Here is a 233,509-nt window from a genome sequence, read left to right on the forward strand (position 1 = left end):
AGGAAGAACAAAGTTGTCATCTGCAGGGAAATGGATGGACCTAGAACAAACTGTGTGATGAGGTAAGCCAAGTTCAGAGAGACAAATGGCCCACGGTCTTCTGATATGTGGGAATTAGATCTAAACTACAGGGGGATGTGATAACTGACATGGGACATGATTCTCCATATGTGACCATTCCATACTTGCTGACAAATGATATCCTCTAGACAATCGAGGGCCAGGTATTTATTCCAGTCCATCTTATCAACCTGTGTTTTTCCTTCTCTTTCTAGAACTTCAAAGGTGAGCTGAGCACCAGTGGCTCATGCCTTGTAATGCTGGCTGCTCAGGAGGCGGAGACCTGAGGATCATGGTTCAAAGCCAACCTGGGCAGGAAAGTCCTGTGAGACTCTTACGTCCAGTTGACCACTCAAAAACTGAAAGTGGCACTGTGGCTCAAAGGAGTCGAGAGAGCTAGCCTTGAGCAAAGAGAGCTCCAGAACAGCACTCAGGCCCTGAGTTCAAACCCACGATTGACAAAGAAGACAAATAGGAGAGAGAAACTCAAGCTGCTTTCTTTAGTGAACTTATATTTACTATCTTTAAGTAGTACAAAGAAGTGACTCCTCAGCCAATCTGTTCATACGAACAATCCTCCTTGAGCAAAGTGACCCTTTCATCGTTCTCCTCAGCCTCCCGACCCCTCCCCTCCTCTCATTTGTTTAGTTTCCTCAGAGATGCACTGATATCATGGCTGCTTTCTCACCCCTCCCCTTCCCCTCCAACACCTTTCCAGAGCTAGTGCCTGGTATTCATCTTGGAGTGTCAGCTAGTATTCTAAGGAATTACACCATTTGCATTGCAGACACCAGAGTCAGGTAACACATTTGTGTGCACTTGTACACAATCCCGTTGGTGTTCACGGGCACATGTATGGATTAGATCCGGCTTCCACACAGGAGGGAGAACTTGCATCCTTGTCTCTATGGCCTGACTTACCTCACTTAAGCTAACTTTTGCCAGGCCTGTGCATTTCTTTGCGAATGAGGTAAAATCATTCTTTCTAGTAGATGAGTAATTCCATGGTGCTCCTATACCACTCCGTCCATTCGTCCAGTGAGGGGCACCGGGGCTGTTCCGGGCCTTGGCTCAGTTCTTTGCTCTCTCTGCAGTGCTGGTCACTTCCACTCTGCCTGCCTGGAGGCTGCTGAAGTCTAGCTTTGCTCGGAGTCGCTGCTGGTGTGCTGTCATTACGTCAGCACTAGAGGGCAGTGCAAGCCCAGATTTGTTCAGAATGAACCAGGAAGTCAACTAGAAAGTACTTTATCTTCTCAGGCCTGTGCCTGTGCCTGGGGGAGGTGCAGGTGTACAATACAACACACACCCACTTTGGCAGTTAATGGAGATGTTAGTGCCATGGACTTTCCTACCCGGGGCTGGCTTCAAACCATGATCCTCACAAATCAGCTTCCCAGGGAGCTGGGATTATAGTCATAAGCCACAGTACCAGATGATTTTAATTCCTTTTTATTGGAAGAGAGTTTGAAATATACTTAGTACAACAGTAGAGCAATAGATCCAGAGCTTGTCAGCATATTTTTATATTTAAATTGGACATGAATGGTTTATGTTTTATTTTTATGTTTGCTTACAGAAATAAGTGCACATTTCAGGTGATTATATATTTGTGGAACACCAAATATGAAGATATTTTGTTCCCCAATAGTTAGTACACGCAGTTTTTAATATAAGGTTACTGTCATTATTAAAGTGTTCTCCAGACGAGTTACCATTTCCTAACTCAGGTAATGAGCACATTCTTTTGGACAATGTCATCCAGTACATGAAATTTTACCTGTGGATGGACTTAAATGAGCGAGAGAGATGGAATTCTAGGGTGTAGAGACAAAAGCTAACCAGCTGCCTTTTCTACTTCTTCACTGAAAATACTAAAATTGGGATTTCTACTTCTATGAACTCACAGACCAGCCCTTCACTTTTTCTACCTCACCTTACATTTGAGATAATTTTAATAGTTTTCCTCCTGCTCTTCTTCCCATCCTCACATCCTTTTAATGTTTCCTTCTGTTCTCTCTTCTTCTCCACCTCTGCTTCCTACTGCTCCTCCTTCTTCCTCTCTGTCTGCTTTCTTACACATCACATTTCATAGGAATCCTGTCTACCTGAGTGAGATTCACTCTGCTTCCATGGATCTTCACATCACTATCAGAGTTAGCATCTCCTGTGAGGGCCTGCCCCAGCCTCTTAGCTAATCAGCAGTGACACCCTGGCTGCTGTTCCCGGTGTCCCTGAGCAGCAGGATCCAGTGGATAACAGCAGAGTGGACAGAGCACAGGTGTGAGCCAGCATCCTGCTGAGCCGAGTGCCTTCCTACAGGAGCCTTGGCGATGCGGGTCTCCAGCTGTCACCGTCTTGTGAACAGAGGTCTGTCTTCCTCCCCATGGGCACCGTGCTGGACCAGCAGCTGCCCAGACTCTGCCTTTGCCTTGAACCTTTACAGAATGAGGAGAACACCTTGGTGGGACACCAAGGAATCAGGTGCCTCACTGGTTTCCTGAGCCCAGTGGCAGTCCAGGCCTTTCAGACATTCCTGGTTCATTGTGTAGCACACACTTGTCCCAGGCTGAGACGTGTGAGCTCAGCCCACATGACAAAGGACCTCGACCCACGACCCACCATGTGAGCCCAAGTGTGAGCCCAGTTCAGGACAGCTGCATGTCACTCAGACATATCAGACACAACGACCCAGCATGGTCCATGGTGCCACACAGACTCCAATCTTCACCACTGCATGCCGCCATCAGCCATGTCTGCCCACGAGATCAACAGGAAACCTTGGGACTCCAAACTCCAACCTCAGCCCTGCTGGAAGTCCTTCCTGAGGTCAGCTGCGTCTTCTCTCTGTGCTTGTCAGCTGGAGAAGGTGTCACTAAGGACAACAGGTTATGTTACATGGTGAGGTGTTACCTCATTGACGACTGAAGATCAACCTCAATCAGTGATGTGTCACCTGATAAAACCTCCAGGTTCAAACGTGAGATGTGATATGAAAGAACTTTTAAGTTTCTCCATGTGTCTCTCAAATAAATGAATGAAACACGAGAATATCCCAATTGCACCAACTACACAAACACACAGGTGAGTGTTCAGCGTGTCTGCTGCCTGCTGGGGAACTTGGCACACGCTCGTTGTGCTTCATCTGGGGAGCTGGCCAGGTGTCCGCATGGAGCTTCCTTATGTGAGCCCTCTTACCTGAGTGAACGTGAAGCATTGCTGGTCAAGAGCTGCAGGACACGGGGGAACCTCCCTGCCTGCCTAGACACAGCCCCTCCTCTGAGGACACAATGAGCTCCATCTCTCTTGGTCTCTCCCACCCTCTCCAGATTGAACCAGGTGCAGGGTCTCTGCCTTAAAGTCTGGGGATAGGTCCTGTCTTCCCGAGAGAGGCCCAGAGCCTCACTGCCTCCGAACCACAGCTTTGTACCAAAGCTGTGCTCAGAACCTGGTTCTGAGTGTCACTGGCCGTCCCCAGCCAGCAGACGTGGACGCTGCCCAACAGTGCACCAGACCTGCCCTTCTCAGACTCCCCCTCCTGAGCCAGGAGCCTGAGTGGAGGAGGTGGAGTCAGTACCCAGGTGAGAGGAATGCAAATGCACCCGGCCCCTCCCACGCCTGGGTTGAAAAGACCAGCACCGAGCTTGGCTGAGGACGGCTGTGGACAGGACAGCATGGACAGGCTGTGCTCTACCCTCCTGCTGCTCACCCTCCCTTCCTGTGAGTGCTCTGCTCAGGGCCCGGGGGTGGGAAGTCTCCTGTGCTCCCCCGACCCTGCTTCACCTCCACCTGCTGTTTCTCCACAGGGGCCCTGGCCCAGATCACCCTGAAGGAGTCTGGCCCTGGGCTGCTGCCACCCTCCCAGACCCTCAGCCTCACCTGCTCCATCTCGGGATTCTCTCTGAGCACTTATGGTGTGGGTGTGGGTTGGATCCGGCAGCCCCCAGGGAAGACCCTGGAGTGGCTGGCAAATGTGTGGTGGAATGATGATAAGTACTACAACCCAGCCCTGAAGAGCCGGCTCTCCATCTCCAAGGACAGCTCCAACAGCCAGGTGTTCCTCACACTGAACAGCGTGGACTCTGCAGACACAGCCACCTATTACTGTGCTAGAAACCACAGAGGCACAGCCACAGGGGCCTCCTGCACAAGATCTCAGGCTGGGCCTCAGCTCTGTGCTGGCCCCGAGCATCAGGACGGTGCAAGACCTGCTCTTTCCTGGCAGCCTCTGGGCTTTCCTCTTCCCCTCAGGGTCTCAGGTGGTTTCCTGTTTCTCCTCTAAGTTCACATCTCAGCTTCCTTGCCAAACGTTCATGAAGAGATCCTGGGCTCTGCTTTAAAAAGAAAAGTGGAGCCTCTGACCCTAGCTATTCCGGGGTCTGACATCTGAAGCTCATGTGGGAAGCCAGCCTGTGCAGGCAAGTCTGTGCTGCTAAATCTAATGATCCAAGATGGCAGTAGGGAAGCTGTGGCTCAAGTGGTAGAGTGTTGCCTTCAGCAACAGTTCATGGTCTGGGTCCAGGCCCTGGGTTCCAATCCCCAGGACAGCACAAAAAATGCAGCCTGCAGGCTTGTATCTGTCATGATAGAAGTTAGTTCTTGCTGACCATGAACACAGAATTGTTCACTAATGGAAGTGTGTCAGCACACGCACTACTAGAATTCACTAAACATCCAGAGCTCAAGGACAAGTCAGGCAAACATGACAAAACCAGGAAAGCAAAAGTTTCAGGTGGATTGTGCATGTAGCTGTCCAAAACTGATGATGGAAATGTACACATAAGACCAAGAAGAGAAAACATGACGCAGACGTCATCAAATTCACAACCCAGTAGTGTAAACCACTGCAGATTACTGGGACACAGACACGTGTGAAGACCACACACTGGCCCTCCCCAGCCCAGCCCTGAGGGCCTTTCTCCAGGTGCCTCTATTTCCAGACCTCCAGAGGTTCAGCCTCACTATTCTCTGCTGAGCCAGCGTCTCACAGGGCCAAGAGGCTCTTGCAAATGCCCTGAACAGTACCGGACAGGACACAGACAAGAAGGGGACTGCTGTGCCTACAGTGCTCAGGACAGGTACCCGTGGTCCAGGCCCATAAGCAGAGCTGTCTGGAGACAGAGCACAGGGTGTTTGTAGCTGGAGATCTACCCTAGCAAGACCTTTCAGGAAACACTTTTCAACCAATAGCTGAGTGTGGTGTATGTGTGTCAGCTTGACTCCTGCAGACTAAGAGCAGCTCACCAGGCCAGCACAGCCAGGCCAAGCTTTTCATGAGAATACATCTCAGAGAAAGACGCTCAGTGTGCTGACTTGTACTTATAATCCCAGCCATGATGGAAACTTCACTTAGGAAGATGCAGCTCCAGGTGAGATTATGACCAAAATCACCAGACCTTTCTCAAAAATAGCACTGATACCATCAAAGACTGGAACTCTGCCCAGTGCTAGAGCACCTTCATAGCAGGCCTGGGGCCTTGAGTTGAAGAAAACGTCAGTACCTGTGCTGCCCAAATGAAACATTGCCAGCCCTGCTATGTTCTCACATGGATTTACGTTGTGTGTCAGAAATAAAATGTGGGCCACATTGTGCAAAGAATCTCCAGGTTAAGAGGCCTGGCTCTGTTGGCAGACCTTGAAACAATGAGTAAAAGCATCAGGCACCAAGTTTGAGTTTTGATGTTTGACTTAAAAAAATGAAAGACTAGAAAAGTAACTTTCCAATTGAACTAGTCCGTACCTGGTCTTGAAAGCTCATAGGTAAGAGTGTACATGTGTGTGTGTGTTGGTCTAAATTATGTGTGTATATAATTCATACATATTCACACACGCCAGCCTATAGTTTGTATATAGGATGGGTGTGTGGATGTGTATGCACATACAAATACACCATATGTATTTATCTGTTTGTATATACACATAAGGCATTTACATAGGTATGTCACATGTGTGAATATGTGGATGTAATTGTGTATGCAATATTTACATGTGTGGATGTCAATGTGTAAATACCTTTGAATCCCTGGGATGAGAAGGAGGTTTCCATGTTCCCTACTGTCTTTACCATGTGAATACCTCCAGGTCCCTGAACAGTTCCCCTACCACATGTCCAATCCGGTGTTGTGAGGATGGATGCTGGCCTTGATGAACTGGAGACTAGATCCAGACTGAGTTCTCTTGAGGGCAAAGCTGAATCTACAATTCAGGGGATCCTGGGCAAGGACAAGTGTGCTGTGTCTTTCCCTTCCTCCCTCTCCTCCCCTCAGGTCTTCACATAGATGTATAAATCCCCCATGAAAATATAACTATCTGGCTGGGTAATCAGATTGATGTATATTACATTTCTGTTATCCACACGCTTCAAGATAGGTTCTACTGTTTCTGGTCTAGTCTGCAAGAACATGGATAATTCCTGGGGTGTCTGCCCAGATTTGGGTGTCTGCGATTTGGCTAGGGTTGGTGGCTCTCTGTCCTCAGGTGTGCTGTCCAGGTGCTGCGGGAGGAGGCCCTGCTGGCTGGTGAAGCTCTCACACACCCTGTCTCTCACCTGCGCTGACTCTGGACAACTCCATCAGCACCACCAGACCCTCACTGTCCAGGAAGAGCTTGGCATGTTGGGCATGCAATCTGTGGTGGTTTCATTAGCTGCAGCCCTCCCACACGGGCTCCACCTCCATCTCCAGAGCCATGGTCACAAGCAGAACTCTGCAGCAGGACTCTGTGAGCTCAAGGACCCTGCATGGAGTGCTGTGCAGAAGAGACTCTGAGGGGACTCAAGTGAAGCCTGAGCAGAGCGTTTCCTCCCTGAAGGGACAGGGTCAGCAGGGGACAAGCAGAACCACCAAACTCCCACAGTTAAAAATAGCAGGTGCAGAGATGGCGGCTTCGGAGTGAGAGGCTCCAGTGTCCTCTGTGGTCTGCTCAGCTTTAGCTCATTACCCAAGAGAACCCACCACCCACAGGCTGTAGTGTAAATCACCAATGTCTGAGCACAGTAAGCTTTTTCCATTCATATGAGCAGCACGGGAAGAATGTGCACAAATAGGAGACAATAGAAAAAGACTCAACATTTTCAGAAACTGGGTATATTCAAAACATCTCGTTATCATCAACATGAGCAATGTCTTCATCCACAAGCAATCTTCCAAATCAATCTTCCATCTTCATCTCCAGGAATGCGGCTTGAGTCTGATTGGAATAAAGTCTTCCTCACTCCTTCAGAGTCTGAGGACAGCCAGCTCTCTCTTCTGATGGCAACCTGACAAGACCTGGTGACACCACAGAAGGAATCAAATCTGAGGGGAGAAGGGAGCCTGACTAGATGAAGGCCAGCTACCAGGTCCCTTGCCTGTACTCTCTGTCCAAGGTGACAGTGACAAAATAGTTTCCTCATTACCAGAACACAATATCTCCTTTCTATCTCTCTGTCTCTGTACACTGCTGTCATGAAGATATCTATCTCTCTGTCTCTTGTACACTGCTGTCATGAAGATATCACCATAAGTAGCAAGAACATGTTTTTAGGATAATAAGCTAACACATTACTATTTAATCACCTGGAGCTGAAAAATTTTTAATACTGATTAAAATCAACAACAGTTGATTTACAATTGTTACAATCAATGTAATGCACTTAAAGAAGCCCATGAGTTAACTGAAGGTAAGTCAGGAGGAGGGATGAGGGATGGAAAATTACAGAGGAACCAAAGGAAACATGTCTGGATGAGCCCTAGGTTTGCTTGTGTGTGCCAACGGTTGAACAAGTGTCCATATTCACCATGGTCAGATGCACCTTTAGAAATGTGCAGTTAATTACATTCCATATTAATTCATACCAAATTGCGATCTGTTTTGCAACAGATAATGAACACATGTCAAAATATAAAAAGTACCATATGTATATATACTCATGTCTATATATAAACAGATGTGATACAAGAGACTCACAATCACACTTGTGCCTTCACTGGGTTCCCTCCCTTTTCTTTCAGTAAACATAGTAATGGTGCTAATTCAAAACTAGTCTCACTGCAGAAAAGAGCTTCTGAAAACCTTGCCAAGTCAGCGCCCTGTGTGCTTGAGATGTTCTTGTGAGCAGACTGGAGGGGGATTGAGAATCAGAGAGGTATGTGCTGAGGATAACTTCAATGAGACATGAAGTCTGTAGACATGTCACAATTATTTATCATTATTTTTGTACTGTGCTTGTTTCCAAAAAAGATAAAAGATAAAATTCATATATACAGGACACATTTGCACACATGCACAGGATTAAATAAGAGGAGGGGTTCTTACTGCTCACAAGACACAATCACATAGAGTTATTGTGCTTTCCTTCATGCAATCATTGTCAGACTCCCCACTAGCTCTCCTACATCAGCTCCTCCCCTCTGAGGCCTCCAGCCTAGAGCTTTCTTTATAGCAGTCCGACATGCAAATGGGGTGTGCACCAGACGATAAAATCAGACCCCACAGTTCTGGGGTCCAGCCCAGCCTGGATTCCAGTGATTCCATTCAGTGGTCAGCTCAGAAACAGACAAGTTTCCATGGAGTTGAAACTGAGATGGGTTTTCCTTGTGGCTCTTCTACAAGGTAATCTGTGGGGAGCATGGGATGCTGAGTGAGAAGAACTGTGGATGTGTGTGACCATTGCTGACCAGGATTCTCTGTGTTTGCAGGTGTGCAGTGTGAGGTGCAGCTGGTGGAGTCTGGGGGAGGCTTGGTGCAGCCTGGGGGGTCCCTGAGACTCTCCTGTGCAGCCTCCGGATTCACCTTCAGTGATTACTACATGTACTGGTTCCGCCAGGCTCCAGGGAAGAGGCCTGAGTGGCTCTCATACATTAGTGGTGATAGTAGTTACATAAACTACGCAGAGTCCGTGAAGGGCCGCTTCACCACCTCCAGAGACAACAGCAAGAGCACACTTTACCTGCAGATGAACAGCCTGAGAGTGGAGGACACGGCCGTCTATTACTGTGCTGGAGACACAGTGCAGGAAATCCAGTGTGGGCCAGACACAAACCTCCCTGCAGGGCACTCAGCACCAGCAGGGGGCGCTGGGCACAGCTTGGAGCCGGGTCAGCTCAGGAGCAGCTGCACACAGAGCCCAGGGCTGCTCTCCTGCTGTCTGCCCTGCCTCTGTGTCCACAGTGTGACAGCATCTCTCCTGAGTTCATGACCCACACTCCTCTGTGATGTCTCCAGTCCTTTGCTGGGACTTTAAGAATGAACAGAGTATCATGGTGGAAGCAAAAATGGCTCTGCAGTGGTGACCAGTATTTGATCCTGAAGAAGCTCACGGACACTGGTGACCCCATGAGACTCAGGACAAAGATCCCAGGATTCACAGAGTTGGAATTTGACCTGTGAACAAGAGGGAAACCGCCTGGCATGGTGACTGGTGTCTGTAATCCTAAAGACTTGGGAGGAGAACAAAATGATTTTGAAGACCTCATTTCAACCAATAAGCTGAATGTGGCAGCTGTTTCCTGTGATTCCAGCTACACAGGAGGCAAGTGTGATATCACTGTCTGGAACCTGCCCCAGGCAAAAACACAACACAGTACCAGAAAATAAATAAAATCAGAAAAGCTGCAGAACGGGCAACAGTGGGAAATATGTGCCTAACAAGAAGGAGACTCTGTATTAAAAATAGGAGAGAGATATAGAGACAGAGCCACAGGGACAGAGACAGAGACAGAGAGACAGAGAGAGAGAGAGACAGAGAGAGAGAGTGCACAGCCCATTGACCCCTGACTCTTAACAGGCCTCAAATGCTGCCCTCCTTCCTCCACCTGTAGCACTGCTCAGGGGTTCAGAACTGACCTGACAGAATTGCTCCATTCATTCACTTTCTGATTCAGTGATTCTTGGTATCACAGCCTCCTTTTCTCTTTGTCCAGACACCAAATGTACTTGGGGACATAAGTCATAAAACACAGGGGTCGGCCATACCCCTGGAACTCAGCCTATTGCTGAGCTGGGAAATGGTGGACTCCTCAGTCTCCCCAGACCAGGGCCTCTTTCTGGGCACGAGGAGCTGGGCCAGGTGATCTCACAGCAATCTGACTGAGCTCCCTGCATCCCGGACGCCCTCTAACCTGCTCAAACAGGTCCTTTTTTGTTTCTCACATTACATCCTGATCAGAGAAGAGCAAGCTTCACTTCCTGAACAAGAACCTGTGTGTGCACTCTACAGGCTTTAGGAAGAAGACTTCCAAGTTCTGAGGTATTCTGTGGACCGTTGTTGTGGATGATGAGACAAACCAATCACCTCACCAGGAGACATGCATTACTCTGTCCATGTGGAGACAGATGTGACCTCATGTGGAAGAGAAAACTCTGGTAAGGAGGCCCTGGTTTCCGTAGCACAGGGAGGGGACTGTGGAAGACACTTCTGTATTCATCATTGTAAGGAGTGAAGACAGGATGGGAAGATCTGTACCTAACATAAATCATCAATACTTTAGACAAAATCTACTTAACCTACTGAACATTTATCTATGTGTGTGTGTACTGTGTATTTTATAGCCTCCTGTTGTTGGCATGTGTCATTATAATGAATAAATAACTAAATTAATAAGTGAATAAATTAGGAAGAATACAATTAACCCTGTGTGAGCTCTACTGATGTCTAGGGGCCTGCAGGTCAGCGGTGTGTAGACCTCAGGGTCCAGGCACTGGTGCCACACTGTGTTTCATGGGTAACGGGGACAGGGAAGGATCTCAGGGCACATGTGAATACTTCTGATATTGGTGCTCATTTTGGTTTCCTGAAAACATTTTTCAAAATTTCTTCAGAATGGAAAATATTGTTCCACCTCTATTGGTACAAAATTCATAATTAAATCTACATGTATTTAGATTTGCAGCATTTCCAAAATTATTATTATTATAAATGTGATGATCACAGGGTTACAGTTGAATAAGTTAGATAAAGAATATGTTTTCTTTGTACAATATCAACCCTTCTCTAGCTCTCTCCCCATTTCTCCCTCCATCAGTTGTATAAGTCATCATCTACATAGTGTCTAGTGAGTACCACTAATGTCTTTGCTCAGCCTTTTACTTCCCGCTCTGTGCAGCCCCATGATCCCTAGGGTGCAGTTACTGTGAAACCATTGTGAAATGAAGCTAATCCACAGAGCATCACCTCACATGGACTCCTCCATGTTCTGCAGATATTGTGTCTTCTAGGTTCTGAGACTTGGATCGTCCCTATTGTGGAAGAAATGACCTGGTTTCAGGCTTCTGGATTTCTCAGACTTGTCCTGAGGCTGCTGTAGGATCACTCATGGAGGACGGGCCCTGTGCTGATGAGAAGATGTGTTCTGGAGCCATTACGTTAAGTGTTCTGCAAACACTGTTAGATCCTGAGCTTCTCATCACCTAGCTGGGCACCTGTCAATAAGGCGTGTAATTCTAGCAACTCAGGAGGATGGCATCTGAGGATTGTGTTCTAAGCTAGGCTGGGCAGGAAAGTCCATAGGACTCTGATCTCCAATTAACCACCAAAGGCGAGGAATGGAGCTGGGGCTCAGTAGTAGAGCCTGAGCCTGGAGCAGAAATGAGCAGAGACTGCACCCAGACTGTCCTGGAGCTCAAGGCCCAGGACCACCACCAGAAATAAAAAAGTAATCATCTGTCACCTTCACTTTAGCTCCAGTATTTCATGTGCATGTATAAGGAGCAACAGCGTGTTGACTGGTGCTTCTCCAGAGAGACCGTGAAGGTCAAGACGCAGCCTCCAGTAACGTGTCCTGTGACTTCATTACTGGACAGAGCATGTGATGTCACCGTGGTGACCTCTCTCAGCACACTTGGATGACAGTCGTATTCATATATTTAGAAGAGACAGCAAGGCAAACCACTGAAAAAGAGCCAAGAACTCAAGAAGAGGAAAGCGCAGTGGAGGAACAGACACCATAATTGGAAGGCTCCTCAGAGCGCAGCGCGGGCAGCGGCAGCGCTCACAGAGCCCTGTGCTCCTCAGAGCTTCTCCTCCAGGGGCCGGGGTGAGGACAGGCCGCGTCCTGGGCCTGACGCTGCCGTTCTACCCTGTGCCTGAGGCGCGAGTGACAGACTCACCGGGTCACCACAGGGCCGGCCTGCTGCCGACCCTCCAGGGACGTGGATTCCACGCATGAACTCCCGTGGAGGGCGTTTGCTCCGTGGTCTGACCTGTGTCTTCTGGCTTGTGTCCTCTGCCATCTGCTGCTGCCAGAATCATGGGCTGAGCAGTCAAATGTGGAATTCTCTGGAAAGAGTTGCTCAGCTCTGCTCCAGAGACCAAGAATTCCGGGTGACATGGAGGCAGGGTGAGGACTGTGAGGGAGCACCGTGGGCTCCTGCTGTCCTGTCTCATTCAGACGTCTCCACAGACAGATCAGCAGGAAGAGAAACACTGCACTTGTCACAGCAGATGGGGAGTGGGTGTATACACTGGTGCTTTGTGCCTCTTTTTCCAGGAAGCAAGATCATCTCCCATTACGAGGCCGATAAGGACACTCCTGCCCTGCAGAATGCCATCTGTCTCCACACAGTGGGAACTGGCGTCTGCTCCCTAATATCAAGAGCACACGGGTCAGCAATAAGGAGTGAACAAACGGTTAGTAAGTCTCTGTACATCCATGGCACAGGTAGAAGACTTTCCCTCTCCACCATCACAGTCTGATCCCTGAGAGACCCGGTTCTCGGGATCAGTGATGTCACCACTTGTTCACTGTTTGAGACCGATGCTGCACAGCAGTGTGTGTATTTCAACACCAACCCTGTGTCCCAGTGACACTGATGAGGAAATGGGTGGTTTAGAATAAGCAAGTGGAGCCAGGCCCCAGTGCTCTCCTTATCATCCTAGCAGTTCGGGACAGGACCACACACAGATCTGGGGATCACACTGTAGCCAGTGCAGGAAGGAAAGGCTTTGAGACTCTTATCTCCTTAACAGCCAAAAAGCCAGAAGTGGTGGTATGGCAGAAATGGGAGTGAGCCAATCTATCAGAATGCAGACATGCTGACTTGAACAGTATACATGTACCCCAGGGACTCCAGGTCTCTCTGGAAACTTCTTTTCGCGTTCCTGGGAGTACACTTCCCAAGCAACCACCGTGTGTCCTCATGCAATCCTGCAGGCTCTTCTCATGAGTGGTCACTTCTACCAATCTCCCTCCCAGTTCACTACACCTCTGAAGACCAGGACAAGCCCTGCAGTCCCAGAACACTTGGTCCACAAGGATTCTCCTGCTTCTGCATGCTTGTTCTTTCTCTTTCCCTCCACTGACACTCATTGGATCTACTTCCTGATCAAGGTTCCAAGGTTCTGTGTATGTATGTATCTGTGTGTTTGTTTATATATGTGTGCTTGTGTATTGTGGGCATGTATGTACCTGTGAGGTGTGTGTACGGGTATGTGTAGGTGTTTATTTGTTTGTGTGATAAAGAAAGACACTGTTTGCATTCACACATTACATATATAAATGAAAAATCAGGCCTTTCATCATGAATGCCTCTTGGTAATTGCAAGGACCAGGGAGGTGAGGCTGTGGTCACAGGGCTGAGTCTCTAGAGACCCGCGGTCACCTCCTCCAGGGAACAGGTGACAGGGGAATGAGGACTGTAGTCTAGAGACCCGCGGTCACCTCCTCCCAGGGGACAGGGGACAGGGACGCTGCCCCTCGTATGCAGCCACAAGTAGGATGCCCCCACATGCAAATTCCCGCATACACACCCAGAGAAGTCACACCCTCCATTAAATTCAGCCTCTTCCGCACTCTGGAAATGCTGTTTGCACGTGACAGATGTGACCTCATGAACGTGGAGCAGGTGTGGTCTTTGGGCTCCTGCTGGCAGCTCACAGCGGTGGTGACTTGGGACTGGGCAGGAGCGTGGGATGCGGCGTCTGGGCCGAGACGCAGCTGCTCCTCTGTCCACAGCTGTGCTGTCCCAGGTGCAGCTGCAGGAGTCAGGCGCTGGCCTGCCGAGGCCCGTGCAGACGCCGTCCCTCTCCTGTGCGGTCTCTGGTGACTCCGTCAGCATGGTGACTGCGGAGCTGGACCCGACAGGCCTCAGGGAAACGCTGGAGTGGACTGGACACATCTATAAACGTGGGAGCAGCGCATACAGCCCGAGCCTCCAGAGCAGAGTCACATGCCAGTGCATACCTCCAAGGACCAGTGTTCCCTGCAGCTGAGCTCCGTGACCATGGAGGACACAGCCTTGCACTACTGTGTAGGACACAGTCAGGAGACCGTGTGTGAGCCCTGACACAAGCCTGCCACAGGGACCCACGGGACCCGCAGGGACGCACAGGACCCTCAAGGACGCCCAGCATGCCCGAGCCCAGAGTCCATCCAGAACACAACGTGCAGCTCAGGGCTGGTGTCACCGTCTGGCTGCATCTGTCAAGCCAACTGCCAGTGATCCCCTCTGGATCTGGGGGGCTGCCACTCTGTGGCGTCTCTGAGTTCACAATGTGACCATGTTGTTATGATCTTTAAATGATAAAGCATATTCTCACATCAATGAGACCAGGGCATCGCCCTGGAAATGGCAACGACACAGCCGTGTTCCCCAGGACTGAGGAAGGCCAGGGGACCTGACGATCACTTTCCCATGAGACCTGTGGAGACACTCTGGGATTCCCTGCTGAGGAGGCTCTGAAATTCTGTTGAAAACGTGAGGGACATGGCTACGCACAGGTCCTCCCTGCAATCCAGGCTGTGTGGGAAGTGGGGACTGGAGGATTGTAGTTTGAATCCAGCCAGTGAAAACACTAGCCAGGCTGAATCTCAGTCAAGGAGCTGGGGGTGACAGCCCACGTCCGCAGGGCCCCCAGCTACACCAGAGCTATGGACACAGCGTTTGAGCTCCGAGCCCAGCCTCAGTCAACACCAAGGCTCTGCCCGAATAACAGCTGACAGCAAAATGAGAGGCATGGCCAGTCACGGCACGACGGCCCAACGAGCACAGGCCTGAGTTCTAACCCAGTACTTCCAAATCCTGTGAGGAGAAGCCAGACCACCACCCCTGGAGCTAGCAAACCTTCCCTTTCCCCCATTCCCGCCTGTGCACATCCAGCTCACGACTGGACAATGGGGTAGTGTCAGTGGACTCATTTTCCTGCCCAGAGACTCTCCTCCCTGTGTGTTCTTTTCTCTGGTCAGCAGAAATGGAGGTTGTAAGTGTGTGGACTGAACCCCAGGTCAGGTGGGGACCTGGGGTCAGGTGTTGCTCAGGCCGGGGCTTCTGCAGACCTGGGAAATGTGCCGATGCCACGTCTCAGCCTGCGTGCGTCAGCCCTCTCCTGCTGCCTCTCAGCAGGCCTCCTGTGGGAATGCAGGTGGACGTCGGGTCTGGAGGGAGGCTGACCAGGGATTGAGGGATGTGGATGCAGAGCTCAGCCTTGTCCACTCTGAATAAATGATTTCACCTCCACCGTCCGCAGCTCTGGAGAAATGGACACATGGGCAGCCTGATTGTGCTGTGAGGCCTGGGACTAAAAATAGGTGTCTGTGAGTCCTGGCATTTTGCATGTTCAGGACCGAGGGCAGGTGTCCATGTATCCTGGCGTTGTGCATGTCCAGGACCTAGGGCAGGTGTCCGTGAGTCCTGGCATAGTGCATTGTCCAGGACTGATGGCAGGTGTCTGTGAGTCCTGGCATAGTGCACTGTCCAGGACTGAGGGGAGGTGTCTGTGTGTCCTGGCGTTGTGCATGTCCAGGTCCAAGGTCAGGTGTCCGTGAGTCCTGGCGTAGTGCACTGTCCGGGCACTGCTGCTCACCCTGAACCCTGTGCTGAGCAGAGCAGCCTCCCGAGGCCTCTGCCCCTATCCTGGCCCCTGTGGTGCTGCTCCTCACTCTCCTCTCACACTCCCATCTCTGAGACAAAGACAAATCACGCCCTGTTCCCTCACCACACCATTACCCGAAGGAACAAGGCTCATTTCTTGAGGAGGGATTTTGTCTGAACTCCATGGCTTAGGAAAGGCGTCTTGTACCTTTGAAGGTTTCATCCTGTAGAATCATTTGGACAGTACACAAACCCTTCTCCTCACCAGGAGACAGCACGCTCCAGGTACCTGCTGAGTGTGTGTGGAGCAGGAGGGGCCCAGTGCTCTGCTGGCCTGGGGTCCTGGTGCCCGTGTGTGCCACAGCCATGGTGACCACAGACACCGCAGAAAAGACACCAAGCTGTGGAACTCAGATTTTGGCCTCCAGGATGGCAAAGCCTTCCTCCAGCTCAATGCTGAGTTGTTACATACCACACCACATTTCCATACAACAGTTTACCCAGCATAGGAGTCACCACACAGACACCAGCAGTGTGAATACCACCACCATGGGTACAGATTCTTCCTGTTGATTTCCTCTCCATTCTCCTGTAAGCTCCTCCAGCTTCTTGAGAAAACTTCCTTATTTGCCCCAGGGTGGATCGATGTCAACCTGGTTCTCCCTGTTCTCCCTGAGCCCATAGATTTCCTCATCCTCCTGAAGATCCCTCCACAGACTCCTGGATGTTCGGTGATTGTCTGTTCATTTCTGGGCTTTAATTTCTGGGCTGGTAGGCAGACGTCCACTGAGCCTTTGGATGCACCAGCAAACCCACCGCCCCGTACTTTGACAGTTCCAGGCTTCCAGGCATTATCAGTGTCATCCTTCCGCCATATTGGCTGACATGAAGATTGCATTGTGTGGGTCTTTCCAATGTGTATCTGCTACTGAAATATTGCACACAGGAATGGAATTTCAATATTAAGGGCACATAATGTCATTGCTATGTCGTGAGAGCCCCCGAAACTCAAGCTCTGAGACCCAAAAGGATAGGGAGGATGCATTGCCGCCTCCCACATGAACCCTCAGAGCACTGAGACTATCCTGAAAAGGTCACTCAGTCCTGACTTGAAGGGAATGCAGATTTCTATGCTGGTGTAGGCTAATTTCACACCAGGCTTTCTGGCACCTTGGGCTAGAGAAGACTCAATTACTGCTTACTTTAGCTTCTTAAGATAAAGAAGTCATTATCACTGGAGTGTGATTAGACCATTTGGTTGGTGCTTGTGACTTTAAGGACATTGTGACCTCAATCTCTGAGGTATGCCCTGCACCCTACTCAATAAATGCCTTGTAAAATGGCCCCAGGATACGGGAAGCTGGTGGAAGGCTTCAGGCCCCAGGCACCCGAAATCTGTTTCCAGACCTGTCCATTACTGTCCTGTCTCCAGGCTCCACATATTACAACATGTGTGGACATAAATAAATACTCTAAACTGAACATTCCAGAACCCAGACAAAACACCATTAAGAATTGATAAATGCTTGAGAACATAACTGTTTAACAGGATCTAAACAGTATACAACAGATACATGCAGTAAACCTGACAGGCTGCCCACTCTGTTTAGTGTCAGTTCAAATAACAGATCAGGAAGAGCATCGGGAAAGTTAAGGCTCACCTTGTGGAGGGGCTGCTGGTGTCTAGGCCCTGCTCAGGAGAGGGCTCAGCCCACATGCTCCGGATGACTGAGCCCCCGAGAGCGTCGGGTTCTGGGAAGGAGGGAGGGACGGCGATGGTGCCACTGCTCCTGCTGAGATGGTGACATTTGGTGTCCTTCTCACCACTTTGCTAAAAGTTCTCAAGGTCAGAAAGTTTTGTAATTATTTCTACTTCCTTGACATAACATTGACAATTAAAACGATGCACATTCACACTTAGATTGCAACGTGACAATGCACACAAATGCTGTGGAACCGTTGTCAATGCAGATCTAAGGATGGTACACCACGCACAGGTTCCATTCTTTGACAGTGAGGAAGCTTGCGGTCTGCTGACTTACACGTTTTCCCAAATACAGACCACACAGGTGTCAAAAGCCCTCCTTTGTCCTTCTGAGCTGCATTACCACACTTCACGTGAACTCCCCAGAGTCATCTATGTTGTCACAAATGCCAGGACTTCCTCCCTTCCATGGATGAACAATCTCCTGTTTTGCAAAGACACCACATTTCCTTTCTCCATTCCTTCTCTCATGGACACCTGGGTTAATCTCCTGGCTTGCTGATGTAAACAATGCAACAGCAACTGAAGATAAGAAGCAAATGTGCCACTGGACATTACTGGAGTTTGGAATCTATGGCATTTCTAGTGTTTGTGTGCTCATGGATGGTGGTACAACTTCCAGTCACGTTCTTACTTACATTCTCACTGTCAGCCTGCCTGCATTACATGACCCAGCTTGGCCCCCAACACTCGGTATCTCTCATGTGTTTATAAGCATTTTTATTGTGCACTTTTCCACAAACAGGGACCTTGCACTCTCCCTCTGCTTTCTCACTCAAGGCTGGTTCTCTACCATTTGAGTCAGGACTCAATTTCCTTTTCCCTTTTGTATCCATGACTAGGACTCAAAGTCAGAACCTGATGTGTTCTCTCATTGACTAACTGCCTAACAACTGAGCCATGCCCCCAACACCAGGTTTGATGATTTCATTTTGTTTCCTTCATTTCATGGTTTTTGCTAGTTAACAGGTCCTCAGCCCATGTGTAACACAGCAGAGCTGGCAGTCCCTCTGTGAGCACACCTGCTGTTACCTGCTGACAGCTCAGCTGCTCTTCCCCAGCAGGAGAGCTGCACACAGGTCAGAGCTCAGTGCCACAGTTTCTCCACCCTGACTGCTTCTCTGCCATGTCCTGGGTCCCCAGGAACTTCCTGTAGCTTCTCCTTTCCTCTCTTCCTCAGAATCTGCTCACCTTTGTGTCAGTGGATTCCTGTTCATGGACAAAAGTGTTGTTTGTGTTCAGCTCACCATCTTGTCCAGCACTAGTAATCACAGTAAACAACGACCTGAAAAACAGATGCAAGGAAACTGACAAAGGGTTGATAAATCAATTCAAAGAAAACGCAAGTCATTTGTTGATACTTACCAAATAATCCCTTACCTATGCTTTGGTACATGTGTGATTCACTGAGGTTATTACAAGTACAGGATACATATGATATTGTTACACATATACAATACATATGAATGAGAAAAAATAGATTGCGAAACTGATACACAAGAGCCCACTGTCAAGTATCTGCCTGAAGCCTGGCCGTCTTCGTTGATGGTCAGAATGAAGTAAAGTGCCACAAAGCCACACCTGATCTCAGCTCAGGAAGGAGGCTCTGCAGGGCTCACAGATGAGCACCATTCTCCTGGAACACACCAGGAACTGTGGGCCCTCCTAGGCTGTGCAGGCCCAGACCAGGCATGGAGCTCATACCATGGGAGACGCTGCCAGTGTGGAAACACATTCACTATTGTTTTACAGTCTTGCGTGTGCACAAGGAGGTCACAGACGTGTTGCACTTTGTGTTTTGTGTGTGATCAGCAATGTTGACAGTACGATCACCAGGCACAATGGCAGAGTGAGAGGACATGTGTGTCCCTCTGCACCCCAGACAGCTCTCAATGTCCTCACACTCTGCCTCAGGCTCCCAAGGAGCTGCAGGTACAGTGTGAACCACAGAACAGGGTCAATGCGTCATGATGTCTCCAAGGTGACCATTGTCACCAAACTCCTCCAGCACAGTCACCTCTGCTCTGGGAGCCCAATCTCTAGACTTCCCCCCAGAGCTGCTTTATAGCAGAGGACATGCAAATAGCACGTCCCTCTGCCCATGAAAACCAGCCCAGCCCTGACCTGAGCTCTGTGAGCTGATTCCACCAGTGACTGAGCACAGACCACCACCATGGAGCTGGGGCTGCGCTGGGTTCTCCTCGTTGCTCTGTTGAAAGGTGATTTATGGGGAGCAAGGGATGCTGAGTGTGCAAATAGACATGAGTGGGAGGAATAGTGGATGTGTGTGACCATTGCTGACTAGGATTCTCTGTGTTTGCAGGTGTGCAGTGTGAGGTGCAGCTGGTGGAGTCTGGGGGAGGCTTGGTGCAGCCTGGAGGGTCCCTGAGACTCTCCTGTGCAGCCTCCGGATTCACCTTCAGTAGTTACTACATGCACTGGATCCGCCAGGCTTCAGGGAAGGGGCTGGAGTGGGTTGCACGAATTGATACAGGTGGTGGTAGCACACGGTACGCAGACTCTGTGAAGGGACGGTTCACCATCTCCAGAGACAACAGTCAAAGCACGCTGTACCTGCAAATGAGCAGCCTGAGAACCGAGGACACGGCCCTGTATTACTGTGCAAGAGACACAGTGAGAGGAGCCCATTGGGAGCCCAGACACAAACGTGCACGCAGCCTAGGCCAGCAGGGGGCGCTGAGCCCGCGCGTCACCTGCAGGTGTGAGTGAGGAGGTGGCCCTGGGGTCTGGGCCTGCACCCCTCACAGGGCTCCCAGGACCCGAGATTGCATCTCCCCTGCACTGCCTGCCAAGGAACCCAGAAGGCTTAGCTCCTTCTTATTGAACACAAGGCAGGTGAGTGACAGAACAGTGAGTCCCAGGGTCTGGCTTCAGGACAGAATTGGTCCAGCACAACTTTGTACCGGCAGTGAGCTCATCGTGGGTGTAACAGTCAGGGTTAGGTTTTTTTAAAAAGAGGCAGCCAAGTAAGAACTGCACCATGCACATGGTATTCAGGTAAGGGGTAGGTTTATTCAGTAGACCTGCTGGGACCAGGCAAGGTTGGCACTCCACGCGGCTGGCAAAATAGAGCGTCTGGCCCTGGGTTAGGCCTTATATAGGGTAGAGGTGGGGAAAGGTGTGTCCAGGTAAAGGGAAGTGGGATCAGGTGGGAGAAAGGGGTGGCCACATCAGGTTAAGATGTGACATCAGCGGATGCAGGTGTGACCTCTTCCAGGTGTCCCAGTTGCCTACTTAATGCAGGTACTAGGCGAGGTCTGTTCCTTGTCCAGGAATGGACCTTAAATTGCAGCCTTTTGATAATTATGAAAAAGGGCAAAGATTCTCTCTGGCTACTTCCTGCTGGCAAGGGGCGTCGTGGGGGTAAAAGGCTGAGATGTGGTCCACGCTGGGAGAAGGCAGCAGGCAGCAGCTGGCACTTGGGTGTTGAGTCCTTCGATGAAGTCTGGAGGAGTTTCATGAGGCATTGATGGAAACCTGAACAAATGGAAACTCGGACCATTTTTAAACCTAGAATGGCTAGCCTTTGAGAGGGAATCTAGAGGGGGGTTCCTGGGACCCAGCCTGCATCACACTCTTCAGGGCACAAGCCAACATGTAGAAAAGAGAAAGGGAGAGATAGGGAAAGTTGGACATGAGTGGCAGAGAGAGAACAAAGAGAGCCTGAATGTAAACAGACTTCTGACCATTTACCATTGCAGTGGCAAAAACTGTTTAAAACTGAGAATGGCAGAAAAATTGACTTGCAGCACTCCATTAAATGTAGAGTCAGTCTGGTGAGTGAAGTAGAGCTGACCAGGCAGAAGCGGCGTCCTGACTTCCCCCAGAGCCCTCTAGAGAGAAATGGCCACGCCCCCAAAGCCAAGCGTCCTCGGCTTCAGAGGTGACCGGCTTTCAGCTAAAGGCTGTAGGAGCTCTCTGGCATGGCGCCATGTCTGGACAGAGACTGAGCAACAGAGAGCCATAGAGAGTAGAGAAGTGGTGTGGACGTGGATGTGAAGGCCAGCAATGGTATTGGTGAAAAATCTCGCGTGGTGTCTCAAGGCAGTTCGGTTCACAAAAAAGGGGTGGTTAGGAAATTCTAGGTTTTATTGGGTAGCCGATGAAAAGAACACCACGCGCTATTCAGGCAGGAAAAGAAGTTAATTTGACTGAACGGCTGCCCCCACCAAGCATGGTGGAGAAGCATGGCTGAAAAAGGAAAGGGGGGGGAGGGAAGGAAGAGGAGTGACCTCTGGGCCAGGACTTATCTAGGCCAGGGACAGGAAGAGGTGTGGCCAGGTGGGGGAAAGGTGTGGCCACACTGGATCTGGATGTGACCTCAGGTCTGGGAGGCATGTGACCAGAGGTGGCCTGGGATGTGACCTAGTTGGAGGAGAAGGTGACTGCTTTCAGCTCTGCTAGTTCCATGATGTCTGCAAGAAGCGAGTCTCTTAGATGAAGTCTGGAGGAAGTCTTCTCAGGCAGGGGGCTGGACAAAGATGAAAAGGAAATATATTACTGAAAAGAAAAGATTGGATGTCCATGGCTTGGAGGTGACCTAAGGGATGAGGTAGTGAGGTGTGTGGAGAGGAGAGCAGTTAGCTCAGTGCTACTCACCCGGATCTTCAGGGATGCGAGACAGCCTTACCTTGGTAGGCCTGAGGGGGCAACAGGTGTACCTGGAAGTCAGTGTTGGTATAGACGGGGCAGGAGCAGGAGCCCTTTTTATTCTTGACAGGTGAATCCACTGGGGCTGTCCCTTGAGCTTGACTGTGGTGGGCATGGACAGCAGAAACTGGTGAGGGCCTGTCCACTTAGGGTGTAAACCAGATGGATTAAGGGTCTTGAGAAACACTTGATCACCAGGCAGAATTGGGGGAGAGGGAAAGGGGCCTTGATGAGGCTGAGGGAGACACTGGTCAGCATGTTGGCGCAGCATGTGCCTAAGAAAGGTTAGGACGGGAAGGTAGTCTATTAGTGGAGGCTTGGCATTGTCAGTAGGGAAATTACCTAGGAGGAAAGGCCTTCCATACATTAACTCAAAGGGGCTGAGGAAAGTAGGGCTGCGGGGAGAAATACGTAAGCGGGTGAGCGCCAGGGGTAACAGTTCTGGCCAGGATTGCTGGAGCTCCAGAGAAAGTTTAGTAAGTTGTGTCTTAAGGAGCGCACTAGCTCTTTCAACCTTTCCAGAAGACTGAGGCCTATAAGGAATGTGAAGATTCCACTGGATGTTTAGAGAGGATGCCACCTGTTGGGTCACTTTGGAGATGAAAGTAGGCCCCTTGTCAAATTGAAGTGTCCTGGGTAAGCCAAACCTAGGAATAATTTCTTTAATAAGGACAGAGGCAACAGTGTCAGCAGTCTCCGACATTGTGGGATAGGCTTCGATCCATCCTGAAAAGGTATCAACCATAGTTAGAAGGTATTTCAGCTGCTTACATCTGGGCATGTGAGTGAAGTCTATCTGCCATCTTCCCCTGGGGTGTGTCTCCGTGCTTGGTGTGTGGGGAATGCAGCTGGTCGGAGACCACCCTGTGAGGAGGTAAGAGCACATGTGAGGCAGGCTTGGGTAATAGCCTTAGTTGGGTAGTTAGGCTAGGGCAATGGATTAAAGGTTTAAGAAGGTGGGAGAGAGGCTTGTATCCAATGGCAGTGCCTGGTGAACCTGGGAAAGAAAGCTGGCTGCTCGTGTCTCAGGAAGAACAACTTGTCCTTCCAGGGACCACCATCCCTGTGCTTCCTGGGAGGCTCCCTGGTGGGTAAGTTCCTCGAGCTCCTGTGGGGTATAAGAGGGTTGTATTGAAGGCAATACCCGAAACAAGGGAACTGGACGTTGTTCCTGAAGTTGTCTCTGGGATGCTAGCTTTGCCTACTTTTGAATTGCCAACTGTAATGGCATCCAATCCTGTCTGGTGTCCTCTGCAGTGGATGAGCGCTACCTGTTGGGAAGGGAAGCAGCTTCTAATAGCTTAAGAATAAGTGAGGCATTAGTAATGGGAGTCCCTTTGGTGGTCAGGAAGCCACGCTCCTTCCAGATTGCTGCATGAGAATGGAGAATATGACAGGCATATTTTGTCTTTATAAATATTAATCTTCTGACCCTTGGCTGAAATTAAGGCCCTAGTTAAAGCTATAAGTTCTGCCTTTTGTGAGGTAGTGCTAGGGGGCAGAGGGCTGCTTTCAAGAATGGTACAGGTATTAACGATGGCATAACCCGCAACTCGCCTTCCTGAAGAGGTAGATGTGGATCTGCCATCGATGTACCACGTGTCTTCTGGGTCAGGAAGAGGAGTTTCCGAGATACCTGTAAAATGGGGTGTGAATTCCTCCAAGGTCTCTGCACAGGAATGGGAAAGAGGGTTAGAATTGGATGGAAGCAAGGTAGCTGGATTGAGCGGCGAGCAGCTTTCCAGTGAAAAGTCAGGGTTTTGAATAAAAGTAACATGAAGCAGCTGTAGGCGGGAAGGGGAAAGGGAAGACAGGGATTTATGAGACAAAAGGTCCTTTAGTCTGTGGGGAGAGCGAATGGTAGTGGGTTGGCCAGAAGTGAGTTTTGTGCTCTCCTGTGCTAAGGTGGCTGCTGCGGCCAGAGCTCGAAGACAGGCTGCCATTTATGGTAGGTATTTTTTTTAAAAAAAGAGGTAGCCGAGTAAGAACTGTACCACGCACGTGGTATTCAGGTAAGAGGTAAGTTTATTCAGTAGACCTGCTGGGACCAGGCAAAGTTGGCACTCCACGCAGCTGGAAAAAGAGAGCGTCTGGCCCTGGGTTAGGCCTTATATAGGGTAGGGGTGGGGAAAGGTGTGTCCAGGCAAAGGGAAGTGGGATCAGGTGGGAGAAAGGTGTGGCCACATCAGATGCAGATGTGACCTCAGAAGATGCAGATGTGACCTCTTCCAGGTGTCCCAGTTGCCTAGGTAATGCAGGTACTTGGCAAGGTCAGTTCGCCATCCAGGAATGGACCTTACAGTCAGCAACCGATCTCAGGACACAGTTCCATGGTGCCACAGCCACAGAACCTCTCCTGCAACACAGATTGTCTATAAAGCCACATGAGGCAGAGACAAGACCAACACTGGATGTGGATGTCGTGTCTGATAATCTGCACACACACTCACTCAGGGAAGTGGGAAAGACTGTCATTTCCATCACTGATGAGTCTGTGGGAGCAGAGGACCCTTCGAAGCTCAGGACAGATTCGGTGGTGGCAACATTCTTGCCAAGGCCACAATCCATATAGTGCAAGGCAAAGACCGAGACCTGACCAACGTTCAGTGTGGATGTTGTGTCTGATAATCCCACACAGGTACATACAGAGGGGAGGGAAGAGTTGGTGACATTTCAGAAAGTCCAGAGAAGCCTCTCAGGAAACTGTGAAATGACTTGGGAGAGCCTAGAAAGGACAGGTTCTTGGGTTTTCACCTCAGCCTGGGGCAGAGGAAGGTGAGTTCCCCCTCTGCACACACAGCAGGTCAGAACCGCTCACTGAATGCATGAGAGGGGAGAACCAGCACTCCCTTAATCCATGTCCACCAGTGACACACAGGGAAGGGAGAGAAGTGAACGTGGTGCTGCCAGATCTGACGTTAAAATGTAGACGACACGCTCATTCCTGTGACTGCACTCCTACTCCATATGACAGCAACAGCGTAAAATAAAGACATAAAGGCACAAAGAGATTGCTAGGAACACCTCTTCAGCAACATGAAATAATGCAAAAGAGTAAAGCTTCATCATAAGGATAGTAGTGATAATGTCTGTAAAATGATTTACTGTGCAGGGTGTATCATCCAAACAAAGGTCTCCAGGAAACAACAAATTCTAGAACCCAATAAAATAATGATCAAAATTCTATGTTGACAGTTCCTTAAAAAATAAACAAATATTCAAATACAAGATAATATGCTTACTCTCAATGAAATACAAATCAATTCCACAGTGGAATATCACCTCACCTAAGTCACCATGACTGTTATCACAAACATGGAAGAATATAAATGCTGGCTTTGGGTGGAGTGTGGGGAGGAGTTCTTCTGCTGAAAATGCACACTCCAAAGTGTTGTGCTGGTTTTCAGGGTTTTTTTTAACATTTTTAATTTGAGTAAGGTCCTGAGATGAAAGTAAAGGTCCAACAAGAGAAGAATAGAAAAAGGAAATGGGATAGGTGTGGACAATGGAATAGAACTAACCCACAGAAAGGAAGAAAGACTGTCATTTGTGATAACCTAAAGGAAGTTATCTTAAAGGAAATAAACCAACCATAGAAACACCAGTATCACATTATGTCTAGAAGAAATAGACTGCACAGAACAGAAAAGGAACTGTTGGTTACTAGAGAATGAGGAAGGATGGAGGGAGGACGGGATTAGAGGGAGGTTGAAAGTTGGGTACAAAATTGCATGAAACAAGGAATCACATGGTTGATAAAACAATTTGAAAAACATGAAAATAATTTATTGATAGTTACCAAATCAATGGTTACCTATGAGAAATCTGTTACATGTAGTGACTCATTGAGGTTATGACAATATACAATACACGTGGGGGCTGGGAAGGTGGCTCAGTGGTAGAGTGCTTGCCTTGCATGCTTGAGGACCTGGGATCGATTCCTCAGTACCACATAAGCAAAAAGAAAAAAGCCAGAAGTGGCACTGTGGCTCAAGTGGTAGAGCGCTATCCTTGAGCTGAAGAGCTGAGGGACAGTGCCCAGGCCCAGAGTTCAGGCCCCAAAACCGGACCCCCCCCCATAAAAGTACATGTGATATTGTCAAAAATACACAATGCATATGAACCAGAAAAAAAAAAAAAAACAGGAAAGCTTGACAGTGAGAAATGATACACCAGATCCCAGTGTCAGGAATCTGCCTGAACCCTGGCCGTCTTGGTTTGTGGTCAGAATGAAGTAAAGTGCAGCAAAGCCACACCTGATCTCGGGTCAGGAAGGAGGCTCTGCAGAGCTCACAGGTGAGCACCATTCTCCTGGAACACAGCAGGAACTGTGGCATCAGGAAGGTGCAGCTGCTGCTCTTTCCTGGCAGCCTCTGGGCTTTCCTCTTCCCCTCAGGGTCTCAGGTGGTTTCCTGTTTCTTCTCTAAGTTCACGTCTCAGCTTCCTTGCCAAATGTTCATGAAGAGATCCTGGGCTCTGCTTTAAATAGAAAAATGGAGCCTCTGATCTTAGCTATTCCGGGGTCTGACATCTGAAGCTCATGTGGGAAGCCAGCCTGTGCAGGCAAGTCTGTGCTGCTAAATCTAATGATCCAAGATGGCAGTAGGCAAGCTGTGGCTCAAGTGGTAGAGTGTTGCCTTCAGCAACAGTTCATGGTCTGGGTCCAGGCCCTGGGTTCCAATCCCCAGGACAGCACAAAAAAATGCAGCCTGCAGGCTTGTATCTGTCATGATAGAAGTTAGTTCTTGCTGACCATGAACACAGAATTGTTCACTAATGGAAGTGTGTCAGCACACTCACTACTAGAATTCACTGAACATCCAGAGCACAAGGACAATTCAGGCAAACATGACGAAACCAGGAAAGCAAAGTTTCAGGTGGATTGTGCATGTAGCTGTCCAACAATGATGATGGAAATGTACACATAAGACCAAGAAGAGAAAACATGACCCAGACGTCATCAAATTCACAACCCAGTAGTGTAAAGCACTGCAGATCACTGGGACACAGACAGGTGTGAAGACCACACACTGGCCCTCCCCAGGCCAGACCAGAGGGCCTTTCTCCAGGTGCCTCCATTTCCAGACCTCCAGAGGTTCAGCCTCACTGTTCTCTGCTGAGCCAGCATCTCACAGGCCCCGGGGGCTCTTGCAAATGCCCTGAACATTACCGGACAGGACACAGACAGGAAGGTGACTGCTTTGCCTACAGTGCTCAGGACAGGTACCCGTGGTCCAGGCCCATAAGCAGAGCTGTCTAGAGACAGAGCACAGGGTGTTTGTAGCTGGAGATCTACCCTAGCAAGACCTTTCAGGAAACACTTTTCAACCAATACCTGAGTGTGGTGTGTGTGTGTCAGCTTGACTCCTGCAGACTAAGAGCAGCTCACCAGTCCAGCACAGCCAGACCAAGCTGTTCATGAGACTCCATCTCAGAGAAAGACACTCAGTGTGCTGATATGTGCTTATAATCCCAGCCATGATGGAAACTTCACTTAGGAAGATGGAGCTCCAGGTGAGATTATGACCAAAATCACCAGACCTTTCTCAAAAATGGCACTGATACCATCAAAGACTGGAACTCTGCCCAGTGCTAGAACACCTTCATAGCAGGCCTGGGGCCTTGAGTTGAAGAAAACGTCAGTACCTGTGCTGCCCAAATGAAACATGGCCAGCCCTGCTATGTTCTCACATGGATTTACATTGTGTGTCAGAAATAAAATGTGGGCTACATTGTGCAAAGAATCTCCAGGTTAAGAGGCCTGGCTCTGTTGGCAGACCTTGAAACAATGAGTAAAAGCATCAGGCACCAAGTTTGAGTTTTGATGTTTGACTTAAAAAAATGAAAGACTAGAAAAGTAACTTTCCAATTGAACTAGTCCGTACCTGGTCTTGAAAGCTCATAGGTAAGATTGTACATGTGTGTGTGTGTTGGTCTAAATTATGTGTGTATATAATTCATATATATTCACACAGCCAGCCTATAGTTTGTATATATGATGGGTGTGTCAATGTGTATGCACATACAATAGGTATGTCACACGTGTGAAAATGTGTATGTAATTGCATATGCAATATTTACATGTGTTGATGTCGATGTGTAAATACCTTCGAATCCCTGGGATGAGAAGGAGGTTTCCATGTTCCCTACTGTCTTTCCTCTGTGAATACCTCCAGGTCCCTGAACAGCTCCCCTACCACATGTCCCGTCCGGTGTTGTGAGGATGGATGCTGGGCTTGATGAACTGGAGACTAGACCCAGACTGAGCTCTCTTGAGGGCAAAGCTGAGTCTACAATTCAGGGGATCCTGGGCAAGGACAAGTGTGCTGTGTCTTTCCCTTCCTCCCTCTCCTCCCCTCAGGTCTTCACATATATGTATAAATCCCCCATGAAACTATAACTATCTGGCTGGGTAATCAGATCGATGTATATTACATTTGTGTTATCCACACGCTTCAAGATAAGGTTCTACTGTTTCTGGTCTAGTCTGCAAGAACATGGAGGATCCCTGGGGTGTCTGCCCAGATTTGGGTGTCTGCGATTTGGCTAGGGTTGGTGGCTCTCTGTCCTCAGGTGTGCTGTCCAGGTGCTGCGGGAGGAGGCCCTGCTGGCTGGTGAAGCTCTCACACACCCTGTCTCTCACCTGCGCTGACTCTGGACAACTCCATCAGCACCACCAGACCCTCACTGTCCAGGAAGAGCTTGGAGTGTTGGGCATGCAATCTGTGGTGGTTTCATTAGCTGCAGCCCAGGATGGGCTCCACCTCCATCTCCAGAGCCATGGTCACAAGCAGAACTCTGCAGCAGGACTCTGTGAGCTCAAGGACCCGGCATGGAGTGCTGTGCAGAAGAGACCCTGAGGGGACTCAAGTGAAGCCTGAGAAGAGCGTTTCCTCCCTGAAGGGACAGGGTCAGCAGGGGACAAGCGGAACCACCAAACTCCCACAGTTAAAAATAGCAGGTGCAGAGATGGCGGCTTCGGAGTGAGAGGCTCCAGTGTCCTCTGTGGTCTGCTCAGCTTTAGCTCATTACCTAAGAGAACCCACCACCCACAGGCTGTAGTGTAAATCACCAATGTCTGAGCACAGTAAGCTTTTTCCATTCATATGAGCAGCACGGGAAGAATGTGCAGGAATAGGAGACAATAGAAAAAGACTGAACATTTTCAGAAACTGGGTGTATTCAAAACATTCCATTCTCATCAACATGAGCAATGTCACCATCCACAATCAATCTTCCTAATCAATCTTCCATCTTCATCTCCAGGAATGCGGCTTGAGTCTGATTGGAATAAATTCTTCCTCACTCCTTCAGAGTCTGAGCACAGCCAGCTCTCTCTTCTGATGGCAACCTGACAAGACCTGGTGACACCACAGAAGGAATCAAATCTGAGGGGAGAAGGGAACCTGACTGGATGAAGGCCAGCTACAAGGTCCCGTGCCTGTACTCTCTGTCCAAGGTGACAGTGACAAAATAGTTTCCTCATTACAAGAACACAATATCTCCTTTCTATCTCTCTGTCTCTGTCTCTCTCTTGTACACTGCTGTCATAAAGATATCACCATAACTTTAGAGAACATGTATTTAGGATAATAAGCTAACACATTACTATTTAATCATCTGGAGCTGAAAATTTTTTAATACTGATTAAAAACAACAGTTGATTTACAATTGTTACAATCAATGTCATGCATTTAAAGAAGGCCATGGGGTAACTGAAGGTAAGTCAGGAGGAGGAATGAGGGATGGAAAATTACAGAGGAACCAAAAGAAACATGTCTGGATGAGCCCTAGGTTTGCTTGTGTGTGCCAACGGTTGAACAAGTGTCCATATTCACCATGGTCAGATGCACCTTTAGAAATGTGCAGTTAATTACATTCCATATTAATTCATACCAAATTGTGATCTGTTTTGCAACAGATAATGAACACATGTCAAAATATAAAAAGTACCATATGTATATATACTCATGTCTATATATAAACAGATGTGATACAAGAGACTCACAATCACACATGTGTCTCCACTGAGTTCCCTCCCTTTTCTTTCAGTAAACATAGTAATGGCGCTAACTCACACCTAGTCTCACTGCAGAAAAGACATTCTGAAAACCTTGCCAAGTCAGCGCCCCTGTGTGCTCGAGATGTTCTTGTGAGCAGCCTGGAGGGGGATTGAGAATCAGAGAGGTATGTGCTGAGGATAACTTCAATGAGACATGAAGTCTGTAGACATGTCACAATTATTTATCATTATTTTTGTACTGTGCTTGTTTCCAAAAAAGATAAAAGATAAAATTCATATATACAGGACACATTTGCACACATGCACAGGATTAAATAAGAGGAGGGGTTCTTACTGCTCACAAGACACAATCCCATAGAGTTATTGTGCTTTCCTTCATGCAATCATTGTCAGACTCCCCACTAGCTCTACTACATCAGCTCCTCCCCTCTGAGGCCTCCAGCCTAGAGCTTCCTTTATAGCAGTCTGACATGCAAATGGGGTGTCCACCAGACGCTAAAAATCAGACCCCACAGTTCTGGGGGACCAGCCCAGCCTGGATTCCAGTGATCGAATTCAGTGGTCAGCTCGGAAACAGACAAGTCTCCATGGAGTTGAAACTGAGATGGCTTTTCCTTGTGGCTCTTCTACAAAGTAATCTGTGGGGAGCATGGGATGCTGAGTGAGAAGAACCATGGATGTGTGTGACCATTGCTGACCAGGATTCTCTGTGTTTGCAGGTGTGCAGTGTGAGGTGCAGCTGGTGGAGTCTGGGGGAGGCTTGGTGCAGCCTGGGGGGTCCCTGAGACTCTCCTGTGCAGCCTCCGGATTCACCTTCAGTAGTTACTACATGCACTGGGTCCGCCAGGCTCCAGGGAAGAGGCCTGAGTGGCTCTCATACATCAGTGGTGATAGTAGTTACATAAACTACGCAGACTCTGTGAAGGGCCGCTTCACCACCTCCAGAGACAACAGCAAGAGCACACTTTACCTGCAGATGAACAGCCTGAGAGTGGAGGACACGGCCCTCTATTTCTGTGCTAGACACACAGTGCAGGAAATCCAGTGTGGGCCAGACACAAACCTCCCTGCAGGGCGCTCAGCACCAGCAGGGGGCGCTGGGCACAGCTTGGAGCTGGGTCAGCTCAGGAGCAGCTGCACACAGAGCCCAGGGCTGCTCTCCTGCTGTCTGCCCTGCCTCTGTGTCCACAGTGTGACAGCATCTCTCCTGAGTTCATGACCCACACTCCTCTGTGATGTCTCCAGTCCTTTGCTGGGACTTTAAGAATGAACAGAGTATCATGGTGGAAGCAAAAATGGCGCTGCAGTGTGGACCAGTATTTGATCCTTAAGAAACTCAGGGACCCTGGAGACCCCATGAGACTCAGGACAAAGATCCCAGGATTCACAGAGTTGGAATTTGTTCTGTGAACAAGAGGGAAACCGCCTGGCATGGTGACTAGTGTCTGTAATGCTAGAGACTTGGGAGGAGGAGAGAAACATGAGTATTTGTGGAGGCCAAATGGGCAAAACCTTAATGAGAACCCATCTCATCAATAAGTTAAATGTGGCAGCTGTTTCCTGTGATTCCAGCTACACAGGAGGCAAGTGTGGAATCACTGTCTGGCACCTGCCCCAGGCAATAAAATAAAAAACACCAGAAAATAAAAAAACATCAGAAAAGATGCAGAAAGGGCTGAAATGCATGTGTGTGCCTAAAATAGTAGCCCTGAGTTCAAAACAGTAGAGAGAGAGAGAAAGAGAGAGACACACACACACACAGTCACAGAGACACAGAGACAGAGACACAGATAGAGATAGAGTGAGACCCAGAGAGACAAAGAGACACAGAGAGAGACAGACAGAGACAGAGACATAGACAGAGAGAGACACAGATAGATATAGAGACACAGAGAGACACACACAGAGACAGAGAGACAGAGAGAGACAGAGATAGAGAGAGATACAGATAGAGATAGAGACACGGAGAGACAGAGAAAGAGAGTCCATTATAATGAAAACATAACTAAATTAATTCCAAAGTGAATAAATTAGGAAACATACAATTAACCCTGTGTGATCTCTACTGATGTCTAGGGGCCTGCAGGTCAGCGGTGCGTAGACCTCAGGGTCCAGGCACTGTGCCACACTGTGTTTCATGGGTAACGGGGACAGGGAAGGATCATCTCAGGGCACGTGTGAATACTTTTGATATTGGTGCTCATTTTGGTTTCCTGAAAACATTTTTCAAAGTTTCTTCAGAATGGAACATTTTCATACCTCTATTGGTACAAAATTCATATTTAAGTGTAGGTGAATTTAGATTTGCAGCATTTCCAAATTTATTATTGTTATTATAAATGTGATGTTCACAGGGGTTACAGTTGCATGTTAGAAAGAATACATTTTTCTTTGGACAATATCAACCTTTCCCTATCTCTCAATTTCCCCCTCCATCAGTTGTATAAGTCATCATCCACATAGTGTCTAGTGAGTACCACTGCTGCCTCTGTTCAGCATTTTCCTTCCCCTTCTGTGCAGCCCCATGATCCCGAGGGTGCAGTTACTGTGAAACCATTGTCTAAATGAAGCTAATCCACAGAAGGTCACCTCACATGGACATGTGTGTTTGTGTATATATTGTGCTTCTGTTTGAGTGCATATGAGTATAAGTGATATGCGTGTTCCCGCAGGTCTGTTTTGCTGGTGTGTAGAAGTACACGTAGGATATATCTGTGTGTGTGATAGAGACACTGTGCTGGTTACACACATTAAATCTCTTGGTCTCTCCTCATAGCCTTCACCTCACGTCCTTCTTGGCAGGTCAGGGCCCCCAGTGGAGAGCTTGTCAAGGCAGGGGTGCGATCTGTGAGAGACCCGCGGTCACCTCCCCTGGGGGACAGGGGACAGGGACGCTGCCCCTCGTATGCAGCCACAAGCAGAGTGACCCCACATGCAAATTCCCACATACACACCCGGAGAAGTCGCACCCTCGCTTAAATTCAGCCTCTTCTGCACTCTGGAAATGTGTCTGCGCGTGACAGCTGTAACCTCGTGACCGTGGAGCAGGTGTGGTCTTTGGGCTCCTGCTGGCAGCTCATAGCGGTGGTGACTTGGGACTGGGCAGGAGCGTGGGATGCGGCGTCTGGGCCGAGACGCAGCTGCTCCTCTGTCCACAGCTGTGCTGTCCCAGGTGCAGCTGCAGGAGTCAGGCGCTGGCCTGCCGAGGCCCGTGCAGACGCCGTCCCTCTCCTGTGCGGTCTCTGGTGACTCCGTCAGCATGGTGACTGCGGAGCTGGACCCGACAGGCCTCAGGGAAACGCTGGAGTGGACTGGACACATCTATAAACGTGGGAGCAGCGCATACAGCCCGAGCCTCCAGAGCAGAGTCACCATGCCAGTGCACACCTCCAAGGACCACTGCTCCCTGCAGCTGAGCTCCGTGACCACGGAGGACACAGCCTTGCACTACTGTGTAGGACACACTGAGGAGACCGGGTGTGAGCCCTGACACAAGCCTGCCACAAGGATGCACGGGACCCTCAAGGATGCCCAGCACGCCCGAGCTCAGAGTCCATCCAGAACACAACGTGCAGCCCAGGGCTGGTGTCGACGTCTGGCTGCCCTCTGTCCAGCTGACTGCCAGGGATCCCTTCTGGATCTGGGAGGCTGCCACTCCGTAGTGTCTCTGAGTTCACAATGTGATCATGTTGTTATGATCTTCAAACAATAAAGCATATTCCCAAATCAATGAGACCAGGGCATCGTCCTGGAAACGGCAAGGACCCAGCCGTGGTCCCCAGGACCTGAGGAAGGCCAGGGGACTTGACGATCACTTTCCCATCAGACCTGGGGAGACACTCTGGGATTCCCTGCTGAGGAGGCTCTGAAATTCCCATTGAAAACGTGAGGGACATGGCTACACACAGGTCCTCCCTGCAATCCAGGCTGTGTGGGAAGTGGGGACTGGAGGATCGTGGTTCGAATCCAGCCAGGGAAAAAACTAGCCAGGCTGAATCTCAGTCAATGAACTGGGGGTGACGGCCCAGGTCTGCAGGGCCCCCAGCTACACCAGAGCTATGGACACAGCGTTTGAGGTCCGAGCCCAGCCTCAGTCAACACCAAGGCTCTGCCCGAATAACAGCTGACAGCAAAATGAAAGGCATGGCCAGTCACGGCACGACAGCCCAACGAGCACAGGCCTGAGTTCTAACCCAGTACTTCCAAATCCTGTGAGGAGAAGCCAGACCACCACCCCTGGAGCTAGCAAACCTTCCCTTTCCCCCATTCCCGCCTGTGCACATCCAGCTCACGACTGGACAATGGGGTAGTGTCAGTGGACACATTTTCATGCTCAGAGACTCTCCTCCCTGTGTGTTCTTTTCTCTGATCAGCCCGAAATGGCCATTGTAAGTGTGTGGACTGAACCCCAGGTCAGGTGTGGACCTGGGGTCAGGTGTTGCTCAGGCCGGGGCTTCTGCAGACCTGGGGAAGGTGCCGGTGCCACGTCTCAGCCTGCATGCATCAGCCCTCTCCTGCTGCCTCTCAGCAGGCCTCCTGTGGGAATGGAGGTGGACGTCGGGTCTGGAGGAAGGCTGACCAGGAGTCGTGGGACGGAGATGCAGAGCTCACCCTTGCCCACTCCGTATACTTGGTTTCACCTCCACCGTCCGCGGCTCTGGAGAAACGGACACAAGGGCTGCCTGGTTGTGCTGTGAGGCCTGGGACTGAGGGCAGGTGTCCGTGAGTCCTGGCGTTGTGCACTGTCCAGGACCGAGGGCAGGTGTCTGTGAGTCCTGGTTTTGTGCACTGTCCATGCACTGCTGCTCACCCTGAACCCTGTGCTGAGCAGAGCAGCCTCCCGAGGCCTCTGTCCCGAGTCCTGGTCCCTGTGGTGCTGCTCCTCACCCTTCTCTCACACTCCCCTCCCTGAGAGAAAGAAAAATCTCACCCTGTTCCCTCACCACATCATTAACTGAAGGAACAAGGCTAATTTCTTGAGGAGGGATTTTTCTCTGAACTCCATGGGCTTAGGAAAGGCGTCTTCCACCTGTGAAGGTTTCATCCTGTGGAATCACAAACCCTTCTCCTCACCAGGAGACAGCACGCTCCAGGTACCTGCTGAGTGTGTGTGGAGCAGGAGGGGTGCAGTGCTGTGCTGGCCTGGGGTCCTGGTGCCTGTGTGTGCCGCAGCCATGGTGACCGTGGACACCGCAGTAAAGACACCAAGCTGTGGAACTCAGATTTTGGCCTCCACGATGGCAAAGCCTTCCTCCAGCTCAACGCTGAGTTGTTACATATCACACCACATTAACATACAACAGTTTACCCAGCATAGGAGTCCCCACACAGACACCAGCAGTGTGAATACCACCACCATGGGTACACATACTTCCTGTTGATTTCCTCTCCATTCTCCTATAAGCTCCTCCAGCTTCTTAAGAAAACTTCCTTATTTGCCCCAGGGTGGATCGGTGTCAACCTGGTTCTCCCTGTTCTCCCTGAGCCCATAGATTTCCTCATCCTCCTGAAGATCCCTCCACAGACTCCTGGACATTGGGTGATTGTCTGTTCATTTCTGGGCTTTAATTTCCGGGCTGGTAGGCAGACGTCCACTGAGCCTTTGGATGCACCAGCAAACCCACCGCCCCGTACTTTGACAGTTCCAGGCTTCCAGGCATTATCAGTGTCATCCTTGCACCATATTGGCTGACATGAAGATTGCATTGTGTGGGTCTTTCCAATGTGTATCTGCTACTGAAGGATTGCACACGGAAATGGAATTTCAATATTAAGGGCATATAATGTCATTGCTATGTCGTGAGAGCCCCCGAAACTCAAGCTCTGAGACCCAAAAGGATAGGGAGGATGCATTGCCACCTCCCACATGAACCTTCAGAGCACTGAGACTTTCCTGAAAAGGTCACTCAGTCCTGACCTGATGGGAATGTAGATTTCTATGCTGGTGTAGGCTAATTTCACACCAGGCTTTCTGGAAGCTTAGGCTAGAGAAGACTCAATTACTGCTTGCTTTGGCTTCTTAAGATAAAGAGGTCATTATCACTAGAGTGTGATTAGACCACTTGGTTGGTGCTTATGACTTTAAGGACATTGTGACCTCACTCTCTGAGGTACACTCTGCACCCTACTCAATAAATACCTTGTAAAATGGCCCCAGGACACCTGAAGCTGGTGGAAGGCTTCAGGCCCCAGGCGTCCCAAAATCTGATTCCATACCTGTGTCCATTGCTGTCCAGTCCCCAGGCTCCACATATTGCAACATGTGTGGACATAAATAAATACTCTAGTCTGAACATTCCAGAACCCAGACAAAACACCATTAAGAATTGATAAATGCTTGAGGATATAACTGTTTAACAGGATCTAAACAGTATACAACAGATACATGCAGTAAACCTGACAGGCTGCCCACTCTGTTTAGTGTCAGTTCAAATAACAGATCAGGAAGAGCATCGGGAAAGTTAAGGCTCACCTTGTGGAGGGGCTGCTGGTGTCTAGGCCCTGCTCAGGAGAGGGCTCAGCCCACATGCTCCGGATGACTGAGCCCCCGAGAGCGTCGGGTTCTGGGAAGGAGGGAGGGACGGCGATGGTGCCACTGCTCCTGCTGAGATGGTGACATTTGGTGTCCTTCTCACCACTTTGCTAAAAGTTCTCAAGGTCAGAAAGTTTTGTAATTATTTCTACTTCCTTGACATAACATTGACAATTAAAATGATGCACATTTACACTTAAGAGTGCAACGTGACAATGCACACAAATGCTGTGGAACCGTTGTCAACGCAGGGCTAAGGATGGTACACCACGCACAGGTTCCATTCTTTGACAGTGAGGAAGCTTGCGGTCTGCTGACTTACACGTTTTCACAAATACAGACCACACAGGTGTCAAAAGCCCTCCTTTGTCTTTCTGAGCTGCATTACCACACTTCACGTGAACTCCCCAGAGTCATCTAGGTTGTCACAAATGCCAGGACTTCCTCCCTTCCATGGATGAACAATCTCCTGTTTTGCAAAGACACCACATTTCCTTTCTCCATTCCTTCTCTCATGGACACCTGGGTTAATCTCCTGGCTGGCTGATGTAAACAATGCGACAGCAACTGAAGATAAGAAGCAAATGTGCCACTGGACATTACTGGAGTTTGGAATCTATGGCATTTCTGTGTTTGTGTGCTTATGGACCGTGGTATAACTTCCAGTCACGTTCTTATTTACATTCTCACTGTCAGCCTGCCTGCTTTACATGACCCAGCTTGGCCCCCAACACTCGGTATCTCTCATGTGTTTATAAGCACTTTTATTGTGCACTTTTGCACAAACAGGGACCTTGCACTCTCCCTCTGCTTTCTCACTCAAGGCTGGTTCTCTACCATTTGAGTCACGCCTCAATTTCCTTTTCCCTTTTGTATCCATGACTAGGACTCAAAGTCAGAACCTGATGTGTTCTCTCATTGACTAACTGCCTAACAACTGAGCCATGCCCCCAACACCAGGTTTGATGATTTCTTTTCGTTTCCTTCATTTCATGGTTTTTGCTAGTTAACAGGTCCTCAGCCCATGTGTCCCACGGCAGAGCTGGCAGTCCCTCTGTGAGCACACCTGATGGTACCTGCTGATAGCTCAGCTCTCTTCCCCAGCAGGAGAGCTGCACACAGGTCAGAGCTCAGTGCCACAGTTTCTCCACCCTGACTGCTTCTCTGCCATGTCCTGGGTCCCCAGGAACTCTGTCGCTTCTCCTTTCCTGTCTTCCTCAGAATCTGCTCAGTTTTGTGTCAGTGAATTCTTGTTCATGAACAAAAGTGTTGTTCACGTTCAACTCACCATCTTGTCCAGCACTAGGAATCACTGTAACCAATGACTTGAAAGACAGATGCAAGGAAACTGTCAAGGGTTGATAAAATAATTCAAAGAAATCACAAGTCACTTGTTGATAGTTACCAAATATTCATTTACCTATGTTTAACTCTGTGTGTGACTCACTGAGGTTATTACAAGTACACAATACACATGATTTTGTTGCAAATACACCATACATATGAATGAGAAAAATAGATTATAACAAATGATAACCAGAGCCCTCTATCAAGCCTCTGCCTGAAACCAGGCCATACTGGTTGATGGTCCAAATGAAGTAAAGTGTGGCAAACCACACCTGATCTCCGGTCAGGAAGGAGGCTCTGCAGAGCTCACAGATGACCACCATTCTCCTGGAACACACCAGGAACTGTGGGCCCTCCTTGGCTGTGCAGGCCCAGACCAGGCATGGAGCTCATACCATGGGAGACGCTGCCAGTGTGGAAACACATTCACCATAGTTTTACTCTTGCGTGTGCACTAGTAGATCACAGGCATGTTGCACTTTGTGTTTTGTGTGTGATCAGAAATGCTGACAGAACGATCACCAGGCACAATGGCAGAGTGAGAGGACATGTGTGTCCCTCTGCACCCCAGACAGCTCTCAATGTCCTCACACTCTGCCTCAGGCTCCCAAGGAGTTGCAGGTACAGTGTGAACCACAGCACGTGGTCAGTGCGTCATGATGTCTCCAAGGTGACCATTGTCACCAAACTCCTCCAGCACAGTCACCTCTGCTCTGGGAGCCCAATCTCTAGACTTCCCCCCAGAGCTGCTTTATAGCAGAGGACATGCAAATAGGACGTCCCTCTGCCCATGAAAACCAGCCCAGCCCTGACCTGAGCTCTGTGAGCTGATTCCACCAGTGACTGAGCACAGACCACCACCATGGAGCTGGGGCTGCGCTGGGTTCTCCTTGTTGCTCTGTTGAAAGGTGATTTATGGGGAGCAAGGGATACTGAGTGTGCAAATGCACATGAGTGGGAGGAACAGTGGATGTGTGTGACCATTGCTGACCAGGATTCTCTGTGTTTGCAGGTGTGCAGTGTGAGGTGCAGCTGGTGGAGTCTGGGGGAGGCTTGGTGCAGCCTGGGGGGTCCCTGAGACTCTCCTGTGCAGCCTCTGGATTCACCTTCAGTAACTTTGACATGAGCTGGATCCGCCAGGCTCCAGGGAATGGCCTGGAGTGGATTTCATACATCAGTAGTGGTAGTAGCGCATACTACCCAGACTCTGTGAAGGGCCGCTTCACCACATCCAGAGACAACAGCAAGAACACAGTTTACCTGCAGATGAACAGCCTGAGAGTAGAGGACACGGCCATCTATTACTGTGCTAGAGACACAGTGCAGGAAATCGCGTGTGGGCCAGACACAAACCTCCCTGCAGGGCGCTCAGCACCAGCAGGGGGCGCTGGGCACACACTGAGGTCATGCTCAGTCAGCACCAGCAGGGGGCGCTGGGCACACACTGAGGTCATGCTCACTCAGCACCAGCAGGGGGCGCTGGGCACACACTGAGGTCATGCTCAGTCAGCACCAGCAGGGGGCGCTGGGCACTCACTGAGGTCATGGCAGTCACAGGAGCAGCTGTGGAGCTCAGGCCCTGACTCCCCTGTGTGTCTGGCCTCTCCACAGGAAGCAGCGTCCCCCACAGAGCTGTCCACTGTGCTCTTGCTGTTCTCCAACCCCTCAGCACACAGCTTTTTCCACCCTCCATTGTCGTGGTTCTGTTGTGGTTGATGAGGCATCCTTGACAGGACCAGACACAGCACCATGCACGGTCGGTGGACACTGCTGAGATCACTGGGGTCAAATCTGAGGAAGGTCAAGAACCCTGCTCAGTCCTTTCCTCTCAGACTCGGGAGAGACGCAGTAGACTCCCTGGCTAGGTCAGTCTTTATCCTCAGGTTGGAGGGCACGGGATGTTGTGCAGAGCCAGGGCCTCCATGTCACTGATGGATTTCAAGACCCACCGTTCTGCTCACACAGCCCAGGCGTCCAGCCCTGCTTTGATCCCGTTGTCCCCTTTCCTCTTGCTGGTGACATGTGAGGGGCCATCGGTCAGGACCAGGGGCTGCTCTGTGACCCACTGAGCCCAGTCGTGGGCACCGCTGAGCTGTGGTTACCTGCAGAGCCCCAGTGACCCCCACCAGCTCCTCTGCCTCCATCCCTTTCTACACACGCTGTAGATGACGAGGTTGGATGGGGTTCTCAGCCACCGTTCTGGATATGGTCACTGCTTGATCCTAGAAGGACTCATGAGTTCTTAATTGTCTCTGTGTTGTCCACACCTGTCCTTCACACTAAATCCCCTGCAGATGTGACCTGTATTCAGTCTCTAAACCCCAGGCCCAGTACCGGGACCTGGAGGTCAATGAGGCTGTGGCCCTGGCTCCTGCATGCCTGGGAAGAACTCGCTGGTGTCCCCAGGCTGCGTGCCCTGGACTGTCCTGTCCTCCTCTCTATGGACTCTGGCGGGAAGCTCAGGGGATATTTGTAGCTAAGGGCACATGGATGAGTGTAGAAACAGTCATCACTTGGGATTTCACCTGCATCACCTCACTGTCCTGAGCCTGTGCACATGGGACTGAGGACCGGCTGGGGCCAGGTCCTCCTGGAGCACGTGGGCTGTGGAGGTGCAGGGTGGGTGGGAGCTCCTGCGATTGGCCATCAGGAAGAGATCTAGAACCTCCTGCAGAGCCTGCTGCAGACGCTGCCTCTGTGGTGGAATGTCATCCTCTCTAGGCTGTTCCCACTCAGATCCACCCAGGTTGCCAGAGAGGAATTAGTGAGTAATTTCATTCCATCCACACAACACCTCCACTGCAGCCTTCAACAGGCTTGGTTTTAATGTGCGGCATTGATCTGCCGGGGGTATTTCCAGTCCTGGGTCACTCAAAACCCAGTCTGCTGCGCCTCAGTATCTAGGCTGTGTTTGTGTAAAGGCCTGGAGAAAAGGCTCCTCAGAGACAAGTGAGGAGTGGGGACAATGTGCAGTAAGAGCAGAGAGCTCAGGTCATCCCTGCTTCCCAGAACAACGATGCTAATGGTCCTCTCCTGCTGTTGTTACAGGTCTCACTGGGAGACACATACAATAGACCCTATGGAGAGATCAAAGAGTACAGCTCTTCACAAAGACTAAGTCAAAGACCAACAAAGTAAGCACCAGAAAGAGGGTACTGGGAGTGGAGAGATGAGGGGCAAATGGTAGAAGAATGAAGGAGACAACGTGGAGAATGCAGGCAAGAATACAGTGCCTATGCCACAGAATTGAGAACACTGAGCTAAGGGTGGGTCAAAGGGGAAAAGTGAGGAAGGAATCACACAGATCCACATGCCTTGAATCCACAAACTGCTTTGTTCAATGATGTCAGCATACATGTCCTGAACACTAAGCAGAGAGAGGGAAGAGGTGGTGGAGGGGTGGGCAGGAATGTTGAAAGGGGCAACGTTGATCAAGCCTCACTCAGTGTGTTCATAAACTGCCTCACTGAACGGCAACACCTGTATAGAGCAACTTTTTTTATTTTGTTTTTATTTAATTTATAAAAATTGTGCAGTTGATGTACAGAGCGGTTAAAGTTACGTGAATCAGGTACAATCAGTGCAGTTCTTTTTTTTTTTTTGGGTGGGGTCCGGTTGTAGGGCCTGAACTCTGGGCCTGGGAGCTGTCCCTCAGCTCTTCAGCTAAAGGCTAGCGCTTTATCGCTTGCACCACAGCACCACTTCCAGCTTTATTTCTTTTTGCTTATGTGGTGCTGGGGAATCGAACCCAGGACCTCAGGCATGCAAGGCAAGCGCTGTACGACTGAGCCACCTTCCCAGTCCTCAGTGCAGTTCTTTATGAACCATTTTCCCCTTCTGTTGCTCTCTCCCAATCCTTCCCTCCTGTCCCCACCCATAAGATTTCCACTCCATTTTCCCCAGTGTTTGGTAACTATCACTGTGATATTTATTCATCCTGTCCAGATTTTATGTGACTCCATTCTTTCTCAAATACAAACAATTAGTAAACAATACAAAAGGAAATGGGAAAATGTTTTTAAAAAGCAAATGGCTCAGCAATCTTGACTAATGGAAGCAGAGTTAAACTTCTGTAAAGAAGTTCATATTCAATCTGGTTTTCTTGGAGCTAATTGATTAGAGAAATTTCACAGTTTATCCACTCAACTAACAAACTCTGTCTTCCACTGCATCTCCTCTGTGCACTGCCCTGCTGAGACTTCTGCCCCAGAGCTGCTTTATAGCAGAGGACATGCAAATAGGAGGTCCTTCTGCCCATGAAAACCAGCCCATCCCTGACCTGAGCTCTGTGAGCTGATTCCACCAGTGACTGAGCACAGACCACCACCATGGAGCTGGGGCTGCGCTGGGTTCTCCTTGTTGCTCTGTTGAAAGGTGATTTCTGGAGAGCAAGGGATACTGAGCGTGCAAATGCACATGAGTGGGAGGAACAGTGGATGTGTGTGACCATTGCTGACCAGGATTCTCTGTGTTTGCAGGTGTGCAGTGTGAGGTGCAGCTGGTGGAGTCTGGGGGAGGCTTGGTGCAGCCTGGGGGGTCCCTGAGACTCTCCTGTGCAGCCTCTGGATTCACCTTCACTAGCTATGGCATGAACTGGGTCCGACAGGCTCCAGGGAAGGGGTTGGAGTGGATTTCATACATCTATGATAGTAGTAGCACATACTACGCAGACTCTGTGAAGGGCCGCTTCACCACCTCCAGAGACAACAGCAAGAGCACACTTTACCTGCAGATGAACAGCCTGAGAGTGGAGGACACGGCCGTCTATTACTGTGCTACAGACACAGTGCAGGAAATCCAGTGTGGGCCAGACACAAACCTCCCTGCAGGGCACTCAGCACCAGCAGGGGGCGCTGGGCACAGCTTGGAGCCGGGGCAGCTCAGGAGCAGCTGCACACAGAGCCCAGGGCTGCTCTCCTGCTGTCTGCCCTGCCTCTGTGGCCACAGTGTGACAGCATCTCTCCTGAGTTCATGACCCGCACTCCTCTGTGATGTCTCCAGTCCTCTGCTGGGACTTTAAGAATGAACAGAGTATCACGGTGGAAGCAAAAATAGCTCTGCAGTGGTGACCAGTATTTGATCCTGAAGAAGCTCACGGACACTGGTGACCCCATGAGACTCAGGACAAAGATCCCAGGATTCACAGAGTTGGAATTTGTTCTGTGAACAAGAGGGAAACCGCCTGGCATGGTGACTGGTGTCTGTAATCCTAAAGACTTGGGAGGAGGAGAGAAAAATGATTTTGAGGACCTCATCTCAATCAATACGCTGCATGTGGCAGCTGTTTCCTGTGATTCCAGCTACACAGAATTCAAGTGTGGGATCACTGTCTGGAACCTGCCCCAGGCAAAACCACAGCACAGTACCAGATAATTAATAAAATCAGAAAAGCTGCAGGAAGGACTAACGTGGGAGATGTGTGCCTAACAAAAGAGGCCCTCAGTTCAAAACACGGGAGAGAGAGAGAAAGAGAGAGAGAGAGAGATGGAAACAGAGACCCCACAGCTCACTGACTCAGGAATATTAACAAGCCTCAAACCCTGGCTTTCTCCCTCACCTGTACCACTGGGCATGGGGCTTCAGATTCTTCCATTGATTTATTTTCTTCCTCTGTGATTCTCATATTCTCAGCCTCATTTTCTCTTTGTCCAACCACCTAATGTACTTGGGGACACAAGTCATCAAACAGAGGGGTCGGCCATACCCCTGGAGCTCTGCCCATGGCGCCCTGGGAAATGTTGGTGGACTCCTCAGTGTCTCCTGACCAGGGCCTCTTGCTGTCATCCATGGGGATGTGGAAGTGGACACGAGGAGTCTGGGTTGGACTGGACAGACAACAGGCCATGTGCATGTAGACTGACCTTGCTGGGCCCTGTCTCTCCTGGGTTTCCTCCATCACGATGGCTCTGGAGTCCTGTGGATGTCCCGTCTGGGATGGAGGCCGGGTCCCTGTGGCTCCGTCATGAGCACTGTCACTGTGCACGCGCATCGTGGGCACGAGGGGCTGGGCCAGGTGATCTCACAGCAATCTGACTGAGCTCCCTGCATCCCGGACGCCCCTCACCTGCTCAAACAGGTCCTTGTTTATTTCTCCATTACATCCTGATCAGAGAAGAGCAAGCTTCACTTCCTGAACAAGAACCTGTGCGTGCACTCTACAGGCTTTAGGAAGAAGACTTGCGAGTTCTGAGGTATTCCCCTGGACAGTTTTTGTGGATGAGGAGACAAATCATTCGTGTCACCAGGAGACATCCATTACTCTGTCCATGTGGAGACTGTGGTGTCTTGGGTCCTCATTTGGATGTGAAAACTCATCAGGAGGAGCTGGTATCTCATCGCACAACACTAATCATTGTAAAAAGATGAAGAAAGGAAAGATTTCATCAAAACAAAATCATCAATACTTTAGAGCATGTGTCTACTTAGACTATTAGTCATTTAACAATGTATATCTGTATTGAATAATAATGTATATCCTTTATAATAATAAGTAAATTAATTAATTGGTAAACAAATGCATTGGCCCTGCCTCTGCTCTTCCTGCCCCAGCTCTCCTCTGTGTCTGCCCTACTTCTGCTCATCCCCTGACAGTCTCCCAGGGACTTCTCCATGTCTGTGTCTGTAGTCATCCTTGACTGTTTGGATCAGATGTTCTGCTTTCCACTGTGAGGTTTCAACAAAGCACAGAGAATAACACATTGGGGAAACTGACTTTGTCGTGATCTCCAAGATCAGATCTGAGGAAGGCTAGAGATGAAAACAGAAATCCACCCAAGCCTAATGGAAAACATTGCCAACAAATCTCCCAGAAACATTGAGACATAATGAAACATATATACAGAAATACAGAATTCAAGAACATTAGGAAACACATTTACTATCATATCAAATGTAAACTGTACATCAATGTATTACTAGATTTTAGGCAACTACCAGCAGCTTAGTCTAGCTACCATCATCTACGTGAACATGCCAAGGTGTGTGATGCTATGATATTAAAACAATGCCACTAAATAATAAGAATGTTTTATCTGCACCATAATTCTGTGGGACATCTTTTATATATCCTGATCATCACTGTCCAAAACATTGTTGTGAGCTGAGCTGCTCAGAGCTACGTGTTCTGAACGGGAAGTTGGCAAGATGCGTGCGTGGCAAGGGACAGGGCAGGGAGCATGGAGCACAGGACATCCTAGGGAGAACGTGGCAGAAGTGGCTGAGGTACGTTCACATCTTGGGTGACTGTAGAAGTCCACCTAGGGTAGGCCAGCAAGCTTATGGGAGTGTGAATCTCTCAGCAGAGTCAAGCATTCAGGATTGCTTCCTTTACTTGTAATAAAATGTGAGAAGAGGACAAAGAATAATGTAAAGTCAGAAAGAATAAACGGGTAACAAACAGAGAGTTCTATTAGGAGGTGACACAGTACAGCAATGACCAAGGAACAAATCCTAAGATTTGCTGTGGGCAGAGAGAGGCCGGGGCTGCTGACCAGAAAAACAGAAATGAGAACCAGGGACATTTCAGAGGCAGCCACCTCCAACCCAGACCCACAGCGCAGCACCTTCTGTGTTCTGCTGAGATTTTAACATAAGACACACACACACTTTAAACGTCACCCTCAGGGACTGAAATGACTGTGGGACATCAGGGCCTCTGGTCCTGAGCGAGGCTCTGTCCTGTTCAACCCCAGGCCCAGGGCCTGCACCCCTCCCACCAGACCCCATTCTGAACGTTCACCTCCTCTCTGTGCTGACATGCTGGGGACCAAGACCTGACTTTCCACTTGGACCTCCAAGTTATGGAACCCAGAAGCACAACCCTCCTGACACTTTTGACTCAAGTTTGGGGAAGAAGCCACACTTGTGAGTAGTATTATGGAAAGTGTGCCATATGAATGGGTCTGTACACACAAGCTCAGACACAAGCACACACATCAATAACAGGTCAGGTCTCCCATTCACATCTATGTGCACATACTTCAATAACTGGCCAGGTCTCCAGTGAAGACACAGGGAAATCAAGGCTTTCTATGCCGAATATACAGCCCATGGAATAGCCAATTGATAATTTAGATTTTATATCAGGATCAATTTAATATGTGACTTAAAACTCATCAAATTTCTGCTCAAGTGAAAAATAAATAAATGACATGCTTTGGAGAGGAAGAAATGTTGGCAAATCCCACACTCAACGGCATTTGTGCATCCAGACTGTGAGAGGAACCCTCAACACTCAACTGTTGGAAAACCCATTGATGAACTGGCAAAGACTTGTACAGATATTGTGTAGTTGTCCATATGCCAATGCATGTCAGGTGCACACTTGGTGACTGTGAGGTTCATATCAGCATTTATCCTCAGTGAGGTTGTTGGCAGTGAGCAGTCGATGAGATGAGAGGAAGTGACAGACATGCAGATGATGACAGAAGACATGCAGGCTTGTCAGCAGGGTCCCCATGAGCCTGGCTCTCTGAGTCTTCTTTCAGCAGTTCCTGCAGTGCATCTCGTCTCTCCTGCTCTCACTAGAGGACCGTGACCCACTCAGCTCAAGAATGGAGCAGAGGACACCGACCTCAGCAATGAGGGAGAGGAAGGACAGATGGTAGGAGACATGAGATCTCCCCAGAGCACACTGCTATGTGGAACCTGTGTGTACTTTCCCGTCTGTGCAGGGAGGTGACTGTAATATTCAGATCAACGTGGGATGAATACGTGGGTAACCAGCAGGTGGAAGCAATGGGTGCCGTGTGTTCTGGGAGGCCATCTTTGTAGCAATGCCACTCAGGACTCTCACTTCTGCCTCAGCACTGCCCTCCCTGACACCTCCACCCCGGCTCTCACTATGTAGCAGAAGACATGCAAATAGGGCCTTCCTCTACTCACTAAAACCAGCCAGCCCTGACCTGACGGCGTGGAGAGACGTCAGCCCTGGATTCCAGGTGAACCGTTCAGGGCTCAGGCTGACACAGAGCACTCACCATGGAGCTGGGGCTGTGCTGGGTTCTCCTTGTTGTTCTGTTGAAAGGTGATGTATGGAAACAAGACACACTGAGTGTGCAAATGGACATGAGTGGGAGGAACAGTGGATGTGTGACCATTGCTGACCAGGATTCTCTGTGTTTGCAGGTGTGCAGTGTGAGGTGCAGCTGGTGGAGTCTGGGGGAGGCTTGGTGCAGCCTGGGGGGTCCCTGAGACTCTCCTGTGCAGCCTCCGGATTCACCTTCAGTAATTCCTGGATGAGTTGGATCCGCCAGGCTCCAGGGAAGGGGCTGGAGTGGGTTGCACTAATTAATACAGATGGTGGTAACACATGGTACCCAGACTCTGTGAAGGGCCGGTTCACCATCTCCAGAGACAACAGTCAAAGCACGCTGTACCTGCAAATGAACAGCCTGAGAACCGAGGACACGGCCCTGTATTACTGTGCAAGAGACACAGTGAGAGGAGCCCATTGGGAGCCCAGACACAAACGTGCACTCAGCCTAGGCCAGCAGGGGGTGCTGAGCCCGGGTCACCTGCAGGTGTGATGAGGAGGTGGCCCTGGGGTCTGGGCCTGCACCCCTCACAGGGCTCCCAGGACACAAGATTGCATCTCCCCTGCACTGCCTGCCAAGGAACCCAGAAGGCTTAGCTCCTTCTTATTGAACACAAGGCAGGTGAGTGACAGAACAGTGAGTCCCAGGGTCTGGCTTCAGGACAGAATTGGTCCAGTACAACTTTGTACCGGCAGTGAGCTCATCGTGGGTGTAACAGTCAGGGTTAGGTTTTTTTAAAAAGAGGCAGCCGAGTAAGAACTGCACCATGCACATGGTATTCAGGTAAGGGGTAGGTTTATTCAGTAGACCTGCTGGGACCAGGCAAGGTTGGCACTCCACGTGGCTGGCAAAAGAGAGCATCTGGCCCTGGGTTAGGCCTTATACAGGGTAGGGACGGGGAAAGGTGTGTCCAGGTAAAGGGAAGTGGGACCAGGTGGGAGAAAGGTGTGGCCACATCAGATTCAGATGTGACCTCTGGATGCAGGTGTGACCTCCTCCAGGTGTCCCAGTTGCCTACTTAATGCAGGTACTAGGCGAGGTCTGTTCCTTGTCCAGGAATGGACCTTAAATTGCAGCCTTTTGATAATTATGAAAAAGGGCAAAGATTCTCTCTGGCTACTTCCTGCTGGCAAGGGGCGTCGTGGGGGTAAAAGGCTGAGATGTGGTCCACGCTGGGAGAAGGCAGCAGGCAGCAGCTGGCACTTGGGTGTTGAGTCCTTCGATGAAGTCTGGAGGAGTTTCATGAGGCATTGATGGAAACCTGAACAAATGGAAACTCGGACCATTTTTAAACCTAGAATGGCTAGCCTTTGAGAGGGAATCTAGAGGGGGGTTCCTGGGACCCAGCCTGCATCACACTCTTCAGGGCACAAGCCAACATGTAGAAAAGAGAAAGGGAGAGATAGGGAAAGTTGGACATGAGTGGCAGAGAGAGAACAAAGAGAGCCTGAATGTAAACAGACTTCTGACCATTTACCATTGCAGTGGCAAAAACTGTTTAAAACTGAGAATGGCAGAAAAATTGACTTGCAGCACTCCATTAAATGTAGAGTCAGTCTGGTGAGTGAAGTAGAGCTGACCAGGCAGAAGCGGCGTCCTGACTTCCCCCAGAGCCCTCTAGAGAGAAATGGCCACGCCCCCAAAGCCAAGCGTCCTCGGCTTCAGAGGTGACCGGCTTTCAGCTAAAGGCTGTAGGAGCTCTCTGGCATGGCGCCATGTCTGGACAGAGACTGAGCAACAGAGAGCCATAGAGAGTAGAGAAGTGGTGTGGACGTGGATGTGAAGGCCAGCAATGGTATTGGTGAAAAATCTCGCGTGGTGTCTCAAGGCAGTTCGGTTCACAAAAAAGGGGTGGTTAGGAAATTCTAGGTTTTATTGGGTAGCCGATGAAAAGAACACCACGCGCTATTCAGGCAGGAAAAGAAGTTAATTTGACTGAACGGCTGCCCCCACCAAGCATGGTGGAGAAGCATGGCTGAAAAAGGAAAGGGGGGGGAGGGAAGGAAGAGGAGTGACCTCTGGGCCAGGACTTATCTAGGCCAGGGACAGGAAGAGGTGTGGCCAGGTGGGGGAAAGGTGTGGCCACACTGGATCTGGATGTGACCTCAGGTCTGGGAGGCATGTGACCAGAGGTGGCCTGGGATGTGACCTAGTTGGAGGAGAAGGTGACTGCTTTCAGCTCTGCTAGTTCCATGATGTCTGCAAGAAGCGAGTCTCTTAGATGAAGTCTGGAGGAAGTCTTCTCAGGCAGGGAACTAGACAAAGATGAAAAGGAAATATATTACTGAAAAGATTGGATGTCCATGGCTTGGAGGTGACCTAAGGGATGAGGTAGTGAGGTGTGTGGAGAGGAGAGCAGTTAGCTCAGTGCTACTCACCCGGATCTTCAGTGAGTCGAGATAGCCTTACCTTGGTAGGCCCAAGGGGGCAACAGGTGTACCTGGAGGTCAACGTTGGTATAGATGGGGCATGAGCAGGAGCCCTTTTTATTCTTGACAGGTGAATCCACTGGGGCTGTCCCTTGAGCTTGACTGAGGTGGGCGTGGTCAGCAGAACCTGGTGAGGGCCTGTCCACTTAGGGTGTAAACCAGATAGATTAAGGGTCTTGAGGAACACTTGATCACCAGGCAAAATTGGGGGAGTGGGAAAGGGGCCTTGATGAGGCTGAGGGAGACACTGGTCAGCATGTTGGCGCAGCATGTGCCTAAGAAAGGTTAGGACGGGAAGGTAGCCTATTAGTGGAGGCTTGGCATTGTCAGTAGGGAAATTACCTAGGAGAAAAGGCCTTCCATACATTAACTCAAAGGGGCTGAGGAAAGTAGGGCTGCTGGGAGAAGCACCTAAGCAGGGAAGTGCCAGGGGTAACAGTTCTGGCCAGGATTGCTGGAGCTCTAGAGAAAGTTTAGTAAGTTGTGTTTTGAGGAGTGCATTAGCTCTTTCAACCTTTCCAGAAGACTGAGGCCTATAAGGAATGTGAAGATTCCACTGGATGTTTAGAGAGGATGCCACCTGTTGGGTCACTTTGGAGATGAAAGCAGGTCCCTTGTCAGATTGAAGTGACCTTGGTAAGCCAAACCTAGGAATAATTTCTTTAATAAGGACAGAGGCAACAGTGTCAGCAGTCTCCGACATTGTGGGATAGGCTTCAATCCATCCTGAAAAGGTATCAACCATAGTTAGAAGGTACTTCAGCTGCTTACATCTGGGCATGTGAGTGAAGTCTATCTGCCAGTCTTCCCCTGGGGTGTGTCCCCGTGCTTGGTGTGTGGGGAATGCAGCTGGTCAGAGGCCACCCTGTGAAGAAGTAAGAGAACATATGGGGCAGGCTTGGGTAATAGCCTTTAGTCGGGTAGTTAGGCTAGGGCAATGGATTAAAGGTTTAAGAAGGTGGGAGAGTGCCTGGTGAACCTGGGAAAGAAAGCTGGCTGCTTGTGTCTCAGGAAGAACAACTCGTCCTTCTAGGAACCACCATCCCTGTGCTTCCTGGGAGGCTCCCTGGTGGGTAAGATCCTCGAGCTCCTGTGGGGTATAACAGGGTTGTATTGAAGGCAATACCAGAAGCAAAGGAGCTGGAAGTTGTCCCTGGAGTTATCTCTGGGCTGCTAGCTTTGCCTGCTTTTGAATTGCCAACTATAATGGCATCCAATCCTGTCTGGTGTCCCCTGCAGTGAATGAGTGCTACTAATTGCTCAAGAATAAGTGAGGCATTAGTAATGGGAGTCCCTTTGGTGGTCAGGAAGCCACGCTCCTTCCAGATTGCTGCATGAGAATGGAGAATATGATAGGCATATTTTGAGTCTGTATAAATATTAATCTTCTGTCCCTTGGCTAAAATTTAGGCCCTAGTTAAAGCTATAAGTTCTGCCTTTTGTGAGGTAGTGCTAGGGGGCAGAGGGCTGCTTTCAAGAATGGTACTGGTATTAACAATGGCATAGCCCGCCACTCGCCTTCCTGAAGAGGTAGATGTGGATCTGCCATCGATGTACCAGGTGTCTTCTGGGTCAGGAAGAGGAGTTTCCGAGATACCTGTAAAATGGGGTGTGAATTCCTCCAAGGTCTCTGCACAGGAATGGGAAAGAGGGTTAGAATTGGATGGAAGCAAGGTAGCTGGATTGAGCGGGGAGCAGCTTTCCAGTGAAAAGTCAGGGTTTAACATGAAGCAGCTGTAGGCAGGAAGGGGAAAGGGAAGACAGGGATTTATGAGACAAAAGGTCCTTTAGTCTGTGGGGAGAATGAATGGTAGTGGGTTGGCCAGAAGTGAGTTTTGTGCTCTCCTGTGCTAAGGTGGCTGCTGCTGCCAGACCTCGAAGACAGGCTGCCATTTATGGTAGGTTTTTTTAAAAAGAGGTAGCCGAGTAAGAACTGTACCACCCATGTGTATTCAGGTAAGGGGTAGGTTTATTCAGTAGACCTGCTGGGACCAGGCAAGACTGAAATTCCACACAGCTGGAAAAAGAGAGCGTCTGGCCCTGGGTTAGGCCTTATATAGGGTAGGGAGGTGGAAAGGTGTGTCCAGGTAAAGGGAAGTGGGATCAGGTGGGAGAAAGGTGTGGCCACATCAGATTAAGATGTGACCTCAGAAGATGCAGATGTGACCTCTTCCAGGTGTCCCAGTTGCCTAGGTAACACAGGTACTTGGCAAGGTCTGTTCGCCATCCAGGAATGGACCTTACAGTCAGCAACCGATCTCAGGACACAGTTCCATGGTGCCACAGCCACAGAACCTCTCCTACAGCACAGATTCTCTGCAAAGCCACACAAGGCAGATGTAGAGAGCTGCGAGAGGCCGCACCTGGAAGATGGCGCCGGATTCTGCCCTCTGCCTTCCCGATGGCGAGTGCTTTCTGTGGTAAACAACTCCTTATATGGCTAAGGCAAAGAATCTGGCTTGCTTCCGCGCACCTGAACCTATTGGTGGTTCCCACGTGGCGTATCAGGGTTGGCTACCCAGCGGTACTTAAGGCTGTGGGGAATTCTCCCCGGGGTTGGGGGTCAGAAGATTACTCAAAGGTCCTGAATAAACTGCAGAGAGAAGAGTCCGGTGTCGCATCTTCCTTGCTGGTCGAGGCAGTAGCGACACGTGGTGGCCCGTACGGGGACTCAGCCATAACCCCAACAAGGACTCAGAACTCTCTGCGGTCAGGGTGGTGCACCGGTAAGTTCCCAGGTAAAAGGGGAATCCGCGACAAAAGCGGGGGTAAGTCCCCAGGTAAAAGGGGAATCCGCGACAAAAGCGGGGGTAAGTCCCCAGGTAAAAGGGGAATCCGCGACAAGAGCGGGGAGTAAGTTCCCAGGTAAAAGTGGAATCCGCGACAAGAGCGGGGGATTTTTGCTCTTCTCGGTAGATAAAGAGAGAGCGAGAACCCGGGGCTAGTCAGTAGAGTAGGTAGCCAAAAGTGAAAGTAAAAGTTTGTTTACCAGCTTTAAATGTTTAAAACATGGGCGCTTCTTCTTCGCACCCAATTTTTTTGGCTCTCAATGAGCTACTGCACTCAAAAAAGATAAAAATAAAAAAGAGTACTTTAGAGAGATTTTTGAATGAATGTGACATCGTTGCCCCGTGGTTCGCTGTCTCTGGAAGCCTCACGGTGGCCTCTTGGCAGAAACTAGGGAGGGACCTAGATTTTGCCTCTGAACAAGGAACACTTAAGAGTGGAGTGAGACCAATATGGAAACTGATAAGAGGCTGTCTCGAGGACCAGCGTTGCAGTGAGGCGGTAGAGAATGGTCAGGCCGCCTTAGAAATGCTGCAGGAAGAAAGATCGGAAAGGGCAGACAGCGAAAAGGAGGAGAGCAGGGGGGGGGTTATACCCGATCTTGCTGAACTAGAGACCTCTGAGTCTACAGACTCAGAGGAACTACAATCACTCATAGAATAAATAGAAAAAACAAAGATAAGAAAGAGGAGGAAAGGGAAGGAGAGAGAGGACCCAGATAAAGACAAATGCACGCCCTCCATGCACCGCGCCACACCTACGGCCCCTCCGCTCTATGCGGAGGACCCCGGGAGTGGCAGCCCGGCTGTTCTTTCAGCCCAGGCATGTGGAAAGCGGTCAGAACCGAGTTACATCTAGCCTGTCCAGTATTTCAGGATCCACAGGGACAGGGGTATCATGAACCCTTAGATTTTAAGGTTATAAAATCTTTAGCTGAGTCTGTGCGAACATACGGAATCACAGCCTCCTTTACTGTAGCCCAGGTGGAGGCCCTAAACAGACACTGCATGACACCCGGTGATTGGAGTGGGCTCGCACGAGCTTGTTTGAGCCCAGGTCAGTATTTAGATTGGAAGGCCTTTTTGATTGAATTTGCTAGTGAAGAGGCTGCAGCCAATCAGGCTGCGGGGAACCCAGCTTGGGACAGAGATATGCTGCTTGGACAGGGGAGATTCGCCAATCAGCAGATAGGCTACCCAGTTCAAGTTTATGAACAAATCAATAAAATTGACATAAAGGCATGGAAAGCCTTACCAAATAAAGGCGAGGTGAGTGGCAATCTCACCAAAATCCTGCAGGGCTCTACGGAGCCGTTTTTGGACTTTGTTGCTCATATGGTCGAGGCTGCTGGCAGAATTTTTGGTGACCCAGACACAGCCATGCCATTAATTAAACAGCTTGTTTACGAGCAGTGCACTAAGGAATGCAGAGCCGTCATAACCCCATATAAGAATAGGGGACTAGAAGCATGGATGAAAGTTTGCAGAGAGCTGGGTGGACCACTAACTAATGCTGGATTAGCTGCTGCTTTGGTGCAATTAACCCAGAAGAAAGGGGCTGGGAAGGTGGCTCAGTGGTAGAGCGTTTGCCTTGCATGCATGAGGCCCTGGGTTCAATTCCTCAGCACCACATAAGCAAAAAGAAATGAAAAAAGCCAGAAGTGACGCTGTGACTCAAGTGGTAGAGTGCTAGTCTTGAGCTGAAGAGCTGAGGGACAGCGCCCAGGCCCAGAGTTCAGGCCCAGGAAAAAACCTATTTAAAAAATGCTACAAATTTGTCTAAACAGTTGTCTAGTTATCTTTTAGGTAATTGAACTGGGGAGTTTGACAGCCTGATGGAACAGCTCAGGGTTGCCATCGTCATGGTGAACTCCACCCGAGTGGATGCCGGATTGGAGGAGGGGTTATCTTCATGGATCTCTGCTGCTATGAATCATCTTAAGGAATGGGTGGGTTTAGGAGCCCTGACAGGCCTTCTGGTGTTAGCCTCCTTGGTATGTCTGTGGTGCATTTGCCAAATTAGAGGTTCTCAGCGTCGCAGTGCAGCCATGATTATCCAAGCCTTTACAGTCATTGGAGCAGGTCAGTCCCCCGAAGCGTGGCTTGCCACCCTAAAACAATGAACACAGATTGCAAAGCCAAAGTACTGCAGTCGAGAGGCATGTGTTTTGCCCTCGAGGAGAGCATGTTTGATTGCACATGGGTTCGATTCGCCTTTTCCCCTCCTTGTGAAAAACGAATCAATGGACAGGCTGAGTCATCCCTAGAGAAGGTACCCTCTGGGAGAAGGCTTGTATGCAGTCCTTGCATTGCACAACAGGGATCAGACCTCTGTTCTCATCTGTGTTCTTTAAACAAAAAAGGGGGAACTGTACAGAGCTGCGAGAGGCCGCACCTGGAAGATGGCGCCGGCTTCCGCCCTCCGCCTTCCCGATGGCGAGTGCTTTCTGTGGTAAACAACTCCTTATATGGCTAAGGCAAAGAATCTGGCTTGCTTCCGCGCACCTGAACCTATTGGTGGTTCCCACGTGGCGTATCAGGGTTGGCTACCCAGCGGTACTTAAGGCTGTGGGGAATTCTCCCCGGGGTTGGGGTCAGAAGATTACTCAAAGGTCCTGAATAAACTGCAGAGAGAAGAGTCCGGTGTCGCGTCTTCCTTGCTGGTCGAGGGGGTAGCGACAGGCAGAGACAGGACCAACACTGGATATGGACGTCATGTCTGATAATCTGCACACACACTCACACAGGAAGCAGGAAAGACTGTCATTTCCATCACTGATGAGTCTGTGGGAGCAGAGGACCCTTCGAAGCTCAGGACAGATTCCGTGGTAGCATCATTCTTGCCAAGGCCACAATCCATATGGTGCAAGGCAAAGACCGAGACCTGACCAACGTTCAGTGTGGATGTCGTGTCTGATAATCCCACATAGGTACATACAGAGGGAGGAAAGGGTTGGTGACATTATGGAAAGACCAGAGAAGCCTCTCAGGAAACTGTGAAATGACTTGGGAGAGCCTAGAAAGGACAGGCTCTTGGGTTTTCACCTCAGCCTGGGGCAAGGAAGGTGAGTTCCTCCTCTGCACACACAGCAGGTCAGAACCGCTCACTGAATGCATGAGAGGGGAGAACCAGCACTCCCTTAATCCATGTCCACCAGTGACACACAGGGAAGGGAGAGAAGTGAACGTGGTGCTGCCAGCATCCGACGTTAAAATGTAGACGACACGCTCATTCCTGTGACTGCACTCCTACTCCATATGACAGCAACAGCGTAAAATAAAGACATAAAGGCACAAAGAATACCTCTTCAGCAACATGAAATAATGTCAAAAGAGTAAAGCTTCATCATAAGGATAGTAGTGATAATGTCTCTAAAGTGATTTACTATCCACATTGTATCATGGAAACAAAGGTCTCAAGGACACAACAAAAGACAAGTCTAAAACCCAGTGAAATAATGATCAGAAGACCTGCATTGACAGTTCTTTAAAAAGATAAATAATCCGGGTGCTGGTGGCTCTCTTCTTTAATCCTAGCTACTCAGGAGGCTGAGATCTGAGGATCATGGTTCAAAGCAAGCTCAGGCAGGAAAGTCTGTGAGGCTCTGATCTCCAATAAACCATTAGAAAACCAGAAGTGCAACAGTGGCCCAAGCAGTAGAGCTCTTGCCTTAAGCTGAAGAGGGCAGGGACAGCGCCCAAGCCCAGAGTCTAAGCCCCATGACCCACAACAAAAAGACAAATATTGAAGTACAAGATAATATGCTAATATCAATGAAATGCAAATCAATCCCACAGTGAAATATCACCTCAACTAAGTCAGCATGACTGTTATCACAAACATGGAAGATATAAATGCTGGTCTTCTGGTAAAGTGTGGGGAAGCGTTTTTCTGCTGAGAATGCAAACTCCAAAGTTTTGTGTTGTTTTGTGGGTATTTTTTACACATTTAGTTTGAGGAAGGGCCTGAGATTAAAGTAAAGGTTCAACAAGAGAACAGATAAAAGAAATGGAATAAGTGTGGACAATGGAACAGTACTCACCCACAGAAAGGAAGAAAGACTGTCATTTGCGATAGACCTAAGGGAAGTTAGCTTAAAGGAAATAAACCAACCATAGAAACACCAGTATCACACTATGTCTAGAAGAAATACACTGCACAGAACAGAAAAGGAAGTGTTGGTTACTAGAGAAGGAGGAAGGGTGGAGGGAATACACGATTACATGGAGGTTGGAAGTTGGGTACAAAATTACAAGCAAATAAGGAATCAAACAATTGATAAAACATTATGAAGAACATGAAAATAATTTATGAACAGTTACCAAATCAGTGTTTACCTATGAGCAGTGTATGTTACATGCAGTGACTCACTGAGGTTATCACAATACGTGTTTCACAATACATGTGAAATTATTACAAATGCACAATACATATGACTGACAAAAACAAACAACAAAGACTGTGACAACTGACACACCAGAGTTCACTATCAAGCATCTGCCTGAACCCTCGCCATCTTGGTTTATGGTCAGAATGAAGAAAAGTGCGGCAAAGCCACACCTGATCTTGGCTCAGGAAGGAGGCTCTGTGAGCTCACAGATGAGCACCATTCTTCTGGAACACACCAGGAACTGTGGGCCCTCCTTGGCTGTGCAAGCCCAGACCAGGCATGGAGCTCATACCACGGGAGACGCTGCCAGTGTGGAAACACATTCACTATTGTTTTACACTCTTGCGTGTGCACAAGGAGGTCACAGGCGTGTTGCACTTTGTGTTTTGTGTGTGATCAGAAATGCTGACAGAACGGTCACCAGGCACAATGGCAGAGTGAGAGGACATGTGTGTCCTCTGCACCCCAGACAGCTCTCAATGTCCTCACACTCTGCCTCAGGCTCCCAAGGAGCTGCAGGTACAGTGTGAACCACAGCACGTGGTCTGTGCGTCATGATGTCTCCAAGGTGACCATTGTCACCAAACTCCTCCAGCACAGTCACCTCTGCTCTGGGAGCCCAATCTCTAGTCTTCCCCCCAGAGCTGCTTTATAGCAGAGGACATGCAAATAGGATGTCCCTCTGCCCATGAAAACCAGCCCATCCCTGACCTGAGCTCTGTGAGCTGATTCCACCAGTGACTGAGCACAGACCGCCACCATGGAGCTGGGGCTGCGCTGGGTTCTCCTTGTTGCTCTGTTGAAAGGTGATTCATGGGGAGCAAGGGACACAGTGTCCAAATGCACATGAGTGGGAGGAACAGTGGATGTGTGTGACCATTGCTGACCAGGATTCTCTGTGTTTGCAGGTGTGCAGTGTGAGGTGCAGCTGGTGGAGTCTGGGGGAGGCTTGGTGCAGCCTGGGGGGTCCCTGAGACTCTCCTGTGCAGCCTCCGGATTCACCTTCAGCAGCTATGTCATGCACTGGGTCCGCCAGGCTCCAGGGAAGGGCCTGGAGTGGCTCTCATACATCAGTAGTGGTGGTAGTAGCACATACTACGCAGACTCTGTGAAGGGCCGCTTCACCACCTCCAGAGACAACAGCAAGAGCACACTTTACCTGCAGATGAACAGCCTGAGAGTGGAGGACACGGCCCTCTATTTTTGTGCTAGAGACACAGTGCAGGAAATTCAGTGTGGGCCAGACACAAACCTCCCTGCAGGGTGCTCAGCACCAGCAGGGGGCACCTGGCACAGCTTGGAGCCGGGGCAGCTCAGGAGCAGCTGCACACAGAGCCCAGGGCTGCTCTCCTGCTGTCTGCCCTGCCTCTGTGTCCACAGTGTGACAGCATCTCTCCTGAGTTCATGACCCGCACTCCTCTGGGATGTCTCCAGTCCTCTGCTGGGACTGTTAAGAATGAACAGAGTATCACGGTGGAAGCAAAAATGGCTCTGCAGTGGTGACCAGTTTTTGATCCTGAAGAAACTCAGGGACCCTGGAGACCCCATGAGACTCAGGACAAAGATCCCAGGATTCACAGAGTTGGAATTTGACCTGTGAACAAGAGGGAAACCGCCTGGCATGGTGACTGGTGTCTTTAATCCCAGAGACTTGGGAGGAGGAGAGAAACATGAGTATTTGTGGAGGCCAAATGGGCAAAACCTTAATGAGAACCCATCTCATCAGTAAGTTACATGTGGCAGCTGTTTCCTGTGATTCCAGCTACACAGGAGGCAAGTGTCCTGCCCCAGGCAAAAACACAGCACAGTACCAGAAAATAAATAACATCAGAAAAGATGCAGAGAGGGCTGAAATGCATGTGTGTGCCTAAAATACTAGCCCTGAGTTCAAAACAGTACATAGAGAGACATAGAGAGGGACATAGAGAGAGACAGAGAGAGACAGAGACAGAGACAGAGAGACAGAGAGAGAGAGAAAGGGAGAGGGAGGGAGAGACAGACAAAGAGCGCACAGCCCATTGACCCATGACTCTTAACAGGCCTCAAATGCTGCCCTCCTCCCTCCACCTGTAGCACTGCTCAGGGGTTCAGAACTGACCTAACAGAATTGCTCCATTCATTCACTTTCAGACTCAGTGACTCTGATACTCTCATCCTCCTTTTCTCTTTGCCCAACCTCCAAATGTACTTAGGGACCCAAGTCATAAAACACAGGGGTCGGCCATACCCTTAGAGCTCAGCCTATGGAGCCCGGGAAACGTGGTGGACTCCTCAGTCTCCCCTGACCAGGGCCTCTTGCTGTCCTCCAGGGGACGTGGAAGTGGACATGAGGAGTCTAGGTTGGACTGGACAGACAACAGGCCATGTGCATGTAGACTGACCTTGCTGGGCCCCGTCTGTCCTGGGTTTCCTCCATCACGATGGCTCTGGAGTCCTGTGGATGTCCCGTCTGGGATGGAGGCCGGGTCCCTGTGGCTCCGTCATGAGCACTGTCACTGTGCACGCGCATCGTGGGCACGAGGGGCTGGGCCAGGTGATCCACAGCAATCTGACTGAGCTCCCTGCATCCCGGACACCCCCACCTGCTCAAACAGGTCCTTGTTTATTTCTCCATTACATCCTGATCAGAGAAGAGCAAGCTTCACTTCCTGAACAAGAACGAGTGTGTGCACTCTACAGGTTTTAGGAAGAAGACTTCTGAGTTCTGAGGTTCTCCCCTGGACAGTTTTTGTGGATGAGGAGACAAATCATTCGTATAACGAGGAGACATCCATTACTCTGTCCATGTGGAGACTGTGGTGTCTTGGGTGCTCATTTGGATGTGAAAACTCATCAGGAGGAGCTGGTATCTCATCGCACAACACTAATCATTGTAAAAAGATAAAGAAAGGAAAGATTTCACCAAAACAAAATCATCAATACTTTAGAGCATGTGTCTACTTAGACTATAAGTCATTTAACAATGTATATCTGTATAGAATAATAATGAGTACCTGTTATGGTATATCCTTTATAATAATAACTAAATTAATTAATTGGTAAAGAAATGCATTGGCCCTGCCTCTGCTCTTCCTGCCCCAGCTCTCCTCTGTGTCTGCCCTACTTCTGCTCATCCCCTGACAGTCTCCCAGGGACTTCTCCATGTCTGTGTCTGTAGTCATCCTTGACTGTCTGGATCAGATGTTCTGTTTTCCACTGTGAGGTTTGCTTAAACATAAGGAGACTTCACTTCAACAAAGCACGGAGAATAACACATTGGGGAAACTGACTTTGCCATGATCTCCAAGATCAGATCTGAGGAAGGCTAGAGATGAAAAACACAAATCCACCCAAGCATAATGGAAAATGCTGCCAACAAATCTCCCAGAAACATTGAGACATAATGAAACATATATACAGACATACAGAATTCAAGAATATTAGGAAACACATTTACTATCATATCAAATGTAACCTGTACATCAATGTATTGCTAGATTTTAGGCAACTACCAACAGCTTAGGCTAGCTACCATCATCCACATGAACATGCCAAGGTGTGTGACACTATGATATTACAACAATCACAAGGTTACTAATAATAGGAATCTTTTATCTGCACCATAATCCTGTGGGACACCTTTTATATATCCTGATCATCACTGCCCAAACATTGTTGTGAGCTGAGCTGCTCATAGCTATGTGTTCTGAACAGGAAGTTGGCAAGATGCATGGCAAAGGCCATTCTGATGTTTCTCAGATAGAACTTAGGGACAGGGCAGTGGAGCATGGAGCACAGGACATCCTAGGGAGAATGTGGCAGAGGAGGGCTGAGATTAAAGTAAATGTCCAACAAGAGAAGAACAGATAAAGGAAATGGGAAAGGTGTGGACAATGGAATAGAACTAACCCACAGACTGGAAGAAAGACTGTCATTTGTGATAGATCTAATGAGAGTTAGATTAAAGGAAATAAACCAACCATAGAAACACCAGTATCACATTATGTCTTGTTTGCAATAACTAGTATATATCTGAGACAAACAGAAACTCTCAGACAAGTTGATGTTAGGCGAAATGAACCCCAAGATAAAGATTCAAATTATTTATCTTTCTTGCGATCGTTTCTAACATATATATAAGATGATTTTTTGTTGCTTTGTATGTCCCTCCTCTCGGTATAATTCCTGCTTTCACTGTAATTGATGTTGGTATAATTTGTGGAGAGGAAGGGAAAAGAATCATTTAAATAGGGATACAGGTGGACATGTTGCAACAATGAGATGTACAAGTCATTATGTCGAAAAACAAACTTTTCAACTTTTGCCTGGGTGCTGGGGAGGGAGGGAGACAGGGGATCCGGGGGAGTGAGATGTGGGAGGGGGAGAATGGAAGGGATGGGAAGGGGAGACAAAGGAGGTGTCAACAATGCTTGATAAGAAAAGTACCCATGATCGTGATCATGCAATTGTAAACACTTTGTACAGTATTTCAACAATAAAAAAAATTGCAGGCAAATAAGGAATCCCATGGTTTTTAAAATAATTTGAAGAACAAACAAATACTTTATCCATAGTTACCAAATCAGTGTTTACCTATGAGCACTGTATGTTACATGTAGTGACTCACTGAGGTTATCACAATATACAATACATGTGATACAGTCAGAAATGCAGAGTGCATATGAACCACAAAAACAAACAAGAAAGCCAGACTGTGAAACTGATACACCAGAGCCCACTATCAAGCATCTGCCTGAACCCTGGCCATCATGGTTTATGGTCAGAATGAAGTGAAGTGCAGCAAAGCCACACCTGATCTCGGCTCAGGAAGGAGGCTCTGCAGGGCTCACAGATGAGCACCATTCTCCTGGAACACACCAGGAACTGTGGGCCCTCCTTGGCTGTGCAGCCCCAGACCAGGCATGGAGCTCATACCACGGGAGACGCTGCCAGTGTGGAAACGCATTCGCCATTGTTTTACACTCTTGCGTGTGCACAAGGAGGTCACAGGCGTGTTGCACTTTGTGTTTTGTGTGTGATCAGAAATGCTGACAGAAAGGTCACCAGGCACAATGGCAGAGTGAGAGGACATGTGTGTCCCTCTGCACCCCAGACAGCTCTCAATGTTCTCACACTCTGCCTCAGGCTCCCAAGGAGCTGCAGGTACAGTGTGAACCACAGCACATGGTCAGTGCGTCATGATGTCTCCAAGGTGACCATTGTCACCAAACTCCTCCAGCACAGTAACCTCTGCTCTGGGAGCCCAATCTCTAGACTTCCCCCCAGAGCTGCTTTATAGCAGAGGACATGCAAATAGGACGTCCCTCTGCCCATGAAAACCAGCCCATCCCTGACCTGAGCTCTGTGAGCTGATTCCACCAGTGACTGAGCACAGACCACCACCATGGAGCTGGGGCTGCGCTGGGTTCTCCTTGTTGCTCTGTTGAAAGGTGATTCATGGGAAGCAAGGGATACTGAGTGTGCAAATGGACATGAGTGGAAGGAACAGTGGATGTGTGTGACCATTGCTAACCAGGATTCTCTGTGTTTGCAGGTGTGCAGTGTGAGGTGCAGCTGGTCGAGTCTGGGGGAGGCTTGGTGCAGCCTGGGGGGTCCCTGAGACTCTCCTGTGCAGCCTCTGGATTCACCTTCAGTAATTACTACATGAGCTGGATCCGCCAGGCCCCAGGAAAGGGGCTGGAGTGGGTTGGTTTTATTAGAAACAAAGCTAATGGTCACACAACAGAATATGCTGCATCTGTGAAAGGCCGGTTCACTATCTCCAGAGATGATTCCAAAAGCATGACTTACCTGCAAATGAACAGCCTGAAAGTGGAGGACACGGCTGTGTATTACTGGGCCAGAGACACTGTGAGGCAACTTCAGTGGTAGCCCAGACACAAACCTCCTGCACGGGTGCCAGGAGCACAGAGCTCAGCACACAGGAAGCACAGGACCATCAGGAGCAGAGAGCTCAGCACACAGGAAGCACAGGACCTCAGGAACAGAGAGCTCAGCACACAGGAGGCACAGGACCGTCAGGAACAGAGAGCTCAGCACACAGGAAGCACAGGACCCTCAGGAACAGAGAGCTCAGCACACAGGAAGCACAGGACACTCAGGAGCAGAGAGCTCAGCACACAGGAAGCACAGGACCTCAGGAGCAGCAGGCACGGTCAAAGGCCGGCTGCCTGAGTGTTGGAGCTACATCTCTGATCAACGGTGGTTAAGGATTGCTGTCTAGATTTAGGATCCACCTCTCCTGTGATGTCCACAACACAGCCAGGCCCTGCCTCCATTTTCCTCCCTGGTTAATCATGATGTAAAGGAGTTTCAGCATAGGAGCTCATAGGGCATGTATTACACTGTAGGTGGATTAATCCCGTCTGTTATTCTTTCCACATTCTCCTTATCCCTCTATTTTTCTACAGTGTTTGTGAGCTGCCTTATGCCATCTTCATGCACAGACACAACATATTTTCATATTATTTAATCTTGAACATACTCGACCATCTTCTTCCTCCCAGACATCTCCCAATCATTCTAGTTTGGGGTGTGTGCACTCAGAAGAACGGAGCAAGTGAGGCAGGAAGTGGATATTAAGTTGGGTCCAAATACTTGATACAAATAGAAAATGGAACCTGATGAGGTTGTTGAAGGAGGGAGGGGAGGAGGCGGAGGCCGGAGGAGCTGCGTTTGTCAGGGGACACCATGTGCGGGTATGGAGAGTTATAATGTCGTTCCTTGTACAGCCAACACAGGCCAATAAACATGAATACAGAGAGTTCTGGATTCTGCTGTGAATTTAAAATGATAACAACCTCATCCCATGAATGAAACATACACCATCCTTGTGTTGACAGAGGTGACTGACTTGGTCAGCAGAATCTCATCCTGAGGAAAGTAGGGTCTCTGCTGAAGCCCCGGTGAAGCCTGGCAGCCGTGCCTGGGTTTTCGTGGTCAGCACAGAGCTTGGAATGCACGTGGTGAACAGATTAGAGCCGTGTCACTGACCATGAGCCTCACTGGTCTCTCGGCCTTCCAGGCCTGTAGAGCTGGACACATGGAGGACAGAATTTGACCCAACTGACTTTTTGACTAGTTCAGGTTCTCACACAGTGACACTCATTCTCACTCCTCTCCTTCTCTGTTCACTGGACAATGCACATTGTGAGCGAGGTGCTGTAAAGCGCAGGCTCAGCCTCCTGTGTGGAGTCAGGTGTCAGCGTGGTTCTAAGCTCTGGGAACAGACGGTGGGAATTCTCAGTCTATTCCCAGGATCTCCAGAGAATGACAGCTGGCAGCGGGGCTGTCACAGACGAGTGTGACTCGGGTGCAGACTAGACCTCAGCTGTGGGGCTCCACCCCATGGAGTGGCCTGGTCTCCTGTGGCTCCCAGCTGACCGGCCTGGGCCCAGCTCGGGTCCCAGGAGCAGCTGACGGGGCTCACGGCAGCCTGGGCTGTGGGGCGGGGACGGTGACTGCAGCTGTGCATGGCCACCGCTACCCACCGAACTCTGACCTTTACAGAGATGTGCACTCACACGTTCTCGAGAACTGGGGAAAAGTTATCTTAGTGCTTCATGGAGGCAAAATTATTACAGATGCACCACATGTGCTCGTGCATAAAATAACTACGTATATTACATGTAACATTACTATAGGCGCTGTTGTCCATGCTCCCCTCAATGCTGGGCAAAGCTCTCAGCAGGTTTAACTGCTGCAGGAGAGACCTGAGACCTGAGAACTAGGAAGGAGTCCGCGGCTCAGGACGGCAGCAGCACCTTCTCTCTGCTAACTGCCATCCTGTGGGAGGGGTCCACCAACTGAGGCACAGAGGAACCAGGGGTCTTGTTCCCACACCGCTGCCCCAGGAGAGCTGCTTCCACGGCAGCCACACAGAAGCTCCCTGCCTCTCAGCAGCGTGATTCCAGGCCTGGACTCCGCAACTGTGCACAGGTCAGCGGGCCAAGGCCCTGCCCCGTGGAGAGGACATTGAAGAGGAACTGCTAGTATGCTTATAACAGCCACAAGGCCAGAACATCCTGTGCAAATGTGCACATCTGTCTCCAGGGACAGTGAATTACCAGGTCTCTGAACTCTGTCCTCTAAACCTGAGAAGAGTGTGGTGTCGGTCAGCCACAGAACACTGCACCAGACCCAGGAAAGACCAGTGCTGCACATCTCAGCACAGGGAATGAGCTTAGTACCGCAGCCATAACAGTCAGAAACCGATCTCAGGACAGAGTTCCATGGTACCACAGCCACAGAACCTCTCCTGCAGCACAGATGGTCTGTAAAGCCACACAAGGCAGAGACAGGACCAACCCTGGATGTGGATGTCGTGTCTGATAATCTGCACACACACTCAAGCAGGGAAGCAGGAAAGACTGTCATTTCCATCACTGATGAGTCTGTGGGAGCAGAGGACCCTTCTGAACTCAGGACAGATTTTGTGGTGGCAACATTCTTGCCAAGGCCACAATCCATATGGTGCAAGGCAAAGACCGAGATCTGACCAACGTTCAGTGTGGATGTCGCGTCGATCTTCCCACACAGGTACATACAGAGGGGAGGGAAGGGTTGGTGACATTTCAGAAAGTCCAGAGAAGCCTCTCAGGAAACTGAAATGACTTGGGAGAGCCTAGAAAGGACAGGTTCTTGGGTTTTCACCTCAGCCTCTGCACACACAGCAGGTCAGAACCGCTCACTGAATGCATGAGAGGGGAGAACCAGCACTCCCTTAATCCATGTCCACCAGTGACACACAGGGAAGGGAGAGAAGTGAACGTGGTGCTGCCAGATCTGACGTTAAAATGTAGACGACACGCTCATTCCTGTGACTGCACTCCTACTCCATATGACAGCAACAGCGTAAAATAAAGACATAAAGGCACAAAGAGATTGCTGGGAACACCTCTTCAGCAACATGAAATAATGCAAAAGAGTAAAGCTTCATCATAAGGATAGTAGTGATAATGTCTCTAAAATGATTTACTGTGCATAGTTTATAATGGAAACAAAGGCCTCAAGGGAACAACAAAAGACAAGTCTAAAACCCAGTGAAATGATGATCAGAAGACCTGCATTGACAGTTCTTTAAAAAGATAAATAATCCGGGTGCTGGTGGCTCTCTTCTTTAATCCTAGCTACTCAGGAGGCTGAGATCTGAGGATCATGGTTCAAAGCAAGCTCAGGCAGGAAAGTCTGTGAGGCTCTGATCTCCAATAAACCATTAGAAAACCAGAAGTGCAACAGTGGCCCAAGCAGTAGAGCTCTTGCCTTGAGCTGAAGAGCCCAGGGACAGCGCCCAAGCCCAGAGTTTAAGCTCCAAGACCAACAACAAAAAGACAAATATTGAAGTACAAGACAATATGCTAATATCAATGAAATGCAAATCAATCCCACAGTGAATTATCACCTGAACTAAGTCAACATGACTGTTATCACAAACATGGAAAATATAAATGCTGGTCTTCTGGTAAAGTGTGGGGAAGCATTTTTCTGCTGAGAATGCAAACTCCAAAGTTTTGTGTTGTTTTTTGGGTATTTTTTACACATTTAGTTTGAGAAAGGGTCTGAGATTAAAGTAAAGGTTCAACAAGAGAAGAACAGATAAAAGAAATGGGATAGGTGTGGACAATGGAACAGTACTCACCCACAGAAAGGAAGAAAGACTGTCATTTGTGATAGACCTAAAGGAAGTTAGCTTAAAGGAAATAAACCAACCATAGAAACACCAGTATCACATTATGTCTAGAAGAAATAGACTGCACAGAACAGAAAGGGAAGTGTTGGTTACTAGAGAATGAGGAAGGATGGAGGAAAGACGGGATTACATGGAGGTTGGAAGTTGGGAGCAAAATTGCAAGCATATAAGGAATCAAATGATTGATAAAACAATGTGAAGAACATGAAAATAATTTATCAACAGTTACCAAATCAGTGTTTACCTATGAGCAGTGTATGTTACATGCAGTGACTCCCTGAGGTTAAGACAATACATGCTTCACAATACATGTGAAATTATTACAAATGCACAATACATATGACTGACAAAAACAAACAACAAAGACTGTGACAACTGACACACCAGAGTTCACTATCAAGCATCTGCCTGAACCCTCGCCATCTTAGTTGGTGGTCAGAATGAAGTAAATTGTGGCAAAGCCACACCTGATCTCGGCTCAGGAAGGAGGCTCTGCAGGGCTCACAGATGAGCACCATTCTTCTGGAACACACCAGGAACTGTGGACCCTCCTTGGCTGTGCAAGCCCAGACCAGGCATGGAGCTCATACCACGGGAGACGCTGCCAGTGTGGAAACGCATTCACTATTGTTTTACACTCTTGCGTGTGCACAAGGAGGTCACAGGCGTGTTGCACTTTGTGTTTTCTGTGTGATCAGAAATGCTGACAAAACGGATCACCAGGCACAATGGCAGAGTGAGAGGACATGTGTGTCCCTCTGCACCCCAGACAGTTCTCAATGTCCTCACACTCTGCCTCAGGCTCCCAAGGAGCTGCAGGTACAGTGTGAACCACAGCACGTGGTCAGTGCATCATGATGTCTCCAAGGTGACCATTGTCACCAAACTCCTCCAGCACAGTCACCTCTGCTCTGGGAGCCCAATCTCTAGACTTCCCCCCTAGAGCTGCTTTATAGCAGAGGACATGCAAATAGGACGTCCCTCTGCCCATGAAAACCAGCCCATCCCTGACCTGAGCTCTGTGAGCTGATTCCACCAGTGACTGAGCACAGACCACCACCATGGAGCTGGGGCTGCGCTGGGTTCTCCTTGTTGCTCTGTTGAAAGGTGATTCATGGGAAGCAAGGGATACTGAGTGTGCAAATGGACATGAGTGGGAGGAACAGTGGATGTGTGTGACCATTGCTGACCAGGATTCTCTGTGTTTGCAGGTGTGCAGTGTGAGGTGCAGCTGGTGGAGTCTGGGGGAGGCTTGGTGCAGCCTGGGGGGTCCCTGAGACTCTCCTGTGCAGCCTCCGGATTCACCTTCAGTAGTTACTACATGCACTGGGTCCGCCAGGCTCCAGGGAAGAGGCCTGAGTGGCTCTCATACATTAGTGGTGATAGTAGTTACATAAACTACGCAGAGTCCGTGAAGGGCCGCTTCACCACCTCCAGAGACAACAGCAAGAGCACACTTTACCTGCAGATGAACAGCCTGAGAGTGGAGGACACGGCCGTCTATTACTGTGCTAGAGACACAGTGCAGGAAATCCAGTGTGGGCCAGACACAAACCTCCCTGCAGGGGGCTCAGCACCAGCAGGGTGCGCTGGGCACAGCTTGGAGCCGGGTCAGCTCAGGAGCAGCTGCACACAGAGCCCAGGGCTGCTCTCCTGCTGTCTGCCCTGCCTCTGTGTCCACAGTGTGACAGCATCTCTCCTGAGTTCATGACCCGCACTCCTCTGGGATGTCTCCAGTCCTCTGCTGGGACTGTTAAGAATGAACAGAGTATCACGGTGGAAGCAAAAATGGCTCTGCAGTGGTGACCAGTATTTGATCCTGAAGAAGCTCACGGACACTGGTGACCCCATGAGACTCAGGACAAAGATCCCAGGATTCACAGAGTTGGAATTTGTTCTGTGAACAAGAGGGAAACCGCCTGGCATGGTGACTGGTGTCTGTAATCCTAAAGACTTGGGAGGAGAACAAAATGATTTTGAAGACCTCATTTCAACCAATAAGCTGAATGTGGCAGCTGTTTCCTGTGATTCCAGCTACACAGGAGGCAAGTGTGAAATCACTGTCTGGAACCTGCCCCAGGCAAAAACACAGCACAGTACCAGAAAATAAATAAAATCAGAAAAGCTGCAGAACGGGCAACAGTGGGAAATATGTGTCTAACAAGAAGGAGACTTTGTATTAAAAATAGGAGAGAGAGATAGAGACAGAGCCACAGGGACAGAGAAAGAGACAGAGAGACAGAGAGAGACAGAGACAGAGAGAGAAAGTGCACAGCCCATTGACCCCTGACTGTTAACACGCCTCAAATGCTGCCCTCCTTCCTCCACCTGTGGCACTGCTCAGGGGTTCAGAACTGACCTGACAGAATTGCTCCATTCATTCACTTTCTGACCTAACAGAATTGCTCCATTCATTCCCTTTCTGACTCAGTGATTCTTGGTATCACAGCCTCCTTTTCTCTTTGTCCAGACACCAAATGTACTTGGGGACATAAGTCATAAAACACAGGGGTTGGCCATACCCCTGGAACTCAGCCTATTGCTGAGCTGGGAAATGGTGGACTCCTCAGTCTCCCCGGACCAGGGCCTCTTTCTGGGCACGAGGAGCTGGGCCAGGTGATCTCACAGCAATCTGACTGAGCTCCCTGCATCCCGGACGCCCTCTCACCTGCTCAAACAGGTCCTTTTTTATTTCTCACATTACATCCTGATCAGAGAAGAGCAAGCTTCACTTCCTGAACAAGAACCTGTGTGTGCACTCTACAGGCTTTAGGAAGAAGACTTCCAAGTTCTGAGGTATTCTGTGGACCGTTGTTGTGGATGATGAGGCAAACCAATCACCTCACCAGGAGACATGCATTACTCTGTCCATGTGGAGACAGATGTGACCTCATGTGGAAGAGAAAACTCTGGTAAGGAGGCCCTGGTTCCCGTAGCACAGGGAGGGGACTGTGGAAGACACTTCTGTATTCATCATTGTAAGGAGTGAAGACAGGATGGGAAGATCTGTACCTAACATAAATCATCAATACTTTAGACAAAATCTACTTAACCTACTGAACATTTATCTATGTGTGTGTGTACTGTGTATTTTATAGCCTCCTGTTGTTGGCATGTGTCATTATAATGAATAAATAACTAAATTAATAAGTGAATAAATTAGGAAGAATACAATTAACCCTGTGTGAGCTCTACTGATGTCTAGGGGCCTGCAGGTCAGCGGTGTGTAGACCTCAGGGTCCAGGCACTGGTGCCACACTGTGTTTCATGGGTAACGGGGACAGGGAAGGATCTCAGGGCACATGTGAATACTTCTGATATTGGTGCTCATTTTGGTTTCCTGAAAACATTTTTCAAAATTTCTTCAGAATGGAAAATATTGTTCCACCTCTATTGGTACAAAATTCATAATTAAATGTACATGTATTTAGATTTGCAGCATTTCCAAAATTATTATTATTATAAATGTGATGATCACAGGGTTACAGTTGAATAAGTTAGATAAAGAATATGTTTTCTTTGTACAATATCAACCCTTCTCTAGCTCTCTCCCCATTTCTCCCTCCATCAGTTGTATAAGTCATCATCAACACAGTGTCTAGTGAGTACCACTAATGTCTTTGCTCAGCCTTTTACTTCCCGCTCTGTGCAGCCCCATGATCCATAGGGTGCAGTTACTGTGAAACCATTGTGAAATGAAGCTAATCCACAGAGCATCACCTCACATGGACTCCTCCATGTTCTGCAGATATTGTGTCTTCTAGGTTCTGAGACTTGGATCGTCCCTATTGTGGAAGAAATGACCTGGTTTCAGGCTTCTGGATTTCTGAGACTTGTTCTGAGGCTGCAGTAGGATCACTCATGGAGGACGGGCCCTGTGCTGATGAGAAGATGTGTTCTGGAGCCATTACGTTAAGTGTTCTGCAAACACTGTTAGATCCTGAACTTGTCATCACCTAGCTGGGCACCTGTCAATAAGGCGTGTAATTCTAGAAACTCAGGAGGATGGCATCTGAGGATTGTGTTCTAAGCTAGGTTGGGCAGGAAAGTCCATAGGACTCTGATCTCCAATTAACCAACAAAGGCGAGGAATGGAGCTGGGGCTCAGTAGTAGAGCCGGAGCCTGGAGCAGAAATGAGCAGAGACTGCACCCAGGCTGTCCTGGAGCTCAAGGCCCAGGACCACCACCAGAAATAAAAAAGTAATCATCTGTCACCTTCACTTTAGCTCCAGTATTTCATGTGCATGTATAAGGAGCAACAGCGTGTTGACTGGTGCTTCTCCAGAGAGACCGTGAAGGTCAAGACGCCGCCTCCAGTAACGTGTCCTGTGACTTCATTACTGGACAGAGCATGTGATGTCACCGTGGTGACCTCTCTCAGCACACTTGGATGACAGTCGTATTCATATATTTAGAAGAGACAGCAAGGCAAACCACTGAAAAAGAGCCAAGAACTCAAGACGAGGAAAGCGCAGTGGAGGAGGAACAGACACCATAATTGGAAGGCTCCTCAGAGCGCAGCGCGGGCAGCGGCAGCGCTCACAGAGCCCTGTGCTCCTCAGAGCTTCTCCTCCAGGGGCCGGGGTGAGGACAGGCCGCGTCCTGGGCCTGACGCTGCCGTTCTACCCTGTGCCTGAGGCGCGAGTGACAGACTCACCGGGTCACCACAGGGCCGGCCTGCTGCCGACCCTCCAGGGACGTGGATTCCACGCATGAACTCCCGTGGAGGGCGTTTGCTCCGTGGTCTGACCTGTGTCTTCTGGCTTGTGTCCTCTGCCATCTGCTGCTGCCAGAATCATGGGCTGAGCAGTCAAATGTGGAATTCTCTGGAAAGAGTTGCTCAGCTCTGCTCCAGAGACCAAGAATTCCGGGTGACATGGAGGCAGGGTGAGGACTGTGAGGGAGCACCGTGGGCTCCTGCTGTCCTGTCTCATTCAGACGTCTCCACAGACAGATCAGCAGGAAGAGAAACACTGCACTTGTCACAGCAGATGGGGAGTGGGTGTATACACTGGTGCTTTGTGCCTCTTTTTCCAGGAAGCAAGAGGCCGGTAAGGACACTCCTGCCCTGCAGAATGCCATCTGTCTCCACACAGTGGGAACTGGCGTCTGCTCCCTAATATCAAGAGCACACGGGTCAGCAATAAGGAGTGAACAAACGGTTAGTAAGTCTCTGTACATCCGTGGCACAGGTAGAAGACTTTCCCTCTCCACCATCACAGTCTGATCCCTGAGAGACCCGGTTCTTGGGATCAGTGATGTCACTACTTGTTCACTGTTTGAGACCGATGCTGCACAGCAGTGTGTGTATTTCAACACCAACCCTGTGTCCCAGTGACACTGATGAGGAAATGGGTGGTTTAGAATAAGCAAGTGGAGCCAGGCCCCAGTGCTCTCCTTATCATCCTAGCAGTTCGGGACAGGACCACACACAGATCTGGGGATCACACTGTAGCCAGTGCAGGAAGGAAAGGCTTTGAGACTCTTATCTCCTTAACAGCCAAAAAGCCAGAAGTGGTGGTATGGCAGAAATGGGAGTGAGCAAATCTATCAGAATGCAGACATGCTGACTTGAACAGTATACATGTACCCCAGGGACTCCAGGTCTCTCTGGAAACTTCTTTTCTATTTCCTGGGAGTACACTACCCAAGCAACCACCGTGTGTCTTCATGCAATCCTGCAGGCTCTTCTCATGAGTGGTCACTTCTACCAATCTCCCTCCCAGTTCACTACACCTCTGAAGACCAGGACAAGCCCTGCAGTCCCAGAACACTTGGTCCACAAGGATTCTCCTGCTTCTGCATGCTTGTTCTTTCTCTTTCCCTCCACTGACACTCACTGGATCTACTTCCTGATCAAGGTTCCAAGGTTCTGTGTATGTATGTATCTGTGTGTTTGTTTATATATGTGTGCTTGTGTATTGTGGGCATGTATGTACCTGTGAGGTGTGTGTACAGGTATGTGTAGGTGTGTATTTGTTTGTGTGATAAAGAAAGACACTGTTTGCATTCACACATTACATATATAAATGAAAAATCAGGCCTTTCATCATGAATGCCTCTTGGTAATTGCAAGGACCAGGGAGGTGAGGCTGCGGTCACAGGGCTGAGTCTCTAGAGACCAGTGGTCACCTCCTCCCAGGGAACAGGGGACAGGGGAATGAGGACTGTAGTCTAGAGACCCGCGGTCACCTCCTCCCAGGGGACAGGTGACAGGGACGCTGCCCCTCATATGCAGCCACAAGTAGGATGCCCCCACATGCAAATTCCCACATACACACCCGGAGAAGTCACACCCTCCATTAAATTCAGCCTCTTCCGCACTGTGGAAATGCTGTTTGCACGTGACAGATGTGACCTCATGACCGTGGAGCAGGTGTGGTCTTTGGGCTCCTGCTGGCAGCTCACAGCGGTGGTGACTTGGGACTGGGCAGGAGCGTGGGATGCGGCGTCTGGGCCGAGACGCAGCTGCTCCTCTGTCCACAGCTGTGCTGTCCCAGGTGCAGCTGCAGGAGTCAGGCGCTGGCCTGCCGAGGCCCGTGCAGACGCCGTCCCTCTCCTGTGCGGTCTCTGGTGACTCCGTCAGCATGGTGACTGTGGAGCTGCATCCGAAAGGCCTCAGGGAAACACTGGAGTGGACTGGACACATCTATAAACGTGGGAGCAGCGCATACAGCCCGAGCCTCCAGAGCAGAGTCACCATGCCAGTGCACACCTCCAAGACCAGTGTTCCCTGCAGCTGAGCTCCGTGACCACGGAGGACACGGCCTTGCACTACTGTGTAGGACACAGTGAGGAGACCGGGTGTGAGCCCTGACAGAAGTCTGCCACAGGGACGCACGGGACCGTCAAGGACGCCTAGCACGCCCGAGCCCAGAGTCCATCCAGAACACAACGTGCAGCCCAGGGCTGGTGTCACCGTCTGGCTGCATCTGTCCAGCCAACTGCCAGTGATCCCCTCTGGATCTGGGGGGCTGCCACTCCATGGTGTCTCTGAATTCACAAGGTGATCATGTTGTTATGATCTTTAAACTATAAAGCATATTCCCACATCAATGAGACCAGTGCATCGCCCTGGAAACAGCAATGACCCAGCCGTGGTCCCCAGGACCTGAGGAAGGCCAGGGGACCTGACGATCACTTTCCCATCAGACCTGGGAAGACACTCTGGGATTCCCTGCTGAGGAGGCCCTGAAATTCCGGTTGAAAACGTGAGGGACATGGCTACACACAGGGTACTCCCTGCAATCCACGCTGGAGGATTGTGGTTTGAATCCAGCCAGGGAAAACACTAGCCAGCTGTATCTCAGTCAAGGAGTTGGGGGTGACAGCCCACGTCCACAGGGCCCCAGCTACACCAGAGCTATGGACACAGCATTTGAGCCCCGAGCCCAGCCTCAATCAACACCAAGGCTCTGCCCGAATAACAGCTGACAGCAAAATGAGAGGCATGGCCAGTCACGGCACAACGGCCCAACGAGCACAGGCCTGAGTTCTAACCCAGTACTTCCAAATCCTGTGAGGAGAAGCCAGACCACCACCCCTGGAGCTAGCAAACCTTCCCTTTCTCCCATTCCCGCCTGTGCACATCCAGCTCACGACTGGACAATGGGGTAGTGTCAGTGGACACATTTTCCTGCCCAGAGACTCTCCTCCCTGTGTGTTCTTTTCTCTGGTCAGCAGAAATGGAGGTTGTGAGTGTGTGGACTGAACCCCAGGTCAGGTGTGGACCTGGGGTCAGGTGTTGCTCAGGCCGGGGCTTCTGCAGACCTGGGGAATGTGCCGGTGCCACGTCTCAGCCTGCGTGCATCAACCCTCTCCTGCTGCCTCTCAGCAGGCCTTCTGTGGGAATGGAGGTGGACGTCGGGTCTGGAGGGAGGCTGAACAGGAGTCATGGGACGGGGATGCAGAGCTCAGCTTTGTCCACTCTGTTCACATGGTTTCACCTCCACTGTTCGGGCTCTGGAGAAACATAAACATGGGCAGGTTGGTTGTGCTGTGAGGTCCAGGACCAAGGGCAGGTGTCCGTGAGTCCTGGCGTAGTGCACTGTCCATGCACTGCTGCTCACCCTGAACCCTGTGCTGAGCAGAGCAGCCTTCCGAGGCCTCTGCCCCAAATCCTGGCCCCTGTGGTGCTGTTCCTCACACTCATCTCACACTCCCCTCCCTGAGACAAAGACAAATCTCGCCCTGTTTTCTCACCACACCATTACCAGGAAGGAACAAGGCTCATTTCTTGAGGAGGGATTTTGTCTGAACTCCATGTCTTAGAAAAGGCGTCTCCCACCTGTGAAGGTTTCATCCTGTGGAATCACAAACCCTTCTTCTCACCAGGAGACAGCACCCTCCAGGTACCTGCTGTGCGTGTGGAGCAGGAGGGGTGCAGTGCTGTGCTGGCCTGGGGTCCTGGTGCCCGTGTGTGCCGCAGCTGTGGTGACCACGGACACTACAGTAAAGACACCAAGCTGAGGAACTCAGATTTTGGCCTCCAGGATGGCAAAGGCTTCCTCCAGCTCAACTCTGAGTTATTACATACCACACCACATTTCCATACAACAGTTTACCCAGCATAGGAGTCCCCACAGAGACACCAGCAGTGTGAATACCACCAACATGGGTACAGATACTTCCTGTTGATTTCCTCTCCATTCTCCTATAAGCTCCTCCAGCTTCTTGAGAAAGCTTCCTTATTTGCCCCAGGGTTAATGGTGTCAATCTGGTTCTCCCTGTTCTCCCTGAGCCCATAGATTTCCTCATCCTCCTGAAGATCCCTCCACAGACTCCTGGACATTGGGTGATTGTTCATTTCTGGGCTTTAATTTCCGGGCTGGTAGGCAGACGTCCACTGAGCCTTTGGATGCACCAGCAAACCCACCGCCCCGTACTTTGACAGTTCCAGGCTTCCAGGCATTATCAGTGTCATCCTTCCACCATATTGGCTGACATGAAGATTGAATTATGTGGGTCTTACCAATGTTTATCTGCTACTGAAGGATTGCACAGAAATGGAATTTCAATAAGGACATCTAATGCCATTGCTATGTCGTGAGAGCCCCCAAAACTCAAACTCTGAGACCCAAAAGGATAGGGAGGATGCATTGCCGCCTCCCACATGAACCCTCAGAGGACTGAGACTTTCCTGAAAAGGTCACTCAGTCCTGACTTGATGGGAATGCAGATTTCTATGCTGGTGTAGGCTAATTTCACACCAGGCTTTCTGGCAGCTTGGGCTAGAGAAGAGTCCATTACTGCTTACATTGTCCTCTTAAGATAAAGAGGTCATTAACACTGGTGTGTGATTATACCACATGGTTGGTGCTTGTGACTTTAAGGACATTGTGACCTCACACTCTGAGGTACGCCCTGCACCCTACTCAATAAATACCTTGTAAAACGGCCCCAGGACACCTGAAGCTGGTGGAAGGCTTCAGAGGCCCCAGGCACCCCAAACCTGATTCCAGACCTGTGTCTATTACTGTCCTGTCCCCAGGCGCTGCACATTGCAAACATGTATGGACATAGATGACCACTCTGGACTGACCATTCCAGAACCCAGACAATGGGAGAGGGGGGACCAAGATGGCAACGGGCGAGTAGGGAAATGCCACAGCTCTCCCCAACCAAAAAGAGAGTTCGAGAGTTCCAACGCTTAATCTCCCCAAGAGACCAACAACCAAAAAAAGATGAACACTCAGAGAAAAACAGGAGATGGAAAATAACCAAAATGAAAGAGAGGAAAAGAAGAATTTCAGAACAGAGAAGAGCGAAGACCCCTTCTCCAACCTTCAATGACCGCGCGGCAACACACCAAGCCGCGGCCAGCCAGCCTGGCGGGGGCTGCCAGAGTCCCAGAGACACAGGGGGCTACCTGCAGATCACCCGCACAGAAGCCACCTGAGGTACCAGTTTGCAGACCTGCTGATCACTACAAACAGAGAAACCTACCAGTCAGGAGTCTCCACAAAGATCCTACCCCCACCCCTCACTCTCCATCCGAGCAGAGAGGTTCCATCCCGCCAAAGCTGCCTGGCACCACAGCGCAACAAAAGGAGCTGTCTGCAGATAGCGCAGAAGCCGCCTGAGGTACCGGTGTCAGACCCGCTGATTGTTAGGACCCGACGGGGGCTGTCGGGGTCCCAGAGACACAGGGGGCTGCCTCAGATCACCCGCGCAGAAGCCGCCTGAGAAGCCGCCTGAGCGTGGACACTGTGGACCTGACAGCTTCAACAGAGGCAGAGACAGAAGAGAATCACACAGAGCCACTACCGCCCAGCCCAGCCCGCAACCACCCCAACTGAACTCGGATTTCAACAGCAACTGACAACCTATACCACACAGAAACACCTAGCTCCAGCATGAGTACCCCACAGGGGACAGTGTATCCCTCAAGGGAGACCAGAGCTGAAGGGAATCCCCAGACCCTGACCCAGACTCCCTACCCCAACACCCGGACCACAGGACCCACTGAAACTGGGAACAATTCGAGAACTCCACCAGCCCGTGAAGCACACTCCACTGGCCAGGCTAGAGCAAGAGCGCCTCTGGAAGGGAGCTTAAATGCCCAAGCCAGGAAAAGCGCCCCTGGGTCAAGACAACCAACAGTAGAAGAAATTTGATCTGTGTACCCCAGGCTGCATAACCTAGGTGGCATACACAGCAGCACAGGCCCAACCGGTGCGCCCCAGGCGGGGGGCAGGAACCAGGCCTGGGGATCCAGCACCTGAACAACACAACCAACTCCTCCCCACTGAAGTCAAAAGCTGAGCATATGCCTCAGCAGAGGGGAGAAGAACAGGGAACAGCACCCCCTGGGAAGTACGCCTGTGACAACAGAAGACCTGGAGGCTCAGGACAAGAGAAGCCCAAACCCCACCAAAACCCGACCCATACACTCTAGGCTGGGAATTGGGCAACACAGGCCGCCAGCATCTGATAGTAGGCAGGAGCTCATGCTGGTAAGGCGGCTCAGCAGTAGAGTGATAGTCTTGGATGCATGAGGCCCTGGATCTGATTCCTCAGCATTATATAAGCAGAAAGGGTCAGAAGTGGTGCTGTGGCTCAAATGGTAGGGTGTCAGCCTTGAGCTGAAGAGCTGAGGGACAACACCCAAACCTAGAGTTCAAGCCCACAACCAGCCCAAACAAACAAAAAACATCAGGAGCCCATTGCAAACTCCAGCATCTGGGAGAGTGCATCCAGAGCATCTGATCTTGCCAAGAGCACCCGTAGGAGCAAACACGAGCAGTCGAGGCTGCTCAACCCTTCCAAAGGCGGGAATTGCCAGCGATCTACAGCACAGAGCCAAGAATCCTATGTAGGTCAGACCAGCAGCTAGAGGTAGGCCCCCAACAGAACCCAGATCAGGCACAGACTCTCTCTACCAATACAGAATCAGCAACCAAGCAAAGACAGACACACCAAAACAAAATTGCAGATTAGTCTCCTGATCCCCCATGCTAAAATCAGAGAAAAATTACAAGGTTTATCACCACCCAGGATAGCAAGCTATTCTCAATAGCCAGCAGCCACGCAGGGGAGAGCCCCAGTGGGAGCAAAGCAGGAATGGAAAACAAAAGCTACATCCAAGGGATGCTGGAGGCAATGACTCAAGAAATAAAGCGAGAAATAGATCAGAAATTGAAAGAGCACAAGGATGAACTATCAAAAGAGATACAGGATATCAAACAGGAGATGCATGCAAAAATAGAGGCTGCACAAACCTCAGTAAGAAGTGAGATAAATGCCAAATTAGAGGTAGTACATACCTCATTAAGAGGTGAGATCAGTACTTTGAGAACCAACATCGAATCCATAAAGGGATCCATTTCCTCCATGCAAACCACAATAGAAACCACGGTCAACAGAGTGAACCAAATGGAATGTAGAGTATCAGATAGAGAAGACAGAATACACCAACTGGACCAAAAAGTGACAGATATGGAAAAATCACTCAAATTAAGCCAAAGGGAAATTCAAGAGCAAGCAGATAATGCCAAGAAATTTAAACTTCGTATAATTGGAGTGGATGAAGGTGAGGAATTTCAGAGCAAGGGAATGCAACACCTATTCAACAAGATAATCGGTGAAAACTTTCCCCACCTCAAAAAAGAACATCTTACCTACATAATAGAAGCATATAGAACACCCAACAAGCAAGATCCCAGGAGAAACACTTCTAGAAACATTATAGTAAAAATGATAGATCTGAATAATAAGGAAACAATCTTGCATGCAGCAAAAATGAAGAAGAAGCTATACTACAATGGGAAAAATTAGAATCACTGAAGATCTCTCCACACGAACAATGAACGCAAAAAAGGCCTGGGAAAGTACCATAGGAGCCCTGAGAGCCAATAACTGCCAACCCAGACTGATATACTTGGCAAAGCTAGTATTCACATTCAACGGAGAACTGAAAAATTTTAATAGGAAAGAAAAACTAAATGAATACATAAACATTAAGCCAGCATTACAAAGAATACTAAGAAGGGGGCACAACCTGAAGAAAGCAACCAGAAACTGGGACCTGCACCCAGACAGGCATTAATCAAAGTCTAACTGAGCAAGCACAGGAGGAAAGGAAAGAAGAAAAACTTAGGAAAACGGAATGACAGGGACAACAATGCATCTCTCTATACTTTCTCTTAATATTAATGGGCTTAATTTGCCAATCAAAAGAAAAAGAACTGCAGACTGGATCAGAAAACATAACCCATCCATCTGTTGCCTTCAGGAGACTCACTTCTCAGCCAAACATACAAACAAATTCAGAGTAAAGGGTTGGAAAAGGATCTACCAATCAAATGCCCCCAGTAAGAAAGCAGGTGTAGCTATCCTGATATCTGACAAAATAAACTTTTCATTAAAATCAGTACAGAAAGACAAGGACGGACACTACATATTAATACAGGGAACAATCTAAGAGGAGGATATTACCATCATCAACTTATATACCCCAAATATTGGTGCACCCAGATATGTTAAACAAATACTCTCAAACTTACAGAATAAAATAGATCCCAATACGATAATACTAGCAGACTTTAACACAGCACTCTCACCAAAGGACAGGTCTACCAACCAGAGAATTGGCAAAGAAGCTACCTAATTAAGTGAGGCCATACTTCAAGCGGAATTAACTGACATCTACTGAGTATTTTACCCTAAAACAACACAGTACACATTCTTCTCAGCAGCTCATGGAACTTTCTCCAAAATAGACCATATCATAGTTCATGCAAGGAACTTAAGCAAATAAAAATAGATCAGCATAATCCCCTGTATCCTATCTGACCACAGTGGAATCAAGCTAGCTCTCAATAACAAAGCATACCGCAGAAATTTCTCTAATACATGGAAATTGAACAGCACACTCCTTAGTAATGCCTGGGTAATGGAAGAGATCAGAGAAGACATAAAACATTTCCTACAACTCAATGAAAATGAAAACACCTCACAAAAAAACTTGTGGGACACAGCAAAAGCAGTCCTGAGGGGCAAATTTATTGCCCTCAGTGCCCACATCAAGAGAATGGAGACAGACCAAGTAAATAATCTCATGTTGCAATTAAAACAGCTAGGAAAAAAAGAAAAAATGGAACCTATAATTACTAGACAAAGCCAGATAACCAAATTAAGAGCAGAGATTAACCAATTAGAAAATCAGAAAATTATAGCCAAAATTAACCAAACAAAAAGCTGGTTCTTTGAAAAAATCAACGAAATTGATGGCCCATTGGCAAGATTAATTAAAAAAAGAAAAGAGGAAACCCATATTAACAGGATTAGGGATGCCATAGGAAAAATCACAACAAGTACCCAAGATATCCAAACAATCCTAACGGACTACTTTCAAAAGTTATATTCTCTAAAGGAAGAAAACCTGGCAGAAATGGATGCATTTTTAGAGAAATACAAGTTGCCCAAACTGAGCAAAGAAGTAAACCAATTAAATAAGCCAATATCTTACAATGAGATACAGGAAACTATCAAAAGTCTTCCAACAAAAAAAGAAGCCCAGGACCAGATGGATTCACAGCAGAATTCTATAAGACCTTTAAACAAGAACTAATACCCATACTCCTCAAGTTCTTCAGAGAAACAGAGAATGAGGGAGCTATCCCAAACTCATTCTACGAAGCCAATATCACACTCATCCCCAAACCAGACAAAGACCCAACCAAAAAGAATGACAGGCCAATTTCCTTGATGAACACAGATGCAAAGATCTTTAACAAGATTCTAGCTAACAGAATCCAGAAACACATAAAAAAATCATACACTATGACCAGGTAGGCTTCATCCCAGAGACACAGGGATGGTTAAAACATACGTAAGTCAATAAATGTAACCCAACACATCAACAGAGCCAAGGTCAAGAATCACATGATTATCACCACAGATGCAGAAAAGGCCTTTGATAAAATTCAACATTCATTCATGCTAAAAGCTCTGGAGAAAATAGGAATAGAAGGAACATTTCTAAAAACAATAAAAGCCATTTATGACAGACCAATAGCCAATATTATACTCAATGGGGAAAACTACAACCAATTCTCCTAAAATCAGGAACAAGGCAAGGATGCCCACTGTCTCCACTCCTCTTCAGTATAGTCCTGGAACCCTTAGCCTGAGCAATAAGGCAAGAAAAAGACATTAAAGGGATCCGCCTAGGGAAAGAAGAAGTTAAACTATCCTTTTTTTGCAGATGACATGATAAGATACCTTCACGATCCCAAAAACTCCATCCCAACTCTTAGAAATCATAAATCACTTCGGCAAAGTAGCAGAATACAAAATAAACCCACAAAAATCTGTTCCCTTCCTATGCACTGACAATGTACAAGAAGAGAGGGAAATAAAGGGAGCAACCCCATTCACAATAACCTCCCCCAAAGTAAAATATTTAGGAATTAACCTAACCAAAGATGTAAAAGAACTATTTAATGAAAACTATAAAAAGTTAATGAAAGAAATTGCAGAAGACACTAGGAAATGGAAAGACCTCCCATGCTCTTGGATAGGCCGACTTAATATTGTAAAGATAGTAATACTGCCAAAATTAATATACAAATTCAATGCAATTCCTATTAAAATCCCAATGACATACATCACTGAAATACAGAAAACAGTCCAAAAATTCATATGGAACAACAAAAGACCTAGAATAGCCAAAACAATTCTAGGGAATAAAGACAACATGGGAGGGATATTCATGCCGAACTTCAAACTCTACTACAGAGCTATAATAACAAAGACAGCATGCTACTGGCACAAAAACAGACCCGAAGACCAATGGAACAGAAGATCCAGAAATAAGCACACAGGCATACAGCCAGCTGATATTCAACAAAGGAGCCAAAGACATACAATGGAAGAAACACAGCCTCTTCAACCACTGGTGCTGGGAAAACTGGGCGGCCACATGCAGAAAACTAAAAGTGGACCCCAGCCTATCACCATGCACCAACATCAACTCAAAATGGATTAAAGACCTTAACATTAAACCTGAATCTCTGAAACTACTGCAGGACAGAGTAAGAGAGACACTTGAACTAATAGGCACAGGAAGGAACTTCCTGAACAGAGTCCCAGGGTCACAACAAATTGGAGAGAGACTCGACAAATGGTACTACCTTAAAATAAAAAGCTTCTGCACAGCTAAATCTATTGCAACCAAGATAGAAAGACAACCAACTACTTGGGAAAAAATATTTACCAGCAATATATCAGACAAGGGATTAACATCCTATATATACAGGGAACTCAAGAAACTAATCCCTCCCAAACCTAATAAACCAATTACTAAATGGGCAAGGGAACTAAAGAGGGACTTCTCAGATGAAGAAATAAAAATGGCAATGAAACACATGAGGAAATGTTCATCATCCCTGGTGGTGAAAGAAATGCAAATAAAGACAACCCTGAGATACCACCTTACCCCAGTCAGAATGTCCCAATCCACAAGTAAGCCAACAAATGCAGGAGGGGATGTGAAGAAAGAGGAACCCTATTACACTGCTGGTGGGAATGTACACAACCACTTTGGAAAGCAGTCTGGAGGGTCCTTAGAAAGCTAAAGATTGACCTCCCTGTTTGATCATGGTGTATGATTTTTTGGATGATTTGTTGAAGTCGGTTGGCCAATATTTTGTTGAGAAGTTTTGCATCAATGTTCATCAAAGAAATGGGTCTATAGTTCTCTTTCTTTGATGAGTCCCTGCCTGGTTTTGGGATGAGGGTTATGATGGCTTCATAGAATGTGTTCGGTAGTGAACTTTCTCTTTCAATTTCATTGAGGAGTTGGAGGAGTATTGATGTGAGCTCTGCTTTGAAGGCCTTGTAGAATTCCGCTGTAAAACCATCTGATCCTGGACTTTTCTTAGCTGGAAGGTCTCTTATTGCTGTTTCTATTTCAACGCTTGATATGGACCTGTTAAGCTGGTTTAACTCATCTTGGTTTAGTTTTGGCATGTCAATATTTGCTAGGAAAAGGTCCATTTCTGTCAAGTTCTCAAACTTATTAGCATAAAGTTTTGAGAAGTATTCCCTTATAATGTTTTGAATCTTGGTTGTTTCCGTGGTGATGTTTCCATTCTCGTCTCTGAGTTTATTTATTTGGGTGTCTTCTCTTCTTTTTCTGATAAGATTTGCTAAGGGTCTGTCAATTTTGTTAATTTTTTCGAAGAACCAACTCTTTGTTTTGTTGATTCTTTCTATAGTTTTTTTGGATTCTAATTCATTTAATTCTGATTTAATTTTAATTATTTCTTTCATTCTACTGGATTGGGGTTTATCTTGCTACTCTTTTTCAAGGAGGTTTAGATGTGTCATTAGATTGTTGGTTTCAGATCTCTCCAATTTGTTGATGTAGGAGCTCAGAGCTATAAACTTGCCTCTGAGTACTGCTTTTTCTGTGTCCCAGAGGAGCTGGTAATTTGTGTGTTCATTTTTGTTGAGTAGCATGAACATTTGAATTTCCTTTCTAATCTCTTCCATGACCCACTCTTGATTCAGCAGTGTGTTGTTCAGCCTCCATGTGATACCAGACTTTCTTTGGTGGCTTTTGGTGTTGAGTTCTAATTTTATTCCTTTGTGGGCAGAGAGAATGCAAGGTATAACTTCAATGTTTCTGAATTTGGACAAGTTTGCTTTGTGGCCTAAAATGTGGTCTATTTTAGAAAATGTTCCATGTGCTGCTGAGAAAAACGTGTATTCTGATGCTGCTGGGTGAAATGTTCGGTAGATATCTGTTAAATCTAGTTGATTTATGCAGCTGTTTAGATCTGTAGTTTCTCTGTTGAGTTTTTGCTGAGTTGATCTATCTAGGGGGGAGAGTGGTGTGTTAAAATCCCCAACAATTAATGTCTTTGGAGTTATATGGGATTTGAGGGAAAGTAGTGTTTCTTGGATAAATTTGGGTGCTCCATTGTTTGGCGAGTAGATATTTAGAATTGTAATATCCTCCTGAAAGAGAGATCCCTTAATTAGTATGTAGCGACCTTCTTTATCTCTTCTCACGAGTTTTAATTTGAAGTCTATTTTATCTGATATTAGGATTGCAACTCCCGCCTGTTTATGGGGGCCGTTTGCTTGGTAGATTTTGTTCCAACCATTTACATTGAAAATGTGTTTGTTTTTACGGGCAAGATGTGACTCCTGAAGGCAGCAGATAGAAGGGTCTTGTTTTTTAATCCAACTAGACAGTCTATGTCGCTTGATTGGAGAGTTCAGTCCATTAACATTAAGAGAAAGGACTGAGAGGTATTTGGGAGTTCCTGCCATGTTATCCACCTTCTTGGGGGTTGCGAAAACTGGGTTCTTCCTATGGTTCTTGGGTTCTCAGTTTGGGTGCAGTTTCTTGACCTTTATTGTAGTCTTGTTGGTTTTCTATGTGTAGGACATCTTTAAGAATCTTTTATAGGGCTGGTTTGGTGGAGATGTATTGTTTCAATTTTTCTTTGCTATGGAAGGTTTTTATTTGGCCTTCAGTTATGAAGGAGAGTTTAGCTGGGTACAGTATTCTTGGTTGATAGTTGTTTGTTTTTAGGGCATGGCATACATCGTTCCAGGCTCTTCTTGCTTTGATTGTCTCTGCTGAGAAATCTGAGGTGATTCTAATTGGTTTTCCTTTAGAGGTGATTAATCTTTTCTCCTTGACAACTTTAAGGATCTTTTCCTTGGTCTGAGTTGATCCTATGTGGATTATAATGTGACGGTGGGATGTCCTATTCTGGTCTGGTCTATTTAGAGTTCTAAAAGCTTCTTGTATCTGAATAGGCCTATCTTTTTGCATGTTTGGGAAGTTCTCTGCTAGGATCCTGTTAAACAAATTTCCTAGGCCATTGACTTCTGTTTCTAGGTGCTCCTCTACACCCATTATCCTTAGATTAGGCCTTCTGATGGTGTCTTCAAAGTGTTGGATAGATCTATCATATTTCTTGGACTTGTCTTGGATGTTTGTATGTTCTTTCTCTATAATGTCTAGGCTGTCTTCAATCCCTGAGATTCGATCTTCTGCATGGTCTAACCTGCTGTCAAGACTTTCTACTTTGTTTTTTATCTCTTTTCCTTCTAATTGGTCAGTTTTGATGGCTTCAAGTTCTTTGACTCCACGCCCAAATTACTCAAGCTGATTCAAAACTTTGGCAAAGTAGCAGGGTATAAAATTAACCCCCCAAAATCAATGGCCTTTCTGTATGCCAACAATGAGAAAAGTGTGGCTGAAATTAGGAAAGCAACTCCATTTGTAATAGCCCCACAAAAAATAAAATACCTAGGAATTAACTTAACCAAAGAAGTGAAGGACCTCTATGATGAAAACTTTAAAATCTTGAAAAAGGAAATCAACACAGAACTTAAAAAATGGCAAAACCTCCCATGCTCCTGGATTGGAAAGATTAACATCGTGAAAATGGCAATACTTCCCAAGGCTATCTACAAATTCAACGCGATACCTACCATAATTCCAAGCTCATTCTTCAAGGAAATAGAAGAGGCAATCCAAAAATTCATATGGAACAATAAAAGACCCCGAATAGCAAAAACGCTCCACAATGGAAAGAACACTGCTGGAGGAATATCAATACCAAATTTCAAACTTTACTATAAAGCCATAGTAATCAAAACAGCTTGGTATTGGCATAAGAACAGACCTCAGGATCAATGGAATAGAACTGAAAACCCAGAAATGAACCTACAGACCTATAGCCATCTAATCTTCGATAAGGGAGCTAAAACAATAGAATAGAACAAAGACAGCCTCTTCAGTAAATGGTGCTGGCAAAATTGGTTAACTACTTGTAGAAAACTAAAGCTAGATCCTTATATATCACCCTGCACCAGAATCAACTCCAAATGGATCAAAGACCTCGAAGTCAAAGCAGACACTCTGCAAACATTACAGGATGGAATAGGAGAAACCCTAGGTCTCCTTGGCTCAGGCCGAAATTTTCTGAATAGAGACCCGGAAACACAACAAATCAAAGAAAGGTTGGACAAATGGGATCGCATAAAGTTGCAGAGCTTCTGCATGGCAAAGGACATAGCTAGCAAGATCAATAGAAAGCCCACCGATTGGGAGAAGATCTTTACTAGCCATACAACGGACAAGGGTCTCCTATCTAAAATATACTTGGAACTCAAAAAATTAAACCCCCCAACAACAAATCCTCAAAGAAACAACTGCCCAATAAACAAGTGGGCGAAAGACTTAAAGAGAAACTTCTTTGAAGAAGAAAGAAGGATGGTCAATAGACACATGAAGAAATGCTCAACCTCCCTAGCCATAAAAGAAATGCAAATCAAAACAACATTGAGATACCACCTCACTCCAGTTAGAATGGCAAAACTCAAGAACTCTAACAATAACAGATGCTGGAGGGGATGTGGACAGAAGGGAACCTTACTTCATTGTTGGTGGGAATCTAAACTTGTTCAGCCACTTGGGAAAGCAGTATGGAGGTTCCTCAAAAGACTCCACATAGAACTCCCCTATCACCCAGCAATCCCATTTTTGGGCATTTACCCAAATGTTTACAAACAAGACCACACTAAAGCTACCAGCACAACTATGTTTACTGCAGCATTATTCACCATAGCTAAGATCTGGAACCAACCCAGATGCCCCTCAGTAGAAGAATGGATCAAGAAAATGTGGTATATATACACAATGGAATTCTATGCCTCCATCAGAAAGAATGACATTGCCCCATTTGTTAGGAAATGGAAAAACTTGGAAAAAATTATATTAAGTGAAGTAAGCCAGGCCCAAAGAAACATAGGCCCCATGGTTTCCCTTATTTGCAATATCTAGTATATGTATGAGTCAAGCGGAAAAGGTCAGATAATGTGATGTTAGGAAAATGAACCCTTAGATATGTATTTTAATGTTTTTTTCTTTCATGCATGTGTTTCTAACACATTTATAAGATTATTTCTTTGTTGCTTTGTATGTCCCTCCCCCACAGTATAACCCCTGCTGTCACTGTATTTGATGTCAGTATAACTTGTGGAGATGGGGAAAAACAAGTCGTTTAAGGATACAGGTGGACCTGTTGCAACAATGAGAAGTACAAGTTGTCATGTCCATAACGAGCTTTACAATGTCTGTGAGAAGGGATGTGAAGGATAAACAAAGGAGGAGGCTACAATGCTTGGTAAGAAATGTAAGCATTATCCTGCCCATGTAATTGTAACCCCTCTGTACAGTATGTTCACAAATAAAATAAAATAAAATAATAAAAAAATAAAAAGGTTGACCTCCCTTATGACCCAGTCATACCACTTCTAGGCATCTACCCTAAACAACAGGAACCAATATACAAGGACACGTGCACCTCGATGTTTATTGGAGCACTTTTCACAATAGCTAGGATATGGAAACAACCCAGATGCCGCACCACAGAGGAATGGATCCAAAAATTGTGGTATCTATACACAATGGAATATTATGCAGCCATTAGAAATGACAAAATAATGGCATTTGCAGGGAAATGGATGGAGCTAGAAGGAATCATGTTGAGTGAGGTAAGCCAAGAGCAAAGAGACAAATGGTAGATGGTCTCCCTGATAAGTGGATGCTAAATCCAACATGTTAGGTGATACAACAAAATTAACAGGACTTAAGAAACAAAGAACTCCCAGTCATCTGGTCGAACCACTACTAAATATCACCATGCTGCTGATCACATGTATGGTGTATATGTGTACACCGTTATATGTTATAGACTGTGATAGACAATCTGCTCCAAGAAAGTTAGAATGAACTTGTGACTTTAAATGAATATCATTATTCCACAATACTGTGAAATTTGGGAAATTATGTAATCACTTAATCACAATTTAAAAAAAAGAACCTCGGGGAAGGTAGAAGGTAGGGAGGGAAGGGATGGTAGGGGGAAAACAATGGAGGGGGTAACAATGTTCAATAAGAAGTGTACTCATTACTTGCTCATGTAACTGTAACCCTCTGTGTAGTATCTTTACAATAAAAAAATGACCAAAGCAAAAAAAAATTGATAAATGCTTGAGGATATAACTGTGTTTAACAGGATCTAAACAGTATACAACAGATATATGCACTAAACCTGACAGGCTGCCCACTCTGTTTAGTGTCAGTTCAAATAACAGATCAGGAAGAGCATCGGGAAAGTTAAGGCTCACCTTGTGGAGGGGCTGCTGGTGTCTAGGCCCTGCTCATGAGAGGGCTCAGCCCACATGCTCCAGATGACCGAGCCCCCGAGAGCGTCGGGTTCTGGGAAGGAGGGAGGGATGGCGATGGTGCCCTGCTCCTGCTGAGATGGTGACATTTGGTGTCCTTCTCACCACTTTACTAAAAGTTCTCAAGGTCAGAAAGATTTGTATTTATTTCTACTTCCTTGACATAACATTAACAATTAAAACGATGCACATTCACACTTAGAGTGCAACGTGACAATGCACACAATGCTGTGGAACCGTTGTCAACGCAGGGCTAAGGATCGTACACCACACACAGGTTCCATTCTTTGACAGTGAGGAAGCTTGCGGTCTGCTGACTTACAGGTTTTCACAAATACAGACCACACAGGTGTCAAAAGCCCTCCTTTGTCTTTCTATGCTGCATTACCACACTTCACGTGAACTCCTCAGAGTCATCTATGTTGTCACAAATGCCAGGACTTCCTCCCTTCCATGGATGAACAATCTCCTGTTTTGCAAAGACACCACATTTCCTTTCTCCATTCCTTCTCTCATGGACACCTGGGTTAATCTCCTGGCTTGCTGATGTAAACAATGCCACAGCAACTGAAGATAAGAAGGAAATGTGCCACTGGACATTACTGGAGTTTGGAATCGATGGCATTTCTGTGTTTGTGTGTTCATGGACCCTGGTATAGCTTCCAGTCACAGTTCTTATTTACATTCTCACTGTCAGCCTGCCTGCTTTACATGACCCAGCTGGACCCCCAACACTCGGTATCTCTCATGTGGTTAAAAGCATTTTTATTGTGCACTTTTGCATAAACAGGGACCTTGCCCTCTCCCTCTGCTTTCTCACTCAAGGCTGGTTCTCTAGCATTTGAGTCATGCCACAACTTTTCTTTTCTCTATATTTTTTCAGTCATGGGATTGAGCTTTGGACCTGGGCACTGTCCCCCAGATCTTCAGCTCAAGGCGAGCACTCTACCACTTGAGCTTTAGTGCAATATCCAGTTCTCTGGAGGTTCATTGGAGATAAGAGTTTCAGGGCCTTTCCTACCTGGGCTTGCTTGAACCACGATCCTCAGATCTCAGCCTCCTCAAGATCTAGCATGCCAGGTGTGAGCCACTAGCGCCCAGCTTTCCTTTCTCTTTTTGATTCACGATGGGGACTCAAAGTCATAACCTGACATCTTCCCTCATTGAGTAGTCCTCATCTTACTGAGCCATGCCTCCTACACAAGGGTTAGTAATTCTTTTCATTTCCTTCATTTCATGGTTTTTGCTAGTTAACAGGTCCTCAGCCGTGTGTCCCACAGCGGCGCTGGCAGTCCCTCTGTGAGCACACCTGCTGTCACCTGCTGACGGCTCAGCTCTCTTGCCCAGCAGGAGAGCTGCACACAGGTCAGAGCTCAGTGCCACAGTTTCTCCACCCTGACTGCTTCTCTGCCATGTCCTGGGTCCCCAGGAACTCCCTGTCACTTCTCTTTTCCTCTCTTCCTCAGAATCTGCTCAGCTTTGTGTCAGTGGATTCTTGTTCATGGACAAAAGTGTTGTTCACCTTCAGCTCACCATCTTGTCCAGCACTAGGAATCACTGTAACCAATGAATTGAAAGACAGATGCAAGGAAACTGTCAAAGGGTTGATGAAACAATTTGAAGAAGACACAAGGCATTTTCCATAATTACCAAATACCAATATACCTATGAGCACATTGTTATGGATTGTGACTAACTGAGATTATTATTATTGAGATTAACATCAAACATGATATTGTTACAAATAAATGCATATAAACAGGATAAACAAACAAGGAAGTTAGACTGTGACAAGAGATACACCAGAGCCCACAGTCAAGCGTATGCCTGAACCCTGGCCATCTTGGTTGATGGTCAGATTGAAGTAAAGTGCAGCAAAGCCTGATTTCGGCTCAGGAAGGAGGCTCTGCAGGGCTCACAGATGAGCACCATTCTCCTGGAACACACCAGGAACTGTGGGCCCTCCTTGGCTGTGCAGGCCCAGACCAGGCATGGAGCTCATACCACAGGAGACGCTGCCAGTGTGGAAACAAATTCACCATTGTTTTACATTCTTGCCTGTGCACAAGGAGGTCACAGGCATGTTGCACTTTGTGTTTTGTGTGTGATCAGAAATGCTGACAGAACGATCACCAGGCACAATGGCAGAGTGAGAGGACATGTGTGTCCCTCTGCACCCCAGACAGCTCTCAATGTCCTCACACTCTGCCTCAGGCTCCCAAGGAGCTGCAGGTACAGTGTGAACCACAGCACGGGGTCAGTGTGTCATGATGTCTCCAAGGTGACCATTGTCACCAAACTCCTCCAGCACAGTCACCTCTGCTCTGGGAGCCCAATCTCTAGACTTCCCCCCAGAGCTGCTTTATAGCAGAGGACATGCAAATAGGACGTCCCTCTGCCCATGAAAACCAGCCCATCCCTGACCTGAGCTCTGTGAGCTGATTCCACCAGTGACTGAGCACAGACCACCACCATGGAGCTGGGGCTGTGCTGGGTTCTCCTTGTTGCTCTGTTGAAAGGTGCTGTATGAGGAGCAAGGGAAACTGAGTGTACAAATGGACATGAGTGGGAGGAACAGTGGACGTGTGTGACCATTGCTGACCAGGATTCTCTGTGTTTGCAGGTGTGCAGTGTTAGGTGCAGCTGGTGGAGTCTGGGGGAGGCTTGGTGCAGCCTGGGGGGTCCCTGAGACTCTCCTGTGCAGCCTCCGGATTTGACTTCAGTAGCTATGGCATGAGCTGGTTCCGCCAGGCTCCAGGGAAGGGGCCTGAGTGGGTGGCGGTTATATGGTATGATGGAAGCCAGCAAAAATACGTGGAGTCTGTGAAGGGCCGGTTCACCATCTCCAGAGACAACAGCAAGAGCACACTTTACCTGCAAATGAACAGCCTGAAAGCAGAGGACACGGCCACGTATTACTGTGCTGCACACTGTGCATGGAGTTCAGTGAGAGCCCAGACACAAACCTCCCTGCATTGGGCTCTGGCCTGCAGAGGGCGCTCAACACACAGGGAGCTCAGGCTCAGCCCCAGGGCCAGGAGCAGAGGGAAACTTCCAGCTGTGCTCCTCTGTGTCTGCCCTGCCTCTGCTCATCCTACCGCAGTTCCACTCTCTGTCTGCCCTGTCTCTGCTCATCCTACCCCAGTTCCACTCTCTGTCTGCACTGCCTGTGCTCATCCTACCCCAGTTCCACTCTGTGTCTGCCCTGCCTCTGCTCATCCTATCCCAGTTCCACTCTCTGTCTGCACTGCCTCTGCTCATCCTACCCCAGTTCCACTCTCTGTCTGCCCTGCCTGTGCTCATCCTACCCCAGTTCCACTCTGTATCTGCCCTGCCACTGTGAGGTTTACTTAAACATAGGATGCCACTTCCTGAATAAACACACTGGTGAAATTGACTTTGCCATGCCCACCAAGATTAGATCTGAGGAAAACTAGAGATAAAACAAACAACACAAGATCAACCCAAATATAATAAGAAATGCTGCCAACAAATCTCCTTGAAACATTGAGACATAATGGAACACAAAGTGTTTCATGATATAGAGAATTCAAGAATGTTAGGAAACACATTTACTGTCATATCAAATTCAAACTGCACATCAATATATTGCGCACTTCATGCAACTAGAAGCACATTAGCTACATTATCACCAGGCACATGCTGGGATGCATGATGCTGTGACATTACAACTGCAAGGCCACTAAATAAATGTTTTATCTGCACCTTAATTCTGTGGGACAACCTTTATATATCTTGAACTCCACTGCCCAAAACATTGTTGTGAGCTGAGCTGTTCATATCTACATGTTCAGAAAGTTGGCAGGAAGATGGATGGCAAAGGCCATTCTGATGTTTCTCAGATAGAAATTAGGGACAGGGCAGGGAGCATGGAGCACAGGACATGCTAGGGAGGACGTGGCAGAAGTCGCTGAGGTACGTTCACATCTTGGGTGATTGTAGAAGTCCACCTAGGGTAGGCCAGCAAGCTTATGGGAGTGTGAATCTCTCAGCAGAGTCAAGCATTCAGGATTGCTTCCTTTACTTGTAATAAAATGTGAGAAGAAGACAAAGAATAATGTAAAGTCAGAAAGAATCAATGGGTAAGGAACAGAGAGTTCTATTAGGAGGTGACACAGTACAGCAATGGCCAAGGAACAAATCCTAAGATTTGCTGTGGACAGAGAGAGGCCGGGGCTGCTGACCAGAAAAACAGAAAGGAGAACCAGGGACATTTCAGAGGCAGCCACCTCCAACCCAGACCCACAGCGCAGCACCTTCTGTGTTCTGCTGAGATTTTAACATAAGACACACACACACTTTAAACGTCACCCTCAGGGACTGAAATGACTGTGGGACATCAGGGCCTCTGGTCCTGAGCGAGGCTCTGTCCTGTTCAACCCCAGGCCCAGGGCCTGCACCCCTCCCACCAGACCCCATTCTGAACGTTCACCTCCTCTCTGTGCTGACATGCTGGGGACCAAGACCTGACTTTCCACTTGGACCTCCAAGTTATGGAACCCAGAAGCACAACCCTCCTGACACTTTTGACTCAAGTTTGGGGAAGAAGCCACACTTGTGAGTAGTATTATGGAAAGTGTGCCATATGAATGGGTCTGTACACACAAGCTCAGACACATGCACACACATCAATAACAGGTCAGGTCTCCCATTCACATTCATATCCAAATACATCAACAACTGGTCAGATTTCTAATGAAGACACAGGAAAATTAAGGCTTTCTATGCCGAATATACAGCCCATGGAATAGCCAATTGATAATTTATATTTTATACCAGGATCAATTAAATATGTGACTTAAAACTCATCAAATTCCTGTTCAAGTGAAAATTAAATAAATGACATGCTTTGGAGAGGAAAAAATGTTGGCAAATCACACACTCAATGGCATTTGTGCATCCAGACTGTGAGAGGAACCCTCAACACTCAACTGTTGGAAAACCCATTGATGCACTGGCAAAGACTTGTACAGATATTGTGTAGTTGTCCATATGCCAATGCATGTCAGGTGCACACTTGGTGACTGTGAGGTTCATATCAGCATTTATCCTCAGTGAGGTTGTTGGCAGTGAGCAGTCGATGAGATAAGAGGAAGTGACAGACATGCAGATGATGACAGAAGACATGCAGGCTTGTCAGCAGGGTCCCCATGAGCCTGGCTCTCTGAGTCTTCTTTCAGCAGTTCCTGCAGTGCATCACGTCTCTCCTGCTCTCACTAGAGGACTGTGACCCACTCAGCTCAAGAATGGAGCAGAGGACACCGACCTCAGCAATGAGGGAGAGGAAGGACAGATGGTAGGAGACATGAGATCTCCCCAGAGCACACTGCTGTGTGGAACCTGTGTGTACTTTCCTGTCTGTGCAGGGAGGTGACTGTAATATTCAGATCAATGTGGGATGAATACGTGGGTAACCAGCAGGTGGAAGCAATGGGTGCCGTGTGTTCTGGGAGGCCATCTTTGTAGCAATGCCCCTCAGGACTCTCACTTCTGCCTCAGCACTGCCCTCCCTGACACCTCCACCCAGGCTCTCACTATGTAGCAGAAGACATGCAAATAGGGCCTTCCTCTACTCACTAAAACCAGCCAGCCCTGACCTGAAGGCGTGGAGAGACGTCAGCCCTGGATTCCAGGTGAACCGTTCAGGACTCAGGCTGACCCAGAGCACTCACCATGGAGCTGGGTCTGCGCTGGGTTCTCCTTGTTGTTCTGCTGAAAGGTGATGTATGGGGACAAGACACACTGAATGTGCAAATGGACATGAGTGGGAAGAACTGTGGATGTGTGTGACCATTGCTGACCAGGATTCTCTGTGTTTGCAGGTGTGCAGTGTGAGGTGCAGCTGGTGGAGTCTGGGGGAGGCTTGGTGCAGCCTGGGGGGTCCCTGAGACTCTCCTGTGCAGCCTCCGGATTCTCCATCAGTAGTTACTACATGAGCTGGGTCCGCCAGGCTCCAGGGAAGGGGCTGGAGTGGCTCTCATACATCTATGGTAGTAGCACATACTACGCAGACTCCGTGAAGGGTCGCTTCACCATTTCGACAGACAACAGCAAGAACACAGTTTACCTGCAAATGAACAGCCTGAGAGTGGAGGACACGGCCGTCTATTACTGTGCTAGACACACAGTGCAGGAAATCCAGTGTGGACCAGACACAAACCTCCCGGCAGAGCGCTCAGCACCATCAGGGGGCGCTCGGCACACACTGAGGTCATGCTCAGTTAGCACCAGCAGGGGGCGCTGGGCACACACTGATGTCATGGCAGTCACAGGAGCAGCTGTGGAGCTGAGGCCCTGACTCCTCCATGTGCCCAGCCCATGGCACCCTGGAAACGTGGTGGACTCCTCAGTCTCCCCTGACCAGGGCCTTTTGCTAACCTCTGTGGGGACATGGAAGTGGACACAAGGAATCTGGGTTGGACTGGACAGACAATAGGACATGTGCATGTAGACTGACCTTGCTGGGCCCCGTCTCTCCTGGGGTTTCTCCATCACGATGGCTCTGGAGTCCTGTGGATGTCCCGTCTGGGATGGAGGCCGGGTCCCTGTGGCTCCGTCATGAGCACTGTCACTGTGCACGCGCATCGTGGGCACGAGGGGCTGGGCCCAGGTGATCTCACAGCAATCTGACTGAGCTTTCTGCATCCCGGACACCCCCACCTGCTCAAACAGGTCCTTGTTTATTTCTCCATTACATCCTGATCAGAGAAGAGCAAGCTTCACTTCCTGAACAAGAACCTGTGTGTGCACTCTACAGGCTTTAGGAAGAAGACTTCTGAGTTCTGAGGTTTTCCCCTGGACAGTTTCTGTAGATGATGAGACAAATCATTCATTTCGCCAGGAGACATCCATTACTCTGTCCATGTGGAGACAGATGTGATCTCATTTGGAAGAGAAAACTCTGGTAAGGAGGCCCTGGTTCCCGTAGCACAGGAAGGGGACTCTAGAAGACACTTCTGTGTTCATCATTGTAAAGAGTGAAGACAGGATGGGAAGATCTGTACCTAACAGAAATCATCAATAGTTTAGACATAAATCTTCTTAACCTACTGAACATTTAGCAATGTATGCTTGTATTGAATACTATATACTCTCCTGTTGTTGGCATGTGTCCATTATAATGAAAACATAACTAAATTAATTAATTCCAAAGTGAATAAATTACAAAACATACAATTGTAGGGAGCCAGGGTAAACGCCATTACAAGATGGCACCCACTCCCTTGCAGCTTTGAGGTAACCACTCCATTTCAGGCGGTGCTTGGCGGGACGGTGGGTCCTGGGCTTCGCGCATGCGCGAGCCACGTAGAGTCCCCAGCCAATCCCGTGGCACCTGGTGACGGTGAAAGGCAGACAACCAATGATAGAAAGACCCGTGTTCCTATTCCCTATATAAGTGGCCATGTTTCGGGTGCACGCTCTCTCGCGCTCAAGCTCTCCCATCAACTAAAAGGCTCTCCAATAAAGCGTGATCTGAGAAGACTCCTGGTGTGGTGTTCGTTCTTCCTCGCTGGTCGAGAAGGCGCGCGCCGCAAAGTGGTGCCGAAACCCGGGACCCGCGCGAGAGGCCCAACCGGAGCCAGAACTCAACACGCGGAGAGGGGACGTCGGTAAGTATCCCCCGGTATGCTGTTCACTGTAGATTTAGATATTTATTGGTTGCTTGCATTGCTTCTTCCCTTGTGGCTTGTCTTTTTGATGGTGCGCACTTGCCTCGAGGAGGGAGGGTTTGATTTAATCCAGGAAGGATGCAAAGTACTAACACGGCATCAGGATCGTCTATCAGAGTCAGCATCCAGTAATGGGGAGGAAAATAGGCCTAAAAGAAAAAGGGAAAAAGGACAAAAGGATCCTAAAGAATTAAAGCAGGAGGGACTGCAGCCCTCACAAAAGGAGAAGGGTCTTAGGGAGGAGGGGGTCTCAAGGAGACCCCCATGCCCTTTTTTAAAAGCAAACCAGTTCTCAGCCCTACATGTGGAAGGGCGGGACCAAGAATGCAGTGATCTTGTGAGTGACTCAGAGGAAGAAATGTTAGAGGAGGAGGGAGAGCAGCTCGATCCAGCTGATGGTGAAGACTTAGAAGAGGCTGCAGCGGAGTATGAGGCAGACAGATATGGGGGGTGGCGCCCCCTAGGGGTGGGAGTACCGCAGCAGCCATGAAGAGGAAACGGAGCTGGCCCTCACCCGTCGGCCCCCCGGACGTGCCCGCCGGCGGGGCGGAGTCACTTTATAAAAGGAAGCACCTGGTCGCGGCTGGCGGCTGCCTTTCCAGTTTTTAAAAATCCAATTACTAATGAAAGAGATTTTGAGCCGGTTTCCTACTCCCAGTTAAAAGATTTAGTTGAGGCAGTCAGGACTTATGGGGTGACGGCCAATTATACCACTGCCTTGCTTCGAAGGCTAACTATTAATGCTATGATTCTGTGGGAGCAAAAACTGTTCAATATTTTCCTGAATTAGTGGCTAAACAGGCAATTTTGGCCTGAAAAAGAAAAAAAAAAGGCAATTTTGGGTATAAAGTATTGTTTGATGCACTTTGCAAAAATTCCAGATAAATTAATTATTCCATACACCCGTGAGCAAGTTGAAATTTTAGCAGCCACAGTGGATATGTGGGCAATTCTTGTTTGCTCATTTCCAAATGTAATTGATAACCATTATCCTAAGCATCCTCTGCTTGCCATAGTTAACAAAAATTTAGTGTATTTTCCTGTTGTCACTTCAAAGGAGCCCTTGGTTGATGCTCTAACCATCTTTACGGATGGATCAAAATCTGGACAAGGTGCCTTTTTTGTTCAAGGACACAAACAGCCGGTAGTCTTTAATTTTCGGCCGAATGCCCCACAGGCTGTTGAATGTTTAATTGTGCTTGAAGTTTTTAAAAGATTTGATCAACCTTTTAATTTATTTTCTGATTCATTATATGTTGTAAATGCCGTTGCTTCTCTTGAAGTTGCTGCTTCAATTAAGCAGGCCAGTACAATTTCTAATGTTTTGTTACAGATTCAGTCCCTTATCTTAAACAGAAAACACTCTTTCTATATTGGACATATTCGCACCCACTCTATGTTGCCGGGCCCGATGGCAAGGTGTAATGATTTGGTGGACCAGGCAACTCGGGCTGTGGCTCTGGTGTCATTCATGCCACACCTTTGGCAGGAGAAAAGGTGTCTCATGTCAAAATACACTGCTTAGAAGCTTGGGCAGCTTGGGGAAAGCCCCTTAGACTCAAGACGGATAATGGCCCTGCTTATACTTCCCATGGTTTTCGCGCCTTTTGCGCACAAATGCAGGTTGCCCACACCACCGGACTGCCCTACAATCCTCAAGGACAAGGTATAGTGGAAAGAGCTAATAGAAGCATAAAAGAAATGCTTCAAAAACAAAAAGGGGGAATTGCTAAGTCAGCGTCCCCCAGGGAAAGACTTTCTCTTGCGCTCTTTACCCTTAATTTTTTAATTCTAAATGACAACGATCAGCCTGCCGCAGATCGGCATATGACAAGAGACCCCATGGATACTAAAGACATGGTTATGTGGAAGGATGTTATTAATAATAAATGGTATGGACCGGATCCGGTAATAACGAGATCCAGGGGAGCTGTTTGTGTTTTTCCACAGAGTCAAGAAGTACCTCACTGGGTGCCAACAAGACTGACCAGGCTGGTGGAGACTGCAGCAGAACCCCCTCTTGAAGATGCCATCCACTCGTCTCCTGATGCAGCTGATCTTCCTGCTGTTAGCAACAGTGCTAATAGCAATCCCTGTGATAGCTAAACCGATGATGCTGTGGGCTGTTACAATTTACTGACTGGGTCTCTGTGGTGTCCTTTTTCTAAAAAAAAAAAATTATTTTATCTATTTTGCCTCATTTTTCCAAAACCGACTCTGGACCCTTGATCTTAAAATGGGGGTAGAAGGGCGAAGGTCCATCTTCTGTAACTTCTTCAAGCTGACTTTAGGGGCATTGATCTTACCTAGCCAGGAACCTATAACCTTAGCCTATTTTACAAAGAGGCTATCAGGGTTAGATGTCATTAAGAACAATATTTAACTTTTGACAACTGCACAGACCTTTTCTCCAGCTATAGCAGTGTAGCTTGTTTAGCACTCTGGTTTGTAAAAGCATCTTTCTGGATGACTTAGGAATGGATCTCTAGTGACCCTAACACAATGCCTAAGTTAGCTTTGCAGGCCTTTAGACAGATATCAATAGAAACACACTCTCAGGTTTACAAACTTTTTCCTGAGAAGATGAATTTCATGTAACTGGTGTCAGCTCAATAGTTACTGCCAATTAGAGCTTTTGGCACATAAAGGGGTTAAGATTTAAACTATCTCCCACATTTTATAACATTAGCTTTTTACTCTCACAGAGGACTGGCAAGTTCCTGTCCCTTACAAGGTAGTCATGAACATTAGGCATGCTTCCAAACTATCTTCCTATCTACCTCCCGGCTCTGACCAGTTTTGAAGGGCCATGCACAAATGACTCTAGGATCTGACATTTCTGCCATCCAAGCAGTGGCTTACTGCCTCTGGATGCTCCTCCATTGCTTTTGTCCCAGGAGTGTCTTCTCCACATTGGGATAAATGCCTCATTGGCATTTTCCTTTAGCTGGTCGCTGGACTTGAACTCGGGGCCTGAGCACTGTCCCTCAGCTCTACAGCTTAAAGCTAGCACTCTGCCACTTTGAGTCCCAGACTCGGGGCTTGAATGCTGTCCCCTAACTCTTCAGTCCAGGGCTAGTACTCTGCCACTGTGAGTCTCCAGCTTGGGGCTTGAGTACTGTCCCCTGACTCTTCAGTCCAGGGCTAGTACTCTGCTGCTGGCTGAATGGAGGTGACAGTCTCACAGGAACCTTCTTCTATCTGGGCTGGCTTTGAACCAGTTTGCAGATCAATGAGTCTTACAAAAGGCCATTTTACTCCAATTAAAAGCAACAAGGTGGTCAACATAGAAGTAGCTTTTAAGCATGCTCTTACCTGAAACTTATTACATCTGACAACTTGTAAGAATCCTCTGTGCTTTGCTTTGGGCTTGCTGGAAACTTAAAAAACCTATAAGAGCAAACTAGAATAGCAATTCTCTGACAGATGCAGTCTGTTGCTATTAGCAACAGTGCTAATAGCAATCCCTGTGATAGCTAAACCGATGATGCTGTGGGCTGTTACAATTTACTGACTGGGCCTCTGCGGTGTCCTTTTTCAAAGAGTGGGTGGGGGTCGGAATGTTTTTAGCCTGCTGCCTGTGAGGATGCGTGGTCTGCCTATGGTTGGTCTGTCACCTTCGAGCCCAAACCAGAAGGGACAAGGTTGTTATCTTGCAAGCATTAGCCGCTTTGGAGAGTGGATCCTCACCCCAGATCTGGCTGTCGGCCCTGAGAGGCAATTAAGCCTTACCATCCTGCATAGCCTTAGCACCCCGAGGGATTAGGGGATCCCATTGCACCGGGACAGGTATGCAATTTGCAATTTGGGACAGGGTGCTAGGCAAGTGCACTGCACTTGAGGAGGACCATCTCCTCAAGAAGAGCATGCTGGGTTGCAAGTGGGTTGATGCCCAAGATCCCACCTCTGCAAAAAGGCATCGGACGGGCCTGGTCATCACTGGGGAAGGCGCCCCTCAGGCGAAGGCCAGTGCAAGGTCCTAATATTTTAGACAGAGGCCCAACCTCTACTCTTACCTGTTGCCAAAAAACAAAAAAGGGGGAACTGTAGGGAGCCAGGGTAAACGCCATTACAAGATGGCGCCCACTCCCTTGCAGCTTTGAGGTAACCACTCCATTTCAGGCGGTGCTTGGCGGGACGGTGGGTCCTGGGCTTTGCGCATGCGTGAGCCACGTAGAGTCCCCAGCCAATCCCGTGGCACCTGGTGACGGTGAAAGGCAGACGACCAATGATAGAAAGACCCGTGTTCCTATTCCCTATATAAGTGGCCATGTTTCGGGTGCACGCTCTCTCGCACTCAAGCTCTCCCATCAACTAAAAGGCTCTCCAATAAAGCGTGATCTGAGAAGACTCCTGGTGTGGTGTTCGTTCTTCCTCGCTGGTCGAGAAGGCGCGCGCCGCATACAATTAACCTTCTGTGAGTTCTACTGATGTCTAGGGGCCTGCAGGTCAGCGGTGTGTAGACCTCAGGGTCCAGGCACTGTGCCACACTGTGTTTCATGGGTAACGGGGACTGGGAAGGAACATCTCAGGGCACGTGTGAATACTTCTGATATTGGTGCTCATTTTGGTTTCCTGAAAACACTTTTCAAAATTTTTATACAATGGAAAATATTGTTCCACTTCTATTGGAACAAATTCATGATTAAATATACATGTATTTAGATTTGCAGCATTTCCAAAATTATTATTGTTATTATAAATGTGCTGTTCACAGGGATTACAGTTGCATAAGTTAGAGAAAGAATACATTTTTTTGGACAATACCACCCTTCCCTATCTCTCCATTTTTCCCTCCATCAGTTGTATAAGTCATCGTCAACACAGTGTCTAGTGAGTACCACTGCTGCCTCTGCTCAGCATTTTCCTTCCACTTCTGTGCAGCCCCATGATCCCGAGGATGCAGTTAATGTGAAACCATTGTCTAAATAAAGCTAATCCACAGAGCATCACCTTACATGCACTCCTCCATATTCTGCAGAGATGATGTCTTCTAGGTTCTGAGACTTGAAACCTCCTTGTTGTTGAAGAAATGACCTCCTTGCAGCCTTGTGGATTTCTGAGACTTGTCCTGAGGCTGCTGTAGGATCACTCATGGAGGACGGGCCCTGTGCTGATGAGAAGATGTGTTCTGGAGCCATTACGTTAAGTGTTCTGCAAACACTGTTAGATCCTGAACTTGTCATCACCTTGCTTGGCACTTGTCAATAATGCGAGTAATTCTAGCAACTCAGGAGGATGGCATCTGAGGATTGTGTTCTAAGTTAGGTTGGGCAGGAAAGTCCATAGGACTCTGATTTCCAATTAACCACCAAAGGCGAGGAATGGAGCTGGGGCTCAGTAGTAGAGCCGGAGCCTGGAGCAGAAATGTGCAGAGACTGCACCCAGGCTGTCCTGGAGCTCAAGGCCCAGGACCACCACCAGAAATAAAAAAGTAATCATCTGTCACCTTCACTTTAGCTCCAGTATTTCATGTGCATGTATAAGGAGCAACAGCGTGTTGACTGGTGCTTCTCCAGAGAGACCGTGAAGGTCAAGACGCTGCCACCAGAAATGTGTCCTGTGTCTTCATTACTGGACAGAGCATGTGGTGTCACAGTGCTGACCCCTCTCAGCACTATTGGATGACAGTCGAATTCATATATTTAGAAGAGACAGCAAGGCAAACCACTCAAAAAGAGCCAAGAACTCAAGACGAGGAAAGCGCAGTGGAGGAGGAACGGACACCATAATTGGAAGGCTCCTCAGAGCGCAGCGCGGGCAGCGGCAGCGCTCACAGAGCCCTGTGCTCCTCCGAGCTTCTCCTCCAGGGGCCGGGGTGAGGACAGGCCGCGTCCTGGGCCTGATGCTGCCGTTCTACCCTGTGCCTGAGGCGCGAGTGACAGACTCACCGGGTCACCACAGGGCCGGCCTGCTGCCGACCCTCCAGGGACGTGGATTCCATGCATGAACTCCCGTGGAGGGCGTTTGCTCCGAGGTCTGACCTGTGTCTTCTGGCTTGTGTCCTCTGCCATCTGCTGCTGCCAGAATCATGGGCTGAGCAGTCAAATGTGGAATTCTCTGGAAAGAGTTGCTCAGCTCTGCTCCAGAGACCAAGAATTCCGGGTGACATGGAGGCAGGGTGAGGACTGTGAGGGAGCACCGTGGGCTCCTGCTGTCCCGTCTCATTCAGACGTTTCCACAGACAGATCAGCAGGAAGAGAAACACTGCACTTGTCACAGCAGATGGGGAGTCGGTGTATACACTGGTGCTTTGTGCGTCTTTGTTCCAGGAAGCAAGATCATCTCTCCTTACAAGGCCGGTAAGGACACACCTGCCCTGCAGAATGCCATCTGTCTCCACACAGTGGGAACTGGCGTCTGCTCCCTAATATCAAGAGCACACGGGTCAGCAATAAGGAGTGAACAAACGGTTAGTAAGTCTCTGTACATCCGTGGCACAGGTAGAAGACTTTCCCTCTCCACCATCACAGTCTGATCCCTGAGAGACCCGGTTCTTGGGATCAGTGATGTCACTACTTGTTCACTGTTTGAGACCGATGCTGCACAGCAGTGTGTGCATTTCAACACCAACCCAGTGTCCCAGTGACACTGATGAGGAAATGGGTGGTTTAGAATAAGCAAGTGGAGCCAGGCCCCAGTGCTCTCCTTATCATCCTAGCAGTTCAGGAGAGGACCACACACAGATCTGGGGATCACACTGTAGCCAGTGCAGGAAGGAAAGGCTTTGAGACTCTTATCTCCTTAACAGCCAAAAAGCCAGAAGTGGTGGTATGGCAGAAATGGGAGTGAGCAAATCTATCAGAATGCAGACATGCTGACTTGAACTGTATACATGTACACCAGGGACTCCAGGTCTCTCTGGAAACTTCTTTTCGCATTCCCGGGAGTAAACTACCCAAGCAACCACTGTGTGTCCTCATGCAATCCTGCAGGCTCTTCTCGTGGGTTGTCACTTCTTCCAATCTCCCTCCCAGTTCAGTACACCTCTGAAGACCAGGACAAGCCCTGCAGTCCCAGAACACTTGGTCCACAAGGATTCTCCTGCTTCTGCATGCTTGTTCTTTCTCTTTCCCTCCACTGACACACATTGGATCTACTTCCTGATCAAGGTTCTGAGGTTCTGTGTATGTACGTATATGTGTGTTTATGTATATATGTGTGCTTGTGTATTGTGAGCATGTATATACCTGTGAGGTGTGTGTACGGGTATGTGTAGGTGTGTATTTGTTTGTGTGATAAAGAAAGACACTGTTTGCATTCACACATTACATATCTAAATGAAAAATCAGGCCTTTCATCATGAATGCCTCTTTGTAATTACAAGGACCAGGGAGGTGAGGCTGCGGTCACAGGGCTGAGTCTCTAGAGACCAATGGTCCCCTCCTCCCAGGGGACAGGTGACAGGGGAATGAGGACTGTAGTCTAGAGACCCGCGGTCACCTCCTCCCAGGGGACAGGGGACAGGGATGCTGCCCCTCGTATGCAGCCACAAGTAGGATGCCCCCACATGCAAATTCCCGCATACACACCCGCAGAAGTCACACCGTCGCTTAAATTCAGCCTCTTCCACACTCTGGAAATGCTGTCTGTGTGTGACAGACGTGACCTTGTGACCGTGGAGCAGGTGTGGTCTTTGGGCTCCTGCTGGCAGCTCACAGCGGTGGTGACTTGGGACTGGGCAGGAGCGTGGGATGCGGCGTCTGGGCCGAGACGCAGCTGCTCCTCTGTCCACAGCTGTGCTGTCCCAGGTGCAGCTGCAGGAGTCAGGCGCTGGCCTGCCGAGGCCCGTGCAGACGCCGTCCCTCTCCTGTGCGGTCTCTGGTGACTCTGTCAGCATGGTGACTACGGAGCTGGACCCGACAGGCCTCAGGGAAACACTGGAGTGGACTGGACACATCTATAAACGTTGGAGCAGCGCGTACAGCCCGAGCCTCCAGAGCAGAGTCACATGCCAGTGCACACCTCCAAGGACCAGTGCTCCCTGCAGCTGAGCTCCGTGACCATGGAGGACACAGCCTTGCACTACTGTGTAGGACACAGTCAGGAGACCGTGTGTGAGCCCTGACACAAGCCTGCCACAGGGACGCACGGGACCCACAAGGACGCCCAGCACGCCCGAGCCCAGAGTCCATCCAGAACACAGCGTGCAGCCCAGGGCTGGTGTCGACGTCTGGCTGCCCTCTGTCCAGCTGACTGCCAGGGATCCCCTCTGGATCTGGGGGGCTGCCACTCCGTGGTGTCTCTGAGTTCACAATGTGATCATGTTGTTATGATCTTCAAACAATAAAGCATGCTCCCACATCAATGAGACCAGGGCATCACCCTGGAAACGGCAACGACACCAGCCGTGGTCCCCAGGACTGAGGAAGGCCAGGGGACCTGACGATCACTTTCCCATCAGACCTGGGGAGACACTCTGGGATTCCCTGCTGAGGAGGCTCTGAAATTCCCGTTGAAAACATGAGGGACATGGCTACGCACAGGTCCTCCCTGCAATCCAGGCTGTGTGGGAAGTGGGGATGGGAGGATTGTAGTTTGAATCCAGCCAGTGAAAACACTAGCCAGGCTGAATCTCAGTCAAGGAGCTGGGGGTGACAGCCCACGTCCGCAGGGCCCCCAGCTACACCAGAGCTATGGACACAGCGTTTGAGCTCCAAGCCCAGCCTCAGTCAACACCAAGGCTCTGCCCGAATAACAGCTGACAGCAAAATGAGAGGCATGGCCAGTCACGGCACGACGGCCCAACGAGCACAGGCCTGAGTTCTAACCCAGTACTTCCAAATCCTGTGAGGAGAAGCCAGACCACCACCCCTGGAGCTAGCAAACCTTCCCTTTCTCCCATTCCCGCCTGTGCACATCCAGCTCACGACTGGACAATGGGGTAGTGTCAGTGGACTCATTTTCCTGCTCAAAGACTCTGTTCCATGTGTCTCTTCTCTCTTCAGCCCGAAATGGCCGTTGTAAGTGTGTGGACTGAACCCCAGGTCAGGTGAGGACCTGGTGTCAGGTGTTGCTCTGGCCGGGGCTTCTGCAGACCTGGGGAACGTGCCGGTGCCACGTCTCAGCCTGCGTGCATCAACCCTCTCCTGCTGCCTCTCAGCAGGCCTCCTGTGGGAATGGAGGTGGATGTCAGGTCTGGAGGGAGGCTGAACAGGAGTCGTGGGATGGAGATGCAGAGCTCAGCCTTGTCCACTCTGAATACATGATTTCAACTCCACCATCCACGGCTCTGGGGAAATGGACACATGGGCTGCCTGTTTGTGCTGGGAGGTCCAGGACCGAGGGCAGGTGTCCGTGAGTCCTGGCGTTGTGCACTGTCCGGGCACTGCTGCTCACCCTGAACCTTGTGCTGAGCAGAGCTGCCTCCCGAGGCCTCTGCCCCAAATCCTGGCCCCTGTGGTGCTGTTCCTCACCCTCCTCTCACACTCCCATCTCTGAGAAAAAGACAAATCTCGCCCTGTTCCCTCACCACACCATTACCAGGAAGGAACAAGGCTCATTTCTTGAGGAAGGTTTTTTGTCTGAACTCCATGGCTTAGGACAGGCGTCTCCCACCTGTGAAGGTTTCATCCTGTGGAATCATTTGGACAGTACACAAACCCTTCTCCTCACCAGGAGACAGCACCCTCCAGGTACCTGATGAGTGTGTGTGGAGCAGGAGGGGTGCAGTGCTCTGCTGGCCTGGGGTCCTGGTGCCCGTGTGTGCCACAGCCACGGTGACCGCAGAGACCACAGTAAAGACACCAAGCTGTGGAACTCAGATTTTGGCCTCCAGGATGGCAAAGCCTTCCTCCAGCTCAACTCTGAGTTGTTACATATCACACCACATTTCCATACAACAGTTTACCCAGCATAGGAGTCCACACACAGACACCAGCAGTGTGAATACCACCACCATGGGTACAGATTCTTCCTGTTGATTTCCTCTCCATTCTCCTATAAGCTCCTCCTTCTTGAGAAAACTTGCCTATTTACCCCAGGGTGAATGGGTGTCAACCTGGTTCTCCCTGTTCTCCCTGAGCCCATAGATTTCCTCATCCTCCTGAAGATCCCTGCACAGCCTCCTGGACGTTGGGTGATTGTCTGTTCATTTCTGGGCTTTAATTTCCGGGCTGGTAGGCAGACGTCCACTGAGCCTTTGGACGCACCAGCAAACTCACCACCCTGTAGTTTGACAGTTCCAGGCTTCCAGGCATTATCAGTGTCATCCTTCCACCATATTGGCTAACATGAAGATTGAATTATGTGGGTCTTTCCAATGTTTATCTGCTACTGAAGGATTGCACACAGAAGTGGAATTTCAATATTAAGGGCATATAATGTCATTGCTATGTCGTGAGAGCTCCCAAAACTCAAGCTCTGAGACCTAAAAGGATAGGGAGGACGCATTGCCACCTCCCACATGAACCCTCAGAGCACTGAGACTTTCCTGAAAAGGTCACTCAGTCTTGACTTGATAGGAATGCAGATTTCTATGCTGGTGTAGGCTAATTTCACACCAGGCTTTCTGGCACCTTGGGATAGAGAAGACTCAATTACTGCTTACATTGTCCTCTTAAGATAAAGAGGCCATTATCACTGGCATGGGATTATACCACGTGGTTGGTGCTAGTGACTCACTCTCTGAGGTACGCCCTGCACCCTACTCAATAAATACCTTGTAAAATGGCCCCAGGACACCTGAAGCTGGTGGAAGGCTTCAGAAGCCCCAGGCATCCCAAACCTGATTCCAGACCTGTGTCCATTACTGTCCTGTCCCCAGGCACTGCATATTGCAACATGTGTGGACATAAATGACCACTCTGGACTGAACATTCCAGAGCCCAGACAAAACACCATTAAGAATTGATAAATGGGAGAGGATATAACTGTTTAACAGGATCTAAACAATATACAAGAGATACATGCAGTAAACCTGACAGGCTGCCCACACTGTTTAGTGTCAGTTCAAATAACAGATCAGGAAGAGCATCAGGAAAGTTAAGGCTCACCTTGTGGAGGGGCTGCTGGTGTCTAGGCCCTGCTCAGGAGAGGGCTCAGCCCACATGCTCCAGATGACCAAGCCCCCGAGAGCGTCGGGTTCTGGGAAGGAGGGAAGGACGGCGATGGTGCCGCTGCTCCTGCTGAGATGGTGACATTTGGTGTCCTTCTCACAACTTTGCTAAAAGTTCTCAAGGTCAGAAAGTTTTGTAATTATTTCTATTTCCGTGACGTAACATTGACAATTAAAATGATGCACATTCACACTTAGATTGCAACGTGACAATGCACACAATGCTGTGGAACCATTGTCAACGCAGGGCTAAGGATGGTACACACGCACAGGTTCCATTCTTTGACAGTGAGGAAGCTTGCGGTCTGCTGACTTACAGGTTTTCACAAATACAGACCACACAGGTGTCAAAAGCCCTCCTTTGTCTTTCTGAGCTGCATTACCACACTTTATGTGAACTCCCCAGAGTCATCTATGTTGTCACAAATGCCAGGACTTCCTCCCTTCCATGGATGAACAATCTCCTGTTTTGCAAAGACACCACATTTCCTTTCTCCATTCCTTCTCTCATGGACACCTGGGTTAATCTCCTGGCTGGCTGATGTAAACAATGCAACAGCAACTGAAGATAAGAAGCAAATATGCCACTGGACATTACTGGAGTTTGGAATCTATGGCATTTCTAGTGTTTCTGTGCTCATGGCCCGTGGTATAACTTCCAGTCACGTTCTTATTTACATTCTCACTGTCAGCCTGCCTGCTTTACATGACTCGGCTTGGCCCCCAACACACGGTATCTCTCATGTTTTATAACATTTTTATTGTGCACTTTTGCACAAACAGGGACCTTGCACTCTCCCTCTGCTTTCTCACTCAAGGCTGGTTCTCTACCATTTGAGTCAGGCCTCAATTTTCTTTTCCCTTTTGTATCCATGACTAGGAGTCAAAGTCAGAACCTGATGCTTTCTCTCATTGACTAACCGCCTAAAAACTGAGCCATGCCCCCAACACCAGGGTTGATGATTTTCTTTCGTTTCCTTCATTTCATGGTTTTTGCTAGTTAACAGGACCTCAGCCATGTGTCCCACGGCAGAGCTGGCAGTCCCTCTGTGAGCACACCTGATGGTTCCTGCTGATGGCTCAGCTGCTCTTCCCCAGCAGGAGAGCTGCACACAGGTCAGAGCTCAGTGCCACAGTTTCTCCACCCTGACTGCTTCTCTGCCATGTCCTGGGTCCCCAGGAACTCCCTGTCACTTCTCCTTTCCTCTCTTCCTCAGAATCTCTCAGCTTTGTGTCAGTGGATTCTTGTTCATGGACAAAAGTGTTGTTCACCTTCAGCTCACCATCTTGTCCAGCACTAGGAATCACTGAAACTAATGACTTGAAAGACAGAAGCAAGGAAACTGCCAAATGGTTGATAAAACAATTTGAAGAAGGCACAAGTCACTTGTTGATAGTTACCAAATACTCATTTACCTATGTTTAACTCTGTATGTGATTCACTGAGGTTATTACAAGTTCACAATACACATGATTTCGTCCCAAATACACAATACATATGAATGAGAAAAATAGATTATAACAAATGATACACCAGAGCCCTCTATCAAGCCTCTGCCTGAACCCTGGCCATCCTGGTTGGTGGTCAGAAAGAAGTAAATTGGGGCAAAGCCACACCTGATCTCAGCTCAGGAAGGAGGCTCTGTGAGCTCACAGATGAGCACCATTCTCCTGGAACACACCAGGAACTGTGGGCCCTCCTTGGCTGTGCAGGCCCACACCAGGCATTGAGTTCATACCACGTGAGACACTGCCAGTGTGGAAACACATTCACCATTGTTTTACACTCTTGCGTGTGCACAAGGAGGTCACAGGCGTGTTGCACTTTGTGTTTTGTGTGATCAGAAATGCTGACAGATGATCACCAGGCACAATGGCAGAGTGAGAGGACATGTATGTCCCTCTGCACCCCAGACAGCTCTCAGTGTCCTCACACTCTGCCTCAGGCTCACAAGGACCTGCAAGTACAGTGTGAACCACAGCACGTTGTCAGTGCATCATGATGTCTCCAAGGTGACCATTGTCACCAAACTCCTCCAGCACAGTCACCTCTGCTCTGGGAGCCCAATCTCTAGACTTCCCCCCAGAGCTGCTTTATAGCAGAAGACATGCAAATAGGACGTCCCTCTGCCCATGAAAACCAGCCCAGCCCTGACCTCAGCTCTGTGAGCTGATTCCACCAGTGACTGAGCACAGACCACCACCATGGAGCTGGGGCTGCACTGGGTTCTCCTTGTTGCTCTGTTGAAAGGTGATTCATGGGGAGCAAGGGATACTGAGTGTGCAAATGGACATGAGTGGGAGGAACAGTGGATGTGTGTGACCATTGCTGACCAGGTTTCTCTGTGTTTGCAGGTGTGCAGTGTGAGGTGCAGCTGGTGGAGTCTGGGGGAGGCTTGGTGCAGCCTGGGGGGTCCCTGAGACTCTCCTGTGCAGCCTCCGGATTCGACTTCAGTAGTTACTACATGAGCTGGATCCGCCAGGCTCCAGGGAAGAGGCCTGAGTGGCTCTCATACATCAGCGATGATAGTAGTGACACAGAGTATGCAGACTCTGTGAAGGGCCGCTTCACCATCTCCAGAGACAACAGCAAGAGCACACTTTACCTGCAGATGAACAGCCTGAGAGTGGAGGACACGGCCGTCTATTACTGTGCTAGACACACAGTGCAGGAAATCCAGTGTGGGCCAGACACAAACCTCCCTGCAGGGAGCTCAGCACCAGCAGGGGGCGCTGGGCACAGCTTGGAGCCGGGTCAGCTCAGGAGCAGCTGCACACAGAGCCCAGGGCTGCTCTCCTGCTGTCTGCCCTGCCTCTGTGTCCACAGTGTGACAGCATCTCTCAGTTTATTGCCGCGGACCGGCTCTGTTGGGACGACTGAGGATCCCTAGTGGAGGATCTGGAATAGGATGGGGAGATGGCAAACAGACAACCCACACACAAGAGGAGTGGATGCTGAGTGCGATTTAATGCAGAGGATAACAAACTTTTGTAGCAAAAAGTCTCCATAAGAAAGGGCAAAAGGTTACACAATCTTGCTGCAGGGCTTCACTCTTGGGTGGTCACCAGCTGGTCACCTGATAGGCTTATCTCTATTTCTAAGAAATACAATGGGCTTCTTTTGTTTATTACCAATTAACCATTACCTTTTTTTATAGAGGCCTTAACTGTCCCATTAAGATCTTTCCTGTTCCTTCTTTAATAGAAGGTGCCACAGAGGCCTAGATCTAGCAAGTCTCTTAGTAAATGAAAGAGAGTTACAGGAAGTTCTTTCTCCTAAGTAGTTATCTCAGCAATTGCCATACATTCTTTCTGTTCTAGCAGGGCCTACAGCTTCTTGTAAATCTCTTACAAACAGTTCCTTCTGCTGAATTGACATCGTGAAACCCCCAATACTTTTATATTTACTTATGACTTGTCTACTAGCCTCCATAAGAGGGGCTTCCAGGGTAGCATTTAACTCTGGTGAGTTAGTCATATTTTTAAGACACTCATCAGATGTTGGAGTCATCAACACTCTTAAGAAAGAGCTTTGAATAAGGGAACATTGAGCATGAGTAAGTACAATGAGCAGCAGAAACAATAAAAGATTAATAGGCGCTCTTATACAGTGAAGAAAAGAAAAACAAAAACAGAAACACATCTTTCCCAGGGGTTTGCCAGCCTTTCCAGGAGGTAGGTCTCTTTGAAGCCCCATTCTCTGAGGTAGACTTCGGTGAAGTCCCATTCTCAGAGCTAGGTCTCTTTGAAGCCGCATTCTCTGAGGTAGACTTCGGGGAAGTCCCATTCTCAGAGACAGGTCTCTGTGAAGCCTCATTCTCAGGTCTGAAAGCTGGTTTCCCATGCTAAGCAGACTCCACTGGAGTAGGCTTGGCAGTTTATGACCTGCATTCCTCTGTGATGGTCCAGTCCTCTGCTGGGACTGTTAAGAATGAACAGAGTATCACGGTGGAAGCAAAAATGGCTCTGCAGTGGTGACCAGAAGAAACTCAGGGACCCTGGTAACTCCATGAGATTCAGGACAAAGATCCCAGGATTCACAGAGTTGGAATTTGTTCTGTGAACAAGAGGGAAACCGCCTGGCATGGTGACTGGTGTCTGTAATCCTAGAGACTTGGGAGGAGGAGAGAAAAATGAGTATTTGTGGAGGCCAAATGGGCAAAACCTTAATGAGAACCCATCTCATCAGTAAGTTACATGTGGCAGCTGTTTCCTGTGATTCCAGCTACACAGGAGGCAAGTGTGGAATCACTGTCTGCAACCTGCCCCAGGCAAAAACACAGCACAGCAAATAAATCACATCAGAAAAGATGCAGAAAGGGCTGAAATGCATGTGTGTGCCTAAAATAGTACCCCTGAGTTCAAAACAGTACAGAGAGTGACAGAGAGACAGAGAGAGACAGAGAGACAGAGAAAGACAGAGACAGAGAGACAAAGAGAGAGAAAGGGAGAGGGAGGAAGAGAGAAAGAGAGAGAAAAAGCCCACAGCCCATTGACCCATGACCCTTAACAGGCCTCAAATGCTGCCCTCCTCCCTCCACCTCTAGCACTGCTCAGGGGTTCAGAACTGACCTAACAGAATTGCTCCATTCATTCACTTTCTGACTCAGGGATTCTCATACTCTCATTCTGCTTTTCTCTTTGTCCAGCCACCAAATGTACTTGGGAACCCAAGTCATAAAACACAGGGGTCGGCCATACCACTGCCCATGGCACCCTGGGAAAGGTTGGTGGACTCCACAGTGTCCCCTGACCAGGCCCTCTTGCTGTCATCCATGGGGATGTGGAAGTGGACATGAGGAGACTGGGTTGGACTGGACAGACAACAGGCCATGTGCATGTAGACTGACCTTGCTGGGCCCCGTCTCTCCTGGGTTTCCTCCATCACGATGGCTCTGGAGTCCTGTGGATGTCCCGTCTGGGATAGAGGCCGGGTCCCTGTGGCTCCATCATGAGCACTGTCACTGTGCACGCGCATCGTGGGCACGAGGGGCTGGGCCAGGTGACCTCACAGCAATCTGACTGAGCTCCCTGCATCCCAGACGCCCCCCACCTGCTCAAACAGGTCCTTGTTTATTTCTCCATTACATCCTGATCAGAAAAGAGCAAGCTTCACTTCCTGAACAAGAACCTGTGTGTGCACTCTACAGGCTTTAGGAAGAAGACTTCTAAGTCCTGAGGTTTCCCCTGGACAGTTTTTGTAGATGATGAGACAAATCATTTATTTCATGAGGAGACATCCATTACTCTGTCCATGTGGAGACTGTGGTGTCTTGGGTCCTCATTTGGATGTGAAAACTCATCAGGAGGAGCTGGTATCTTGTAGCACAGCACTAATCATTGTAAAAAGATAAAGAAAGGAAAGATTTCACCAAAACAAAATCATCAATACTTTAGAGCATGTGTCCACTTAGACTATTACCCATTTAACAATGTATATCAATATTGAATAATAACCAGTACCTGTTAACGTATGTCCTTTATAATAATAACTAAATTAATTAATTGGTAAACAAATGCATTGGCCCTGCCTCTGCTCTTCCTGCCCCAGCTCTCCTCTGTGTCTGCCCTACTTCTGCTCATCCCCTGACAGTCTCCCAGGGACTTCTCCATGTCTGTGTCTGTAGTCATCCTTGACTGTCTGGATCAGATGTTCTGCTTTCCACTGTGAGGTTTACTTAAACATAGGGAGACTTCACTTCAACAAAGCACAGAGAATAACACATTGGGGAAACTGACTTTGCCATGATCTCCAAGATCAGATCTGAGGAAAGCTAGAGATGAAAAACACAAATCCACCCAAGCCTAACGGAAAATGCTGCCAACAAATCTCCCAGAAACATTGATACAAAATGAAACATATATGCAGACATTCAGAATTCAAGAATATTAGGAAACACATTTACTATCATATCAAATGTAAAATGTACATCAATGTATTACTAGATTTTAGGCAACTAGCAGCAGCTTAGGCTAGCTACCATCATCCACGTGAACATGCCAAGGTGTGTGATGCTATGATATTACAACAATCACAAGGTCACTAATAATAGGAATGTTTTATCTGCAACATAAACCTGTGGGACAACTTTATATATCCTGATCATCACTGCCCAAACATTGTTGTGAGCTGAGCTGCCCATAGCTACATGTTCTGAATGGGAAGTTGGCAAGATGCATGGCAAAGGCCATTCTGATGTTTCTCAGATAGGGCAGTGGAGAGTAGAACACAGGACATCCTGGGGAGAATGTAGCAGAGGAGGGCTGAGATTAAAGTAAAGGTCCAACAAGAGAAGAACAGATAAAGAAAATGGGAAAGATGTGGACAATGCAATAGAACTAATCCACAGAATGGAAGAGAGACTATCATTTGTGATAGATCTAAAGAGAGTTAGATTAAAGGAAATAAACCAACCATAGAAACACCAGTATATCACGTTATGTCTTATTTTCAATAACTAGTACATGTCTAAGACAAACAGAAACTGTCAGAGAATTTGATGCTAGACGAAATGAACTCCAAGATAAGGATTCAAATTTTTTTATTGCGATTGTTTCTAACATAATTATAAGATGATTTTTTGTTGCTTTGTATGTCCCTCCCCCACAGTATAACCCCTGCTTTCACTGTATTTGGTGTTGGTATAATTTGTGGAGGGGAAGGGAAAAAAAATTTTTAAATAGGGATCCAGGTGGACACGTTGCAACAATGAGCTGTACAAGAACAATGTTAAAGTGAGAGGATGTGTGTGTCCCTCTGCACCCCAGACAGCTCTCAATGTCCTCACACTCTGCCTCAGGCTCCCAAGGAGCTGCAGGTACAGTGTGAACCACAGCACATGGTCAGTGCGTCATGATGTCTCCAAGGTGACCATTGTCACCAAACTCCTCCAGCACAGTCACCTCTGCTCTGGGAGCCCAATCTCTAGACTTCCCCCCAGAGCTGCTTTATAGCAGAGGACATGCAAATAGGACGTCCCTCTGCCCATGAAAACCAGCCCATCCCTGACCTGAGCTCTGTGAGCTGATTCCACCAGTGACTGAGCACAGACCACCACCATGGAGCTGGGGCTGCGCTGGGTTCTCCTTGTTGCTCTGTTGAAAGGTGATTCATGGGGAGCAAGGGATACTGAGTGTGCAAATGGACATGAATGGGAGGAACAGTGGATGTGTGTGACCATTGCTGACCAGGATTCTCTGTGTTTGCAGGTGTGCAGTGTGAGGTTCGGCTGGTGGAGTCTGGGGGAGGCTTGGTGTAGCCTGGGGGGTCCCTGAGACTCTCCTGTGCAGCCTCCGGATTTGACTTTAGTGGTTACTGGATGAGCTGGATCTGCCAGGCTCCAGGGAAGGGGCTGGAGTGGCTTGGAGAAATTAATCAAGGTGGTGGTAGCACAAACTACCCAGACTCTGTGAAGGGCCGCTTCACCATCTCCAGAGACAACAGCAAGAGCACACTTTACCTGCAGATGAACAGCCTGAGAGTGGAGAACACGGCCGTCTATTACTGTGCTAGACACACAGTGCAGGAAATCCAGTGTGGGCCAGACACAAACCTCCCTGCAGGGCGTTCAGCACCGGCAGGGGGCGCTCGGCACAGCTTGGAGCCGGGTCAGCTCAGGAGCAGCTGCACACAGAGCCCAGGGCTGCTCTCCTGCTGTCTGCCCTGCCTCTGTGTCCACAGTGTGACAGCATCTCTCCTGAGTTCATGACCCGCACTCCTCTGTGGTGTCTCCAGTCCTTTGCTGGGACTGTTAAGAATGAACAGAGTATCACGGTGGAAGCAAAAATGGCTCTGCAGTGGTGACCAGTATTTGATCCTGAAGAAACTCAGGGACCCTGGTGACCCCATGAGACTCAGGACAAAGATCCCAGGATTCACAGAGTTGGAATTTGTTCTGTGAACAAAAGGGAAACCAACCGCCTGGCATGGTGACTGGTGTCTGTAATCCTAGAGACTTGGGAGGAGGAGAGAAAAATGATTTTGAGGACCTCATCTCAATCAATAAGCTGCATGTGGCAGCTGTTTCCTGTGATTCCAGCTACACAGAAGGCAAGTGTGGAATCACTGTCTGGAACCTGCCCCAGGCAAAACACAGCACACAACCAGAAAATAAAAAACATCAGAAAAGATGCAGAAAGGGCTGAAATGCATGTGTGTGCATAAATACTAGCCCTGAGTTCAACACAGTACAGAGAGAGAGAGAGAGACAGACAGACAGAAAGAGAGAAAGGGAGAGGGAGGGAGAGAGAGACAGAGCGCACAGCCCATTGACCTATGACTCTTAACAGGCCTCAAATCCTGCCCTCCACCCGCCACTTCTAGCACTGCTCAGGGATTAGGAACTGACCTAACAGAATTGCTACAATCATTTACTTTCTTCCTTAGTGACTCTCATATTCTCATTCTGCTTTTCTCTTTGTCCAGCCACCAAATGTACTTGGGGACCAAGTCATAAAACGCAGGGTTGGTCATACCCCTGGAGCTCAGCCCATGGCACCCTGGAAATGTGGTGGACTCCTCAGTCTCCCCTGACCAGGCCCTCTTGCTGTCCTCCAGGGGACGTGGAAGTGGACAAGATGAGTCTGGGTGGGAGTGGACAGACAACAGGCCATGTGCATGTAAACTGCCCTTGCTGGGCCCCATCTGTCCTGGGGTTTCCTCCATCACGATGGCTCTGGAGTCCTGTGGATGTCCCATCTGGGATGGAGGCCGGGTCCCTGTGGCTCCGTCATGAGCACTGTCACTGTGCACGCACATCATGGGCACGAGGGGCTAGGCCAGGTGATCTCACAGCAATCTGACTGAGCTCCCTGCATCCCGGACGCCCCCCACCTGCTCAAACCGGTCCTTGTTTATTTCTCCATTACATCCTGATCAGAGAAGAGCAAGCTTCACTTCCTGAACAAAAACGTGTGTGTGTGCACTCTACAGGCTTTAGGAAGAAGACTTCTGAGTTCTGAGGTTTTCCCCTGGACCGTTTTTGTGGATGATGAGACAAATCATTCATCTCACCAGGAGACATCCATTACTCTGTCCATGTGGAGACTGTGGTGTCTTGGGTCCTCATTTGGATGTGAAAACCCATCAGGAGGAGCTGGTATCTCATAGCACAACACTAATCATTGTAAAAAGATGAAGAAAGGAAAGATTTCACTAAAACAAAATCATCAATACTTTAGAGCATGTGTCTACTTAGACTGTTAGTCATTTAACAATGCATATACCTATTGAATAATAACCAGTACCTGTTAACGTATGTCCTTTATAATAGTAACTAAATTAATTAATTGGTAAATAAATGAATTGGCCCTGCCTCTGCTCTTCCTGCCCCAGCTCTCCTCTGTGTCTACCCTACTTCTGCTCATCCCCTGACAGTCTCCCAGGGACTTCTCCATGTCTGTGTCTGTAGTCATCCTTGACTGTCTGGATCAGATGTTCTGCTTTCCACGGTGAGGTTTACTTAAACATAGGGAGACTTCAATTCAACAAAGCACGGAGAATAATACATTGGGGAAACTGACTTTGCCATGATCTCCAAGATCAGATCTGAGGAAAGCTAGAGATGAAAAACACAAATCCACTGAAGCCTAATGGAAAATGCTGCCAACAAATCTTCCAGAAATATTGAGACATAATGAAACATAAAGTGTTTCACGATATACAGAATTCAAGAATATAAGGAAACACATTTACTATCATATCAAATGTAAACTGTACATCAATGTATTACTAGATTTTAGGCAACTAGCAGCAGCTTAGGCTAGCTACCATCATCTACATGAACATGCCAAGGTGTGTGATGCTATGATATTACAACAATCACAAGGTCACTAATATTAGGAATGTTTCATCTGCACCATAATTCTGTGGGACAACTTTATATATCCTGATCCTCACTGCCCAAACATTGTTGTGAGCTGAGCTGCTCATAGCTACGTGTTCTGAACAGGAAGTTGACAAGATGCATGGCAAAGGCCATTCTGATGTTTCTCAATTAGGAATTAGGGACAGGGCAGTGGAGCATGGAGCACAGGACATCCTAGGGAGAACGTGGCAGAGGAAGGCTGAGATTAAAGTAAAGGTCCAACAAGGGAAGAACAGATAAAGGAAATGGGAAAGGTGTGGACAATGGAATAGAACTAACCCACAGACTGGAAGAGAGACTGTCATTTGTGATAGATCTAAAGAGAGTTAGATTAAAGGAAATAAGCCAACCATAGAAACACCAGTATCACATTATGTGTTATTTCCAATAACTAGTATATGTCTAAGACAAACAGAAACTGTCAGACAAGTTGATGTTAGGCAAAGTGAACCCCAAGATAAAGATTCAAATGATTTTCTTTCTTTTGATTGTTTCTAACACATTTATAAGATGATTTTTTGTTGCTTTGTATGTCCCTCCCCCACGGTACAACCCCTGCTTTCACTGTAATTGATGTTGGTATAATTTGTGGAGTGGCAGGAAGAAAATCATTTAAATAGGGATCCAGGTGGACACGTTGCAACAATGAGATGTACAAAAACAATTTCAGAATGAGAGGACATGTATGTCTCTCTGCACCCCAGACAGCTCTCAATGTCCTCACACTCTGCCTCAGGCTCCCAAGGAGCTGCAGGTACAGTGTGAACCACAGCACATGGTCAGTGCATCATGATGTCTCCAAGGTGACCATTGTCACCAAACTCCTCCAGCACAGTCACCTCTGCTCTGGGAGCCCAATCTCTAGACTTCCCCCCCAGAGCTGCTTTATAGCAGAGGACATGCAAATAGGACGTCCCTCTGCCCATGAAAACCAGCCCATCCCTGACCTGAGCTCTGTGAGCTGATTCCACCAGTGACTGAGCACAGACCACCACCATGGAGCTGGGGCTGCGCTGGGTTCTCCTTGTTGCTCTGTTGAAAGGTGATTCATGGGGAGCAAGGAATACTGAGTGTGCAAATGAACACAAGGGGGAGGAACAGTGGATGTGTGTGACCATTGCTGACCAGGATCCTCTGTGTTTGCAGGTGTGCAGTGTGAGGTGCAGCTGGTGGAGTCTGGAGGAGGCTTGGTGCAGCCTGGGGTGTCCCTGAGACTCTCCTGTGCAGCCTCCGGATTCACCTTCAGTAGTTACTACATGCACTGGGTCCGCCAGGCTCCAGGGAAGGGGCTGCAGTGGGTTGCAGAAATTAATACAGGTGGTGGTAGCACATGGTACCCAGACTCTGTGAAGGGCCGGTTCACCATCTCCAGAGACAACAGTCAAAGCACGCTGTACCTGCAAATGAACAGCCTGAGAACCGAGGACACGGCCCTGTATTACTGTGCAAGAGACACAGTGAGAGGAGCCCATTGGGAGCCCAGACACAAATGTGCACACAGCCTAGGCCAGCAGGGGGCGCTGAGCCTGCATCAGCTGCAGGTGTGATGAGGAAGTGGCCCTGTGGTCTGGGCCTGCACCCCTCACAGGGCTCCCAGGACCCGAGATTGTATCTCCCCTGCACTGCCTGCCAAGGAACCCAGAAGGCTTAGCTCCTTCCTATTGAACACAAGGCAGGTGAGTGACAGAACAGTGAGTCCCAGGGTCTGGCTTCAGGACAGAATTGGTCCAGTACAACTTAGCACCGGCAGTGAGCTCATCATGGGTGTAACAGGCAGTGTTAGGTTTTTTTAAAAAGAGGTAGCCGAGTAAGAACTGCACCATGCACATGGTATTCAGGTAAGGGTTAGGTTTATTCAGAAGACCTGCTGGGACCAGGCCAGGTTGGCACTCCACGCGGCCGGCAAAATAGAACATTTGGCCCTGGGTTAGGCCTTATACAGGGTAGGGGCGGGGAAAGGTGTGTCCAGGTAAAGGGAAGTGGGATCAGGTGGGAGAAAGGTGTGGCCACATCAGAGTCAGATGTGACCTCTGGATGCAGATGTGACCTCTTCCAGGTGTCCCAGTTGCCTAGGTAACGCAGGTACTGGGCGAGGTCTGTTCCTTGTCCAGGAATGGACCTTACATTGCAGCCTTTTGATAATTATGAAAAAGGGCAAAGATTCTCTCTGGCTACTTCCTGCTGGCAAGGGGCATCGTGGGGGTAAAAGGCTGAGATGTGGTCCACCCTGGGAGAAGGCAGCAGGCAGCAGCTGGCACTTGGGTGTTGAGTCCTTCGATGAAGTCTGGAGGAGTTTCATGAGGCATTGATGGAAACCTGAACAAATGGAAACTCTGACCATTTTTAAACCTAGAATGGCTAGCCTTTGAGAGGGAATCTAGAGGGGGCTTCCTGGGACCCAGCCTGCATCGCACTCTTCAGGGCACAAGCCAACATGTAGAAAAGAGAAAGGGAGAGATAGGGAAAGTTGGACATGAGTGGCAGAGAGAGAACAAAGAGAACCTGAAAGTAAACAGACTTCTGACCATTTACCATTGCAGTGGCAAAAACTGTTTAAAACTGAGAATGGCATAAAAATTGACTTGCAGCACTCCATTAAATGTAGAGTCAGTCTGGTGAGTGAAGGAGAGCTGACCAGGCAGAAGCGGCGTCCCGACTTCCCCCAGAGCCCTCTAGAGAGAAATGGCCACGCCCCCAAAACCAAGCGTCCTCGGCTTCAGAGGTGACCAGCCTTTCAGCTAAAGGCCGCAGGAGCTCTCTGGCGTGGTGTCACGTCTGGACAGAGACTGAGCAACAGAGAGCCGTAGAGAGTAGTTTCACTCACCAGAGTAGAGAAGTGGTGTGGACGTGGATGTGAAGGCCAGCAATGGTATTGGTGAAAAATCTCGCATGGTATCTCAAGTCAGTTCGGTTCACAAAAAAGGGGTGGTTAGGAAATTCTAGGTTTTATTAGGTAGCCGATGAAAAGAACACCACGCGCTATTCAGGCAGGAAAAGAAGTTAATTTGACTGAACGGCTGCCCCCACCAAGCATGGTGGAGAAGCATGGCTGAAAAAGGAAAGGGGGGGAGGAAGAGGGGTAACCACCTCTGGGCCATGACTTATCTAGTCCAGGGACAGGAAGAGGTGTGGCCAGGTGGGGGAAAGGTGTGGCCACACTGGATCTGGATATGACCTCAGGTCTGGGAGGCATGTGACCAGAGGTGGCCTGGGATGTGACCTAGTAGTAGGAGAAGCTGACTGCTTTCAGCTCTGCTATTTCCATGATGTCTGCAAGAAGCGAGTCTCTTAGATGAAGTCTGGAGGAAGTCTTCTCAGGCAGGGGGCTGGACAAAGATGAAAAGGAAATATATTACTGAAAAGATTGGATGTCCATGGCTTGGAGGTGGTCTAAGGGATGAGGTAGTGAGGTGTGTGGAGAGGAGAGCAGTTAGCTCAGTGCTACTCACCCGGATCTTCAGGGATACGAGACAGCCTTACCTTGGTAGGCCCGAGGGGGCAACAGGTGTACCTGGAGGTCAGTGTTGGTATAGACGGGGCAGGAGCAGGAGCCCTTTCTATTCTTGACAGGTGAATCCACTGTGGCTGTCCCTTGAGCTTGACTGCAGAACCTGGTGAGGGCCTGTCCACTTAGGGTGCAAACCAGATGGATTAAGGGTCTTGAGAAACACTTGATCACCAGGCAGAATTGGGGGAGTGGGAAAGGGGCCTTGATGAGGCTGAGGGAGACACTGGTCAGCATGTTGGCGCAGCATGTGCCTAAGAAAGGTTAGGACGGGAAGGTAGTCTATTAGTGGAGGCTTGGCATTGTCAGTAGGGAAATTACCTAGGAGAAAAGGCCTTCCATACATTAACTCAAAGGGGCTCAGGAAAGTAGGGCTGCGGGGAGAAGCACCTAAGCAGGGAAGCGCCAGGGGTAACAGTTCTGGCCAGGATTGCTGGAGCTCTAGAGAAAGTTTAGTAAGTTGTGTTTTGAGGCATGCATTAGCTCTTTCAACCTTTCCAGAAGACTGAGGCCATAAGGAATGTGAAGATTCCACTGGATGTTTAGAGAGGATGCCACCTGTTGGGTCACTTTGGAGATGAAAGCAGGCCCCTTGTCAGATTGAAGTGACCTGGGTAAGCCAAACCTAGGAATAATTTCTTTAATAAGGACAAAGGCAACAGTGTCAGCAGTCTCCGACATTGTGGGATAGGCTTCAATCCATCCTGAAAAGGTATCAACCATAGTTAGAAGGTACTTCAGCTGCTTACATCTGGGCATGTGAGTGAAGTCTATCTGCCATCTTCCCCTGGGGTGTGTCCCCGTGCTTGGTGTGTGGGGAATGCAGCTGGTCGGAGACCACCCTGTGAGGAGGTAAGAGCACATGTGGGGCAGGCTTGGGTAATAGCCTTAGTTGGGTAGTTAGGCTAAGGAACTGGATTACAGGTTTAAGAAGGTGGGAGAGAGGCTTGAATCCCATGTGCAGTGCCTGGTGAACCTGGGAAAGAAAGCTGTCTGCTTGTGTCTCAGGAAGAACAACTCGTCCTTCCAGGGACCACCATCCCTGTGCTTCCTGGGAGGCTCCCTGGTGGGTAAGATCCTCGAGCCCCTGTGGGCTATAAGAGGGTTGTATTGAAGGCAATACCAGAAGCAAGGGAGCTGGAAGTTGTCCCTGGAGTTGTCTCTGGGCTACTAGCTTTGTCTGCTTTTGAATTGCCAACTGTAATGGCATCCAATCCTGTCTGGTGTCCCCTGCAGTGAATGAGCGCTACTAATTGCTTAAGAATAAGTGAGGCATTCGTAATTGGAGTCCCTTTGGTGGTCAGGAAGCCACGCTCCTTCCAGATTGCTGCATGCGAATGGAGAATATGATAGGTATATTTTGAGTCTGTATAAATATTAAACTTCTGTCCCTTGGCTGAAATTAAGGCCCTAGTTAAAGCTATAAGTTCTGCCTTTTGTGAGGTAGTGCTAGGGGGCAGAGGGCTGCTTTCAAGAATGGTAGAGTTATTAACGATGGCATAGCCCGCCACTCGGCTTCCTGAAGAGGTAGATGTGGAACTGCCATCGATGTACCAGGTGTCTTCTGGGTCAGGAAGAGGAGTTTCCGAGATACCTGTAAAATGGGGTGTGAATTCCTCCAAGGTCTCTGTACAGGAATGGGAAAGAGGGATAGAATTGGATGGAAGCAAGGTGGCTGGATTGAGCGGGGAGCAGCTTTCCAGTGAAAAGTCAGGGTTTTGAATAAAAGTAACATGAAGCAGCTGTAGGCGGGAAGGGGAAAGGGAAGACAGGGATTTATGAGACAAAAGGTCCTTTAGTCTGTGGGGAGAGCGAATGGTAGTGGGTTGGCCAGAAGTGAGTTTTGTGCTCTCCTGTGCTAAGGTGGCTGCTGCTGCCAGAGCTTGAAGACAGGCTGCCATTTATGTTAGGTTTTTTTTTAAAGAGGTAGCCGAGTAAGAACTGTACCATGCACATGGTATTCAGGTAAGAGGTAGGTTTATTCAGAAGACCTGCTGGGACCAGGCAAGACTGAAACTCCACGCAGCTGGAAAAAGAGAGCATCTGGCCCCGGGTTAGGCCTTATATAGGGTAGGGAGGTGGAAAGGTGTGTCCAGGTAAAGGGAAGTGGGACCAGGTGGGAGAAAAGTGTGGCCACATCAGATTAAGATGTGACCTCAGCAGATGCAGATGTGACCTCTTCCAGGTGTCCCAGTTGCCTAGGTAACGCAGGTACTTGGCGAGGTCTGTTCGCCATCCAGGAATGGACCTTACAGTCAGCAACCGATCTCAGGACACAGTTCCATGGTACCACAGCCACAGAACCTCTCCTGTAGCACAGATGGTCTGTAAAGCCTCACAAGGCAGAGACGGAACCAACACTGGATGTGGATGTCGTGTCTGATAATCTGCACACACACTCAAGCAGGAAAGCAGGAAAGACTGTCATTTCCATCACTGATGAGTCTGTGGGAGCAGAGGACCCTTCTAAGCTCAGGTCAGATTCCATGGTGGCAACATTCTTGCCAAGGCCACAATCCATATGGTGCAAGGCAAAGACCGAGACCTGACCAACGTTCAGTGTGGATGTTGTGTCTGATAATCCCACACACGCACATACAGAGGGAGGAAAGGGTTGGTGACATTTCAGAAAGTCCAGAGAAGCCTCTCAGGAAACTGTGAAGTGACCTGGGAGAGCCTAGAAAGGACAGGTTCTTGGGTTTCACCTCAGCCTGGGGCAAGGAAGGTGAGTTTCCCCTCTGCACACACAGCAGGTCAGAACCGCTCACTGAATGCATGAGAGGGGAGAACCAGCACTCCCTTAATCCATGTCCACCAGTGACACACAGGGAAGGGAGAGAAGTGAACGTGGTGCTGCCAGATCTGACGTTAAAACGTAGACGACACGCTCATTCCTGTGACTGCACTCCTACTCCATATGACAGCAACAGCCTAAAATAAAGACCTAAAGGCACAAAGAGATTGCTGGGAACACCTCTTCAGCAACATGAAATAATGCAAAAGAGTAAAGCTTCATCATAAGGATAGTAGTGATAATGTCTCTAAAATGATTTACTATCCACATTGTATCATGGAAACAAATGTCTCAAGGAAACAACTAAGTCTAGAACTCAATAAAATAATGATCAAAATCCTGCATTGACAGTTCCTTAAAAAGATAAACAAATATTCAAGCACAAAAAAATATGCTAGTGGAATATTATCTCACATAAGTCAGCATGACTGTTATCACAAACATGGAAGAAAATAAATGTTGGTCTTCTGGTAGAGTGTGGGGAGGAGTTCTTCTGCTGAGAATGCACACTCCAAAGATTTGTGCTGGTTTTCAGGGGATTTTTTTAAACATTTTTAATTTTAGTAAGGTCCTGAGATGAAAGTAAAGGTCCAACAAGAGAAGAATAGAAAAAGGAAATGGGATAGGTGTGGACAATGGAATAGAACTAACCCACAGAATGGAAGAAAGACTGTCATTTGTGATATACCTAAAGGAAGTTAGCTTAAAGGAAATAAACCAACCATAGAAACACCAGTATCACATTATGTCTAGAAGAAATAGACTGCACAGAACAGAAAAGGAAGTGTTGCTTACTAGAGAATGAGGAAGGATCGAGGGAGGATGGGATTAGAGGGAAGTTGGAAGTTGGGTACAAAATTGTATGAAACAAGGAATCACATGGTTGGTAAATCAATTTGAAGAACATGAAAATAATGTATCGATAGTTACCAAATCAATGGTTACCTATGAGAAATCTGTTACATGTAGTGACTCCTTGAGGTTATGACAATATACAATAAACGTGGGGGCTGGGAAGGTGGCTCAGTGGTAGAGTGCTTGCCTTGCATGCATGAGGACCTGGGTTTGATTCCTCAGTACCACATAAGCAAAAAGAAAAAAGCCGGAAGTGGCGCTGTGGCTCAAGTGGTAGAGCGCTAGCCTTGAGTTGAAGAGCTGAGGGACAGTGTCCAGGCCCAGAGTTCAGGCCCCACAATCGGATCCCCCCCCCAAAAAATACATTTGATATTGTCACAAATACACAATGCATATGAACCAGGAAAAAAAATCAGGAAAGCTTGACAGTGTGAAATGATACACCAGAGCCCAGTGTCAGGAATCTGCCTGAACCCTGGCCGTCTTGGTTTGTGGTCAGAATGAAGTAAAGTGCAGCAAAGCCACACCTGATCTCGGGTCAGGAAGGAGGATCTGCAGAGCTCACAGGTGAGCACCATTCTCCTGGAACACACCAGGAACTGTGACATCAGGAAGGTGCAGCTGCTGCTCTTTCCTGGCAGCCTCTGGGCTTTCCTCTTCCCCTCAGGGTCTCAGGTGGTTTCCTGTTTCTTCTCTAAGTTCACATCTCAGCTTCCTTGCCAAATGTTCATGAAGAGATCCTGGGCTCTGCTTTAAAAAGAAAAGTGGAGCCTCTGATCCTAGCTATTCCGGGGTCTGACATCTGAAGCTCATGTGGGAAGCCAGCCTGTGCAGGCAAGTCTGTGCTGCTAAATCTAATGATCCAAGATGGCAGTAGGGAAGCTGTGGCTCAAGTGGTAGAGTGTTGCCTTCAGCAACAGTTCATGGTCTGGGTCCAGGCCCTGGGTTCCAATCCCCAGGACAGCACAAAAAAATGCAGCCTGCAGGCTTGTATCTGTCATGATAGAAGTTAGTTCTTGCTGACCATGAACACAGAATTGTTCACTAATGGAAGTGTGTCAGCACACTCACTACTAGAATTCACTGAACATCCAGAGCACAAGGACAATTCAGGCAAACATGACGAAACCAGGAAAGCAAAGTTTAAGGTGGATTGTGCATGTAGCTGTCCAACAATGATGATGGAAATGTACACATAAGACCAAGAAGAGAAAACATGACCCAGACGTCATCAAATTCACCACCCAGTAGTGTAAAGCACTGCAGATCACTGGGACACAGACAGGTGTGAAGACCACACACTGGCCCTCCCCAGGCCAGCCCTGAGGGCCTTTCTCCAGGTGCCTCCATTTCCAGACCTCCAGAGGTTCAGCCTCACTGTTCTCTGTCGAGCCAGCGTCTCACAGGCCCCAGTGGCTCTTGCAAATGCCCTGAACATTACCGGACAGGACACAGACAGGAAGGGGACTGCTGTGCCTACAGTGCTCAGGACAGGTACCCGTGGTCCAGGCCCATAAGCAGAGCTGTCTGGAGACAGAGCACAGGGTGTTTGTAGCTGGAGATCTACCCTAACAAGACCTTTCAGGAAACACTTTTCAACCAATAGCTGAGTGTGGTGTGTGTGTGTCAGCTTGACTCCTGCAGACTAAGAGCAGCTCACCAGGCCAGCACAGCCAGGCCAAGCTTTTCATGAGACTCCATCTCAGAGAAAGATGCTCAGTGTGCTGACTTGTACTTATAATCCCAGCCATGATGGAAACTTCACTTAGGAAGATGGAGCTCCAGGTGAGAATATGACCAAAATCACCAGACCCTTCTCAAAAATAGCACTGATACCATCAAAGACTGGAAATCTGCCCAGTGCTAGAACACCTTCATAGCAGGCCTGGGGCCTTGAGTTGAAGAAAACATCAGTACCTGTGCTGCCCAAATGAAACATTGCCAGCCCTGCTATGTTCTCACATGGATTTACATTGTGTGTCACAAATAAAATGTGGGCCACATTGTGCAAAGAATCTCCAGGTTAAGAGGCCTGGCTCTGTTGGCAGACCTTGAAACACTGAGTAAAAGCATCAGGCACCAAGTTTGAGTTTTGATGTTTGACTTAAAAAAATGAAAGACTAGAAAAGTAACTTTCCAATTGAACTAGTCCGTACCTGGTCTTGAAAGCTCATAGGTAAGAGTGTACATGTGTGTGTGTTGGTCTAAATTTTGTGTGTATATAATTCATACATATTCACACAGCCAGCCTATAGTTTGTATATATGATGGGTGTGTGGATGTGTATGCAATACAAATACACCATATGTATTTATCTGTTTGTATATGCACATAAGGCATTTACATAGGTATGTCACATGTGTGATTATGTGTATGTAATTGCATATGCAATATTTACATGTGTGGATGTCGATGTGTAAATACCTTTGAATCCCTGGGATGGGAAGGGAGGTTTCCATGTTCCCTACTGTCTTTCCTCTGTGAATACCTCCAGGTCCCTGAACAGCTCCCCTACCACATGTCCAATCCGGTGTTGTGAGGATGGATGCTGGGCTTGATGAACTGGAGACTAGATCCAGACTGAGCTCTCTTGAGGGCAAAGCTGAATCTACAATTCAGGGGATCCTGGGCAAGGACAAGTGTGCTGTGTCTCTCCCTTCCTCCCTCTCCTCCCCTCAGGTCTTCACATATATGTATAAATCCCCCATGAAACTATAACTATCTGGCTGAGTAATCAGATCGATGTATATTACATTTGTGTTATCCACACGCTTCAAGATAGGTTCTACTGTTTCTGGTCTAGTCTGCAAGAACATGGAGGATCCCTGGGGTGTCTGCGATTTGGCTAGGGTTGGTGGCTCTCTGTCCTCAGGTGTGCTGTCCAGGTGCTGCAGGAGGAGGCCCTGCTGGCTGGTGAAGCTCTCACACACCCTGTCTCTCACCTGCGCTGACTCTGGACAACTCCATCAGCACCACCAGACCCTCACTGCCCGGAAGAGCTTGGAGTGTTGGGCATGCAATCTGTGGTGGTCTCACTAGCTGCAGCCCTCCCACACGGGCTCCACCTCCATCTCCAGAGCCATGGTCACAAGCAGAACTCTGCAGCAGGACTCTGTGAGCTCAAGGACCCTGCATGGAGTGCTGTGCAGAAGAGACAGTGAGGGGACTCAAGTGAAGCCTGAGAAGGGTGTTTCCTCCCTGAAGGGACAGGGTCAGCAGGGGACAAGCGGAACCACCAAACTCCCACAGCTAAAAATAGCAGGTGCAGAGATGGAGGCTGGGGAGTGAGAGGCTCCAGTGTCCTCTGTGGTCTGCTCAGCTTTAGCTCATTATCTAAGAAAACCAACCACCCACAGGCTGTAGTGTAAATCACCAATGTCTGAGCACAGTAAGCTTTTTCCATTCATATGAGCAGCACTGGAAGAATGTGCACTAATAGGAGACAATAGAAAAAGACTGAACATTTTTCAGAAACTGGGTGTATTCAAAACATCCAGTTCTCATCAACATGAGCAATGTCATCATCCACAATTAATCTTCTATCTTCATCTCCAGGAATGCAGCCTGAGTGTGACTGGAATAAAGTCTTCCTCACTCCTTCAGAGTCTGAGAACAGACAGCTCTCTCTTCTGATGGCAACCTGACAAGACCTGGTGATACCACAGAAGGAATCAAATCTGAGGGGAGAAGGGAGCATGACTGGATGAAGGCCAGCTACCTGGTCCCGTGCCTGTACTCTCTGTCCAAGATGACAGTGACAAAATAGTTTCTACTTTAAAAGAACACAGTATGTCCTTCCTACCTCTCTGTCTCTGTCTCTCTTTTGTACACTGCTGTCATGAAGATATCACCATAACTAGCAAGAACAGGTTTTTAGGCTAATAAGCTAACACATTACTTTTAATAACTTGGAGCTGAAAAATTTTAATAATAATTAACACAACAGCTGGATTACAATTGTTACAATCAATGTAATGCATTTAAAGAAGGCCATTAGCTAACTGGAGGTAAGTCAGGAGGAGGGATGAGGGATGGAAAATTACAGAGGAACCAAAGGAAACATGTCTGGATGAGCCCTGGGTTAGCTTGTGTGTGCCAATGGTTGAACAAGTGTCCATATTCACCATGTTCAGATGCACCTTTAGATATGTGCAGTTAATTACATTCCATATTAATTCACACCAGATTGTGATCTGTTTTGCAACAGATAATGAACACATGTCAAAATATAAAAAGTACCATATGTATATATACTCATGTCTATATATAAACAGATGTGATACAAGAGACTCACAATCACACTTGTGCCTTCACTGGGTTCCCTCCCTTTTCTTTCAGTAAACACAGTAATGGCGCTAACTCACACCTAGTCTCACTGCAGAAAAGAGCTTCTGAAAACCTTGCCAAGTCAGCGCCCTTGTGTGCTCGAGATGTTCTAGTGAGCAGACTGGTGGGGGATTGAGAATCAGAGATGTATGTGCTGAGGATAACTTCAATGAGACATGATGTCTGTAGACATGTCACAATTATTTATCATTATTTTTGTACTGTGCTTGTTTCCAAAAAAGATAAAAGATAAAATTCATATATACAGGACATGTTTGCACACATGGACAGGATTAATAGGATTTTGCTTAACAAGACATAATCACATAGAGTTATTGTGCTTTCCTTCTTGCAAACAGTCAGACTCCCCACTAGCTCTCCTACATCAGCTCCTCCCGACTGAGGCCTTCATCCCAGAGCTGCCTTTATAGGAGACAGACATGCAAATGGGGTGTCCACCAGCCGATGAAATTCAGACCCTGCAGCTTTAGGGGACCAGCCCAGCCTGGATTCCGGTGATCCCATTCAGTGGTCAGCTCATGAACAGATGTGTCTCCATGGAGTTGAGGCTGGGCTGGATTTTCTTTGTGACTATTTTACAAGGTAATTTATGAGGAGCAAGGGATGCTGAGTGAGAAGAACAGTTAATGTGTGACCATTGCTGACCAGGATTCTCTGTGTTTGCAGGTGTGCAGTGTGAGGTGCAGCTGGTGGAGTCTGGGGGAGGCTTGGTGCAGCCTGGGGGTCCCTGAGACTCTCCTGTGCAGCCTCCGGATTCACCTTCAGTGATTACTACATGCACTGGGTCCGCCAGGCTCCAGGGAAGGGGCTGGAGTGGGTTGCACGAATTGATCCAGGGGGTGGTAGCACACGGTACGCAGACTCTGTGAAGGGCGGTTCACCCTCTGCAGAGACAACAGTCAAAGCACGCTGTACTGCAAATGAGCAGCCTGAGAACCGAGGACACGGCCCTGTATCACTGTGCAGGGCTCAGGGAGAGGAGCCAGTGGGGCCCCGACACACAGTGCAGCGGCCTAGGCCAGCAGGCGCTGAGCCGCGTCAGCTGCAGGGGTGGCGAGGAGGTGGCCCTGGGGTCTGGCCGCACCCTCCCAGGGCTGCAGGCCCCAGCTGGGGTCTCCCGCGCTCACAGACCCGGGTGGGCCCGGTGCGTGCGCAGCAGGGTCCGGCTGACGTCAGCACCCGCGCTCCCCTCCCTTCTCCAGTGCGCAGCCGCACTGGGCTGCGCGTGCGCCCTGGGCTCCCCTCGCTCTGGCGCGTCTTCCCGCGGTGCCCGTGGCTCGTCGTCTGGAGGCGGTGGCGGCCCGGGCGGCGAGCACGGCCGGCGCGTCCTCCTGCTCGGTCACAGGACGCGGCCGTGCACGGGAAGGGCGGGAGGACGGCGGACGGGCGATGGCGGCGTGCGCGCTGTGCCGGTGGAGCTGCGCAGGTCCACGTGCGTGACTCGGAGGGATTGTGGCTGCAGGTGCCGACAGACGTGTTTCTCCTTGTTCCTGTGTGCTGTCCAGGTGTGGTCAGAGTCAGGATCGGCCTGTGAACCCTTGAGGTCCCGTTGCTCACTGCTGGCCTCCAGCTCCATCAGGACCAGCGGTGCCTCTGGCGTCGGCTTCACTGACTCATGAGGAGGGGCTGCACTGGACAGGAGACACGGTGACATCGAAGTCACCTCCACAGACACATGTGCACCTGAGACAGACAGCAGAGCCCCGTCCTCCACACCACAGAGCTCTGCTGTCCACCTGGGGAGGATGTGGGCTTCAGACACCTGCAGGGCCAATGGCCACCAGAAGGGGGCGCCGGGGACACGCTGAGCTGGGCAGGGCCTGCTGTGCATGCTCAACGACCTGTGTGTGTCCTGTGCCAGTGAAATGTGTGTCCCGTTAACACTGGCTCAGAGAGGAGCCAGGGCCAGAGGATCTCACCGGTGACCCCAGCTGTGGGGAGCCTGCCATCTGAGCAGTGCAGTTCCAAGCCAGCTTGGGAAGAAATTAATGAGAATCCCAGCTCAGATGACTCAACCCAAGGCAGAGAGGAAGCTGCTGCTCAAGGGATAGAGCTCCAGACGTGAGCACCAAACCTCTTGGACAGCACCCAGGCCCCGGGGACAACCCAGCACTGTCCTCAGAGAAAGAAATGGACAACAAATGCACTGTATGCATGAATTAGAGTAGAATCATGGAACCATTAATGGGGGAAAAGAGAAGATGGGTAGATAAGAAAGGTGACTGTGATGAAGGCAAACTGCAGGAATATATGAAGATATTGCAACAAACCTTGTTATGTGATCACTACTCACTAGTAAACATTAATAACCAGAGTTCCAAGCATGGCTCAAGGGCAGACATACTGCCTGGTGAAAAGTAGCTCCTCTGTTCAATTAGTCCATGAAAACAGGATGTATTTCCACAGCTTACTTTTCTTCTTTTTGGGTCAACTTCATTCTGAGGACACAGGGCCTTTACTGGGAGCTCAGGTGAAGCTCAGGTTTGGAGTTCTGGTCTCTGAAAAGGAGACACAGCTTTCTCCCTCACTGTCTCCCAGCACCTGTGACGGGCCTCTGCTCCCTGCATGTGCCATCAGTTTCAACATGGAGGCCCTGGGGTCACACACAAGTGACACAGAGGAAGGAGGAAGGGGAGGTACCACACACCCTGGATTAAATGCTGCTGGATAAACTGAAGGAAGCTCAGCATGCTTCTCAGGACGCTGTCCTCACATAGACAGCACAGATTCATGTGAACCTACAGTGGACAACCCTGGCCAAGTGGGAAATGGTGGATCTTCTCAAGAAGGAGATGAGGTCATTGGGTCTCCCTCCTGGTCTCACCTCCTCCACTCATGACTTGTGGAAAGCCATCCATGGGCCAGGGGGGCTGTGGGTCCTGGGTGGTGGTGGTTCTGGGCTGACTGGGTCCCACCATCCCAGTTCATAGATCTGACATCAGGCAGGAGGGAGGGAACTCATGAGAACACCGGGATTTTGCACCCACCAGAGAGGACATTTGCACTTCTGCTGGGGTGGATCTGTGCCTGGGTCTAAGGAGTCAGGATGTCCATGGAGCAGATTAGCCCAGCAGATGATAAGGGCAGGGCCATATGCAAATCTCCCAGGCCCACAGAGTAGAAAGGCCAGGCTCCTCTGACACATACACACGGGCCTGCCCTCCAGTCTCCAGAGCCACTCGGTCCACATCCCCACAGCATGGAGTGGACGTGGAGGCTCCTTCTCCTGCTGGCGGTGGCCCCAGGTAAGGACCCCAGACCAGGGATGCGGAGGACGCAGAGGAGCTCCCGGCCCTAACTCCAGTGTTTCCTCCACAGGTACCTACTCCCAGGTGCAGCTGGTACAGTCTGGGCCTGAGCTGAAGAAGCCAGGAGAAGCCATGAAGGTTTCCTGCAAGGCTTCCGGATACATCTTCACTAGCTATGGTATAAATTGGGTGAGGCAGGAGCCAAGAGGTGGCCTACAGTGGATGGGGTGGATCAACACTAACACTGGAAATCCAGCCTATGCTGAGGGCTTCAAAGGAGGATTTGTCTTCTCCCTGGAGACTTCTGTCAGCACAGCACATCTGCAGATCAGCAGCCTGAAGGCTGAGGACACGGCTGTGTACTACTGTGCAAGATACGGTGAGGAAACCACATCCAGAAGGCGTCAGCAACTCTAAGAGAAGCTGCTCCTGCTCACCAGACAGCAGCACTAGCTGCACACAGCCTGTGGTGGAGGTTGTGATTTAGAGCTGGGAAAGGTCGGAAAGGGAGTTTCGCTCATCTGCAGAATATTTTCACCATTATGTTGACAAGTCCTGAAATGGGAGAGAAATTGATTGCAGCAGGCACTAATTTGTTTAGTAAATATTGCTCTCTTAACAGCTCTCAGCATAAAGACACTGAAGTGTCTCTTAGGAGCTGGGACGGCTGACTCCATCACTTGTAGTCCAAGAGGGCAGATCAGACCACTCACTATGGAGACAGTACAGGGCTTCCTCATGTACAGTAGAGATCACACAAATCAGACCACTCACTATGGAGATAGAACAGTGATTCCTCAGGAACAGTAGAGATCACACAAATCAGACCACTCACTATGGAGATAGAACAGTGATTCCTCAGGAACAGTAGAGATCACACAGATCAGACCACTCACTATGGAGATAGAACAGTGATTCCTCAGGAACAGTAGAGATCACACAGATCAGACCACTCACTATGGAGATAGAACAGTGATTCCTCAGGAACAGTAGAGATCACACAAATCAGACCACTCACTATGGAGATAGAACAGTGATTCCTCAGGAACAGTAGAGATCACACAGATCAGACCACTCACTATGGAGATAGAACAGTGATTCCTCAGGAACAGTAGAGATCACACAGATCAGACCACTCACTATGGAGATAGAACAGTGATTCCTCAGGAACAGTAGAGATCACACAAATCAGACCACTCACTATGGAGATAGAACAGTGATTCCTCAGGAACAGTAGAGATCACACAGATCAGACCACTCACTATGGAGATAGAACAGTGATTCCTCAGGAACAGTAGAACTCACACAGATCAGACAGCTCACTATGGAGACAGTATAGTGCTTCCTCCATACATTAAAAACAGATATACCACATGAATCCTTTATATGACTTCTGAGTCACATCTTGCCCATAAAAACAAACATATTTTCAATGCGAAAGGCTGGAACAAAAGCTACCAAGCAAACGGCCCCAATAAACAGGCAGGAGTTGCAATCCTAACATCAAATAAAATAGACTTCAAATTAAAATTAGTGAGAAGAGATAATTAAGGGATCTTAATTATCTAAGGGATAATTAAGGGATCTCTCCTTCAGGAGGATTCTACAATTCTAAATATCTATTCTCCAAACAACGGAGCACCCAAATTTATCCAAGAAACACTACTTTCCCTCAAGTCCCACATAGATCCAAAGACATTAAATGTTGGGGACTTTAACACACCACTTTCCCTCCTAGGTAGATCAACTCGGCAAAAACTCAACAGAGAAACCGCAGATCTAAACAACTGCATAGATCAACTATATTTAACAGACATTTACCGAACATTTCACCCAGCAGCATCAGAATACACACTCTTCTCAGCAGCACGTGGAACATTTTCCAAAATAGACCACATTTTAGGCCACAAAGAAAACTTTTCCAAATTCAGAAACATTGAAGTTATACTTTGCATTCTCTCAGACCACAAGGGAATAAAATCAGAACTCAACACCAAAAGCCACCAAAGAAAGTCCTGTACCACATGGAGGCTGAACAACACACTATTTAATCACCAGTGGGTAATGGAAGAGATTAGAAAGGAAATTCAAATGTTCATGATATTCAACAAAAATGAACACACAAACTACCAGCTCCTCTGGGACACAGCAAAGGCAGTTCTCAGGGCAAGTTTATAGCTCTGAGTTCCTACATCAACACATTGAAGAAATCTGAAACCAACAAATTAATGAGACAGCTGAGCCTCCTTGAAGAAGAGCAGCAAGATAAACCCCAATCCAGTAGATGGAAAGAAATAATTAAAATTAAATCCGAATTAAATGAATTAGAATCCAAAAAAAACCATAGAAAAAATCAACAAAACAAAGAGTTGATTCTTCGAAAAAAATTATCACATCAACAGGAGCAAGGATAAGAACAACATGATTATCTCAATAGATGCAGAAAAAGCATTTGACAAGATCCAACACCCCTTTATGATGAAGGTTCTGGAAAAATTAGGAATCCATGCAACATTCCTCAATACCTTAAAGGCTGTATATGACAAACGTACAGCCAACATTATACTTAATGCTGAAAAACTAAAACCATTTCCTCTTAACTCAGGAACAAGACAAGGATGTCCACTCTCTCCACTTCTCTTCAATGTAGTATTAGAATGGGTAGCTACAGCAATAAGACAAGATGCAAACATAAAGGGGATCCAACTAGGAAAAGAAGAAGTAAAACTCTCCCTCTTTGCAGATGACATGATCTTGTATTTAAAGAATCCCACAGACTCCACTCCCAAATTACTCAAGCTGATTCAAAACTTTGGCAAAGTAGCAGGGTATAAAATTAACCCTCAAAAATCAATGGCTTTTCTATATGCCAACAATGAGAAAAGTGTGGCTGAAATTAGGAAAGCAACTCCATTCCTAATAGCCCCACAAAAAATAAAATACCTAGGAATTAACTTAACCAAAGTGAAGGACCTCTATGATGAAAGCTTTAAAAATGTGAAAAAGGAAATCAAAATAGAACTTATAAAGTGGCAAAAACTCCCATGCTCCTGGATTGGAAAGATCAACATCGTGAAAATGGCAATACTTCCCAAGGCTATCTACAAATTCAATGCGATACCTATTAATATTCCAACCTCATTCTTCAAGGAAATAGAAGAGGCAATCCAAAAAGTCATATGAAACAATAAAAGACCCCGAATAGCAAACACGATCCTCAACAGAAAGAACAGTGCTGGAGGAATATCAATACCAAATTTCAAACTCTACTACAAAGCCATAGTTGTGGGGAAATCTGTGGGGAACACAGGTAGCAAAGATGGCCCTGAGAGGAAGTTGAGTGGGCAGAGCTGGATTTGTTTAGGTTCAGTGTGTAAACAACTCATGGAAGCTTAGGTGCGTGATAAGGTGTGGCCTTTACAGTGATTGGTTCGTTCCATTTCCTCCCCTCCCACGCAGTCTTTTGCTTTAAAAAGGGGATGCTCCCTGTTAATAAATGAGTTCCTGCTGGGTTTGACTCCCTGCTGCGTCTGATTGTCTCCCTGGCTAAGGGAGGCTGGGGAACAGGTGAGCAGCCGCACTTTGCACTTACCTTTCCTCGGACCCCGTCCTTCCAAAGATGGACGAAGACCCAACACATAGTAATCAAAACAGCTTGGTACTGGCACAAGAACAGACCTCGGGACCAATGGAGTAGAATTGAAAACCCAGAAACGAACCTACAGACCTATAGCCATCTAATCTTCCATAAGGAGCTAAAAAAATAGAATGGAAGAAAGACAGCCTCTTCAGTAAATGGTGCTGGCAAAATTGGTTAACTACTTGTAGAAAACTAAAGCTAGATCCTTATATATCACCCTGCACCAGAATCAACTCCAAATGGATCAAAGACCTTGGAGTCAAAGCAGACACTCTGAAAACATTACAGGATGGAATAGGAGAAACCCTAGGTCTCCTTGGCACAGGTCGAAATTTTCTCTAAATAGAGACCCAGAAACACAACAAATCAAAGAAAGTTTGGACAAATGGGATTGCATGAAATTGCAGAGCTTCTGCATGGCAAAGGACATAGCTAGCAAGATCAATAGAAAGCCCACGGATTGGGAGAAGATCTTCACTAGCCATACAACGGACAAGGGTCTCATATCTAAAATATACCTGGAACTCAAAAAATTAAATCCCCCAACAACAAATCTTCAAAGAAACAACTGCCCAATAGATAAGTGGGCTCAAGATTTAAAGAGAAACTTCTCTGAAGAGGAAGGAAGGATGGCCAATAGACACATGAAGAAATGTTCAACCTCCCTAGCCATAAAAGAAATGCAAATCAAAACAACATTGAGATACCACCTCACCCCAGTTAGAATGGCTATACTCAAGAACTCTAATAACAACAGATACTGGAGGGGATGTGACCAGAAGGGAACCTTACTGCATTGTTGGTGGGAGTGTAAACTTGTTCAACCACTTTGGAAAGCAGTATGGAGGTTCCTTAAAGGACACCACATAGAGCTCCCCTATGACCCAGAAATCCCATTTTTGGGCATTTACCCAAATGATCACAAACAAGACCACACTAAAGCTACCAACACGACTGTGTTTTATTGCAGCATTATTTACCATAGCTAAGATATGGAATCAGTCCAGATGCCCCTCAGTAGATGAATGGATCAAGAAAATGTGGTATATATACACAATGGAATTCTATGCCTCCATCAGAAAGAATGACATTGCCCCATTTGTTAGGAAATGGAAAGGCTTGGAAAAAATTATATTAAGTGAAGTACGCCAGGCCCAAAGAAACATAGGTCCCATGGTTTCCCTTATTTGCAATAACTAGTATATGTCTGGGATGGGAAGGTGGCTCAGTGGTACAGCGCTTGCCTTGCATGCATGAGGCCCTGGGTTCGATTCCTCAGCACCACATAAGCAAAAAGAAAAAAGCCGGAAGTGGCGCTGTGGCTCAAAGTGGTAGAGCACTAGCCTTGAGCTGAAGAGCTGAGGGACAGCGCCCAGGCCCAGAGTTCAGGCCCCACAACTGGACCCCCCCCCCAAAAAAAACTAGTATATATCTAAGTCAAGCAGAAAAGTTCAGATAAGTTGATATTATGGAAAGGAAAACTAAGATATGTATTCAAATGTTTTTTTTCTTTCACCCAATTGTTTCTAACACATTTATAAGATTATTTCCTTGTTGTTTTGTATATCCCTTCCCTACGGTATAACCCCTGCTTTTACTGTATTTGATGTCGGTATAATTTGTGGAGGGGAAGGGAAAAAACAAATCGTTTAAATAGGGATACAGGTGGACCCATTACAACAATAGATGTACAAGTCATTATGTTGAAAACGAACTTTACAACTTTGATGTGTGTGGGGGAGGAGGATTGGATGGAGGTGTGGGGAGAGGATGGGAAGGGATGGGAAGGGGAAACAAAGGAGGAGCCTACAATGCTTGATAAGAAATGTACTCATTATCTTGCCCCTGTAATTCTAACCCCTCTGTACAGTCTTTTCACAACAAAAACAATAAAAAAATAAAATGCCCTGCATAAATATACCCAAGGACAGAAGACCCTCTACAATGACAACTCTAAAACACTGACGTAAGGAATTGAAGGGGACACTCATAAAAATCAAGGGAGTGGAAGGACATTAAATTACAAGGATCTAGAGAACAGACATTGTGAAAATGGCCATATTACCAAAAGAGGTCTAACGAACTGATCAACCTACATCAAAAGTCCCATGGCCTTCTTCCCAGAAATGGAAAATGAAAGTGATTTTAAATGTCACATGGAAGTACCAAAGACCTTGAGCAAAAGGAGTAGTGCTGGAAGTGGACAAGACTTAATTCACATTTTGCCATGAGGAGAGAATAACATTCAATTTGTACAGTAAACACACCATATGCAGAAGGGGAAGAAATCTTGGCCATACATGCATCTGACAGAGGATGAATTTCCAGGATATATGAATCCCTCAAATAATTAAACACCAGTACACACAATTCCATTAATAAATATATAGAGGAATTGGTCAGAGCTCAAAATAAGAATCTCCTATGGCCAATAACACATAAAAGACATTCAATATTCTCAGTCATAAACGAAATGCACATCATGACTTCACTGCATCCCAACTGTACCCTGACGATCATCAAGAAAAGATACGGGAACTGACAAAGATGCAGGAAAAGAAACCTTCCATGGTGCCCTCAGAATATGAGCGAGTGCACTATGGGACTCAGAATGGAAAACCCTCCACAGACTAAAAGCCAAGCCACCAATGATCCTTCTCCTCACTCCTGCACACACCCAAGGGGTCTCAGGCAGTCTATGATATAGTGACTGCACAGTTGTGTTTGTCTAGAACTGTCCACAATAGGAAAGGTTTGGGGATCAGACTGGGTCCCTTCATGGATTCCTCAATGGATGAACCTAGAAAGTGTGTTATGTATACAGAATGGAATTACTCAGCTATAAAGAGGAATGAACTTACATCACTGGAAGGAAAATTGAAAAAATAGAGGACACTTTATTGATGAAAATAAGCCAGACACCAAAGGAGTAATACTGCGTGTTTGTCTCATAGGTAGAATAAAGATCTGGAGAAGATCAAAAGCATGAATCTAAAATTGGAATGGCAATAGCATGCGGAAGCCAGCAAGATTGATCCGGGGCAGGAGAGCGTGCAATCAAAGTGCATTACACACTCGTGTGAAAATGTCATAAGGAACCCCCACCCCTCACTCTCCACCGGAGCAGAGAGGCTCCATCCCGCCAAAGCCGCTCGGCACCAGCAGCGCGACAAAGGGACCTGTCGGCAGACCACCCGCCCGATCGCGATCGCAACAACCCGGCGGGGCTGCTCGGGCCCCAGAGGCACCACAAAGAAGCTGCCTGAGCGTGGACACTTTTGACCCGACAGCTTCGACAGAGGCGGAGACAGAAAAGAATCACACAGAGCCACAACCGCCCAACCCAGCCTGCAAACCACCCCAACTGAACTCGGATTGCAACAACAACTGACAACCTACACCACACAGAAACAACCAGCTCCAGGGTGAGTACCCCACAGGGGAAGTGTATCCCACAAGGGAGACCAGAGCTGGAGGGAATCCCCAGACCCTGACCTAGACTCCCTACCCCAACACCCGGACCACAGGACCCACTAAAACTGGGAACTGTTTGAGAGCTCCACCAGCCCGTGGAGCACACTCAGCTGGCCAGGCTAGAGCAAGAGCACCCCTGGAAGGGAGCTTAAATGCCCAAGCCAGGAACAGCGCCCCTGGGTCAAGACTACCAACAGTAGAAGAAATTTGAACTGTATCCCCCAGGCTGTATAACCTAGGTGGTATACACATCAGCACAGACCTAACGAGTGCACTCCAGGCTGCATAACCTAGGTGGTATACACATCAGCACAGGCTTAACGAGCACGCTCCAGGCTGGGGCCGGAACCAGGCCCGGGGATCCGGCGCCTGAACAACACAACCAACTCCTCCCATGTGAAGTAAAAAGCTGAGCATATGCCTCAACAGAGGGGAGAAAACCAGGAAACAACACTCCCCGGGAAGCACGCCTGTGACAACAAAAGACCTGGAGGCCCAGGACAAGAGAAGCCCAAACCCCACCAAAACTCCACCCATATACCCTAGACTGGGAATTGGGCAACACAGGCTGCCAGCACCTGATAGTAAGCAGGAGCTCAGACTGTTAAGGCGGCTCAGCAATAGAGTGATAGTCTTGGATGTATGAGGCCCTGGATCTGATTCCTCAGCATCACAAAAGCAAAAAGGGTGAGAAGTGGTGCTGTGGCTCAAATGGTAGGGTGCCAGCCTTGAGCTGAAAAGCTGAGGGACAGCACCCAAACCTAGAGTTCAAGCCCACAACCAGCCCAAAACAAACAAAAACACATCAGGAGCCCATAGCAGACTCCAGTATTTGGGAGAGTACATCCAGAGCATCTGTTCTTCACAAGAGCACCCGTAGGAGCAAACACAAGCAGTCTAGGCTGCTCAACCCTTCCAAAGGCGGGAACTGCCAGCAATCTACAGCAGAGAGCTGAGAATCCTAAGTAAGTCAGAATAGCAGCTGGAAATAGGCTCCCAACAGAACCCAGATCAGGCACAGACTCTCTCTACCAATACAGAATCAGCAACCAAGCAAAGACAGACACACCAAAACAAAATTGAAGAGCAGTCTCCTGAACCTCCATGCGAAAATCACAGAAAAAAATCACAAGGTTTACCACCACCCAGGACAGCAAGCTCACCTCAAAAGCCAGCAGCCACGCAGGGGAGAGCCCCAGTGGGAGCAAAGCAGGAATGGAAGACAAAAGCTACATCCAAGGGTTGCTGGAGGCAATGACTCAAGACATAAAGCGAGAAATTGATCAGAAATTGAAAGAGCACAAGGATGAACTATCCAAAGAGATACAGGGTATCAAACAAGAGATGCATGCAAAAATAGAAGCTGCACAAACCTCAGTAAGAAGTGAGATAAACGCCAAATTAGAGGTAATGCATACCTCATTGAGAGGTGAGATCAGTACTCTGAGAACCAACATTGAATCCATAAAGGGATCCATTTCCTCCATGCAAACCACAATAGAAGCCACTGTCAACAGAGTGAATGAAATGGAAGGTAGAGTGTCAGATACAGAAGACAGAATACACCAACTGGACCAAAAAGTGACAGATATGGAAAAATCACTCAAATTAAACCAAAGGGAAATTCAAGAGCAAGCAGATAATGCTAAAAAATTTAACCTGCGCATAATTGGAGTGGATGAAGGTGAGGAATTCCAGAGCAAGGGAATGCAACACCTATTTAACGATATAATCAATGAAAATTTTCCCCACCTCAAAAACGACCATCTTAACTACATCACAAAAGCTTATCGAACACCCAACAAGCAAGACCCCAGGAGAAACACTTCTAGACACATTATAGTAAAAATGATAGATCTGAATAATAAGGAAACAATCCTGCATGCAGCAAAAATGAAGAAGGAGCTATACTACAACGGGAAAAAAATAAGAATCACTGCAGATCTCTCCACACAAACAATGAATGCAAGAAAAGCCTGGGAAAGCACCATACGAGCCCTGAGAGCCAATAACTGCCAACCCAGACTGATATACCCGGCAAAGCTAGCATTCACATTTGATGGAGAACTGAAAACTTTTAATAGCAAAGAAAAACTAAATGAATACATAAACATTAAGCCAGCATTACAAAGAATTCTAAGAGGGGGGATGCAACCTGAAGAAAGCAACCAGGAACTGGGGCCTGCCCCAAACAGGCGTTACTCAAAGTCTAACTGAGCAAGCACAGGAGGAAAGGAAAGAAGAAAAACTTAGGAAAACGGAATGGCAGGGACAACAATGCATCTCTCTATACTTTCTCTTAATATAAATGGGCTGAATTCGCCAATTAAAAGAAAATGAACTGAGGACTGGATCAGAAAACAAGACCCATCCATCTGTTGCCTTCAGGAGACCCACCTCTCAGCCAAACATACAAACAAACTCAGAGTGAAGGGGTGGAAAAGGATCTACCAATCAAACGCCCCCAATAAGAAAGCAGGTGTAGCTATCCTGATATCTGACAAAATAAACTTTTCATTAAAATCAGTACAGAAAGACAAGGACAGACACTACATATTAATAAAGGGAACAATCCAAGAGGAGGATATAACCATCATCAACTTATATGCCCCAAATATTGGTGCACCCAGATATGTCAAACAAATGCTCTCAAACTTACAGAATAAAATAGATCCCAATACGATAATACTAGGAGACTTTAACACACCACTCTCACCAAAGGACAGGTCTACCAACCAGAGGATTGGCAAAGAAGCTACCAAATTAAGAGAGGCCATACTTCAAGTGGAATTAACTGACATCTACCGAGTATTTCACCCTAAAACAACACAGTACACATTCTTCTCAGCAGCTCACGGAACTTTCTCCAAAATAGACCATATCATAGTTCATGCAAGGAACTTAAGCAAATACAAAGGGATCGACATAATCCCCTGTATCCTATCTGACCACAGTGGAATCAAGCTAGCTCTCAATAACAAAGCATACCGCAGAAATTTCTCTAATACATGGAAATTGAACAGCACACTCCTTAACAATGCCTGGATAACAGAAGAGATCAGAGAAGAAATAAAGCAGTTCCTACAACTCAAAGAAAATGAAAACACCTCACAAAGAAACTTGTGGGACACAGCAAAAGCAGTCCTGAGGGGCAAATTTATTGCCCTCAGTGCCCACATCAAGAGAATGGAGACAGACCAAGTAAATAATCTCATGTTGCAATTAAAACAGCTAGAAAAACAAGAAAAAAATGGGATCTAAAGCTACTAGACGAAGCCAGATAACCAAATTAAAAGCGGAGATTAACCAATTAGAAAATCAGAAAACCATAACCAAAATAAACCAAACAAAAAGCTGGTTCTTTGAAAAAATAAACAAAATTGATGGCCCATTGGCTAGATTAATTAAAAAAAGAAGAGAGGAAACCCATATTAATAGGATTAGGGATGCCACGGGAAACATCACAACATGTACCCAAGATATCCAAACAATTCTAACAGACTACTTTCAAAAGCTATACTCTCTAAAGGAAGAAAATCGGGCAGAAATGGATGCATTTTTAGAGAAATACAAGTTGCCCAAACTGAGCAAAGAAGAAGTTAACCAATTAAATAAGCCAATATCCTATAATGAGATACAGGAAGCTATCAAAAGTCTTCCAACAAAAAAAAGCCCAGAACCAGATGGATTCACAGCAGAATTCTATAAGACCTTTAAACAAGAACTAATACCCATCCTCCTCAAGCTCTTCAGAGAAACAGAGAAGGAGGGAGCTATCCCAAACTCATTCTACGAAGCCAATATCACACTCATCCCCAAACCAGGCAAAGACCCAACCAAAAAGGAGAATTACAGGCCAATCTCCTTGATGAACACAGATGCAAAGATCCTTAACAAGATTCTAGCTAACAGAATCCAGAAACACATAAAAAAAAATAATTCACTATGACCAGGTAGGCTTCATCCCAGAGACACAGGGATGGTTTAACATACGTAAGTCAATAAATGTAATCCAACATATCAACAGAGCCAAGGTCAAGAATCACATGATTATCGCCACAGATGCAGAAAAGGCCTTGACAAAATTCAACATTCATTCATGGTAAAAGCTCTGGAGAAAATAGGAATAGAAGGAACATTTCTAAAAACAATAAAAGCCATTTATGATAGACCAATAGCCAATATTATACTTAATGGGGAAAAGCTACAACCAATTCTCCTAAAATCAGGAACAAGGCAAGGATGCCCACTGTCTCCACTCCTCTTCAATATAGTCCTGGAACCCTTAGCCAGGGCAATAAGGCAAGAAAAAGACATTAAAGGGATCCGCATAGGGAAAGAAGAAGTTAAACTATCCCTTTTTGCAGACGACATGATACTATACCTCCATGATCCCAAAAACTCCATCCCCAAACTCTTAGAAATCATAAATCACTTTGGCAAAATAGCAGGATACAAAATAAACCCACAAAAATCAGTTGCCTTCCTATACACTGATAATGTACAGGAAGAGAGGGAAATAAAGGGAGCAACCCCATTCACAATAACCTCCCGAAAAATAAAATATTTAGGAATTAACCTAACCAAAGATGTAAAAGAACTATTTAATGAGAACTATAAAAAGTTAAAGAAAGAAATTGCAGAAGACACTAGGAAATGGAAAGACCTCCCATGCTCCTGGATAGGCCGACTTAATATAGTAAAGATGGTAATACTTCCAAAACTAATATACAAATTCAACGCAATTCCTTTTAAAATCCCAATGACGTACATCACTGAAATACAAAAAACAGTCCAAAAATTCATATTGAACAACAAAAGACCTAGAATAGCCAAAACAATTCTAGGGGATAAAGACAATATGGGAGGGCTATCCATGCCGAACTTCAAACTCTACTGCAGAGCTATAATAACAAAGACAGCATGCTACTGGCACAAAACCAGACACGAAGACCAATGGAACAGAATAGAAGATCCAGAAATGAATCCACAGGCCTACAGCCAGCAGATATTCGACAAAGGAGCCAAAGACATTACCTCACTCATGTAACTGTAACCCTCTGTATAGTATCTTTACAATAAAAAAATTAAAAAAAAAAGAAAATGTCATAAGGAAACCCATAATTTGGTACAATGAAGCTAATTTGAAAAGAGAAAGTGGCCCAACACTGGTGGCTCACACCTGTCATCCTAGCTTTCAGGATGATCAGATCTGAGGATCACAGTTCAAAATCGCCCTATGCCAGAAATTCCATGAGACATTGATCTCCCATTAATCACAGACAAAGCCAGGCGAGGCGCTAGCTCTGGTGGAAGAGTCCTAGCCTTGAGCAAACGGAGCTCAGGGAAAGAGTCCAGGTCCAGGTTCAAGGCCCAGGACAAGCTGGAAATAAAGAAGTAAACAGAAAACCCGACAGAGCAGAGAGATGAGCTTCGGCATGAACGCTGGAGTGGTCCAGGAGATCTGATAAGAGACTGTGATGGAAAGAGAAAGCCAAGTGCAGCTCCCTGAGCTGAGACCAGAACGGAGCCTTGGAGCAGCCACTCCATCACAGATGCAGGACTCAGGATGAGGACAGAGTGGGGCATGAATGGTGCGGGCACCGCGCAGCCCAGGACGCCCTGGACAGACCCCTCCACACTGCCCTGCCTGCCCATGTGGCCACCTCAGTCTTCCCAGGGGTGACTCCTGTGTCCTGGCAGCGTGGGGCTCAGTGCTGACCCTGTACGGAGCTCGGGCCTCGGGGTGTCATATGGTCTCTCTGCAGGGCATAGAATCCAAGATGGATGTGTGGAGACCGTCTGATTCATGGATGGCTGGGGACAGGCAGAGACAACTAGAGAAATGGGGACAGCACAGGAAGACCACTGGACAGCGTCCTCAGAACTATGGGCTCAGCGCCCCAGAGAGGCAAAGCCTAACTGACCTGTGGAGTGACCTGTGCTCAGGTCACCTGTGCAGGTGACAAAGCTCAGTGAAAATCCAGCCTGGGAGAGCTGCAGACCCACAGACCCCACACACGGGGCTCCTTGCCCAGGTGTGCCCAGTACTGTGTGTGTGTGTGTGTGTGTGTGTGTGTGTGTGTGTGTGTGTGTGTGCACGCGCACACAAGAGAGAGAAACAGAGACAGAGACAGAGAGAGAGAGACCTCATGTATCCAAGTCCACACTTTGTGTGCACACCTGTACCCAGTACAGTATATAAATGAGTGAGCCCTTGTGTGTGCATGTCCACATTGTGTGCGTATACCTGTACACAGTACAATATATATGTGTGAGACCTCGTGTATGTTCATCCACACTGTGTGTGCACACCTGTACACAGTACAGTATATATGTGTGAGTCCTCCTATGTGCACGTCCACACTGTGTGAGCCCAGCAGGAACTCAAGTCATGAAAAATCGCTCAGTCTCTCAGGCTTCATGTCTCTCAGTTGATGTTGGATTTTGTTGGTAACTATGGTTACCCTTTCTTTCCCATCATCCCTCTGGGAATGTGAGCCCTATTCCAGGCTCATTTTGTATTTACAACACACGTAACTTGTGACTCAACACTGTGTGATTCAGACAATAGCAAAACCTTGGAATCTGAAAGAAAATTAGCCCTGGGGGTACTAGTGCTTTGCTGTGGGTGCTATGGATAAATCATCTGGAAGGTACAATGGGAAAGGAGTCCAGGCCGAGGTGGGAAGCTATGGTGTGCGTGCCTTGGCTCCCCAACATTCATGACCTGGAATTTATCCCTTGCAGGGAAGCAGCCTGACTCATGGATGGTGAGTGTCCTCCTGTCCCCTTGAGGAAGGGAGCTGATCTTTCCTTCCCATCCTGCAAGGGAAGGACGCAGGTGTCTCTTCTGCCACATGAGGACACGGCATGTAGACCACCTAGGAACCAGAAAAACAGCCCAAAGCAGACAGAAAAGTGCTTGATCTTGAACACCTTGACCCCAGACTATGAGAAACAAATCCTCACCCTGTATAGGTTTCCCCATTGGGGATACCTTTATACCACCAAGAATGGACTAAGACACCACTGAGCTGAACTTGGTGGCTATGCAGGGGAAAACATCCAGCAAACTATGGATTGAGGCCAGCCTGCACAAGAAGTTGATGAGACCGTATCTCACAATAATCCAGGCATGGGGCCACAGCTGTAAACTCAAATATAATGGGCATCCTAGGAAGATGACAGCATGAGGCCAGCCCTGGACAAAGTCATTTCACCCTAAGTGAGAAACAGCGTAGAGTCAAAAGAGTCAAATACCAAAAATAAAAGTAGATGGAAAGGGGCTGGGAAGGTGGCTCAGTGGTAGAGCGCTTGCCTTGCATTCATGAGGCCCTGGGTTCGATTCCTCAGCACCACATAAGCAAAAAGAAAACAGCCGGAAGTGGCGCTGTGGCTCAAGTGGTAGAGGGCTAGCCTTTAGCTGAAGAGTTGAGGGACAGCCCAGGCCCAGAGTTCAGGCCCCACAACCGGACCCCTTCAAAAAGTAGATGAAAAGTGAACATAAAACGACCACCCTAAAATGATCCCCTTAGCATATTTGCAGTAGGAAGCACACAGCCTTCCTTAACCCACAACCACTGCTGGTGGGAGGAGGGGTAGAGCAGAAGCCAAGGACTTGCTTCCGGAAGAATGCCCCATTTCCTGACTCTGCTGCTGGTGAAGCAGATTTCCCTGTGCTGTGGTGCTTATGAAATGTTATAAGCAAGTCCTCTATGTGGTAAAGCTGAACAAGTTTCCATCAAATAAAGTAAGTGCATTTCCATAGTTTAAAAGTGACAAAATGGTCAGATGGGTTGGTTGCCCCTGCTCGGTAGGGGAGACTGGCAGGAATGACTGGAGCCAGTCACAGAGACACAGTGTCAGCCCAGAGATAAACACGGTCATGCACAGCAATCCGTTCAGCTGCACAGAAGAACACTGCCCATACCACCAGGAAAAATGCATGGCCATATCCCAAAATCACTAAATAAAAATAGAGCAAAGACGGCTGGACACACAGCTCAAGGGGCAGTGCACCTCTCTAGCAATCAAGAGACTCTTCAATTACAAATTCATACCACCAACAATGTGACACATGCACACATCATGACACCTAATGTGAGCGATGACTGACTGTTCTGTGTAAAATGCAGTGAGATGAGGTCTCCTAAAGCATTCCCTCTGCTGTGGGATGAGGTCTGTGTTCTCTTCCATGTAATCATTGTCACTGCTCACTTCTTGATTCTCCTGTCATCTCTGCACTGCCTTTGCTCGGATTCCACCCCAGAGCTGGCTATATACCAAGAGGACATGCAAATGGAGCCTCCCTCTGCTCATGAAAACCTGCAGTTCTGCAGGTCAGGCCTGACTTCCAGGGGTCCATCCTGAGATCAGCACTGGGCACAGACCTCCACCATGGAGGGGGCTCTGACCTGGGTTTTCCTTGTGGCCATTTTACAAGGTAATTCCCAGAGAAGAAGGGACACTGGGTGTGTGAGTGGAACTGAGTGGGAGGAAAGTGGATGTGTGTGACCATTGCTGCCCTGGATTCTCTGTGTTTGCATGTGTGCAGTGTGAGGTGCAGCTGGTGGAGTCTGGGGGAGGCTTGGTGCAGCCTGGGGGGTCCCTGAGACTCTCCTGTGCAGCCTCCGGATTCACCTTCAGTGGTTATTGGATGAACTGGCTCCGCCAGTCTCCAGGGAAGGGGCTGGAGTGGATTTCATCCATTTATGTAGTAGTAACATACAGTAAACAGACTCCGTGAAGGGCCGCTTCACCATCTCCAGAGACAACAGCAAGAGCACACTTTACCTGCAGATGAACAGCCTGAGAGTGGAGGACACGGCTGTCTATTACTGGGCTACAGACACACAGTGCAGTAAATCCAGTGTGGGCCAGACAAAAACCTCCCTGCAGGGCGCTCAGCACCAGCAGGGGGCGCTGGGCACACACTGAGGTCATGCTCAGTCAGCACCAGCAGGGGGCGCTGGGCACACACTGAGGTCATGCTCAGTCAGCACCAGCAGGGGGCGCTGGGCACACACTGAGGTCATGCTCAGTCAGCACCAGCAGGGGGCACTGGGCACACACTGAGGTCATGGCAGTCACAGGAGCAGCTGTGGAGCTCAGGCCCTGACTCCTCTGTGTGCCTGGCCTCTCCACAGGACGCAGCGTCCCCCACAGAGCTGTCCACTGTGCTCTTGCTGTTCTCCAACCCCTCAGCACACAGCTTTTTCCATCCTCCATTGTCGTGGTTCTGTTGTGGTTGATGATGCATCCTTGAGAGGACCAGACACAGCACCATGCTCGGTCGGTGGACACTGCTGAGATCACTGGGGTCAAATCTGAGGAAGGTCAAGATCCCTGCTCAGTCCTTTCCTCTCAGACTTGTGAAAGACGCAGTGGACTCCCTGGCTAGGTCAGTCTTTATCCTCAGGTCGGAGGGCACGGGATGTTGTGCAGAGCCAGGGCCTCCATGTCACTGATGGATTTCAAGGCCCACCGTTCTGCTCACACAGCCCAGGCATCCAGCCCGGCTTTGATCCCATTGTCCACTTTCTTCTTGCTGGTGACATGTGAGGGTCCATCGGTCAGGGCCAGGGGCTGCTCTGTGACCCACAGAGCGCAGTCGTGGGCACCGCTGAGCTGTGGTTACCTGCAGAGCCCCAGTGACCCCCACCAGCTCCTCTGCCTCCGTCCCTTTCTACACACACTGTAGATGACGAGGTTGGATGGGATTCTCAGCCACAGTTCTGGATCTGGTCGCTGCTTGATCCTAGAAGGACTCATGAGTTCTTAATTGTCTCTGTGTTGTCCACACCTGTCCTTCACACTAAATCCCCTGCAGACTTGGCCTGTATTCAGTCTCTAGAGCCCAGGCCCAGTACCGGGACCTGGAGGTCAATGAGGCTGTGGCCCTGGCTCCTGCATGCCTGGGAAGAACTCACTGGTGTCCCCAGGCTGCATGCCCTGGACTGTCCTGTCCTCCTCTCTATGGACTCTGGCGGGAAGCTCAGGGGATATTTGTAGCTAAGGGCACATGGATGAGTGTAGAAAGAGTCATCACTTGGGATTTCACCTGCATCACCTCACTGTCCTGAGCCTGTGCACATGGGACTGAGGACCGGCTGGGGCCAGGTCCTCCTGGAGCACGTGGGCTGTGGAGGTGCAGGGTGGGTGGGAGCTCCTGCGATTGGCCGTCAGGAAGAGATCTAGAACCTCCCGCAGAGCCTGCTGCAGACGCTGCCTCTGTGGTGGAATGTCATCCTCTCTGGGCTGTTCCCACTCAGATCCACCCAGGTTGCCAGAGAGGAATTAGTGAGGAAGGTCATTCCATCCACACAACACCTCCACTGCAGCCTTCAACAGGCTTGGTTTTAATGAGCGGCATTGATCTGCCGGGGGTATTTCCAGTCCTGGGTCACTCAAAAGCCAGGCTGCCGTTCCTCAGTATCAAGGCTGTGTTTGTGTGAAGGCCTGGAGAAAAGACTCTTCAGAGACAAGTGAGGAGTGGGGACAATGTGGCGGTGGGGACCTGGGTCTAGCGTGGCCACCTTCCTGGCTGACAGGTTTCTCACAATGTGCGTGGATGAGAGCAGTGCTCCATGTGCAGTAAGAGCAGAGAGCTCAGGTCATCCCTGCTTCCCAGAACAACGATGCTAATGGTCCTCTCCTGATGTTGTTACAGGTCTCACTGGGAGACACATACAATAGACCCTATGGAGAGATCAAAGAGTACAGCTCTTCACAAAGACTAAGCCAAAGACCAACAAAGTAAGCACCAGAATGAGGGTACTGGGAGTGGAGAGATGAGGGGCAAATGCTAGAAGGATGAAGGAGACAACATGGAGAATGCAGGCAAGAATACAGTGCGTATGCCACAGAATTGAGAACATTGAGCTAAGGGTGGGTCAAAGGGGAAAGGTGAGGAAGGAATGACACAGATCCACATGCCTTGAATCCACAAACTGCTTTGTTCAATGATGTCAGCATACATGTCCTAAACACTAATTAGAGAGAGGGAAGAGGAGTTTTGAGGGGTGGGCAAGAATCTTGAAAGGGGCGACATTGATCAAGCCTCAGTGTGTTCATAAACTGCCTCACTGAACGGCAACACCTTTATAGAGCGACTTAAAGATCAAAATGTTTTATTTAATTTTTTATTGAATTTTTAAAAATTGTTTTTTGTGTAGTTGATGTACAGAGCGGTTACAGTTATATGAATCAGGTACAATCAGTGCAGTTCTGTATGAACCAATTTCCCCTTCTGTTGCTCTCTCCCAATCCTTCCCTCCTGTCCCCATCCATAAGATTTCCAGTTCATTTTCCACAGCGTCTGCTGAGTATCACTATTGTGTTTGTTCGTCCTTGTTCCAGCTTATATGTGACCCCACTTACCGTCCCAAATACAAACACAGTAACAAGACAAAAGCAAAAGGGAAATATTTTTGAAAAGAAAATGGCTCAGCAATCTTGAATAACAGAAGCAGAGTTAAAGATTCTTAAAGAAATTCAGATTCAATCAATGGTTTTTCTTGAAGCCAATTAATAGTTTGTCCACTCAACTAAAAAACTCTGTCTTCTACCTGCATCTCCTCTGTGCACTGCCCTGATGAGACTTCTGCCCCAGAGGTGCTTTATAGCAGAGGATATGCAAATAGGACTTCCCTCTGCCCATGAAAACCAGCCCATCCCTGACCTGAGCTCTGTGAGCTGATTCCACCAGTGACTGAGCACAAACTACCACCATGGAGCTGGGGCTGCGCTGGGTTCTCCTTGTTGCTCTGTTGAAAGGTTATTCATGGGGACCAAGGGATACTGAGTGTCCAAATGGACGTGAGTGGGAGGAACCGTGGACATGTGTGACCATTGCTGACCGGGATTCTCTGTGTTTGCAGGTGTGCAGTGTGAGGTGCAGCTGGTGGAGTCTGGAGGAGGCTTGGTGCAGCCTGGGGGGTCCCTGAGACTTTCCTGTGCAGCCTCCGGATTCACCTTCAGTGATTACTACATGCACTGGATCCGCCAGGCTCCAGGGAAGTCGCTGGAGTGGGTTGCACAAATTTATAAAGATGGTGGTAGCACATGGTACCCAGACTCTGTGAAGGGCCGCTTCACCATCTCCAGAGACAACAGCAAGAGCACACTTTACCTGCAGATGAACAGCCTGAGAGTGGAGGACACGGCCGTCTATTACTGTGCTAGACACACAGTGCAGGAAATCCAGTGTGGGCCAGACACAAACCTCCCTGCAGGGCGCTCAGCACCAGCAGGGGGCGCTCGGCACAGCTTGGAGCTGGGTCAGCTCAGGAGCAGCTGCACACAGAGCCCAGGGCTGCTCTCCTGCTGTCTGCCCTGCCTCTGTGGCCACAGTGTGACAGCATCTCTCCTGAGTTCATGACCCGCACTCCTCTGTGATGTCTCCAGTCCTCTGCTGGGACTTTAAGAATGAACAGAGTATCACGGTGGAAGCAAAAATGGCTCTGCAGTGGTGACCAGTATTTGATCTTGAAGAAACTCAGGGACCCTGGAGACCCCATGAGACTCAGGACAAAGATCCCAGGATTCACAGAGTTGGAATTTGTTCTGTGAACAAGATGGAAACAGCCTGGCATGGTGACTGGTGTCTGTAATCCCAGAGACTTTGGAGGAGGAGAGTAAATTATTTTGAAGACCTCATCTCAATCAATACCCTGGAAGTGGCAGCTGTTTCCTGTGATTCCAGCTAAACCAGAGGCAAGTGTGGAATCACTGTCTGGAACCTTCCCCAGGCCAATCCACAACACTCTACCAGATAATTAATAAAATCAGAAAAGCTGCAGGAAGGGCTAACGTGGGAGGTATGTGCCTAACAAAAGAGGCCCTGAGTTCAAAATAGGGGAGAGAGAGAGACAGAGAGAAATGGAAACAGAGACAGAGACAGCTCAGCTCACTGACTCAGGAATCTTAACAGGTCTCAAACCCTGCCTTTCTCCCTCACCTGTAGAACTGGCATGGGGCTTCAGAATTCTTCCATTAATTCATTTTCTTCCTCTGTGATTCTCATATTCTTAGCCTCCTTTTCTCTTTGTCCAACCACCAAATGTCCCTGGGGACCCAAATCATAAAACACAGGGGTCGGCCATACCCCTGGAGCTCTGCCCATGGCACCCTAAGAAATGTTGGTGGACTCCTCAGTCACCCCTGACCAGGGTCTCTTGCTGTCCTCCAGGGGACGTGGAAGTGGACACCAGGAGTCTGGGTTGAACTGGACAGAAAACAGGCCATGTGCATGTAGACTGACATTGCTGGGCCACGTCTGTCCTGGGGTTTCCTCCATCACGATGACTCTCGAGTCCTTCGAATTTCCTGTTTGGGAGAGAGGCCGGGTCCCTGTGGCTCCGTCATGAGCACTGTCACTGTGCACGCGCATCGTGGGCACGAGGAGCTGGGCCAGGTGATCTCACAGCAATCTGACTGAGCTCCCTGCATCCCGGACGCCCCCTCACCTCTTCAAACAGGGCCTTGTTTATTTCTCCATTACATCCTGATCAGAGAAGAGCAAGCTTCACTTCCTGAACAAGAACGTGTCTGTGCACTCTACAGGCTTTAGGAAGAAGACTTGCAAGTTCTGAAGTTTTCCCCTGGACAGTTTCTGTGGATGATGAGACAAATCATTCATCTCACCAAGAGGCATCCATTACTCTGTCCATGTGGAGACTGTGGTGTCTTGGGTCCTCATTTGCATGTGAAAACTCATCAGGAGGAGCTGGTATCTTGTAGCACAACACTAATCATTGTAAAAAGATGAAGAAAGGAAAGTGTCTACTTAGATGTTAGTCATTCAACAATGTATATACCTGTTGAATAATAACCAGTACCTGTTAACGTATATCCTTTATAATAATAACTAACATAATTAATTGGTAAACAAATGCATTGGCCCTGCCTCTGCTCTTCCTGCCCCAGCTCTCCTCTGTGTCTGCCCTACTTCTGCTCATCCCCTGACAGTCTCCCAGGGACTTCTCCATGTCTGTGTCTGTAGTTATCCTTGACTCTCTGGATCAGATGTTCAGCTTTCTACTGTGAGGTTTACTTAAACATAGGGAGACTTCACTTCAACAAAGCGCGGAGAAAAACACATTGGGGAAACTGACTTTGCCATGATCTCCAAGATCAGATCTGAGGAAGGCTAGAGATGAAAAACACAAATCCACCCAAGCATAACAGAAAATACTGCCAACAAATCTCCCAGAAACACTGAGACATAATTTACATAATGTGTTTCACGATGTACAGAATTCAAGAATATGAGGAAACACATTTACTATCATATCAAATGTAACCTGTACATCAATGTATTACTAGATTTTTGACAACTAGTAGCAGCCTAGGCTAGCTACCATCATCTACATGAACATGCCAAGGTGTGTGATGCTATGATATTACAACAATCACAAGGTCACTAATAATAGGAATGTTTTATCTGCACCATAATTCTGTGGGACAACATTATATATCCTGATCATCACTGCCCAAACATTGTTGTGAGATGAGCTGCTTATAGCTACGTGTTCTTAACAGGAAGTTGGCAAGATGCATGGCAAAGGCCATTCTGATGTTTCTCAGATAGAACTTAGGGACAGGGCAGTGGAGCATGGAGCACAGGACATCCTAGGGAGAACGTGGCCGAGGAGGGCTGAGATTAAAGTAAAGGTCCAACAAGAGAAGAACAGATAAAGGAAATGGGAAAGGTGTGGACAACGGAATAGAACTAACCCACAGACTGGGAGAGAGACTGTCACTTGTGATAGATATAAAGAGAGTTAGATTAAAGGAAATAAACCAACCATAGAAACACCAGTATCACCTTATGCCTTATTTCCAATAACTAGTATATGTCTAAGAAAAACAGAAACTATCAGACAAGTTGATGTTAGGTGAACTGAACCCCAAGATAAAGATTCAAATGATTTATCTTTCTTGCGATTGTTGCTAACACATTTGTAAGATGATTTTTTGTTGCTTTGTATGTCCCTCCCCCAGGGTATAAACCCTGCTTTCACTGTAATTGATTTTGTATAATTTGTGGAGTGGAAGGAAAAAATGTCATTTAAATAGGGATTCAGGTGGACACGTTGCAACAATTAGACATACAAAAACAATTTCAGAATGAGAGGACATGTGTGTCCCTCTGCACCCCACACTGCTCTCAATGTTCTCACATTCTGCCTCAGGCTCCCAAGGAGATGCAGGTTCAGTGTGAACCACAGCACGTGGTCAGTGTGTCATGATGTCTCCAAGGTGACCATTGTCACCAAACTCCTCCAGCACAGTCACCTCTGCTCTGGGAGCCCAATGTCTAGACTTCCCCCCAGAGCTGCTTTATAGCAGAGGACATGCAAATAGCACGTCCCTCTGCCCATGAAAATCAGCCCATCCCTGACCTGAGCTCTGTGAGCTGATTCCACCAGTGACTGAGCACAGACCACCACCATGGAGCTGGGGCTGCACTGGGTTCTCCTTGTTGCTCTGTTGAAAGGTGATTCATGGGGAACAAGGGATGCTGAGTGTGCAAATAGACATGAGTGGGAGGAACAGTGGATGTGTGTGACCATTGCTGACCAGGATTCTCTGTGTTTGCAGGTGTGCAGTGTGAGGTGCAGCTGGTGGAGTCTGGGGGAGGCTTGGTGCAGCCTGGGGGGTCCCTGAGACTCTCCTGTGCACCCTCCGGATTCACCTTCAGTAGCTATGGCATGAACTGGGTCCGCCAGGCTCCAGGGAAAGGCCTGGAGTGGCTCTCATACATCTATGGTAGTAGTAGCACCAACTACGCAGACTCTGTTAAGGGCCGCTTCACCACCTCCATAGACAACAGCAAGAGCACACTTTACCTGCAGATGAACAGCCTGAGAGTGGAGGACACGGCCATCTATTACTGTGCTAGACACACAGTGCAGGAAATCCAGTGTGGGCCAGACACAAACCTCCCTGCAGGGCACTCAGCACCAGCAGGGGGCGCTGGGCACACACTGAGGTCATGCTCAGTCAGCACCAGCAGGGGGCGCTGGGCACACACTGAGGTCATGCTCAGTCAGCACCAGCAGGGGGCGCTGGGCACACACTGAGGTCATGGCAGTCACAGGAGCAGCTGTGGAGCTCAGGCCCTGACTCCTCTGTGTGTCTGGCCTCTCCACAGGACGCAGCATCCCCCACAGAGCTGTCTAGGGTGTTAAGGGCTCCTTGCTGGGTGAGGACATTGCTCTCCAATTCCACTGGTTTCTCTCCATCGGCAGAGAGCCTGAGCAGAGTCCATCTGGCCTTCCCCATGCTGTCCTTCGTCTTCCTAGAGGAAGAGCAGACACTTGCTGCTTTTTTTTTTTTTTTTTTTTGGTAGGATCTTGGGCTGCAACTCTGGGCCTGGGGGCTGTGCCTAAGCTCTTCAGCTCAAGGAAAGCGCTCTACTGCTTAAGTCACATCACCAATTCTGGTTTTCTTGTGGTTTATTCTCTAATAAAGTCCCTGAGAGTTTCAGGGACTTTCCTTCCCTGGCTGGCTTTGAACCACCATCCTCAGATCTCAGGCTCCTGAGTATGTGGGTTTGCAGGCGTGAGCCAGTGACACTGGGCTCATGCTCACTTGTTTACACTCAACCTCTTCCAGACCCTGGAAATACTTCCTGTGAGTCAGACATCTTCCTGACGCCCGGAATGCCCGGTGGGCCTTTGTTTCCTTGCTGGCCATTCCTGGGTGTAGGACATCGGGATGCGGTCAGTATGTTGTGAAGACGCTGCATCCGAATTTGGAACACACCGTGTCTCCCCATCCCCAGCACTGAGGTTCTCTGTTCTCAGATGTCCTGTCCCAGCAGCTGCAGGAGTCACAGGCTGGCCTGGCCAAGCCCACACATGGTCTCTGTCCCCTGCCTGCACCATGTAGGTGGCACTGACTGTCATTACTGATGGAGCCTGGTCCCACAGCCCCAGGGAAGCTGCTGGGAAGGACAGGAGACATCTTCAACTTCAGCTGTCTCTCAGGCGTTGAGTCACAGTGTCTGAGGACACAGCCAAGAACCAGATGTCCATGAGCTGAGCACGGTGACCAACAGGACCCAACCATGGATTATGGTGCAAGAGACTCTGGGAGAGACGTCAGTGTGAGCCCTGAGACAGACTGTCCACCAGACCCTGAGCCTGAGCTGCGGAGGTGCTCAGGACCAGCAGCCCTGGATCTCACCCCAGAAGCTGGGTGGGAGCTGGGTGTCAGGTTCTGTGATGCCTCCTCCCATTCCCGGGGTCCCTCTCGACACCTCCCCAGCACCCCACAGTCCCTCTGGACATGCCTGCCTTCCTTTTGTTTCCTCTTCCTCACGTGCTCACTGGGCACTGTGGGAGGGAAGGACTTCCTCTGTGTGTGGATGAGATGGGATCAGCCATCAGCTTCCTGTGGAGCACTGCCACTTCCTGTGTCCTTCTTCCCTGATGCCCACACCTGTCTCAGGTGAGCGGCCTCCCTTCCTCTTCCCCTCAGCCCCCGTGCTGTCCACTCTGTGGACACTCCTGCTTCACAGCGCACGGCAGCTGCTGATGGTCATTTCCACTCTGTCTACACCCTCAGGATGGAGGGGGATGGAGATCCACCTAAGCTCTCAGTCCCCAGCAGGCGCAGAGCAAGGGCAGAGAGGAAAGCCCTCCCACCCAGGGGTTTCCAGGGGTCTAACGGAGGCCCGACTGTCTCTCAGGGGGTGTTCCAACATGGTTGACAATGCAGACTCAATTGCACTAAAAATCCTTCGAACAAGAGTATCCTCAGCTAGGGACTGAAATGTGTTTACCTAGGAAACCAATAAATGTAAGTGAAACAAAGAGACAATGTGCTGTCCCAAGACTCCAGGCTTAAATGAGGAAGTGAGCCGAGTGCAGCCGTCTCCTGTCATGGGGACCATCCACAGAGGCCGAGGAGCCTTCATCCCGCCCTCTGCAGCCACCACAGCTGCCTGGCTCAAGGCACTGCCGACCTCGGCCTCTCTTTACACTGGGAGGTGGGCTTCAAACTGTAGACCTTTTTCTTCTTGGTTCTGTTTCTCTGTGGTTTGAATGGTGCTGTTTACCCTTTCATGATTCCTGGGCTCTTTCTGTCTTCCTATCTTCTGAGCACCATCTGTCATTTGGGACCCTGAGCCTTCTCACTGATGCAGGGAATTAGAAGAATGGAGGATGGTGCTAACCTCCTAGTTTGCTGTTTGTGGTGCAGTGATTTGAACTCCATGCTTTGGACTTGCTAATCCAATAATCTGCTGCAGATTCACACCTGCAGCACTGTTCAACATTGTTTCTTTTTGAGATAGTAAGTTTCTTTCTGCAGAGGCAGACATCTGGATGGTGATTCAGAAGAGAGTAGAAAGCAAGGTGGGTGCTTTCCATGATTCTCCTGGATTCTCCCCCATGGAAACTGAGCATTCTGTCTTAGGACAGTCTCACAGAACTGCTTTTAAATCCCAGGCTCATGCCTGTAATCCTAGCTACTCAGAAGGCTGAGATCTGAGGATCATGGTTCCAAACAGCCTGGGCAGAAAAGTCCTCAGGAAACTCTTATCTCCAATTACCCACTCAGAAACGGCATGGCGCTGTCTCTCAAAGTGGTAGAGCATTAGCCTTGAGCAAAAGAACTCACAGACAGTGCCCACATTGTGAGTTCAACCCCCACCAACAACAAAGATATAAAAAGAAAGAAATCAGTTTGATCAACATGTGTCCATCAGTGTCACCCATTTGAACTTTCTCCCCATTCCCGCACAATTATATTTCCTCCTAAAATTTGAACCTAAACATCATTTATGTTTAGTGTTCTACCACTAAGATATATTTGTATACTTTTAAATTGACACAACACATTTAGGAGAGATATCTTAATAATTTGATATGCTAAAGTAATGTGTAATGATAAAATTCCGATAAATATCGTAAGTTTCCCTTCAGTGTTAAATTAATGCAAGACAATTTAACAGTGACCAGTACAAGAAAAATGAAATTATACTCAGCAATGACGCATGTTTGGTTTTCTTATCTGCACATTTACGCAGGCTTCTGTGCAAATAGCAATAGTCTGAGGTCAAGCACAGCAGCCTGGCTTCATCAGAAGACCTCCTGGGAAGGGCTGCAGAGCTCTGGCTGAGGGCCAGTGGCTGAAGCCTCTCTGTGGGTGCAGCAAGGAATTCCTGTGTGCTATGCACCCGGTGTGGAGCGGCTGCCTTATCTAATGCAGGACTGGAGGCTTTCTTTCCACAACCACGGTGTGGCTGTGGCACAGGCCTGTGGTTGGGTTTCTGGGATCTTCCCCTGCAGGACCCTCAGCTGGGATCAAGGTGTACCATCTTTGCCCTGGCAGGCCTGAGAGGCACAGTCTCCAGGGAAGAGGCTGGAGTGGCTTGGAGAAATTAATACAGGTGGTGGTAGCACATGGTATCCACAGTCTGTGAAGGGCCGGTTCACCCTCTGCAGAGACAACAGTCAAAGCACGCTGTACCTGCAAATGAGCAGCCTGAGAACCGAGGACACGGCCTGTATCACTGTGCAGGGCTCAGGGAGAGGAGCCAGTGGGGCCCAGACACACAGTGCAGCGGCCTAGGCCAGCAGGCGCTGAGCCGCGTCAGCTGCAGGGGTGGCGAGGAGGTGGCCCTGGGGTCTGGCCGCACCCTCCCAGGGCTGCAGGCCCCAGCTGGGGTCTCCCTGCGCTGCTGCACGGACACAGAGGCTGGCTCCTTCCATGTGAACGCCAGGCAGGGCCTGACAGAGCAGCGAGGCCCCGGCTCCGGCTCAGGCAGAGCTGGCTGCGCACAGGCCAGGGCGGGTCTGGAGCGCTCAGGGCTCCGGGTGCTGCTCTCCCGCAGGTCAGCACAGAGACTCCGGCTTCCTGCTGAGCACAGACTGGGCCGGCTGTGGGAGCGGCGACCGCGGACTCCGGAGCCCGCGCGGACAGGACCGGCCTCCGTCCTCCCGCCCAGGCCGCGCTCACAGACCCGGGTGGGCCCGGTGCGCGCGCAGCAGGGCCCGGCTGACGTCATCACCCGCGCTCCCCTCCCTTCACGAGTGCGCAGCCGCACTGGGCTGCGCGTGCGCCCTGGGCTCCCCTCGCTCTGGCGCGTCTTCCCGCGGTGCCCGTGGCTCATAGTCTGGAGGCGGTGGCGGCCCCGGGTGGCCAGCACGGCCAGCGCTGTCCGTCCGTTTGTCCGTGCAGAGCAAAACCTCGGGTCGCGGGGTGTGGACAGTGGCCATCTGGGCGCCGCTCCGAGCCCGCGGCGGGCGTCTGTCCGCCTCCCTAGGCCCCGTCTCCACGCGTCGCGGGGCGCTGTGGCTCGGGCCGGGGACAGGCCACAGTGGACCCTGTCACGTGGTGTGGGGCGGGTGGGCGCCTGCGCACTGGGCCCACGCAGAACTCCTGCGCATGCGCACACTGACCTGCACCAGGTCTTACCACGACGGCGGCTCTGCGCAGACGCAAAGGAGGCCGGCGTCCGCTCTGTCCGTCGAGGTCGAGGACACTAGGCCGTCCTCGCGGAGCCCAGCCCAGCCGCCGTGTGGACAGCGTGTGAGCCGCTCTGAGACCTGACCCCACAGGGTCGTGCTGAATCCTGAGCTCCTCTGAGCGTGCAGCCGCCGAGCTCACCATGGACCCCGAGCCAGAGCCATCGCCATGGCTGCCGTGTGCACCCCGCGAAGCCGAGCACGCGCAGGCGCACTGGACCCCGAGCCAGACCCAATCCCCTGGCTGTGGTTAGCCCTGCCAAGCGGAGCGGGATCTGCACGTGCATGCGCACTGGCGTCTGATGAACCAGGCCAGCGGAGCAGTTCGCGCTGAGGAGTTCCTGGCGGTCGGGAGGCGACGAGGTGCGGGACGCGGATCCCACGGCAGCCGGCAGGAGAGCCGCTGCCTTCCGTCTCCGCGGTGGCCGGCACAGAGAAGGCGGGAGCTGCGCGGGGCTCAGGGAGTGAGGGCTACTCTGCGTGACGGGGCCGTGGATGTGCGGGCTGCGTGTGCACAGGAGTCGGCGCAGGCGCACTGCGCGGTGAGTCCGGGGCCGCGTTCTCGGGCGTGGGCCGTCACGGAGGGACCGCGGCGTCCGCACAGCAGGCCGCGCCGCGGGGAGACGCCTGGCCAGGCTCGGCCTCCGCGCTGCGGGCCCGTGTCGGCCTCTGCGGACCACATCAGCGGCCCGGGGCCGGGCGCGGCCACACGGCCCCGCGGCCCAGGGCCAGGGCGGAGCGGAGGCGGCGGACGGCCCAGGGCAGCAGCCTGCCCTGCAGCCAGAAGGCCCGTCCGAGCCCAGCGGAGCGGGACGGGGAGGCCCGGGCCGCCACGGGCGCGCCAGGGCCTGAGGGACCGGACGGTGAGAACAGGCTTCCGTCCGTGCGGTGACACGGGAGGTGTCACAGCGGTGTGCGCACTCACACAGACGAGAGCGCGCGTTCCAGAGGGCTGCGCGCCGTGCACCTCGACGCGCGTGTGTCCGTCCACTGTATTTGTACACAGTGCCTAGACATGCACACGGGCGCTGTGTCATGTGGGACCCAGATAATTCCGATTCAGGTTACACGTGTACCACCGGGATAGAAGGGGAAGGAAGCATAGATACATATATTCACAGTGCGCACACACATATATTCACAGTGTGCACACATATATATTCACAGTGTACACACACATATATATATTCACAGAGTGCACACACATATATATATTCACAGTGTGCACACATATATATTCACAGTGTACACACATATATATTCACAGTGTACACACATATATATTCACAGAGTGCACACACATATATATATTCACAGTGTGCACACATATATATTCACAGTGTACACACATATATATTCACAGTGTACACACATATATATTCACAGTGTACACGCACATTTATATATATTCACATGTACACACATATATATTCACAGTGTACATACACATATATATATTCACATGTACAGACACACATATATTTATTCACAGTGTGCACACATATATATATTCACAGTGTGCACACACATATATATATTCACAGTGTGCACAGATATATTCACAGTGTGCATACACCTATATATATTCACATGTACACACACATATATTCACAGTGTACACATATATTCACAGTATACACATACATATATATACTCACAGTGTACACACATATTCACAGTGTACACATGTATATATTCACAGTGTGCACACATATTCACACTGTACACACATATATTTTCACAGTGTACACACATATATTTACAGTGTACACACATATATTCACAGTGTACACACACATATATATTCACAGTGTGCACACACACACTTCCATCACCGGCTGGAAGGGGCGGTCTCCATACCCCTCTGTGGTCCTTCACAGGTGAATTCATTCTCCCTCCTGAGGGGCTCTGGGCTGTACAGCAAAGACTGTACTCTGAGTGGAGGCTATTGGCCTTGCTGCCATGCCCAGCTCTCTTCAGACACTGGACACCCCGATGGACAGGACACTCTCAGCCTTGCTCATGGGGTCCTGGACAGGGTGCTGACCTGTGTCCTGGCCAAGAGCTGATATCCTGAACTTGTTCTGTGGTGGAGTCTGGAACTGAACATGAGGCAGTCCTGCAATGGAGCCCCTGCACAGGTGAGGCTCAGCCTCCTTCCCCAAGTAGAGCCCTCCATGAGCAGCCTGGACTGAGCCCCAACAAACACAGGGACCAGGGACACCCAATCCTGCACGGTACACATGGGACTACTCAGAGAGGGGTCAGCTTACTGAGCTGGTGAACCAGGAACAACAGGAACTCAAGGACCTGTGATCAACACTGACTGTCTGTGAGCACTGCACAGAATGCTGTTTGTGCAAATGGGAATGAGATGTGACCATATTGACAACACAGATACCTGAGGGAGGCTGTGCAGACCTGAGTCCATCCACCATGGTTCCCAGGGTTCCGAGTTCAGTGAAGTCACACACAGCCCCACATATCAGAGGGCCGCCTCCCTCCCTCTCCCTCTAAACCCAGGTCACGTCTTGAGCTAACAAGCACCTGCTTCATGAATATGCAAACAAGCAGTATCTGCGGTGGACAATATAGACAGGCTCCTTCCCAGAGCAGCCTGCTGTCGCCTCTCCTGTGACACCCAGAGCTCAGAGCCCACTATGCACCTGAACTGGAGCTTCCTCTTCTGGGTGGCCACAGCTACAGGTGAGCGCTGCCCAGGACCAGCCCCAAGGGTCCAGACCCTCACCAGAGAATTCACACCTCCCTCTCCTCTGCAGGTGTCCACTCCCAGGTCCAGCTGGAGCAGCCTGGGGCTGAAGTGAGGAGACCTGGAGACTCGGTCAGGCTGGCCTGCAGGGCCTCTGGATACACCTTCACCAGCTATTATATGCACTGGGTGAGGCAGAAGGCAGGACAGGGGCTTGAGTGGATTGGAAGGATTGACCCTGAAGATGGTGAGACCAAATATGCTCAGAAGTTCCAGGGCAAGGTCTCCCTGACTGCAGACACCTCCTCCAGCACAGCCTCCATGGAGCTGAGCAGGCTGACAGCTGAGGACTCAGCCATGTACTACTGTGTGAGGCACAGTGTGCACACCCACATCCTGAGTGTGTCAGAAACCAAAGGCAAGGCAGCTGCCTTGGGCTGTGGAGAAGGCTGATTCCCTGAGCGCTGCTTAGAACACAGAGATGATTCTGAGCCAAGTGCTGCAGACCTGAGCCCATGCTGAGTGTGGGAAATGTTCCACCCATCCCATTCTCAGAAAACACAGCAAGGGATTCCAGTGAATAAAGCCAGGGCAAACACTATCAGCTAATAGTCATGTGAACACATTTTCCAGTCAACTGATCCCCTACTATAGAGCTTTTAGCATAAAAGGATGCTCTAATTTGTTACGGGTTTTTCTGCATCAAGATGATCATTTTTTTTGTTCTAGATATACACAAGTATACAAAGCTGTATAGACATGCACACATGTAGATATGTGTAGTATAAATGTATTCCACGTATGTTTCATATGTGTGTATATGTTGCTCTAATGTGTACTCTATAACTTCACACATTTTTATACATATATACAAATCTAATTTGCTTTCTTGTAGTTTCTGTGTATATGTAAGGTTCATATGCAAATCTGCAATGCACAGTTATGCACACAAACACAGAGATTTATCGACCCTCTTATTACTGGGATATGAGGGGAGTTTTCATATTCCCTGCACTGTCCATCACCTGGGAATACATCTAGAACCTGAAAGTCTGTTTCCTCTCATTCAGGTACTGTGAACCTTACTAGCCAGACAAGGGAGTACGGGCTCATCAAACAACTACTGCACAGGGAATATTCACCTGGGATCTCTTCCCCTCCTCTTACACATTCACTTCACATGGGACGTCTTCTCATCCACTTACACATTCACTTCACAATGGACCTCTTTTCTTCCCTTATACATTCACATCACACAGGACCACTTTTCTTCTTTATACATTCATGTAAAGAGAATAACCCCCATGCAAATGCAAATATCAAACCAGAATAATTCACAAACCATATTTGATTAAATACAGGTTCATCCTCATTGTAATATTTCTGCTTGTAGAGGACCTATTCTGCTACGAGATGGAACATTGATCACACATTAAGTCTAATTCTTGTAAAATACCCACAAAATCGGTGCCATTTTTATTTAGCACAATGTACAGACCAGGTAGTATTCATAACAAAATCCATAGGCTAGATCAGAGAATTACACAGGTTCCTAGGCCTACCCATGCACAGACTTCCGCAGAACCTAGAGCCTACTCTGGGATCATACATGAAGTAGAGTACATGGACCTACATGGATGTACCATGTCCTCCTACAGTCCCTGTGACCTTATCTGGGGTCATAACTGAATTGCAGTAAATGGAGTTACATGGGTGTACCAAGACCACACACAATCCTGTGACTTACCCAGTCATGAATGGACCAACAGCCATGCACCATCATCTCACAGTCGTGTCATGGTGCTGTGCTCTGTTACATTAGGAAAATCGGTGAAAATGGTGGTCATGGAAACTTGCTGCACTTGGGAACCTCCATGATTTCCTGTCACGTGAACTCCCAAGTCTCCAAAGTGACTGGGTTGTGTGGGATCCGGTGGAATTCCTTCTTAGGAAAAATAAGAATGATGTCTAATAGTTAGAATGCCATCATTCTTAGAATGTATTCTGGTGAACTTTGCATCCCCTGTGTCAGTTATATACTGAACAAGTAGTGCAATTTCTGCTTGTATTAAAAACACATTTTCATATGCCTTGAGTCAAAGTAGCCTAACGTCTTCCTTCCATTTCCTAAAGATGAGAAATGATAAGAATTCAGAGTCATGAATTAAAGAGAGCTCTCCAATACAAGGTAAGGGTCTATCAACATGCCTGAGAGAACTGAGTTACATTTCCCAGAGGAGCAGCTCCAAATGGCCTGGCAGTGCTGGGCAGCCCACAGCACCTGCAGAGACCTGCAGAGAGGTTCCAAGTATTTGACTTCCCTCAGCTGTGAAGCTGAGAAGACCTTCAAGGTGAACGCCTTTCCTCTCCCTCCTGCCCAGTGAACCAAACAAACCTTAATCTGTGAAGTGACCCACCCAAGGGTGTAAACCACTATATTTCCTGAAAATAAAAAGCCTTGGTGTAACTGGAGTCAAAGGATAAACGGTTTGTTCTATTTTATGTTACAAAAGAGAACAATCTCCTGCATTGAAATAGTTTTCTTAAGAAAGTATTTGTAACGATGATGTCTTGAGGCTGGGGCATTGTGATCTAAGGAATGCCCCATGGGAGTCTTGTGGGTGGAACACTGCCCAAGCCCAAAATTGTGCCCTGTGTGCTTTGAGGAGACACGGGTCCCAGCAGTCCTTGTGGAAGAGGGACTGGCTGTGCTGTCCTCTGACTCATGGTCACACTGGCCTGTGACTGTGTCTTCCAACCCTAGGATAAACTTCTGTCTGCCACATGGAGCTCACAGTCTTGTTACACGGGGCCGAGGACATTGGGACAGACAAGCAGTGGTCAGGAGGTCACACGCTGGATTCTCTGTGCCGGCGGAGCTGCTCAGGTCCACGTGCATGACTCAGAGGGATTATGGCTGCAGGTGTCGACAGATGGGGTTCTCCTTGTCCCTGTATGCTGTCCAGGTGTGGTCAGAGTCAGGATCAGCCTGTGAAACCTTGAGGTCCCGTTGCTCACTGCTGGCCTCCAGCTCCATCAGGACCAGCAGTGCCTCTGGCATCGGCTTCACTGACTCATGAGGAGGGGCTGCACTGGACAGGAGACACAGTGACATCGAAGTCACCTCCACAGACACATGTGCACCTGAGACAGACAGCAGAGACCCGTCCTCCACACCACAGAGCTCTGCTGTCCACCTGGGGAGGATGTGGGCTTCAGACACCTGCAGGGCTAATGGCCACCAGAAGGGGGCACTCAGGACACACTGGAATGGGCAGGGCCTGCTGAGCATGCTAAGGTGACCTGGGTTGTCCTGTGCCAGTGAAATGTGTGTCCTGTTAACACTGGTTCAGATAGGAGCCAGGGCTAGAGGATCTCACCTTTGACCCCAGCTGTGGGGAGCCTGCAATCTGAGCAGTGCAGTTACAAGCCAGCTTGGTAAGGAATCAACAAGAATCCCAGCTCAGACGACACACCCAAAGCCAGAGAGGAAGCTGCTGCTGAAGGGATAGAGCTCCAGACGTGAGCACCAAACCTCAATGACAGCACCCAGGCCCCGGGGACAACCCAGCACTGTCCACAGAGAAAGAAATGGACAACAAGTGCATTGTATGGATGAATTAGAGTAGAATCATTGAACCATTAATGGAGGAAAAGAGAGGACAGTAGATCACAAAGGTGACTGTGATGAAGGCAAACTGCAGGAATATATGAAGATATTGCTATAAACCTTGTTATGTGATCACTACTCACTAGTAAACATTTATAACCAGAGTCACAAACATGGCTCAAGGCAGACATACTGCCTGGTGAAAAGTAGCTCCTCTGTTCAATTAGTCCAGGAAAACAGGATGTATTCCCACAGCTTAGTTTGCTTCTTTTTTGGGTCAACTTCATTCTGAGGATACAGGACCTTGACCAGGAGCTCAGGTGAAGCTCAGGTTTGGAGTTCTGGTCTCTGAAAAGGAGACACAGCTTTCTCCCTCACTGTCTCCGAGCACCTGTGACGGGCCTCTGCTCCCTGCATGTGCCATCAGTTTCAACATGGAGGCCCTGAGGTCACACACAAGTGACACAGAGGAAGGAGGAAGGGGAGGTACCAAACACCCTGGATTAAATGCTGCTGGATAAACTGAAGGAAGCTCAGCGTGCTTCTCAGGACACTGTCCTCACATAGACGGCACAGATTCATGTGAACCTACAGTGGACACCCCTGCCATCGGGAAATGGTGGATCTTCTCAAGAAGGAGATGACGTCATCGGGTCTCCCTCCTGCTCTCACCTCCTCCACTCATGACTTGTGGAAAGCCATCCGTGGGCCAGGGGGGCTGTGGGTCCTGGGTGGTGGTGGTTCTGGGCTGACTGGGTCCCACCATCCCAGTTCATAGATCTGATATCAGGCAGGAGGCAGGGAACTCATGAGAACACTGGGACCGTGCACCCACCAGAGAGGCCATTTGCACTTCCGCTGGGGTGGGATCTGTGCCTGGGTCTAAGGAGTCAGGATGTCCATGGGTATTTAGCCCAGTAGGTGATAAGAGCAGGGCCATATGCAAATCTCCCAGGCCCACAGAGTAGAAAGGCCAGGCTCCTCTGACTCATATACAAAGGCCTGGCCCTCCAGTCTCCATAGGCACTCAATCCACATCCCCAGAGCATGGAGTGGACATGGAGGCTCCTTCTCCTGCTGGTGGCCCCAGCTGAGGACCCCAGACCAGGGCTGCCAAGGACACAGAGGAGCTCCCGGCCCTAACTCCAGTGTCTCCTCATAGGAACCTACGCCCAGGTGCAGCTGGTGCAATCTGGGCCTGAGCTGAAGAAGCCTGGAGAGGCCATGAAGATCTCCTGCAAGGCTTCTGGATACACCTTCACTAGCTATGCTATTAAGTGGATGCGGCAGGAGCCAAGAGGTGGCTTGCAGTGGATGGGGTGGATCAATACTAACACTGGAAATCCAGCCTACGCTGAGGGCTTCAAAGGACAATTCATCTTCTCCCAGAGACTTCTGTCAGCACAGCACATCTGCAGATCAGCAGCCTGAAGGCCGAGGACATGGCTGTGTACTACTGTGCAAGACTCGGTGAGGAAACCACATCCAGAAGGCATCAGAAACTGAGAGAGAAGCTGCTCCTGCTCACCAGACAGCAGCACTAGCTGCACACAGCCTGTGGTGGAGGTTGTGATTTAGAGCTGGGAAAGGTAGGAAAGAGAGTTTTGCTCATCTGCAGAATAATTTCACCAAGATGTTGACAGGTCCTGGAATGGGAGAGAAATTGATTGCAGCAGGCACTAATTTGTGGAGTAAACATTGCTACCCTAACAGCTCTCACCATAAAGACACTGAAGAGTCTATAGTGAAATCCTCTCTTAGGAGCTGAGACCTCTGACTCCATCGCTTGTAGTGCAAGAAGAGGGCAGATCAGACAGCTCACTATGGAGACAGTACAGTGCTTCCTCAGGTACAGTAGAGATCACACAGATCAGACAGCTCACTATGGAGACAGTACAGTGCTTCCTCAATACATTAAAAATAGATCTACTACATGAAACCTACATATGACTTCAGAGTATAAAGACAAAGAACAATTCCATGACTGGCTCAATTCCTTTTTACTCATTCTTTTCAAGGTGCTATTCACAGCAACAGTATTCTCTCATCTTCCTATGTGCCAAGCAAGGGATTACAAAGTAATGATGCTGTTAAAATACCTTCTTTGTTGAATATATTGCACTATCAGATGACCAAAAGATTCCACCAAAGCCTTTGGATATGAGAAGTAATTTTCAGCAACACGGATAATCAGCATTAAAAATCAGCTCCTTCTCTTTTACCGGTACCCTAGTGAGAAACAAAACAGGAAAACAGCCATTTACAAGACCATCAGAAAATAAATAAAATGCCCAGTATAAATATACCTAGGAACAGAAAGCCCTTTACAATGACAACTCTAAAACACTGACAAAAAGAATAGAAGGGGACAGTCTTATCAATCAAGGGAGTGGAATGACTTTAAATTACAAGGATGAGAGAACAGATATTGTTAAAATGGCCATATTACCAAAAGAGTTCTAAAGACTTGATCAACCTCCATCAAAAGCCCTATGGCCTTCTTCCCAGAAATGGAAAATGAAAGTGATGCTAAGAATCACGTGGAAGTACCAAAGACCTTGAGCAAAAGCTGCTGGAAATGGAACAAAAAATTAACGCCAGGAGCCAGTGGCTCACGCCTGTAATCCTAGCTACTCAGGAGGCTGAGATCTGAGGATGGCGGTTCAAAGCCAGCCCAGGCAGGAAAGTCCATGAAAATCTTATCTCCATTAAACCACTAGAAAACCAGAAGTGGCGCTGTGGCTAAAGCGGTAGAGCACTCACCTATAGCTGAAGAGCTGAGAGATAGCACCCAGGCCCGGAGTTCAAGCCCTATGACCGACAAAAAACTAAAAATAAAATTAAAAACTTAATTCACATTTTGCCACTGAGGATACAATAGCATTCAATTCCTACATTAAACACATAATATGAAGAAGGGAAAGAAATCTTGGCCATACATGCATCTGACAGTGATGCATTAACAGGATACATGAATCCCTCAAATAATTAAACACCAGTACACACAATTTAATTAATAAATATGTATAGGAATTGATCAGACCTAAAATAAGAATCTACTATGCCCAATAACATATAACAGATATTCAATATCCTCAGCCATAAATGAAACACACATCATGACTGCCCTGCATTCCAAAGGTACCCTATCAATCATAAAGAGAACAAACAAGAACTGGCAAACCTGCAGGAAAAGAAACCTTCCATGGTGCCCTCAGAATGTGAGCAAGTGCACTATGGGACTCAGAATGGAAAACCCTCCACAGACTAAAAGCCAAGCCACCAATGATCCTTCTCCTCACTCCTGCACTCACCCAAGGGGTCTCGGGCAGTCTATGATTTAGTGACTACACAGTTGTGTTTGTCTTGAACTGTCCACAATAGGAAAGATTTGGGGATCAGACTGGGTCGCTTCAATGGATTCCTCAAAGGATGAACCTAGAAATTATGTTATGTATACAGAATGAAATTACTCAGCTATAAAGAGAAATAATGTATACAGAATGGAACTACTCAGCTATAAAGAGGAATGATGTATACAGAATGGAACTACTCAGCTATAAAGAGGAATGAATTTAATCTCTGGAAGGAAAATTTAAAAAATAGAGAAGACTTTGTTGATGAGAATAAGCCAGACACCAAAGGAGTAATACTGCGAGTTTGTCTCTTAGGTAGACTAAAGATCTGGAGAAGATCAAAAGTATGAATATAAAATTGGAATGGCAATAGCATGCGGAAGCCAGCAAGATTGATCTGGGGCAGGTGAGGGTGCAATCAAAGTGCATTACACACTCATGTGAAAATGTCATAAGGAAACCCATTACTTGATACAGTGAATCTAATTTAAAAGAAAAAGTGGCCCAACGCTGGTGGCTCACACCAGTCATCCTAGCTTTCAGGAGGCTCAGATTTGAGGATCACAGTTCAAAATCATCCTATGCCAGAAATTCCGTGAGAAATTTATCTCCCATTAATCACAGACAAAGCCAGGCGTGGTGCTAGCTCTGGTGGAAAAGCGCTAGCCCTGAGCAAATGGAGCTCAGGGAAAGAGTCCAGGCCCTGGTTCAAGGCCCAGGACTAGCTGGAGAAAAGAAGTAAACAGAAAACCTCACAGAGCAGAGAGATGAGGTTTGGCATGAACGCTGGACTGGCCCAGGAGCTCTGGTAAGAGACTGTGATGGAAAGAGGAAGCCAAGTGTGGCTCCCTGAGCTGAGACTGAACGGAGCCTTGGAGCAGCCACTCCATCACAGACGCAGGGCTCAGGATGAGGGCAGAGTGGGGCATGAAAGGTGCGGGCACCATGAAGCTCAGGACGCCCTGGACAGACCCCTCCACAATGCCCTGCGAGCCCATGTGGCCACCTCAGTCTTCCCAGGGGTGACTCCTGTATCCTGGCAGCGTGGGGCTCAGTGCTGACCCTGTATGGAGCTCGGGCCTCGGGGTGTCACACGGTCTCTCTGCAGGACACAGAATCCAAGATGGATGTGTGGAGACCGTCTGATTCATGGATGGCTGGGGACAGGCAGAGACAACGAGAGAAATGGGGACAGCACAGGAAGACCACTGGACAGCGTCCTCAGAACTATGGGCTCAGCACCCCAGAGAGGGAAAGCCTAACTGACAGGTGGGGTGACCGGTGCTCAGTACTGCAGGTGACAAAGCTCAGTGAAAATCCAGCCTGGGAGAGCTGCAGACCCACAGACCCCATGCACGGGGCTCCTTGCCCAGGTGTGCCCAGTACTGTGTGTGTGTGTGTGTGTGTGTGTGTGTGTGAGAGAGAGAGAGAGAGAGAGAGAGAGAGAGAGAGAGAGAGAGAGATCTTGTGTGTGCACGTCCACACTGTGTGAGCCCAGCGGGAACTCAAGTCATGGAAAATCGTTCAGTCTCTCAGGCTTCATGTCTCTCAGTTGATGTTTGGATTTCGTTGGTAACTATGGTTACCCTTTCTTTCCCATCATCCCTCTGGGAGTATCTGCCCTATTCCAGGCTCATGTATTTACAACACACGTAACTGGTGACTCAACACCATGTGATTCAGACGATAGTAAAACCTTGAAATCTGAATGTAAAATTAGCCCTGGGGGCACCAGCACTTTGCTGCAGGTACTATGGATAAATCATTTGGAAGGTACAATGTGAAAGGAGTCCAGGCCGAGGTGGGAAGCTATGGGGTGCGTGCCTTGGCTCCCCAACATTCATGACCTGGAATTTATCCCTTGCAGGGAAGCAGCCTGACTCAGGGATGATGAGTGTCCTCCAGTCCCCTTGAGGAAGGGAGCTGATCTTTCCTTCCCATCCTGCAAGGGAAGGACGCAGGTGTCTATTCTGCCACATGAGGACATGGCATGTATCCAACCTAGGAACCAGAAAAACAGCTCAAAGCAGACAGAAAAGTGCTTGATCTTGAGCACCTTGGCCCCCAGACTATGAGAAACAAATCCTCACCCTGTATAGGTTTCCCCATCGGGGATATGTTTATACCACCAAGAATGGACTAAGACACCACTGAGCTGAACTTGGTGGCTATGCAGGGGAAAACATCCAGCAAACTATGGATTGAGGCCAGCCTGCACAAGAAGTTGATGAGACCGTATCTCACAATAATCCAAGCATGGGGCCCACAGCTGTAAACTCAAATATAATGGGCATCCTAGGAAGATGACAGCATGAGGCCAGCCCTGGACAAAATCATTTCACCCTAAGTGAGAAACAGCATAGAGTCAAAGGAGCTGAAGACATGGCAGAGAGCGTGCTGAGCAAACACAAGGCTGTGATTTCAAACCCAAATACCAAAAATAAAAGTAGATGAAAAGTGAACATAAAACGACCACCCCAAAATGATCCCCTTAGCATATTTGCAGTAGGAAGCACACAGCCTTCCTTAACCCACAACCACTGCTGGTGGGAGGAGGGGTAGAGCGGAAGCCAAGGACTTGCTTCCGGAAGAGTGCCCCATTTCCTGACTCTGCTGCTGGTGAAGCAGATTTCCCTGTGCTGTGGTGCTTATGAAATGTTATAAACAAGTCCTCTATGTGGTAAAGCTGAACAAGTTTCCAGCAAATAAAATAAGTGCATTTCCATAGTGTAAAAGTGCCAAAATGGTCAGATGGGTTGGTTGCCCCTCCTCAGTAGGGGAGACTGGCAGGAATGACTGGAGCCAGTCACAGAGACACAGTGTCAGCCCAGAGATAAACACGGTCATGCACAGCAATCCGTTCAGCTGCACAGAAAGCACAGATATGAGAACACAGCCCATACCACCAGGAAAAATGCATGGCCATATCCCAAAATCTCTAAAGCAAAACACAGCAAAAATGGCTGGACACACAGCTCAATGGGCAGTGCACCTCTCTAGCAATCAAGAGACTCTTCAATTACAAATTCATACCACCAACAATGTGACACATGCACACATCATGACACCTAATGTGAGCGATGATTGTCTGTGCTGTGTAAAATGCAGTGAGATCAGATCTCCTAAAGCATTCACTCTGCTGTGGGATGAGGTCTGTGTTCTCTTCCATGTAATCATTGTCAGTGCTGACTTCCTGATTCTCCTGTCTTCTCTGCACTGCCTTTGCTCAGATTCTACCCCAGAGCTGGCTATATACCAAGAGGACATGCAAATAGAGCCTCCCTCTGCTCATGAAAAGCTGCAGCTCTGCAGGTCAGGCCTGACTTCCATCCTGAGATCAACATTGGGCACAGACCTCCACCATGGAGGGGGCTCTGACCAGGGTTTTCCTTGTGGCCATTTTACAAGGTAATTTGCAGAGAAGAATGGACACTGGGTATGTGAGTGTAACTGAGTGGGAGGAACGGTGGATGTGTGTGACCATTGCTGACCAGGATTCTCTGTGTTTGCAGGTGTGCAGTGTGAGGTGCAGCTGGTGGAGTCTGGGGGAGGCTTGGTGCAGCCTGGGGGGGTCCCTGAGACTCTCCTGTGCAGTGTCCGGATTTACCTTCAGTGGTTATTGGATGAACTGGCTCCACCAGGTTCCAGGGAAGTGGCTGGAGTGGATTTCATCCATTTACGATAGTAGTAACATACAGTACACAGACTCCGTGAAGGGCCGCTTCACCATCTCCAAAGACAACAGCAAGAGCACACTTTACCTGCAGATGAACAGCCTGAGAGTGGAGGACGCGGCCGTCTATTACTGTGCTACAGACACAGTGCTGGAAATCCAGACACAAACCTCCCTGCAGGGCGCTCAGCACCAGCAGGGGGCGCTGGGCACACACTGAGGTCATGCTCAGTCAGCACCAGCAGGGGGCGCTGGGCACACACTGAGGTCATGCTCAGTCAGCACCAGCAGGGGGCGCTGGGCACACACCGAGGTCATGGCAGTCACAGGAGCAGCTGTGGAGCTCAGGCCCTGACTCCTCTGTGTGTCTGGCCTCTCCACAGGACGCAGCGTCCCCCACAGAGCTGTCCACTGTCCTCTTGCTGTTCTCCAATCCCTCAGCACACAGCTTTTTCCATCCTCCATTGTCGTGGTTCTGTTGTGGTTGATGATGCATCCTTGAGAGGACCAGACACAGCACCATGCACGGTCGGTGGACACTGCTGAGATCACTGGGGTCAAATCTGAGGAAGGTCAAGATCCCTGCTCAGTCCTTTCCTCTCAGACTCGGGAGAGACGCAGTGGACTCCCTGGCTAGGTCAGTCTTTATCCTCAGGTCAGAGGGCACAGGATGTTGTGCAGAGCCAGGGCCTCCATGTCACTGATGGATTTCAAGGCCCACCGTTCTGCTCACACAGCTCAGGTGTCCAGCCCGGCTTTGATCCCATTGTCCCCTTTCCTCTTGCTGGTGACATGTGAGGGGCCATCGGTCAGGACCAGGGGCTGCTCTGTGACCCACAGAGCCCAGTCGTGGGCACCGCTGAGCTGTGGCTACCTGCAGAGCCCCAGTGACCCCCACCAGCCCCTCTGCCTCCGTCCCTTTCTACACACGCTGTAGATGACGAGGTTGGATGGGATTCTCAGCTACAGTTCTGGATCTTGCCACTGCTTGATCCTAGAAGGACTCATGTGTTCTTAATTGTCTGTGTTGTCCACACCTGTCCTTCACACTAAATCCCCTGCAGACTTGGCCTGTATGCAGTCTCTAGACCCCAGGCCCAGTACCGGGACCTGGAGGTCAATGAGGCTGTGGCCCTGGCTCCTGCATGCCTGGAAGAACTCACTGGTGTCCCCAGGCTGCGTGCCCTGGACTGTCCTGTCCTCTCTATGGACTCTGGCGGGAAGCTCAGGGGATATCTGTAGCTAAAGGGATATGGATGAGTGTAGAAACAGTCGTCACTTGGGATTTCACCAGCATCACCTCACTGTCCTGAGCCTGTGTACATGGGACTGAGGACGGGCTGGGGCCAGGTCCTCCTGGAGCACGTGGGCTGTGGAGGTGCAGGGTGGGTGGGAGCTCCTGCAATTGGCCGTCAGGAAGAGATCTAGAACCTCCCGCAGAGCCTGCTGCAGATGCTGCCTCTGTGGTGGAATGTCATCCTCTCTGGGCTGTTCCCACTCAGATCCACCCAGGTTGCCAGAGAGGAATTAGTGAGGAATGTCATTCCATCCACACAACACCTCCACTGCAGCCTTCAACAGGCTTGGCTTTTAATGTGCGGCATTGATCTGCCGGGGGTATTTCCAGTCCTGGGTCACTCAAAAGCCAGGCCGCCACGCCTCAGTATCAAGGGTGTGTTTGTGTAAAGGCCTGGAGAAAAGGCTCCTCAGAGACAAGTGAGGAGTGGGGACAATGTGGCGGTGGGGACCTGGGTCTAGCGTGGCCACCTTCCTGGCTGACAGGTTTCTCACAATGTGCATGGATGAGAGCAGTGCTCCATGTGCAGTAAGAGCAGAGAGCTCAGGTCATCCCTGCTTCCCAGAACAACGATGCTAATGGTCCTCTCCTGCTGTTGTTACATGTCTCACTGGGAGACACATACAATAGACCCTATGGAGAGATCAAGGAGTACAGCTCTTCACAAAGACTAAGCCAAAGACCAACAAAGTAAGCACCAGAAAGAGGGTACTGGGAGTGGAGAGATGAGGGGCAAATGATAGAAGAATGAAGGAGACAACGTGGAGAATGCAGGCAAGAATACAGTGCCTATGCCACAGAATTGAGAACACTGAGCTAAGGGTGGGTCAAAGGGGAAAGGTGAGGAAAGAATGACTCAGATCCACATGCCTTGAATCCATGAACTGCTTTGTTCAATGATGTCAGCATACATGTCCTGAACATTAAGCAGAGAGAGGGAAGAGGAGGTTGGAAGGGTGGGCAGGAATGTTGAAATGGGCAATGTTGATTAAGCCTCAGTGTGTTCATAAACTGCTTCACAGAATGACAACACGTTTATAGAGCGACTTATTTTGTTTTGTTTTTATTTAATTTAAAAACATTGTGTAGTTGATGTACAGAGCTGTTACAGTTACGTGAATCAGGTACAATCAGTGCAGTTCTTTTTTTTTTGGGGGGGGGTCTGGTTGTGGGGCCTGAACTCTGGGCCTGGGCGCTATCCCTCAGCTCTTCAGCTCAAGGCTAGTGCTCTACCACTTATACCACAGCGCCACTTCCAGCTTTTTTTCTTTTTGCTTATGTGGTGCTAAGGAATCAAACCCAGGGTCTCAGGCATGCAAGGCAAGCGCTCTACCATTGAGCCACCTTTCCAGTCCTCAGTGCAGTTCTTTTTTTTTTTTTTTTTTTTTTTTTTTTTTTTTGGTCGGTCGTGGGGCTTGAACTCTGGGCCTGGGCGCTGTCCCTCAGCTCTTCAGCTCAAGGCGAGCGCTCTACCACTTGAGCTACAGCGCCACTTCCAGTTTTCTGGTGGTTTATTGGAGATAGGAGTCTCACAGTCTCTCCTGCCCGGGCTGGCTTTGAACCGCGATCCTCAGTGCAGTTCTTTATGAACCTTTTTCCCCTTCTGTTGCTCTCTTCCAATCCTTCCTTCCTGTCCGAACCCATAAGATTTCCAGTTCATTTTCCATAGTGTCTGGTGAGTAGCACTGTGATATTTATTCATTCTGTTCCAGATTTTATGTGACTCAATTACTTTCTCAAATACAAACACTTAGTAAACAATACAAAATTAAAAGGGAAAATGTTTTTTAAAAAGCAAATGATTAGCAAACTTGACTAATGGAAACACAGTTAAACTTCTGTAAAGAAGTTCATATGCAATCTGGTTTTCTAAGAGCCAACTGATTAGAGATATTTCACAGTTTATCCACTCATCTAACAAACTCTGTCTTCCACCTGCATCTCCTCTGTGCACTGCCCTCCTGAGACTTCTGCCCCAGAGCTGCTTTATAGCAGAGGACATGCAAATAGGATGTCCCTCTGCCCATGAAAACCAGCCCATCCCTGACCTGAGCTCTGTGAGCTGATTGCACCAGTGACTGAGCACAGACCAGCACCATGGAGCTGGGGCTGTGCTGGGTTCTCCTTGTTGCTCTGTTGAAAGGTGATTTATGGGGAGCAAGGGATACTGAGTGTGCAAATGAATATGAGTGGGAGGAACAGTGGAATTGTGTGACCATTGCTGACCAGGATTCTCTGTGTTTGCAGGTGTGCAGTGTGAGGTGCAGCTGGTGGAGTCTGGGGGAGGCTTGGTGAAGCCTGAGGGGTCCCTGAGACTCTCCTGTGTAGCCTCCGGATTTGACTTCAGTAGCTATACCATGCACTGGATCCGCCAGGCTCCAGGGAAGAGGCCTGAGTGGCTCTCATACATCAGTAGTGGTAGTAGTAACATAAACTACACAGACTCCGTGAAGGGCCGCTTCACCACCTCCAGAGACAACAGCAAGAACACACTTTACCTGCAGATGAACAGCCTGAGAGTGGAGGACACGGCCGTCTATTACTGTGCTAGACACACAGTGCAGGAAATCCAGTGTGGGCCAGACACAAACCTCCCTGCAGGGCGCTCAGCACCAGCAGGGGGCGCTGGGCACAGCTTGGAGCCGGGTCAGCTCAGGAGCAGCTGCACACAGAGCCCAGGGCTGCTCTCCTGCTGTCTGCCCTGCCTCTGTGTCCACAGTGTGACAGCATCTCTCTTCAGTTTATTGCTGCGGACCGGCTCTGTCGGGACGACTGAGGATACCTAGTGGAGGATCTGGAATAGGTGGGGAGATGGCAAACAGACAACCCACACACAAGAGGAGTGGATGCTGAGTGCGATTTAATGCAGAGGATAACAAACTTTTATAGCAAAAAGTCTCCATAAGAAAGGGCAAAAGGTCACACAATCTTGCTGCAGGGCTTCATTCTTGGGTGGTCACCAGCTGGTCACCTGATAGGCACTTGTTTTTGGCTTATCTCTATTTCTAAGAAATACAATGGGTTTCTTTTGTTTATTACCAATTAACCATTACCTTTTTTTATAGAGGCCTTAACTGTCCCATTAAGATCTTTCTTGTTCCTTCTTTAATAGTAGGCGCCACAGAGGTCTAGATCTAGCAAGTCTCTTAGTAAATGAAAGAGAGTAACAGGAAGTTCTTTCTCCTAAGTAGTTATCTCAGCAATTGCCATACATTTTTCTGTTCTAGCCTGGCCTACAGCTTCTTGTAAATCTCTTACAAACAATTCCTTCTGCTGAAATGACTTCATGAAACCTCCAATACTTTTATATTTACTTATGACTTGTCTACTAGCCTCCATAAGAGGGGTTTCAGGGTAGCACTTAACTCTGGTGAGTTAGTCATATTTTTAAGACACTCATTAGATATTGGAGTTGTCAACACTCTTAAGAAAGAGCTTTGAATAAGGAACATTGAGCATGAGTAAGTACAATGAGCAGCAGAAACAGTAAAAGATTAATAGGCACTCTTATACAGTGAAGAAAAGAAAAACAAAAACAGAAACACATCTTTCCCAGGGGCTTGACAGCCTTTCCAGGAGGTAGGCCTCTTTGAAGCCCCATTCTCTGAGGTAGACTTCCGTGAAGTCCCATTCTCAGAGATAGGTCTCTGTGAAGCCTCATTCTCAGGTCTGAAAGCTGGTTTCCCATGCTAAGCAGACTCCACTGGAGTAGGCTTGGCAGTTTATGACCTGCATTCCTCTGTGATGGTCCAGTCCTCTGCTGGGACTGTTAAGAATGAAACGAGTATCACGGTGGAAGCAAAAATGGCTCTGCAGTGGTGACCAGAAGAAACTCAGGGACCCTGGTGACTCCATGAGATTCAGGACGAAGATTCCAGGATTCACAGAGTCAGAATTTGTTCTGTGAACAAGAGGGAAACTGCCTGGCATGGTGACTGGTGTCTGTAATCCTAGAGACCTGGGAGGAGGAGAACAAAATGAGTATTTGTGGAGGCCAAATGGGCAAAACCTTAATGACAACACATGTCATCAATAAGTTACATGTGGCAGCTGTTTCCTGTGATTCCAGCTACACAGGAGGCAAGTGTGGAATCACTGTCTGGAGCCTGCCCCAGGCAAAAACACAGCACAGAAAATAAATCACATCAGAAAAGCTGCAGAAAGGGCTGAAATGCATGTGTGTGCCTAAAATAGTAGCCCTGAGTTCAAAACAGTACATAGAGTGACAGGGAGACAAAGAGAGACAGAGACAGAGACAGAGAGACAGAGAGAGACAGAGACAGAGACAGACAGAGAGAGAGAGAGAGAAAGGGAGAGAAAAGGAGAGAGAGAGAAAGAGCGCACAGCCCATTGACCCATGACTCTTAACAGGCCTCAAATGCTGCCCTCCTCCCTCCGCCTGTAGCACTGCTCAGGGGTTCAGAACTGACCTAACAGAATTGCTCCATTCATTCACTTTCTTCCTCAGTGATTCTCATACTCTCATTCTGCTTTTCTCTTTGTCCAGCCAACAAAGGTACTTGGGGACCCATGTCATAAAACACAGGGTTCAGCCATACCACTGCCCATGGCACCCAGGGAAAGGTTGGTGGACTCCTCAGTGTTCCCTGACCAGGCCCTCTTGCTGTCCTCCATGGGGACGTGGAAGTGGACACGAGGAGTGTGGGTTGGACTGGACAGACAACAGGCCATGTGCATGTAGACTGACCTTGCTGGGCCCCGTCTCTCCTGGGTTTCCTCCATTACGATGGCTCTGGAGTCCTGTGGATGTCCCGTCTGGGATGGAGGCCGGGTCCCTGTGGCTCCGTCATGAGCACTGTCACTGTGCACGCGCATCGTGGGCACGAGGGGCTGGCCCAGGTGATCTCACAGCAATCTGACTGAGCTCCCTGCATCCCGGACGCCCCCCACCTGCTCAAACAGGTCCTTGTTTATTTATCCATTACATCCTGATCAGAGAACAAGCTTCACTTCCTGAACAAGAACCTGTGTGTGCACTCTATAGGCTTTAGGAAGAAGACTTGCAAGTTCTGAGGTTTTCCCCTGGACAGTTTTTGTGGATGATGAGACAAATTATTAATCTCACCAAGAGACATCCATTACTCTGTCCATGTGGAGACTCTGGTGTCTTGAGTCCTCATTTGGTTGTGAAAATTCCTCATCAGGAGGAGCTGGTATCTCAGAGCTAAACACTAATCATTGTAAAAAGATGAAGAAAGGAAAGATTTCACTAAAACAAAATCAATATTTTAGAGCATGTGTCTACTTAGACTATTAGTCATTTAACAATGTATATACACATTGAATAATAACCAGTACCTGCTAACGTATATCCTTTATAATAATAACTAAATTAATTAATTGGTAAACAAATGCATTGGCCCTGCCTCTGCTCTTCCTGCCCCAGCTCTCCTCTGTGTCTGCCCTACTTCTGCTCATCCCCTGACAGTCTCCCAGGGACTTCTCCATGTCTGTGTCTGTAGTCATCCTTGACTGTCTGGATCAGATGTTCTGCTTTCCACTGTGAGGTTTACTTAAACATAGGGAGACTTCACTTCAACAAAGCACAGAGAATAACATATTGGGGAAACTGACTTTGCCATGATCTCCAAGATCAGATCTGAGGAAGGCTAGAGATGAAAAACACAAATCCACCCAAGCATAATGGAAAATGCTGCCAACAAATCTCCCAGAAACATTGAGACATAACGAAAACATATATACAGATACAGAATTCAAGAATATTAGGAAACACATTTACTATCATATCAAATGTAACCTGTACATCAATGTATTACTAGATTTTAGGCAACTAGCAGCAGCTTAGGCTAGCTACCATCATCTACGTGAACATGCCAAGGTGTGTGATGCTATTATATTGCAACAATCACAAGGTCACTAATAATAGGAATGTTTTATCTGCAACATAAACCTGTGGGACAACTTTATATATCCTGATCATCACTGCCCAAACATTGTTGTGAGCTGAGCTTCTCATAGCTACATGTTCTGAATGGGAAGTTGGCAAGATGCATGGCAAAGGCCATTCTGATGTTTCTCAGATAGAACATAGGGACAGGGCAGTGGAGCATGGAGCACAGGACATCCTGGGGAGAATGTAGCAGAGGAGGGCTGAGATTAAAGTAAAGGTCCAACAAGAGAAGAACAGATAAAGGAAATGGGAAAGGTGTGGACAATGCAATAGAACTAACCCACAGAATAGAAGAGAGACTATCATTTGTGATAGATCTAAAGAGAGTTTGATTAAAGGAAATAAACCAACCATAGAAACACCAGTATCACGTTATGTCTTATTTTCAATAACTAGTACATGTCTAAGACAAACAGAAACTGTCAGAGAATTTGATGCTAGACGAAATGAACTCCAAGATAAGGATTCAAATTTTTTATTGCGATTGTTTCTAACATATTTATAAGATGATTTTTTGTTGCTTTGTATGTCCCTCCCCCACAGTATAACCCCTGCTTTCACTGTATTTGGTGTTGGTATAATTTGTGGAGGGGAAGGGAAAAAAATTTTTTAAATAGGGATCCAGGTGGACACGTTGCAACAATTAGATGTACAAGAACAATGTTAAAGTGAGAGGACATGTGTGTCCCTCTGCACCCCAGACAGCTCTCAATATCCTCACACGCTGCCTCAGGCTCACAAGGAGCTGCAGGTACAGTGTGAACCACAACACGTGGTCAGTGCGTCAGGATGTCTCCAAGGTGACCATTGTCACCAAACTCCTCCAGCACAGTCACCTCTGCTCTGGGAGCCCAATCTCTAGACTTCCCCCCTGAGCTGCTTTATAGCAGAGGACATGCAAATAGGACGTCCCTCTGCCCATGAAAACCAGCCCAGCCCTGACCTGAGCTCTGTGAGCTGATTCCACCAGTGACTGAGCACAGACCACCACCATGGAGCTGGGGCTGCGCTGGGTTCTCCTTGTTGCTCTGTTGAAAGGTGATGTATGAGGAGAAAGGGACACTGAGTATGCAAATGGATATGAGTGAGAAGAACCGTGGATGTGTGACCATTGCTGACCAGGATTCTCTGTGTTTGCAGGTGCTCAGTGTGAGGTGCAGCTGGTGGAGTCTGGGGGAGGCTTGGTGCAGCCTGGGGGGTCCCTGAGACTCTCCTGTGCAGCGTCTGGATTCACCTTCAGTAGTTACTACATGCACTGGGTCCGCCAGGCTCCAGGGAAGGGGCTGGAGTGGGTTGCACGAATTTACCCTAATGGTGGTAGCACATACTACGCAGACTCCGTGAAGGGCCGCTTCACCATCTCCAGAGACAACAGCAAGAGCACACTTTACCTGCAGATGAACAGCCTGAGAGTGGAGGACACGGCCGTCTATTACTGTGCTACAGACACAGTGCAGAAAATCCAGTGTGGGCCAGACACAAACCTCCCTGCAGGGCGCTCAGCACCAGCAGGGGGCGCTGGGCACAGCTTGGAGCCGGGTCAGCTCAGGAGCAGCTGCACACAGAGCCCAGGGCTCCTCTCCTGCTGTCTGCCCTGCCTCTGTGTCCACAGTGTGACAGCATCTCTCCTGAGTTCATGACCCGCACTCCTCTGTGATGTCTCCAGTCCTTTGCTGGGACTTTAAGAATGAACAGAGTATCACGGTGGAAGCAAAAATGGCTCTGCAGTGGTGACCAGTATTTGATCCTGAAGAAGCTCAGGGACCCTGGAGACCGCATGAGACTCAGGACAAAGATCCCAGGATTCACAGAGTTGGAATTTGTTCTGTGAACAAGAGGGAAAACGCCTGGCATGGTGACTGGTGTCTGTAATCCTAGAGACTTGGGAGGAGGAGAGAAAAATGAGTATTTGTGGAGGCCAAATGGGCAAAACCTTAATGAGAACCCATCTCATCAGTAAGTTACATGTGGGAGCTGTTTCCTGTGATTCCAGCTACACAGGAGGCAAGTGTGGAATCACTGTCTGCACCTGCCCCAGGCAAAAACACAGCACAGTACCAGAAAATGTCTAAAATTAGAAAAGTAGGAACATCATTAAAGTAGCATAGCAGGTGTGTGACTAACAAAAGACGTCCTGAGTTCAAAACTGTACAAGGTGGGGGAAGAGACAGAGAGAGAGACCGAAAGAGAGACAGAGACAGACAGAGAGAGAGAGAGCGCACAGCCCATTGACCCATGACTCTTAACAGGCCTCAAATGCTGCCCTCCTCCCTCCACCTGTGGCACTGCTCAGGGGTTCAGAACTGACCTAACAGAATTGCTCCATTCATTCACTTTCTGACTCAGTGATTCTTGGTATCACAGCCTCCTTTTCTCTTTGTCCAACCACCAAATGTACTTGGGAACCCAAGTCATAAAACACAGGGGTCGGCCATACCCCTCAAGCTCAGCCTATGGAGCCCTGGAAATGTGGTGGACTCCTCAGTGTCCCCTGACCAGGGCCTCTTGCTGTCCTCCAGGGGACGTGGAAGTGGACACGAGGAATCTGGGTTGGACTGGACAGACAACAGGCCATGTGCATGTAGACTGACCTTGCTGGGCCCCGTCTCTCCTGGGGTTTCCTCCATCACGATGGCTCTGGAGTCCTGTGGATGTCCCGTCTGGGAAGGAGGCCGGGTCCCTGTGGCTCCGTCATGAGCACTGTCACTGTGCACGCGCATCGTGGGCACGAGGGGCTGGCCCAGGTGATCTCACAGCAATCTGACTGAGCTCCCTGCATCCCGGACGCCCCTCACCTGCTCAAACAGATCCTTGTTTATTTCTCCATTACATCCTGATCAGAGAAGAGCAAGCTTCACTTCCTAAACAAGAACGAGTGTGTGCACTCTACAGGCTTTAGGAAGAAGACTTCTAAGTTCTGAGGTTTTCCCCTGGACAGTTTTTGTGGATGATGAGACAAATCATTCGTGTCACCAGGAGACATCCATTACTCTGTCCATGTGGAGACTGTGGTGTCTTGGGTGCTCATTTGGATGTGAAAACTCATCAGGAGGAGCTGGTATCTCATCGCACAACACTAATCATTGTAAAAAGATGAAGAAAGGAAAGATTTCACCAAAACAAAATCATCAATACTTTAGAGCATGTGTCTACTTAGACTATTAGTCATTTAACAATGTATATACATATTGAATAATAACCAGTACCTGCTAACGTATATCCTTTATAATAATAACTAAATTAATTAATTGGTAAACAAATGCATTGGCCCTGCCTCTGCTCTTCCTGCCCCAGCTCTCCTCTGTGTCTGCCCTACTTCTGCTCATCCCCTGACAGTCTCCCAGGGACTTCTCCATGGCTGTGTCTGTAGTCATCCTTGACTGTCTGGATCAGATGTTCTGCTTTCCACTGTGAGGTTTACTTAAACATAGGGAGACTTCACTTCAACAAAGCACAGAGAATAACACATTGGGGAAACTGACTTTGCCATGATCTCCAAGATCAGATCTGGGGAAGGCTAGAGATGAAAAACATAAATCCACCCAAGCCTAACAGAAAATGCTGCCAACAAATCTCCCAGAAACATTGAGACATAATGAAACATATATACAGACATTCAGAATTCAAGAATATTAGGAAACACATTTACTATCATGTCAAATGTAAACTGTACATCAATGTATTACTAGATTTTAGGCAACTAGCAGCAGCTTAGGCTAACTACTATCATCTACATGAACATGCCAAGGTGTGTGATGCTATGATATTGCAACAATCACAAGGTCACTAATAATAGGAATGATTTATCTGCACCATAATTCTGTGGGACAACTTTATATATCCTGATCATCACTGCCCAAACATTGTGGTGAGCTGAGCTGCTCATAGCTACGTGTTCTGAACGGGAAGTTGGCAAGATGCATGGCAAAGGCCATTCTGATGTTTCTCAGATAGAACTTAGGGACAGGGCAGTGGAGCATGGAGCACAGGACATCCTAGGGAGAATGTGGCAGAGGAGGGCTGAGATTAAAGTAAAGGTCCAACAAGAGAAGAACAGATATAGGAAATGGGAAAGGTGTGGAAAATGGAATAGAACTAACCCACAGACTGGAAGAGAGACTGTCATTTGTGATAGATCTAAAGAGAGTTAGATTAAAGGAAATAAACCAACCATAGAAACACCAGTATCACATTATGTTTTATTTCCAATGACTAATATATGTCTAAGACAAACAGAAACTATCAGACAAGTTGATTTTAGGCGAAGTGAACCCCAAGATAAAGATTCAAATGATTGTTCTTTCTTGTGATTGTTTCTAACACATTTATAAGATGATTTTTTGTTGCTTTGTATTTCCCTCCCCCACAGTATAACACCTGCTTTCACTGTAATTGATGTTGGTATAATTTGTGGAGGGGAAGGGAAAAGAATCGTTTAAATAGGCATACAGGTCGACATGTTGCAACAATGAGATGTACAAGTCGTTATGTCGAAAAACAAACTTTTCAACTTTTGCCTGGGCAAGTGGGGGGCAGGAGAAAAAAGTGGGGAGAATGTGGGAGGAGGAGAATGGAAGGGATGGGAAGTGGAAACAAAGGAGGTATCAACAATGCTTGATAAGAAACGTACTCATGATCTTGACCATGTAATTGTAACCACTCTGTACAGTGTGTCAACAATGAAAAAAATTGCAAGCAAATAAGGAATTCCATGGTTTTTAAAACAATTTGAAGAACACACAAATACTTTATCGATAGCTACCAAATCAGTGTTTACCTATGAGCACTGTATGTTACATGTAGTGACTCATTGAGGTTATCACAATATACAATACATGGGATACTGTCAGAAATGCAGAGTGCATATGAACCACAAAAACAAACAAGAAAGCCAGACTGTGAAACTGATACACCAGAGCCCACTGTCAAGCATCTGCCTGAATCTGGCCATCCTGGTTTGTAGTGAGAATAAAGTAAAGTGTGGCAAAGCCACACCTGATCTCGGCTGAGGAAGGAGGCTCTGCAGAGCTCACAGATGAGCACCATTCTCCTGGAACACACCAGGAACCGTGGCCCTCCTTGGCTGTGCAGGCCCAGACCAGGCATGGAGCTCATGCCATAGGAGACGCTGCCAGTGTGGAAACAATTCACCATTGTTTTACACTCTTGCGTGTGCACTAGTAGGTCACAGGCGTGTTGCACTTTGTGTTTTGTGTGTGATCAGAAATGCTGACAGCACGGTCACCAGGCACAATGGCAGAGTGAGAGGACATGTTTGTCCCTCTGTACCCCAACAGCTCTCAATGTTCTCACACTCTGCCTCAGGCTCCCAAGGAGCTGCAGGTACAGTGTGAACCACAGCACGGGGTCAGTGTGTCATGATGTCTCCAAGGTGACCATTGTCACCAAACTGCTCCAGCACAGTCACCTCTGCTCTGGGAGCCGAATCTCTAGACTTCCCCCCAGAGCTGCTTTATAGCAGAGGACATGCAAATAGGACGTCCCTCTGCCCATGAAAACCAGCCCAGCCCTGACCTGAGCTCTGTGAGCTGATTCCACCAGTGACTGAGCACAGACCACCACCATGGAGCTGGGGCTGCGCTGGGTTCTCCTTGTTGCTCTGTTGAAATGTGATTCATGGGGAGCAAGGGATACTGAGTGTGCAAATGGACATGAATGGGAGGAACAGTGGATGTGTGTGACCATTGCTGACCAGGATTCTCTGTGTTTGCAGGTGTGCAGTGTGAGGTGCAGCTGGTGGAGTCTGGGGGAGGCTTGGTGCAGCCTGGGGGGTCCCTGAGACTCTCCTGTGCAGCCTCCGGATTCACCTTCAGCAGCTATGGCATGAGCTGGGTCCGCCAGGCTCCAGGAAAGGGGCTGGAGTGGCTCTCATACATCTATGGTAGTAGCATATACTACGCAGACTCCGTGAAGGGCCGCTTCACCATCTCCAGAGACAACAGCAAGAGCACACTTTACCTGCAGATGAACAGCCTGAGAGTGGAGGACACGGCCGTCTATTACTGTGCTACAGACACAGTGCAGGAAATCCAGTGTGGGCCAGACACAAACCTCCCTGCAGGGGGCTCAGCACCAGCAGGGGGCGCTGGGCACAGCTTGGAGCTGGGTCAGCTCAGGAGCAGCTGCACACAGAGCCCAGGGCTGCTCTCCTGCTGTCTGCCCTGCCTCTGTGTCCACAGTGTGACAGCATCTCTCCTGAGTTCATGACCCGCACTCCTCTGGGATGTCTCCAGTCCTCTGCTGGGACTGTTAAGAATGAACAGAGTATCATAGTGGAAGCAAAAATGGCTCTGCAGTGGTGACCAGGATTTGATTCTGAAGAAACTCAGGGACCCTGGTGACCCCATGAGACTCAGGACAAAGATCCCAGGATTCACAGAGTTGGAATTTGTCCTGTGAACAAGAGGGAAACCGCCTGGCATGGTGACTGGTGTCTGTAATCCTAGAGAATTGGGAGGAGGAGAGAAAAATGATTTTGAGGACCTCATCTCAATCAATAAGCTGAATGTGGCAGCTGTTTCCTGTGATTCCAGCTACACAGAATTCAAGTGTGGAATCACTGTCTGGATCCTGCCTCAGGCAAAACCCCAGCACAGTACCAGAAAAATAACTAACATTTGAAAAGTTGAAACATGGTTAAATTGGCAGGTTTGAGCCTCACAAAAGAGGCCCTGCGTTCAATATAGGAGAGACAGAGACAGAGAGACAGAGACAGACACAGAGACAGATACAAAGACAGAAACAGCACAGCTCACTAACTCAGGAATCTTAATAGGCCTCAAATCCTTCCTTTCTCCCTCACCTGTAGCACTGAGCATGGGGCTTCAGAATTCTTCCATTAATTCATTTTCCTCCTCAGTGACCCTCATATTCTCAGCCTCCTTTTTTCTTTTCCCAACCTCCAAACATACTTGGGGACCCAAGTCATAAAACACAGAGTCGGCCATACCCCTGGAGCTCAGTCTATGGTGCCCTGGGAAATGTTGGTGGACTCCTCAGTGTCCCCTGACCAGGGCCTCTTGCTGTCCTCCATGGGGACGTGGAAGTGGACTTGAGGAGTCTGGGTTGGACTGGACAGACAACAGGCCATGTGCATGTAGACTGACCTTGCTGGGCCCCGTCTCTCCTGGGGTTTCCTCCATCACGATGGCTCTGGATTCCTGTGGATGTCTCGTCTGGGATGGAGGCCGGGTCCCTGTGGCTCCGTCATGAGCACTGTCACTGTGCACGCGCATCGTGGGCACGAGGGGCTGGCCCAGGTGATCTCACAGCAATCTGACTGAGCTCCCTGCATCCCGGACGCCCCCACCTGCTCAAACAGGTCCTTGTTTATTTCTCCATTACATCCTGATCAGAGAAGAGCAAGCTTCACTTCCTGAACAAGAACTTGGGTGTGAACTCTACAGGCTTTAGCAAGAAGATTTGCGAATTCTGAGGCTTTCCCGGGACAGTTTTTGTGGATAATCAGACCAAGTATTCACTTGTTTAAAAGCATCCATTCTGTGTCCATGTGGACACAGATGTGTACAGGAAGCAAGATAATCTCCACTTTGTGGGGGAAGGAAAGAGAGTCAGGATGAGAAAAACTGTGGAAATGTGGGAATGTGTGACACTGTTCAAATGGAAATGTCCTCATCACCTGACTTGGGTAACTGTAACCCCTCTGTATATGAGCTTTTCAATAACATGGTAAATATTAAAGAAAATTAACATTGAACTGTTTTGTAGTCTAGCAATCCACTCCTGGCAATTTATCCAGAAGATTACAAACCAGGATGCTTTGGAGTCATCAGGTTAAGGTATAGAATCAGCCCAGATGCACGTCCCCCCTCAGTGTGTGTGTGTCTGTGTCTGTGTGTCTGTGTCTGTGTGTGTCTGTGTGGGGGGGTGACATAAGTTCTCCATATGTGACCATTACATATTTGTTGAAAGACAGAGCCTCCCTAGACCTAGCCATAGCCCTCCTGGGCACTGACCCTGACATCAGGAGCCAGGATATGAGGACAGCTGCCCGTCCATGTCCATCGACAGGCTAATCACAATAGCCAAGATGTGGAAACCGCCCGGACGCCCAAATGAAGGAGTGGATCCAAAGCTGTGGTACCTACACACAAGGGCATTTTACACAGCCATTAGGAAGAACAAAGTTGTCATCTGCAGGGAAATGGATGGACCTAGAACAAACTGTGTGATGAGGTAAGCCAAGCTCAGAGAGACAAATAGCCCACATACTTCTGATATGTGGGAATTAGATCTAAACTACAGGGGGATGTGATAACTGACATGGGACATGATTCTCCATATGTGACCATTCCATACTTGCTGACGAATGATATCCTCTAGACAATCGAGGGCCAGGTATTTATTCCAGTCCATCTTATCAACCTGTGTTTTTCCTTCTCTTTCTAGAACTTCAAAGGTGAGCTGAGCACCAGTGGCTCATGCCTTGTAATGCTGGCTGCTCAGGAGGCGGAGACCTGAGGATCATGGTTCAAAGCCAACCTGGGCAGGAAAGTCCTGTGAGACTCTTACGTCCAGTTGACCACTCAAAAACTGAAAGTGGCACTGTGGCTCAAAGGAGTCGAGAGCTAGCCTTGAGCAAAGAGAGCTCCAGAACAGCACTCAGGCCCTGAGTTCAAGCCCACGACTGACAAAGAAGAAAAATAGGAGAGAGAAACTCAAGCTGCTTTCTTTAGTGAACTTATATTTACTATCTTTAAGTAGTACAAAGAAGTGACTCCTCAGCCAATCTGTTCATATGAACAATCCTCCTTGAGCCAAGTGACCCTTTCATCGTTCTCCTCAGCCTCCCGACCCCTCCCCTCCTCTCATTTGTTTAGTTTCCTCAGAGATGCACTGATATCATGGCTGCTTCCTCACCCCTCCCCTTCCCCTCCGACACCTTTCCAGAGCTAGTGCCTGCTACTCATCTTGGAGTGTCAGCTAGTATTCTAAGGAATTACACCATTTGCATTGCAGACACCAGAGTCAGGTAACACATTTGTGTGCACTTGTACACAATCCCGTTGGTGTTCACGGGCACACGTATGGATTAGATCCGGCTTCCACACAGGAGGGAGAACTTGCATCCTTGTCTCTATGGCCTGACTTACCTCACTTAAGCTAACTTTTGCCAGGCCTGTGCATTTCTTTGCGAATGAGGTAAAATCATTCTTTCTAGTAGATGAGTAATTCCATGGTGCTCCTACACCACTCCGTCCATTCGTCCAGTGAGGGTCACCGGGGCTGTTCCGGGCCTTGGCTCAGTTCCTTGCTCTCTGCCGTGCTGGTCACTTCCACTCTGCCTGCCTGGAGGCTGCTGAAGTCTAGCTTTGCTGGGAGTCACTGCTGGTGTGCTGTCATTACGTCAGCACTAGAGGGCAGTGCAAGCCCAGATTTGCTCAGAATGAACCAGGAAGTCAACTAGAAAGTACTTTATCTTCTCAGGCCTGTGCCTGTGCCTGGGGAAGGCGCAGGTGTACAATACAACACACACCCACTTTGGCAGTTAATGGAGATGTTAGTGCCATGGAATTTCCTACCCGGGCTGGCTTCAAACCATGATCCTCACAAATCAGCTTCCCAGGGAGCTGGGATTATACTCATAAGCCACAGTACCAGATGATTTTAATTCCTTTTTATTGGAAGAGAGTTTGAAATATTCTTAGTACAACTGTAGAGCAATAGATCCAGAGCTTGTCAGAATATTTTTACATTTAAATTGGACATGAATGGTTTATGTTTTATTTTTATGTTTGCTTACAGAAATAAGTGCACATTTTAGGTGATTATATATTTGTGGAACACCAAATATGAAGATATTTTGTTCCCCAACAGTTAGTACACGCAGCTTTTAATATAAGGTTACTGTCATTATTAAAGTGTTCTCCAGACGAGTTACCATTTCCTAACTCAGGTAATGAGTAGATTCTTTTGGACAATGTCATCCAGTACATGAAATTTTACCTGTGGATGGACTTAAATGAGCGAGAGAGATGGAATTCTAGGGTGTAGAGACAAAAGCTAAGCAGCTACCTTTTCTACTTCTTCACTGAAAATACTAAAATTGGGATTTCTACTTCTATGAACTCACAGACCAGCCCTTCACTTTTTCTACCTCCCCTTACATTTGAGATCATTTTAATAGTTTTCCTCCTGCTCTTCTACCCATCCTCACATCCTTTTAATGTTTCCTTCTGTTCTCTCTTCTTCTCCACCTCTGCTTCCTACTGCTCCTCCTTCTTCCTCTCTGTCTGCTTTCTTACACATCACATTTCATAGGAATCCTGTCTACCTGAGTGAGATTCACTCTGCTTCCATGGATCTTCACATCACTATCAGAGTTAGCATCTCCTGTGAGGGCCTGCCCCAGCCTCTTAGCTAATCAGCAGTGACACCCTGGCTGCTGTTCCCGGTGTCCCTGAGCAGCAGGATCCCGTGGATAACAGCAGAGTGGACAGAGCACATGTGTGAGCCAGCATCCTGCTGAGCCGAGTGCCTTCCTACAGGAGCCTTGGCGATGCGGGTCTCCAGCTGTCACCGTCGTGTAAACAGAGGTCTATCTTCCTCCCCATGGGCACCGTGCTGGGCCAGCAGCTGCCCAGACTCTGCCTTTGCCTTGAACCTTTACAGAATGAGGAGAACACCTTGGTGGGACACCAAGGAATCAGGTGCCTCACTGGTTTCCTGAGCCCAGTGGCAGTCCAGGCCTTCCAGACATTCGTGGTTCATTGTGTAGCACACACTTGTCCCAGGCTGAGACGTGTGAGCTCAGCCCACATGACAAAGGACCTCGACCCACCATGTGAGCCCAAGTGTGGTGGTCAGACCTCCCAGTTCAGGACAGCTGCATGTCACTCAGACATATCAGACACAACGACCCAGCATGGTCCATGGTGCCACACAGACTCCAATCTTCACCACTGCGCGCCGCCATCAGCCATGTCTGCCCACGAGATCCACAGGAAACCTTGGGACTCCAAACTCCAACCTCAGCCCTGCTGGAAGTCCTTCCTGAGGTCAGCTGTGTCTTCTCTCTGTGCTTGTCAGGTGGTGAAGGTGTCACTAAGGACAATAGGTTATGTTACATGGTGAGGTTTTACCTCATTGACGACTGAAGATCAACCTCAATCAGTGATGTGTCACCTGATAAAACCTCCAGGTTCAAACGTGAGATGTGATATGAAAGTACTTTTAAGTTTCTCCATGTGTCTCTCAAATAAATGAGTGAAACACGAGAATTCCCAATTGCACCAACTACACAAACACACAGGTGAGTGTTCAGCGTGTCTGCTGCCTGCTGGGGAACTTGGCACACGCTCGTTGTGCTTCATCTGGGGAGCTGGCCAGGTGTCCGCATGGAGCTTCCTTATGTGAGCCCTCTTACTTGAGTGAACGTGAAGCATTGCTGGTCAAGAGCTGCAGGACACGGGGGAACCTCCCTGCCTGCCCTAGACACAGCCTCCTCCTCTGAGGACAAAATGAGCTCCATCTCTCTTGGTCTCTCCCACCCTCTCCAGATTGAACCAGGTGCAGGGTCTCTGCCTTAAAGTCTGGGGATAGGTCCTGTCTTCCCGAGAGAGGCCCAGAGCCTCACTGCCTCCGAACCACAGCGTTGAACCAAAGCTGTGCTCAGAACCTGGTTCTGAGTGCCACTGGCCATCCCCATCCAGCAGACGTGGACGCTGCCCAACAGTGCACCAGACCTGCCCTTCTCAGACTCCCCCTCCTGAGCCAGGAGCCTGAGTGGAGGAGGTGGAGTCAGCACCCAGGTGAGAGGAATGCAAATGCACCCGGCCCCTCCCACGCCTGGGTTGAAAAGACCAGCACCTAGCTTGGCTGAGAACGGCTGTGGACAGGACAGGATGGACAGGCTGTGCTCTACCCTCCTGCTGCTCACTCTCCCTTCCTGTGAGTGCTCTGCTCAGGGCCCGGGGGTGGGAAGTCTCCTGTGCTCCCCCGACCCTGCTTCACCTCCACCTGCTGTTTCTCCACAGGGGCCCTGGCCCAGATCACCCTGAAGGAGTCTGGCCCTGGGCTGCTGCCACCCTCCCAGACCCTCAGCCTCACCTGCTCCATCTCGGGATTCTCTCTGAGCACTTATGGTGTGGGTGTGGGTTGGATCCGGCAGCCCCCAGGGAAGACCCTGGAGTGGCTGGCAAATGTGTGGTGGAATGATGATAAGTACTACAACCCAGCCCTGAAGAGCCGGCTCTCCATCTCCAAGGACAGCTCCAACAGCCAGGTGTTCCTCACACTGAACAGCGTGGACTCTGCAGACACAGCCACCTATTACTGTGCTAGAAACCACAGAGGCACAGCCACAGGGGCCTCCTGCACAAGATCTCAGGCGGGGCCTCAGCTCTGTGCTGGCCCCGAGCATCAGGACGGTGCAGCTCCTGCTCTTTCCTGGCAGCCTCTGGGCTTTCCTCTTCCCCTCAGGTCTCAGGTGGTTTCCTGTTTCTTCTCTAAGTTCACATCTCAGCTTCCTTGCCAAATGTTCATGAAGAGATCCTGGGCTCTGCTTTAAAAAGAAAAGTGGAGCCTCTGACCCTAGCTATTCCCGGGTCTGACATCTGAAGCTCATGTGGGAAGCCAGCCTGTGCAGGCAAGTCTGTGCTGCTAAATCTAATGATCCAAGATGGCAGTAGGGAAGCTGTGGCTCAAGTGGTAGAGTGTTGCCTTCAGCAACAGTTCATGGTCTGGGTCCAGGCCCTGGGTTCCAATCCCCAGGACAGCACAAAAAATGCAGCCTGCAGGCTTGTATCTGTCATGATAGAAGTTAGTTCTTGCTGACCATGAACACAGAATTGTTCACTAATGGAAGTGTGTCAGCACACTCACAACTAGAATTCAATGAATATCCAGGGCTCAGGAACTGGTCATGCAAACATGTCAGAACCAGGAAAACAAAGGTTTCAGGTGGATTGTGCATGTAGCTGTCCAACACTGATGATGGAAATGTACACATAAGACCAAGAAGAGAAAACATGACACAGACGTCATCAAATTCACAACCCAGTAGTGTAAAGCACTGCTGATCACTGGGTCACAGACGCGTGTGAAGACCACACACTGGCCCTCCCCAGCGAAGCCCTGAGGGCCTTTCTCCGGGTGCCTCTATTTCCAGGCCTCCAGAGGTTCAGCCTCACTGTTCTCTGTCGAGCCAGCGTCTCACAGGCCCCAGAGGCTCTTGCAAATGCCCTGAACAGTACCGGACAGGACAAAGACAGGAAGGGGACTGCTGTGTCTACAGTGCTCAGGACAGGTACCCGTGGTCCAGGCCGGTAAGCAGAGCTGTTCTGCTTGAAGGTGGAGATCTATTCTAGGTAGATATTTCAGGAAACTCTTTTCAACCATTTGCTCTGTGTGTGTGTGTGTGTGTGTGTGTGTGTGTGTGTGTGTGTGTGTGTGTGTGTGACAGCCCTACTCCTGTAGACTGAGATTCAGGCCAGCACAGCCAGGCCAAACAGTTCATGAGACTCCATCTCAGAGAAAGACACTCAGTGTGCTGACATGTGCCTATAATCCCCAGATGGAAACTTCACTTAGGAAGATGGAGCTCCAGGTGAGAATATGACCAAAATCACCAGGCCCTTCTCAAAATTGGCACTGATACCATCAAAGACTGGAAGTCTGCCCAGTGCTAGAACACCTTCATAGCAGGCCTGGGGCCTCGAGTTGAAGAAAACATCAGTAGCTCTGCCGCCCAAATGAAACATTGCCAGCCCTGCTATGTTCTCACATGGATTTACATTGTGTGTCAGAAATAAAATGTGGGGGGCTGGGAAGGTGGCTCAGTGGTAGAGCACTTGCCTTGCATGCATGAGGCCCTGGGATCAATTCCTCAGCACCACATAAGCAAAAAGTAAAAAAGCCAGAAGTGGCGCTGTGGCTCAAGTGGTAGAAAGCTAGCCTTGAGCTGAAGAGCTGAGGGACAGCGCCCAGGCCCAGAGTTCAAGCCCCACGACCAGACCCAAAAAAAATTAAATTAAATTAAATTAAATGTGGGCTACATTGCAGAAATAATCTCCAAGTTTGGAGGCTGGTTCCATTGGTAGAGCTCCAACCAATGTGTAAAAGCATCAGGCACCAATTTGAGTTTTGATCTTAGACTTAAAAAAAAAAGACTAGAAAAGTATCTTTCCAATTGAACTACTTCATTCCTTGTCTTGAAAGCTCATAGGTAAGTGTGTACATGTGTGTGTTAGTCTCAATTATGTGTGTATATAATTCATACATATTTACACACACCAGCCTATAGTTTGTATATATGATGGGTGTGTCAATGTGTATGCACACATACAAATACACCATTCTAAAATAACTGTGTATCTAAAGCTACCAGTGTGACTACGTTTATTGCAGCATTATTTATTATAGCTAAGATATGGAACCAACCCAGATGCCCCTCAGAATATGAATGGATCAAGAAAATGTGGTATATATACACAATGGAATTCTATGCCTCCATCAGAAAGAATGACATTGCCCCATTTGTTAGGAAATGGAAAGGCTTGGAAAATAAGTGAAGTAAGCCAGGCCCAAAGAAACATAGGTCCCATGGTTTCCCTTATTTGCAATAACTAGTATATGGCTGAGTCAAGCAGAAAAGGTCAGATAAGTTGATGTTAGGGAAAGGAAACCTAAGATAAGTATTCAAATGTTTTTTTTTCCTTTCACGCGATTGTTTCTAACACATTTATAAGATTATTTTGTTGCTTTTTATATCCCTCCCCCACCGTATAACCCCTCCTTTTACTTTATTTGATGTCGGTGTAATTTGTGGAGGGGAAGAGAAAAAAAGATCATTTAAATAGGGATACAGGTGGACCTATTGCAACAATGAGATGTACAAGTCATTATCCAAAAATGAACTTTACAACTTTGGTTGGGGGGGAGGTGGAGGATTGGATGGAGGGGCGGGAAGAGGCTGGAAAGGGATGGGAAGGGGAAACAAAGGAGGAGCCTACAATGCTTGATAAGAAATGTACTCATTATCTTGCCCATGTAATTCTAACCCCTCTGTACAGTCTTTTCACAACAAAAACAGTAAAAAAATAAAACGCCCAGCAATAAATATACCCAAGGACAGAAGGCCCTCTACAATAACAACTCTAAAACACTGACGTAAGTAATTGAAGGGGACAATAAAAAAAATCAGGGGAGTGGAAGAACATTAAGTTACAAGGATCGAGAAAACGGATACTGTGAAAATGGCCATATTACCAAAAGAGGTCTAAAGACTCGATCAACCTCTATCAAAAGTCCCATGGCCTTCTTCCCAGAAATGGAAAATGAAAGTGATTTTAAATATCACGTGGAAGTACCAAAGACCTTGAGCAAAAGGAGTAGTGCTTGAAGAGGATAAGACTTAATTCACATTTTGCCACTAAGGAGAGAATAACATTCAATTCCTACATTAAACATAGGATATGCAGAAGGGGAAGAAATCTTGGCAATACATGCATCTGACAGAGGATGAATTTCCAGGATACATGAATCCCTCAAATAATTAAAACACCAGTACACACAATTCCATTCATAAATATATAGAGGAATTGGTCAGAGCTCAAAATAAGAATCTCCTATGGCCAATAACACATAAAAGACTTTCAATCTTCTCAGTCATAAACGAAATGAACATCATGACTGCACTGCATTCCAACTGTACCCTGTCAATCATAAAGAGAACAAACAAGAACTGGCAAACCTGCAGGAAAAGAAACCTTCCATGGTGCCCTCAGAATGTGAGCGAGTGCACTATGGGACTCAGAATGGAAAACCCTCCACAGACTAAAAGCCAAGCCACCAATGATCCTTCTCCTCACTCCTGCACACACCCAAGGGGTCTCGGGCAGTCTATGATATAGTGACCACACAGTTGTGTTTGTATTGAACTGTCCACAATCGGAAAGGTTTGGGGATCAGACTGGGTCCCTTCATGGATTCCTTAATGGATGAACCTAGAAAGTTTGTTATCTATACAGAATGGAATTACTCAGCTATAAAGAGAAATAATGTATATAGAATGGAATTACTCAGCTATAAAGAGCAATGAACTTACTTCACTGAAAGGAAAATTGAAAAAATAGAGAACACTTTGCTGATGAAAATAAGCCAGACACCAAAGGAGTAATACTGCGTGTTTGTCTCTTAGGTAGAATAAAGATCTGGAGAAGATCAAAAGCAAGAATACTAAATTGGAATGGCAAGAGCATGTGGAAGCCAGCAAGATTGATCTGGGGCAGGAGAGGGTGCAATCAAAGTGCATTACACACTCGTGTGAAAATGTCATAAGGAAACCCATTATTTGGTATAATGAAGCTAATTTGAAAAGAAAAAGTGGCCCAACACTGGTGGTTCACACCAGTCATCCTAGCTTTCAGGAGGCTCAGATCTGGGGATCACAGTTCATAATCATCCTATGCCAGAAATTCCGTGAGACATTGATCTCCCATTAATCACAGACAAAGCCAGGCGTGGTGCTAGCTCTGGTGGAAAAGCGCTAGCCCTGAACAAACGGAGCTCAGAGAAAGAGTCCAGGCCCAGGTTCAAGGCCCAGGACTAGCTGGAAATAAAGAAGTAAACAGAAAACCCGACAGAGCAGAGAGATGAGCTTCGGCATGAACGCTGGAGTGGTCCAGGAGCTCTGATAAGAGACTGTGATGGAAAGAGGAAGCCAAGTGCCGCTCCCTGAGCTGAGACCAGAACGGAGCCTTGGAGCAGCCACTCCGTCACAAATGCAGGGCTCAGGATGAGGGCAGAGTGGGGCATGAAAGGTGCGGGCACCGTGCAGCCCAGGACGCCCTGGACAGACCCCTCCACTGCCCTGCCTGCCCATGTGGCCACCTCAGTCTTCCCAGGGGTGACTGCTGTGTCCTGGCAGCGTGGGGCTCAGTGCTGACCCGTATGGAGCTCGGGCCTCGGGGTGTCACACGGTCTCTCTGCAGGGCACAGAATCCAAGATGGATGTGTGGAGACCGTCTGATTCATGGATGGCTGGGGACAGGCAGAGACAACTAGAGAAATGGGGACAGCGAAGGAAGATCACTAGACAGCGTCCTCAGAACTATGGGCTCAGCACCCCAGAGAGGCAAAGCCTAACTGACCTGTGGGGTGACCTGTGCTCAGTACTGCAGGTGACAAAGCTCAGTGAAAATCCAGCCTGGGAGAGCTGCAGACCCACAGACCCCACGCACGGGGCTCCTTGCCCAGGTGTGCCCAGTACTGTGTGTGTGTGTGTGTGTGTGTGTGTGTGTGTGTGTGTGTGTGTGTTTGAGAGAGAGAGAGAGTGAGAGAGAGAGAGACATCATGTATCCAAGTCCACACTGTGTATGCACAACTGTACCCAGTACAATATATAAATGAGTGAAACCTCATGTGTACACGTCCACACTGTGTGCACCCAGCTGGAACTCAAGTCATGGAAAATCGTTCAGTCTCTCAGGCTTCATGTCTCCTAGTTGATGTTTGGATTCGTTGGTAACTATGGTTACCCTTTCTTTCCCATCATCCCTCTGGGAGTATTTGCCCTATTCCAGGCTTATGTGGTATTTACAACACACATAACTTGTGACTCAACACCGTGTGATTCAGACGATAGCAAAACCTTGGAATCTGAATGTAAAATTAGCCCTGGGGGCACCAGCGCTTTGCTGCAGGTGCTATGGATAAATCATTTGGAAGGTACAATGTGAAAGGAGTCCAGGCCGAGGTGGGAAGCTATGGGGTGCGTGCATTGGCTCCCCAACATTCATACCCTGAAATTTAATCCTTGCAGGGAAGCAGCCTGACTCATGGATGGTGAGTGTCCTCCTGTCCCCTTGAGGAAGGGAGCTGATCTTTCCTTCCCATCCTGCAAGGGAAGGACGCAGGTGACTCTTCTGCCACACGAGGACACAGCATGTAGACCACCTAGGAACCAGAAAAACAGCTCAAAGCAGACAGTAAAGTGCTTGACTTTGAACACATTGACCCCAGACTATGAGAAACAAATCCTCACCCTGTATAGGTTTCCCCATCGGGGATACATTTATACCACCAAGAATGGACTAAGACACCTGAGCTGAACTTGGGGGCTATGCAGGGGAAAACATCCAGCAAACTATGGATTGAGGCCAGCCTGCACAAGAAGTTGATGAGACCGTATCTCACAATAATACAGGCATGGGGCCCACAGCTGTAAACTCAAATATAATGGGCATCCTAGGAAGATGACAGCATGAGGCCAGCCCTGGACAAAGTCATTTCACCCTAAGTGAGAAACAGTGTAGAGTCAAAGGAGCTGAAGACATGGCAGAGAGCGTGCTGAGCAAACACAAGGCTGAGATTTCAAACCCAAGTGCTAAAAATAAAAGTAGATGAAAAGTGAACATAAAACAACCACCCTAAAATGATCCCCTTAGCATATTTGCCGTAGGAAGCACACAGCCTTCCTTAACCCACAACCACTGCTGGTGGGAGGAGGGGGAGAGCGGAAGCCAAGGACTTGCTTCCGGAAGAATGCCCCATTTCCTGACTCTGCTGCTGGTGAAGCAGATTTCCCTGTGCTGCGGTGCTTATGAAATGTTATAAACAAGTCCTCTATGTGGTAAACCTGAACAAGTTTCCAACAAATAAAATAAGTGCATTTCCATAGTTTCAAAGTGACAAAATGGTCAGATGGGTTGGTTGCCCCTCCTCGGTAGGGGAGACTGGCAGGAATGACTGGAGCCAGTCCCAGAAACACAGGGTCAGCCCAGAGATAAACACGGTCATGCACAGCAATCCGTTCAGCTGCACAGAAAGCACAGATATGAGAACACAGCCCATACCACCAGGAAAAATGCATGGCCATATCCCCAAAATCTCTAAAGCAAAACACAGCAAAAATGGCTGGACACGCAGCTCAAGGGGCAGTGCACCTCTCTAGCAATCAAGAGACTCTTCAATTACAAATTCATACCACCAACAATGTGACACATGCACACATCATGACACCTAATGTGAGCGATGACTGACTGTGCTGTGTAAAATGCAGTGAGATGAGATCTCCTAAAGCATTCACTCTGCTGTGGGATGAGGTCCGTGTTCTCTTCCATATAATCATTTTCACTGCTGACTTCCTGATTCTCCTGTCTTCTCTGCACTGCCTTTGCTCGGATTCCACCACAGAGCTGGCTATATACCAAGAGGACATGCAAATAGAGCCTCCCTCTGCTCATGAAAAGCTGCAGCTCTGCAGGTCAGGCCTGACTTCCATCCTGAGATCAATATTGGGCACAGACCTCCACCATCTAGGGGGCTCTGACCAGGGTTTCCTTGTGGCCATGTTACAAGGTAATTTGCAGAGAAGAAGGGACACTGGGTATGTGAGTGGAACTGAGTGGGAGGAACGGTGAGTGGAACTGAGTGGGAGGAACGGTGGATGTGTGTGACCATTGCTGACCTGGATTCTCTGTGTTTGCAGGTGTGCAATGTGAGGTGAAGCTGGTGGAGTCTGGAGGAGGCTTGGTGCAGCCTGGGGGGTCACTGAGACTCTCCTGTGTAGTGTCCAGATTTACCTTCAGTGGTTATTGGATGAACTGGCTCCACCAGACTCCAGGTAAGTGGCTGGAGTGGATTTCATCCATTTATGGTAGTAGCAACATACAGGACACAGACTCCGTGAAGGGCCCCTTCACCAACTCCAGAGACAACAGCAAGAGCACACTTTACCTGCAGATGAACAGCCTGAGGCACCGGCCGTCTATTACTGTGCTACAGACACACAGTGCAGGAAATCCAGACACAAACCTCCCTGCAGGGTGCTCAGCACCAGCAGGGGGCGCTGGGCACACACTGAGGTCATGCTCAGTCAGCACCAGCAGGGGGCGCTGGGCACACACTGAGGTCATGCTCAGTCAGCACCAGCAGGGGGCGCTGGGCACACACTGAGGTCATGGCAGTCACAGGAGCAGCTGTGGAGCTCAGGCCCTGACTCCTCTGTGTGTCTGGCCTCTCCACAGGACGCAGCGTCCCCCACAGAGCTGTCCACTGTGCTCTTGCTGTTCTCCAACCCCTCAGCACACAGCTTTTTCCATCTTCCATTGTCGTGGTTCTGTTGTGGTTGATGATGCATCCTTGAGAGGACCAGACACAGCACCATGCACGGTCGGTGGACACTGCTGAGATCACTGGGGTCAAATCTGAGGAAGGTCAAGATCCCTGCTCAGTCCTTTCCTCTCAGACTTGTGAGAGACGCAGTGGACTCCCTGGCTAGATCAGTCTTTATCCTCAGGTCGGAGTGCACGGGATGTTGAGCAGAGCCAGGGCCTCCATGTCGCGGATGGATTTCAAGGCCCACCGTTCTGCTCACACAGCTCAGGTGTCCAGCCCGGCTTTGATCCCATTGTCCCCTTTCCTCTTGCTGGTGACATGTGAGGGGCCATCGGTCAGGACCAGGGGCTGCTCTGTGACCCACAGAGCCCAGTCGTGGGCACCGCTGAGCTGTGGCTACCTGCAGAGCCCCAGTGACCCCCACCAGCTCCTCTGCCTCCGTCCCTTTCTACACACGCTTTAGATGACGAGGTTGGATGAGGTTCTCAGCCACAGTTCTGGATATGGCCACTGCTTGATCCTAGAAGGACTCATGAGTTCTTAATTGTCTCTGTGTTGTCCACACCTGTCCTTCACACTAAATCCCCTGCAGACGTGGCCTGTATTCAGTCTCTAGACCCCAGGCCCAGTACCGGGACCTGGAGGTCAATGAGGCTGTGGCCCTGGCTCCTGAATGCCTGGGAAGAACTCACTGGTGTCCCCAGGCTGCGTGCCCTGGACTGTCCTGTCCTCCTCTCTATGGACTCTGGCGGGAAGCTCAGGGGATATCTGTAGCTAAGGGCACATGGATGACTGTAGAAACAGTCCTCACTTGGGATTTCACCTGCATCACCTCACTGTCCTGAGCCTGTGCACATGGGACTGAGGACGGGCTGGGGCCAGGTCCTCCTGGAGCTCCTGGGCTGTGGAGGTGCAGGGTGGGTGGGAGCTACTGCGATTGGCCGTCAGGAAGAGATCTAGAACCTCCCGCAGAGCCTGCTGCAGACGCTGCCTCTGTGGTGGAATGTCATCCTCTCTAGGCTGTTCCCACTCAGATCCACCCAGGTTGCCAGAGAGGAATTAGTGAGGAATTTCATTCCATCCACACAACACCTCCACTGCAGCCTTCCACAGGCTTGGCTTTTAATGAGCGGCATTGATCTGCCGGGGGTATTTCCAGTCCTGGGTCACTCAAAAGCCAGGCTGCCACGCCTCAGTATCAAGGCTCTGTTTGTGTGAAGGCCTGGAGAAAAGGCTCCTCAGAGACAAGTGAGGAGTGGGGACAATGTGGCGGTGGGGACCTGGGTCTAGCGTGGCCACCTTCCTGGCTGACAGGTTTCTCACAATGTGCATGGATGAGAGCAGTGCTCCATGTGCAGTAAGAGCAGAGAGCTCAGGTCATCCCTGCTTCCCAGAACAACGATGCCAATGGTCCTCTCCTGCTGTTGTTACAGGTCTCACTGGGAGACACATACAATAGACCTTATGGAGAGATCAGAGTACAGCTCTTCACAAAGACTAAGCCAAAGACCAACAAAGTAAGCACCAGAAAGAGGGTACTGGGAGTGGAGAGATGAGGGGCAAATGGTAGAAGAATGAAGGAGACAACATGGAAAATGGAGGCAAGAATACAGTGCCTATGCCACAGAATTGACAACACTGAGCTAAGGGTGGGTCAAAGGGGAAAAGTGAGGAAGGAATGACTCAGATCCACATGCCTTGAATCCACAAACTGCTTTGTTCAATAATGTCAGCATACATGTCCTGAACATTAAGCAGAGAGAGGGAAGAGGAGTTTTGAGGGGTGGGCAAGAATCTTGAAAGGGGCGACATTGATCAAGCCTCAGTGTGTTCATAAACTGCCTCACTGCACGGCAACACCTTTATAGAGGGACTTAAAGATCGATGTGTTTCATTTTTTATTTAATTTTTAAAAACTGTGGCTCAGTGGTAGAGTGCTTACCTCACATTCCTGAGGCCCTGGGTTCAATTACTCAGCACCACAAAATCAGAAAAAGCCAGAAGTGGTGCTGTGGCTCAAGTGGTTTTGTACTGGCTTTGAGCTGAAGAGCTGAGGGACAGTGCCCAGGCCCAGAGTTCAGCCCAGTTCATTTTGCACACACTGTCTGGTGAGTATCGCTGTTGTATTTGTTCATCCTTGTTCTAATTTTCATATGTACCCATAACACTCGCTAATACAAACACAGTAAGAAAGAATTCAAAAGGAAAAGGGAAATACAATTTTTAAAAATCAAATGGCTCAGCAATCTTGACTAACTGAAGGAGAGTTAAACTTCTTTAAAGAAGTTCATATTCACTTAGTGTTTAATGTAGAAGCCAATTGATTAGAGACATTTCAGTTTATCCACTGATCTAAAAAACTCTGCCTTCCACCTGCCCTCCACCTCTGTGCACTGCCCTCCTGAGACTTCTGCCCCAGAGCTGCTTTATACCAGAGGACATGCAAATAGGACGTCCCTCTGCCCATGAAAACCAGCCCATCCCTGACCTGAGCTCTGTGAGCTGATTCCACCAGTGACTGAGCACAGACCACCACCATGGAGCTGGGGCTGCGCTGGGTTCTCCTTGTTGCTCTGTTGAAAGGTGATTCATGGGAGCAAGGGATACTGAGTGTGCAAATGGATATGGGTGGGAGGAACAGTGGATGTGTGTGACCATTGCTGACCAGGATTCTCTGTGTTTGCAGGTGTGCAGTGTGAGGTGCAGCTGGTGGAGTCTGGGGGAGGCTTGGTGCAGCCTGGGGGGTCCCTGAGACTCTCCTGTGCAGCCTCTGGATTCACCTTCAGTGATTACTACATGTACTGGATCCGCCAGGCCCCAGGAAAGGGGCTGGAGTGGGTTGGTTTTATTAGAAACAAAGCTAATGGTCACACAACAGAATATGCTGCATCTGTGAAAGGCCGGTTCACTATCTCCAGAGATGATTCCAAAAGCATGACTTACCTGCAAATGAACAGCCTGAAAGTGGAGGACACGGCTGTGTATTACTGTACCAGAGACACCGTGAGGGAACTTCAGTGGTAGCCCAGACATAAACCTCCTGCACGGGTGCTCAGGAGAAGAGAGCTCAGCACACAGGAAGCACAGGACCCTCAGGAGCAGAGAGCTCAGCACACAGGAAGCACAGGACAGTCAGGAACAGAGAGAGCTCAGCACAGAGGAAGCACAGGACAGTCAGGAACAGACAGAGCTCAGCACACAGGAAGCACAGGACACTCAGGAGCAGAGAGCTCAGCACACAGGAGGCACAGGACCCTCAGGAACAGAGAGCTCAGCACACAGGAAGCACAGGACCCTCAGGAGCAGAGAGAGCTCAGCACACAGGAAGCACAGGACCTCAGGAGCAGCAGGCAGGGTCAAAGGCCGGCTGCCTGAGTGTTGGAGCTGGGTCTCTGTCCAACGGTGGATAAGGATTGCTGTCTAGATTTAGGATCCACCTCTCCTGTGATGTCCACAACACAGCCAGGCCCTGCCTCCATTTTCCTCCCTGGTTAATCATGATGTAAAGGAGTTTCAGCATAGGAGCTCACCGGGCATGTATTACACTGTAGGTGGATTAATCCCGTCTGTTATTCTTTCCACATTCTCCTTATCCCTCTATTTTTCTACAGCGTTTGTGAGCTGTCTTACGCCATCTTCATGCACAGACACAACATATTTTCTTATTATTTAATCTTGAACATACATGACCCTCTTCTTCCTCCCAGACATCTCCCAATCATTCTAGTTTGGGGTGTGTCCACTCAGAAGAACGGAGCAAGTGAGGCAGAAAGTGGATATTAAGGTGGGTCCAAATACTTGATACAAATAGAAAATGGAACCTGATGAGGTTGATGAAGGAGGGAGGGGAGGAGGCGGAGGCCGGAGGAGCTGCGATTGTCAGGGGACACCATGTGTGGGTATGGAGAGTTATAATGTGGTTCCTTGTACAACCAACACAGGCCAATAAACCTAAATTACAGAGTTCTGGATTCTGCTGTGAATTTAAAATGATAACAAACCTCGTCCCATGAATGAAACATACACCATCCTTGTGTTGACGGAGGTGACTGACTTGGTCAGCAGAATCTCATCCTGAGGAAAGTAGGGTCTCTGCTGAAGCCCCGGTGAAGCCTGGCAGATGTGCCTGGGTTTCCTGGTCAGCACAGAGCTTGGAATGCACGTGGTGAACAGATTAGAGCCGTGTCACTGACCATGAGCCTCACTGGTCTCTCGGGCTTCCAGGCCTGTAGAGCTGGACACATGGAGGACAGAATTTGACCCAACTGACTTTTTAACTAGTTTAGTTTCTCACGCAGTGACACTCATTCTCACACATCTCCTTCTCTGTCCACTGGACAATGCACATTGTGGGCGAGGTGCTGTAAAGCGCAGGCTCAGCCTCCTGTGTGGAGTCAGGTGTCAACGTAGTTCCGGGCTCTGGGAACAGACGGTGGGAATTCTCAGTCTATTCCCAGGATCTCCAGAGAATGACAGCTGGCAGCGGGGCTGTCACAGACGGGGTGTGACTCGGGTGCAGACACAGACCTCAGCTGTGGGGCTCCACCCCATGGAGTGGCCTGGTCTCCTGTGGCTCCCAGCTGACCGGCCTGGGCCCGGCTCTGGTCCCAGGAGCAGCTGACGGGGCTCACGGCAGCCTGGGCTGTGGGGCGGGGACGGTGACTGCAGCTGTGCGTGGCCACCGCTTCCCGCCGACCTCTGACCTTTACAGAGATGTGCACTCACACGTTCTAGAGAACTGGGGAAAAGTTATCTTAGTGCTTCATGGAGGCAAAATTACTACAGATGCACCACATGTGCTCATGCATAAAATAACTACGTATATTACATGTAACATTACTATAGGCGCCGTTGTCCATGCTCCCCTCAATCCTGGGCAATGCTCTCAGCAGGTTTTACTGCTGCAGGGAGAGACCTGAGACCTGAGAACTAGGAGTCCGCGGCTCAGGACGGCGGCAGCACCTTCTCTCTGCTAACTGCCGTCCTGCGGGCGGGGTCCACCAACTGAGGCAGAGAGGAACCAGGGGTGTTGTTCCCACACCGCTGCCCAGCGAGAGCTGCTTCCACGGCAGCCACTCAGAAGCGCCCGTGCCTCTCAGCAGCGTGATTCCAGGCCTGGTCTCAGCACCTGTGCACAGGTCAGCGGGCCAAGGCCCTGCTCCATGGAGAGGACATTGAGGACATTGAAGAGGAACTGCTAGTATGCTTATAACAGCCGCAAGGCCAGAACATCCTGTGCAAATGTGCACATCTGTCTCCAGAGACAGTGAATTACCAGGTCTCTGAAATCTGTCCTCTAAACCTGAGAAGAGTGTGGTGTCGGTCAGCCACAGAGCACTGCACCAGACCCAGGAAAGACCAGTGCTGCACAACTCAGCACAGGGAATGAGCTTAGTACCGCAGCCATAACAGTCAGAAACCGATCTCAGGACAGAGTTCCATGGTAGTACAGCCACAGAACCTCTCCTGCAGCACAGATGGTCTGTAAAGCCACACATGGCAGAGACAGGACCAACCCTGGATATGGATGTCATCTCTGATAATCTGCACACACACTCAAGCAGGGAAGCAGGAAAGACTGTCATTACCATCACTGATGAGTCTGTGGGAGCAGAGGACCCTTTTAATCTCAGGACAGATTCCGTGGTGGCAACATTCTTGCCAAGGCCACAATCCATATGGTGCAAGGCAAAGACCGAGACCTGACCAACGTTCAGTGTGGTTGTCTTGTCTGATAATCCCACACACTCACATACAGAGGGGAGGGAAGGGTTGGTGACATTTCAGAAAGACCAGAGAAGCCTCTCAGGAAACTGTGAAATGACCTGGGAGAGCCTAGAAAGGACAGGCTCTTGGGTTTTCACCTCAGCCTGGGGCAGAGGAAGGTGAGTTCCCCCTCTGCACACACAGCAGGTCAGAACCGCTCACTGAATGCATGAGAGGGGAGAACCAGCACTCCCTTAATCCATGTCCACCAGTGACACACAGGGAAGGGAGAGAAGTGAACGTGGTGCTGCCAGATCTGACGTTAAAATGTAGACGACACGCTCATTCCTGTGACTGCACTCCTACTGCATATGACAGCAACAGCGTAAAATAAAGACCTAAAGGCACAAAGAGATGGCTGGGAAACACTTCTTCAGCAACATGAAATAATGCAAAAGAGTAAAGCTTCATCATAAGGATAGTAGTGATAATGTCTCTAAAGTGATTTACTGTGCATGGTGTATCATGGAAACAAAGGTCTCAAGGAAACAACTAAGTCTAGACCTCAATAAAATAATGATCAAAATCCTGCATTGACAGTTCCTTAAAAAGATAAACAAATATTCAAGCACAAAAAAATATGCTAGTGGAATATTATCTCACATAAGTCAGCATGACTGTTATCACAAACATGGAAGAAAATAAATGTTGGTTTTCTGGTAGAGTGTGGGGAGGAGTTCTTCTGCTGAGAATGCACACTACAAAGATTTGTGCTGGTTTTCAGGGGATTTTTTTAAACATTTTTAATTTTAGTAAGGTCCTGAGATGAAAGTAAAGGTCCAACAAGAGAAGAATAGAAAAAGGAAATGGGATAGGTGTGGACAATGGAATAGAACTAACCCACAGAATGGAAGAAAGACTGTCATTTGTGATATACCTAAAGGAAGTTAGCTTAAAGGAAATAAACCAACCATAGAAACACCAGTATCACATTATGTCTAGAAGAAATAGACTGCACAGAACAGAAAAGGAAGTGTTGCTTACTAGAGAATGAGGAAGGATCGAGGGAGGATGGGATTAGAGGGAAGTTGGAAGTTGGGTACAAAATTGTATGAAACAAGGAATCACATGGTTGGTAAATCAATTTGAAGAACATGAAAATAATGTATCGATAGTTACCAAATCAATGGTTACCTATGAGAAATCTGTTACATGTAGTGACTCCTTGAGGTTATGACAATACACAATACACGTGGGGGCTGGGAAGGTGGCTCAGTGGTAGAGCGCTTGCCTTGCATGCATGAGGACTTGGGTTTGATTCCTCAGTACCACATAAGCAAAAAGAAAAAAGCCGGAAGTGGCGCTGTGGCTCAAGTGGTAGAGTGCTAGCCTTGAGCTGAAGAGCTGAGGGACAGTGTCCAGGCCCAGAGTTCAGGCCCCACAACCGGATCCCCCCCCAAAAAAATACATGTGATATTGTCACAAATACACAATGCATATGAACCAGGAAAAAAAAAACAGGAAAGCTTGACAGTGAGAAATGATACACCAGAGCCCAGTGTCAGGAATCTGCCTGAACCCTGGCCGTCTTGGTTTGTGGTCAGAATGAAGTAAAGTGCAGCAAAGCCACACCTGATCTCGGGTCAGGAAGGAGGATCTGCAGAGCTCAAGTGAGCACCATTCTCCTGGAACACACCAGGAACTGTGACATCAGGAAGGTCCAGCTGCTGCTCTTTCCTGGCAGCCTCTGTGCTTTCCTCTTCCCCTCAGGGTCTCAGGTGGTTTCCTGTTTCTTCTCTAAGTTCACGTCTCAGCTTCCTTGCCAAATGTTCATGAAGAGATCCTGGGCTCTGCTTAAAAAGAAAAGTGGAGCCTCTGATCCTAGCTATTCCGGGGTCTGACATCTGAAGCTCATGTGGGAAGCCAGCCTGTGCAGGCAAGTCTGTGCTGCTAAATCTAATGATCCAAGATGGCAGTAGGGAAGCTGTAGCTCAAGTGGTAGAGTGTTGCCTTCAGCAACAGTTCAAGGTCTGGGTCCAGGCCCTGGGTTCCAATCCCCAGGACAGCACAAAAAATGCAGCCTGCAGGCTTGTATCTGTCATGATAGAAGTTAGTTCTTGCTGACCATGAACACAGAATTGTTCACTAATTGAAGTGTGTCAGCACACTCACTACTAGAAGTCACTGAACATCCAGAGCTCAAGGACAAGTCAGGCAACATGACGAAACCAGGAAAATAAAGTTTCAGGTGGATTGTGCATGTAGCTGTCCAACACTGATGATGGAAATGTACACATTATACCAAGAAGAGAAAACATGATGCAGATGTCATCAAATTCACAACCCAGTTGTGTAAAGCACTGCTGATCACTGGGACACAGACACGTGTGAAGACCACACTCTGGCCCTCCCCAGGCCAGCCCTGAGGGCCTTTCTCCGGGTGCCTCCATTTCCAGACCTCCAGAGGTTCAGCCTCACTGTTCTCTGCCGAGCCAGCATCTCACAGGCCCCGGTGGCTCTTGCAAATGCCCTGAACAGTACCGGACAGGACACAGACAGGAAGGGGACTGCTGTGCCTACAGTGCTCAGGACAGGTACCCGTGGTCCAGGCCCATAAGCAGAGCTGTCTGGAGACAGAGCACAGGGTGTTTGTAGCTGGAGATCTACCCTAGCAAGACCTTTCAGGAAACACTTTTCAACCAATAGCTGAGTGTGGTGTGTGTGTGTCAGCTTGACTCCTGCAGACTAAGAGCAGCTCACCAGGCCAGCACAGCCAGGCCAAGCTTTTCATGAGACTCCATCTCAGAGAAAGATGCTCAGTGTGCTGACTTGTACCTATAATCCCAGCCATGATGGAAACTTCACTTAGGAAGATGGAGCTCCAGGTGAGAATATGACCCAAATCACCAGACCCTTCTCAAAAATGGCACTGATACCATCAAAGACTGGAACTCTGCCCAGTGCTAGAACACCTTCATAGCAGGCCTGGGGCCTTGAGTTGAAGAAAACGTCAGTACCTGTGCTGCCCAAATGAAACATTGCCAGCCCTGCTATGTACTCACATGGATTTACATTGTGTGTCACAAATAAAATGTGGGCCACATTGTGCAAAGAATCTCCAGGTTAAGAGGCCTGGCTCTGTTGGCAGACCTTGAAACACTGAGTAAAAGCAGCAGGCACCAAGTTTGAGTTTTGATGTTTGACTTGAAAAAATGAAAGACTAGAAAAGTAACTTTCCAATTGAACTAGTCCGTACCTGGTCTTGAAAGCTCATAGGTAAGAGTGTACATGTGTGTGTGTTGATCTAAATTTTGTGTGTATATAATTCATACATATTCACACAGCCAGCCTATAGTTTGTATATATGATGGGTGTGTGGATGTGTATGCAATACAAATACACCATATGTATTTATCTGTTTGTATATACACATAAGGCATTTACATAGGTATGTCACATGTGTGATTATGTGTATATAATTGTATATGCAATATTTACATGTGTGGATGTCGATGTGTAAATACCTTCAAATCCCTGGGATGGGAAGGGAGATTTCCATGTTCCCTACTGTCTTTCCTCTGTGAATACCTCCAGGTCCCTGAACAGCTCCCCTACCACATGTCCAATCGGGTGTTGTGAGGATGAATGCTGGGCTTGATGAACTGGAGACTAGATCCAGACTGAGCTCTCTTGAGGGCAAAGCTGAATCTACAATTCAGGGGATCCTGGGCAAGGACAAGTGTGCTGTGTCTCTCCCTTCCTCCCTCTCCTCCCCTCAGGTCTTCACCTATATGTATAAATCCCCCATGAAACTATAACTATCTGGCTGGGTAATCAGATCGATGTATATTACATTTGTGTTATCCACACGCTTCAAGATAGGTTCTACTGTTTCTGGTCTAGTCTGCAAGAACATGGAGGATCCCTGGGGTGTCTGCCCAGATTTGGGTGTCTGCGATTTGGCTAGGGTTGGTGGCTCTCTGTCCTCAGGTGTGCTGTCCAGGTGCTGCAGGAGGAGGCCCTGCTGGCTGGTGAAGCTCTCACACACCCTGTCTCTCACCTGCGCTGACTCTGGACAACTCCATCAGCACCACCAGACCCTCACTGTCCAGAAGAGCTTGGAGTGTTGGGCATGCAATCTGTGGTGGTCTCACTAGCTGCAGCCCTCCCACACGGGCTCCACCTACATCTCCAGAGCCATGGTCACGAGCAGAACTCTGCAGCAGGACTCTGTGAGCTCAAGGACCCGGCATGGAGTGCTGTGCAGAAGAGACCCTGAGGGGACTCAAGTGAAGCCTGAGAAGAGCGTTTCCTCCCTGAAGGGACAGGGTCAGCAGGGGACCAGCGGAACCACCAAACTCCCACAGCTAAAAATAGCAGGTGCAGAGATGGAGGCTGGGGAGTGAGAGGCTCCAGTCTCCTCTGTGGTCTGCTCAGCTTTAGCTCATTATCTAAGAGAACCCACCACCCACAGGCCGTAGTGTAAATCACCAATGTCTGAGCACAGTAAGCTTTTTCCATTCATATGAGCAGCACTGGAAGAATGTGCACTAATAGGAGACAATAGAAAAAGACTGAACATTTTCAGAAACTGGGTGTATTCAAAACATCCAGTTCTCATCAACATGAGCAATGTCATCATCCACAATTAATCTTCTATCTTCATCTCCAGGAATGCAGCGTGAGTGTGACTGGAATAAAGTCTTCCTCACTCCTTCAGAGTCTGAGAACAGACAGCTCTCTCTTCTGATGGCAACCTGACAAGACCTGGTGACACCACAGAAGGAATCAAATCTGAGAGGAGAAGGGAGCATGACTGGATGAAGGCCAGCTACCTGGTCCCGTGCCTGTACTCTCTGTCCAAGATGACAGTGACAAAATAGTTTCTACTTTAAAAGAACACAGTATGTCCTTCCTACCTCTCTGTCTCTGTCTCTCTTTTGTACACTGCTGTCATGAAGATATCACCATAACTAGCAAGAACAGGTTTTTAGGATAATAAGCTAACACATTACTTTTAATAACTTGGAGCTGAAAATTTTTAATAATAATTAACACAACAGCTGGATTACAATTGTTACAATCAATGTAATGCATTTAAAGAAGGCCATTAGCTAACTGGAGGTAAGTCAGGAGGAGGGATGAGGGATGGAAAATTACAGAGGAACCAAAGGAAACATGTCTGGATGAGCCCTGGGTTTGATTGTGTGTGCCAATGGTTGAACAAGTGTCCATATTCACCATGTTCAGATGCACCTTTAGATATGTGCAGTTAATTACATTCCATATTAATTCACACCAGATTGTGATCTGTTTTGCAACAGATAATGAACACATGTCAAAATATAAAAAGTACCATTTATATGCTCATGTCTATATATAAACAGATGTGATACAAGAGACTCACAATCACACTTGTGCCTTCACTGGGTTCCCTCCCTTTGCTTTCAGTAAACACAATAATGGCGCTAATTCATACCTGGTCTCACTGCAGAAAAGAGCTTCTTTTGAAAACCTCCCCAATTCAGCACCCTGTCAGCTGGAGATGTTCTAGTGAGCAGACTGGACGGGGGTTGAGAATCAGAGACGTACGTGCTAAGGATAACTTCAGTGAGACATGAAGTCTGTAGACATGTCACAATTATTTATCATTATTTTTGTACTGTGCTTGTTTCCAAAAAAGATAAAATAAAAAATTCTTATTTATAGTACGTTTGCACACATGCACAGGATTAATAGGATTTTGCTTAACAAGACATAATCACATAGAGTTATTGTGCTTTCCTTCTTGCAAACAGTCAGACTCCCCACTGGCTCTCCTACATCAGCTCCTCCCGACTGAGGCCTTCATCCCAGAGCTGCCTTTATGGGAGACAGACATGCAAATGGGGTGTCCACCAGCCGATGAAATTCAGACCCCGCAGCTTTAGGGGACCAGCCCAGCCTGGATTCCGGTGATCCCATTCAGTGGTCAGTTCATGAACAGATGTGTCTCCATGGAGTTGAGGCTGGGCTGGATTTTCTTGGTGACTATTTTACAAGGTAATTTATGAGGAGCAAGGGATGCTGAGTGAGAACAGTTAATGTGTGACCATTGCTGACCAGGATTCTCTGAGTTTGCAGGTGTGCAGTGTGAGGTGCGGCTGGTGGAGTCTGGGGGAGGCTTGGTGCAGCCTGGGGGTCCCTGAGACTCTCCTGTGCAGCCTCCGGATTCACCTGCAGTGATTACTACATGCACTGGGTCCGCCAGGCTCCAGGGAAGGGGCTGGAGTGGGTTGCACGAATTGATCCAGGGGGTGGTAGCACACGGTACGCAGACTCTGTGAAGGGCCGGTTCACCCTCTGCAGAGACAACAGTCAAAGCACGCTGTACCTGCAAATGAGCAGCCTGAGAACCGAGGACACGGCCTGTATCACTGTGCAGGGCTCAGGGAGAGGAGCCAGTGGGGCCCAGACACACAGTGCGGCGGCCTAGGCCAGCAGGCGCTGAGCCGCGTCAGCTGCAGGGGTGGCGAGGAGGTGGCCCTGGGGTCTGGCCGCACCCTCCCAGGGCTGCAGGACCCAGCTGGGGTCTCCCTGCGCTGCTGCACGGACACAGAGGCTGGCTCCTTCCATCTGAACGCCAGGCAGGGCCTGACAGAGCAGCGAGGCCCCGGCTCCGGCTCCGGCAGCGCTGGCTGCGCACAGGCCAGGGCGGGTCTGGAGCGCTCAGGGCTCCGGGTGCTGCTCTCCCGCAGGTCAGCACAGAGACTCCGGCTTCCTGCTGAGCACAGACTGGGCCGGCTGTGGGAGCGGCGACCGCAGACTCCGGAGCCCGCGCGGACAGGACCGGCCTCCGTCCTCCCGCCCAGGCCGCGCTCACAGACCCGGGTGGGCCCGGTGCGCGCGCAGCAGGGCCCGGCTGACGTCATCACCCGCGCTCCCCTCCCTTCACGCGTGCGCAGCCGCACTGGGCTGCGCGTGCGCCCTGGGCTCCCCTCGCTCTGGCGCGTCTTCCCGCGGTGCCCGTGGCTCGTCGTCTGGAGGCGGTGGCGGCCCCGGGCGGCGAGCACGGCCGGCGCGTCCTCCTGCTCGGTCACAGGACGCGGCCGTGCACGGGAAGGACGGGAGGACGGCAGACGGGCGATGGCGGCGAGCGCGCTGTGCCGGTGGAGCTGCGCAGGTCCACGTGCGTGACGCAGAGGGATTGTGGCTGCAGGTGCCGACAGACGTGTTTCTCCTTGTCCCTGTATGCTGTCCAGGTGTGGTCAGAGTCAGGATCGGCCTGTGAACCTTGAGGTCCCGTTGCTCACTGCTGGCCTCCAGCTGCATCTGGACCAGCGGTGCCTCTGGCGTCGGCTTCACTGACTCATGAGGAGGGGCTGCACTGGACAGGAGACACGGTGACACCAAAGTGACCTCCACAGACACATGTGCACCTGAGACAGACAGCAGAGCCCCGTCCTCCACACCACAGAGCTCTGCTGTCCACCTGGGGAGGATGTGGGCTTCAGACACCTGCAGGGCCACTGGCCACCAGAAGGGGGCGCTGGGGACACGCTGAGCTGGGCAGGACCTGCTGTGCATGCTCAGATGACCTGGGTGTGTCCTGTGCCAGTGAAACATGTGTCCTGGTAACACCTGCTCAGAGAGGAGCCAGGGCCAGAGGATCTCACCTGTGACCCCAGCTGTGGGGAGCCTGCGATCTGAGCAGTGCAGTTCCAAGCCAGCTTGGTAAGAAATCAACGAGAATCCCAGCTCAGACGACTTACACAAAACCAGAGAGGAAGCTGCTTCTCAAGGGATAGAGCACCAGATGTGAGCACCAAAGCTCCAGGACAGTACCCAGGCCCCGGGGACAACCCCCAGGACTGTCCACACAGAAAGAGATGGACAACAAATGCATTGTATGCATGAATTAGAGTAGAATCATGGAACCATTAATGGGGGAAAAGAGAAGATGGGTAGATAAGAAAGGTGCTGTGATGAACGCAAAATGTGGGAATATATGAAGATATTGTGACAAACCTTGTTATGTGATCACTACTCACTAGTAAACATTAATAACCAGAGTCCCAAGCCGGGCTCAAGGGCAGACATACTGCCTGGTGAAAAGTAGATCCTTTGTTCAATTATTCCAGGAAAACAGGATGTATTCCCACAGCTTACTTTTCTTCTTTTTTGGGTCAACTTCATTCTGAGGACACAGGACCTTGACCAGGAGCTCAGGTGAAGCTCAGGTTTGGAGTTCTGGTCTCTGAAAAGGAGACACAGCTTTCTCCCTCACTTTCCCCCAGCACCTGTGACGGGCCTCTGCTCCCTGCATGTGCCATCAGTTCCAACATGGAGGCCCTCGGATCAAACACAAGTAACACAGAGGAAGGAGCAAGGGGAGGTACCACACACCCTGGATTAAAATGTTGCTGGTTAAATGAAGGAAGCTCAGTGTGCTTCTCAGGACGCTGTCCTCACATAGAGAGCACCGATTCATTTGAACCTACAGTGGACACTCCTGGCCATCAGGAAATGGTGTATCTTCTCAAGAAGGAGATGAAGTCATCGGATCCACTCCTGCTCTTCTCCACTCATGACTTGTGGAAGGCCATCAGTGGGCCAGGGGGGTTGTGGGTCCTGGGTGGTGGTGGTTCTGGGCTGACTGGGTCCCACCATCCCAGTTCATAGATCTGACATCAGGCAGGAGGCAGGGAACTCATGAGAACTCTGGGATCTTCCACCCACCAGGGAGGCCATTTGCACTTCTGCTGGGGTGGGATCTGTGCCTGGGTCTAAGGAGTCAGGATGTCCATGGGGTAGATTAGCCCAGCAGGTGATAAGCGCAGGGCCATATGCAAATCTCCCAGACCCACAGAGTAGAAAGGTCAGGCTCCTCTGACACATACACACAGGCCTCACCCTCCAATCTCCAGAGGCACTCGGTCCACATCCCCACAGCATGCAGTGGACGTGGAGGCTCCTTCTCCTGCTGGTGGTGGCCCCAGGTGAGGACGCTAGGCCAGGGCTGCCGAGGACTCCGAGGAGCTCCCGGCCCTAACTGCCCGTCTCTTCCATAGGTACCTACTCCCAGGTGCAGCTGGTGCAGTCTGGGCCTGAGCTAAAGAAGCCAGGAGAAGCCGTGAAGGTCTCCTGCAAGGCTTCTGGATACACCTTCACTAGCTACGGTATTAATTGGGTGAGGCAGGAGCCAAGAGGTGGCCTGCAGTGGATGGGGTGGATCAACACTAACACTGGAAATCCAACCTACGCTGAGGGCTTCAAAGGATGATTTGTCTTCTCCCTGGAGACCTCTCTCAACACAGCTCATCTGCAGATCAGCAGCCTGAAGGCCGAGGACACGGCGGTGTACTACTGTGCAAGACACAGTGAGGAAACCACATCCAGAAGGCGTCAGAAACTCTGAGAGAAGCTGCTTCTGCTCACCAGACAGCATCACTAGCTGAACACAACCTGTGGTGGAGGTTGTGATTTAGAGCTGAGAAAGGTCGGAAAGGGAGCTTTGCTCATCTGCAGAATATTTTCACCATTTTGTTGACAAGTCCTGAAATGGGAGAGAAATTGATTGCAGCAGGCACTAATTTGTTTAGTAAACATTGCTCTCTTAACAGCTCTCAGCATAAAGACATAGAAGAGTCTCTTAGGAGCTGGACCTCTGACTCCATCACTTGTAGTCCAAGAAGAGGGCAGATCAGACCAAGCACTATGGAGACAGTACAGTGCTTCCTCATGTACAGTAGAGATCACACAGATTAGACCACTCACTATGGAGATAGAACAGTGGTTCCTCAGGAACAGTAGAAATCACACAGATCAGACTACTCACTATGGAGACAGTATAGTGCTTCCTCTATATATTAAAAACAGATCTACCACATGAATCCTTTATATGACTTCTGAGTATAAAGACAAAGAACAACCCTCTGACTGCCTCAATTCCATTTTACTCATTCTTTTCAAGGTGCTATTCACAGCAACATTATTCTCTCATCTGCCTACCTGCCAAGCAAGGGACAACAAAGTAATGAGGCTCTTAAAATACCTTCCATGATGAATATATTGCACTATCGGAAGACCACAAGATCCCAACCAAAGCCATTGGATATGAGAAGTAATTTTCAGCAACACAGAAAATCAGCATTAAAAATCAGCTCCATCTCTTCTACCAGTACCCTAGTAAGAAAGTAATCAGGAAAACAGCCATTCACAAGGTCCTCAGAAAATAAAGTGCCCTGAGAGAAGTTCCAGGAAGATGGTGGAGGAGAAGCTGGAGGCTAAACAAGCTCTCGCATAGAAAGCAGTTTTAGTGTTCCAGTGAACAGTCCTAAACTAGAGAATCACACCAAGTGTGCCATCACAGTACAGAGTCAGGCCAGATAGGGAAAATCCAGGCAAGGAGACAGATCTGAGCACTTGCCAGCAGCCGCCACTGCAGCATTGGAGGTGGCGACTGTGGCCGTAGCTGCCATACCTGCAAAACCGGGAATCCGGGACAAAGGCACCAGATGCGATGGGCAAGCAGATTCTACTCAACACCCGCAAGAACTGACAAGGAGCAGACGTCTTCATCCTTCAGTTTGCAGACCGAGATGACCCAGGAACCAAGACTCCAGCTTGAGTAGAAGCCTGACATCCTCACTCCTTCTCAGGGAGCAGAGGAGGGAATGCCACGCCTCCCCACTACTGGAAATCTCCATCTTTGATACTGACAAAGGCCTGGCTGAGCAGCTAGCTCCAACTAAGGCCTTGGAAGAAAACAAAAGAGTCATTAAGCAGGTCACAGAAACCTAACCTGGCCTGCCAGGCTCTGTTTACCCAGTGAAGAAAGCCACTCCTGGGGCTGGCTGTGGAGGCTGGGTGACTTTTCCCTGGGTGGAGGCTGCCCCTCCCTACAGCAGCCTTGACCATCAATTGAAATTCAGTAAACATAAACCCTGAGAATGGCTCTAGGCTGGGCTCTGAGAGTGTCTCAGAATCTAGTCCCTCAGGGAAAAGCCACTGTTTGCTGAAAGGCCTCAACTCTACCCAGAACCTAGCCTCATCACAGCATCTCCAAACTAGAGGAAACAGCCATCTCCCTCTTTTGTGATACTCAAAGCAGATCTCCCTCCCATTGAACTAGCCTGGGAGGAGGATCACAAAATCCTGGGTAAAGGAGAGCATTTTTCTGCCTGCTCAAACAAACTGACTTAAGAAACCAGCCATGTCACAGGAAAATCAAACACCACAAGCAGATCAGAGACTCCAACTAGAGACTGGTTACGGACACAAGGGAGATACAGGATCTTCCCAATCTCCCACCCCCTGTCCCGAAAAAATCAAAGAACTTTTTTTTTGTACCTTTTATACAAAATATTTTTTCTAAAACTCTTTTTAATTTTTAATTTTTAACTTAAAAAATTGTTTCCTATTAACTTTTTTTCTTCCTCTTATAATTTTTATTTTAGGGGTATATGTGTGTGTGCTTTTTTTTCTTTTCTTTATCTCTTTTTTCTTTTTTTAAATTTTTTTGTTTAGCTCTACTGACCTTTTGATCCTTTTTTTTTCCTTCTCATTCTTTTCACCTTTTCTTCTCCTTCATTCTTCTTTGCATGACTTAATTACTGTTCTGCTAATCCTTAGATATTCCGATAGTCAATTCTTAGACCTTATCCCACATTGTGTACACACTTAATCCAGAAATTTATTACTCAATTCAAAACTTCTTAGATTTAAATTCCTTAATAGCAGTACTACCTCTTTATACCTATATAATATTTTAAGCATTTTTATTTTTAAGTTTTTCACATCTCTTTTCTAGCCCTACCCTGCTCTTATCCTATCCACATTCTTCTCTGAGTATTACATTTTATATTTGCATGATTTTAAGGGTTTCACTTTTTAATTTTTAATTTTTGTTTTTCTATTTTTTTCTTGTCTCTTTTTTCTCTCTTTCTCTTTCTTCTTCTTTTCTCTCTACTATCATTCTATCCAACCTATTTCTTGCTTTGAGATTAGGACTTAGTTAAGTTAACTCTCCCATTGCCTTTCCACATCCCTTTATTCCTATTTTTACCCACATCTCTCCCTAAACCTAATAATTTTGGTTTGCCAAATTCTTCTTTGCAGTTCATAGTCCATTAATACATAGTTGTTTGATGTTGAATAGCTATATCTGTTGAACTAGATTGTATCTGCAGACTTTTGACTGTGCAACTACAGACTTTGGATGATGCTTGCCTTAATATAGTGTTCTAGCACAAAGCTGGTGTTACTTTAATCCCAAATGGGCAGGAAAGCCAGAAAAACACAAGAAAAATGGCAAGTCCAGATATCTCAACTCCCACTCATGATAATCAGGGGAGAGAACAGATAATGAATAATCCAGAGGAGAGTTCCCAAAAAGCTCTACAAACACTACTGGTAAACATGGTAAATGAAAAGACTGAAAACCTGCAAAGGAATCTGTATGAGCATGATAGGGAGAGATAGGAGGCAAAACAGAGGTTAATACAGGAATATCATGAGCGTGAGGAAACTACTCAAAGATTGATACAGGAATTTCATGAGCACCTTGAGAACACTCAAAGAGAAATAAAGGAATAGCGTGAGCAGGCTGAGATCAGTCAAAGAGATAGACAGGAATTGAGGGAGCTGGCTGAGAACAAAGAGAAAGTCGGGAATGGCTTGAGCAGGCTGAGAACACTCAAAGAGAACTACAGGAATTGAGTGAATGTGAGGAGGCTATTCAAAGAGTAATATAGGAATTGAGAGAGCAGGATGAGAATACACAAAGCTCACTAAAGGCATTCATGGAATCCATAAACAGAGAGCTGAAAGAAGTCAGGGAGACAACAAAGGGAATGCTGAATGGAACCCAACAGAAAGAATGGGAGTCCAAAGAACCATAACCAATCAACTAAGTGATTTGAGAATAAACACTGAACACCAAATTAAGGAACTAAAGAAGTTCATACAAGATCTGAAACAAAGCTCCAACAAAGAATTTGAAGCAATCAAAGCTGACCAACTAGAAGGAAAAGAAATAAAAAAACAAAGTAGAAAGTCTTGATAGTAGGTTAGACCATGCAGAAGATCGAATCTCGGGGATTGAAACAGCCTAGATATTTTAGAGAAAGAATATACAGCCATCCAACACAAATCCAAGATCTATGATAGATCTATTCAACACTTGGAAGACACCATCAGAAGACAATGGGTGTAGAGAAGTACCTAGAGACAGAAGTTAATTGTCTAGGAAATCTGTTTAACAAGGTCTTAGCAGATAATTTCCCAAACTTGCAAAAAGATAGGCCTATTCAGATACAAGAAGCTTTTAGAACTCAAAATAGGCCAGACCAGAACAGGACATCCCACTGTCACATTATAATCCTCACAGGATCAATTCAGATCAAGGAAAGGATCCTTAAAGCTGTCAAGGAGAAAAGATCAATCAGCTATAAAGGGAAACCAATTAGAATCACTTCAGATTTCTCAGCAGAGACAATCAAAGCAAGAATAGCCTGGAATAATGTATGTCATGCCCTAAAGACAAACAACTATCATCCAAGAATACTGTACCCAGTTAAACTCTCCTTCATAACTGAAGGTCAAATAAAAACCTTCCATAGCAAAGAAAAATTGAAACACCAAACCAGCCCTACAAAAGATTCTTAAAGATATCTTACACATAGAAAACCAACAAGACCACAATAAGGGCAAGAAACTGCCCCCAAACTGAGAATCCAAGAACCATAGGAAGAACCCAGTTGCTGCAGCCCCCAAGAAGGTGGATAAAATGGCAGGAACTCCCAAATACCTCTCAGTCCTATCTCTCAATGTTAACGGACTTAACTCTCCAATTAAGCGACATAGACTGTCTAGTTGGATTAAAAACCAAGATGCTTCTATCTGCTGCCTTCAGGAGTCACATCTTGCCCATAAAAACAAACATATTTTCTATGTGAAAGACTGGAACAAAATCTACCAAGCAAACAGCACCCATAAACAGGCGGGAGTTGCATTCCTAGCATCAAATAAAATAGACTTCAAATTAAAAATTGTGAGAAGAGATAAAGAAAGTAGCTACATACTCTCATTCAGGAGGATATTACAATTCTAAATATCTATTTGCCAAACAACAGAGCACCCAAATTTATCCAAGAAACACTACTTTCCCTCAAATCCCACATAGATCCAAAGACATTAATTGTTGGGGACTTTAACACACCACTTTCCCCACTAGGTAGATCAACTCAGCAAAAACTCAACAGAGAAACCACAGACCTAAACAACTGCATAGATCAACTAAATTTAACAGACATCTACTGATTATTTCACCCAGAAACATCAGAATACATGCTCTTCTCAGCAGCACGTGGAACATTTTCCAAAATAGACCACATTTTAGGCCACAAAGAAAACTTGTCCAAATTCAGAAACATTGAAGTTACACTTTGCATTCTCTCAGACCACAAGGGAATAAAACTAGAACTCAACACCAAAAGCCACCAAAGAAAGTCCTGTACTACATGGAGGCTGAACAACACACTATTTAATCACCAGTGGGTAATGGAAGAGATTAGAAAGGAAATTCAAATGTTCATGATATTCAACAAAAATGAACACACAAACTACCAGCTCCTCTGGAACACAGCAAAGGCAGTACTCAGGGCAAGTTTATAGCTCTGAGTTCCTACATCAACAAATTGGAGAAATCTGAAACCAAGAATTTAATGAGACATCTGAGCCTCCTTGAAGAAGAGCAGCAAGATAAACCCCAATCCAGTACATAGAAAAAAAAAATTTTTAAGTAAAAATGGATGTCAAGATGTTAATGTAAGAGATTAGTGTAATTGTGAAATGTTCTATACATTATCAACTATATAAAGCTTTCTATATTGAATGTACATTATACAAATCATTCCTATGTGTACATAAAAATTTTTAAAAATAAAGGGATTGACTGCTTTGTTAATGAGAAAAAAAGAAATAATTAAAAGTAAATCCAAATTAAATGAATTAGAATCCAAAAAATCCATAGAAAGAATCAACAAAAAAAGAGTTGGTTCTTTGAAAAAAATTAACAAAATTGACAGACACTTAGAAAATCTTATCAGAAAAAGAAGAGAACACACCCAAATAAATAAACTCATAGATGAGAATGGAAACATCACCACAGAAACAACCAAGATTCAGAACATTATAAGGGAATACTTATCAAAACTTTATGCTAATAAGTTTGAGAACTTGACAGAAATGGACCTTTTCCTAGCAAATATTGACATGCCGAAACTAAACCAAGATGAGTTAAACCATCTTAACAGGCCCATGTCAAGCACTGAAATAGAAACAGCAATAAAAGGCCTGTCCAAAAAAAGCCCAGGACCAGATGGCTTTACAGCAGAAGTCTACAAGGCATTCAAAACAGAGCTCACACCAATACTCCTCCAACACTTCAATGAAATTGAAAGAGAAAGTTCACTACTGAACTCACTCTATGAAGCCATCATAATCCTCAGCCCAAAACCAGGCAGGGACTCATCAAAGAAAGAGAACTATGGACCCATTTCTTTGATGAACATTGATGCAAAACTTCTCAACAAAATTCTGGTCAATTGACTTCAACAATTCATCCAAAAAATCATACACCATGATCAAACAGGATTTGTTTCAGGGATGCAAAGCTGGTTCAATATACGCAAATCAATTAATATAATTCACCACATCAACAGGAGCAAGGATAAGAACTACATGGTTATCTCAACAGATGCAGAAAAAGCATTTGACAAGATTCAACACCCCATTATGATGAAGATTCTGGAAAAATTAGGAATTCATGGAACATTCCTCAATGCCATAAAGGTTGTATATGACAAACTTACAGCCAGCATTATACTTAATGGTGAAAAACTAAAGCCATTTCCTCTTGACTCAGGAACGAGACAAGGCTGTCCACTCTCTCCACTTCTCTTCAATCTAGTATTAGAATGCCTTGCTACAGCAATAAGACAAGATGCAAACATAAAGGGGATCCAAATAGGGAAAGAAGTAAAACTCTCCCTCTTTGCAGATGACATGATCTTGTATTTAAAGAATCCCACAGACTCCACTCCCAAATTACTCAAGCTGATTCAAAACTTTGGCAAAGTAGCAGGGTATAAAATTAACCTTCAAAAATCAATGGCTTTTCTGTATGCCAACAATGAGAAAAGTGTGGCTGAAATTAGGAAAGCAACTCCATTTGTAATAGCCCCACAAAAAAATAAAATACCTAGGAATTAACTTAACCAAAGAAGTGAAGGACCTCTATGATGAAAGCTTTAAAAATGTGAAAAAGGAAATCAAAATAGAACTTATAAAGTGGCAAAAACTCCCATGCTCCTGGATTGGAAAGATCAACATTGTGAAAATGGCAATACTTCCCAAGGCTATCTACAAATTCAATGTGATACCTATTAATATTCCAACCTCATTCTTCAAGGAAATAGAAGAGGCAATCCAAAAAGTCATATGGAATAATAAAAAACCCCGAATAGCAAACATGATCCTCAACAGAAAGAACAGTGCTGGAGGAGTATCAATACCAACTCTACTATAAAGCCATAGTAATCAAAACAGCTTGGTATTGGCATAAGAACAGACCTCAGGACCAATGGAATAGAATTGAAAACCCAGAAATTAACCTACATACCTATAGCCATCTAATCTTCCATAAGGGAGCTAAAAAAAATAGAATAGAAGAAAGACAGCCTCTTCAGTAAATGGTGCTAGCAAAATTGGTTAACTACATGTAGAAAACTAAAGCTAGATCCTTATATATCACCCTGCACTGGAATCAACTCCAAATGGATCAAAGACCTTGGAGTCAAAGCAGACACTCTGAAAACATTACAGGATAGAGTAGGCGAAACCCTAGGACTCCTTGGCACAGGTCGAAATTTTCTTAATAGAGACCCAGAAACACAAAAATCAAAGAAAGGTTGCACAACTGGGATTGCATGAAATTGCAGAGCTTCTGCATGGCAAAGGACATAGCTAGCAAGATCAATAGAAAGCCCATGGATTGGGAGAAGATCTTCACTAGCCATACAACAGACAAGGGTCTCATATCTAAAATATACCTGGAACTCAAAAAATTAAATCCCCCAACAACAAATCTTCAAAGAAACAACTGCCCAATAAATAAGTGGGCTCAAGACTTACAGAGAAACTTCCCTGAAGAGGAAGGAAGGATGGCCAATAGACACATGAAGAAATGTTCAACCTCCCTAGCCATAAAAGAAATGCAAATCAACACAATATTGAGATACCACCTCACCCCAGTTAGATTAGCTATAATCAAGAACTCTAATAACAACAGATGCTGGAGGGGATGTGACCAGAAGGGAACCTTACTGCATTGTTGGTGGGAATATAAACTTGTTCAACCACTTTGGAAAGTAGTATGGAGGTTCCTTAAAGGACACCACATAGAGCTCCCCTATGACCCAGCAATCCCACTTTTGGGCATTTACCCAAATGATCACAAACAAGACCACACTAAAGCTACCAGCATGACTGTGTTTATTGCAGCATTATTTACCATAGCTAAGATATGGAATCAACCCAGATGCCCCTCAGTAGATGAATGGATCAAGAAAATGTGGTATATATACACAATGGAATTCTATGCCTCCATCAGAAAGAATGACATTGCCCCATTTGTTAGGAAATGGAAAAACTTGGAAAAAATTATATTAAGTGAAGTAAGCCAGGCCCAAAGAAACATAGGTCCCATGGTTTCCCTTATTTGCAATAACTAATATATGTCTGGGCTGGGAAGGTGGCTCAGTGGTAGAGCGCTTGCCTTGCATGCCTGAGGCCCTGGGTTCGATTCCTCAGCACCACATAAGCAAAAAGAAAAAAGCTGGAAGTGGCGCTGTGGCACAGGTGGTAGAGTGCTAGCCTTGAGCTGAAGAGCTGAGGGACAGCGCCCAGTCCCAGAGTTCAGGCACCACAACTGGACCCTCCCCCCCCCCAAAAAAAACTAGTATATGTCTAAGTCAAGCAGAAAAGTTCAGATAAGTTGATATTAGGGAAAGGAAACCTAAGATATGTATTTAAATGTTTTTTTTCTTTCACGCAATTGTTTCTAACACATTTATAATATTATTTCTTTGTTGCTTTGTATATCCCTCCCCTAAGGTATAACCCCTGTTTTTATTATATTTGATGTCAGTATAATTTGTGGAGGGGAAGGGAAAAAACAAATCGTTTAAATAGGGATACAGGTGGACCCATTACAACAATGAGATGTACAAGTTATTATGTTGAAAACGAACTTTACAACTTTGATGTGGGGGGGGGGGAGGATTGGATGGCGGTGCGGGAAGAGGATGGAAAGGGATGGGAAGGGGAAACAAAGGAGGAGGCTACAATGCTTGGTAAGAAATGTACTCATTATCTTGCCCATGTAATTCTAACCCCTCTGTACAGTCTTTTCACAATAAAAAAATAAAATGCCCTGCATAAATATACCCAAGGACAGAAGGCCCTCTACAATGACAACTCTAAAACACTGATGTAAGGAATTGAAGGAGACACTCATAAAAATCAAGGGAGTGGAAGGACATTAAATTACAAGGATGAGAGAACAGACACTGTGAAAATGGCCATATTACCAAAAGAGGTCTAAAGACTGGATCAACCTCCATCAAAAGTCCCATGGCCTTCTTCCCAGAAATGGAAAATGAAAGTGATTTTAAATGTCACATGGAAGTACCAAAGACCTTGAGCAAAAAGGAGTAGTGCTGGAAGTGGACAAGACTTAATTCACATTTTGCCATGAGGAGAGAATAATATTCAATTTGTATAGTAAACACACCATATGCAGAAGGGGAAGAAATCTTGGCCATACATGCATCTGACAGAGGATGAATTTCCAGGATATATGAATCCCTCAAATAATTAAACACCAGTACACACAATTCCATTAATAAATATATAGAGGAATTGGTCAGAGCTCAAAATAAGAATCTCCTATGGCCAATAACACATAAAAGCCATTCAATATTCTCAGTCATAAATGAAATGCACATCATGACTGCACTGCATTCCAACTGTACCCTGACGATCATCAAGAAAAGATACAGGAACTGACAAAGATGCAGGAAAAGAAACCTTCCGTGGTGCCCTCAGAATGTGAGCGAGTGCACAATGGGACTCAGAATGGAAAACCCTCCATGGACTAAAAGCTAAGCCACCAATGATCCTTCTCCTCACTCCTGCACACACCCAAGGGATCTCGGGCAGTCTCTGATATAGTGACTACACAGTTGTGTTTGTCTAGAACTGTCCACAATCGGAAAGGTTTGGGGATCAGTCTGGGTCCCTTCATGGATTCCTCAATGGATGAACCTAGAAAGTGTGTTATGTATACAGAATGGAATTACTCAGCTATAAAGAGGAATGATGTATACAGAATGGAACTACTCAGCTATAAAGAGGAATGAACTTACATCACTGGAAGAAAAATTGAAGAAATAGAAAACACTTTATTGATGAAAATAAGCCAGACACCAAAGGAGTAATACTGCGTGTTTGTCTCTTAGGTAGACTAAAGATCTGGAGAAGATCAAAAGCAAGAATATGAAATTGGAATGGCAATAGCATGTGGAAGCCAGCAAGATTGGTAACAGGCAGGAGAGCGTGCAACCAAAGTGCATTACACACTCGTGTGAAAATGTCATAAGGAAACCCATAATTTGGTATAATGAAGCTAATTTGAAAAGAGAAAGTGGCCCAACCTGGTGGCTCACACCTGTCATCCTAGCTTTCAGGATGATCAGATCTGAGGATCACAGTTCAAAATTGCCCTATTTGAGAAATTTCATAAGACATTGATCTCCCATTAGTCACAGACAAAGACAGGAGTGGTGCTAGTTCTGGTGGAAGAGTGCTAGCCTTGAGCAAACGGAGCTCAGGGAGAGAGTCCAGGCACAGGTTCAAGGCCCAGGACTAGCTGGAAAAAAGAAGTAAACAGAAAACCTGACAGAGCAGAGAGATGAGCTTCGGCATAAACGCTGGAGTGGTCCAGGAGCTCTGATAAGAGAGTGTGATGGAAAGAGGAAGCCAAGTGCCGCTCCCTGAGCTGAGACTGAAAGGAGCCTTGGAGCAGCCACTCCATCACAGACGCAGGGCTCAGGATGAGGGCAGAGTGGGGCATGAAAGGTGCGGGCACCATGAAGCCCAGTACGCCCTGGACAGACCCCTCCACACTGCCCTGCCTGCCCATGTGGCCACCTCAGTCTTCCCAGGGGTGACTCCTGTGTCCTGGCAGCGTGGGGCTCAGTGCTGACCCTGTACGGAGCTCGGGCCTCGGGTGTCACACGGTCTCTCTGCAGGGCACAGAATCCAAGATGGATGTGTGGAGACCGTCTGATTCATGGATGGCTGGGGACAGGCAGAGACGACTAGAGAAATGGGGACAGCACAGGAAGACCACAGGACAGCGTCCTCAGAACTCTGGGCTCAGCACCCCAGAGAGGCAAAGCCTAACTGACCTGTGGGGTGACCTGTGCTCAGTACTGCAGGTGACAAAGCTCAGTGAAAATCCAGCCTGGGAGAGCTGCAGACCCACAGACCCCACGCACGGGGCTCCTTGCCCAAGTGTGTCCAGTACTGTGTGTGTGTGTGTGTGTGTGTGTGTGAGTGTATGTGTGTGAGTGTGTGTGTGTGTGCAAAAGAGAGAGAGAAAGATCTTCTGTGTGCATGTCCACTGTGTATGCACACCTGTACACAGTACAGTATATATGTGTGAGACCTCGTGTGTGCACGCCCACACTGTGTGAGCCCAGCAGAAACTCAAGTCATGGAAAATTGTTCTGTCTCTCAGGCTTCATGTCTCTCAGTTGATATTTGGATTTCGTTGGTAACTATGGTTACCCTTTCTTTCCCATCATCTCTCTGGGAATGTCTGCCCTATTCCAGGCTCATGTTGTATTTAAACACTCATAACTTGTGACTCAACACCATGTGATTCAGACAATAGTAAAACATTGGAATCTGAATGTAAAATTACCCCTGGGGGCACTAGCGTTTGCTGAGGATGGTATGGATAAATCATTTGGAAGGTACAATGTGAAAGGAGTCCAGGCCGAGGTGGGAAGCTATGGGGTGCGTGCCTTGGCTCCCCAACATTCATGACCTGGAATTTATCCCTTTCAGGGAAGCAGCCTGACTCAGGGATGGTGAGTGTCCTCCTGTCCCCTTGAGGAAGGGAGCTGATCTATCCTTCCCATCCTGCAAGGGAAGGACGCAGGTGTCTATTCTGCCACAGGAGGACACAGCATGTAGACCACCTAGGAAGCAGAAAAACAGCCCAAAGCAGACAGAAAAGTGCTTGATCTTGAACACCTTGACCCCAGACTATGAGAAACAAATCCTCACCCTGTATAGGTTTCCCCATCGGGGATATGTTTATATCACCAAGAATGGACTAAGACACCACTGAGCTGAACTTGGTGGCTATGCAGGGGAAAACATCCAGCAAACTATGGATTGAGGCCAGCCTGCACAAGAAGTTGATGAGACCGTATCTCACAATAATCCAGGCATGGGGCCCACAGCTGTAAACTCAAATATAATGGGCATCCTAGGAAGATGACAGCATGAGGCCAGCCCTGGACAAAGTCATTTCACCCTAAGTGAGAAACAGCGTAGAGTCAAAGGAGCTGAAGACATGGCAGAGAGCGTGCGGAGCAAACACAGGCTGAGATTTCAAACCGAAGTGTAAAAATAAAAGTAGATGAAAAGTGAACATAAAACAACCACCCTAAAATGATGCCCTTAGCATATTTGCAGTAGGAAGCACACAGCCTTCCTTAACCCACAACCACTGCTGGTGGGAGGAGGGGGAGAGCAGAAGCCAAGGACTTGCTTCCGGAAGAATGCCCCATTTCCTGACTCTGCTGCTGGTGAAGCAGATTTCCCTGTGCTGTGGTGCTTATGAAATGTTATAAGCAAGTCCTCTATGTGGTAAAGCTGAACAAGTTTCCACCAAATAAAGTAAGTGCATTTCCATAGTTTAAAAGTGACAAAATGGTCAGATGGGTTGGTTGCCCCTCCTCGGTAGGGGAGACTGGCCGGAATGACTGGAGCCAGTCCCAGAGACACAGTATCAGCCCAGAGATAAACACGGTCATGCACAGCAATCCGTTCAGCTGCACAGAAGGCACAGATAGGAGAACACCGCCCATACCACCATGAAAAATGCATGGCCATATCCCAAAATCTCTAAATCCAAACACAGCAAAAATGGCTGGACACACACCTCAAGGGGCAGTGCACCTCTCTAGCAATCAAGAGACTCTTCAATTACAAATTCATACCACCAACAATGTGACACATGCACACATCATGACACCTAATGTGAGCGATGACAGACTGTGCTGTGTAAAATGCAGTGAGATGAGGTCTCCTAATGCATTCGCTCTGCTGTGGGATGAGGTCTGTGTTCTCTTCCATGTAATCATTGTCACTGCTGACTTCTTGATTCTCCTGTCATCTCTGCACTGCCTTTGCTTGGATTCCACCCCAGAGCTGGCTATATACCAAGAGTACATGCAAATGGAGCTTCCCTCTGCTCATGAAAACCTGCAGTTCTGCAGGTCAGGCCTGACTTCCAGGGGTTCCATCCTGAGATCAGCAATGGGCACAGACCTCCACCATGGAGGGGGCTCTGACCTGGGTTTTCCTTGTGGCCATTTTACAAGGTAATTCGCAGATAAGAAGGGACACTGGTTGTGTGAGTGGAACTGAGTGGGAGGAACAGTGGATGTCTGTGACCATTGCTGACCTGGATTCTCTGTGTTTGCAGGTGTGCAGTGTGAGGTGCAGCTGGTGGAGTCTGGAGGAGGCTTGGTGCAGCCTGGGGGGTCCCTGAGACTCTCCTGTGCAGTGTCTGGATTCACCTTCAGTGGTTATTGGATGAACTGGCTCCGCCAGGCTCCAGGGAAGGGGCTGGAGTGGATTTCATCCATTTATGTAGTAGTAACATACAGTACACAGACTCCGTGAAGGGCCGCTTCACCATCTCCAGAGACAACAGCAAGAACACACTTTACCTGCAGATGAACAGCCTGAGAGTGGAGGACATGGCCGTCTATTACTGTGCTAGACACACAGTGCAGTAAATCCAGTGTGGGCCAGACACAAACCTCCCTGCAGGGCGCTCAGCACCAGCAGGGGGCGCTGGGCACACCCTGAGGTCATGCTCAGTCAGCACCAGCAGGGGGCGCTGGGCACACACTGAGGTCATGCTCAGTCAGCACCAGCAGGGGGCGCTGGGCACACACTGAGGTCATGGCAGTCACAGGAGCAGCTGTGGAGCTCAGGCCCTGACTCCTCTGTGTGTCTGGCCTCTCCACAGGACGCAGCGTCCCCCACAGAGCTGTCCACTGTGCTCTTGCTGTTCTCCAATCCCTCAGCACACAGCTTTTTCCATCTTCCATTGTCGTGGTTCCGTTGTGGTTGATGATGCATCCTTGAGAGGACCAGACACAGCACCATGCACGGTCGGTGGATACTGCTGAGATCACTGGGGTCAAATCTGAGGAAGGTCAAGATCCCTGCTCAGTCCTTTCCTCTCAGACTCGGGAGAGACGCAGTGGACTCCCTGGCTAGGTCAGTCTTTATCCTCAGGTCGGAGGGCACGGGATGTTGTGCAGAACCAGGGACTCCATGTCACTGATGGATTTCAAGGCCCACCGTTCTGCTCACACAGCCCAGGCGTCCAGCCCGGCTTTGATCCCATTGTCCCCTTTCCTCTTGCTGGTGACATGTGACGGGCCATCGGTCAGGACCAGGGGCTGCTCTGTGACCCACAGAGCCCAGTCGTGGGCACCGCTGAGCTGTGGTTACCTGCAGAGCCCCAGTGACCCCCACCAGCTCCTCTGCCTCCGTCCCTTTCTACACACGCTGTAGATGACGAGGTTGGATGGGATTCTCAGCCACAGTTCTGGATCTGGTTGCTGCTTGATCCTAGAAGGACTCATGAGTTCTTAATTGTCTCTGTGTTGTCCACACCTGTCCTTCACACTAAATCCCCTGCAGATGTGGCCTGTATGCAGTCTCTAGACCCCAGGCCCAGTACCGGGACCTGGAGGTCAATGAGGCTGTGGCCCTGGCTCCTGCAGGCCTGGGAAGAACTCACTGGTGTCCCCAGGCTGCATGGACTGGACTGTCCTGTCCTCCTCTCTATGGACTCTGGCGGGAAGCTCAGGGGATATCTGCAGCTAAGGGCACATGGATGAGTGTAGAAACAGTCGTCACTTGGGATTTCACCTGCATCACCTCACTGTCCTGAGCCTGTGCACATGGGACTGAGGACGGGCTGGGGCCATGTCCTCCTGGAGCACGTGGGCTGTGGAGGTGCAGGGTGGGTGGGAGCTCCTGCGATTGCCCGTCAGGAAGAGATCTAGAACCTCCCGCAGAGCCTGCTGCAGACGCTGCCTCTGTGGTGGAATGTCATCCTCTCTGGGCTGTTCCCACTCAGATCCACCCAGGTTGCCAGAGAGGAATTAGTGAGCAATTTCATTCCATGCACACAACACCTCCACTGCAGCCTTCAACAGGCTTGGCTTTTAATGAGCGGCATTGATCTGCCGGGGGTATTTCCAGTCCTGGGTCACTCAAAAGGCAGGCCGCCGCGCCTCAGTAGTATCAAGGCTGTGTTTGTGTAAAGGCCTGGAGAAAAGGCTCCTCAGAGACAAGTGAGGAGTGGGGACAATGTGGCACTGGGGACCTGGGTCTAGCGTGGTGACCTTCCTGGCTGACAGGTTTCTCACAATGTGCATGGATGAGAGCAGTGCTCCATGTGCAGTAAGAGCAGAGAGCTCAGGTCATTCCTGCTTTCCAGAACAATGATGCTAATGGTCGTCTCCTGCTGTTGTAACATGTATCACTGGGAGACACATACAATAGACCCTATGGAGAGATCAAGGAGTACAGCTCTTCACAAAGACTAAGTCAAAAACCAACAAAGTAAGCACCAGAAACAGGGTACTGGGAGTGGAGAGATGGGGGGAAATTGTAGAAGAATGAAGGAGACAACGTGGAAAATGCAGGCAAGAATAGAGTGCCTATGCCACAGAATTGACAACACTGAGCTAAGGGTGGGTCAAAGGGGAAAGGTGAGGAAGGAATGACACAGATCCACATGCCTGGAATCCACAAACTGCTTTGTTCAATAATGTCAGCATACATGTCCTAAACACTAATTAGAGAGAGGGAAGGGGAGGTGGAGGGGTGGGCAAGAATGTTGAAAGGGGCGACATTGATCAAGCCTCAGTGTGTTCATAAACTGCCTCACTGAACAGCAACACCTTTATAGAGCGACTTAAAGATCAAAATGTTTTATTTTTAATTTAATTTTTAAAAACTGTTTTTTGTGTAGCTGATGTACAGAGTGGTTGCAGTTACGTGAATCAGGTACCATCAGTGCAGTGCTTTATGAACCGTTCTTCCTCTCTCTCCCTCTCTCCCAATCCTTCCCTCCTGTCCCCATTCATAAGATTTCCATTTCAGGGTGGGAAGGTGGCTCAATGGTAGAGTGCTTACCTCGCATGCCTGAGGCCCTGGGTTCAATTACTCAGCACCACAAAATCAGAAAAAGCCAGAAGTGGTGCTGTGGCTCAAGTGGTTTTGTACTAACCTTGAGCTGAAGAGCTGAGGGACAGCGCCCAGGCCCAGAGTTCAGCCCAGTTCATTTTGCACACACTGTCTGGTGAGTATCGCTGTTGTATTTGTTTATCCTTGTTCTAATTTTCATATGTACCCATAACCCTCTCAAATACAAACACAGTAAGAAAGAATTCAAAAGGAAAAGGGAAATACAATTTTTAAAAATCAAATGGCTCAGCAATCTTGACTACCTGAAGGAGAGTTAAACTTCTTTAAAGTAGTTCATATTCACTTAGTGTTTAATGTAGAAGCCAATTGATTAGAGACATTTCAGTTTATCCACTCATCTAAAAAACTCTGCCTTCCACCTGCCCTCCACCTCTGTGCACTGCCCTCCTGAGACTTCTGCCCCAGAGCTGCTTTATAGCAGAGGACATGCAAATAGGACGTCCCTCTGCCCATGAAAACCAGCCCATCCCTGACCTGAGTTCTGTGAGCTGATTCCACCAGTGACTGAGCACAGACCACCACCATGGAGCTGGGGCTGCGCTGGGTTCTCCTTGTTGCTCTGTTGAAAGGTGCTGTATGAGGAGCAAGGGAAACTGAGTGTGCAAATGGACATGAGTGGGAGGAACAGTGGATGTGTGTGACCATTGCTGACCAGGATTCTCTGTGTTTGCAGGTGTGCAGTGTGAAGTACAGCTGGTGGAGTCTGGGGGAGGCTTGGTGCAGCCTGGGGGGTCCCTGAGACTCTCCTGTGCAGCCTCTGGATTCACCTTAAGTGATTACTACATGGACTGGATCCGCCAGGCCCCAGGAAAGGGGCTGGAGTGGGTTGGTTTTATTAGAAACAAAGCTAATGGTCACACAACAAAATATGCTGCATCTGTGAAAGGCCGGTTCACTATATCCAGAGATGATTCCAAAAGCATGACTTACCTGCAAATGAACAGCCTGAAAGTGGAGGACAAAGCTCTATATTACTGTACCAGAGACACCGTGAGGGAACTTCAGTGGTAGCCCAGACACAAACCTCCTGCACGGGTGCCAGGAGCACAGAGCTCAGCACACAGGAAGCACAGGACCTCAGGAACAGAGAGCTCAGCACACAGGATGCACAGGACCTCAAGAACAGAGAGCTCAGCACACTGAAGCACAGGACCCTCAGGAGCAGAGAGAGCTCAGCACACAGGAATCACAGGACCTCAGGAACAGAGAGCTCAGCACACAGGAAGCACAGGACCCTAAGGAACAGAGAGCTCAGCACACAGGAAGCACAGGACCTCAGGAGCAGAGAGCTCAGCACACAGGAAGCACAGGACCCTCAGGAGCAGAGATCTCAGCACACAGGAAGCCCAGGACCTCAGGAGCAGCAGGCACAGTCAAAGGCCGGCTGCCTGAGTGTTGGAGCTACATCTCTGATCAACGGTGGTTAAGGATTGCTGTCTAGATTTAGGATCCACCTCTCCTGTGATGTCCACAACACAGCCAGGCCCTGCCTCCATTTTCCTCCCTGGTTAATCATGATGTAAAGGAGTTTCAGCATAGGAGCTCACAGGGCATGTATTACACTGTAGGTGGATTAATCCCGTCTGTTATTCTTTCCACATTCTCCTTATCCCTCTATTTTTATACAGCGTTTGTGAGCTGCCTTACGCCATCTTCATGCACAGACACAACATATTTTCATATTATTTAATCTTGAACATACTCGACCCTCTTATTCCTCCCAGCCATCTCCCAATCATTCTAGTTTGGGATGTGTCCACTCAGAAGAACAGAGCAAGTGAGGCAGGAAGTGGATATTAAGTTGAGTCCAAATACTTGATACAAATAGAAAATGGAACCTGACGAGGTTGTTGAAGGAGGGAGGGGAGGAGGCGGAGGCCGGAGGAGCTGCGTTTGTCAGGGGACACCATGTGCAGTATGGAGAGTTATAATGTGGTTCCTTGTACAGCCAACACCGGCCAATAACCCTAAATTACAGAGAGTTCTGGATTCTGCTGTGAATTTAAAATGACAACAACCCTCATCCCATGAATGAAACATACACCATCCTTGTGTTGACGGAGGTGACTGACTTGGTCAGCAGAATCTCATCCTGAGGAAAGTAGGGTCTCTGCTGAAGCCCCGGTGAAGCCCGGCAGACGTGTCTGGGTTTCCGTGGTCAGCACAGAGCTTGGAATGCACGTGGTGAACAGATTAGAGCTGTGTCAATGACCATGATCCTCACTGGCCTCTCGGCCTTCCAGGCCTATAGAGCTGGACACATGGAGGACAGAATTTGACCCAACTGACTTTTT

General features: G+C 48.3%; 4 gene segments (V, D, J or C); all 4 read left to right on the forward strand.

The window, feature by feature from the left end:
- The first annotated feature begins 3,694 nt into the window (after nucleotides 1-3,694).
- Nucleotides 3,695-5,032, forward strand: LOC138806717 (immunoglobulin heavy variable 2-5-like). The segment is given in 3 exon segments: nucleotides 3,695-3,777; nucleotides 3,864-4,181; nucleotides 4,998-5,032. Coding segments are annotated over 3 exon segments (399 nt in total).
- A 14,719-nt stretch (nucleotides 5,033-19,751) lies between these two features.
- On the forward strand, nucleotides 19,752-153,933 carry LOC138806718 (immunoglobulin heavy variable 3-74-like). The segment is given in 3 exon segments: nucleotides 19,752-19,827; nucleotides 150,590-150,916; nucleotides 153,905-153,933. Coding segments are annotated over 3 exon segments (402 nt in total).
- Nucleotides 117,814-118,391, forward strand: LOC138806709 (immunoglobulin heavy variable 3-74-like). The segment is given in 2 exon segments: nucleotides 117,814-117,886; nucleotides 117,991-118,391. Coding segments are annotated over 2 exon segments (447 nt in total).
- Nucleotides 153,934-191,647: 37,714 nt separating the features above from the next.
- LOC138806710 (immunoglobulin heavy variable 2-5-like) lies at nucleotides 191,648-195,588 on the forward strand. The segment is given in 4 exon segments: nucleotides 191,648-191,699; nucleotides 191,786-192,103; nucleotides 192,919-193,075; nucleotides 195,417-195,588. Coding segments are annotated over 4 exon segments (693 nt in total).
- Nucleotides 195,589-233,509: the final 37,921 nt, after the last annotated feature.

This window comes from Dipodomys merriami, unplaced genomic scaffold (genome assembly GCF_024711535.1).
Source record: "Dipodomys merriami isolate MVZ:Mamm:240054 unplaced genomic scaffold, mDipMer1.0.p SCAF_406, whole genome shotgun sequence".
NCBI classification, from domain to species: domain Eukaryota; kingdom Metazoa; phylum Chordata; class Mammalia; order Rodentia; family Heteromyidae; genus Dipodomys; species Dipodomys merriami.